At 43.9% G+C, this 288358-nt stretch overlaps 1 protein-coding gene across 4 annotated transcripts; it reads right to left on the bottom strand.

Annotated features, from left to right (window-relative positions):
• Positions 1-63350: 63350 nt before the first annotated feature.
• Positions 63351-184820, bottom strand: LOC149859956 (heparan sulfate glucosamine 3-O-sulfotransferase 1-like). Of its 4 annotated transcripts, none has more exons than XM_090058333.1 (3): positions 184596-184820; positions 155007-155061; positions 63351-65635 (listed from the first exon to the last, which is right to left on the bottom strand). In XM_090058333.1, exon 3 carries the CDS (start codon positions 65511-65513, stop codon positions 64584-64586), a length of 930 nt encoding a protein of 309 aa, XP_089914459.1. In that variant the 5' UTR covers positions 65514-65635; positions 155007-155061; positions 184596-184820; the 3' UTR covers positions 63351-64583. The 4 variants fall into 4 exon arrangements, 3 of the variants coding, with proteins under 3 accessions (XP_089914459.1, XP_089914457.1, XP_089914458.1); XM_090058331.1 differs by lacking the exon at positions 155007-155061 and adding an exon at positions 67692-67773; XM_090058332.1 differs by lacking the exon at positions 155007-155061.
• Between the last annotated feature and the right edge of the window lie 103538 nt (positions 184821-288358).

Genomic DNA, 288358 nt, shown 5'->3' with positions numbered 1-288358 from the left:
GACTCTGACTGGCAGCTGAGCCTCCCCCTTCTTGCCACTAGGGGACCCTCCCAAGCTGTTCCTCTGCTCTCAGGTGCAGGGCACCAGAGTGCTTTGTGACAGATATCTATATATTTATAGATATATCAATATCTATCTATATATAGATACTTATTGCTCCTGGGCATGCATTTACATGTGCATCTGGGATTGTAGCACATTGAGCTGGGTTGGAGCAGCCCTCCAACTATGCTGCTGATGAGTAAATTAGTTTACTTCAGCGTAATAGGGGTGCACACATAGACAGACAACATTTATTCCACAGCTAAGTAATCTACTACACAGTTAATGTTTCGTGTAGACACACACTCTGAATAGCAAATTATTCCACCATCAGCCCTACTGAAACATATTACATAACATCAATAAGGGGAACAAAATCAAGTCTTGAATAACTTACCCAGAATATCAGTCTAGACCCTTCTTTCTTCCCTCCCCTTACTTAAAATGTGATTAGTCTGTTAATCAGTCTTAAATAGTAACCTGGTCACACATTTAAGGACTTAATGGCACTACAAAAAGGGAAACCAGCTCCCAAGGGTCTCTAATCTGCCCTGATGCAGTTCCTACCAGCTGACAATCAGTTGTTTGTCATCTGGATCTGGGACCACATTGGGGCTCAAAACAGCAAAACGGGGGGGGCCCTGCCAGTGGATGATCACTTGACTATTGGCTGGATTGGGACTGCACCAGGGCTCCAACTGGTGAAACCAGTTGATGATCAGCTGGTTGGAGCTCCAGTGCAGTCCTGAAAGCAGCCAACAGTTAGCTGATTATCCAGCACCTGGCTTTCAGCTTGCTGGTGCAGGGAGAGCCCAGGATAACGATCCCAGGCTCCCCTGCACCAGCAAGTAAGGTATGATTGAGATCTGATCCCTAATCCCAAATCAGTTTGTCCTGCCATGCATGTGTGGCATAGCAGAAGGCACTATTGTTGGGATCAGATATCAGAGCCTTTAAATTGGAGATCAGATGTTTAAATTAACATCTGTCAGTGGCCTATGAAAGCGAAATGAGGTGAGTGGCCCACATAATAGCTGGGAAAAATTATGCTGGGGACTCAGCACAAAGTACATATAGAAGAAGTCTATTATAGACTTATTAAGCCAAACACTTTCCTCTGTTGGCATTCCATAGTGTGATGAACTGTGAGATGCATCGATATGTAAAGTCAGCAATATGCTGTCTGCTGACTGGTAGTTCTGCAGAAGGTTCTGCTGACACTTCACTAAATGTTCAATCTATGATTTTGTTCAAAAACTGTTCTTTGCTTAAGCAAATTCAGAATCTGCAAAAGAAGCTTAACATTACACACTAAATCTCAGGGGACTGAAATAACAAAATACCTCCTTTTCCCCTGTAGGTTTCTGTCCCAAGCTACGGCTGGTTGGGAGTCAGAAGTTGGGAGAATGGTCCATGTCTTTTTTCAGAGATCCCCCTGTGACATGTGAGCATGCTTCTGTGGGTTTACATTGGGAAATATGAAAGCTGGAATCTCAAGTCTTTTTTTTTTGTTGGTAATGTACAGTTTTACAACTGCTTTCCCTTTGTAATTCTCTAGGCTCATGGTATGGGACCCATGAGATACTAAGATTACTTCTTGAAGGCTAAGATCTTTCTGAAAAATATCTTTCAGATGCTCATACCAGCCTTATTACAACACTAAGGCCTAATTGAATGAAAATATAATATTGGGAGAGCATTGAAGAGACAAACTGAAAATAAAATTTCTTTAGTACAAGGAGTGTTGTTATTTGGTTAATTCCAGTTTGCTCCATGATCTATACCCAACTTCTTTACCTTTTTTGGTTGGGTTTTACATATTCCCTCACTATGTTCGCAGAGTTCACTACTCTCATCTCCACAGGTTCTCTACAGTTCTGTCTTGCCTTCGATGTCTTTGCTATCTTTCTGATATGTCCATGGTTTATCACTATAGACAAAGAAACACCTAACAAAATAAAGACGAGGAAGTATTGCACCAAGGGCCTTGGTTGGTCAACACATTTTCTGGAGCCATCAGGAGTTTTTGGCTAGGTTACAGCTAGCAGCAAGTGCTAGAGCACAAGAGTCATTTTCTTGTGACACAAGCAATTTAGTGTTCCTCAGAACACTGTTTGAGTCCCTGGCTAGAGTATGGACAATACAGTCCTACCTTTTACTTGCAAATTAAAGCTCTGATCTTCAGCTTGTTTTATGTGGGTGCCTGACAATGCCTGGACAGGGCTTCGCTAAAATGAGGTTGGAGGAGTTAGAGTTTAACATGGTCTATATGAAAATTGAAGATATGTTTGTTTGATCTGCCACTTGCCTATTGCTTTTCTTGGGATCTGTCACTGCTATTTATGTAAAAGCATGGAGACACTTTTCCGCATGCCATGTTCATAAGACTAGTTGTCCTTATTCTGAGCATTCCATAACCAAACTGAGCTGGAGGGTTGGAAACTTCACACATCCCATTTTAAATTCTTTTGTTCTTTACTGAAGTATTACAGGAAGGAGAGGATCAAATATAGATAGATAGATAGATAAAGAGGCAGAAATTTGGTCCAAGTTGGTTAGTCCATTGAAATCTAGAAACACTGATATTGACTCCCTAAATAAAACAGAGGAAAATTAACTGTAACTGTGAGCAGGAATAGTATATTTATCATAAGGTTCAAAATTGCATGTGTGTGTTGGAGTTATTTGTATTACTTACTGACAATAACAATGAGATTCCATGAGGGATCCATAATTTGAGCTGCTTGGATCCAAGTGTTGTATTTAATTGGGTCAGAAGGATTAGTTTTCACTGGATTGTCTTCCTTTAAGTGTGTTTCAAATGAATGCATTTGATGATATGTTGCTGCTTAATGTCATGTCTTCAGAAAAGGAAATTAATCAGGTTTTTTTTAATAGCTATTATTATGCTTCCTGTGGCTTGTGTACATTTCCAGAGTCTAACTGAACTTCATGCAAAAGAGCTGAATTCAGCCAATGAACCTGCTTTGATGCCAACAAAATGACCTTAAGAAAAATGAAAGTGCAGTAAAGCAAGCCTTTGAGAGGGCATTTTCATAGCAACAAGGCTTCCTGCCAATTTTAGATAAGAAAGCTGACAAGATAGCTCTCTCCCCCTACTTCACTCCCCCCCTCCCCAAAGAAAGCAGACAGTAATTACCAACGCTGAACCTAGCAGCAGGAAGTAACATTTCACAGCTTTTGAAAATGCAACTTGATTAGCCTTTCAATGTTAAAATTAAAGCTCCAAGATCTGAGGGAAATCTGCCTGCTCAGCAACATTCCAGTTTTTGTTTGCTATGAAAAATGAAAAAAAATCTTCTTGCTCTCCTCTTCCTGCCTAAAAACTCAATTAAAGACAATGAAGGAATTAAAAATAGAGAAAATGAGGGCAGCTTGGGCCCTGTCCCTATAAAGTAGAGCAGCAGGAGACGTGAAAGAGGATAAACATGTTTCTTAACATGCTTGAACAAAACATGCTGTGGGCTCTGCCCCCAGTAAATCAGTGACATGAAAGTGAAACAATAGAAGTGTGCATGAAGCATTGTCTTCCTGATATGTAGGTTGTTGCATGTGACAATTAACTTGCTGGCACTCATCTACCTCTACAACAGGCTGAGTGTCTGAACCAGCACCTACAGTCCCACTCAGATTTGCCTTGATGTCAACTAATATCAGATCTCCGCTCTTCTTTACAGGCTGCACCTAGACATGACTTAATTTTGTTGTACATTTTTTACTACAGGCTATTTTGTTTTTTCTCTTTTTGTTGTGGTCTTTCTTCAAGTGGGAGCCTTGAAAATTTAAGATGGTCTGTCTCTCCACTTCAGCTTCAGTGTTATATTGCACTGCCTTTTGCTCTTCTAAGATGTGGGGTTATAAAATGTTGTATATCATCATATTTTCCAGTTCCATCTTTTGTTTGTGCCATGAGACTTACATTCTTCTACATGAGGTTAGGTTGTATGGTTATACCTGTCTCCAAGAGCTGGTGTTAGCCTTTGATGAGACCAAGTGGTGTTCCTGGGGGAATATGAGCTTTTTCTCATAAAAAAGCCCATACTGTTCTCACCCCATCAGCCTGTGTCCACAAAAGCAGGTGCTGCAATCTCAATTTGTTTTTATTGGGCATATCTACATGTACAAGTGCTCTGGAGTAATTTACTCTAAAGTAAGTCCACCCCAGGCAGGAATCTACATATGCAGGGAAGCAGGCACAGATTTGCTGTTCATGATGATGGTTTGCTTCTGCCTCTGCCCCTGCCCCTGCTGGCTCTGCACCAGCCTCCTGCAGCAACCAGGGAGAGCTCTAGGCTCCATCTGGGTGCTAGCCCAGGGGCTGGCAGGGAGCATGGGGCTAGGAGACAGCTGTTTCCCTGCAGGGATTCAGAGATTGCTCCCTGCTGCCAGGGTGAGCTGTGCCACTGGAGCCCAAATGGAGAAAATGTTCCCCCGCCCTGGCACCAGGGAGCTTCCAGTCTCTGCTCCACAATCACGGAGCGGGGGGGTTGGGACATGATTGTTCCCAGCCCCCACTCCACAACTGCAGAGTTGGGGCTGGGAGTTTCCTGCTGCTGAGGCAGGGGAACACTTTCTCCTAGAATCTCCCAGCTGCCAATCTACAATCGTGGAGCTGGGGCTAGGAGATAAGAATCTCCCAGCCCCCCACTGTGATCACTGATCGTGATCGCAGAGCGGGGGATGGGATGTCCATGCTGCTGGGGCAGGGGGACACTGTTCCTGCTTGGGCGACAGTGGCAGAGCCCACCCTGGCAGCAAGCAGATTCTAGCAGCAGGGAGCAATTTCCTGCCCTTTTCTGCCTGGCTGACCGAAAATACATTTGCTCCTTGCCAGCTGTCTACACGTGCAGTAATTACTCCTGAGTAATTGTATGTCTGCACATGTAGATAGTGATACTTACTGCACAGTAATTTGCTCTAATTTTGAGTACAGCATCTCATGTAGACAGGGCCGTCACTGGTGGGGGGGTGCAAATTGGGGTGACCGCCCCAGGCCCTGCGCTTTGGGGAGCCCCATGGAGCGGGGCAGAACAGCGCGGACCTGGGCAGAGGAGCGGCTCTGCGTCCAGAAACTCACTACCCCCCACCTTCACCGCAGCAGCAGCAGCTTCTTCACATCCAGGATCGGAGCAGGAGTGGGGCCCCACATGGGCTGATTTATTCCGGGCCCCACACCCTGCTCGGGTCATCTCTGCATGTAGTTGCACCCAGTTTGGAGCAGTTTGCCAGAGGAACAGAATGCAAGTATCTACTCAAAAAGAATGCACTTACAGTAAAAAGATCCTCGATACCTGCACATCTGTATAGAGGCTGTCCTATATTGCATATTCCCATTCATAGTCTTAAATAATTCAATAGGACTGTCCATGTATATAGGGATTTCCAGGATCCTCTACAGTAATCACTCAGACAAGAGATGTCCTTGACTGTCTGTGTTTTAACTAAATGACATTTCATGACGTTATCCTCTGCATTACATTACATAGCATAATAACTGGTTCTACTTGTCCCATTCTGGAGCTTTTTAAAAGTACAATTTCCTACAATAAATGCCATGGGTGCATCTAGACAAGCGTGCATGTGTGGTGTGTGGCACTGCAGACTTGTCTTTAGTGCTTTATATGCAGGCATTCCCTACACTGCTAATTTGCAATGTGGGTTTTTTTGCTTTGACACCAGGAGATCCCAGTATCAAAAAAACCCCGTGCTAGAAAAAACTGGGGTGGCACATGCAGTGGCAGCGTGCACTGCCCAAAACTGGAGCCTGGCTGGCCAGAGCCACACTCTGGCTACCAGCCAGGCTCTGCACTCGGATTGCTCTGGGAAGCCCCCAGAACCCCAGGTAAGGCTGCTGGGGCCAGCTCAGCCTCCCTTGCCCTACCCAGGATAACTTGCTGCACACCAGAGCATATGTGCATGGGCATTCCCCAGAGACAAGTAGCAGCAGCACAATTATACCACTGCTTTTTGTCCCCAGGGCAGCGCATGTACATACTTGTCTGGACACGCCCCATGGTTGCAAAAGGAACCTGACCTTAAGGATGACAACCACTAGAGGATGCCCTCTTCCCTACTTGTTTAGTGTTTTGATTGTTAATTTAGGCAAGTGATTCTCAGCCATGGTGGGACTGGGGTACCCTGGGGTCTATGAGAGCCTTGGAAGGGAAGTTTGAGGAGATAAGCAGGTAGGGACAGGCTCAGGCTCCAGGTGAAAGGAGAAAAACAGATAAGGGCAGACTTAGAATCAGGCCCTCCTTGCCTTCCCTTCTGCAAGGAGGTAAGCATTGTAACATATGAATTCTTTTTGGAAATTGGGGTGCCATTGAATTCACAAAATTTATGGGGGTGTGTTGAGTCTAAAAGGTAAAGAATCACTGATTTAGCTACCTGATTCCCTTGACATAATTTTTTATATTAGATCTTATATTTTTCATTAGCATCTGTACTTTCCTCAAAACCAGAAAAAATTGTACCCCAAGTGGCACCTTGCCATGCTCAGTGATATTAGCTTGTTTTCCCCAAAGGTATAGCTGAAGAGATCAGCTTTGTAGAAGGTCAGTAGATATGGGGTGTTTTGGATTGAAAAGGGCATGCCAGCAGTTCTCTCCCTATTTAATGGGGACTCTTTGTCAGGAGCATGGCTTAGGGAAAGAGGTTGTTTCTCAGATAAGCAGACTTCAGGTTAAGTCAAACCCAACTTTCACCCAAAATCCAAACCTGATAGAGAGTCAGTTTAGGGTGGAGTTGCACATTATTGTAAAAATAGGCTGTTACATTGTGCACCAGCTAAGTTTTTGGGTTGAGCACTTTGTAATAGTCTACTCTGGAGCTGTCAAAGTCCTCCTCCAAAAGGATCAGTCATAATTTCTAGGTTGTACATGGAGGGAAACTCTTGCCTCAGCACTATGATTATACTACTGTCTGCAAGCAGCTGAGTGTCCAGCACTGTTGCCCATGTTGTAATTTTTACAAATGAGGGACATGTACCTGTAATTAAACTGAAATACAATCATTCCTATCTTCCAAATACTTTCCTTGACCTACAAAACTCTATAAGTCTTGGTTCAGAGATGATACCTTTTACTAGGCCAACTAAGGAATCACAAGAAAATATTTTTTGTTGGCAATTTCTTAGTTGGCCTGATAAAAGGTATCATCTCTGAACCAAGAGTTATAGAGTTTTGCATTTCTTTTTGTCTCAGACCAGCACGGCTACCAAATATTTCCTTGACCTACCATTCTCTTTGCCACGTAAGGGCATAAGTACAACAAACATCTGAATCTCATTCTTAGTCCAGATTCTGCCAAGCAGGCAAGTTACAATATAGTCACCCCTTACTATTACTGTGGGGAGTTGGTCTTGAAAATACAGTGAGTGTCTGGGCAAGATCCAGCCTGAAATCCTGGCATCACACAGATCAATAACAAAGATTCCTTTGAGTTTAATAGGAACAGGATTTCATCCCTAGATGTGATTCCTTATCTTGTATCCATGATCAGAATGAAGAGGCAATGAAAAGCTTTTGTGCTGTTCATTAATATTGACATTAGTTTCCAAAGTGGGGAAATAATTCCATGGTTTTTTCCCTTTCTGGGCAGCTGATTCTGTATTTCAGTTCAATTGTACTATGTACTCAATTTCTAAACCAACTTTCCAGCTAGTATTACCTGTACATTATTTCTATATTTGGCTGGAGGACACTTCTTTGTGCATGTTCAGAATGACAGCAGAAAATTATAAATGTTGAATTAAATAGAAATTTCTTGCATATTGCACATGGAATACAGATATAAGAAAACAAATATTTCAAGTGAGACGAGGCATTTTAAATATCCTGCTCTTTTATACTGTTATGTATACAAAAATGAACCCTTAAGTGAGAAACATGAAATACAGCTGTCTTGTTCCAAATCTTCACTCTTTCATAGACACAAATATGTACACACGGAGCACTTGGAAGTCACTCATACATGCCTTGGATACCTCAAACTTTCAGCAACTTCAGAAAGAGTTTGAGCACACAAATATGCAGTATCCAACTCCCCACCCCCCAAAAAACCAAACAAACAACTGCCTGCTTTCTGGTCTCCCAAAACCACCTCACCCCTCAATTTGCATACAGGGTAGATGCTTAGGTCATCCTTGCCCATTCTTGTGCCTGTGTTGCACCCCATTTTGAATATATCCTCCAGTACTTCTTGCAACATCCATTTTAAAACTTCTTGTCCTCCCCTTCAATACCCTTAATTACTGGTTAATCCATGCTCCAATTCCCTTATTGTTCTCTCAACTATGTCTCTCATTCTGTGGTATCCTTGTCCTTTTCCTTTGCCTCTGATGACAATCTTGAAAGTTCATTTGCTCCCTTCTCTCAAATATTTTATGCATTTCACCTTGTTCAAGGACTAACCTTCATCTTCCACATCTTTCTGTTCTTTAAGACCTATTTCTCGTGTGATGACTACAAGGAGTCAATAAAAGGGGGAAAGATGATATTACTGATTTCCTCTACCTGTAAATAAAAATTCAAATCTGGAAGCATTAGTCTGTGCATTAAGACAAACGTGTGTAACACACCTTCTCCATGGTACATTATGTTGTGTGCTGTAATAACTTTTGGTGTCTTATTTCAGTATCTATTCTAAGCTCTTGGTGCCAGGGTTTGTACATGCTTATATAATATCAGTATAATGGGGTCTTAAACCTATTAGGAGCTTTCAAGTCCTGTAATATAAACAATAAATAACATTATCACAGAAAAGAGGGTAAAGGGAGATTCCCCATATTTCACAGTAAAATGGCACCTTTGTATTCTTACTTGGTATTGCTGTTTCTCTTACAGTAGTGATGTACTGACTAGTGCAGTGTTTCTCACATTCTAGATTTTCTTGTACTCTGACATATAAAAACACGAACCATTCCTATGAAGGACTTGAAGCAATTACCCTCCCCAAACAAAACACACGTTCCTATGTTTACTACTATAGTTATACACTTGGGTGTGAGCTTTGAATTTTGATCCTGGCTTGGTCTTCCTAGGACAATTGTCATATAAAATGTTAATTGTTCTTAATACAAGTCTGGAATTCAAATTCCCTACTGGTTTGCATCTTGTGTAGTTATTTGGACTTCTGCTCTGTACAACTAGGTGTAAAATGAAACCGTTTTGATTTTGTAGCAAATTACACACACTTTGAACAGGTGTAAATGACTAACATGAAGTGTGCGGCAGTAGAGAATTGAGTTCTCTCTATTACAGCAAAAAATATATCTGCTAATTTTTGTATGTAATAAAAGCCTTACACATATGCTAAGTCCATTTTTATCTGTCTTTATAAGAGAATTTGTACACCTCTTTACAAGGTACTAACCAAAAATGAGTTGGGGTCTACCACTAATTTCTCCAGCAATAACTTCAGCCTTATGCTGTTGTCTTTTTTTCATAAATTTACTTTTTTTAAACCACAAAGTAGAATACTGAAGCTTCAAAGCAAATCTTTCCACTAAAATAGTAACAATTCATTACAAGTTCTGTTAGTCAGACAAAGTTCTCATCATGTTATTATTCCCTCTTTGAAATAATTGACCTTAATTACCACAGGTGTAGGCTCAGTCTGACTCATGCCAACACATGAAGGAATTTTATGTTTTGTTTTTTAATTTATACAGTTCTCTGAAAGCTTCCTAGGGCATTACATTGTGTTCAGTAAATCAATAAGGTAAACAGTGGTGCAGTGCTGCTAATTACTAATCAAACGTTAGGTGACAACAGTAAAAGCAACTTCTATCTAACACTGAACAAAGAATTCTATCAGAATAAGAAGCATGTTATCCTTCAAACCAATCTGTAATTTTTTTCTCTGCATTACAATAAAGCTTTGCATATTTACCTGCTTTTTTGTAAGGAAACATTAGATGCATTCTCATCCTTAAATCCACAGAAATGAATTTAAGTCTCATAAAATACTAATGTCCACTGATTTGGAATTCATCCATTATACCAAAAAGCATAACTGTGCCTGGGTTTCTGTACAGACAATTTTTGGGGGTATGCATTATAGCTATACATGAGTTACAGACAAGGCAAATTGTATTAGGAATCCATATGTTCTAAATAATATATTTAATAGGTAATATTGTATATAACACACATACATATAACAACTTAGACTTTATCAGTTACATTTGAACAATATTTTTGTTAGTATTACATAAGTACATATGAAGTGCCATACTGGGTCAGATCAGTGGTCCATCTATCTCAGTACTCTGTCTAACAGTGGCAAAAGTGGATGCTAGAGGGAGAACCTTGAACTAGATTTATCTAGAGTGATCTGTTCCTATTCAGTATTCTCCCTAGCATCCACCTATCCTAGCTTCGGGAATGCCAGAGGAAACTTTTCCAAACGTTTCATTGGAGTGAAGTAGCCGTGATGATTCAGGAACTGGGCAAGAGGCAAGGATTTCTTAGAGTGATATCTTTTAACCAGCCTGCAGAACCATGTTGTCTGGCCTGCAGGGCCCCATGGATCAGAAAATTTTGTAGTAAAGAGTCATGGCAGTGTTAATTGCCATCTCCTCTGCCACCAAAGTTCTGGACCCAGAAGGAGCCCCACAGATGCATAGCATGGCTCTGCATGCTAGCTCTGGTCCATGGGGTTGAGCACTCCTGGGATAAAAGAATTCAGTGATACTATATCCATGCATTCAACATATGCAGTCCAAGATAGGTGGCACCTGGCTAGATGGTAGCACTACAAAAAAGGGATCTAGGAGTCTTGGTGGATCACAGACTTGATAAGACTCTCCAGCGTGATCCAGGTTCTCAGATAGCGGCAGCTTGGGGCCTGATCTGGGCAGGTGCAGGACCCAACTCTGTATGCCAGCCTACAAACCACCCCACCCCACCCCACCCCACCGAGCCCAAATTTTGTTTATCCAGGTGCTTAGCAACCACATTCTAACTTGCAATATCACATGATGTGCACAATGGTAGCATCAGACAGGGACATAACATTGTCATAACATTTCCCTTACCTCTGTTGCTTTTGTGACTGATTTATAACATCACAGGTCCCTTGCACTAAACAAAAAAGAGCAATGTAGGGGAGCATAACCCATAACCGGTGCCATGAAATGAATGACAGAAATGCAAGGACTGTATATCTGTCTCCCGACATGAATAGAGTAGATCTTCAACTAGTGAAAATCTACTATACCAGTTTACACCAGCTGAGGACCTGACTCTTTAGTGTCATAGGAATGTAACGTCATTTTACCATAAACAAAACACCTTTCTTTGCATAGCTGTTTGGAAGTTCTGTTATAGAGCTTTATTTAAAAAAATCCTGCCATTTTCCAAGTACCCTTCTGTACTCACATTAGATTTATTTATTTTGCTTTGGTTTGTCTTTTCTAACATATTTCTTCCATTTGGCAACCTGTAGAAGGACCTTCCTGATGCTTGAACAGGAAGAATGCACTGGGATGTGCTTTGTGGTACTCAGACCACACTACTTTTCTCCTGATGAAGCAAAGTAGGGAGGGCAAATCCTCTTGGAATTCGGAGAGAGACCATGTATCAGTGACTGCTCTGAGCACTTCGTTCTCATTCATCTGTTCCTTTGGCTTCTGTACTTGGAGCAGGTTGAATTTCCTAGTGAGTTCTGGCAAACATCTGAAGTTTCTGTTAAAGAGGAAGCCTTACAGATATTCAGATGTGATTTGTCTAGTTTTCATTATGAGGTTAATGGGCAAATGAGACTGAGTTCAGAATCTTGCAAACTCCAAATCTTATTTTTCAGGGCTCAAGCCCTTTGGAAGTAGTTTTCAAAGCTTTAGTGTAAATGGATTGTACAAAGGTTAAAACTGAAAACAAGAACTTGGGAAACTGTCTGACTAATGGATGAAGGATCAGACTATGACTTGATGGTGCCCATGAGATCCATGCAAAACAGTCTTTCCATAGAGTGTGCTGTTCCCCTGTACAGCAGTGAGGTTCCTGCCCCTTGGGTAAGAGCTGTACCAGTCTCCTGTAGCTTCATCTGGGCTTTGTTTACAGAAATGCTTAGGAAAGTTTAGATGAATAAACCAAAGCTGTGAAGCTAAGCACATTGAATTCCTGTGGGTGTGGTGTCATTTGGAAGTGAATTGGCTCCTACTCTGCTATAAGCTCCCCAGCCTTTCATATCAACATCCTCCAGTTCAGTTAAACTTTCCTGAGCATCTGTAGGTAGACCTGTAGGACCTGTGCTGTACATGAGTGATTTAGAAATAAACCTATTTCCTTTTCTACTGTCTTTTACCATCAAAAAACCTTCAGAGATTTTTCTTGGTGCAAAGCTGGGAAAGACCTGTACCTAAAAATGCCAATGACAGAGTCTGGATACACACATTAATATTATCTGGGAGAATTCTTCTGGGTTTATTCTCTTGGTAGAAAAACTTTCCAGAGACACATGAACAGACATTCAACTGCTGAGGCCCTGAAGAATAGAGAACTGGTACTGATGCTCTGCAGCCATACATCTCTGCTATCCAGGCCCCTTCAGTCTGCTCAGCAATGTTGTGGCTAAGTACAGACTTTAAAAAAGCCTGAGAAGGAAGCAGTTTAAGTACCATGCTTTACTCAAAGTCCTCTAGATTAGGTAGGGAGTGAACAGATGTTCACTGTTCAGTGGTGGGGGCTCGGAGCCTGTCTTCATTGGCTGAGGCTGGGGATGCTCCCACACATCTCCCAGGAAGCTGTCAGAGAAGGCGAGTAGAGCTGAGCAGATGGTCACAACTGATTGGGCCCTATCGCCAGCCCTGCCACTCCACGACCTGGCTGCTGTCAGTGCTGGTAGCTGGGAGCGGGGGTGACTAAAGAGGGGAGGAACAGAGCCCCCCTGACATCTTCCCCCTCCAGCTTTCTGGATCCAGTTCTAGGGGGGACCAGGTCAAGCCCATGTGGCAGGGGGACTCTGTTCTCCCCCATTTGCCCCCAGTTCCCAATGCAGTGTAAAGCCAGGTATGGCTCCAAGCTCCAGCACTGGCTGAGACCAGCAGGCTGGGGCAGAGGGCAAATGGAGCCCCCCTGCCATACAGTACCCCGCCCCCCCACCTAGCAGCAGCAGAGTCACGTTTCCCACCCCCCCTCCGGTCCACTCACTGCAGCCTTCTGACAGCTGCAGTTTGGAGCCATGTGCAGCTTTTTTCTGTGGCAAGAACTAGGGGCAGGCAGGCAGGAAAATGGAGCATCCCTGCCATGTACCCCCCTCAAATGTTGGCTTCATTTTTGGGGCATGGGGGACAAGCTAGGTCTGCATGGCAGGAGGGCTCCATTTCCCTGCATGCCCACCACCAGTTCCCACCATACAAGACTTTGAGCTGCAGCCATTAGGAGACTGGGCAGGAAGGAACAGAGTCCCCTCTGCCACACGCCCCTCACCAGCTTGCTTGCTCAGGTTTTTTGGGGGACCAAGCTGGGTTTACATGGAAGCGGGGTTTTGTTCTCCCCCACCTGCCCTCCCACCCTCCCTGCCCCCAGTTCTATAGGCAACTGGTACAGGAGGGCATTGGGAGGGCACATGCCCCTCCTGACAGAGCCATCCCCCACTGCCAGTGCCACTGCTGACTTCTGTGCATGCTCACAAGCCCTGTCCCTGCTGCTGATACCACCAGCAGCTTCTGTGGGTGTTCACCAGGCCCATCCCCATCACTGCCGCTGGCTTCTGTGGGTGCTTCCCCAGGAGGCACTAGTCACCTATGCCCAGTTCCCAGTGCAAACTGGGGGAGAAAGGACCTGCACAGCAGGGGGGGTCCATTCCTCTACCCACTTGTTCCCAGTTCCCAGTGCAGAGAAAAAGTCACTTGTGGCTCTGAGCTGCAGCTATCAGGAGACTGAGTGGGGGTGGGGGGAGGAGGGAAACAGAACCCCTGCTTTGTGGATCCAGATCCCCCCACCCAAGACCCAAGCCAGCAATCTGGGGGGGTGGCACATGGCAAGGTGGCTCCATTCTCCCCCACTCCCAGCAACACAGGGAGGAGACAGAGCATTTTCTCTCTCTTCTCTGTGACAGCCCAGGGGTGGGGCTGGGCTGTGCTCACCCAGAGCAGACAAGCATTGGCTGAGGCTAGCACACTGCCCTGTTTGGGACTCCTGGGATGCCGGTGGAATGTGACCTACCTTGACTTACAATGGGATCTAGTACAGGCATTCAGTAAAGCTCTGTAACATACAATGCTTTAGTCTGATATCGCATCCATCCAGGGTGAACTTAGAGTGGGATACACCATTTTTAAATCACTCTGTGCTGTGAATGTCTGTTCAGTTATGGAGCTTTGTCTACACACTTATCATGCAATAAGTGTAATGTCAGTATCTAGCCTGCGAAGCAGGGGTGTTCTGTTCCTTGTTGGCTGCAGTATTAGAGTCCTTCCTGAGCAACACTCTGGGGGAGTGTGGAAGCAGGAGCAAAACACCTGAGATGCTGGAGGACTTAGCTATGTCTTCTGTCAGAAAGGTAAGTAGTACAGGCATTCATTTTCCCAGAAGTAACTCTTCTGGCAGTGATTTAACCCTGGTTATTCCAAGGTCATTCCTGCCCCTGCCCCCCCAGCAGCCATTTCTGCTTTGTGAGGAAAAATCCTGAATGTATATACACTCCTGGTTTCTCTCGGGACAGTAGCAACTCTCTCAGGAGAATCTGAATGTCTATACATGGCCAGAGATTCCAAAACTTTTCTGGGTAATTGTCCTGTATTCAGATGAATCCATGCAGTATTGCCAAAACTAGTGGCATTTGATACTTTAATAGTGAAATAATTGTAAGCAGAATTTTCGTTTTTCTTTAGAATATAATTGAAATTCTTCAAGAGAAATGTACGTTATGACGTATGATTTTAAATAGGACAGAGTATTTCTATTTTTCTCTTTGCTACAAATATTATGTAATTTTTAATAGTAAGATTATTTTCTTTCTTAATATAAATATATTTTATTTCTGATCCACAGTGTACTTTAGATCTAGATATAATCTAGATCATAATAGCAAGATCTTTATGTAGCAACAATAAATTGATGAAGATTCACAATAAAATATTTTGATTGCATAGCTTAGGTAGGAGAAGTGGACCTGAAGGACAGCCTTTTGGCACCAACATTTAGAAACAGTATTGTATTGGTCAGTATCAGCATATGCTGTCTGAGAGTAAAACAAGGCATTACAACCCTACAGCATGGCCTGCTCAGATGAAATCCCACATCTGGTACAACAGCGTGGAAAGCCGCTCTTCAATAATACACGAAATGTTTGACTCCTGCACTCAAAGGAGTGTTTTGTTCATCCCCTTCTGTCTTTGCTGTATTACAGTCATTCCCTCATAGGTATAAAGTTCCCATTCTTCACAGTATTTTTAAAAGGTGCGTTAACAAAGGATTAACAGTATAAAGGTCTTAATTCTGCTCATAATGAAATCAATAACTTTACCTTGTAATTTCATTTTCAACCTTTATTTATTACTGAATTATTAATATTCTGACACTGACATTTCACTCTTAACATTGTGGTATATCACATGTCTTTTAAAATCATGGGTTTAAATATCATCGCTGACAAATGCCTAAAATGCAATGCCTAAATAGTTCTAATGTTACTTCCTAAAGGAGCTAATGACTGGCTTGAAAACTTTACAGTTTAGATTACAAATAGGATTTCACATGAATCCCCAAAAATGCTTCAATGACAGATGTAAATGAAACAGGGTTTCAGGCCTTTCATTTAGAAGTTCATTAATACAAGGTCTTGCCATGACTAGGAGTTGTCATTCCTAATCAAGTTCAGCTGTGTAACCCCAAAGCTCAGGCAAGGCAAGGTGACTGTCTTGTTAGAAAAATCCCTTAGGGACTAAGAGTAATTACCAACCTTTGAAGGACAGCCTAATTCCTTTGAATATTTGGATGGGTATTCTGCTTAGGGCCTTACCAAACAGTTCTAGCACAGATGTGCTGTTGCAAGCTTCACAGCAGATGCAAACCTCTTTCCAAGAGTTGATCAGAGTTTTTAAATAAAAACATGACAAAATATCATAGTGGAGCCCTTGGCAGAGATTGACAGCTTCATGTCTTGTGAGTATTTGATTGAAGATATTATTTGATGTGCAAGCAGGGTAGAATCTACTACCAAGGCTGGGTTTGAATCCAGCACTGTATGTAGGTTTTATGACAGACACTTGTTTATCAGAAATGTAAACCTGGGAGCTAAAGTGGTGTGTTTTAACATTCAGTGCACTTGTATAGGTCATTGGCTTGAGGGGTGCAAGGAAAACTATAGAAATAACGTGAAAGACCATGGGCCTTATTAGTTTTCATACTGATATTATAGTATGTATTCGCATATTAATAATCCAGGTCAAGGCCAATCCAGGCAGCTCTGTGTTCAGTAATATTGAGAAGCAGGCTACTTTGATGTTCACCAGGGCACCCTTGGGAAAACCAGGAGTAATGGCCACAAATTACTGGAAAAGTGTTTCAGGCTCAACACTAGGAAAACCTTCTTCACGGTCAGGGTGTCCAGACTGTGCAATAAACTCCCTCCAGAGGTGGTTCAATCACCTACCTTGGAAATCTTCAAGAGGAGACTGGATGGCCACCTTGCTGGGGTCACCTGACCCCAGTTCTCTTTCCTGCCTAGTGCAGGGGGGCTGGACGCAATGATCTTGTAAGGTCTCTTCCAGCCCCTTACAATCTATCAATCTATGAATCTATGTCTAAATATGTATTAAGGACCTTAGCAATAGATCCTCATTTTGGAAAATCTTTGCTGAAAAGCAGGAGCGTAGCAGGGTAGCTCAGCACCTTGGACAGGTGCATTGCAGTGGACAGTGAGGGCTGCTAGGGTACAAACATCAGTGGCCCAGCCAATTGCTGCTGCAGCTATGGCTCTCTTTAAACCTAATTCTTCAAATTATTATAGCATTATATGAATCAGTGCAATCTAAGGAAACCTGTCAAAAAATCTGAAATGCAAGAGATTATTTACATCACTAGATTAGGGAAAAAATGAAGGTAAGATGGCTATTCCTCATGATTTAGTACATAGTTGGAGATGCTTGGGGGTGGGAAGGGGAAGGGGGTAGAAAGCTATTCCTGATGAATTACATAAGCTAAATCTTAATAGAATTGAGCTTAAAACAGTGGAGTGTGAGCTGTAGAATGATTAGTTTTACATCACCTTGGAATAGTTTACTAAGAACACTCTAAAATGAGTATTCACAGCAAATCCAAAGTAGAGTAATTGGCTTGAGCAACCACTTGATGTCATCCTGGTGCTACACAATTCAGCTAAAAGGCAATTATAAAACCTTGAACTCCTAAAGAAAGTGATTTAGACATGACAGGTTCCAGGAGTTCAGCACATTGCTATTCTTAGGGGGGTTTTTTGGGTCCCTATAAACTGCTAGAATTTTTTTCCTGAGGTCATATATAATCGGTTTTAAGAAACTTTCTAAGGTAAGACTTTATTTGTCTTGCTTCTTCTTCCTTTCCTGAAATAGATGACTGCAAATTCAATGAGAAATTAAGTCATAGTCATCTCTGTTACTGTATTGATTTCAATGCGGTTGTTTCAGTGGTGAATTAGGCCAAAAAAAATTCCTGATTATCATACATGAAGGTATGTGGGGAAGTCTTTCAGGAGGCTGACCACTGGTTTTCTTAGATGATTCAGCTGTGTTATGGCAACTGACATTTTTCCTGTCCATTTCAAAACTTTACAAAGATAGCTAAATGGGAATTTAACTTGATTTTGTACAGTTTAAGGGAGTAGTATAAGATTCTGTTTGTATCAGAGACTCATATCAACTGAAGAATGAAAAAGAAGAAACACCTATTATCCCCTAGTACGGACGATGGTTCACTCAATGTCAAGCAGTCTGAGAAGTGAGTAAAATGTGATCCATTCCTAAAAAGGAAACAGTAAAAGTGTTAACATAACCTTAATTGAATAATGGGGCAGAAACGTGATATTTTCTTCTGGTGTCACTTTTTGCACAAGTCTAGCACCTGGTAAGTTTGCCATTATCACCAGTTGGTGGCATGACATGGTGCTTAAAAGATTAAAGGGAATCAGAATTGAGATCAAGTCCGACCTCCCTTCCGTTCCCCCCACCTCCCCTGCACACACTCTTTTTTCTTTTTATATAGTTTTAAGAAAGAAAAAAGGAAATGCTCGGAAAGCAAAGATCCTCAAGAAGAGGATGCAAAAAGGGTCAGTAGACTGTAAATAATACTAGACAACAAGAACTCCATATCAAGCTCAGGCAGTCTAAAAGAAATGGAGGAGCAGGGAAAACACATCATTCTTTATCCCTTCAGTGCAACCCATGAGGAGAGCTCTGTGGGCATAACCCACAACAGATTCATGTAACTGGAAAATATTTACTCTGAAAAATATTTTGTACCTACAGACGTCTGTGACTACAGTACATACAACAATCTGCAAGTTTTAAAACTGTCAAAGATTTTACCTTGTACAAAATATATAAAAGAGAGAGCATGCAGAAAGCATGTAAACTGATACACGAATCAAGTCAATCTCACAAGTCAGCTGAGAAGACCACTATAAGACTTTGTGATTTGTATTTCTGTCTTTCTGAACAATTTCCACAAGCATACATGATCCCAATGGTTTCTAACAGTTGCTCAAAAAAGATAGAGCAGAAGCTGAAAGAGTCCAGACAAGGGTAAAGAAAACAGCTGGAGGTATAGTAGCATTTCCATAGGAACGAGGAGAGACTGAAGAGACTGGGTTAATCTAGTGTGAAAGGAGAGTAAGGATATGATTGAAGTGAGAAGATTACCAAGACCTTAGTAAGAACTGCTTTGGGTTAAGAAGATGACACTGTCTCACAATAAAATAAGGGGACAAGATGAAATTTAAGGACAGTACACTTACAACAAATAAGATTTTCCCCCAGAGTATTATAATTCTGTGGCATTTACTGCTGTCAGAGGTCATTGAGACAAATAAATCTCTGGTTGGCTTCAGATTTTTCCTTCCCATCAGCACTGCACATTATTAACTGAATGAGATTATAGGGTTTTATCACCTCTTGAAGAATTATGTATTGGCTGCTTCAGGGGAGAGAACACTATTCTTTTTAGGAATACATATGGTTCAATTCTGTGCAAAAACTCTTATGTTCTTAGATTTTGCTGTAAAAGAGGAGAATAATGGATCTATTGGAACAACAGTGACTTTTTAAAGTTCACTTAAAAACCTAGTTCTTTTTTATGATCTTCTGAAGATGCAGAAGCTAACTGTTTTCCCTTTCTTTTGAAAACTTTATATAACTTGTCTGAGTGGGTGAAATGTAGCTTTAGAGGCTAGGATCACCAGTAGGAGCAAAGCAAGTCACGAAGTTAGAGCAAGATTTTTCAGAAACTGGCTTCATTTTCTGCACTTGCAATTGTATATGGCCATGATGGCTTGCTTGAATGCCTAAGATGGTGCTGGACATAATTGTTCTCATCTCTGCTTACAGCTAAAGATTTGCTCAACAGCTTTTCAGTTGCTGATACCCACCATCAGTCATCTTTTTTTGTACTTGATACTGAAAAGGAAAGTTGATAAAGGAAGATTATCTACCCTCTGGATTCTTTCTCAAAAGATCATGGTCCTTTCCCGTTAGATGTGTCCAGGTCTGTGGGCAATTAACAAGCAAGAAACCCTTAATGATCTTAAAAAAGAACCAGATTTATGTGTAAAGGTTATGTTTTGCCCTTGTTTTGCAAGCAGATGTTTGGATCTTTGTAGTGGGTTAACTTATGGTGAGTGCCAAAACAGGAAACACAGTTTTGATGTATTTTCTCCTCGTTTATTTCTATTCACAAAATTCATCATGACTAGAGAAATAAATTGCAAAAAACATACAGACAATTCCACTTTCAGAATCCCCAGCAACCACACCACTGGCTTGTCTTCATCATAATATCTCTCTTTCATATGACATTTTAGGATCACAACATTCAGACAACATTCATAGATTAATATCTAAATTTGATAGCCATTTGACTGCTTCAGGAGTAGTTGCATGAATTGATTTTAGATCTTCATTAAATGATCTAATTAAGCAACCATTCACAATGTGTTGCACTATCTGAAAAATCACACCACAAATGCAACCTAGGACTGGAAGCCATGGCAATGGCGTACTTTTTAGTGTTCCTGATATAATCTGCATAGCTACATTTAACTGTGTATCAACAATCTTTGTGTGCACACTTTTGCTCCAGACTGGGGAGAAATATTTTACTGCAGAAAAAACAAATGCCAGAGTGGCCATTTGAAGCATGGTGCATTTCCTTCCCATGTCATTCTGGTGAGTTTATGCACAAGGTTAACTCGTGCTTTCATTTTTTTAGCAACATTCTGTAGATGTTCACAAAAGGTGAGGCTCTACTTGAGAGTTATGCCAAGGTATTTTGGGAACTTCTCATGCTTAACCTCATCTTCACAGAAAGTGATGGCAAGTTTCTGATCAGCTTGGATGAAATGATGCAACAATGAGACTGGCTAAATCTGGTCCACTTCCAGGTCCACCAGGGGAGTGCACTGGGGACCTCCCTGGCTCAGAGACTGGTACCTTCTGGGTCTTGGGGGGCATAGTCCCCCCCCCATGGCTGATCACCAAGCTGTGGGGGGTGTGGGAGAGGCACACTCCCTGGCGGACCTCTAAGTGGACTGGAAGTACTTTCAGTCCACTTCTGGGTTCATTGCTGAGATATGGGCCTCCCCTCCCGACTCCTGTGGGATGCTTCATCTGCCCCAGCTTTGCAACTTTCAGGAGCCATACCTGGTACCTTGAAGTATGTAGAAAAAACATTTAAAGCTGTGTCTATGGCTGAATTGCTGATTCTCTGAATTGACATCGGATCTTCAAATTCATAGATTCATAGATGTTAGGGTCAGAAGGAACCTCAATAGGTCATCAAGTCTGACCCCCTGCATAGACAGGAAAGAGTGCTGGGTTCAGATGACCCCAACCAGATGTTTATCCAACCTCCTCTTGAAGACCCCTAGGGTAGAGGAGAGCACTACCTCCCTTAGGAGCCCATTGCAGACCTTGGCCACTCTAACTGTGAAGAAGTTCCTCCTAATGTCCAGTCTAAATCTACTCTCTGCTAGCTTATGGCCATGATTTCTTGTGACCCCCAGGGGCACCTTGGTGAGTAAAGCCTCACCAATTCCCTTCTGTGCCCCCATGATGAATTTATAGGCAGCCACAAGGTCACCTCTCAACCTTCTCTTGCGGAGGCTGAAGAGGTCCAGATGCCCTAGTCTCGCCTCATAGGGCTTGGCCTGTAAGCCCTTAACCATATGAGTGGCCCTTCTCTGGACCCTCTCCAGGTTACCCACATCCCTCTTGAAGTGTGGCACCCAAAACTGCATGCAGTATTCCAACTGCGGTCTGACCAGCGCCCAATAGAGGGGAAGTATCACCTCCTTGGTTCTGTTTGTCATGCATCTGCTGACGTACGATAAAGCGCAGCTAACTTTGCTGATGACTTTGTCACACTGATGACTCATGTTCATCTTGGAGTCCACTAGGACTCCAAGATCCCTTTCTGCTTCCATGCTACCAAGCACGTCATTTCCTAGGCAGTAGGTGTGCTGGACATTTTTCCTCCTAAGGTGCAGCACTTTGCATTTCTTCTTGTTAAATTGCATTCTATTGTTTTCTGCCCATTTGTCCAACCTGTCCAGGTCTGCCTGTAGTTGTTCCCTGCCCTCCGGTGTGTCCACTTCTCCCCAGTTTTGTATCATCTGCAAACTTGGACAGAGTACACTTCACTCCCTTGTTCAAGTCACTGATGAAGACAATGAAGAGTATCGGTCCAAGGACCGAGCCCTGCAGGACTCCACTGCCCACTCCCTTCCAGGTCAATACCAACCCATCCACTACCACTCTCTGCGTACAACCCTCTAGCCAATTTGCCACCCACCGGACTGTGTAATTATCCAAGTCACAGCCTCTTAACTTGTTCACCAGTATGGGGTGGGATACCGTATCAAAGGCCTTCCTGAAGTCTAAGTAAACGATATCAACCCCTACTCCTGTGTTGAGGTGTTTTTCAACCTGGTCATAAAAAGAGACTAGATTAGTCAGGCATGATCTACCTGCTACGAATCCATGCTGGTTTCCCCTCAACATAATTTTTCTTGCTGGGCTCTCACATATATGAGCCTTAATAATCTTTTCAAAGACTTTGCCAAGGATGGAGGTGAGACTGACTGGCCTATAGTTGCCTGGATCATCCTTCCTCCCCTTCCCTTCTTGAAAATAGGGACCATGCTGGCCTTTTTCCAGTCCTCCGGGACCTGTCCCATGTGCCATGAGTGCTCAAATATTCTTGCCAATGGCTGTACAATGATATTAGTCAGTGCCTTCAATACCCTCAGATGGAGCTCATCTGGGCCTGCTGACTTAAATACATCCAGTCCTTCCAAGTGACTCTGCAACATCTCAGGGTCAATGTTTGGTAGTCTGGCGCCCAGTTGTTGCCTCTCTACAATGTGAGACTTGTCTTGCCCCTCGTTTAGGAAGACTGAGGCAAAGAACTCATTGAGGAATTCAGCCTTGTCCTCCCTGTCTGTCACCAATTGCTTTTGCACATTCAGTAGGTGGTCCTATTCGACCCTGGGCCTTCCTTTTACTCCCTATATATCTGAAAAACAATTTTTTGTTATTCTTAACTTGGGATGCCATCCTCAGCTCCACGGTAGCTTTGGCCTTTCTAACTGCCTCCCTACAACTGCGAGCTGAGGAGGCATACTCCTCTTCAGTAATCTCTCCCTGTTTCCACTGCTTATAGGCCCCCCTTTTTGCCCTTAGGCTGCTCTGGATTTCTCTGGTCAGCCAAGAAAGCTTCTTGGCCCCTTTCCCCTTTTTCCCCCTTATTGGTATCATCTCCCTCTGTGCCTGAAGGATCGTTTCCTTAAGGCACAGCCATCCTTCCTGGGCTCCCATCTCACCAAATCTCCTACTCTGCAGTGCGTCATTAACTAAATACCTGAGTTTGTGGAAGTCAGCCTTCCTGAAGTCTAGCACTTCCACCCTACTAGTTACCTTACCCACTCTACGCCTTATGATGAATTCTATTATTTGTTGGTCACTGTCCCCCAGGTGACCACTGATCTGTAGGTCCCCTATCATGTGATCCCCTGTTGCCAATACCAGGTCCAGTAAGGCATTCCCCCTAGTAGGACAATGTACCTCCTGTGTCAAGTGGAGGTCCTGTGCACAGGATAGGAGCCTGCATGAATAGTGGGAATTTGCTGTCTGCTTCTCCCAGCAGATGTCAGGGTAGTTTAGGTCCCCCATAACTACTGCCTCCCTAGTCTTTATGGTTTCTGAGAGCTGCCTCATGAGTTCCAAATCTAGTTCTTCCCCTTGGTGTGGGGGTCTGTAGCAGACCTCTACCACCAAATCCCTTTCTCCTTGCCCTCCATGTATCCTAACCCATAATTCTTCTACTTTCTCCTCCTCTGATTCCATTTTGATAACGGTTGATGTATAATGCTCCTTGACATAGAGCGCAACCCTGCCCCCTCTCTTCGCCACTCTATCCTTTCTGTATAGCTTATAGGCCTCAATGTGTACCGCCCAGTTGTGGGTAGAGTCCCACGACTGATCTGAATCAATGAATTGAATCACTGTCTCTGATTCAGGCCAGATCTGAATCAAATAGGGCCCATTTTGCACACCCCTAATAGAAGCCTAATAGATATGTCTACAGTTAAGACATGAGAAATGGAAGTGTCTTTTCCAAGTTCAGAGAGAAAGCCAGCCAGCAATTATCTGCATCAAGGGCTTTCAACATTGCTATCTGGTAGAACTGGCATTAATTACAGGGGAAAATTTTTACAAATGTTTGGCAGCAAAAATCTAAGTATAAAGTTTAACACCTTTATAATGGGTTGCATATCAGATACTTTATATCAACTTATTTTCATTAACATCCTTGCCCTACCAAGAAGGGTCATTAGTACATGTTTAAAGTGTGTGTATGTGGGGGGAGGTTATTATTATTCATCAAATGCTATAAAGCAACTGGGAACAATGAACTTTGCCTAATTTTTAAACATTTAGATGACTTTAAAGAGTTAAAATTTACAGTGAGATAACTAACACATTTAAAATGAGATAAGAATTCTGTAGATTCTACAAAAAGAGAATGAAAGCAGAAAAGTGACAAATTGCTATATGAAAAGCAATATATGAGATGTGACTGATATATTATCTTCTCATATGTTAATACATTTCAGTTAGAGAAGCTGGCAATATGATGATTTGTTGAGATTTTAATAAAATAAATTAAAAATTGAAAGATGATCTGAGTGAAAGAATCCCTATAAATCTTTAAATAAAATAATAGAGTATGAACATTTAAAGGGGAACTTTATATATATTAAAGTAGTGAAAGACTGACACAAACATAAAATTATGTATTTTAAATGCATATAATTTGAAAAGCCTATGGAGCTATCATAACATCTTGTAGACTTTGCTGAAGTGTGGATTAATACAGCTATTAATCAGCGTACATGCAGCTCACACAAAAGCTCTGCTAAAAAGCATTAACCAAATTTGGCTTGTCAATGGCCATATTTACCTGAGATTTTTTACTGTACTGTAGACTAATCTAGTGCACAGTAAAGCATCAACATCTACACATGCAGGGCATTTACTGTGCAGTATAATAGGCTCCTGAATAGTTAGCTAGTACTGTAAATACAGCATCTGTACAAATGTTACTGTGCAGTAGCTACTGAGCAGTAACACACATGTAGACACTGACTAGGAGCAAATTGCTCCTAGTCAGACCAGGCAGCAGGGGTCCACGAGGGACAGGGAGCTTTCTGTCCCTTGTCTTGGCTCTGTTCAGCTCCCTCAAGGAGCTGGGAGCTAATCAGCTGTGGGACTGGGGAGCTCTCTGCCCCCTGTCCTGGCTCCCAGCATGGAGCTGGCAGCTCTGGAGGGTGAGTGGGGACTGGAACTCCAGCTCCTGTTCACCACCCAGAGCAACTATGTGCAACACAGAGCTGGCTTCTCTGGGAAGTGGCTCTGCACAGCATGAAGATGGCTGCACTGGGGGGCAGGCAAGGACTAGGTTCCCAGCCCTGACCCAGTTCCCAGCATAGTCAGCTCTGCTCCATGCAGAGATGCTCCAGGGGGTGGGTAGGGGTTGGGTTCCCAGCCCCTTCCTGCCCCCTGGAGCAGCCAGTTCTGTGCCAAGAAGAGCAGTTGCTGGCAAGCCCTGTGCCACCCTGCCCAACAGAGGTCTCTCTGGCAGCTGTATGTTTTGGTGGGCATGGGGCAGGAGAGCTGTGCCTGCAATAGGGGCAGCTGTTTCCCAGCCCAGTGCACATCAGGTCCCTTCCCCATATGCACAGGGTCAGGAGACAGGTGCCACTGTATCTGGAAGAGCTTTGCTGGCCCCATGTACATTGGGACCATCCCCTGGGCTAGCACCCAGGGGAGCTTGGAGCTCATCCTGGGTGCTGCAGGAGAGAAGAGCAGGGCAGGATCAGCCCTATACCAGGGTGCTCCCACTGGGAACAAAACAGCTCCCAACAGGGAGCACATGTAGATGTGCTTCCAGGGAAGGCTTACTGCACAGTATTTTGCTAGTAATTTTAGACAGAATTAGAGAGATATTCTAGTAATGCAAATATTTGTTAACAAGAGCAAAAAAACTCAGCCATCTATAACAGTGCTTGTCTGAGTCAACTAGAAGACCTTATTCTGCAAAAAGACATCTTTAGAAACAAAGAATCTGTACCATGGTGTTCAGTATGTGAATAAGATTCTTGATTTGATCAGTTTCAGAGGCCAAATAAGGCAGGGTTAGGTGACTGCTAAATTCATTGTGTTGGTTGTTTTTTCTGATAAGGATGCATATTACGGAAGATAAACCAAACCAACAGGGTGTCCCTTAGTATCGGGTATCTCCTGAAACTAAGAGTACTCTCCTTATGCTGTTTAATTAATAGTGAGTTGTCTCATATACAAACAATGTGCAATATTCTCAAGAAGAAAGTCATCTAAGTCTGAAGACAACAGTAATAGGCTAAAGAGGTCTTGTCAATGGTTCATTTACCTAAACTACTCAAGAATGGGTCCCTTTTTCATTTTATCTATCTATTGTGCCACTCGCCCAGACTATCAATGTGTGTATTACAGTTTCTCTTATCAACTTCCTTATACTTGAAATAAAAATCTGTCAAGTTTTCTCCAGTGTTCCAGTGGCTTTGCATCATCCATAGTGTTGCAAAGATTAAAGATTAAATTTATCTGTGCAAAATATAGATAATATTCATATAGGTTTCTAATATGAAAGGAATACATTTAATGTTGGCTTATACGAATGTGACTCAGTTTCCTTCACATTTTTAGTGCATTTGTTTTATGCCCATATTGGTAGCAGATGTATGTATTCTCTGTTTGTATTCTCTTTCTCTCTCTCTCTTTCTCTCTCTCTTTCCATCTTACTCACTCACTCCCTCCAATAGTTTTGATTTTTGTCCTATCCCGTTTTTCACAAAGAGAAATGGAATTGAGTGCATTGGAAAAATAGGAAAGTGCCAACCTTGCCTTTCATACAAAGCCATGAAGTGTTAGTAGACAGCCCCACCATCGTAGCAGACTGAAGAAACACAGCTTCAGTCCAAGTAGAAGAAAGGATTGAACTCTCTCCAATTTAGAGATCTCTTGCTGTAGCATGGTAATAGGTCCATTCTTAGTGGTTAGCCATGCCTCATAAAGCCTGTTTCAAAGAGACATATACAGAATATACTATTTTTGAGCTCATGAGGTATCAGCACAGGACACACACAGGATGCTGAATATGAATGACACTAATAAAAGGGACGAAGGATTTTTTTTATTTTATAGCATCAGGTAAGATAATTGTCTCAGTGGTTTTCTACTGTCTTCCTATAGCTGTAGCAAGATTCTCACAGACAAAAACATGTGAGTTGTTCCAGTTTAATCATGAGTAGATCAGCAGGTGATGTGGTCACACCCACATTTGACTATGCAGTCTCTGAGCTCACTGGCTCGTTGATGCAGCTCCTTGCGGAGTCACCACTTTGATGTAGTTCCAGAATCAAGGAGGTGAACATTGCCACTCCCCTTCCTCTCTTGTCCATCCTTGATGGGAGAGGAGAAAAGCAAAGCAAGTAGCTGTTGACAGTATTCACTCCCTGGGTACTAGAGCTGCATACATCTATATATAGAAAGAGAGATACATACAGTATATGTATATGTATATGCGTGTGTGTGTGTGTGTGTGTGTATATAATATTTGGCTCAGGATAGAAATGCAGGAACATGACCACCCACACATTCTTGCCTTTCAGCACTTTTTAAAATAAATATTTCTTCCATGTGAAATGAGTTTTCATTTATTAATTAGAATTAATAAATGCAAACTTGACATCCTTTCCATTTAACAGTAGTCTCTTTTTAATTGGTCTGTCTTCTAGGAATACTGATTGAGTAGCAGCTTATCAAGAAAGTCCACATGTCCTGAATTTATAATAAGAACTCCAAGAGATGATGTAATTGGTGTTTACTACCAAACTGGTGTACCACTTCAGAGGCACAGCCAACTCAACCCATAGCCATCTCAACCCTGCTGTGTTGCAAATTAGCAGTGTGAGGAACATCCTGGATGCCTTCAGGTGGTTTTTGATCAGGCCTTTAAATTTCTTCAGGACTCTTGGATGAAGACTACTCAGTCCTGATGATTCATTCCTATTTAGTTTATCATTCTGTTACATCACCCACTCTTTGCTACTCCATTCTTATGCGGTGCATCATCCTAAAGAAGTAAAAAGACTAGGTCTCTGTGAAATATCTCTTCAACTTGGCCAGATCTTGTATAAGTCTGAATATCTTGATAACTTCTCTATTTTCTTATATTCAAAGATGCTGGATTTTGTCAATATGTGAGAATTGCAGCTTAGTTTAATTTTTCATTAAAAAGTTATAGTGTAAATGGTTGTTTAGACAAATATGATTGCCTCAACTTGCCTAGAAACAGAAGGCAAATAAGAGAACACAAAACCTATTTTTATCTTTAATCTTATGATTATTTAACTGACCTCATGATTTTTGTTAACCACCCACGAAAAGAAAATGTCTGATGAAAACAAATTATACAGTTTGCATACTTCTCATTCTTAATTTTCATTTGTCCCCATACACCAATGGATTCATTAATACTCTTTCAGGCTTTTGCCTCTGTAAGACTTCAAGAATGTCTGGCTATCTTTTTTTGGCCATTTGATTTTCTTGATTTTTCCAGTTTTCTCTTAAATCTACTGTTTTTTACCTTACATTTTACCTGGTTATTTTGTATTCTTATTTTTGCTGGTTTAATTTCCATTTCTCTGACTCATAGTCTCAAGTCCTTCCTAATACCTTGCCATTTTATCATAATTTTGGTTTTCCTTTGCCATATTTGCCTTTTTTAGGGGCACACATTCCTTAGAAAGTACAGTTATAATATGCTTAAATAACCTGCTTACTGATTTTAAAGGAAGTCTGAGGTGATAGGGTCAATGCGGATAATCATGTAGAGATGTTTGGATAGGTTAATAGGCTCCTTCTTTAATTAAAAAATGAGGAAAAAATAGTGGGGAAGTGGGAGAGTCAGTTTCCTTCAATACCTCATGTTCCCACATACCAATCTCTATTGGTGTAAGGATATGAAATACCTGTGTCCAGCAGGACAAGCCCAGTGAGACTCCACCACGTGACCAGCATCAAACCTGCAGAAAAATGACGGTGATTCTCTTCTCCTCAGAACAATGCCATCAGGGGACAGGTTGAAGACAGGACAGGAGCCTTGGAGTTTTCAGAAGCACACAGAAAGCCTCTGATTTTTATATCAGTGGTGGCAAACATTTTTGGCAAATATGCCACAAATCCAAAGTATAAGATAGAGTGGTGCTCTAATAGTCAGCCACCACCATTGCCCAGTACTCTAAATCCAGTTACCACCAGGATGTGGCAACCCTGTGGCACCTACTCCCACAAGTCCCATGAGGCCACGCTCTTGAGCTAGCACTGACCCCCAAATCCTGTCCTCTCCCTGAGTGCTACTATGATCCCCTTCCCCCTCCCTGACTGCTGCTCTGAGCCCCCTCCCCTCCCTGCTTGCTGCCCCCACCCCTGTAGCCAGCCCCCCCTTAACTTGGTGTGCAGGGCTCAGCTGCCCATGCTGCAGAATGGCCAACATTGCTCCATAGGGTTCTGTACTGTGCATCGTTGTACCCATCCTTATTCTTCAGTGAAAGCAAATCATGTGCCTCTACCTCACAGCCTACATCACCTGAGAAAATGTCATGAAGGAATCTTCAGAGTCTCCAGCTAGTTGGCAGGTTGCCTCTTTGATGAAAACAGATCCTCCTTAATTTTTACCTTGATTAAAACAATCTTGTCCTTTGTCAGGACCTTGTGATATGGCTCACAATAAAGTGTTGGGGGAAAAGGTGGATCTGAATCGGATGTTGTAAGGAACAGCAGGAGAGTTGTATCTGTAGTTCACCTACAATATTATAGGGAGATGTCAGGGAAAAGTACTTCCTTTCTTTCCAAAGGCATACTGAAAGAGGATTTCTCATTTCTCACTGCTCCAATTCCTTTTTTGCTTTGACTTAGTTTTCCTCTACAAAACTTGTAAAATGTTTGGAGAGGCCAATGCATTTGGAGCAAGACAAGATAGACCTACAGGAAGTTTTTCATTTTTGGTAAAACTCATTGCAAGTGTAGCATCTGAGGCAGTGGAAGCAGTTTTGATTTAGTTGCAGGAGTACTGAATTGGTTTCAGCAGCATCCAATAGCACATTTACCATCTGTGAGAAGTGATTCATGGCAATTTAAAATTAGTATAAATTCGGTGTCCCACAAGGGCTTCTTTTGATCCCAATATTTATCAGTAAATGTAGTCTGCCTTTTCAAGATGTTTCCAAGTGAGACAATGTGTATTATCATATGCAGTAGATAGCCAGCTGTATATATCTTCTTTAAGGAGGACTTGAAATATCTGACTAATTCAAATTACTGAAATATAGGGCAGGATGACCAAACACTGGCTAAAATTGAATCTCTGCAAAAGTTATACTGATTGGTTCAGGCAGTAGGTATAAAAAGAGTGTCATTTCCCTAGGCTTTCTGAATTGTAACGAGGAGCTGTTTCTGCAGGCCAGCATTAAGTGTGGTATCCATGTGATCACTGACCTGGGGCTGAGTTCAGAAGAACCGAAGGCAAGTATGGTAAAGCCTGTTATTTTACTGAGATAAGGATGGCTGTGACCCTCTTGGGCTCCCTAGTAATAATCATGAAGCATATCTTTGTGAAATGGTGGTGGGATTACTGTAATGTGCTATATTCTGGCCAGCCTAAGTAGCTGATCTGGTGCCTGCAGCTGGTTCAAGATGCAGCAGCATGCAATTGTTGCAAGGGAGATTAACAGAGGGGAGTCTGACTATTCACAATGTCTTGCTATCTATCTCAGTTCCCTGTTAGTCCAAGGATCAAGTTTAAGGATTTTTTTCATTTCAATATTTAAAGTCCCAAATGGGCTGCATCCCAAGCATCTTGATGAGCTTCTGTATTCCATTTCAGTCTTGGTGCTTGAAGGGAAAGAGAGCTTTTGGGCTTGAAGGTTTTAGGCAAGGGAAGAAGCAGAAAACATACCGTATGGTTCCTGCTGGAGTTCCAGATCCCTGGAATGCTTTCACCTCAAAATTGAGAAGTACCACATATTTGAAGAGGCTTCAAATACATACATTTAGAAATGTGTGTCATCACACACTGATTGAAATAGTTTTGTTTCATTGTTTCTCAATATGCTTTAATATTGATAAGTGGTTTTACTCTGACAAGTGCATATGATGCTTAGGACACTAGGGAAAAGAGAGCTGTTGAAATAATCTTAGTCTTAGTTTTATTAAGGCTTTGTCAGCCTTTGCATGGGACATTGCTTAAGGAATTTTTTCAACTCAGTATTCTGGCTTTTTTTCCTCCCAAAGTGCTCTTGAAATATTATTTTTGGCAATTATAGGTGTTTCTTGTTTACTTTAAATCATATGACAGTAAATAGTTCGGACAATAAGGTTTATATACTGCTTTAGCGGTAAAACCTGCAGGGAACTGCCAACTAGATCAGGAGACAGCAGCCTATGGCCCCCAGGGTAGATCCAGCCTGCAAAGAAATTGGATCTAGTCCATGAAGGTCCAACCAGCCTTGGGTGGCACAGAGGTTTGGGTGGCACATAGCTGCACTGAGCCACCTGTCCCCTTCACAACTCTCTCCTCAGAAGTTTCAGACTCCTATCTCTTGTCCTAAAGGTTTCTTTAGAACCTTGTTTGCATTTCATATGTCACCGTCACTAAAGAACTAACTTTGGATTCATCAAGTCAGATTCTGACATCCTTACTCATGTTGATTAGGACTGTACTCTATCGTAAGTAAGCGCCGCTCACTGTATATAATACTTTTGGAATCTGTCCTCTACTTAACAGGAGTCCAGTTCTGGCAAAGCTTCTATTAAGGCAGGGAAAATTTTGTGTGGTTAAGGACCCCAAAATCAGTTCTCCAGCTTTGTGCCCTAGGCAGCTTTGGTGACAGCCTTTTTTGCCCTCCCTTCCACCCAAAGGCAATGCCCAGGGCTCCTGCCCCAGTCAACCCCTCGGTTATGCTACTGTTTATACTGTCTACTTTGATTTACCCATGAGTAAGGTTTATATTGTAAATGCTGCAATATTTTTTTCAGGCACTTTTTGTTTTTGACATGGAAAGTATGGGATATAAGTTAATAAACACCGATTAGTTACATATAGTTTGTCAGCCATAAAATACCGCAAGCTAGCAAATAAAAAGAACATTCTCCATAAAATGAATTACACTAAAATCAGTAAATACTTTGTTACCAAGTTTATTGCAGTAGCCTTTTGCTATTAAATTGTCATTCTCAGTAACTTTATATTAAAATGTAATCACCGTTCAGCAACAAAGGGATTGCCACTGAGCGTAATTTTGAAGCAGCAACAATAATAAATTCTCTTGATGGCTGAAATTAAAATTTTTATTGGAATTAAAACAAAATCACTATTTAAAAGAATTCTACAGTGTGACTACTAATGGTACAAATACTATACTAGCTGTTTATTTTATTACCTGGTGTCTTATCAACTTTGAAGGCATGTTGCAGAGTGTTTCTTTTGGCTCAGCTTAAGCCATTATATATATGAATATAACAAATTCCTTATTTTTTTTAAATGGCTTGATCTCAAGTCTCTGATGAATGACTTGGCAATGTGTTTTTTTCTGAAATTGTGTTTGAACTAAATTAATCCAATATTAATTTATTTTATGTGTGCCAGAAGCATCAACCTATTATTAATAAGTTGAAATAGACAGCAGGAAATGGAGGTCCCTCCCTAGCATTGCCAGAATGCATCTCTGTGTGTATCCAGCAATCTGGGTGATATGTTGACAGAATGAGGCCAGAGATGCAAATAAAGGAAACTTTTTTTTTCCTTACAGTAAAAGTGTTCATTTATATATGAAGTTAGAAAACACAATTTATAGCTTGTCATTCAGTAACTTACTAAATGGTATTTCTACTGAGAAATTAAATAGAGAGATTATTAACATTGTTATCAAATGTTTGATTTATATTTTAAGAGATACAGTACTATATCATGGTTGTAACATGTAGCCCTTCATTCTTTAAACTTATATAACATGCCTCATAGTAGAGAACTATACGAAATATTTAGGGCCAGATCATTATCTGAAAATCAAAATAGTGTCACTAAGTTACTTAGATCAGTGCAGTGGTAGTTCACAGTAGTTCAAAATCCGACTGAATGTTTTGGTTAAGAAAAATAAATATTTTAAGACTAATGGCATTCTTTCTCTCTCAAAAAGTTTAATATGGTTGTTCTGCATATTTTTGGTTTTGTACTAATTGCTTTTGCTCAGATATTAATTCAAGATAGAGACAAGACTTGTTTATTTCCAAAAGCTCCAGGAAAGGTAAATGTTTCGTTTTTGCTTCTCTCAGCCAAGGGAGGCTCAGTCGAAGGTCACAACTGTTTACTCCATGAATTAGTAAAGTCAGAACAAATTCAAAATGTAAAATTGCAAAGAGGAATTTACAAAAAGAGGAAAATCAAAGACAGCTGGTGATTGACAGTGAAGATGTGATCATGTAAAATAAACACCTTGGGCTTTAGTGTTAAAGCTGGGTAACATAATCCAGCTCCTTTGATCATCATACATGGGTAATCAAGAGCGCAATTCATAAAAGCTTGAACATGAGGGACCGCATCAATACCCAGTGGACGAAAGCACTAAGGGCCTTCTCAAAGGAAGATGTGCCTTTGTGTTCTTTGGCTCATTGTAAAGAGAAGCTGCAAAAAGCTAGATTAGATATTCTGTAGTCATGCTTTTCTAAGAGGCTAAGTCTGCAACCCCACATAGACTGATGGCTAGGCTATTGGGTCCTTTGGGAGCAATGGCTGCTGCTAGAGAATTGTTTGAGAGAAGCTCAGTTTGGATTAGTGCAGAGTCCTGTTCTGCATGTAACTCAGCGTGGGGAAAGAATCACATGGGCATAACTAGCCTCTGCACATATATATAGTAACTAAGATAGCTAGTGTGTGTGTATGCATAAATATATACACATTAGTGTGTGTGTGTACCAACACACTTATAGGCTATGTCCATATAAGTAAGCACGTGTCTGATGAGACATCTGAAAGCAGTTTTAGATGCTGTAGGAAGCATGCTATAAATTTTAAAATGTTCCCTGTGTTGCATATTTGCAGAATGGACTCTAAGTTTGATACCAGGGAATCCCGGTATAAAAAACACCAGAAAAAAGCAGGGCAGGGTATGCTCCCGGAACATGCCTGGAAGCAACCAGAGGCTGGGTCCTCCAAGGAGATGCTCTAGCACCTCTCAGCAGCACAGAGGCAGAGCAGGATCTTGGAGTCAGGATTGACTCCAGGAAGAATATGAGTCGTCAATGTGATGAAGCAATAGGTAGAGTCAACCGCACCCTGTCATGCATCAACAGGGGCATCACTAACAGGTCCAGAGAGGTCTGGCTCCCCTCTATGCAGCGCTGGTCAGGCCGCAGCTGGAGTCCTGTGTCCAGTTCTGGGCGCCGCACTTCAAGAAGGATGTGGAGAACCTGGAGAGGGTCCAGAGGAGGCCACTCATATGGTTGGGGGCCTCTGTGGCCAGCCCTATGAGGAGAGGCTGAGGGACCTGAATCTCTTCAGTCTCCACAAGAGGAGGCTGAGGGGAGATCTTGTGGCTGCCTACAACTTTATAAGGGGCCAGCAGCAGGGACTCGGGGGAAGTCTGTTCACCAGGGCCCCCCTTGGAGTGACCAGGAACAATGGCCACAAGCTGACAGAGGACAGGTTTAGGATAGATATTAGGAAGAACTACTTCACTGTAATGATGGCCAGAGCCTGGAATAGGCTTCCCAGAGAGGTGGTGCTCTCACCTTCCTTGGAAATCTTCAAGAGGAGACTGGATAGGCACCTGGCTGGGGCCTTATGACCCCTGCCACCCCCAGTGCTCCTTCCTGCCCGTGGCAGGGGGTCAGACTAGATGATCTGTCTAGGTCCCTTCCGACTCATTGATTCTATGATTCTCCAAATCAAATCAGAACCCTCTGACTGTATTTGGAGAGATTTGGAAAGATTTGGCAATTTGGACATAGAGACAGCTTTAAATGTTTTTTCTACATACCTCTAGGTAGTAGGTGGCGCGTGAATGCTGTGATACTGGGGTGCATAGAGTGTCTCACAGAAGAGTGGGGGGTCACCATTGTGCTTGGCATCAGACCTGGAAGTGGACCAGAAGCATTTCCGGTCCGCTTCTGGGTCTGCTGGGGAGCATGCTGGGGAGCATGCTCCCCAGTGCCCCCCCAGCTCGGCGACTGGTGCCTCCTGGGTCTGGGCGGGGGAACCTGGGTGCCCCCCATGGCCAATTGCTCATCTGGGGGCTCCGGGGGGGCCCCCCCTCATGCTCCCTGGCAGATCCAGAAGTACTTCCAGTCCCCATTCAGATCACTGCTGACCACTTGGGGGCTTCCCCTGCACTCCTGTCAGATGCTCCACCTGCCCTAGCATTGCAGGGTTCACGAGATTTCCCTGGTACTTTGAGGTACGTAGAAAAAACATTTAAGATGTGTCTATGTCCGGATTGCTGATTCTCCAAATCAGCATCAAATCTTCAGATTTAGATTCAGGTAAATTGAATAGGGGACAGTGATCTTAATCAATTAGTCGAATCACTGTCCCAGATTTGGGTCGAATCTGAATCCAAATTGAATAGGGCCTGTTTCACACACCCCTACAAATTTGTTCCACTGCTACTTCAGTTGCTGCAAGCGCACATGCCTGCATGAGTGGATGTGCCCATATAGTGTCTACACTGTAATTTCTCACATACCACATGTCCCCAAATAAACTATGCACCTTGATTTGGGAAGTCAGAGTGACAAAAAAAGATTTTTTCCAGAGTTGTAGCCTAATCCTGATCATAGGGACAGAGCACAACCTTCAGTCTGGCTGCTCAGCTAAAGCTGCAGTATCAACCTTCTAATGACCCCTGCCAAATATACGTAACATATAAAACAAAATAGTAGTGTGCCTGTCTCTGTTCGATGATCCAGTCCTGCACTGCTTTGGTGTGGTTGCCTGGTCTTATGCACCAAGTAGCCCATATGAACCCTGGAAAGGTCCTCAATCACTTCTGGAGAGGCCCCCCAAACTCTCCTGCCATGACTTTGGATGGATCTTCAGTGAAGGGGATTCCTGTTGAGGATGCTTCCAGAGTTGTCACATCCCTTGACAGATGTATGTGGGGCTCCACCTTCCCTACACCATGGCCATGCCCAACCTTTGAAATGAGCCTCAGGATCTTTTGCAGCTAGCCCTTAGATGTTGTCTTCCTCAGTTCCTATGCTTCCTCCTTTGCAGACAGACATCTTGGACTCCAACTAGACCCAGAAGGTCTCGAGATGCTCTGCCTTCAGGGTTGTTCCCTCTGATGCCCCATGTGCTCCCTGAAGGACACCGCTGGTCACCACTGTGTTGCCTGTGATCTTCTATTGGGGCTTCTGGTCCCCCAAAACCCAGCAAGGGGTGCTGGGTAAGCCTGCTCTAGGCAGGGAAAAAAATAGGACAGACAAAAGAAGGACACAAAAAACCCACACCAATAGAATGAGACAACACACCAGGGATGACCCAAAGCTAGAAAGGAAAAAAGGTCAGATGAGGAAAAGAGGAAGAAAGGGAAAAGAGGAGGGGAACCCATAAAGCCATCAGCCCTCCTTTCCCCTTACACCAAGTGCTCTAAGCGAGCGTGTCCCTTGGGCTGGGACCCACGCTTTTGCCCCAGCTGGGGTTTCCTTTGGCTCCTCATGGAGCCACCTCCAGCCCAGCATCTCGGTGCTGGCCGCAGGTGGTAGGAGCTCCTTCAGCAGCTCTTGCTGCCTCCGCCACTGACCTCTCTTCTGGTTCCTCTGGTTTACACCGGTACCGGTCGTCCCCAGCGTGGAGGACTCCTGCAGCTCCTGCTGCCGCTGTCACTTGCCTCTGCACCAGCTCTTCAGCTCCTTGCTGGAGCCAGATGCCTATGGCATAGTGATCCCTGAGCTCAAAAAAGCTTAGTTGGGCTCCGGAGCAGTGAGAGACGTGTGGGTGGGGCCCGCTGTGCCCCCGCTCCTCCAAAGCCCCACGGATACCCCCTCAGCGGCCGCGGAGCCCCCTGCCGACACCCAGCACAGCCGGAGGTGGGCGGGCTCATGGTGGGAAGGGGTTAACTCCTCGCTTGGTGGGAGGACGCCGCTGCCTGGTGCCAGGCCGGGTCAAGCCCCCGCAGAGGCCCCAACTTGGCCCAGCCCCCCAGGGAGCCCCGTGACCGGAGCTGCACAAACAGGCTGCATAAACAGGCACTCGAGTTAGTGCAGAGTTCACACAGGAGAGGGCGTGGGAGGGCACGAGACCCTGCTTGTGACCCCCCCCAGAGTAGTCAGCCCCAGCCGTAGCCAGCCTACCAGAGGCATGACACGGAAGGGGACGCACCGCACCCCTCGGGTCCCCTCGGGCTCTGCAGCCCCCCCATTGGGCACCTCAGAGATGGCCGCCCAGACAAAGCCCATGGTTCCGGGCTCCATGCAGACGGAGCCCCTGGCTCTTGGCTGCGGGGGCTGCCTGTCCCTTTTTCAGGCTCTGGGGCCCGGGAGCATGGCCACCTCCCCTTGCGGGGTCTGCTCCCTACTGGGGTCTCTGGCGTGCAAGCTGGGGAGCTCCAGGCCACAGTCCAGAGACTGCGTGCCATCAGGAACTACGAGCAGGAGATAGACTCCTACTGCCAGGCCCTTCTCCCCTGGGAGCAGCAGGGGAGAGCACCGTCTCCCTCCACAACTAAAGAGGACTCTGGGACCTCCCGCTCTGCCCAGTCAGAGGCATGGACCAAGGTGGTCAAGGGCCCGAAGGCCCGCCGCACCAAGGCCCCTCCCTCGCCGGAGATTAGCAACAGGTTCGCACCTCTTGCAGCCCCAGCAGAGCCTGCTCAGTTGCCAGCTCCCGCAGGCAACCCAGGCTCAACCACAGCTACTGCCCCCACTCTCCCCAAGTAAAAGCAAAAGGTGTTTGTTGTAGGAGACTCCATCCTGCGGGGCACTGAGGGCCGCCCCGACCCCTTAGCCCGGGAAGTCTGATGCTTCCCGGGGGCCCGCATTCGAGACATTGCGGAGAGGATCCCACAGCTCCTTCGGCCCACAGACCACTACCCCATGCTCCTTATTCACGTGGGCATCAATGACATGGCTTGGAGCACCCCCAGCCAGGTCATGAGGCGCTACAGGGATTTGGGAGCGGGGTTAGGGGTCTGGGAGCTCAGGTGGTGTTTTCATCGATCCTCCCAGTCTCGGGCTATGGGCTGAGGAAGGAGAGGAGGATCCACGCAGTGAACCAAAGACTGCGGAGCTGGTGTCATCGGGAAGGCTTTGGCTTTCATGACCACAGCCCGCTCTTTGGTGAGAGAGGCAGCGAGCTGCTGGGAAGAGATGGCCTCCACCTCTCTCCCCTGGGGAGGAGGCTCTTCTCAGCCAGGCTGGCTGACCTGCTCCACCGGGCTTTAAACTAAGCCCGCTGGGGGATGGGGGGACTACTGCCACTGCTGGCCTGCTGAGCAATCCTTGCAAAGCCAGCAGACCAAGGCACTTAAGGGAGCCCACTCCTGCCCCAGCCCTGGCACAATCTGTGGGCAAAGCAAGAACCCCCAAGGGCACACTTGCCTGCCTGTACACTAATGCCAGGAGCCTGGGTAACAAGCAGGATGAGCTCATCCTCCTGCTCAGTGCAAAGAAGTATGATGTCATTGGGATAATGGAGACCTGGTGGGACTCCACCCATGACTGGACCACGGGTATAGAGGGCTATACCCTGTACAGGAGGGATCGTGTTGACAAAAGGGGCGGGGGTGTAGCTCTCTATGTGGAGGAAAGCTACATGTCCCTGCAAGCTGATGTTGGTGACCAGCATGGACAGCTAGAGACCCTCTGGGTAAAAATTCGTGGGGAATACGGCACAGGGGACACAACGGTGGGAGTCTACTACATACCTCCCACTCAAAGTCCTGAGTTTGACCAGGAGTTCACCAGGGAACTGACTGAGGTCGCTTGCTCCAGGACCTTGGTTGTCATGGGGGACTTCAATTACCGGGACATCTCGTGGGAAGATCACTCAGCAAAATCCAAGCGGTCGCAGAGCTTTCTCTCGTGCGTGGATGACCTCTATCTGACTCAAGAAGTCTATGGGCCAACGAGAGGCAAAGCGCTGCTCAACCTGGTACTGGCTATGGGGGACGACCTAATCGGCGACCTAGTGATCGATGGGAAGCTGGGTGACACCGACCACGAGCTGATCACCTTCACCATCTGCCGTAAAGCTGGTAAGTCAGTCAGCAACACAGAAGTCCTTGACTTCGGAAAAGCCGACTTTGACAAGCTCAAGAGGCTTGTCGGTCAGGCCCTCAGGGACGGTGACCCCAGGGAGATGGGAGTTCAAGAAGAGTGGTTGCTTCTCAAGGAAGCGATCCTCGATGCACAAGCTAAATCTATTCCAACACGGAGAAAAGGCAGCAAGAAGGCACAGCAGCTGTCCTAGCTCTCCAGGGACCTAGTGGACCTCCTGCGGCTAAAAAGGAAAGCCTACAAAGGATGGAGGACGGGATTCACCTCCAAGGCGGATTATTTTGCGCTGGTCCGGTGCTGCAGGGAGCAAACTAGGAAAGCCAAGGCTGGAACTGAACTCCAACTAGCTTCAAGCATCAAGGACAACAAAAAGTCCTTTTTCAGATATGTGGGGAGCCGGAGGAAAAGCAAGGGCAACGTTGGACCCCTGCTAAACCAGATGGGGCAACCGACAACTGACGCCCAGGAAAAAGCCAACCTATTAAATAGGTACTTTGTGTCAGTCTTTCATCAGTCCCATGGAACGCCCATGCCTGCTATGGGACAGGGAGATCCAGGTGATGGGGATCCCCTACCCTCCATAAATGCTGACCTCATGAAGGAACACCTTGAGAAGCTGGATACCTTCAAGTCAGCCGGCCCTGACAATCTGCACCCCAGGGTACTCAAGGAGCCGGCGAGCGTCATAGCTCAGTCCCTGGCACGGATCTTTGAAAACTCCTGGCGCTCTGGTGTAGTGCCCGAAGACTGGAAGAAGGCCAATGTGGTGCCGATCTTCAAGAAAGGGAGGAGAGTGGATCCGGCTAACTAAAGGCCCATTAGCCTGACTTCTATCCTGGGGAAGGTCTTAGAAAAGTTTATTAAGGAGGCCATCCTTGAGGGACTGGCCCAGGCTAACATTCTAAGGGACAGCCAGCACGGGTTTGTTGCGGGTAGGTCTTGTTTGACCAATCTCATTTCCTTCTATGACCAGGTGACCTATCACCTGGACAAGGGAGAAGAGATTGATGTCATATATCTTGACTTCAAAAAGGCCTTTGATCTGGTATCCCATGATCACCTCTTGGCCAAACTGGCCAGTTGTGGCCTTGGCTCCACCACGATCCGCTGTCTGGGAACTGGCTCCGTGGTCGGACCCAGAGGGTTGTAATTGATGGCAGTCACTCATCGTGGTGCCCTTTGACCAGTGGGGTCCCTCAAGGCTCTGTCCTGGGACCCATCCTGTTCAACGTCTTCATTAATGATGTGGACATTGGAGTCAGGAGTGGACTGGCCAAGTTCGCCGATGACACCAAACCTTGGGGCAAAGCATCCACGCCAGAAGATAGGCGGGTGATCCAGGCTGACCTGGACAAGCTCAGCAAATGGGCGGACGAGAACCTGATGGTGTTTAACACTGAAAAATACAAGGTTCTCCACTTTGGGAGGAAAAACCTGCAGCTTCCTTATAGGCTCGGCAGTGCTATGTTGGATAGCACTACAGAAGAAAGAGACTTGGGGGTCATCATTGACCACAAGATGAACATGAGCCTGCAATGCGGTGCTGCAGCTAGTAAAGCGACCAAAATGCTGGCGTGCATCCATAGATGCTTCTCGAGCAAATCCCGGGACGTCATTCTCCCCTTGTACTCGGCCTTGGTGAGGCCACAGCTGGAGTACTGCATCCAGTTTTGGGCTCCACAATTCAAAAAGGATGTGGAGAAGCTTGAGAGAGTCCAGAGGAGAGCCACGCGCATGATCAGAGGTCAGGAAAACAGACCTTACGATGACAGGCTGAGAGCCATGGGACTCTTTAGCCTGGAAAAGCGTAGGCTCAGGGGTGATCTGATGGCCACCTAGAAGTTTATCAGGATCTGGGGGAACATCTGTTCACCAGAGCGTCCCAAGGGATGACGAGGTCGAATGTTCACAAACTCCTGCAAGACCATTTCAGGCTGGACATAAGGAAGAATGTCTTTACTGTCCGAGCCCCCAAGGTCTGGAACAGCCTGCCAGCGGAGGTGGTTCAAGCACCTACATTGAACACCTTCAAGAGTAAATTGGATGCTTATCTTGCTGGGATCCTATGACCCCAGCTGACTTCCTGCCCCTTGGGCAGGGGGCTGGACTCGGTGATCTCCCGAGGTCCCTTCCAGCCCTAATGTCTATGAAATCTATGAAATCCCACACCACTTCTCTTGCTTTTGGCATTCCCCCTCCCATGTTCTCAAGGCCGGCTCTTATCTTTGCCAGGCAGCTTCTCTTCAGGCCCCAGCTGCAGATGGGCACAGCTGATGAACCACGCAGGCATGTCACCGGCGTGCTTCTTCGTTCTTCCGGTGTCCTGCAAGTGGTAAGTTTTTTCCTTTTCTATTTGTCCTGGGTTTCTCTGTGGGCATGGTTTCCCACTCAGCCGTGTTTACGTCCCTGTGGCAAGTAGTTTCCAGCCTTTTTAGATCACTATCAACTCTCAGGATTTCTTGCAGGTCATCATACACACTTATCATCAAACTCCCAATTGAAACAGAGTAATGATACAGTCACAGACCAGACAACTTTCCATGGCACAGCAGATCCCAGTTTGGGAACTGCTGATATGTATTTGGATTGGAGTCATCATACTCATCATGGAGAGCAGCACAGTATGAGGAACTCATTTGCATGAACTGCCTTCTTTCAGACACTGTCATTTAAGGAGGAAGCTTTTATCTTTATGGAATGAGGTAATATTTCCCATTAGTTTGAAAGCAGCATCCTAACTTTTAGGGCTTGAAAGCTGCAGAAATTGCTGGGTAAGGCAATGGGTTTTGTTCTTTTTCTCTGCTAAGACATTTTCATTCTGTTGAAATAATTATTAATACAACCATACAAGGAGGATTTAATTTGTGATTCATCTTGGGTCTGTGAGTGTAGGGGGATGAATGTCCTGATGTACGGAAGCCTATTTTTTATAACAGTCTCCTTACCCACTGCTATAGGAATTAGCCACCCAAGTCCATCATCTTATCTAATTGCAACTTTCAGTCCTGTAGTCTGAATTTTAGATCCTGAAAGCACCCAGCTGGTTGCCAGCTAACCTTAATCTCCATAGGCACCTACATTTTCAACATTGAAGTTTCCTAGGTATATAAGGATCTGCTGCTGGATATCTAGAAAGCTCCAATCTGGACAGTGCTGAACAGTTTAGCAAGTATCTTATGCCTGACATACCTTACAAGCTAGTCATTCCTTTGTATGCCACATCTTTAAGACTTGATCACGTGGACATTATTAGAGCAAATTTGGTAGAGTAGTCCACACAGAATTCTGCAGGTACTCAGGACCATTTATCTAACAGCTTAATGGTTAGACCATTCCTTCATGGGATGTGGGACACTCAAAATCCATTTCTTGTCTGCTTGAGGAGATCTACTACTGCTCCAACTACCAGGTCAGAAGGTATTTCAGGGTACAAGTGCTCAATTTTATATGGAATTATTAAATATTTAGTGGACAAGAGAGTGGGAGACTGAACACGGATATATAGACCAGTCATTAGGGTATTCTTAAAGGAAGGTATATCCTAAGTTTTGGTTCCTGATCCACTTCACTATTTTATATTACATATTCACTAATAAAATAATACAGGGAAAAGGGCATTGCTCCCCACCCCCTCCAGCCCCCAGCATAAAGAAAGGCCAGGTTCCCTTTCAGTTTGTTTTGGGGTGGGGGTGGGGAAGGGGGCAGGGAATGATTTATTAGCCTAATTCCAGGAGAGGGTTCAGGGATGTGGAAGGAGGCATATTCCTGTATTTCATAGGGAGGTGATTTTAAGACTTCGCATTTCCTTTTGGATAACGTAGGTGGCTCCCTGCTTAGTAAGCTGTCTCTTGCAGATCCCATTCTTAGGCACCTAATCTTCCTCCTGCCTTGAGTTTAGACAAATAACCCAAGTCTGTGGATTACACAGGTAGCAACGCACCAAGAAGTAGGCAACACTCAATGCCTAAACCCTCTACTCAAAGACAGTTTGGTGCTTATTGCCACTCGGGATTCTCTGCCGTAGATACTGTGTCGGAATCAAGAGCTTAAAATAGGTCATTCCTTTCTTTCCTGTAAAAATTAGTGATTATGAGTCACGGTGCCCCCACCATTATCACCAGTATTCAGCAATTAAAGCACTCTTCTGTCAAGTGAAAGATTTGTATCCAGATCCTTCCTCCACTGCCTGCCGTTGAGTACAGATCTAAACCCAGAAATCACCCCCTCCCAGTAGAATGCCTTAACGGCTGGTCTATAAGTAGGTCCGTATTCATAGAAACATATGAAGCTCTAGGCAGCAGCGGTGTGCGACCTCCTGTGACACCTAAAGCTCCTAGCCATTAGCTGGTTCAGAAAAACCTCATCTGTAGGGTTTGATTCAGCGTATGTACATTTCATAATTGACTTTCCTATACAATATATTGCTGTGGTTTTCCTGCTTATGCCTGAACTTTTCTGAATGGTGGAAGGTATCAGCTGGCAGAGACCCCCGTTTGTGCTTTTTGTGATTGATGTGTATGACTCTTCCCACCCCGCCTTTTACCAATCAGGATTGTTTGCAAAACTGTATCTTCCATGAAGAGTTTTAAGGGCACAATTAAAAAAGAAATAAACATTTTTCATTTTATTTAACCCCTCCCCACAGAACATAACCTTTTCTCCCAATGTTGTCCCTTCATGGATATTTTCCCTTTCCTGAGCCCCCTATTTTTCCCATAGGTTAGTCTGTGTGCCTTATACATCTCTTCTACCATCCACCCATGTGCTTGACAAAGGCTCTTTGTCTAATTACTGTCTACTGGACAAACCAGGCTGTACCCAGTTCATTCTGCGTTAGCTCCTGCAGCATGCTATGTGGTAAGAATGATTATTAAAGAGTGATGCAAAATGCTTGTCAAAGTGGATAGTTGAAACTTATGCTGAACAGGCTGTAGTCTATAAATGTAACAGCAAATTGCAAAAAGCACTTAGTGAAACAGTTGCCCATGGTACAGTCTACCCTCAATAGGATGTTCATTTTAATGCAGAGTTTTGGATACAAATTTGTTTTATTTAGATCAGTGCTTTTTCTAAGCTATTTGATGATTTTTTTTACTGCTATAACATATGCTGTTTATGAGGCTTTAGTATTTCTTCCCTTTTCTTGCATGAACTACTCAAAGCAGAATGCACCCCCTGCAGTGTGCAATGTTCTATTTGTGTGACTTGCATTGTGTTATATCATTACATCTTAACAGTATGCATGTAGGAGCTATTTTCGGTCTTTGCTTTTAGATAAAATTAACTGTTTTCCTGAAAGAAGAAAAAGAATCTATTGAATATGAAGGGGCTTTGCTTCTTACCCAGTAACTCAGAGTTGGGCTTGAGTCAGGTCTATGTATTCAGCTTAAGGACATTAATGACACACAGAACTGAGTGGGAAAGTGTTTTCTCATCTTGCACCTGTGGCGATCAAGTTGCCTGGTCACGGTCTGGGCCGACACGATCGAGCAGGTGGGGGCTAACGGCGAGGAGTCGGGCGCTCAATACTCGTATGGTTGCAAAAAACCTTTTATTTTCCTTGCACTTATGCCACCAGATAACAGTAGCGTAGCGCAGGTCAGGCTTGGTTACAATGACAACAATAAACGAAGACGACCGTGTATGAGGGTGGGGTACGCTGGGAGACGACGGTGGCAGACGAACGAGTTAGCTGAAACCAAGGTCGAGCGTGTGTGAGGATGGGGTCTGCCAGGACACGATGGTGGCGGGGAGACAATCACAAGTGGCCGGCCTGTGAGGTAACTCTGGGCTCATGCAATCCAGGGTTCTGTGAGAGCCGGTCTCCTGCGAACCAGAGCCGGTCTCCACTCTCTCCGGTTTTCCTGAGCTGGTCTCCCAGAGCCGGTCTCCGCTTTGGGCACAAACTTGCTGGCTTAAATACTGCCCAGGTAGCCAATCACACGGTTCTCTTTTTGGAAAGTTCTAGTTAGATTACATAATGCCTAGTACGTGACTGGGCATGCGTGCTTTGCCAATTCAAATTACCTCGCTCAAATTACATACTGACCCTATGTGGGGCATCTTTGGACATGCATACTGGATTTCTGCAGTTTTTCCACTTACATGCTCGCACTAGTTTCCTTTAACTCTGTGTTTTCAGCATCCTTTTCAATTTTGGTTCAGACAGCACCAAGATCATTTGAAATTTTTTTCAAAAAACAAACCACAGAGAAGGGGGATGGGACTGAATAGCAATAATAATAGCCAGCATCTGGTATCCCATGATGTTGTCACAGGAAAATTGGAGGATTGTTGGCTTAACTGCTTGATGGTTAGTTGAGTAGGAAACTGGCTGCTAAGTACAACACAGAGAGTTTTTATGAACGGATCTGTGTTGTCCTAGTGAGAGGTGGCCAGTGGTGTCCCTCAGGGGTCCGTGCTTGGTCCAGTGTTTATCAACATCTTTATCAATGATTTGGATGAGGGTGTGAGGAGCTCACTGGCCAAGTTCGTGGATGACACCGAGCGATTGGGGGAGCATGGTCATGTCTGAAGATAGGCTGCAGATACAAGGAGGACCTGGACAGGCCGGAGAGTTGGGCAGATTGGAAACAGATGAGGTTCAACACTGAGAAGTGTAAAGTTCTCCATCTGGGGATAAACAATCCCCAACATACTTACAGGCTTGGTGGCACCAATTTGACTAGCACCAAGACTGAATAGGACTTAGGGGTAATAATAGATTGTTGCATGAATGTGACCCATCAGTGCGATGCTGTAACCAGCAGGGCAAACAATACTCTGGCATGCATCAACTGTGCATCTCATGTAAAACCAAGAAAGTGATTCTCCCATTTTTATTCAGCATTGTTGAGACCTCAGCTGGAGTACTGCATCCAGTTCTGGGTGCTGCACTTCAACAAGGGTGTGGAAAAGCTTGAGAGAGTCCAAGGAAGAGCCACCTGTATGATCAGAGACTTACAAGGCAAGCCATATGAGGAAGGGTTGAGGGACTTGGACCTCTTCAGTCTAAAAAAAAGAGAAGGCTGAGAGGGGACTTGGTAACAGATTACCACTACATTGGGGGAATGTGTCAAGGGCTTGGTGAACAACTGTTCACCAGGGCACCCTTGAGGAGTAATGGCCACAAACTCCTGGAAGACCACTTCAGGCTCAACTGTAGGAAAAACTTCTTTGCAGTCAGGGTGTCCAGACTGTGGAAAAGGTTCCCTCCAGAGGTGGTGCAATTACCTACCCTGGAAATCTTCAAGAGGAGACTAGACGGACACCTCTCTGGGGGTCACCTGACCCCAGTTATATTTCCTGCCTAGTGCAGGGGGACTGGACCCGATGATCTTGTGAGGTCCCTTCTAGCCCCTAACAATCTGTGAATAACCTGTTGTTTTGGTCACTTAAGCTGTAAAAGACCCTAAGGTCAGTTCCCCATTCTGATATTCTCCAGTGTGCTAGGTAAGTGCACTAACCACTAGGAAAATGGCTGTTTTAGGTAAGTCTCTCAATCTTTACATTTTTATAAAAAAATATTCATTAGAATAGAAACTGGATCTCTAACATCTCAGCTGAATGTTCAGGCCAAAAGGCTGTTCTGGGGTGGTGTCTCAAAGCCCTACACTTCCGTACTGGACTCAAGAAACCCTTTCTAGTGGAAGTTTTGTTACAACTGAAACACTCCCACAAAAGTTTCATTTTCAATGAATCAACATTTTCTAACAAAAATAATTTAGTCAGAGTATTATGCTGTATAGGCATGGATTCACAGCTCACTATCTCTCCACATGACATTGCTGTTTTATTTAAAATCATACATCAGTGTTCCAGTAAGTATTTACATTAGTATGTTGCTTCAGAAGACAAAAAATTGATACCATGGCTATATTTTATAATGAAGAGGTGAAAAAGAAAGAAAAGACTATTCTAGTGCTATTTTCAATCTGATTGAAGAAAAGTGTCTTTGGGAAGAAACTTCTTGCTGTTAGTCCTGGCATATTTCATGTCCTTCTGCTCCATTGTGGCATCATATGAATCATCTTTAAGAAAAAAGTGTCAATCCATTCTCATCTGTAAAATCCTCCCCCCTGCCCATATTTATTTTTAAAATCTTGCATTCAGTTATTTTTCCTCAGAAAGCTGTTGGGAGTTATTTGTACTAGGAGTAAAAAAAGACATACTGGACAGAAGCATAAGTCAGACTTGCCTCAAAAGCAAAATACAAAAACAAGTTAAATATTTTCTACACATCTATTATTATAGTAAATCTTATTCCACATAGTTTGGCATGATGCTTTATGAACAATAAAATGGAATATCTTACTGATGTAGTATAATACTGACAGTTGCCAGAGAAGATTTTGGCAAATTCTTCCCAGATGGAATTCAGTCTCACACCCAACTATTTGCTTTCCTTCTGTTACTTTTTGATGCATTGGTGTCTCAGCTCATTAACCATAAAGAAACAAACAATTTCAATGTTACAGCTGTACAAGACTACAGACTTTCATTTTCACCCATTATTGGAAATAACCTTGGAATTTGGTTTATGAAATAGTAAAACACATGTAATGATTACAACAGATTTAATGAGTCACTTGCATTACACTTTCAAATAACCAGGGGGAAAATTATTTGGCCAATAACTAAAACATTAACTACCGGTAATGACAGATTTAATAAGCAAGTTACTATTGATTTTAATTCCAAAGTGTCTGTATTTTTACTTGATGCAATTCAAACTTTGTGGAAGACTGAAGGATCAAATTTACAACTGCAGGAAAAATAATCTAAGGGAATATAAACTTCACTCAAATAATTTAAATGTCCAGTACCCCGCAAGCAGTTCATAGTTTTAATTTTACGGGTCTGGCTTCTGGTTTCCCTTTTGTAGATTTTAAGTATGTGCAAAGGTGGCCATGTTTTGTGTATGATCTTTACAGATTTTTGTCAGACACTTGAACTATTATTTATTTCAAAGCCAATAAAAAACCTCAGCTCATCTTCCAGTCAGGGACCCACAGCAGTAATGTGTGGAGCCATTTTCAGTTGTAAACCTGGATAGCTTTCTAATCGGGATATGTCAGTGCATTACTACAGTATTCAAACTGCTGTTTGTTGTCTGAAATGAGAAAGGCTCTGGGATAGGGAATCAATGAGGAACTAAGGCTGCCACAGACAGCTTCATTTTATCTCTTTTCTGAGTGTACTTCTGGAAACTGTACGTGGAACAGGTACATATCCCACCCATGGTGGGAGTCCTAATCCTATTCCTTCCTCAAGACCTGGCATAGGTTGCTCCATGGAGTTGAGAGATATATGAGTAAGAAAGACGCTATATGATGGGTAAGATATAGATAACTCTACTTTGGGAAAGTGTGATGACATACATCATGGATGGCAGTTCTGTGGAGGTTGTCCAGGAAGTTCAGCCTAAAGATGTTCCATAGATTTCCTTTATTTCTTAATGGGGACCCTGAATTAGATTAAATAGCATGACTCCATCAAAGCAATGTTGTCAGTGTGAATGCAAAGGCAGGACAGATATAGGGCCTCCATGCAGATTTCCCTGAGGATATGCAGTGGTTCATTGAAAAGAACAAACAAAAATCTGAAAAATAAAAGCATAGTGGGACCCTGGTGGTGTAAAAGGCATGAGGAGAAGAACACGGACATTTCCTCCCTGCGGTACCAGGAGTTTTGAGAAATAGTTGGCCTTATTAGTTTGAAGCCAGGCAGAAGGCAGGATAGTTATGCATCCTGTAGCCTAACTGAATAAGATATATTTGAGCACAAGTTTTTCTGAAAGGAGAGCATAGAGCAGAGTACATATTGGAGTGAGTGGTCTGAATACAAAATGTGTGAAAAGAAGAGGGAAAGGACAAGGGGGAGTGGCACAATGCTGGCAGTTTTATCACAGAAACATATTCTTCTTTTTTTTAAGTGTAATTTTTATAGACAGGAGAGCCCAAGCTTACAATTTTAGGATCATCTAAGTGTTAGGCTGTAAAGTATATAACCCCTTAAGGTGAATAGAACTATGTAGGGGTGGAGGGGAGAAGTAGTCATACATTTGTGACTGCTGCTGTTTGCCCATTCTCGGCAACTGAAAAAAGGAGAGTAAAAGCCAAACATTTGTAGACTGTAGCAGAATGGCAAAGGGCTCCCCAAACCGTTGTCAAGCTGCCATATTTCTTGTACCTGTGACTGTCTTCTGTTTCCAAGGTTAGCAGCAATTTTTGAGGTTTGAAACAATTTCTTTACGTTCCTCCAAACAAGTTCCTTTGTTAATATGGTCTCTGTAGCCCACGAGTATTCTGATGCCCCAAAAGTTGGGTTGTGGGAAATGTGAATGATCATCCAGTTCTGTTCCTAATACTGTATGCACAGAAGTGCTAGGCTTCTCTTTCTTTTACATTTCCTTGGGTGGTGCCTCTATACAATTCAATGAGTATTAAATAAAACGTTGGAAAATTTAACCAATTTTTAGCTTTGCATATAAGGAAAAAAAGAACAAACTTGTACCAAAGGGAAAATACCTTCAGTTTCATGTAATTCAAATATGGCTGGGTGGATTTTCTGTTAATGGTATGGGGAGGATGTTACCTTTTGAGTGAGACCAAGCATAGAAAATTTCCACCCTGCAAGAGATTTTTTTCACCTCCAGAGAAATGAAACCAGGGGCTTTAGCTGAAATTATGTTGTAGCCTCCTCTGCAAAGGTTAAATTGTGCTTTTTTAAATGGTTCCCCTAATCTAAACAGCAGGGGTTTTGTTGATCAACTTTAGCTTGTTTCTTTTTTTCCAACAAAAGTTACACTTTGCATAATGTATTTCTGTTGGTATTAGTGAATTGCAAGGGGCTCTTGAATTCATTCCTTCAACTGTTTTTTCCCAGAACTGCTGATGAGGAATGGATGAAGATTTTGCTGACAAATCAGGTAGATTTATGCATCAGTAATCCATACAGATCAGCACTCCTTGAAATGTAAATTTCAGAAACAGAGACTAAAATTTTCACAGATGCACACAAGTTTCTTCCAATTGGTGTTCCTGAACACTAACCCTCAAAGATTAGCTGTAAACATCAGAGAGAAAAAAAGAAGAAAGACAATGGGATAACACTCTATTGTTGCCTGCAGGTATCAGTATAGAAAGATTTTGATTTCTTTTAGAAGCATACAAAGGAATTTGATGTAGACTTGTGAAGTTATTAGTTATGGTCAACTACTTGAAGCCTTTGTGTATAGTATATATTGGTTTGAAATATACAGCTTTCATCAAGAGAAACTGGTGAATTTGTTTGATATAATTGCATGGAAAGTTAATCAAAACTTTACTAAAAGAAAGCACAATGTGAAATACAATATAACTAAAGTTTTTGAATGCATAAACAATGGAAAAATCAGAGCAAAATCCCTTGTAATGCTACGTATCAAGTCAATATTGTGCCCATAATTGTCATACTGGTTTCAGTTGTGATTTGGCTTCACTGGGACTTGAATCAGGCCCCTACTCTGCTGAGGCTTCTCACTAAAAAGGGAGAACTGATTTAATAAGAAAGGTTAGAGGAAGTAAATTATCATTGTCCTTATGTACATTTCAGATATACTTGGCCCCTTTTTACAAACGATAATTCTGAAAACTAAAATAATCAGGAAACATAACTGAATGGCAATGAGCAATTGAATCTCAATGCCTAACTAATTCTACCTTATATGCACATACAACAATACTTGAAGTACATCATTAAAATATGAGCTCTACTGCTCTATTTTTGATATTTTGCTTTCATGTAATATCCAGTTGAGAAGATGTAACTGAGGGCATATTTAAGTTATCCTCTTTGAACTTGGCCACAGAAGTTGGATGTGGACCTACAGCAACACTAACCAACTGTAATATGGTTGAGGACTAGATTCAATAAAGGACATAAGTGCCTTTATGCACTGCAGTGCATCAATTTTAGGTGCTTGGTCCCAGAACACTGTTTAGCTCCCTGTTGAGTGGGTGGGGATTTTGAGAAATCTAGGTTATATGAGTGGCTCTGTGCATGCACAAAATCAGAAGGTTATTAAGGCATTGAGGTGCCATAGGTAATTGGAGGCAGCTGGGTGTTATGGGTATTGGTATTTTGGTGCTCCAGTTCCACTTAAAACCTGCTGTAACTGCCTAACTAAATTAAATTCCAGTTGACTTGGAGATTATGAAAGACCTCTGTGCAGAGGAGAAATATGAATTATCAGTACTTGGAGGTCCTCCAGATGTACTGTCCACATAGACATGAGCAGAGTGGGTGTGTTCATGCCCACTCTAGTCTTGCCCCAGATTGAGGGGAAAAAGTATATGTATGTCCTTTCAGTGCAGACAGTATGGACAGCTACTACATTCATAGCATTACAAAAGACTTCACAGCACAAAAAATGACAGCATATAGGCAGGTGCATGGCATGTAGCACTACAAACATGGCCAACAACTAAAGAAATCTATCTGTTTGAAACAGAAACATCTCTGTAGCCATGTTTTCTGGAACCACATGTAACATCAACTTAGTTACAGGTAGCACTACAGCAATCTTTAGGACCCCCCCAGTATTCTGCTCCTTGATGGCTTGTCCAGCTGCTGTGCGCCCCACTGGGAAGAGCCATTCTTCTCAAAAGAGGTGCAGCTACCAAGTTTTATGCCCTGGGCAAAGCCTTGCTGGCCAGTAGGTTGGGGAATCCTGGGTGGCAGAGCACCTCAAAGAAATTCCAAGACCCTGGCTGCTGCTGTGCTGCTGTTTGCTTGCCCTCATGTCCTACAGTAGTGTGGTGCCCCATCTTAGTTGGTAGTTGGAGCTGGTGCCCTGCTTTCTCAGACCTAGTTATGCTACTGCTTCCCAGGCAACTTATTAGATATCTCTCTGACTCTTTTTTGTAGGGGCTGTGGTGGGAGGAGCTGCTACCACTACTGCAGCACCTCTAGGAAGAGCCGCCAATTGTTAACAGGGATTGAGAGAGCAGGTTCTCAGTGACTGGGCTCCCCTTGGGATAGGGGATGAGGCCAGAAACCTAAGGAGGATCCCTGTGTCCATAATGCAGAGGAAGGAAGTGAATATGTATGTGGTGCTTAATAGTCTAGCACATGTGGGAAAAAAAGGACTTGGTTGGACTAATAACCTTTCTTGAAAACAGCTGGAGAGCCCAGTCTATTATGCTAGGCAATTAGATAGGGTCCTTTATGTTCTGAATGAGAATGTTCATGTACAGCCTTCTTGCTCGAAGCAGGGAGCATACTTTGTAGAGCTGTGACTTACTTGAATTAATAGGTATATGGCTAATGTTAATGGTCTAGACTTGCTCATTGAGGAGCAGGGAGGCTTGAGAGAACTGTCTTGGTTTATCATGGGCTCATGATCTCTGTCACCAAGCTTCCCTTCAATCCTCAGGTCACTGACTAGATCATCCCCTTATGGCAGTGGTACTGGCCAGTCTCTTGTCAGCCCATAGACTTCTTGACTCAAATAGAGCTTGTCAATGCAAATGAGAAAACTTCATGACCAATCAAATTTGGCTGAATGCTTTTCCCATGAGATGTCAGGGTGGCTGAAGTCGCCTATGATGACCATGCACCAAGAGCAGCCTCTTCCAGTTCCCTAGCAAATTCATGGTCAGGATCTTCCTCCTGGTTAGGAGGTCTGTAATAGACTCCTACAGTTATATCCCCTTTACCACGTTCTCCATGCATTCTAACCCAAAGGGTCTCAAGTCACCTTCCTTGGGTGCCAATCTTTGCTTGTAAGGAAGTGTACTGCTCCTTCACATAGAGAGCTACACCCCCTCCCTTCCTTACAACATGATCCCTCCTGTACAAGGTATAGCCATCAATACCTGTGGTGCAGTCATAGGTGGAGTTCCACCAGGTCTCTGTTATTTCTGTGAGAGTGTATTCATTTTTGCTTAGCAGAAGGGCCAGTTCCTCCTGTTTGTTCAGAACAAGGATGACAGAACAAGGAGCAACGGTCTCAAGTTGTAGCAAGGGAAGTTTAGGTTAGATATTAGGAAAAATTTTCTCACTAGGAGGGTAGTAAAACACTGGAACAGATTACCTAGAGAGGTGGTGGAGTCTCCATCCTTGGAGGTTTTCAAGAATTGGCTAGACAAAGCTTTGGCTAGTTTGATCTAGTTGGGGATGGTCCTGCTTTGACCAGGAGATTGAACTAGATGACCTCCTGTGGTCCCTTCCAACCCTAATTTTCTATGCTTCTACGTTGCACCTACATCTTGAGTACTATGTACAGTTCTGATTGCTGCATCTCAAAGAGGATGTAGTAGAATTAAAAAAGGTACAGAGAAAGGCAAAAAACAGTGATCCATCTGTATGGAGTAGTTGCCACACCAGAACAGTCTTCTGCTTGGAAAGGCAAAGATTGAGGTTGGGGGATATGATAGAGGTGCATAAAATCATGAAGGGTGTGGACCAAGTGAATTGGTGGTTCACCAAGACCCAGAATACTAGAACCAGGGGAACTCACTGAAATGAATAGGAGGCAGCTTAAAATTAACCAGATAACTATGCATTACATAAAAAAAAAATTAACTGGTAGAATTCATTGTTACAGGAGGTGGTAGAAGTAGATAGTGAACCCACATTCAAAAAGTGACTAGACAAAGTCATGAATGATAGATCTATTAGTAGCTGTTGGTGGGAACAGAAGGAAATGTATTATCTGACATCTCTATGCCAGGTGGATGTCAGGGAGGGTAAGGGTTAGGTGATAAATCATTTTAGACCTATCTATCAATTAATCAATCTTTCATTGTACTCCCTTTACATCCATCCCTTGCACTGTCAAAGACAGGATGCTGGGCTAGATAACCAATTGGTCTGATTCATTATGATACCTCTTGGGCACATTTACATGTGCATTAATGTGCCCTTGCTACTATGTATTAAATCTAATATCTCTATGATGTAGTAGCTGGCAGTAATGTGCAGTAGCAAAGGCACACAGTATTTTTGTGATGCTTAATGTGCAGTAGATTAATTCTATTGCATATTAGTGCATTAGAATGTTTTTTGTCATGACATGCACAGTAGAATCAGTCTACTGCTCTAAAAGCGTCTCGTGTAGATGCACCCCTTATGTACATGCCTGACCATATAGATGAAAAGTCTGTTGGTTGCATTTCTACACAGCTCTAATCCCATGGGTCCTCCATATGCTGAGCTAGGACTTGGCCTAGATGATTCTGTGATTCCATCACAAAGCTGAAAAATCAGTCAGCAATGCAGAAATCCTTGACTTTAAGAAAGCTGACTTTCAGAAGCCCAAGAGGTTGGTTGTTAAGAACCTGAAAGACCATGATCTCACAGGGAGGGAAGTTCACAATGAGTGGTTGCTTGTCACTGGTAGGTATTGTAAGACTTCGGTCCCTTTCTGGTTGGCACCTTCCTCCCTAGCGACGTCAGGGTGAGACCGCACCCTGGGGCCACCTAGATGGTTCTAAGCGCTGCCACTACTCACCTGACTTTGATGTTGATAGATGGGGAGGCAGTATCCTGTTGGTGGTCCCAGAGAGGTCATGGCCCTGGTTTTTCTTCGTGGGGCTCCAAACCTCCCCTTTACCCCACCCTTACCACACCCATGGCCTGGGAGGGCTCTGCTCCCTGTAACCTTCCCCAGGATGATCTCTTCTTAACCGTGAGGCCCGCCCTGAGCGGAGTCGGGTAAGTTTGGCAATCAATCTCTCTGGATAACTAGAACATGCCCCACCTGGGGTAATGATAACTTAGAAGTTTCTTCACTCAAGGCGAAGACGTTCGGCATCTGCTGATGAAGTATAATGGGGACTCTGGCTCCCCAGGTCCCCTCTGCCTCCCTGGGATGGGAGAATGAATCTTCATCTGTCTCTCCAGTTATTTTTCCCAGGGACCAGCAAGCTAGGAGTTAATCACTCCTGTTCCCACCACCAGATGAGAGTTGCCTCTTCCCTACTGGGCTCTGGGCCAGTCACCGCCTGCTTCTCCCTCTTCACCCAGCTGCCGTCACTCATCGCCATTCCCCACCGGGGTACCTGAATGCTCCAGTGCAGCCTAGTCTTCACTCTTGATTGCGGGGGTGGTTTCATTCTCTCTGCTGTGCCCCTCTGGTCAACTTTGGCTAGCCAAGCCCTGACCTGTGGTCCTCCCCTGTGTGTCCCTGCCAGTGCTCTGCTTCTCCCCACTGGCATCCTGCTTCTCCCTGCTTGGCTCCACCACCCGTGGGTTCCCACTGACGCTCTGCCTCTCCCTGCCATCATCCTGCATCCCCACTGGGCTCTGCTGCCCATCCCTCACTGGTGGCATTCTCCACTCCCTCCAGCCCATGCTGATTTTTGGCCCCGCCCCCGGGGCTCACTGATCCCCAGGCTTACGCAGCTGCAGAACTGCTGAGCCTGCATTGGCGTGTTCTCACAGCTGCCACTTGTTCCGGTCCCTGTAGTTAGTACTGGGGCTCATCAGGTGGGATCGTGTGACACGTTGGGAGGGGGGCTTCCCTCACACCTTGCTTCTTAAGGACATGAGCCTAAAAGCACAAGGGAAGTCCATTCTGGCCTGTGGGAAAGGTAGCAATAGGTCTGGGAGACCCCTTTAGCTCAGTAGGGAAATCATGGACCTCCTGAATCTGAAAAGAGAAGCTTATAAAGGGATGGAAGTCAGAACCTACCACTAAGGAAGATTATGTATCACTGCCCTGCACCTGTAGGGAGCGGACCAAAAAGCTAAGGTGGAAAATGAATTCAAACTGGCTATGGGAATAAGGGACAATAAAAAGTCCTTCAAATATGTGGGAAGTTGGAAAAAAAAACCACAGGCAACATCAGACACTTGCTGAACCAAATGAAGCAGCTGACAACTGACACCCAGGAAAAAGCTAATTTCCACAACGATTCCTTTGCGTTGGTTTTCCACCAGCCCAAGGGGATCACCCTGCCTGACAGAACACAGAACTTCCAGGGTAATGGTGATCATACATTTGGTGAAGATCTTGTGAGGGAACAGTTTGAGAGGCTGGACACTCACAAGGCAGCTGGCCGAGATGGATTGCACTCAAGAGTGCTAAAAGATTTAGCTGACATCACAGCAGAACCAATGGCAAGGAAATTTGAGAACTCATGGTGCTCAGGAGAGGTACCTGAAGATTGGAAGAGGGGCAAAATATGGTGCCGATCTTTAAGAAAGGAAGGAAAGAAGATCCAGGGAACTACAGGCCAACCAGTTTGACCTCAATCTCTGGAAAGATCTTGGAAAAAATCATCAAAGAAACCATCAACAACAGGGTAACTGAAGTTAACATTTTGAGAGAGAGCCAGCATGGCTTCATTGTGGGTAAGTCTTGCCTGACCAACCTCATTTCCTTCTATGATCAGGTGACATATCACCTAGAAAAAGGAGAAGAGGTTGATGTCATATATTTAGATTTCAAAAAAGCATTTGACTTGATCTCCCATGATGTCCTCATGGTAAAATTGAGGAACTACAGTCTTGACAAACTTACAGTCTGATGGCTGGGGAACTGGCTCTATGGTTGGACCCAGAGAGTGATAGTCAATGGAACCAAGTCAACGTGGTGCATGGTGACCAGTGGCACCCCCCAGGGCTCAGTACTTGGACCAGTACTCTCTAATATATTCATAAATTATCTGGATTCAGGTATCAGAAGCAGATTGGCTAAGTTTGAAAACAACATGAAATTATGGGAAGTGCAGTCACACTAGAGGATAGGCTGGTGACCTGGGCAAGTTCACAAGGTGGGCAGATCAAAACCTGATGACATTCAGCATGGAGAAATGTAAGGTGCACCATCTCAGGAGAAAAAGACACATCATACTTATAGGCTTGGCAGTGCTACACTCACTAGCACCATGACTGAAAGAGACTTGGGGGTCATGATTGACCACAAGATGAACATGAGCCACCAATTCAATGGCACAGTCAGCAAAGCAGATAAAACTCTGGCTTTCATCTACTGATGCATCTCAAGCAAGACCCAAGAAGTTATCCTCCCATTTTACTCAACCTTGGTGAGGCTGGAGCTGGAGTACTGCATCCAATTCTGGGCTTCACACTTTAGAAAGGATGCAGAGAAGCTTGAGAGAGTCCAGAGGAGAGCCATACACATGATTAGAGGTCAAGAAAACAGGCCTTTTGAGGAGATGCTGAGAGGTACGGGACTCTTCAGCCTGAAGAAACGAAGGCTTAGGGGTGACTTGGTGGCAACCTGTAAGTATATAAGGGTGTGCATCAGGAACTAAGAGAACATCTGCTCACCAGGGCACCCCAAGGGAAGACAAGGTCTAACGGTCACAAACTGCTGGAAGACCATTTTTGACTGGACATAAAGAAAAAGTTCTTTACTGTCCGATTCTTCAGTCTGGAATAGTGAAGAAGTGGTGCAAGCACCTACTCTGGATACCTCTTAAGAAATGCTTGGATGCTTATCTTGCTGGGGTGATCTGACCCCAGCTGACTTCCTGTCCCTTGGGCAGGGGACTGAACCCAATGATCTTGTGAGGTCCCTTCCAGCCCTAATGTCTATGAAATCTATGAAATCTGACACCACCAAAAACAGTCTAGCTCCTTCCTTCTTTGAACCCCTCCCTTCAGATAGTTGAAGGCTGCTATTAAATTCCCTGAGTCTTCTCTTCTCTAGACTAAATAAGCCCAGTTCCCTCAGCCTGTTCTCATAAGTCATGTGCCCCAGCTCCCAAACCATTATTGTTGCCCTCCACTGTACTCTTCCAATTTGTCCACATCTTTTCTTTAGTTGGGGAGGGGAGGGGGAAAAAACTGAACACAGTACTTAAGCTGAATTGAGGGGAATAATCACTGCCCTTGCCTTACTGGCAACACACCTCCCAATGCAGCCCAGTATGCCGTTAGTCATCTTTGCAACAAGGGTACACTGCTGGCTCATATTCAGCTTTTTGTCCACTGTAACCCTCAGGTCTGTTTCTGCAGAGCTGCTGACCAGCCAGTCATCTCCCAGCCTGTACTACTGCAGGGGATTGTTTGATCCTAAGTGCAGGACTTTGCACTTGTCCTCATGAGGTTCCTTTTGGCCCAATCAGCCAACCTGTTTAGGTCACTCTGAATCCTAGCCCTCCAGCATATCTACTACTCCCCCCAGCTTGGTGTCATCTGCAGACTTACTGAGGGTGCACGCTATGCCATCTTCCAAGTTGCTGATGAATACATTGAAAAAAACTGGTCCCAGTACCAACCCCTGGGGTACTTCACTTGATACTGACTGCCAACTAGACATCAAGCCATAGATCAATGATTACTGGTCTCCGAGCCTCATGATCCAGCCAGTTTTCTATCCCCCTTACAGTCCATTCATCCAGCCCATACTTCCTTAGCTTGCCTGCAAGAATGTTGTGGGAGACCATATTAAAAGCCTTAGTAAAATCAAGGTACACCACATCCACTGGTCTCCGCACATCCACAGAGCCAGTCACCTCTTCATAGGCAGATGGCAATCAAGTTGGTCAGGCATGAATTGCTCCTGGTGAATCCATGCTGACTGTTTCCTAATCACCTTTTTCTCCTCCAAGTGCTTACAAATGGATTCTTTGAGGATCTTCTCCATAATTTTTCCAGGGCCTGAGGTAAGGCTGATTTCTCTGTTGTTCCCTGGATCCTCCTTTTCACCTTTCTTAAATATGGGTACTGTGTTTTTCCTTTTCCAATCTTCTGGGATATCTACTGACCACCATGAGTTTTCAAAGATAATGGCCAGTGGCTCTGCAATCACATCGGCCTGCTCCCTCAGTACCCTCATGTGCATGCCAGCTGGCCCCATAGACTTGTACATGTCCAGCTTTTCTAAATAGTCCATTATCTGTTCTTTCACCACTGAGGGTTGCTCACTTTCTCCCCAAACTGTGTTGCCCAGTGCAGTAGCTTGGGAGCTGACCTTGCTTGTGAAGACAGGCAAAAAATGGCATTGAGCACTTCAGCGTTTTCTGAATCTGTTGTCATAAGTTTGCCTTCCCCATTCTTTCCCACACTTTCCCTGATGCGCCTCTTGTTACTGACATACTTGTAGAAACCCTTCTTGTTACCCTTCACCTCCTTTGTTTGCTGCAACTCCAATTGCATTTTGGCCTTCCTATCTTCATTCCTCCATGCCTGAATAATGCTCTTATATTCTTTCCTATTTATTTATCCAAGTTTCTACTTCTTATAAGCTTCCTTTTTTATGATTTAGCTTACTGAAGGGTTCCCTGCTAAGTCAAGCTGGTCTTCTGCCATATTTGCTAGTCTTTCTGCACATTGGAATGGTTTGTTCCTGCACTCTCAGTAAGGCTTCTTTAAAGTACAGCCAGGTCTCCGGGACTCCTCTGCCCCTCAGACTGGCTTCCTAGGGGACTCTGCCCATGAGTTACCTGAGTGAGTTGAAGTCTGCTTCTCTGAAGTCCAGGGTCTTCTGAAGACTTTTCTGAAGTCTTGCTCTGCTGCTTTCCATCCTTCCTTTTCTCTATCATCTCGTGGTCACTGTTGCCAAAGTTGCCATCCACTACTATATTTCCCAACAATTCATCTCTGTTTGTAAGTAGCAGGTCAAAAAGATCATGGCTCCTAGTTGGCTGCTCCAGTACTTGTACCAGGAAGTTGTCCCACTCTACAAAACTTCTTGGATTTTCTGTGCACTGCTGTATTGCCCTGCCAGCAGATGTCAGGGTAACTGAAGTCCCTCATGAGAACCATGGCCTGTGATCGGGGAAACTTCTGCTAGCTGATTGAAAAAAAGCCTCCACCACTTCCTCCTGGTTGGGTGGTCTATAGCAGACCATCACCACATCACTGTTATTGCTCTCCCCTCTGACCCTAACCCAGAGGCTCTTAACAGGCCTATCTCCAGTTTCATACTGGAGCTCCATACAATCTTATGGCTCTTTTACATGGATAATGGCATGATGGTGTTCTCTGTTGTGTTTTCTTGTCCCTTAATGATGCCTAACATTTTATTAATGATGCAGCTTTTTGGTCACTGCTGCATATTGTGTAGCATCAGAAAGAATGGTCCCTAAGGCTTCCTCTGGAGCAAAAGATTGGACACTTCCTGTTGACTTTGCTAAACCATAGGTACTACTGGATAAGCCCATTCTGCACATATCCATTTCTTGATCATTATGGAAAGAGAGAACTCTTCTGAGCTTCTATGGCTTGGAAACCAAGGAGGTACACCACGGACTGCTTTAGCTTTCAGTGCACCAGTGCTGTAAGCATGCCATTTCCTAGCATAGAGGGAAAACACTAGCACTGCCCTGCCTATTGATGAATAAACCCCCTGTGATTAAGCAGTTGTTGTCATGAGCTCACCCGGGAGCCCCTGAATATAATAAAAGATCATGTGAGTGCCCATACTGAGCATCTTCTCTGGCATCCAGGGACCTGCCCCCTGCCCCCACCTTCTCAGGCTAGCAGAGCAGCATCTGTCACTAGTTACAGATGGATGGGAAAATACAAATGGCACTACAATGCATATGTTTGTTGGGACTTTTGTTTTGGGGGGGTGGCGGGGCAGGGGCCGGGGAGGGGTGGGGAAGGGCAGCATTTTCTGAGGCATTGTATCAGCTCTGTCCAACCAATCTCTCCAGAAGGTAAATTGAGGCTTGCAGGCCCCTGAGGTGAAGTCAGGCCTGGAGTATAACAAGGTGCAAAAAACCAAGGGCTAAAACCTCTTTCATATTTTGCACCTAAATGAGATACATGCATTTATGTAATTGCAGGTTTTGGTACATATGCACTATTTTTAATTGAGGAAGAATAATATAACCTCAGCTTTTAGCCCAGTGGTTAGGAGTCTACAGGTAGCACAAAACCTAGATTCTAGGCCCTCCTCACCTAGAGATGATTAGAGTTTGAACTTATGCCTCTGGCTTCCTGGAAAAGCACACTAAACATCAGGCCATAGGCTGTATGTTACTGAGCTCTCCTTTTGAAGCTAGCCAAATGGGCAGTTAGGAGAGGGAGTTGTAGAGGCTCAAGTACAAACCTGGTCTCTGTGGCTTAGTAGAGTGGATGATACCGTGGGAGTGAAAGGACCCTACGTTCTTGTTTGGTTTCTGTACTCTTTGTGGTGCTTTTTTAGCCAATGGAGTAGTAAATGCATTGTGCAGAGTGCCATCCTGAAGAGGAGGGCTGGAGTATAGTCTGGGTGAGGCCTAGTCTCTGGTCCAGTGATTCAAGTACCGTGTCTGAAAGCATGGAACCCATCTTAAGATTACCTATGTAAAATTTTGCCAATTGCAAAATTGTTGCGTGCTCCGGGGCTAACCACTAAGCTATTATGCTAAAGGGTGGGAGGAGCACACTTCTTACCCTACAAAGATAAAGTGATTTTATTTTGCTAGAAGAGCATGGGGCAAGTGAATTGCAAATGCAGTCACTACAACATCTAGGACCCACTCATCCACCACGTGGATCTAGGCTTTGTTGAAAGGTAGACTGAGAGCACAATTCTTTTCAAAAACCTCTGCGGGGTGCAGGGGCCCTATGCTATAGCATCTTTCATGCTTTTGGGGAGACTTTCAAGCTTGAAGAGTAAACAATATCAGTTGGCTCTACCAACAGGAGTAACCCCTTTCCAGTGAGACAGATTTATGGTTGGCTTGTGCACAGCACAGCATATGGTTGGTATTTGCATCCATAAGATGATAGGTTGGTGTCCACAGAATGTTCTAGAATCCAGTGCTCTAGAGTTGAGGTTCCATCAGGCTTATAACTCAAGGGCCTAGGATTTTAAAGGGGAAGCCTTCACAGTGATTCGAACCTCCCTGGGGAAACCAGAGTCAAGAAGCCATGATGAGGGCCACATTATAATTGCCAACACCACATATACATAAGCAACAATGGCATCATCTAGGACAGCTTGTTAGAAATACCCACTAGGGCTGTGCAAAGCTTTGGTTGCTGATTCGATTTGATGGAGATTTGGCCCGATTCGGTGGCCAAATCTCTGAATCCAAATAGACTCAGGAGACCTATTAATTTCTCCAAATAGAATTAGAAGCCTCTGATTTCATTTGGAGAGATTCGATGATTCAGACATAGCTTTATATGCTTTTTCTACATACCTCAAGGTACCAGGCAACTTGTGAACACGGAGATGGTGGGGCGGATGGAGCGTCCCACAGGAGCACGTGGTGGAGGGCGGGGCACTTGGTGGCGGACCTGGAAGTGACCCAGAAGCACTTCTGGTCCACTTCTGGGTCTGCTGAGGAGTGTGTGGGGGACCCCCCTGGTAACTGGTGCCTCCTGGGTCTGGGGGAGCACCTGAGGTCCCCCTGCAGCCGATCACCAAGCAGCTAGTCCCCTGCATGCTTGACAGCAGACCTGAAAGTGGACGAGAAGTACTTTCAGTCCACTTCTGGGTCTACCGCATGCAGGGGGAGGGGGCCCCGCGCTCCTGTGGAATGCTACGTGTCCCACCATCTCAGCATTTATAAGCTGTGCCTGGTACCTCGAGGTATGTAGAAAAACATATAAAGCTGTGTCTACGGCTGAATCGCTGCTCAGGTCCCTTCCAACCCTACAAACTTTGAAACCATGATTCTCTGAATTAGAATTGAATCTTCAGAGTCAGATTTGGCCAAATCGAATCGGGACAGAGTTCCAAATCAATGAATCGAATCACTGTCCCCTGAATCAGGCCGAATCTGAATCGAAAACAGCTTGCTTCACACACCCCTAATACTCACAGTGAAAATGTATCTATGAACAGTTACTTGAACATTCACATTTATTTAAATTAAAAACAGTAAGTAATCAATTTTAAGGCCAACAGGATCCTTGAGGTCATTTAGTCCCATCTAAATCTAGTTGAGCTGGATCTAACCTTAAGTCACCACTACCTATAACTGCAGCTGCAAAACCTGTCCCTGATTAGCCGCATTGCACTTAACCATGAAGACATTCAGCTTGTACCTGCCTGAAGCCAAGAATATAAAACATATATTTTTAAAATCTCATATGAGGTAAAGTTTCTATGTTCAAATGAGCGATTTCAGAAAGACTTTTCAAACTATGGAACTGGGAATACGTTTTTCAGAGTGACTATAACATCTGGAAAGATATTCATTCTGGAATGTTTACAGTAGATTTCCTTCTTTGGTACTGATGTACTGAAAAGGTTGGAGCCTAAATAAAGAGTAGACCACCACAATGCTCTCAAATAAAAAATATATTATAAACAAACGATTCTTAATGCATAAGTATAGATTGACATGATTTTTTATAGATTATCTAAGTAACTCGTAGTTGATATCTAGATTATTGTGCGTCTATGATATACAATATAACATTAGCTTTGCTGAAATTAGCTTTAACTTTGAGTACATCTCATGACCTGCAAATAGAAATTACAAAAATGTTACTTCATGCTTTGGAAAGCCAGCAATGAATGGGTTTTTTTTCAGTAAACTATGTGCCAAATTAGATGCATAAACTAAATCCATGAGATCAGTAGAACAATTAATTACAGAAATACAAACATGATTAATAAGGTAATACTGATGAGGAATAGTATTTTCTATCTAAAAGTAAAGTGACATAATGTATATAGTTAAATAATTATACAATTGCTGCTAATACGATCATTCTGTTGGCAGGTTTACAGTTTAGAATGCAGATCAATATTGCAGATTAAAACAAGGCTTTTTGAAATCTTTTCATTTCTTGTATTTAGAATACCAGCATTATAAAACTTCTCCAGGCAGTTAATTTCTGCAGCCTCTTCAAAGATTTTACAGTTGGATAATAGCGGTGTTATTTAATTCTAAACACCACGCATATGGGGAACCTTAACATATAGCAAACTAGCACTGTTAGTTGTTCAAAATCATAGATGGACTGAATTTCCTCTCCCGTTATTATATAAGTTATGTAGGTAGGATGTGCTTTACATTAATAACTACTTTAGCAGTTTTCAACTGTTTAGTGGAACCACTTTCAGAGTCTCCTGTTCTACCATATGTCATCATTTTACTGTATGAAAATCCTAGAAATCTATGCCACTATCATGGTGCCTGATATAAAAATACTAACAACAAAAATTACAGAACAGTTAGAATAATACTATTTCAAGCTATCTACATTTCTTATAGTTACTTTTCCAAAACAACTCAACTCTGGTCCCAATAATACAAGTGTAAGCCTGGAATAACCCCACTGAAGTTACGGGATTTGCACCAATTTTACTGAGATCAGAATCTGGCCTACAACAGTTATATACAAATATATCAAACTCATTTCACCCATACTTAAAGTATATCATTACAATGAATGGACATGTTATTCCCATGAAACGAACTATATTCTCTGTTTCCACATAGCCAGTTTTTAAGTTTTCTGTATGAGCACCTGCAGTTTAGAAAGACAGGTTTGAAAATAGTTTATTTCAGGATATATTAAGAAACCATTTATTCCAAGTGCATTAATGCCAGTCAAAAGAATGATTAATCATTCTGTAAAATTTGGAATTGTGCTCTCTGAAGTAGGAGTAAAGTTGATCTAAAACAGTACTGTTGACAACAGGGTGGGGGCGCCCTTTGGATTCGTGTAAACATCTCTCTCTCCCATCACTTCGAATGCAATAGAATCCCTTGGTTTGGTTAAAATAAAAATTTGAAGACATAATTCTGGAAGGAAGATTAAGAAATTTTTCCACTTTTTGTAACTCAGGAAGAGGGTCTTTGATTAAAGTATTTCCATCTACTATGTGAATCTGATCCAAGCTGAAATGCTTAAGCCACTTCTCCATATGGATATCATATAAACTTCTCTGAATAGCCTTGTATTTGGTATTAAGTGCTCCATTTTTAATAACAATTTCTTCAAAGGGCTGAACAGGCTTGTGGCTTTCTACTCTGTTGTAATATACTTGGGTATAATCAGATATAACTCTCTCAGTGGGGTCTCTTAGAATGAGCAGCAGTTTAATAGAGCTATTCATGTCATGAATTCTTTCTGGAGCCTGTGGAGAAGTAAAATAGCCTGGTGTTTTCTCAATAGTAATTTGATTTTCATAAGAAAATGGCATCAGACTCCTATACCAATCTATTCCTTTCACATAATTTTCATCCCAGTCAAAGAAGTGGACTTCTGTAGCTGCTACTACAATATTAGGATGAATATCCAACATTTCTAGTAAAGCCCTGGTCCCTCCTTTACGAACTCCTATGATGATTGTCTGAGGTATTCGTCGGCTTGTCCCAGGAGGTCTCACTTGTGTTGAATAATGTTCACTTTTATTGCTGAATAATCCTACTTGTGACTTCAGTGTCTCCAAAAGTGCCCCATTCTCAACAGGAGCACCCTGAGTATAAGTCAGCAGAAGGTAAGATGACACTAGTAGGAAGGCCATGTGGAGAAGGATAATTAATTCAAAATGCTGTTATGCTTGACTGCTGAAACAATGGGTAAATCCACTCTTGAGGAGTTGGTTGATGGAAGTGGGGGCAAACAAACAGTAAGTTTCTGAAGCATCTGCAAAATAAAAGACAAGTAATCAGTATTTCTGAACATGTACATCAATGTCCAGAGCCATTGAATAGACTTCTCCAATTGGTAATCACTATGTAGAAAGCTTCTATGAAGCAGTTTACTTGTTCTGACTTTGTTTCAATAGGTTAGAATGGTTAATTGATTTTTTTCCCCTTTTGCCTATGTTTGTGATCAAGGGTGGATGCTAAACCTGTGAGAATTTTTATAGCCTGAAGGCAATGGACTGGACTACAAAGAAAGCTGAAAGGTACCTAACTGTTTCTATATTCCTGGCCGTCATTTCCTTGCTTTTACTTCTCTCAGTTTTCGTACCGGTCTTTGGGACATGTTGTTAACAATCATTCTGAAGCATTTCTGAGTATCAGTACTCCTCTCTGGCTTCACAGCTAGGAAAATGATAATCAATCTAAGTAACAAGTGTCATTTTATGGATGCTTTTTATTTAGTCTTTTATGATCTATGGGCAGTGCAGAAAAGCTGTGTGTAGCAAGGTAGGAATAGTGAATTAAGGCACAATCTTGAATACAGGCTCTTTCTGTCAGAAATCTGGGTTGATCAGCAGTGATATGAAAGAACTGCGATGTGTGCGCATGTGTGTCTCTGTAATTGGGAGTTTAATGCAAAGTTGGAACTTCAAGTGCATGAACAAAAAACCTCAGAAGACCTTCTGGGAGCCCTAAAATTTTTTGCTGGAGTAAGGGAAAGTTTGGTTACATCTGGGCTCTATTTAGCCTTAATCCAATCCTGAACAGAAGAAGAGCAGAAGGTGATGGGGTTGGATAAAGAAAGGTCTTGGCAAGGAAAAAAAAATTAAGAAACTGTGTGTGTTTATGTGTGCAAACACCTGTGCAAATATCATTATATATTTGCTAACATTTAAAAATGGCTTTTGCAGGTGATTCCTCTACATTGTGCGAAATTTAGCTGCAATACAGCTGGTATTACAGCATCATTAATAAAAGAATGATTAGAATCAGTGCAACACTTGCATCAGGAAAATGGTGCTTGAACTGTCAGTATGGCATATTTAAAACCTGAAGTCCTTATTTAAACCAATTCTCATGGAAAGGACTCTGGAATGTTCTTCTATTCCTGGGCAGCTGTAAGATTTTACGTGGTAGCAAGCGTGAGTAGTATATGCTATATTTTCCTTAATGAGAAATATATTTAACCCCAATACAGAGTGTGAAAGCAAGTTAATTTGACAAGCTGTGCCTATAAATAGTGAAGTTATCTTAGACAATGAAGCACTAGTCAGTTAAAAAACAAGAGCTTTCTATTTTTGGATTCTATTTTAACTATCTCTGTCTCATTGTTATATCTGAACAGGGCCTCAGAGATGCAGCTAATATAGCTCCTTTTGCAGGTTCTAGTTTCAGTATCATGCTGTTCCCTTTTCTGAATATATTCAACATGTTATTTCAATAATTTCTTAGGCAGTAACTCAGAGAAAGCATCCAGTTTCCATTTGTCATGGCTCTGAAGAAGATTCACAGTTTCCCTTTATTTTGTTCCTTTTAGCAACTGTTTAGCACGAGATACTGGCAGCTTGCAGATTTAAACATGTACCACAGCAATGTTGTCAAATATCTGGGAGGAGCCTAGCACTATACAAGTAAAGCAGTATATTCATAAATCAATATTCTAGGCATAATTATTAATGGTCTCATTCAGCTGTCTTTGATATCACTTGAAAAGACATTCATTCACTCTAGTGGGAATTTGATCTGGTCTTAAATTCACAGGAAACATTCACCAGCAAAACCACTGGACTGATGCTGAATCCTTCAGACTTTAATTTTACATATACCTAAAGCTGGTACTGTTTATAAACACTGTCTCCTTTTGTGTAAATCAATGCACTAAAACTACCCATATCAAAGCATTCCCCTGGTTCCCAGTGGATAACCCCATGGGCAGCTGCCAATTCAAAAGGAATGTAGTATATAAATATACACCTGTATTTATTACTAGATGAGCCCAAACTTCAGCCGGCTTAGAAAGCAGTTACTGTATTTTAAACCAAATGCAAACTCACAATAAAAGTCCAAAGCAAAATCTCTCTCCAGTCACTCTCCAGTCACAGGATAACACTGGCATAATTCTCAGGGGGTTTTTTTCTAGAATTACATAAAGAAAAAGGTGAAATGTTCTTCCTCCTTCCCACCTGCAGAAAAAATGTCATGCTTTATTACACAGCAGAAGGAGGAGGAGGTGGCAATGTCTTCCTACAGAAGGTCTCCACAAATTCCAAGTACTCTGAACACCAGCAGCAGACAGGGAACTTTAAAAGGGGAGGAGGGGCTACTGGTTTGGAGTGTGCAGCAGCTGTTACGGTCTCTTGCATCTGTATTCCCCTCTAGAGAAGGTCTATACTGGATATGTGCATCTGATATTGCACAGTTGAGCATTTCCCTGTTCACCTTCACTGTCACCACTCTCAACATAATTAATCTTGGTTACCTGAACACAAGGATTTCATCAATGAGTTCTAAGATGTTAGCATCCTTTGCCAGACAGTGGTACTGTAAAGAAATTACGAGAGGACTAAATCCTCAGGAAGGAAGCAGAAAAAAATAAAGAGAGTACAGAGGCATGAAAGAAAATTTGTTTTAAGGCATAACAACATATCATTTTTATCCCTTTCTGGGCTGTGATTACTTATGTCTGAGTTACAAACTATCATCATTTTTACAGGTTTGTAACTATATTACACAATGTAAGTTAGTTACATCCACAAAGAACCGCCTCCCCATTCCAAATTGATCTTTAAGTGTTAATATGTGGTGGCCAGAATCTGGAACCAATTTCCCAGTGTAGTGGTCCTCACCCCTACCTTGGAGCAAATTCAAGAGGAGGTTGGATGATCACCTGTCTGGGGTCTTGTGAACCTTGCATTCATTCCTGCCTGTGGCAGGGGGTCAGGCTAGATGATCTGTCCAGGTCCCTCCTGCCCCTCGCTACTATGAAACTATAATATCACATATGGTAACTGATTTCTAGTATAACGTTACTTCAGGGAAGCTAGTATGACCTAGTGTACATGCATGGGCCTGAAACTCAAAAGACCTTTATCCTATCTTAACTCTGCCACTGCCATGGATCAGTGACTTTATGACATTTCAGTGCTTTATTCCTCAACTTTCCCAACATCAGTGTGGGCTAATGATTTCATGGATTTCATAGACATTAGGGCTGGAAGGGACCTCGGGAGATCATCGAGTCCAGCCCCCTGCCCAAAGGGCAGGAAGTCAGCTGGGGTCATAGGATCCCAGCAAGATAAGCATCCAATTTACTCTTGAAGGTGTTCAATGTAGGTGCTTGAACCACCTCTGCTGGCAGACTGTTCCAGACCTTGGGGGCTCGGACAGTAAAGAAATTCTTCCTTATGTCCAGCCTGAAACGGTCTTGCAGGAGTTTGTGACCATTCGACCTCGTCATCCCTTGGGGCGCTCTGGTGAACAGACGTTCCCCCAGATCCTGGTGGTCACCCCTGATAAACTTCTAGGTGGCCATCAGATCACCCCTGAGCCTACGCTTTTCCAGGCTAAAGAGTCCCATGTCTCTCAGCCTGTCATCGTAAGATCTGTTTTCCTGACCTCTGATCATGCGTGTGGCTCTCCTCTGGACTCTCAAGCTTCTCCACATCCTTTTTGAATTGTGGAGCCCAAAACTGGACGCAGTACTCCAGCTGAAGCCTCACCAAGGCCGAGTACAAGGGGAGAATGACGTCCCGGGATTTGCTCGAGAAGCATCTATGGATGCAAGCCAGCGTTTCGGTCGCTTTACTAGCCTCAGCATCGCATTGGAGGCTCATGTTCATCTTGTGGTCAATGATGACCCCCAAGTCTTTTTCTTCTGTAGTGCTAACCAACGTAGCACTGCCGAGCCTATAAGGGTGCTGCAGGTTTTTCCTCCCAAGGTGGAGAACCTTGCATTTTTTGGTGTTAAACACCATGAGGTTCTCGTCTGCCCATTTGATTAGGGACCTACTTAACTTACAGTGAAACAAAGCTATTTTCACAGCTTTGTGCTACCACAGAGAGCCCATTTAGTGGGCATTTCTCAGCAGCCCCATCTCTTGGACCCTGCCCCCCCAGCACTGATAGGTAGAAAGGCCCTGGGGAAGCGGGGATGGCTACCATCTTGGCTGATAGCTGCCCCTCATCAAGGCCCACCCCTTGGAGCTGATTGGTATAGAGCCCTGGGGGGGAGGAGGTGGGAGGGAAGCAGCTGCCATCTTTTCTGCTGCCCCCTTTGTGCTGTCCCGAAAGCTGATGCCTGCCCCCCTCCCCCGGGCAGACAGTGAGGCCTGCCTGGGAGGGGAGGACTTGATAAAAACTTATTTTTATTAGGGTTTTGTTTTGTTTTGTTTTGGGGTTTTTTTTCAGATTTCAAAGGTGAAACTGGATTTTGTGGGAAATCCCAGATTCACGGTTCCCATGATAACTATGAAACAACAATTTAGGTAGGTCACTACTAACAATCCTCTTATATCCTTTGTATAGCACTTCAAGATCTAGAAATGAAAAGTTATGCATAAGTGAACTACCAAAACCATGACCACCATTGGTACAAGATTTTGAAAAAAAAAACCCATTATAGCAACTAAATTATTTTAAAATATGTATACCATCCACCTTTCCCCATCCACCTGCCAAAGGCTGGAGTCAGTTACTTGAAACATACTCCCTACTGAAAAACTTTCTAAGAAGAGGATGAAAGAATCATAAATGTTGTTTTTTTTCAGAAATTATGATGGTGGCAATTTTATATTTACTTGTTTCCTATGAGTAGAATCATAGAAAATTAGTGCTCAAAGAGACCTCAGGAGGTCATCTAGGCCAACTCCCTGCTCAAAACAGGACCATTCCAAACTATATTGTCCCACCCAAAACTTTGTCTGGCTGGAATTTAAAAACCTGTGGAAGTTTTTGGCTGTGGAAGCAGGGGGTAGCTACCAAGGAGGAGTATACCTCCTTGGCTCACACTTGCAGGGAATTAGTTAGGAAGAACAAAGCAGCTTTAGAACCCAGTCTAGCGACAAAAAATAAGGACAACAAAAAGTCTTTCAGGTATATTGGAAGCAAAAAGAAGGTGCAGGACAGCATAGAACCCCTACAGGATAGACAAGGGCAGTTGGTGACAGATAGGAGGGACAAAGCAGAGCACTTCAATGAGTTTTTCGACTCTGTATTCTTGAACTCGGATCTAGACAAATCTCCCAATTCAAGAGGGACATGGACAACCTTGAGAGGGTCCAGAGGAGGGCCATTCATATGATTAGAGGCCTGCAGGGAAGTCCTCATGAGGAAAGGCTGAGGGATCTGGACTTTTTCAGCGTCCATAAGAGAAGGCTGAGTGGGGGGATCTTGTGGCAGTATATAAATTCACTGAGGGGGTGGGTAGCAGGGAATAAGAGATGCTCTGTTTGCCAGAGCACTCCTTGGAATAACCAGAAACAATTGCCAGAAGCTGATAGACAGTAGATTTAGGTTGGACATCAGACAGAACTTCACGGTTAGGGTTGCCAGAATCTGGAAGTGGCTTCCAAGGAATGTGGTGCTCTCTCCTACCTTGGGGGTCTTCAAGGGGAGACTGGACAAGCACCTGGCTAGGGTCACATGATCTCAGCACTTTTTCCTGCCACTGGCAGGGGGTCTGACTTGATGATTATTTGAGGTCCTTTCCAACCCTAGCATCTATGAATCTATGCATCATCTATGAACCTCCAAGGATGGACATTCCAGAACCTCTCTGAGTAATCTGTTCCGGTGCTTTACTACCCACCCCATGTGAAAGTTCTTCCTGGTATCTAACCTAAACTTCCCTTGCTGCAACTTGAGACCACTTTCTTGTTCTGTTATCTGCCACCATGGCAAACAGGCCAGCTCCATCTTTTTTGGACCCGTTTGGTTAATTGAAGGTTGTTATCAAATCTCCCCTCAGTCTTCTCTTCTCCAGACTAAATAAGCCCAGTTCCCTCAGCCCCTCCTCCTAAATCATGTGCCCCAGTCTGCTAACCATTTCTGTTTCCCTCTGCTGGACTCTCTCCAATTTGTCCACATACCTTCTGTAGGATGGGGCCTAAAACTGAACACAGTACTTCAGGTGTGGCGTCACCAGTGCTGAATAGAGGGGAAGAATCACTTCCCTTGATCTACTGGCAATACTGCTAATATTGCAGCCCAGGATGCTGCTAGCCTTCTTCGCAACAAGGGTGAACTGTTGGCTCATATTCAGTTTATTGTCCACAGTATCCCCCAGGTTCTTTTCTGAAGAGCTTCTACTTAGCCAGTCAGTCCCCAGCCTGTATGGGAACCAATGTATGGGATTCGTTCCATCCTAAGTACAGGACTTTGCACTTGTCCTTATTGAACTTCATAAGATTTCATTTGGTTCAGTCATCCAGTGTATTAGGTCTCCAAATCCTAGCCCTACCCTCCAGTGTATCTAGTACTCCCCCCAGCTTGGTGTTATCTGCAAACTTGCTGAAGGCATACTCCATCCCATCTTCCAGATTGTTGATGAAGATACTGAAGAAAAATGGCCCCAGGACTGACCCCTCAGACACTCCACTTGCTGCCAACTAGACATCAAGCCATTGAGTACTACCCTCTGAGCCTGGCAATCCAACCAATTTTCTATCCACCTCCCAGTCCATTCATCCAACACATACATCCATAGCTTGGTTGTGAGAATGTTGTGGGAGACTGTATCAAAAGGTTTGCTAAAGTCAAGGTATATCATGTGCACTGCTCTTCCCACATCCACAGAGCCAGTCTTTTCATCACAGAAGGCAATCAGGTTGGTCAGGCATGACTTGCCCTTGGTGAATCCATGCTGGCTGCTCCTAATCACCTTTTCCTCCAAGTGCTTAGAAATGGATTTCTTGAGGATCTGTTTCATTATTTTTCCAGGCATTGACGTGAGGCAACTGGTCTGAACTCCCCCAGATCCTCCTTCTTCCCTTTCTTAAAGATGGGCACCATATTTGTCCTTTTTTTATTCATCTTGGACCTCTCCCAAGCACTCTGAGTTTTCAAAGATGATGGCCAGCAGCTCTGCAATCCCATCAGCCATCTTTCTCAGCACCCTTGGGTGTATCCCATCTGGCCCAGTGGATTTGTACATGTCCAGCTTTGCTAAATATAAATACTATGTTTTATGAAGAGTTTGGCTCACAGTCCAGTTTTCCTGTGTTCTTGATTTCATCTGCCCTTTTTTCATTTGAGACCCAAACATCCTGGGATATTTTTCTATAGTTTCTTCTTTCAACCCAATGAAAAAGGGTTTACTCATGTCAGCAAAAAATAAGGGAGAGTGCAGAGAGTTATCAGTACCAGCCTATCAGTTTGCATAATCAGCCAACATGCAGTTAACTTATCTCTTTGAATAATTAATAGCATAAAAATAATACCCTTCTGATCTTTTTTACCAAAAACCTCATTAGGAGGTATTGGAATTGGAATCAATTCTGATTCTGTTTCCAGGTAAACCACCTCAAGAAAGAAATTGGGTTATCCAAAAGACAAATTTACTTATGAAAAATTTTGCTTATTTTCTTTCAACACGGGAATCTTATATAATTCACTGTATATATAAAGTAGAGTTGCAAGGACATACCATGAGCAGGAAAATAAACAAATGCTTAAGCTACTGATTCTGTAACTGGCTGTACATAAGGGATGCACACATGTTTCCACTTGCAGAATCAGGACTTTAAGGTAGCCTTTTCAGAGAATGACAACAGAAGCTCAGCTTCTCATTCTTGTAGTCTACTTTGAAGATCTCAGTCTACATTTAAAAAACTGCCTATTGTATTTTATTTGTTTATATTACCATAGTACCCAGAAACCCTGCTGAGATTAGACACTCGTTATATCAGGCATATTCCAGATACCACATGAAGAGCTTACAGTCTAAATCAGCAACTCAGATAAAGGATGGGAAGGGAAAAAATGGGTACAGGAAGGTGGAAATTATCACTTAAGATGCCACAGGAAAGCTGGAAATTGAACCAAGAGCTGGACCGTCCTAGCCTGGCCATGGGCCGGCCACCACTGCTCAATAAGTAGTCAAAAAAGGATTCCTGCCCCTAACTATTGCAATCTGCAGATGAATTGCTGCCCAAGCTGTTCATTATCTATTGTGCCTATGCCCTGGGAGAATTGTTTTGTTTGGTCTTGTGCTCACTTTGATTTGGAGTAGGTTAAACTGTCATAGAGTTGCACCGTGGGGCACTTAACTGCATGTCTTTTGTTTGTTTATCCTATTATTTATAACTTTTACAATTATTGGAGTTAACATATACAGGTGAAGTTCAACTGATGCAGCCACTTAGGGGACTAGGCCTGACAGAAGGATAGTAAACTGATAGTTTAGATGTTTCTCCATGCTTTAGGCCACAGATTCTGAGGTTGAGATGCATACAAAAATGTCAGCTCAAAGAATCCCTCATCTGTTATTTTGGGAAGGTTACATTTTCAATTTCAGCAGGTCAAGCTGGGACTATCAGTCTGTGGAAGGTGTGAGCTAAATGATAAAACAGGTAAGAGATTACTTGGTTCCGATCAAACGAAAAAAAGTGTTCAGATAATGCCATGCTGCCAAGGAGAGCCCCCTTTGTGTGTACTACTTGAAAATTGTCTATTTATGGAGAAAAGCCATTTCTTTGAAATGGAAATGAGCAGAATCTTAAAAAAGACAAATTTCCCAGTGTAAGTGAAAATACTATTGAAAATCTTTTTCATTCATTGAGCTGACTTTAAAAGAAAACATGGTAGAAAGCTCTTAAGTAGGTTCACAAAGTCCTAATTAAGCATGTGTAAGGGTAAATTACTAAAGAAGGGAAAACAGTTGACTTTCAGGACTTAACATTGCAGAAAGTTTCTGAGTAAACTGAAATCTGAGCTGTTTTAGTCTCATACAGACAATTTTAAAATTAATTTTGAAAAACAGACATGCACATCTGCATCTTACTGTTGGTGGTCATTCTTTTAAGTCTCAAGTGACATGCACAGATATGATAAAATTCAGAGCAATGTTCTTTGCATTGGAGCATTTTTTGTTTAAATTGGCTCAGTTTAGAGTTGTTATACCTGTTCTGATACAGATTTTAGAGCAAACACAGGCATGAACTCAAGACTTAGTTCTGCTGTAATATACCAAGCTGCCTGTACTTTCATCTTGACTGGAGAAAACTAAGTCGCTTAAAAACTTCAGAACAGTGAAACATGTTTTGCAGAAAAATGATCTCATCCTGATCTTTGCTCCCTGTAAGCTTGAAATAACTGTCTGGACTTCAAGTGCTTTACCTTGGATTTCTATCAGTTTAACAGAGCTCAGAGTATGTCTCGAAGTCTTCCATTTTGGTAGGAAAGTATTAACAATTCGTCCTGTACATCTGTAGCAACATACCTATTTATAATATAAACATATAAGCCCTGTACTTCTGTCATTAACATGATCACAAAAAGATCTTACAATGTAGTACTGCATGCAGGTCCCTTCGAATTCTGTGATACTGTAGCTGCTCAGTTTCCTGTTTGAGCCATTTATTTTTGTGACAACTTTTGTGATCAGGTGGTATTTCTGTGATTTGACTCTCCAACATTCAGTCCATTTATTTTCAGATGAGACAGGCCCCCACATCGAGAAATCCAAAAGCCAGTGCACCCCCCCTTTCTCCCACACCTTCAACATACTTGCAACATGGAAATAAATGTTGTAAGGGAATGTCTATACTGCTTTCAAGCATGCTGCTGAGAAGTACAGCCCTACTCACCCAATACTCCTCTGTATGTGCTCAGAAGTAAGGCAGTGAAATACTAATCATTGCTAATCTTGGCCTTTGTTTCTGGTGAAGCAGCAGAATGTGACACCAGACAGGGGAGCCATATTCTAGGCTTGGAATATATAGAGTGGGAGTGGGTGGAGGGGTAGTGCTTCTTGGTGGTGCAGTCAAGAGCACTGAAGAAGCCATCCTAAATCCCTTGCAGATTTCTCTTATACTAGCAGAATCCCTGGGTGGTAAATTAAACAATCTGTCCAGGCACTTTCTACCATGAGGCCAGAACTGAGCTAAAGCATCTGGTTCATAACCCTGTAAGACTTATGAACCAGAATACTGTGAACAGTTGTCCCACTTTACCTTCAATCTAATCCACCTAACTAAAGCAGCTGGACTCCAATTTGTACTGCATATGATTAAGTAGAGACACACTGACACCTTACAAATATTTTGATAGCTATTGCACACTTATTAAAGAGGAAGGCTAAAAAAAGTTTGACCAGGTGGGGGAAGAAAGAAATTCTGTCTGGAATTGGAACCACTATAGTTATAATACCATAAAGACAGTCCTCACAAGATTTTCTGCTCAATTTTACAGGCAATTGCTTGTGGTAGCGTGAACGATGTTTGTGGATGAGCTGAAATTTTTCAGGTTTGCTGCAGGGCTCCCCAAATGAAACAGTAGCAGCAACAAAAGTATCAGGAAGCCTCCCTCAATTTTCCTTTGATTTGTATTGTAAAATATGTAGAAGAGGAGCCATAGCAATAACCCCCAGCCACTAACTTCATCTTCAGTGATTTCTTCAATATAATGTCTAAGTCTAAATCTTTTTCTGCTTGTGTGGAAAAGTGCCATGTATCTTAAAATAGTTCTGCACCATTGCCAAGAAATAGCAGGCAACCACTCACAACAGGCTGCTTGTATACATGTTCAGCTATTTAGCCTCAGATAGTTAATCTTAAAAATTCCCGGTACATTTTAACATGCACGAAAACGTCAACCCTCTATTGGTAAAATATTAGGAGGCAGGACAGGATTCAAGAGATATTCTCCTGCCCTCTAATTTTAAATTTTGGGCCTATCAGAGTCACATACCTCCTATTAAGTCTGCTGTTGCATTGACAAAAGGTCAATGGCTCAGCTGCAAAGTCAGTGAGGTTGAGATTACAGAAGTTATGACACCATCTTGTTAACCTTACTTTATGCCAAAATCACAGACGGGTACAATAGCTATTATCCTGTTTTCAGAAGCACTGTTCCTACCTGAAACACAATGGCTCCAGAAGCAACTGTAGAGAAAGCATTCACTTCATCCTGTCATAAGTTTTGTCTTAAGAACACAATTAAGTCCTTATGCTACATATTGTGGTTGCTAATAGGGAGTTAGACCACTTAAAAAAAAGGACTAATCTCAAAGTTTTTGGTTTAACTTCAGAAAACATTATACATGTCAGATTAATTGTGGAATGTTCTCTGATACCTCCACAATTCATCTTCCTCTTATCCCCAGAGGCATGTCCCCTTTTCAGGTTGTCATAGTATCAGTCTTGACTACTTCAACAGCCTTTATGTGACCTCAGCACACACGCTTTCATTCATAAAAAAAAGAATGCAGTTGCTAAAGCCATGTTCTTTACCTACTGATTGAATAAGGTCACTTTATTCTTCAAATCCTTCCACAAAGTGAATATAATATGGAACATGTCCTGTCATTAAAGAAAATCCCTTCTGTGTTTCTCCTTCCATTCCTCTGACTACTTGCTTATATGTTCTATATATGTCTAAAGTAAATACATTTTGTTGTTATAATTGTTATAGTCCATCTTATTGTAGCATTTTAGCACATGATAAGTGTATCTACATGTGCATTAATGTGATGCAATAAACTTTGGAACCATTTGACCCAGAGGAAGCTGCTCCCAGGTTCGGCATCTACACATGTGCCTGGGACAGCAGCAACTTGAGCCAGGGCAGAGCAGGTTCAAGTTGGCAAGGAGCACCAGAGCTCAGCCCCAAGCTCTGGGTGGTGGCGCTAGGTCTGGCTGGGACACAAGGGTGCTGAGAGTGCTAAGCCATGTGGTGAAGTGGCAGACAGCCCCCATGCTTTAGCACCCTCATGCACCAGCCAGCCCTGTCACCATCTACATGGGCAATTACTCTGCCATAAGGCTGTACCATCCCCGACAGTACATTTTTATGGTGGAGTCCATTAATTTGCTGCACCCTAGTACCAGCACATGTGCAGACACTGACACTTTATTGAAGAGATAATTAGTCAATGCCACAGCAAAGTGCACCTGTAGATGCACCCATTGTAAGTAAACCACAATGCGCATGTCTACAAGTGCATTTTAATGCATATTAGTCTATTTCAATACACATTAAATGTCACTAAAAACATGCTTTTTAGTTAATGTGCATTAAAATAGACTAATGCACATTAAATGTTACTTAAAAACCATGCTCTTTGGTTAATGCTCATTACACACATAGATTTATAGAAGTCTAGGGCTAGGGACCTTGTGAGATCATTGGGTCCAGCCCCCCCTGCTCTGGACAGGCTAATGTGCATTTTTCTAGTATCTTACAATGGAGAGCTCTTTTACACAGTGGTGGGTGGGGGGGAAGGGAGGTACCTTAATTAAAGCAGCTCTGAAAGCCACTACATCTCCTGTATCACTGTCCCTTTACATAAAAATGGTCATGGGGATGCTTGAACTAAACTCATTGGACAAGTTTTAATTCAGGTGCCCCTGCTGCCATTTTTAAGTGTGGGGACACTGATACACAAAACATGGGAGACTGCTGGATTAATCAAATCTGCTCTGATGTGCTGGAATTCCAGCATGTCAGAGCAGCCTTGGCACTCATATATAGGGTACTAGACTTAATGTGCTCATGAGTACTAGGCTTAGCATGTATTAACTAAAGTGTGTTAATGCATGTGCACACGTGCCCAATATGTCCTTAGAATGTATGCCACAGCACACAAAGTCTGTCTTTTCTTCGATATCAGGAAAACACCTGACCCTTTAGGTTCTAACATAAACAGACTATTTAATGATCAATTATATAACCAATACTACTAAAATGTCCCAACCTGAAATGGTTTTAGAGACCAATTCTCAGAAATCTTAGTTTAATGAGCAAGAGCCCTCCTATGTGGATGAGAAAAACATCCACAGAAAAAGATTTCTTGAGACTAGTTAGGTTAAGGAACTGATTAAACAAGGTTTAAAAGTTTTTCCTCAGCTGGAGTAGACTGGAAGTAGGCAGCAAAACCATTCCTGAAAAACCAGAAAAGTATTTCAGACTGGGGACCATATAGACCGATAATTAAAATTTAAGCCCGGTTAGGTTCTCCTTAGATATGGCCATTGGAAAGAAGAGCCCAAAGATCACTTTATCAGTGATTTAAAGGAGCCTAGAAACTAAAATAGAAATAAGTGGTTAGGATGAAGGATAGTTTAAACCCATGACATTTTAGTATGTTCACACCTCTAGATTGTCAGAGACAAGTTAATTGCTTGACAGAAGGTAGCATTGCTTACAAACACAAAAACACAGTCACCAGCAATAGAACAGGGTCTACATTTTCTATGAACAGAAGAATTAATAGTATCTTAAAGTACAAACAAATAGTTTTGTTTGGATGGTTTGCAACTCATTATTTTACATGATGGAAATTTCTTAGAATTATTACTAGAACAAAACATTACCTTGAAAATATTACCAGAGATAATCTAATTCAGAATGTGCTGTAAAACTGTTGCCTAAATAGATCAAAATTGCCTTTGGGAGCAATTCCATCAGAACAACATTTCACGTTCAGCCTAAGAGATTTGATTGATTTTGATGAAGCTCCAAGATGTTGGATCCTGTGGTTAAGCTATAATTGGTACCTAAACGTAAAAAGGATTTGAACAGGATTTAAAGAATATAATTGGAATATATTATCTGAATAATTTTTGTATTATTTTGCTGTCTTTATGCAATTCAATGCACATTTTTAGAAGGCAATATGAACTGCTTTGTATAATGAAAACAATAGATTTCAAATTGCAGCTTTGTGCCCTTTCTGAAATCTCAGTACATTTCTATTAGCTTTATGGGACATAATTAAAAAATTAACCCCATGATACAGCATCAGAATTATAGTGTCTTATTACATGTTATATTTTTCTATTATTTGTAATGCTAGTGTTGCTTAGTAACATAAAGGAACATCAGTAGATTTGGTACACATTAAACAGAAGTGAGGCTTAGGAAATTCAGGCTGCAGTGAGAACTAATAAGATACAGAATACAACGTTTTTTATTTTATACTTTTTGAGAGTCTTAGCCAGAACATTTGCTAAAGGGGCTAATGAGTCAGCTGAAAAATCATTGTAATATAGCAGACTGCAACAGTTAAGGGTTTCCATCTGAGTTTCTATTATAAAATCTGCTGTTCTTTGGGGGTTTATAAGGCATCATACTTCAAGCTGAAATGAAGCTATAGGTTCAATTTAACCATTGAAAATAACATCATAATTAATAATAATACTTTCTACTTATTATAGTGCTCTCTATTAGAGGATCAAAGCAGGAAGACATTCCTGAATTAAATCTTGCTCTCACCATTGTGATACATTGTGATCATTCCCGTTTTACACGGGACATTAAGACAGAGATTAAGGTCTGACTCAGCCAAATTTAAGTGTCTAAATCCAAAAAGAATCTTAAAACAAGAGTTTGAATGTTTACACCTAAATCCTACCTAAGTTATAGATAATTGTTGCGCTGCCTAGAAGCATAACACACTCAACTTCTCTCTTTGACCTGAAAGTTCCCTAGGCACCTGCAGTTGAAGTTCTGTGAATGCCCCAAACTGCCTCAGTTTGAGCATCTAGGTACTTAGCTTCTGCCTATGCCCAACTAGCATCCAGAAAGTAGATGAAGCAGTATCTAAGGCCCTAAAGGGTCTAACCCAGTAGACATGCTCTGAGCATGGCTAACACACACTCACAGCATCAGGCAGCTCACATAACTGCAGTCCTAATTATTTTTTAAAATGTGGAGGTGGTGGTATCCACTAGCACCTTTTATGTAATCATAATTTAACAACTAGCACTTACTCAGCAAATAGGAAAACCTGTTTAATTCTATCTAAGACTAACAGGTTTACAGTCTCTCCCAGTTCCCAAAAAGATGCTTTCAGGGGCAGGTATGGGAGGTGGGGAGGGGGGACAGTGCATTCATGCAGTTGCACCCCTCCAAACTGCACACTGCCTGGCAGCAGCAGCAGCATTTCTATTCAGGCAGCAGTAGGAGAACCATGGCTATAATCCACCCGATTCCTCATAATCTCTCTTTACTTTACAGTTGTTAATGACCCTCTCTCTCATTTTTAATGGACTTCATGTTCTGCTAATCAAACTATCCTTTCTTCTACAATTTTGCTACTTGTTAGCCATTGCTAGTATCTCTTCTATTCCACAGCCCTGAAGACTGTTTTTAGCTTTAGTAAAAATCTTAATTTAGGTGTAGTAATATTACACTTTCAGCCATTTCTATATCTGAGTTAATATTACAGACATTGTCAAAACACTGAAGAAGACTAGATTTTGTTGTACAAATCTGAATGAAATGTACTTTTAACAAATGCCCATGGGTGCCTTAAACCAGGGGTTTTCAACCTTTTATAATAAATGTACCCCTGGCAGCCCCCTTTTTAGTAAGTGTATCCCCTGGAGGGGGGTATCCCCTGGGGGGGTGGCAAGCAACTGGGCATGGAGCTGGAGCAGGGGGTGAGTGGCCAGCTGCAGAGCGGGGTCATGGCAAGCGGCAGAGCTGTGGCAGCACAGTATCTGTGTGACCCTGCTCTTGCCCTGCCCTGGCCCTGCTCCTGTGAGGTGGTGGCACAGGGTGGCAGTGCTCTGGCCCTGCCTGCCCCATGTACCTCCTGGGACCTTTCTAAGTACCCCCAGGGGTACGTGTACCTCCAGTTGACAACCTCTGCCTTAAACAATAACTCAGAGTTAGGCTGGCTGGGATGGTTTCTACCATTGGAGATATGCCTATACAGCAAAGAATGCCCGATGCGTGGGTCAGAAAGAGAAAACAAAATGGGGAGCCTGACACTCTTTCCTAGAGGTTTAAGTAGTAGGCTGGGAGAGAAAAGGTCCTAGGTTCCAATCCTTGTTCTCAAATAGCCAATGACGGTTTGAAATAAAATGCATAAACAATGATGGGAGCTGGGAACAAGGACCAAACCCCAGGAGTTTACATCACCCGAAGTTATAGTTCATTATTTGTAAGATTGCCCTACAATTCTGAAGGAGGTTAATTGTGCACTGTAAAAAATGATCAAATTATATTAGGTCAGGGTTGGCCAGCCTGGACCACAGATGTCATAAATGGCATGGGCAACCTCTGTATGTGGCATGGGGCAGGTCAGGGAAGAGACAGGCAGCACAACAGCAAATAGGGAGGAGCAGAAAGTAAAACAGAAGATCAAGTTGACGAAGGGGATTAGAATGGCATTCATGGAAGGTATGGGGCTAATATGTGGCATGACTGCCAGATAAGTTGGCATTCACCGTATTAGGTAAAAATGTAAATACACTTCTGGTTGATTTATCTGTATCCTTTTCAACAGAACACAGACCAATAATCCAGTGTCTTTACTGCTTGATGTAACTAATATCAAATTTATTCAAATCCAATAAAGGGAGACTAAATCTATTAATTCTTAGCAACAAAATGTTAAAAGTAATGTGACCATCAACAGTCATAATTCTGATGCCTTAATCTCTCTGTTTAAATTATTTGTGGAACAACTTATATTTTTAAATATTCAGCATCTGTCCAACAGTTTAAGCAAAGTATGCCTATTTTGATAAAAAAAGGACAGAACGAAATCTGACAACCCTGATCATGCATAAATCAGAGATGGCAAGTTGAAGTATAGAAGGAGTATACCTCCAGTGCTTGGGTCTGTAGGGGGGCTGTTAGAAAAGCTAAGGCAGATACAGAACTAGGGCTAGCATCAAGGATCAAGGATAACAAAAAGTCTTTTTTTAAATACATAGGGAGAATGAAGAAGGCCCCGGGTAATGTGGAGCCCCTGCAGGATATGTTTGGCAATCTGGTGGTCACATCAGAGGAGAAAGCAGACCTCTTTAACAACTTCTTCACCTCTATTATCTTGTGCAGGAACTGGGACTCCCCTACCGAGATTCAGGATGGATTCAGGACAAACTCTGCGAAGCCTAGGGTCAGGGAGGACTGGGTTAGAGAACTTCTGGAGGGGCTGGATGTGTTCAAATAAGCAGGTCCAGATGCTCTCCACCCCAGGGTGTTGAGGGAATTGGCAGGGGTTATTGCAAGGCCTCTGGCACAGCTTGATGAGCACTTGTGGTGCTCTGGCCAGGTGCCAGATGACCGGAAGAGGCCCAATGTGGTCCTCATCTTTAAAAAAGGGAAGAGGGAGGACCCGGGCAACTATAGGCCCATTAGTCTTTCTTCAATCCTGGGGAAGCTCTTTGAGAAGATTATCAAGGAGCACACCTGTGATGGGCCAGCAGCGGGGATGATGCTCAAGGGCAACCAGCATGGGTTCATTAGCATGGGTTCCTGTCCGACCAATCTGATTGCCTTCTATGATCAGGTCACAAAAGCCTTACATGCAGGTGTCGTGGTGGCTATAGTCTTTCTGGACTTCAGGAAGGCCTTTGACACTGTCTCCCACCCCATTCTCATTAAAAAGCTAGGTGACTGTGGCATTGATGCCTACACAGTCAGATGGATTGCGAATTGGCTGAGAGTTGTACTCAGAGACTGGTGGTGGATGGGCCATTTTCGGCCTAGAGGGAAGTGGGCAGTGGGTCCCCCAGGGCTCAGTCTTTGGGCCCGCACTGTTCAATTTCTTTATTAGCGACTTGGACAATGGAGTGAAAATCAGCCTGTTTAAATTCACAGATGACACCAAGATATGGGGTGAGGTGAGCATGCTAGAAGGGAAGGACAGATTACAGCAGGACCTGGACAGGTTACAGGGGTGGGCAAATGAAAATAGGATGGGACTCGATACTGACAAATGCAGGGTGCTGCACTTGGGCAGCATACCTATAGGCTGGGGAACTCCCTTCTTGAAAGCATGGTGGCAGAAAGAGATCTTGGAGTCATTGTTGACTTCAAGATGAACATGGGCCAACAATGTGAGAACATGGTCAGTAGGGCTAACCGTATCATCCTGCATCCACAGATGCATCAGAAGCAGGGCCAAGGAGGTGATCTTCCCCCTCTATACGACACTGGTCAGGCTGCAGCTGGAGTACTGTGTCCAGTTCTGGGTGCCGCACTCCAGGAGGGATGTGGACATCATGAGAGGGTCCAAAAGAGGGCCACTTACATGGTCTGGGGACAGCAGGGCAGACCCTATAAGGAGAGGCTACGGGACTTTAACCTGTTCAGCCTTCTCAAGAGAAGGCTGAGAAGGGACATGGTGACCATCTATAAACTTTCTAGGGGGGACCAGCGGGGTTTGGGAGAGACCTTGTTCCCTCAAGTGCCTCCCAGAGTAACAAGGAATAATGGCATAAGTTGCTAGAGAGCAGGTTGAGACTAGCTATTAGAAGGCACTACTTCACTGTCAGGGTGGCTAGGATCTGGAACCAACTTCCAAGGAAAGTGGTGATGGCTCCTATCCTGGGGGACTTTAAGAGGAGGCTTGATGTTTACCTAGCTGGGATCATCTGAGCCCAGTTTTCTCTTCTGCCTAGGGCAGGGGGTCAGACTAGAAGATATACAAGGTCCCTTCTGACCCTACATCTATGAATCTATGAAGGCAAATGGAAAGCAGAACATGTTTTTACTAAGCAAAGATAAATACTATGGGTTTTTTCTGGAAAGAAATATGATGCTACTACTAAAACTTAGGGGGAAAATTCCAAATAAAAAAGTTAAAAATAAAATAATTCCAGTAAAACCAACAGAATTCCTTCTAATTTATACTACAATTAGCTGCCAAATATAGTCAGAATTTGCTCCAGGTTTTTTAGTTTTAAATTTAGGTGAATTTGTATACTAAAAGTATGACTGAACTTTTGATTCAAATGAGGCCTAAATCTCAAACTTAAACATTTGGTTTCATTTGATATCATTATGCAGTTGTGACTATCACAGGATTTTAGTGCAAATTAAGAAACTAGCCCAGGTTTCCTCAGAAATTAATCCTCTTTCACATACTTTTTACAGAACATAGTTTGAGTTTGAAGTTTGCAATCAAACACCAAACCAGATGAGTTTGACTTCAGTTCAGGCATTCTTGGGGAAGTCTGTCACAGTTGTGTGTGTGTAAAGGCTGGTATAACTTACATGTAGTGTTTTGGTTGGTTGATATCTTAAGCTGCTGATGATTAAGAGCACCTGTGCTGCATAATGATAATGTAATTATTCTAAAAGTAGATTATTATTAAGCTTAATATATAGTAACATTTGTTTCCATAAAACTTACCTTAAAATACCTCACAAAACATACTTATATAAATAGAAGGTTGTGAGATCACAAATCACATATAGGCTACAGACAGACATTGAATTTGCTCTGAGACAAATTGTGCCTGTGTGTGTCCAGGAACAGAAAAGTCCAGGACTTGGCCTGTACATAAATTCCAATCAAGGTGTAGTGAGCAACTGAATGCAGTGCTGGTTTTCTTTCATTGATGACATCCCAGGATAAGTACTTCACAAGTTCCCAGGACAACTGTGAGCAGTTCTTTTCCCATGATGCCAACATTCTGAGAGATAGCCAGCATAGGTTGTTGCGGGCAGGTCTTGCTTGACCAATCTCATTTCCTTCTACGACCAGGTGACCTATCACCTGGACAAGGGAGAAGAAATTGATGCCATATATCTTGACTTCAAAAAAGCCTTCCATCTGGTATCCCATGATCACCTCTTGGTGAAACTGGCCAACTGTGGCCTTGGGTCCACCATGATCTACTGGCTGGGAAATTGGCTCTGTGGTTGAACCCAGAGGGTACTAATTGATGGAAGTCAATCGCCATGGTGCCCTGTGACCAGTGGGTTCCCCCAAGGCTCTGTCCTTGCACCCGTACTGTTCAACATCTTCATTAATGATGTGGACATTGGAGTCAGAAGTGGACTGGCCAAGTTCGCCGATGACACCAAACTCTGGGGCAAAGCATCCACACCAGAAGACAGGAGGGTGATCCAGGCTGACCTGGACAGGTTCAGCAAATGAGCAGATGAGAATCTGATGGTGTTTAACACTGAAAAATGCAAATGAAAATTTCTCCTTGGCAGGAAAAACCTGCAGCATGCTTATAGGCTTGGCAGTGCTATGCTGGCTAGCACTATGGAAGAAAGAGACTTGGGGGTCATCATTGACCACAAGACGAACATGAGCCTGCAATGCGATGCTGCTGCTAGTAAAGCAAGCAAAACACTGGCTTGCATCCATAGATGCTTCTCAAGCAAATCCCGGGACATCATTCTCCCCTTGTACTCGACCTTGGTGAGGCCACAGCTGGAGTACTGCATCCAGTTTTAGGCTCCACAATTCAAAAAGGATGTGGAGAAGCTTGAGAGAGTCCAGAGGAGAGCCACGTGCATGATCAGAGGTCAGAAAAACGGACCTTACGACGACAGGCTGAGATCTATGAGGCTCTTTAGCCTGGAGAAGCGCAAGTTCAGGGGTGATCTAATGGCCACCTATAAGTTTATCGGGGTGATCATCAGTATCTGGGGGGAATGTTTGTTCACCAGAGGGCCCCAAGAGATGATGAGGTCGAAGGCTTTAAACTATTGCAAGACCATTTTAGGCTCAACATAAGGAAGCATTTCTTTACTGTCCAAGCCCCCAGTAGCCTGCCATTGGAGGGAGTTCAAGCACCTACACTGAAAACCTTGGATGCTTATCAAACAACAAATTTGGATGCTTATCTTGCTGGGATCCTATGACCCCAGCTGACTTCCTGCCCCTTGGGCTGGGGACTGGACTTGATGATCTTCCGAGGTCCCTTCTAGCCCTAATATCTGTGAAATCTATGAACGCTTTTAGCATTTCACCTGAGACAACAGACATGGATGTCTGAATGACTCCATTTTGTCCCGGGATAAAATTGCTTCTCCTAGGACAAATGCAGTATATTTTTATAGCAACAGATCTTACAAAAACTATAACAGTAGATACTACAGTCCTTTCCCTTTATAATGCATGTATAACATGATTTTGTTTAAGCATATTTGGATTTTAAGTGACAAATCTTGTATTCTTTAGTTAGGCAAGATTTGTATATGCCTCACTGGCCCGAGTAAAGAGCATGCTGAAGAGATCCTAAAATGGTAGTTCCCAAACACCGACAGATTGCGCACCACCAATTTAAAATGACACAACCTTAAGTACCACCAGGTGGGGTGTCTGGTGGGGTGTGGCTGTGTGTGTGAGACAGCATAGGGTATGTTGGGGGTTGTGTAAGGGCAGGGTGTGAGTGTGTGGAGTGTGAGGGAGGGTGGGGGTGTGTTGGGACCCCACTGCACTCTGCTGATGGTGCAGCAGCAGGCAGGGGTGCTCAGGATGCTCAGGGCACCCAGTGGGGTGCAGCTCTGGCCAGCGCTGCATGTCACAGTGAGGGGCACATCCTCTGCCAGGCAGTCTGTATTGCTGGGACTCCCTGCACTCACCAGGCACAGAAGCTAAGCTCCACTTGCTGCAGCCAGGTGCCTTCCTTGCCCCCTAGAGGAAGGTCATTGGGGCTTCCTTGACACACTGTGCAGCCTTGGTTGGGTAGGCAGCTGACTCCAGCATGCAGGGCTTCCCTCCCGTGCCTGGCAAATGCAAGAGTTATATGTGCATTCAGGGAGTGCTGGCAATACAGACAACTCAACAGAGGCTGTGCCCCTCACTGTGATGTGCAGTGTTGACCACTTGCACACCTGCACTGGGTGCGAGTGCCCTAAGCACCTCTGCCTGCTGCTACTATGTACACTGACAGGTTTTCTGTGTACCACTGGTGGTAAATGTATCACAGATTAGGAGCCACTACCTAAAAGAAAAGTTGACAGAGGTTTGGGCATTTTGTTAATGGAAATTAATGCCAGATTAGACTGTCATATATACTGCTACAATAGAAAAAAATATTTTGGAGGTATCTTCCTACAAGAACAGACTGTGTTTACTGATATGATCAACTGTGTACTCACCCCTCTATCTCAAAAAAATTTCTAGCAGTATATGGTCAGGAAAAGGAAGTTTTTTGGAAGAGAAGTTAAGAATTCTTGGTGCCCATCTTGCTGGGGTCATCTTACCCTAGCAATCTTTCCTCACCAAGTGCAGGGCGTCTGGCCCTGATGACCTTGTGAGGTCTCTTCCAGGTGCTAATACCTGTGAATTAGAATGGTGTAAAAGCCACATAGTAGCTTAAGCAATGACAAGAAGTGAGCTGGTAAAATAAAGAACAGTATGGATGTTTCCCAAGAAAATCTCATATCAGTGCTATAGGAAGGAGCATTTGAAGAACCTACTCAGGTGAAACTGAAGTGTGTACTGCAACATTATAAGTACAGTATAATTCTTTGAAAGACCAGCAGGATATAGTCAGGAGACAATAGAGGTCAACAGCAGCTTTTTAGCCCAGCTTGTTCCATAAGCCTTAAAAGAGAATGTAAGAGAGAGTGTTCACTCAAGAATATTATAGCCACATCTTTCTTTTTAAATAACTCGTAACTCTACTTACATGCTTCCTCAGCACTCTATCGCTAACTTAATCCTAACAGGCTCAATGCTGCTCCCATTCAAAGCAATGGAAAATCTCCACTGACTCCAGTAAGACACTGCAAAATTATTTATTTGTCAATTGGAGTTAAGGGCCTTGGTAGTAGTTTGGAGAACTAGACCCAAAAGAGATGGAGTACTTTCTATATATGTAGATTTCATTAGTCTTTACAACATTACTAAGATATACCATAAACCTTTGGAGAAGTTATTTTTTTCTCTGTATGACCTCAAAAACTAGTCGGCTAGAAAAGGATTTAAAAAAAACATTACATATGTGATTTTGTATTATCAGTGTAGGGTATAGACCATATGGAAGCACAGACCAGGAAGAAACGGCATAGAACATTTGTACAGAAGAACAGTTTTCCTACTTTAGAGTTACCTGCTTCCCTGAACACTGAATTTAGCAATGCAAGGAATACAAAAGTACAAAGTAAGTATAAGTCTGTTACATTTTGCAAGCAAAGATAGCAGAAGATCAAGCTTTGCCCCAAAAGTTGTTAATAATCATCAGTACAATTTCACTTGATGATCACTTCTACTATACTGAAAAAGAACTTGGAGGCACATAAAGTAAGGTGGGGGAGGCATTAATAAAAACTTCCCCCCCTTAAATAATCATCTCCTATAAATTTGTTTGTATAGAACCCACCAAAGAAACCAGTGAAATGCTTATCAGGATATTATAAGCCATCATAATGCATATCCTGGAAATGAGAACAGACAAAAGGTGTATGTTTAAACTCAAATTACTAAATATATTATCCTAAGGAAGGGTGCAGAAATGAACATTTATAAATGTGAACACTAGCAGTGAATTTATTTGGTTGAAGCATTTGTTAATGAGGCTGCGCTTCCATAACAGCCTACAGTCACTAACTTTCAGGACTAAAAAAGAAAATAGCTATTTGGTGGCTACAGATAGGACTGCAAAGTAAATGCAATTGGCTGCAGGCTTTCCTTTTACCAAGTACACAGACTATAATGGATTAAAAGTAAAGCTATGGAAGGTTAGCATAAACTATAAATATATTAAATGGCTGGCAGGTGATGTTAGCAGATACGGTTTTTTTTAAAAAAAGTATACTTCCCCAAAGCTAGAATTACATTTTCTAATTCCTATTTCTGATAACTTAAAGTGAAAAATTGTCTGATGAGTGTATGACTGCAAATAATATGTGGGGGGGGAGTAGGGTAAGGACTTTGGTGCACAAGCAAAGTCTGTGTCAGGTGGGTATAAATATAAAACATATAAAGCTATAGAGCTCTTAATGTACCACCAATAATCGTAACCTAGGCATGTTTAGATCACTATGGTACGTTTGAAAAGGATACAATAAAATCTTATGTTTAGAAAGGGGAACTAGAGTTTCCACAAATGTGAGGAAATATTTTACTGGGCTGTTTCCATAATAAAGTCTAGATCCTCAAGGTACTTAGAACTGCAATGATGAGAGAAGCAATGCCTAAGCTAATCAATGGCTTGCTGTCTGCTGGAATATTCTGCCTGGAATGAGGTGTTTGTCCTCCCCGTAAAATGCATGATGACAGTTAAGCACTTAAGCAAGCAGTCTTCAGAAGCTGACCAATTGAGTGGGAAGCCAGGACTGAAATGCTGAGGGTATGGATTTAGGGACCTAAGCAGATTTCTTGGAATGGTAAACTACATAGTAAAGGTTGTGCCTAATCTAGCTGCATGAACATAAGAGCACCATTGCACAAAAAGTCCATTGGCATGGGATGCACAATTTTATAGAGAACACAAGAAACTTAAGGAGTTAAAGTAACCCTACTACTGCAACTCTAATAGCAAGCACAAAACCTCCCTGAATACCTCCAAAGAATGATGGCACAACCCCTAAGAAACAGGAGAGACAAGACCCTGTATTAAAGGCCAGAACTTATTTTATTTTATTTTACATGTCTAAATGCATGTCATATTGTGTAGAGGATGCTATTATGCAAATATGGTTAGGAAGAACTCGGTGAATAAAGCAGACCTCTGTCAAAGACTCTTTGGCTTTGTTAAATTCACTGAGTCTCAATGGAAGTACTATACATTTTCCTTAGTTTGAATTTTTTTGTTTATGCACTTTCTAAAGTCATACTTGCAACACTACAATAAAAATTTAGTGTATCACTTAAACTACAGGGCAGGGGCATTATCCAATCAGTTATATCAAGTGTTAACAAGTTTTTTGGATTGTGGCTAAAATTTCAAATGGTAACCAACATGACTAGAGAAGAACTTGCTGAAAGCACTTGGAGCTTTGGAAGAAATCAAGCAAGCTCTCATTTAGTGATGCTACAGCCATGCTTTCTGGTTTCTCACTCCCACAGAAGCAGTGGGTGATCATTAATCATTTCAGACTGTCTACAGTATAAGTGATATATGTGATTCACAGGTGGCAACTTGAAGAAACTCCATTATGTGAATGTGGCAAACACCGAACTATCAATCATCTACATGCAATAAAAGATTGCTTAATATCACTGGCAATCCCTTCCAGTCAAGGGTGACTGTCTTCCATATTGCTTTATCTATGGGTCCGAAGATGGCTGACCATGCTGATCTGGAATCAGCAGACTCTGCTGCCTCTCAGGCACATGTTTCCATATGGGGTGGATGGCTCTGAATTCTTTATTCGATCTGCAACACTGTTTCTGCTGCTCCCACTTGTCTACCTCCTGTTGTCATTGTAAGGTACAAAGTACTGAAATCCTTGCAGAAGACTCTTCTTCCATATATTATTTTCCTGGATGAATGACAGAACTTGATACAACATCTTCTGTGGCTCTTAACTGGTATCAAAACCCAATCTGAGACTACTGCTGTTGCAATATTCTGTCTATGAGAGAAAGAGGTCTTGGTAATACACTGTCGCAGGGCACTCCCGCGCCCCGCTCCTAAGGAGACGCCCCAGGAAGGGGAGAAGTGTAACAGGGCACCAGGGTGCCTGCTACTAGCGGGAGGAATAGGGCTGCTGAAGCACCCTGGAGCAACACAGATGGGGGTTGCTAGGGCAACCAGGCAGGTCATGTGGCCAGGAGGGGGCAGGGCTAGGCCCTTATAAACAGCTAGGCCAAAGCCTAGCTAGCAGTACCCTTCTGGATGCCACAGGAGCAGGAGCTCTGTGGCTGGGCTGAGCGGCCAGAGTCGGGGGTTGCAGCCTTACCTTACTGACCGGCTGCGATGATGCTAGGGATGAGGACACCCTGATAAGAGGTAGGGCTGGGAGCCTGAGAGGGGCTGAGAGTTGGCTTTACGAGCGGGTAGGCTCTTTGTTGGTTTTGTTACAGCCGTTTGGGCTTGGCTTGAGTTATGGTTAACCGGAGGACCGGGTGAGGCTGTAGGGGAGCGAGGAGGCCTCAGTGGGGCTCCCCAGCAGTTTGGGGGCTCTGGGTGCCCAGTAGGGGCACAGTGCCAGGGGGGCACAACTGCTTGTGCCGGAGTGGCACGGAGCCCGGGGTTGGACCCCGGCCCGTAAGGATGGCACTTTGCCCAGTGGGGCAAAAGACCCAGGAAAGGGTCAAGGGGGCCAGGCACGGCTAAGGCCACCTGAGCCCCAAGCCCAGAGAGGGCGCAGCGCCAAGGAGCGTGGTATAGGCCCAGGGAGGGCGAGGCCCCAGAGAGGGCGCAGCGCTGAGAGAGCGCGGTACACAGGCCCCAGAGAGGGCGAGGCCCCAAGAGAGGGCGCAGCGCTGAGAGAGCGCGGTACACAGGCCCCAGAGAGGGCGAGGCCCCAAGAGAGGGCGCGGCGCTGAGAGAGCGCGGTACACAGGCCCCAGAGAGGGCGCAGTGCGGAGAGCGCGGTACACGGGCCCCAGGGAAGGCGAGGCCCCAAGAGAGGGCGCAGCGCCGAGAGCGCGGTACAGGTCCAGAGAGGGCAAGGCCCGGAGAGGGCGCAGAGCAGAAACGACCCAGGAAAGGGTCAAGGGGGCCAGGCACGGCTACGGCCACCTGAGCCCCAAGCGTGGGAAACCCGCAAGCGCGGAGAGCGTGGCAGAGACCCCGAGTGGGACCGCAAGCGCAGAGGGCGCGGTGGAGACCCCGGGAGGGGTGAGAGGAGCAAGAGAGACCCAAGGGTGCCAGTAATAGGCCGGTGGGTGAGAGCCTGGCCCAGGGGCGCCAGGCGGGTGATGAGCCCAGGGTGCCAGAGGGAGAGCACCAGAGGGGCAGGGGACCAGACAACGTCCCCCGGGACAGCTGCGAGGCTTGGGGCGTGCTGAAGGGGAGGTTTGGAGGCACGCATTTGCCCATAAGGCTGGGGTGAGAGTAACCCCCACTTTGGAACGGAGGGGATACCATCAAGGTGCCGTTAGGTGCGAGTAGGCAGCCTCCCATTCTGAACCTCAACAGCAAAGACGTGGCGGGCGAGAAGAGGGTGCCAGACCACCCTAATTGGCACGGCAGGGGGCGCCCGCGAGCTCACGGCTGCTCGCGGGGCCGTCCGTGACACACTAATTGATTTGAAATGACCTCTCTTATGCTCTGCTCTGGTAGAGGCTACAGAGTCCTGGATAATCCCACCAGGCAGCAGAATTTCAAGGCAAATTTCTTTGGCAAATGGGACTGGAAAGGCATGATATTCTCACCAATTACTTTATTCATTGAATTAACCACTGTGTGGACCAACTGCAGTTTTTCTGTCTTAACTGCAGATTTCAACACAGGCAGAATGCCACAATGACCTCTGGAATCCTTCTCTGAAATAAGAATATTTTAAAATAGATAAATCATCAATTTAAAAACTAGAAAATTAGACCTAAAAAAATCACCAGTGGTTTCAGTCTCTTGCAGTCCCATGATTTATTTTTAAACACCAACACAATAATCAGAAAAAGTGACTCATATGCTTCAGGGGAGATGCTAGAATGGTGTTCTTAAATGCCAAAATGGACAAAGAAAACAGTTTTTAAAGTATGTTTTTCTATGATTTTACGGTTTGGGTTATACAAAAAATGTAAAAGAAATACATTTGAACTGTAAACCTGCAAAGAAGAGATCAGGATCTAAAAGCACCAGTTATTGTTACTACATTTTGAATATGTTGCTTAAAACAAATAGCATGGGGGATATTTTACTTGCCAAAAATTCAGCCCAGTTTGAGTTAAAATGTCATCATTCCAGTCCTCTCCAAAAGAGTAGTTTATAAATGGGAACACTGGCAAACTGGGAGCTATAATGAAGCTGCTGGGTGCCACATACTTAGAGCTTGTAAAATCTTGTTTTTGACACATCTTTTTGCTGACTGCTATTTCACATATTTGCTGGGGCTGGACAGGGAGGGGGAGGGGAAAGAAGAGTATGGCAAAAAACAGAGAATTAGGTAAGAAAGCACGAACACTTTTATAACTTCATACAGTATCTATGGTTTCTTATTTGTGAGGAATTTCTCTGTTACATCAGTAGGGTGCACTAGGATCTTTTGCTTGTTACACAAACCAGTCTGATGGTGGCTGGGCATGTGTGTAGAGCATGTGACATTTTTATGAGCTTTAAAAAAGACATATCATTTGTAAGCAAATAACAGAACTAGATCTGATTTTACTTTGTCTTTTACCCTATTGATTATATCTGACTTGTTTTTGAAATTTCCTGTAGTTTGAAACAAAGAGTATTAAGAATAAATCAAAGTACATTTGATGAGAATCCTCCAAATCATTGAGTAATAGGTATATTTTACTATTTGAGATACATGTACACAATGAAGGGGAAGAAATCCCCTTCATAAATCCATAGATGAATCAAGTGGAAAGGAATACCCTATATTCAAAACCATAATAAAATTAACCCAAAATAACCAAAATACAGGCCAAGTCCTCTAAGGATACTAATCAACAAATGTCCAACAATGATTTCTTCCAAATGCTCATCTGACTGCCTCTTGCACAGGGCTGAAAAATCTGGTATAGAAAGTTAAAATCCCTCCTTTTCCTTCCACCTCTTTTTCTTCCTTTTTTATTGGGTTCTTTATTTTTCTTAATAAAAAGTATAATGTAGGAAAAGTCTATTTGATAAATCCTACAACCATTCAAGTTATATGCCTTAACTTTCAACATGTAGGTATTTCCAGTCACTGGGTCATGTGCCTCAAGTTAGCATGTATGTAAAAGCTTGCAAGCTTGGGAAAAGAACAAGCACAGTTTTCTTAAAAAAAACAAATTATATTGTAATTCAAGACTTCAGGCAGGTGTTTTCAAGAGTCTGTGAGGGAGCCAGGCATCCACTTTTCATTTTCACTCAATGGAAGTCATATATATGACTAATTTGGTTCCTTTGAAAATCCCATCTTAAAATCTGGGCTTTTCCCAGATCATCTGAAGTATGCAAACAACAGACACCCAAGAACGTAACAGACAATTATAGAAGGACCGTAGTCTTGAATGTTAAGTGTCAGTCCCATTTTCTTGTATGCCTCAGTAAAGACATCCAAGATATGTGTGGTTTCCACAATATGAGCAGTTTGGTTTAGTGGCACCAAAGCCATCTATGATCTGAGCACTCAGGGAATAACTCCCTTGAGAGCTAAGGATAAAAGGAGGCTAGCTCAAGAAAGGGCCTGTTGGAAGGAGTATTTTGAAGACCTCCTCAAATCAAGACTGTTGTTCACAAGTGTTCTTAATTCCATCCTGCAACACCCAGTCAGAGACTATCTTGGGATCCCTCCAACCCTTGACAATGTGGGGAAAACCATCAAGCAGATGAAGAACAACAAAGCATCTGGAGCAGATGGAATCCCTGCCTAAATCTTCATGTAGAAGAAACAGGAGCACACATCCCAGCTCCATGGCCACATTTTAAGGATCTGGAATGATAAGGAATGCCCAGATGACTTCAGGGACACCATGATTATGACAATCTTCAAGAAAAGAAACAAGTATAACTTGAAATTAAGGTGGATATGTAACTTGTTGGATCATTATACTTAATGAGCAGTCATCAATGGCTCCATGTCTAGTTTGCAGGAGGTATCAAGTGAGGTTCCCTAGGGGTCTGCCCTTGGTCTGGTATTGTTTAAGATCTTTATTAATGATTTGACCTATGGGATCAAGTGCACAATTAGCAAACTTGTGGACACCGTGTTAGGAGGAATTGCAGTTACTCTGGAGGGTAGGGACAGGATCCAGACTGACCTAGATAAATTGGAGAAACAGACCACAGACAATCAGATGAAATTCAACAGGGACAAGTGCAAAATCCAGCACTTGGGTTGGAATAATCACTTGCACAAATACTGACTGGGGAACGACAGGTTAGGCTACAGTAGTGCAGAGAAGAACCTAGGGGTTACAGTTGATCATATGCTACTGACCATGAGCAAACACTATGCTCTTGTTGCAAAAAAAAAGCCAACAGCATACTGGATTGTATTAACAGGAGGAGCACCTGCAAATCAAGGGAAATGATTTTTTTGTTATATTCAACACTTGAGTCCTCACCTGCAGTAGAGCACCCAGGTTTGAGCCCCACACTTCAAAAAGGATGTGTGCAGTTAGGAAAAGGTTTAGTGTAGAACAACAGCAATGATTAAGGGGCTGGCTGGCAAGACTTGTGAGGAAAGGCTGAAAGAACTAGGGTTGAACTGGAAAACAGAAGACTGAGAGACAATTTAATAGCAGTCTTCAAAAACCAAGAAGGTTAATTGCAGAGAAGATGGAGATAGGCTTTTCTCTGTGGCTACAGGGGACAGGACTAGGAACAATGGACTTAGGCTTCAGCAAGGAACATTTAGATTGGATATTAGAAGAACTTTATGACTACCAAGGTGGTCAAGCACTGGAACAGGCCACCTAGAAAAGCTGCTCCATCCTTAGAAATGTTCAAGAGCAGATTGGACAGATGCTTGACGGGGACAATCCTACCTTGAGCTTGAGGCTGGACTGGATGACCTCCTGAGGGCTCTCTTCCAACCCTACTTTCCTATGTTCTCAAGTTTATTTTTTTATTTTCATTGCTTTTTTTATCATTTCTATTTTTTAAATAATTTTTTAAAATAATTACAAAATAAAATTAGTTCAGTCTCCCTCAATTTCAGCCTCCAAATAAAGTCTGTCCTTCCAAAGTCATTTTGTGCTGCTCTCCTCAAAAGCAGATAATATTTTTCCCTATACTCTTTAGGAGGGTTGTTCTTTTGTTGACAAGCCTATCATTGCTCTTCAGATCCTTGATTTGTGGCATCTGGCTATCTGCTCTTCATTACCTGGACCCTTTGTTCTTAAACTCCATGTACCTGATCTTCAGAGAACACAGAATCAGAGTTTTCTTTTTTTCTTCTGTCCCCTTCAGGGAAAAGCATTGCAGAATCAAGCTTATCTCTAATGTCCCTCTTCCCCTTATCAAGTGAACTAGTGGCACCAGAAAGAGAACAAATAGAGACAAATCTTCAATCAGTGTAAATCTAGTGTTCCTTCTGCATCACCTGAAGGTCTGGCATATGGTCTTTCTCAATTCCTAGGTGTGGTTTAGAAGCCTTGTTGAGCTGGTTGTTGGCATCCATAAATCCAGAGTTATGCAGCTAAAAGGGAGGAGAATGGCTTGAAATCAAGAGGGCTAAGGGTATTTTTCTGATATTGTTTATTCAGCTAACTATAGTTCTGAAAGATGTTGGATGAGCTTTTAAGCACACAAAGGGGCTCTTCTTCAGAGCTGAGAGAGAAGCAGACACAGGTTACGCTAAATAATGGGGGGGAAAACTCCACTGTTTTTACAAATAGATTTCAAAAAGATATCTCTACTGTGACTGTATTTGGCATAATTAAATTTTGATTTTTGTTTTCTTTGAACATAAACAGTGCCAAATATTCTAGGAGATGGAGACTGGATGCCTAAATATTCTCAGATACTACAGATTTAGCCAGGGATGGGGGGGTGGGGGGGAGGGAAGGATTGTTTTTAGAGGCCCTGAGTAAAAGAGCTTTGATAATTGCTGCTCAGATAACCTGCAGAAAAAGAGGCTGTCATGTTTGATGCTATTGTGTTACTAGGAGTTTGCAGAAAGTATAAAACTCTTGATTTGCATACATGCATTCAACTGCCACAAAATGACACCACAATAAAACAGCAGATGGACATCATATTGGTGTGACATCCAGAAGATACCAAAACCAAGATTTAGACATGATGTAATGGTAGAAAAGTCTAATGCCATTTTAGCTCATCCAGAATTTTATAGCACACATTTTTTTCAAAGCAAAGTGACAGAGTCAGCAAAACCCATTTGCCAGAACAAAAAAATCAGAGCACTAAAAAGTTTTATTTCTGTTCCAGGCTCACAAAAGACCATTACTCTCTTTTACTGGTGTTGTAGGTAACAATTAATCTTGAAAAGGGGGAGGGGAAAACACAATTGAAAGCAATAGTCTATTTTGGGCCTTATAATCAAATACCTCTTTTTTCTCCATCAGTTTTTAGATATAAGAGAAAATAATCTACTAGGGAAAACTGAAGTGCAGTTTTGTGATCAATCATTGCTTCTGTCTTTTTTAAATGCACAATGAAAAATGGCAGTCCAATTTTTTGTATTGTATAAATCAAAATCCACACATTTTTCTCTTCAGTCCCTGTTTTAGTTTGCTAGAAAAAAACTAAGAGGAGCCATTTTTTGAGGATCAATCCCTGCTTCACTTTTAAACATTTTCCCTTAACTACTGAAGCACTGCCAAATGAAACAGAAAAGCCATTATACCATTATTTTTATTTTAAAATGTGCAAAATATTGATGAACTTCTCACTCCATATCCCTCCTGCCCTATAATCACAACAACAAGTCCTATGCAGAATGCCATCTTTGAAGCCTGTGATCTCATTTTGCACATTATTTTTGAGCAGATCATTTTCCTTCTGTTCTTGAAGCAATCTGAGTTTTCCTGGAGGGTCAGCAGAGCTATTTTCAGCATGTTTGTTGTGTCATTCTTCATCACTGGTCTAACAGTTACTTTCGGGCTTATAAAAAACAAAGGCCAACAGGTGAATGGCAGTTAATTTGCAAGCCTGGTGGGATTCAAAGAAAGAAAGAAAGAAAAGCAGAAGGCCAGCATTTTCAAACTAGTCTGTCTAAAGTTGACTACTTAACGTGATAGAGCGAAATGCTGGCCCCTTACTAACACAGTGTAATGTTTTACTCCAGGAGTAGTCCTCTATAAATTGGAATTATATAAATATAAATAGTCTATATTTTATGCAGTTCCTGCAGACAGCTGATCTGGTTTAACCTGAAATTCTGATAGCCCTAAAATGTATTTAAGTCTTTGACTATAGGCATGCACATATGAACATTTTGTTCCCAAACTTTACAATGACAAATTGAAACAAGCTTGCTCAATCAGGATGTTCAAAAAACCCACTGGAAAAGTTATAGTGATGTAAATTTTAAGAAGTTTTTCTTTAACTAGTTATGATTTTAGGGGTTAGCAATAGCTGCTCACTGAAAAAAGGTCTTCCACCTTTTGAGGATTGAGTGAGGATTTCTGCAGAAAGCATTGTGGGGGGAGGGGGGAGAACAAGTGGCAGAGGTGAAAGGAATGATCATAAAATACATCTCCTGTTCAGATCATTCTTTAAAAAGAAATTTTTCAAGAATGGAAATATGTTTAACAGAAAAGCCATGTGATTTATATTATAACTAACCCCCCCCCCCCCCAAACGAAGCCTGACGTGGTAAGAAAAATCGGACAATCACAATTGATAGGAATATTATTTTTATTAATACTGAACCTGAAATAATCTTTAATTGTGGTTTTGGACTTCTTATATGTGAATTCTAGCACTGAAAATAAACCAGGACTGACACTGCAGCTCCCTGGAGAAGCCATTAAACTGAGCTGCCTTCTCTCTGCGTCTACTGGCTGTCCAGATAGAAGTTGTCTGACTTTCAAAAAGTGTTAGATAACCCTGGTGTCCTCCCAGCCCACATTCCCTTCTTCATTAAAATAGGTTCTATTATCTATGGCAGAGTGTGAGATACAGGAGCTCAACCTCAGCAAGTATTTGCCTGCATAATTACTAAATACAGTTCTCTGCTGCTGCTATCTTACACTCATTATTGCAAAGTGCTTTACCAAACAAGCAGTGTGAAAGATTCTTATTTAGTACAATATAAAAATCTTTTTTGGGTGGGTCTGAAGAGCAATGGCTCAAATCCACAGGCCAAATGTCATGAACAGTTCAGTGAAAAGAGAGTACCCAATACTTTGTAGGAGATAACTGGCCCATTACAGGGTTGTACCTCAGGAGCAAAAAAAGGCAATTAGATGAAGCCTGTGCTGGTTTCTGTTTTAAAGCAAGAATATGCCAGTCTCCTCTTGACCCGTATTGCCAACTACCAAGACGGACTTGTGTTACTACACTGAAGATCATATTACATGATAATCAGCAACAAATATGTTTAGCCAAGTATAATTTAAGGCAGTCACCCAATATCTTAGAAATGTCTACTCCCATCTTTTCATTCAAAGACAAAGCAAAATTTAGGGTTTTTTCTTTTTCTTTTCTTTTTCTTTTTTTGTTGTTCTAAACCTGGATATTCTTTATTCAGACAAAGTTGGAATTTGTTTTTGCAAAAGAAAGCTACACATTAGGGCTGTGCAAAATTTCACCAACTGTTTTGTTTTAACACTGTTTCAATTTGTTTCAAGCTTGAAACAGCAAAATCGAAACAAAATGAAGAGCTTTGAAACAGCCTCAAAACAAAATGAGGGCAGTCAAAATGTTTTGGAAGTTCTGAAATGTTTCAAGTTTCAAAGCTGAACCTGGGCTTGCCTGCAGGGAAACAGAAAGTAAGGAGAGGGAGGGGGAAGAGGGGAGAAGGACTGCTCTGATACTGACTGTGTAGCTGGCCAGTGACTGTGATTCTTCCCTGAGGTCCCTTCCAATCCCAGTGCTCTGGGTGAGGGATGGAAAAACAGCATAAAAAGCAGCATTGTTTGAACTGGGCTGTTTTTCGTCTTCGGGTCAGTTACTGATCTGTCTTCCAGAAGCTCAGCAGCATTAGACAACAAAGGCTACCATTCATTTCTTACTTGCTAGCCTAGCAAGTGGGATTCAGCAATACCTTTTGCTTTCTTTCTATACCCTTTTATTTTACCTTTTATTATATTCATTGCTTGATTTCTTTCAAATTATTCCTCCCCCAAAATACTCTTTTGGTTTAGTCTATTTTGACTTTTTAAATCTGTGCTCTCTCTCACAGTGTGCATTCCATTCACTGTGCAGGGAAGCACAGCATAATTATATTGCATATTATAATATAGAATATATATAAGTAAACGCATACATACATTTATATATTTTTATTTTATTTATTACACAAATACATACAAACATACATACATTACATTAATACAGATATGTACAATTATCTGAATATCTACATATATTACACAAATCAGATAGGTAACATTACAGAAGAGGAGACAGACTTTCCAGCACACCAAGGCAAAGACAAGACACTATGAAACACACCATGAAGTGTGCTGGAAAAGCAGCTGGCAAGCCTGCAGGAGGGGCGGAAGAGGGGGTAGAGGGAGAGCTGTAAGTTCCTCTCCTCCAAACTGAGACACAGCCTCTTTGCTACAACAAGCAGGCATGAGGCTTCTGCTAGTACAGGCAAGGAGAGGGAAGCACTGCCAGTGCAAATGCCTGTCCTTGAGTATGCATCCCCTCCAATACCCCCACCTCCAACCACCACCACCAAGCAGCAGCACCAGCATGGCAGTCTTCTCCACCCCCATTTCACTTCCCATGCTGAACCTATCCGTGCCAGAGGAAGAGCTGTAGCTGGATCTGGAACTGAGTGCCATAGCAAAGGAAATTCTGGGGAAGGAAGGGGAATCACCTGAGTTTGTGCTCCACACTCTTCAAGTTTCCATAGAGCCAGGTCTCCTTCCCTAGAAAGCACTCCAGAGGAGGCTGAGATAGAGGGTGCAGAGGCAAGTGGGTCATCTGAGTCTGCTCCTCCTGTTGCTGTGTTTCTGCCTGCTGAGGAGCAGGGAAAAGGCACCATCCGCATATGCACCTGCACCCCAGAAGTGATCAGGTAGTGTGGTCTCCAATCATTTAGAACTGGCAGATAATTCTACATACACTATCTGCCTGCACTGCTGAGCCAGAACCAGTTGGGGCAAGGGAACAAAACACATGAGCACTATGGGGATGCTGATGCATCTCTATAGGTACCACCCCCTTGCCCTTGCTGCTCCTCAGCCTGGCACCAGTGACAGCATGCCCAAAGGGAAGTCCCCCTCTCGCTCCAAAGCCCCTGTCCACCCAAAGCAGATGCAGGCTGCCCTGGAACAGTGGGGGAAAGGTGGGCAGAAAGGGGGGCATGTTGCAAGGGTCAGCGAGATCACCCCCTGAGCACTGGGCAGATGCTTGCTGTTAATGGCCAGCCCTTCTCCTTAATTGAGTGGCCAGGGTTCAGGTGGCCCATGGCAGTCGTGGCCCCATCCTACCAAGTGCCCACACTTCAGCAGGATGCTGGTGCCATCCCTGTATGAGATATGCAGGGAGTATTTGAGGGAAGAGTTGTGCAAGGCAGGTGCCTTACACTTCACCTTGGACATCTGGAGCAGCTGAGGTGGAGATCATGCCTACCTCTCCCTCACCGGGCACTGGTACAACCAGTCAGGCCATTGGTGGTCTCTCCTTCAAGGCATCTGCTGTGTGGGACGCAAGTTCCACCTCATAGTCAGGGACACCTTGGAGGGGGATAGGGCTGCTGGTGACAGTGTCAGCACCACCAGCAAGCTCATTTAAAAGTGCAGGAAGGTGACAGGCTACTTGTACCGAAGGCAACAAGGGGCGCAAGATGCTGCAGGACAAACAAGCAGAGCTGAACATCCCGCAGCACAAAATCATGGAGATTTGGTGGAATGCTTAATACCTGATGCTCAAAAGGCTGGTGGAGCAACAGAAGGCCATACATAAGATGGCCTTGCTTAGAGAGATGGGGATCAGCAGCCCCCTTAACAGAGCTGAGTGGGATACCATCTCCCAGATCTTGATGGTCCTCAAGATCTTCCTGCTTTGCTACATCTCTCTTCACCCCCACCCCAGCTTGTCCCTCACCCTCTGACACCTCCATTTCCATTTTCACTGACTGGTTTTCTTGCCTGCATTGCATGCCAACCTCTGGCTTCTTTACTATTCCATCCAGGAAGAGCACACACACACCAACTGCAGATGCTTCCTCAGCCCGACAAAGGGATTTTCAACCTGAAACCTTGCTAAGATATATTTTTGTAACTATTTAGTTGGTCTACTAAAAGACACCAGATTAGATTGACCCAAACAACCTTGTCTGCCAGTGCCATGTCCTTATACCAACACCTCTAGCACCTGTCCCCAGTCATCTGACTGGAAGGATGCAGGGCCATGGGCACATCTAAGCCTCAGGGCTGGGGCTGGCAGGGAAGGTTCTCTGGCAGCTGCTGGAGAAGAAGCTCCTGCAGGAAAGGAAATGCTCTGTGACAGTTTGGCTGCCTAAAATGCTGCTAGTGCTCACTAAGTTATTATTACCTGTTGCTATTTAAAGTGGTGGACTGAACTGAGGGTATAGGGGAGGAGGACACCTTGTTGGGGCACACTACCATATTGTGTAGAGGTCCCAGCACCAGTGAGGGTATGCCTTAACACACACACAAAATCACACGTTGAGTTTTGCTTGTCAGAAGTTTGAAGTACAGTTTCCCAGAAACCCCTGCACCTATTTCCTTGAAACTCAGCAGGCTTTGTGGCCTCAGCAAAGGCTACCACCCCGATGTTTTCACCACCCTGTACCTTCACAGTTACAAGTGACATGAGTTTTGCTTTCAAGATTTTGAGGTGCAGTTTCCCAGACACCCCTGCACCTATCTCCTTGAAACTTGGCAGACTTCATGTCCTCAGAGGGGGTTACCATCCCTGCTGTTTTTATCTAAATGTGTCAAAAACTGACAAAGTTATAGGCAGTTTCATGCTTCCCCATTATAGCCTATGGATGAAACATCAAAAAAGCATTGAAACAGCCAAGCAGTTTTGATGAAACAAAGTGGAACAGTGCTTTGAAATGAAATGAAACTTGAAAAAAAAACATTGTCCCACTGAAACAGCGAAATGGAAGTTGAAACGAAATGGTGCTGTTTTGCACAGCCCTGCTACACATGAGTTTTGTAAATACTTACTTCTTTTACACACTGAGGATGCATATTTCCCACTCAAGGAAAGGAAACCAAGTTTTTATGAAGACATTAGATTAGAGCTGAGAAGTGTGGCTGTTTCCTAGCTCCATCACAGGCTTCCTACAAGGCTTGGGCTAGTCACTTCTCTTTCAATTCTCCCTTTGTAAAATAGGGATAATGATACTTTCCAGTCTGGCAAGGATGAGCTGAGTACAAATTCATGGATGTTTGTGAGATGCTTAGGAATGATAGCAACATGAATTGCATGGAGTAGATAGAAAAAGGCTATAAACAACAGCTGTTCCACCTAACATTATTTCCTAAAGGTTGCTGCAAATGGAAATTCACCTTAAACAGCAACATCACGTCAAAGGTTTCAAGGCAATGTATTTTCGATGCCTGCTCAACAGTTGCAGTTTTAGTTTGTAAATTAAGCAGAACTCTGAAACATGCTCCAGTTGTGTAAAGCATAGCACTACCACATCATTCAATGGGTCTGGCTATGGCATTATAAAGTCCTAGCATCTCTTCTCACTCAACCCCAGCTCAGTGGGTCAAAATTACCTCACTCCTTACTATATGCAAAAAACAACAACAACAAAAAACAGGTAGGTCTCTCTCATACAACATTTAACTACATTTTTAATGACTTGTAGAGACCTCTATGGTAATAGTAAATATTGGTAAGAAGCATAAGCGATGCTGGAAACTAAGGTTAAATAATCAGGAAAAAAGGTTTTATGGCAAGGATATATATTGAATTCTCTGACAGAGCACTAGAATGAAAGGAAGGTGAAATGAAAACCTACAGTGGGAGGGCTAAACATTAATTAATGAAATTCAAACATTTTAGGGAAGGAAAAGTTTTTATGGAAGGGCTATCCCTGTCAATCTTACCCAAAGAGGGACTGGGCTACTGGTACCAAAAAAGGAACACATTTTGCAACAGTGGTCAATGTTGAAGGTTAGAGAAATGCTATTAAATCAGACAAAAATATCTGCCAAGGATATCAGTCAGACAAAGGCAACAATATTTACGTTGATAAAATACAGGATAGGAATTAAAGTAGTGCAGTAGGGCTCAGGACAGACATTACACATAAACTGGTTTAAGTGATCAGAAATTAATTTAAACCTGTAACAGAGCATAAGTTCAGTGCACATATACGAGTTTCAAGATGGCCAAAACTAGTTTGAGATAAACCTGATTGAATGTAATATCAGACTTAACTGACTGAGCTCAAACCAGTTTATGTAATGTCTGTCCCAGACCCCTTCCTGGTTTAACTTAAAACAGAGTCCCCTAGCATCCCAGCATGCTCTTTGGGCTGTGCTCTCTGTTCTACCCCAGCAGGGCTGGTCTTGCCTCTCCACTCCCCAGCTAGAGCAGGAACAGGCAGGGGTCTGGCCAGATGCAACAGTGGTCCCCACCCTGTGAAGGGGGCAGGAAAGAAGTTAATTCTCCCCCGCTTTAACCCCTGTCCCACCGGCATGGACCTGCATGTCTCTGCTGGCTGCTCCAGAAGTGGGAGCATGGCCACCCCCGGCAGTAGCTCCAAGTGACAAGGCCAGGGAGGGATTTCATTCCCTTCTCCCTGTCCCACCACCACAGACCTGGGCCAGGGTCTGACAGGCACTCCCTGCTTGCTGCTGCAGTGGCAGGGTTGGGGTGCAGCCAAACACCAGCCAGCATGGCCCCTGAGGTGGGTGGAGGCAGGAAAAGGGCTTATTCCCCCCTCCACCACAGGGGGACTGCCGGTGTCTGCCTGCCTCCGACCACTGCTACTACTTGTTCTGTGTGTGGGGCAAGCAGTGGGATAAGCCCCCTCCTGCCCCTCCACAAGACACCAGAGGGAGGTGGGGAATAACCCTATCAGGTAGTCACCGGGTATGGGTGTGTGCCCTTACATCCGACAGACTTTCACTGGCCCGCTCAGGGGTGCTCACAGCCTTTGGTCAGTCTAAGTGAGGGTTCCTACACTCTGTCTTCCCACCTGCCATGACTTTGATGTTGAAAAGGAGGTTTCTTTCTCGTGCTAGGAAATTTGGTCATCACACCAGACGACAAAGCTAACCTATTTAATGACTTCTTTGCCTCCATTTTCCTGAGCAGGGACCGGATCAGCCCCCCCACCAGGCCCCCCTCAGGCCCCAGGGGAGGCACACCTAGGCCACGGGTCAGTGAGGACCTAGTCAGGGAACTTCTGGAGGGACTAGATGTATTTAAATCAGCTGGTCTGGACGATCTCCACCCCAGAGTGCTGAGGGAATTAGCAGAGGTCATTGCAGGACCCCTGGCACAGCTTTAAAAGCACTCGTGGTGCTCTTGTGTGGTGCCGGAGGACTGGAGCAGAGCCAACGTGGTTCCCATCTTCAAAAAAGGGAGGAAGGAGGACCTGGGAAACTATAAGCCAGTTACCTTGATCCTGGGTAAGCTTTTTGAGAGAATTATTCTGGCACAAGTCCACGAGGGGCCAGCAGGGGAGATTATACTTAGGGGCAACCAACAGGGGTTCATTAGAGGCAGGTCCTGTCAGACCAACCTGGTGGCCTTCTATGACCAGGTCACCAAATCCTTAGATGCAGGGGCAGCAGTGGACAGAGTCTTCCTGGACTTTTGGAAGGCCTTTGACACTGTCTCTCACCCTGTTCTCATTAAGAAACTGGGGTCTGTGGTGTCGACACCTACACAGTCAAATGGGTCACCAACTGGCTGGAGGGCTGCACCCAGAGAGTGGTAATGGATGGGTTCATGCTTCAAGATAATTTCCTTATGTAGAGAAGACTAATCATTTGATCAGTGTCATGATCAAAGACAAAGACAGGAATTGAATTCAGATCTCTACAAGTCCTAACTCCCAGACCATCTCATCTCCTTTCACCACCCATTCAGCTTTGATCAGATCATGGGCTTTACACAATGTAACAAATCCATGTTTTTCAGTATCTGAAGAAATTATCATTTTTCCAATGCATATGCATTTGGTTGTTTGCAATAAAAGTTTATAACCTACATTTTTCAACATCAACTACATTTGCTTGGGAACCTGAGTAATGTAAATTCTTGTGTCTGCCTATATTATGCCATATGAATTTCTATTTCTCCTTATGTGGTGTAATCTAAGGATTGCATAAAACACACATACAATGTCAAATACAAAATCTGTAGCTGTTCACCAAGATGTTAGTCATTTGGTTTCAGCTGCAAATGCAGGTTGCTGTTCTTCCAACAGCATTCACTGTAAGATGTTATTTTGCCTCATTGCTTTATTCCTAGTGCTTTAAATTCCAGATTAGAAATTTAAGAAATACGGCACTTTCAAAGTATGTAATATCCAATTCTTCAGCCCTACTAACAATGGCAGCAAGTTCATAAACCAATTTCTGTTCCTCAAATGATGCCATATTTTGGATTTGTAATTTACTTTATCCTCCACTGGTTTTCATTTTCAGTAAAATGTGGTTTCTGGGCACAGCCTTAAACTGGTTCAGGGAGGCCATAATTATATTAATCAGGGGGAAACTATTTTATTTAATGAATATTTCCTAACAGACTGTTGTTATCCTATTTTCCCACATATTTTAGGTGAAATCAGAGCTATTGGAATTAGGCTCAATAATTAAAGGGGACAGAACATTTTTTTCTCCCACATATATTATAATGCTATTTGCTTCTAACATTTTGACTCTGATCTCATAAATTTGCTTTGAACTGTAACAGTTCTTTATATGTTTGAAAGATGTGACATTTTTGGTAGAATACACTTTAAGGTGTTTGTAGGTATGACAGCTTTCCAAGTACATCCATGTCAGAATTTTCCCCTTGACAGAAAGCTTCTGGAGGAAACTTTAACCTGCTCTTAACATTAAAGTTGCTTTTGCCTGAAACATATTTAAATTGATATTGATAGAAACTCCAAGGAATAAGTAGGACACGAGCAAGAAAATATTTCAGCTGAGGAAACATAAATGCCAGGCTATGTATCTAAGATAAAAATGCTGCATTAAAAATGTAAAGAAATGTACAGGATTAATAGTTCCTAGATAAAATACTATACCCTCTCAAGAGGAGAAACTATTACCATGTCCTTAAACAGAGCTGGCACTGATGACTGATAGCTTACATTGCTCTTTCATTACTTCTTCGGTATGTTATAAACAGTAGTAACTTCATATTTGTTCCCAATTAAATTTCAAGTCTAGATTTATTATCCCTGTGGATACTTTTCTAAGATGAAAGAACTGAACAATTATAATCAATAATTTTAAAACATATTATTCTTTGTTGTTGCAAAATTAACCATGACCTCAGTTTAAAATGAGAAAACACATTTCTCGGAAGGCTGGACTGAAATGTTGAAATAGTATTCCATGTGGTTTACAAAGTGCTTTGTATATAAATGGCAAAACAGTGAGAAACTAAAAACTAATTGAAAGTAGGAAGGGTAGACAGGATGTGATCAACGATGCAAGAATTTCAGTGTAGACACTTTTTATTTGAATAGATTTCACATTAATCTTTCCAAACAAGTGCAAGTTTCCTTATGGTCTAACAAAATAATTAAGGTTCATCTGGAACACTGAGGTATTTGGACTCGTCAGCTTCAAATATTTACTCCTCAAATTTTTCATATTGAGCATCAGTGCACATACTCCCACATCATGCACAGTTTGCTAAGTATGAGGACAACGGTGCTGAGTAGGACTCTTGGCTCACGTTATTTAATGGAGCAGTGACAGCTGATCTCCGATCACCACAATCATGTGTCCTGACATGCCACAAGTGCAATTTTAGGAACAGGGATCAGATCCCACTTGCACCATTACTCTCCCTGCATTGAAAAGCTAAAAGCTGGGTGCCTACAACCTAGCAGGAAATGGTGCAATCAACTGATTGTCAGTCCCAGACCCAGAACCCAGAGCCCCATGCACTGGGATGTTAGAAAACCTTGTTTGCAGCCCAGCTGCACATATGATTTCTTTAAGATTCTCCACACACGGGCCTATTGGCCTTGTGGCTGGGATGTATTAAGTGCCTTGATCTGCAGCTCCCTGAGAATTGTTGGGCAAGGCAGTCAACTTGCCAGGTTGCAGGGAGCCCTGGGGCTCTCCAGGACCCAACACCAGGACCTGCCTTTCTCCTCAGCCTTCAAGGGGGCTAGGAGCAAGACAAGCATCATGATAGGAGGTGATAGGAGGTAGTGAGTCCTGTGGCTCCCGGCTGTGCTCCAGCACCTTGACCCAGCTGATGAGCTCCCTTGAGTTAACACTTTGATAACAGCAGGGGGCAAGCCTGTTGACACAGGGGAGCTGTCGCCTCACCCATGTAGCTGGTATCAGGCTGCCTACCATGCATTCAATTTATAGCATCAGGGAAACAAGCCACAAAAATATTATGCATTTTGTGGAATATATTTGTTGTTGGTTTCCTGTTTTGTTGTTCCATTAATTCCCTGAATCCATGGAAGGGTTACTTTTTATAGCTTAATTCACAGGTTAATCGCATCTAAGGGGAACATTTGCCAGAAGCTTAGGTCTTCAACTATAAGAGCATGCTGTGTGCAGTGACACTTTTGGTCATTGAAGGGGATATGAATGCATATCCATTGATATAACAATACATGACTGTGTTTTTAAGCAAATCTATCCATGGAAAATTACCTCTTTCTTAGGATTTCAAATAAGCCAGTTGTAGATACAAGAATTATTTTGGAGGTGACCAAAGACTGCTACATGTTGAATTTTTTTCCTTTATTTTTTTTTAAGTCGCCTTACTAACTCTTTAATTGACACACCCTGATATTTTTCTAAGAGGATGTCTTTGCACTCCTTTGCTTTCCTCCTAGGCTAGGCACAGACATTCAAAAAGCCAGAACGTGAATTAATTCATTCTTTGCAGGTTAGTTTTACCTGCCTAGATAGAATCAGTTTGCAACTATACAGACATTCTGTCTGGACTGAGGAAATACAGGCATGCCTGCAGTTGCTCAGGCAAGGTGCCGGGGGGTGCTAGAGCAGCCCTCAGCTGCAGGGAAGCTGTGCTCGGAGGGTGTGGCCAGCCCCAGCAGTAACTCAAAGTGAACTAGCTAGGGAGGGATTTAATTCTGCCCCCTCCCCCTGTCCCACCAGCAGGAAGCTGAGCCGGGGTCTACCTGGTGCTCCCCATTTGCTGCTGCAGCAGCACGGCTGGGGGTGCAGCAAAATGCTGACTGTAATGGCCCCTGAGGCAGGGGGGCAAGGAGGAGGGTTATTCCCCCCTCTAGCCCCACTTCCCCCAGGTGACTGTACCACAGTCTGCCTGTTTTAACTACTGCTGCCCCTGCTCGCTCCGTGCATGGGGCAAGTGGTGGGATAAGCCCCACTCCTGCCCTCTCCATCAGATGCTGAAGGGAGGGGGGAATAACCCTCCTCTCTGCCCCCTCACCCAAGGGGCCCGGCCAGCTGTGCTCTGGACATCCCCCCAACCCTGTTGCTGGAGCAGTGAGGGGGCAAGGCCCTGATGGCAGCAGCCCGTCCTGGCATCCAGGTAGCATGAGCCTCTTCCCAGTGGGGGGTTGTGAGTGGGAGTCAGTGCTGCTGCCGACTGTGGTGAGTGATTGCACTGGGGTTCGGAGGGGACCACTGCCACTGCTAGTCTGTGGCAGCTCTACCCATCCCTGCCTGCAGTTCGGCCCCACCACCGGGAAGAGGCTTGTGCTCTGGGTCACTATGACAGAGGATGATGCCCTCATGATGGTTGCTTCCCCCTCACCAATCTGGGGGTGAGTGCACAGCCTTAGCCCAGCCAGAAGGCCCCTTAGGCAGGGGACAGGAAGGAGGGTTATTCCTCCCTCTGCCCCCGGGGGCAGTGGGGTTTGTATGTCCTGACTGCCCCTATTTTCAGGGAGTAAGTGGAAGGATAAGTTCTCTTTGCCAGATGCCAGAGGGTGGGGAAAATAATTCCCCTCCCTGCCCTTTGCCTTAGGGGTCCTGCTGGCTGGGCTCTGGCCATGCCCCTGCCCTTGGAGTGGCGAGGAGTTAGAAACCGTGATGGGGAAAGCAGCCCCACCACAGACTAATGGTGATGGTGGTGCTGTGGGAGGTGATGGCCCCTCCAAGCTCTGGTGCCATCACTCACCTCAGTTCATGGGAGTGCTGACCCCTGCTCATGCCTCCCATGCCAGGAAGAGGCTCATGCTTTGGGACACCATGATAGGGACTACTTCCCCCATCATGGTCTGCCCCCTTGCCACTGCAGAGGCAAGTGCAGCCAGATCATGGCCAGCAGGGCCTCTTAGGCATGGGGCAGGGAAGGGGGTTATTCCCCCATCCCTCCAGCATCTGGCACGGGGGGCTTATCCTACCACTCACTCCCTGCAAGTGGTAACAGTTGGAGAGGACAGACCCTGCTGTGGACCCCCAGGGGCAGAGTGGGGAATAACCCTCTTCCCTTCCTCCTCCCTAAGGGGCCATGCATGCATGTTCTGGCCATGCCCCTGCCCCTGGAGTGGCAAGGGGGGAGAGACCACAATGGGGGCAGTGGTCCCTGTTATGGTGTCCCAGAGAACAAGCTTGTTCCTGGAAGGGAGGTGGAGTGCTGTGCATTGTGAGTGGGGGTGGGGCAGGGAAAGCTGCTGCAGATGAATTTGCAGTAGCACTGGGGGGCAATGTTCCCTTCTGTGCCCCAGTGCCACCACTCATTGCATACAGTCCATGGCAGCACTGACCTCCACTTGCAGCCCCACACTGGGAAGAGGCTTGTGCTCCCCAGATACCAGAACAGGGGCTGCAGCCCCATCAGGTCCCTGCCCCCTTGCAGCTCCAGCAGCAGGGTCAGGGGCCTGGCCAGAGGCCAGCCAGCAGAGCCCTTTAGGCAGTGGACAGGGGTGGGGGTTTATGAGGAGCTGAAGGGTACTTACCAGGAATGCCTCCCCAACCAGGAGCTCTGATCCAACCTGAATGGGAGGCCTGCGCTGCAGTGGGACCTCTCAGTGTGCCCCAACCCAGTCTTATCACCATGGCAGGTGAAACAGATTGGGGAAAATCTGTGGCAGGGGTACTATCTGGGGGCCGAGGGCAAAAGAAGGCAAGGAAGGAGGAACCCTCAGGAGTATGGAGGCTGGGAGTGTTAGACGCTAGATTGTTGCCTGGGAGCTGGGTAAGTGCCCGATCAGAACCCCTTTAAGGACAGTAAAGGGAAGGGCAGAGAGAAGAAAGGAAAGGAAGCCAAGGAAGGCAGATGATTTGGAGCTGAGGATGCCGGTTATTTTATTTGTTCAGGGACAGTGATCAAGCACCGCTGGCCGCTGAGTAACCCAGGCGCAGCCGCAGTCAGAAAGAAAATTGATAAGTGGAAGTGAGACACCTAGGCAGAAGGAAAATAAAACCCAGCCTCTCCAAGGGCTCCACAGCCTAGACCCTGAGGGAAAAAGAAGCCAGGGCAGGGAAAGTGGTGTCCTCTCCTGGTCTATTTTAGCAATCTTGTTAAAGTTATTTTTGCTTGTTAAGTGGCCACGTGCTGCCAATCAAGCCCAGCATGGTCCCAATAAGCCCAGAGGGGAAAAGGGAGCTTCCCAGCCCTCCAGGGAACGTGGGAAAGCTGGCACTGGGAGAAGCCTGGTAACAATCCCAGGAGACAATCAGGACCTGCTTCCCAGAGAACCAAGATTTCCCAAATGTTTTAATGATGAGAATAAAAGAAAAAAGAAAAAGGAAAGGAAGGAACCTCTCCAGTCTAATCATTTCCCTGTTCACGGCCTCAGGAACTGGGGCAGAAACTGGCCGTCTGTCGCACTGGAGGCAGGTAGTCACCACTTCCCTTTCATTAACATCTCCAATAATCATAGTTTCATAGTTAGTAGGGTCAGAAGGAACCTGAGCAGATCATCAAGTCCGACCCCCTGCTATGGTAGGAAAGAGTACTGGGGGTCAAACAACCCCAGCAAGGTGATTGTCTAGCCTTGTCTTAAAGACCCCTAAGGTAGCACCACTTCACTTGGAATTTGGTTCCAGATCCTAGCTGCCCTGACAGTGAAGAAGCACCTCCTGATATCTAGCTTGAATTGACTCTCTGCCAGCTCGTGACCATGATTTCTTGTCACTCCTGGTAGTGCTCGGGGGAACAGGGACTCCCCCAATGCCTGCTGGTCCTCCCTGACTAGTTTGTAAACAGCCACTAGATCCCCCATCAGCCTTCTCTTGTGGAGGCTGAACAGGTTCAGGTCCCTTAGGCTTTCCTCGTAGGCCTGCCCTGCTGACATCCTGACCATGTGGGTGATCCTCCTCTGGACCCTCTCCATGTTGTCCACATCCCTCCTGAAGTGCCGTGCTTAGAACTGGATGCAGTACTCCAACTGTGGCCTGACCAGAGTCACATAGAGGGGGAGGATCAGCTCCTTGGACTTGCTTGAGATGCATCTCTGGGTGCATGACAAGGTACGGTTGGCATCCCGACACTGTCGGCCCATGTTCATCCTGGCATCAATAATGACTCCAAGATCCTTTTCTGCCTCTGCACTGATGAGAAGGGAGTTCCCCAGCCTGTAGGTATGCAGCTGGTTCTTCCTCCCTAGGTGCAGTACCTTGTACTTGTCAGTGTTGAAACCCATCCTGTTCTCATCTGCCCACCCCTGTAACCTGTGCAGGTCTGACTGCAGCCTATTCCTCCCTTCTAGTGTGCCCACTTCTCCCCACATCTTAGTGTCATCTGTGACATGATCCGGGTAGCATGAGCCTCTTCCCAATGGCTTTTGAACAGGGTGCTTTTTGCCCCCTCGTCCAAGTCGCTGCTCAACATTAATACAGACCTCAAGGTGAAGAAACCTTATTCCTTGCTTACTGTGCCCTAAGAGTGTCCATATGGGGAGCCAGCACAGTTAGTGTACTGTAAACTCCTACCCCAGCTTACTGGGCACTAGCTTCCCTATACTGACAAGCCCTTAAGATGGGATTTTCTGAAGTACTTAGAATAAGTTTAACTTTGCTCCAGCTGCAATGTCATATTTGAAAAATATCAACCTTTAAATTGCTTCATGCTCATTTCCCTTCATCACTAACACTACTTCCTGACTTAAAAGGGTGTTCTGACATTCAATGACCAGGAACTACAAGAATGGTGAGTGAGTGGGAGGGGTTTCAGTCATACGAGTGCAATGACTATTAAAAAAGGCAGGTAATAGTTAACTGTACTGTTACATTAGAATGAAGAGACGTGATAAGTTACCAAGACCAGCTTTGAAAGCTTTAAAAGGATTTACAAATGAAATAGATGGAAAATTAACTAAAACATGCAAGCTCTCATTAAAATATCAGTCATTAAAACATGATAAATTTATCTTTCTTTAATGAAGTCACTAAACATTAGGGCTGTGTGAACCTTCAGTTGCTCATTCGATTCTGAGGAGATTTGGCCCAATTTGGCGGCTGTATCTCCAAATCCAAATTGAATCAGGAGGCCAATTAAAAGGTCCAAATCAATTCAAAGCCTCTGAATCAATCTGGAAAAGATTCAGAAAAGATTTGGAAATTTGGGAAGTCCCTGCTCACCGCTGCAGGGAGCTGAATCTGGGTTCCGTGCCGGTAAGTAGTTGGTACAGGGGGAAAAGGGGAGTGGAGGAAGGGGGAAGAGACTATGGGGGGACCCCTGCCAGGCCCCATCCCATGCCTGCTCCCCCAGCCCCCCTGAGTGCTGCCTGACCCTCACCCACTCTACCAGCCCTGTTAATGCCCGCCCTGCCCCACCCCAGCATCCTGGCACTGAGGGAAAAAAAAAAAGCCCCACACTCACCAGCTGGTGCAGCAGCTATTAGGGCCTCTGAGGACTTGTGGTAGAGTCCCCGCATGCAGTGCAGGGCAATGGCGATCTACCCCCTCAACCTGTAAGTGCAGAGCTTTATTTATTTATTTATTTTTTAAAGTGCCAACATGCTGGGGCCAGGAGGAGCAGCCACTGAAAGGGCTGGAAGAGCGGGTGGGGGATGGGGCCTGTTCAATTTGGAGATTCAGCTGATGTGGTGGCAGCCGAATCTCTGAATCAGATTCGACCAAATCAATCCTGGACAGTGATTTGAATCACCAAATCAAGTCACAGTCCCCTGAATCAGATGAATTTGAATTTGAAGTGAATACTAGTTGCTTCTCACAGGCCTACTAAATGTGATCCTGAGATTCCTAGTAATCAAGATGATGTATTTGATATGACAACAGAAAAAGAATGTGAAAACAATTAAATACATATGATAGGAAAATGACTAATTACTTCTGGTTCCCACTGCTATATAATCTGACGGTGTCAACTAAATAGTGGAGAGAGGGGAGGGGAAAAAATGTCTCTTATAACTTGTTTGTGAAAAACTTTTTGTAAAACCCAAGTCCTTCATAAAATGCTCAGGAAAGTAACAAGCCATGGGGTGAGAAGCAGTTTCATCAGGGATTAGAAAACTTGCTAAGAAATTGAAACAAAGAGTAGAAATAGATGGTAATCCTCATGACAATTAACAAGAACTAAGCCCTGTGCAACTGGTCAGGAAAAGACAAAAGCAAAGGCTTTCAAAGGAATCTAAAGGAGTTTCAGTTACTAATTCCTTCTTAATTTGAATTTGAAATAGGAGATGGACATCTAATTCTCTTAGATGCTTTGGAAAGTCCCACTGCTAGGTTCCTTTACGAAAGTCTCAATGACACTTCTGCTCAATGCACAGTAGTAGTAAGGCAAACAAATTGTTAGTATGCAAAAACAATGAGACTGAAAACACTAGAGCTGTCATAATCCTATCTTTAAAATATTGGTTGAAACTGACTGGAAATACTGTGTTCCATTCTGGGTAATTTGTTTTAAAAAAAAGATATAGCAGAAACTGGGTTTACAGGTGGGTTACAAAAAACACTGCATGCAGGAAACATTTAAAAAGACTGGGTATGTTTGACAGCAACATAGCAATGTGGCCAGATGTCCGAGGCACAGTGGCAGTGGCATCTTCCAGTTGCTGCTCTACCACTAGCACTATTGCAATTACACAGCTGCAGTAGCAACTTTTTTGGTTGGTGCCAGCGGTTGGTGCCCCTTTTGCCCCATTCCCATTCCTCCTCCAAGCCCTTTGTTATGCTACTGAATCCTAGTCATAGCTAAGGAATTTTTTAAAACTTATTTCTGTTTCATAATAAGTTATGTGTCTTAGGGAAACAATAGACTCTTAAGAGGTAAAAGTCAAATGTAATTGAATTTGTATGAAACTTGTTTCTGTGAACACAATATGTGGGAATGAAGTATATGAAAATTAATTTTTCCATCAGTGGCATAATATCCTTTTCATCTTAAATCTCTTATTTAAAAGAAAACTGTTTATGTAAATTTAGGGTCAGGCACTAATCCATTTCTTTCTTAATAGGGTTGGACTTAATTGTTCTTTCTGGAGATGGAGGGGGAGGGGAGCAAGGAAAGGAAGAGGAGGGTAGAGGTCTGTTGTTGAACAGTCTAATAGTTCTCATAGCTACATTTCAACACACATTTCATGAACTAGTCATAAATTTGGTGAAGACAGGACTCTTTTATAATTAGAGCATATAGTTTATGGTTTGTAATGAAGGCAAAAGCAAGGTCTGCCATCTTCTAGAAAGCTGAATTAGACACTGAACAACAGACTGGGATGACAACTGTAGCGAGGGATAAAGCAGCAGCAATGTAGTGGAGAACATTAAAGCATGACATAGATTTGACTAACTTATGTTTTAGCATAAAGACCAGTACGAAACCAAATCCAACACATAAGTTACAGATCCTTAAATATAAGTTTTCCTGCATTTTTAAAAAAGATTAAATATTTTGTATAAATATACAATTCTTCAATTAAATAAATTGTGCATCTAGACCTGGCCAAAAAATATGATTTTCTAAGGAAGTTTCTGATTTTTCATTAAAGTATCAAACAGAAATAAGTTAAGTGGCAAAATAATTTGGTTCCTTAATAAGATTTGAAAACTTATGCAACTAGTCATGCCTTTCCTGACTTGTCTTGCCTTGCATTTATACCTTCTTGAACTTTGCCTCCATTGTTTCAGCTGTTCCTCATTTCTGTATTTTTATCCATCCTTTCTTCCTTCCCCAGATCTCCATCTCTGTATTCCTGACGCTTATGTACCTTAACTTCTTTTTATTATAGGATTAACCTGATAGCACCACTTATCTGTTCAGATTGCCTAAAATAACCCTAGAACAGATCCTGTTTTCAGCTGTTTATACTTTTGTCAAGCTACTTGTCTAATATTTTCCATGTTGGGTTTCTCTGTCAAGTTGATTTTTAAAAACAATTTTTTTTAGAAAGTGCCAACTAAAAGCAGTTCGGTAAATGAACTCAGGGGAAGATACACTGTCCATATTATAGAAGAGAAATCTTCCTTCTGTTTCACTGAGAAACATTTCTGCACTGAAATAGGGACTTAAAATTCGGCAGGGTACAGCAGGGCTCTTGAAAATTCCCCATTACAGGCCTCTGAAGGAAGTCTATTTGCACATGCTCAGTGGAAATTTCTAAAAGTTTGTCAGCCACGTTCTCCAAAGATTCTGTCTGTACTGAACATGCTTCATCCTCCTTACAGCTTCTATGTGCCTACAAGGTTGTACATTGCTACCTGGAAGCTCTGTGGTCCTGAGGAAACCTTGGCACTCAGTTTGCTGGACTTAAAAAGGATTTTTTCTTCTCCCCTGACCCCACCTAACCAGAACTATGCAGAATAAAAGTTCAATAGGCATCTCGGGCCATACATTCCCTAGTCCAATATGGTAGGCCTATTGACTAAAACTTGGTTGCCGGGTTAGGGAATGCTGAGGCAAGAGACCGAGTCAGAGGGGGTATCGGCGACATTTGAACAATGGTTAAGGGTTCATCACAACGAGTGGCCCGTTGGACCCCTGACCACAAATGCTGTCATACTTTTCCCGGGATGACTGGTGGAAGTCCCCGCCAAAAAGTTTATGACTACTCCAAGTAATCCCCTTAAGTATGTTCTATGTTCCCTTGGGATTTCCTGTTTTAGGAAACAGACCAAGTCAAGGCACCAGTATAAGACTACAGTAAGATCTGAAAGTCATGCTAAGCTGAGGCTTATTCACAATAGGTAAAATGCAAAACACTTATCCTGACTTCACAGTGCAAGCATAGCTAGGCCATCTGAGAAGAAATAATGTGGTATCCCTTCCAGTTTATCTTCTGTATTCATAATAATTTCAAGCCAGCTCATAGGTGTCTGGTTATTCCTTAAAACCATATGTTTTTCGTGGTTGTTAATCAGTTTCTAGAGATGTTCCAAACCACATAACACCTTGTCACTGAAAAAGGTAATTCACTTTAATGGAAACTGTTTAAATAACAGGATTTCCCCTGTCAATTATGGCTTGGGACTCTCTTGATTTACATAATTAAAAGAATGATTTGAAGAGGCTGGACTATGGGTAATAAGAAAGCTGTAAAGCAATAAACTGTGTGCTTCAAAAGGGAGAAATCTGACACCATCCACTGTTGTTCTCGAGAAGCTGGGATAACAAATTGTCTCTTTTTGTTGCCTGTTTAACCTTCAACCATTGTGCTAGGAACTTTTCCTGTCAACAAAACACCTGAGTGCCTTGGAATAGTGAGATTCCAGCTCGCGTGCGCTCTCCCTCTCTCTTTTTTTTCTCTAGGCATAGCTTTCTGAACCAGAATTTTATTCGTTAAGCTTGTCTTAGGTTTTCCCAAATACTCAATTGAACCAGGGTAATATTGTAATTGTTTTTGTTTGTTTTTTCTTGCATGGCTATTACTACTAGTACCACCATAAACTTCATATACTTAGCAATAAATAGTTTTTATAGTCAAACTGGTGGTAACCCAATGTATTTTTCCTTCTCTGCTTCCCCTTCCCCACTTGCTTTGCAGCAACGCTTCTTTTACCTAACCCAAAGATCCCTGTAAAGCCCCAAAATACTGTGGGGTCCGCTCATCAAGAGGCTATCACTACTAAGACAGTCAGGGCAAAAGATTGGATGTGCTGAGTTTGAGACACATAAGGGGATCAGCTTGTATAGGCTGATTGACCCAGTTTGGCTTAGATGTGGCCTAATGAACTGAATGCTGGCCCATGAGGGTGTTAACTGGACACTCAACCTGATTCAGAGGTATTCTGTTCACCTGCGTGCTTGTGTCTGACTGCATTTTATTGTCCTGATGAACTGAGTCTGCAGCATATAAGGGTGTCAGCCTGTACATGTTAATCAACCCAGGCACCTCAGACGTGCTCTATTAATCTGTGTGTGTGTATGTGCTTGACTGATTTGGTGGCTGGAGGAACCCAGCCCCACTGAAACTGAGTCCAGCAAGATAGCTCTACTGGACATGAAGACTTGCAGAAGGGAGCTCATAGGGATACAGCTCCATATAGAAACACAAGTAACACAAGCAGCACACTGATATAATTACAGAAATATACCCCTAATAAATGAGCATACCCCAAAGTGACAGACTAATCTGGTAACAACATGTACTATCCGCACAGAGCAACTGATCACACTCCATCTCTGACAGTATAAGGACCAAGCAGGATTTTTCCTGCTCTTGTTCCTCCCAGCATTAGGGGGAATATTTCCTCCTTGCTGAAACCAAGACAGAGGAGGAGGAGGAGGTGTCAGTGACACTGAAGTGCTCCTGCATTTCAAGCAAATAAACAGTGAGGAAGGTAGAACAAGAGCCTTTGGGAACTGGATAGTTGAATAGGAGCAGAAAGGGAAGAGGCCAGGAACCTTGAGTGGCAGAGGAACAAAAACAACCTAGTAGCACAAGGGTCTATAATCACTACTACACTTTTCCCCTGCAGGATCTGCAAGATAAGTTCTTCAGTCTCTTCATCTAGGTTCTTGGAAATTACTAAATCAACTTCAGAAAGCTTTAGGAGCTTCTTCAAAAATCAGCTGGAGATAAGTACGATAGATGGAAAGTTTCAGCCCAAATGGTTAATGATGGGTAGAGTCAAAAGCAACTCAGAAACAAGATCTTGCATTGAAAAGTCATGGTTAACCTTAGCTATCAGCTTCATTTCAGCTCCATCTGTATGCACTCACATACTTGCATAAAGGAACTGCCAATTTCTAGTGACATTGCCTAGTATTTCTAGTGACATTTCTAGTATTTTTGCCTCCATCCTAATTTTTCCTTCCCCCTACTTACTTTTAACACCACTTTTTGTTGCCATCACATATTGTCTCTGTCTACATTCTGGATTACAAGTAATTACAATCATATCTTTCTCTATCCTGCAAGGAACCTCCCACCATTCCATTTTACCAGCAGCACCAAAGCTGCCAGTGAAACAGAATGACTATTATGCAAAACAGAAACACTGACGGGCAAGGGGTACCTACAGATCATTAAAAAGGCTCACAATAAAATAAACCACTTTGTCATCAGTTTTTGGTAGTAGCTACTCAAGATCTGCTTTTAATTTTAAGACTGCATAAGCATTGTAGGTCTATGTAGGAATAAATGCTGCAATTATAGTTTTGTATTACAAGGCTTTTTATGTTTTCTCAGTTTCTTTATGTGATCATTTAGGAAGCAGCATTCATATATTCCTTATTTGCTTACTTATGAAAATTTCTTGATCACTGGTTGTTAACAGTAAATTGTGGGCATCACTGTCCAAACTAATTCTGTTATACAGAGCTAAGTAGGGAAGAAACTTCATCAAAGCATATAGTAAAAGGAACTGAAAGGAACTGAAACAGAATGTAATGAGATCTTATCTCTTAATCCATCAAGCAATATAGATGCAAATAATATATTATAAATACATAAATATTTCAGGGAATTAAATATTTCATGCACTGTATATAGTATAGTGAACATGTTCATGTTTATGAGCAAAGTCTAAGCAGAAATAATTTAGGAAATGTCTTTTGGTAATGTTATGAAAATACTCCCGTGAAATCATATCAGAAGGTGAGGTATAAGTAGGGTAATGGGTCAAGATATTGACCTCATTTTCAATGATTTGCTGCAATCTTTAGTAGACTTAACATTTATGGTTATGTCAGTGGTTTATTACTCTGATTATATTTGCTCTGATGCTTCATTTCAATTTCAACTAACTTATACTGAGTGAATTAAAACTAATCTGTATTTGTACACACTTTTGCTCTTTTGTGGGGGGCAGGAGTGAAAAGCCACGTGGCAGAAAGGAAGGCTGGAAAAGTTGGATGATTAATTCTAGGTAGCATTCCTGCATATCAGGAAACTGATCCAAGATTTCATTTTAGTATGCAATATCCAATAGGCATACATTATTTTGTGATACAGACTGACTTCCGATGAGCACACTTAAAAACAGCATTTCTTCTGAATCCCTTACCTAATACACCCACTTCTCTTTGCACAGTCTCCATTCTTGTATTAATGATTTGATAGCGTGCAAAACAATGCAAGAAGATTTGCATGGCACTTTTCAAGTAAATTACCTTTCCAGAAGGGTTTTCTCAAAGCAGAAAGCTGGGCAGTATGCAGTGGAGTAATTTAGTGTTATGTATATTCAGTAAAAGTTTGGTTTTCAGATACCTTCATGCTAGTTATACTACATGACAGAATGAAATGAAGCAGTAAATCAAATAAAAGTAATTAATACAAATTGTTCACAATTCCTAGACAGAGTGAAGAGGTGGCCTGGAAATAGTTAGAGAAACTCTACCCTTATATGTTTTATCTCTAGATGTGCTTAATGGCGCTCTGATTCTATTATACACTTTCCAGAACAAACATTCATATGCACTTTAAAAGTCTTAATGTGAGTTTTTATTAAAACCAAGAGAAATCTATTGGCTGCAAAATTCCAGTTTTTTCAGCCTTTCCTTTAAGTCAAGTTTCCAAGACCTTTAATCATTTTTGTTGCTCTCCACTGGACCTTTGTAAACTGTCCACATTCTTGTTGAAGTGTGGTGTCCAACAAGTGGGAAACAGTATTCTGAGGCCTCATCAGCACCCCAAAGAGCAGAACAATCTTCCCTTGATACACAAGCAATGTTCCTGTTAAAACTGCTCATTATGCTAGTGGCTTTAATGGCAACAAGGGCATACCACTGAATCATATTCAGCTTGTGATCGCTATAACTTTCAGGTCCTTTTCTACACTACTACAGTCTAGCCGGTCATTTCCCAATTTGTTTTTGTGCATATTATTGTTCTCTCCCAAATGCAAGACTTTGCACTTGTCCTTAATGAATTTAATTTGAATAGTTTTGGACGATTTCTCCATTTTATCAAGGTCATTCTAAATCCTAAACCTACTCTTCAGAGCATCAGCAATGCCACCCAATTTGGTGGCATCTGAAAATTTACTAAATGTTCACTCACTCTCAATCTCAAAATCATGTCTTAGTAGTGAAGGCCTCTTGATGAGTGGACCCCACAGTATTTTGGGGATTTACAGGGATCTTTGGGTTGGGTAAAAGAAGCGTTGCTGCAAAGCAAGTGGGGAAGGGGAAGCAGAGAAGGAAAAATACATTGGGTTACCACCAGTTTGACTAGGGTAATATTGTAATTGTTTTTGTTTGCTTTTTCTTGCATGGCTATTACTACTAGTACCACCATAAACTTCATATACTTAGCAATAAATATCCCTAGGGAAACCCACTCAATACCCCCAAAATAAATGAAGACTTACCACAGCCACTAATCTCCCCCATTCACAAGGTCATATCAAAATTTTGGATATTAATTCACAATTTACAAATTGTAGATGATAAATTCTACAGTTAACAATTAGAATTGTAATATTCCTCAAGGCTTCCAAGGGCATACTCTATTTTGCTATACAAACTGTATAGTTGTGAAGCAGGTTTGTAGTAATTCTTGCTAGTTCCAGGGGAAAAATGATTTAAATACCATGTCTCAAAACATCTTCTGTGAAATTGTATAATAAATCTCCACAGGGATTTCTGTAATCCTCCTTCCTGAATTCAGATACGTTCTCCAATTCTGAATAGCCTTAAACTGGCCCAGCTTTTCTACCTAATATAAATAGGGCATGTGTAATATTTGTTTTTATTCTTTTTCTTTTACTCACACTAAGATATCTTAGCAGATTGCTTCTTCATTTATAAACAATCCCCCTCCCCCCCACATTGAAAAAACCTCTAAGCCTCATTTGAAAAAAAGAGCTTAGGGCCTTTTTCATTACAAAATTATAATTTTAGTTCCCTAAATAAAGCATCTCTATTTTTTCTGTGTAATACAATTTTAAATGTTGCATCTAATTGATAGCATGTTAGAAAATTCATTCATTGGCAAATTGCTTCATGCATTTCAAACAGAAAGAATGAGCTATTCCAAACATAACACTATGACCTATAGCAGCCTAGAGAGAAAGTTTGCCTGAAAGTGATCATCTTTACAAACTAAATAAGTAGCATATGTGTACATATTTAAGGTTTGTAAGTGGGTAGAAACAATAAAATTATTCAATTATTTTCTTCCTAAAATTACACAGTTCCTAAAATGGCAATTTTTTTTTGTTACTAGGAAAAATACTACAATTTGTATTGTCATCAAGAACATCAATATACTAATTGGATGGCCTGTACTGTTTAAAGCTCTGCACTTTCAAAGTATCAATGTTAAGAATGTAGAGAACTGAAGTGTTAATAGTAACAAAAATATTAAAGGTATAGAGTTGCATCCATTTTCAGCATGAATAAATTATGGTATTATGGGACAGTAAACATTAAAGTTAATAAGAATAATGAAAATCTAAAAGCCAAATCACTAAGAACTGTTTTTGTATAGTAATCTAAAACCTTTCACACCAAGCTCAGTGTTTAGAATTGCATTCTCCGCATTTCTGTTTTTACACAGCTTTTGCTAAAGGTAGATGTTTCTAAACTACCTTTAGGTTATGATTTAGGAAAGTATATTCAGAGCAGCTCCTAAGAATGTACTAAACTTTAAGGCAAAAAGCAGGGTAGAGAAACACACAGATAATTACTTCTTTCAACTTTAAGCATACGTCTAATTCCATTGAGGGGAGAAGCATATACTTAGTTTGCATACACATGTGCAAGGCATCTGGGAGAAGTCTCCCAGGTTTGTTCTTCTGGTAGAAAAGCATACCCACAGATACCTGAACATACATGCAAATGCTGAGCCCCAGAAGAGTGGAAAGCTTGCAATGCTGACACTGTGCAGTCAGGGGGGCCCTGTTTATGCATCTTGGCATGTTCTACAGGCTTCATCTGGGTCAGGCTGCATCTCCCTGCAGCACATGCAATTGTGAAGGGCTGTGTTCTGCTCCCCACTTGGCTGGAGCAATAGAGTCCAGTGAGTGACTCACCATCTCTTTGCAGGGGAAGAGGGGAGCAAAGCACCCAGGGATGCAGGAGGACTACACTGTGGCTACTCTCAGAAGGGGAAGTTGTACAGGTATTTGCTCTCCCTCACCTGGGAGTGATTTAACTCTGGTTGTTCCCAGGTTATTTTTCTCCCAGAGCAGTATTTTTTTGGTCTGGGAGAAAAAATCCTGACCATCTGTACACTTGTGGTTTTTCCTGGGAGACCAGAGACTCTCTCAGAAGAAACTGAATGTCTGTATGTGGCCTAAGTCCTAAAATGCCTTCTTGATTTAGACCATTACTTGAATGTGAAATTCATTCATAGTAGAAACTTTCATATAAAATATAAAAATATCTCTACATCCTGCTATATATTCTCTTAGCAATTTTTTGGAGCATATGTCTTCTAAATCGAACGCTAAAATGGTTTGATTTGGAAAAGATTGTTGTGGTTTGCATTTGGGGTTGGATCCTGCAAAGTTTAAGCAATGTATACCTTGTGCTTGTAGCCCAGCTAAACTCAGTGGGATTACTTACATATTTAAACATAAACATGCTTAAATGCTTGCCTGTGACCAGAGTGCTCAGTGCTATGAACTAGAAGTCATCTTTAAGAGAAAATACAATTTTAGAAGTACCTATCAAACTACATTTCAAGACTCCTTATAGGTTGGAATATTGGGCCAATTTTGTCAGGGCATCCAATAGTTTGGGGTAACTCCTTCTGTAAATTACCAAGGCCGAGATGCATAATGCTTGAAATCGAGCTGAATGTCACTGATACTAAGTACCAAAAAACCCACTGACATCAAAGAACACTGCAGCTGAGCTACCATCATATTCACAATAACATTCACATCACTGATGTTTTTCTCTCTTAGCACCTTGGTCATGCAAACATCTTAACTTTACTATTATGAGTAACTTGTATGACTCAAAAGTATTTGCTCATGATAATAAACTTAAGCATGTCTGCAGGATCAGAGCTGAAGTTCTTATGTTGTTCATATCTCTGCATTGTCAAAGAAATGAGGACATGTTGGTCATACATTAGTGAAATTTTGGTTTTACTGATGAAAAATAGCTACAGCTATATCAGATGATCATTGTGACATTGCTGCTTAAGGTCTGAATGACTTCTTAACTAATCTCGACTAAGTAAAGGAATCAGAATCATAAAAATTAGGTTTGGAAGGGGCCTTAGGAGGTCATCTAACTAAACCCTGTGTTCAAAACAGGATGATCCCCAATTAGATCATCCCAGTCAACACTTTGTCTAGTCGGGTCTTAAAAACCTCCAAGGATGGAGATTCCACAACCTCTCTGGGTAACCTGTTCCAGGGTTTTACTACCCTCTTAGTGAGAAAGTTTTTCCTAATATCTAACCTAAACTTCCCTTGTTGCAACTTGAGATCACTGCTCCTTGTTCTGTCATCTGCCATCACTAAGAACAGTCTAGCTCTATCTTCTTTGGAACCACCCTTAAGGTAGTTGAAATCTGCAATTAAATCCCTTCTCGATTTTCTCTTGTCTAGACTAAATAAGCCCAGTTCCCTCAGCCTTGACTCATAAGTCACGTGCTCTAGCCCCCTAACCTTTTTTGTTGCTCTCCGCTGTACTTTCTCCAATTAGTCCATGTCCTTGCTGTGGTGGGGGGGAGGGGCACAAAACTAGATACTGTACACTGTTCAGATGTGGCCTCTCCAGTGCTAAATAGATAGAAACACTTCCATTAATTTGCCAGCAACACTCCTAATATTGCAGCTCAGTATGCCGTTAGCCTTCTTCTCAGTAAGGGCACACTGTTGGCTCATATTCAGCTTATTGTTCACAGTAAGCCCTAGATCCTTTTCTGCAGAGCTGCTGCCTAGCCAGTCAGTCCCCAGCTTCTACTGGTGCATGGAATTGTTCCGACCTCAGTGCAAGAGTTTGCACTTGTCCTTATTAAACATTGGCACGTGCACACATGCAAGCATGTGCACTTGCAGCAGCTCAAATAGAAATGGTGCAAATTTGAGCTGGGGCTTTTTGCCTCAGCACACATGCTTGGATATGCACTTTGTTGGGGAGCAAATTGTGCCACTTAGGGCAAAATAACCCTGCCTGGCTCCTCTCAGATCTTCAGCCAGGGGGAGCTACAGCCCGGAGAGTTCCTTGCACCCTCTACCCACTGCAGCAGTCTATGCCATCTTCCAGGTCGTTGATGAAGATATTGAACAGAACGGGCCCCAGGACCAACCCCTGCGGCACTCCCCTTGATACCAGCGGCCAACTAGACATTGAGACATTGATTACTACTCTCTAAGCCCAATGATCCAGCCAATTTTCTGGCCAGCTTATAGTCCATTCATCCAACCCATACTTCCTTAGCTTGCCTGGGAGAGTGTTGTGAGACAGTGTGTCAAAAGCCTTGCTAAAGTCAAGGTATATCACATCCACTGGTCTCCTTGAATCCACAGAGCCAGTCATTTCATCATAGAAGGCAGTCAGGTTGGTCAGGCATGACTTTCCCTTGGTGAAACCATACAGTCTGTACCTAGTCACCTTCCTCTCCTCCAAAAGTTTAGAAATGGATTCCCTTGAGGACCTGCTCCATGACTTTTCCAGCAATTGAAGTGAGGCTGACCCACCTGTAATTTCCTGGATCCTCCTTTTTCCTTTTCTTAAATATGGGCACTATATTTGCCCTTTGCCAACTGTCTGGGACCTATCCCAAGCATCATGAGTTTTCAAAGATGATGGTCAGTGGCTCTGCAATCACATTGGCCAACTTCCTCAGCACTCTTGGGTGCATCCCACCCAGCCCCAAGGACTCGTATATTTCCAGCTTTTCTAAATAGTCCTTATCCTGTTCTATTGCCACAGTTGGATGCTGACCTCCTCCACAAACTGTGCTACCAGGTGCAATAGTCTGGGAGCTGACCTTGCCTGTGATGACTGAGGTGAAAAAGGTATTTAGTATTTCAGCCTTTTCTGTATCTTTTGTCACTAGGTTGCCTCTCCCATTCTGTATGGGACCCTGATCTTCCTCTTGTTACTGACATACTTGTAGAAACCCTTCTTGTTATCCTTCATATCCCTTGCTAGCTGCAACTCCAATTGCACTTTGGCCTTCCTGACTTCATCCCTGCATGCTTGAGCAACACCCTTATACTCCTCCCTAGTTGTATGTCATCCAAGTTTCCACTTCTTATAAGCTTTCTTTTTGTGATTTAGCTTACTGAAGAGTTCCCTGCTATGCCAAGCTAGACTTATACCATACTTGCTAATCTTCCTGAGCAATGCGATGGTTCATTCCTGTGCCCTCAGTAAGGTTTCTTTAAAGTACAACCAGCTCTCCTGGACTCCTTTCCCCCTCAGACTGGCCTCCCAGGGGATCCTGCCCATCAGTTCCCCGACTGAGATGAAGTCTGCTTCTCTGAAGAGCAGAGTCCTTACTCTGCTGCTCTCCTTCCTTCTTTCCTCAGGCTCCTGAACTCAAACTTCTCGTGCTTGACGCTGCCCAAGTTGCCATCCACTTCTACATTCCTCACCAATTCTTTCCTGCTGGTGAGCAGCAGGTCAAGAAGAGCACCCCTGATTGGCAGCTCCAGCACTTGCACCAGAAAGTTGTTCATAACACTCTTCAAAAACTTCCTGGATTGCCTGTGCAGCTGTCAGGGTGATGAGAACCAGGGCTTGTGATCAAGAAACTTCCACTAGCTGTTTGAAGAAAGCCTCACCCACCACTTCCTCCTGGTTTGGTAGTCTATAGAAGACCCCTACCATGACATTGTTGTTGTCCCCTCTGGCCCTAACCCAGAGACTCTGAACAAGCCTAGCTCCAGTTTCATACTGGAGCCCTGAGAACTCATAAGGCCCTTTTACTTAAGGTGCCACTCCTCCTCCTCTTCTCCCCTGCCTGTCCTTCCTGAGCAGTTTATACCCATCCACGACAGTGCTCCAGTCATGCAAGCTATTCCACTAAGTCTCTGTTATTCCAGTCACATCATAGTTCCATGACTGTGCAAGGAGTTCCAATTATTTCTGTAAAATGTGTCATTTCATTTTGTAAGGAACATACCATTAATAAGGCAACTCTGTTTATACAGTGAATTTGCAAGCATGGCCAAGTTTTTTAAATGGGCCAATGGCAAAAACCCAAACACCTGCCGTTCATTATATACAAGTGTTTCAAAATTTAAACAGCAACTGCTATTCAATAGGCAGCAAAGGCATTTTTCAGTGATAGAAACATTTAAAAACATGGATTAGATAATGAGTACTTAATAATATTTCGGTAGAATTCTGTCATGCCATGGAATGGACTCCAAGTAATCGACTGCAGCATTATGTCCTAGGACATTCTGTCTGTTCAATTTTATAAACAATTTCAAGCTGTTACTGTTCTTGAAAGAGGGCCCTGTGATTAGTGAACAGGGTTGGATGTCATGAGACCTAGATTCTGTTCCTAGCTATAACCATAAGCTATTCTCATAAAAATTCAGTCTCACTACAGATTTAACATGAATGATCTACTCGAGTCCATCCATAGCATCTGACAAAGCAAGAATGGGGGAGGCGACTCGAGGGGGAGACATCTACTCAGTTTGCAACATGAGTCCATAAGGCACTTGATGTCTACCACCAGAGCGAAGGCTGCCCGAGAGTGGGTATTCAAGGCCGGGCGGCCACATCCTAGTTCAAGACAACACTTGAGCTAACTCTGAAATTAAGACAAGTATATAACTTGTTGTTGCTATCTCCCCTGAAGCTGTAGGGACCTAAAGACAATAGAACTGATTAATTCCATAAGATACTCAAATATATGATGTAGAGGTCACTTGGAATTCTTCTGCACTGCTATAAGGATTGGACGGATGGATGGGGGTGAATCTATAAATATGCTTTCCTTAGTTAGTCACTTCATGAGTTTAGTGGAAAAGGAAATTTCCATCAGCTACTAGGTCTATATATCTTAGGCAGAGTAAATTTCATCATATGGAAGACAACTTTGGGGTACTGGCCTTATAGACCACCTAAACCCCAAAAGATTTCTAACTACCTTTTAATGTGGCCTTTGTCCCGATTTAATTCTTTGATGATGGGGTTGCAGGGAACGGAGGGGTGCTCATGCACTCCAAAACAAGGCTGACAAATGTAGGCATCTTTGCTCAATTAATAACCGTAAGCTTCTGGATGAAAATGAGATCTTTTGTATTTATCTGATGCCTTAAGAAGTTCATTCTAAAAGCCACTCCTTTGCCTAATAAACTCATATGGTTTAATAACATTTATTAAATAACATCTACATTTTCCTCCAGACAAATGCCCTGGGAACTGTACTGAGGCAAGGTCAGCTCCAAGACTACTGAACTGGGCAGCACAGTTTGGCAAGGAGGTGAGCAGCCCTCATGGTGAAAGTACTACTTAGAAAAGCTGGACATGTACAAGTCCACGGGGCTAGATGAGATGTATTCGAGGGTGCTGAGGGAGTTTGCCGATGTGATTGCAGAGCCACTGGCCATCATTTTTGAAAACTCATGGCAATCAGGAGGGGTGTCACAGTGCCCATTTTTAAGAAAGGAAAAAAGGAGGATCCAGGAAACTACAGACCAATCAGCCTCACCTCAGTCCCTGGAAAAATCATGGATCAGATCCTCAAGGAATCCATTTCTAAGCACTTGGGGGAGAAAAAGGTGACTAGGAAGAGTCAGCATGAATTCACCAAGGGCAAGTCATGCCTGACCAACCTTCTATGATGAGATGACTAGTGGATGTGGTGCACCTTGATTTAAGCAGGGCTTTTGATACAGTCTCTGACAACATTCTCTCAGGCAAGCTAAGGAAGTATCGTCTGGATGAATGGACTGTAAGGTGGATAGAAAAACTGGCTGGAGCATCAGGCTCAGACAGTAGTAATCATTGCTCAATGGCTTGATGTCTAGTTGGCAGCTGGTATGAAGTGGTGTGCCCCAGGGGTTGGTCTTGGAACTGATTTTGTTCAGTGTTTTCACTGATGACCTGAAAGATGGCACAGAGTGCACCCTCATCAAGTTTGCAGATGACACCAAGCTGTGGGGAGTTGTAGTTATGCGGGAGGGTGGAGCTAGGATTCTGAGCAACTTAAACAAATTGGAGGATTGAGCCAAAAGGAATCTCATGAGGTTTAACAAGGACAAGTGCAAAGTCCTGCACTTAGGACTGGTACTCAATCCCATGAACCAGTACAGGCTGGGAGCTGACTGGCTGGGCAGTAGCTATGCAGAAAAGGACCTGAGGGTTACACTGGACAATAAGCTGAATATGACCTAGAATTGTGACCCTTGCTACAAAGAAGGCTAACAGCATACTGGGCTGGATTGGTAGGTGTGTTGCCAGTAGGTCAAGGAACGTTATTATTGCCCTCTATTCAGCACTAGTGAGGCCACATGTGGAGTACTGTGTTCAGTTTCTAGTCTTCCACTACAGAAAAGATGTGAACAAATTGGGAAGGGTTCAGCCAAGGGCAACAAAAATGATGAAGGGGCTGTGACTTACGAGTAAAGACTAAGGGAACTGTACCTAATTAGTCTAGAGAAGAGGAGACAGAGAGGGGACTTAATGGTAGCCTTCAGCTACCTGAAGGGGGGTTCAAAAAAGCATGGAGCTAGACTGTTCTCAATGGTGGCAGATGACAGAACAAGGAGCAGTGATCTCAAGTAGCAGCAAGGGAAGTTTAGGTTAGATATTAGGAAGAATTTTCTCACTAGTAGGATAGTAAAACACTGGAACATGTTAGCCAGGGATGTGGTGGAAGCTCCATCCTTGGAGGTTTTCAAAACCCAGCCAGACAAAGCTTTGGCTGGGATGATCTAGTTGGAGATGTTCTTGCTTAAGCAGGAGGTTGGACTAGATGACCTTCTGAGGTTCCTTCCAACCCTAACTTGTTATGAGTCTATGACCAATGACCCAATATTTCCTCTTTATTTAAAACATGCCATAAATTTAAAGATGTAAATATGCAGACAGATATGTTGGTAGTGAGACTGTCTTGAACGTCCCCGTTTTTAAACATTAATGAAGAAACCTACCTGTCTGTAATAAAAATTACGAACAGTGATAGGTCATTACTACATTAATATTTACTCTAATGATACCTGCAGTTGTCATGGGCAGGTCATGTCAGACCCCATATTTGGACTGAATGTGCTCCTTTGAGAAGAACTGGACAGACTATTTAAATCATTGTTTGTCGTGTAAAAGGAAGGTGTATCTCTCCATTAATGGGAAATTTTCAATACTGGGCTAATGAAGAAAATACAATCTGGCTTCTTTCTAACAATTCTGTTTTCATTGTATGTTCCTCAGGTGTATTTGCATTACTTGTACAAAATCAAACAGAATTCTCCTGTTTTGTTTTGTTTTATTGTCCACAGCTTCAAATTTATTTTATTTTATATTACCACGTACTATGTTCTGTTTTAATTTTGTGTAAGATGGTAGAACTGATAATCTTACTGTATGCTTATAGCAAAAAAAGTTACATAAATGTTATTTTGTTATACGTCATTTAAATGGTTAATTTAATTGCATTGCTTTGGCAAAAGCTGTAAATAAACAAACTTCTTACTTACCATCAGTATCTGTGATTATTAAAGACAAATTGAGTCCATCAAATTTATACAATTTTTGTTGGAAACAAATCAAAGGAACTGTTCCTCTATGAGTACAGCCTATCTCCATGTCAAATTATAACTTTTAAACTCAAGTTGTTTAATCTACAGAGCAGCCAAAATATAAACAGGATGTCAGAGTCACAAACTATAACTGATTTCTTCACCTGGGCCATGATTTCATGAAGTCCTGCATACCCTCAAATCACAGCAAGTTTAGTTGAAGTCAAAGGTATTCAGCATGCCACAAGGTAAAACCTCCATATATTAATTAATCTATGCACAGGCATCTAAACACCCAAATACCTTTCAAACAGTTTTCACTTTTTTCTGGCAAATATTGCCATAGAAATGTTCCTTCCTTTCTCTACTACCTTTCGTGCACGTTTGGCAAGTAGACAGCCCTGTTCTACCATGCCCTTTTTAGTTCCATTACATGCAGTAGGCCTTAAAATTCAATATTATGCGAAGTGCAAGAGTAGTTTAAAACATTTCTAATATTTATTAGTTATTTCAATCTCCTTCCTAACTGTACAAATGGATCCACGGTAAGCAGAAAAAGGAGCAAAACAGGTGTCAATACAACTTTTAAAACTCTTATATATTTTACATACAGCACAAACATTGTAATGCAGTGCAACAGAAAAATGGTTTTTTGCTATTCTTTGAGGGCCACCTATATAATTCATTTTTTGACTTTGCTGTTTTTAGTGAATAATGCAGGCATCTTAAAGTCACACAGATACTTTTTTTTGTGCAGTACAAATGGTTCTGGGCCTACAAATATAGACTACATGCTGGTGTTCACTTATATGAAGAAAGAGAATACTCAGGAGTGGGAAATTATTTCGGCCGAAGGGCCACTTAACGAGTTTTGGTGAGCTGTCAAGGGCTGCACACACAAAATCTTTCAGAAGATATCATTTTAACAAATTATAGATAAAAAACAAATCATACTAAAAATTAAACACCTCCTATAACATATTTTATTTCAAAAAATAATGTTTGCCCTAATTTATTTTTTGTTGAGTAGTGCATATAGAGAAGATTGCATACTAACTCAAAATAAAGTCTTACTCTTGTATATTGTGTGTGAGGGAACAAAAAGGTATGAGGGTATATGGGTATGTGGGGGGGAGTTGCTGTGTATATATGTGAGGGGAGCTACCCTAGGTCCCAGGAGCTGGTTGTGGGGAGTGATGGAAGGAGGCAGGGGACATCTGCAGCAGAGCTCACCCAGCCCCCAGGCTCACTGCAGGTGCAATTTTCACCTCCCCCCACATCCAGCTTGCGGCTGTCCTTGCACACTCCATATGGGGCCAAGTCCTGCCTGCTCTTGCCCTGAACTCAAACAGTACCATTCCAGCCCCAGTCAGTGCACCCAGCAGCATCTCCTCCTCTTCCTGTCCCTGATGTGCTGCTTGCACTGCTCCAGGCAGCAGGCAGGATGGGGAAGCCATGGAGCTATGTGCTGGGCAGCAGATGCCCAGCCAGGCAGGGGGGAAGCTGAAGTTGGGTGGTTCATGCTCCAGCACTCAGAGCTCCAACTCCCACAGGTGGGCAAGCTGGATCCAGGATCCAACTCAGGATCCAGCACTCATTGCACTGGGTGGGTGGAATGGTTGGATGGTGGCTGGGAGCTGTAGCTGGAGCCCCAAGTACTGAGGCAGCAGCCGTCCAGCTGTAGCTTCCCCACAACCTGGCTGGTCATCTGCCACCCTGTATGCATCCCCATGGCTGCCATGGCTTCCCCATGCTGCCTGCTGCCTGGAGTGGCACATCAGGAGGAGGAGGAGCCAGGGGGAGCTGAGCAGTATCTGGGCAGCTGTAGGAACAGCCCTGCCAGATGCTGCATGCACAGGCTAGGGCTGAAGCAGTGCTGTCTGGTAGGAGTGAGGCAGGTACTGGCAGGATCCAATCAATTTTTGGGCATGCATCTGCAGGCCAGATCCAATCAACTGGTGGGCTGGATTCAGCTCGCAGGCCACATTTTTCCCACCCCAGCATAGCTAACAGAAGTCAGTACCCTTATGTTAATAAACTGTGGAGGAGGACTTCAAAATTAATGAAGATGAAAGCATACTGCCCTGTTTCCCCCAATGTACTACTTAGGTAAGAGTTCATGCTTTGGATCATTTCTTCACATAACAAATAAGGGCCCATTTGTGGATTTTGAAGATGAGAATTATCCCAAAAGGAAGTAGTCCTCTTGAAATTATACACATACTTTTGTCTCTGACAGATTTTGAAATGTAGAAAAGTTACAAAATGGAACCTCATGTTAAGAAATACTGTTTGAAATTCTAGATTAAATTGCTTTTTTCTGTTAGCAGCATGAAGATTTAATTTTGTATAAGCATATAACTGATTTAAGATACTGTCACTTATTTGCTGAAGTTTATTTAAAGGTACCAATTCTTTCCAGAATCTGATAAAGATTATATAAGACTCCTACCATAAGAAATAAAATTCTTCTGCCTATACAAAAGTTTTAGCAGGCCAATTAAAATTTCTGTTGTGGTAGACAAGGAAGAACCTTGCTGTTATTTAAAAATGACTGCGCTAAGACTTCAGTTCTCATGCCTGAAAAAACAGGTACAAAAATAACTAGATCAGAAAATCTTTTGAAAAATGTTTAAATAGGCATTTCTTAACTGTATGGATTAAAACTGGTTTCAGGGGGGAGAAGGTAAAGTATTGACAGCACTGCACCAATAAGGTTTTCTTGTAAAAACAGCCAGAGCATTAGCAATAGATTTTAGCAGGCTCACTAGCCCTGTGTCCACGTTGTCTATAAAAGCTGTTGTCTTATATACAAAAGACGAACACCCCTGGGACATTGAAGTGAACACATTTTTCTGCTGTTTTAAGCACACCAGCCATCATTTGTAGAGTTTACATGGCTTTCTTGTCAATACCTGCTGGTCACAGTTGGTGGAGAATCAGTTTCTCTTATGATGTGCTTGCTAATTAAGCATGGCAGTAGCCATTCAGGGTGAAAAATCTCAACAACTCTGAACAAAAAAGGAAAAGAAGGAATATCAGATGTATCCTCAGAAGAATCCAATCTTTAAATAGATCATTTGGATTCTGTGGTTAGTGCAACAACAAAAAAGTAACAGTTTAACACACAAGCTGAGGGACTGGCCTGATGTACTGTAACGCACAGTACAAGGAACGATTCTTTATGGAACTTTGGGGTTAACACAGATGATTCTTTAAACAATTCCAATGTTATCCAATGCTATAGCCAAAAGCTTGCATTATCTTCACTTGCCTGTCTTCATTTTCAAGGCCCTTTCATGATCTATCCCCACCCTCCTCATCATCTCTTATTCACCATCAGAACGTTGACTACTGCCCCCAATTTGCTAATTATACTCATTTTCAATGCCCACACATTATATTTAAGGCAACCAACTTCATGCTGTCCCTCATGCATGGAAAAACTCACTATAAACATTCAGTAAACTATCTCATTATCCTCTTCCAAGTCCCCCTGAAGATTTTCCACTATCACAGAAAACTTTATTATAATTAACTGCTGTTATGTGGGACCACTGTCTTATCATGCTGACCAGTGTTTTCTCATAATTTCCTCAATTTCTAGTCTGTCTGTGTCTATCTGTGGCCTCATGTCTTATATTTACCATATTTACCTGAATACAAGAGGAGAGTTTATCCCCCTCCCACCCCAAGCACCATAGGGAAAAAAAGTCCCTGGTACTAACATCTGCATGCATGGAAACCTTGTTCAATACATTGTCTATCATTAAACTGCTGCCAAAAGCAGCCAGTGTTCAGTAAGGGAAACCAACTGTGAAGCTGATTAAATGCAGCCAACACTAAGCCTAAAACACATGGCCCACACTGGGCCAACATACTAATAGGAACCTACCACAGGGATCAGTTAGTGCAGCCTAACTGAATAAAATATATAGTAGTGATTTCTGCATGCAGCCTTCCTCACTGCTGACAATTTTTCACATCATGGTGAGCCACTAAATTTTGTATATTTTGACTTCCCATAAACAATCTGCAATTTTCTTTCCTATTTCCAAATGATTCCTGTTTCTTCACCAACCTTAAATGACTGGCAAACGTTACCAAATGGGGCCCTAAACAGTTCACCCAGAATGCCTCTGTCATCCCTCTCCCAGCCCGTTGCATATGATTAGTGGGGCTCCACCCTCCATGAGGTGGAGTAAGATTAGGTGGCACTTAGGCTCACATACGTATACATTTTTGACAATCCTAGGACTTGTTTCAAGAACACCCAGGTCCATCCAGGTAAGGGGGCTAATTAGCACATGGATCCCTTGTGGGGAGTATCTAGAGTACACATATGTACTGAACAGTGATGAGCTCTGGGGTAACCATGGCTTGAAATGCTGTTGACTCTGCTGAGGCCCAACTCCATGGTAAATCATGAGCCTTTTGGCTTTGGACTAATATCAAGCATAGCTTCTTGAAGGGACTAAGCATAGTCTATGCCTACCTAGCAAGCAAAACACCATGACCATGGAGGCAGTCTTCCTAGCTGCACCGGGGAAGACCGCTCTCCTGGCATGGCGATAGACCTCCCATTTAGCTGCTGACATGGGAAGGTCTTGGCTTTAAGCCCACTTTATGGATATCAGAAACTCCTCCCTGGCTTGTCCCTGAGGCCTCACAGCTGAGGGCAAGCAAAACTTGGGGGTATTTGAACCCCAAGCCTCTGGGCTTGGGCCTGTAAGTAGGATGCCCACCAAAGGTTTTAGGAACATCTGAAGCCCCAGATGGGGGTGGAGGATGTTTGCCGGTAGTAGGACCACTTATGATTCTGGACTAATTTTTGGATTTGGAATTTGTTTTGGCTGATTTGGCTTGGAATATGGAAAGTTAAAAAAAAGTTATATATAAGTAGATACAAAAGTGCTGCTTAAAAATATTTATGGAGTACAGTATGCATGCTAAAACTTATGGCAGTTCCAAAAAAAGGTAAAATGCATTAGTACTGGATGAACTAACCCTGTGGGTCTCTGTAGTAATTTGTCTACATGGCAAATGATGCTTACTTCAAAGTCAGAGTTTTCAAATTTGCCTCACTTCCATGTGCTCAGGGAGAGTAGGGTCTGACAATAAAGAGATGTAGAATGGGCTGCAGGGGGAAGAAGTTGGTGGGAAGAGACTACATGAGCAACCTGACCACCTCCTCCCCAGACTTATTTTCTTTTCACTGCTGCAGTAGTGGGAAGGGGACAAATTCAAGGCAAATCTTCAATAACTAGATTCTATACCTGAAAAATTATTTAAAATATTAATATTTCATATATAAATCTAATTATTGGGGGATCATCTTATATTCAGGGTAATCTTATATTTGAGTAAATACAGTAGATTACAAGTACCCTGAGGCAAGGACTATTCCGTGTTTGTACAGTGACTAGCATAAGGGGTCCTAGACCATAACTGAGGCCCCTGTGTACTATGATAATATAAATAAATTATAACATAATTATTGTTTTTGCATCAAAATTTCTATTTATGTAGGACAAAGCTACATCCAGTTAATCTCAAATGAAACTTAGTATCAGAGATTCTATGAACCCCAAATCTGTTCAGCAGCTGAGCAAGAATCAAGTTTTTTCATTTGTGTAGGTAAGGTAACGTGAACTATTAGCAGAAATTAATAGACAAGAAACTCCACAGGTTTGTAATGCACTAATATTACTAGAAGTGAAGGTAGCTACTTATACAGTGTTGACCCCATTCATTACAGAGCATGAGAACAGAATCATGGGTTTATTTGGGAACAGACTGGAGTGTTAAAACAGAAGCTTTTATAAACAACCCTGTCCCTCAACCCCAACCACCGGCGACACGCGCAGGTCCATGCGCACCCCCTAGGATTGGCCATGCCTCCCTGCAATTGGCCTCCACCAACACTGCCAGCAGCATCTGCGGACAGTCATGACTTGCCACCCCCTGCCGCCAATGCTACCAGCAGCATCTGTGGGCAGTCACTGCTTACCACCCCCCACCCGCCAACACTGCTGCAGCCACCTGCGGGCGGTCCCCGCTCATCCCACCCTTGCTGTTGATGTCACCGTGGCCACCTGCAGGCAGTCCCTGCTCACTGCTGCCATGCCCCTGCTGCTGCCACCACCACCATGGCCTGTACCCCGCCCAGCCTCAGGAGGCATGAGGCATTCATGACCACAACCATTCTTGAGACAGGCCCCCATACATTCATGTGAGCAAAGGGGGTGATTGATTTTTACATTTTTATGTTCTTTTGACTTATGTTCTTTTGCCAGGGGTTCTGACTGGCCTTGGAGGTGAGGCCAGGGCCTGTGTGACCAAAGGTGCTGGGAGGGGCAACACTCAAGAGGGGGAAGAGTGCAGGGTGCTTGGCAGCCCAGAATGAGGGCAGAGTAGGCTGCCTGATTAGGAGAGATCTAGTTGAAGTCCAGACCAGAGGGTGTTGGGGCTCAGTGTGAGGCCTTAGACATTAAGAGCTTAGATGCCATCTGTGAGGAATGGGGTGTCATGCTGGGGAGGTTTTGGAGCCGGAGATAATTCCCCCTGGCATCAGGGTGCAAAAATGAGCAGCCTCCTGCCTAGTTAACACCATAATTTCTGACCTAACTGCCCGCCTCTCTCACCTGCCGCACCATCAAGGTGCAAGCAGGTTAGACAAACACTTAACTGGGATGATCCTGACTTGAGCAGGTGGCTGGACTAGATAACCTCATGAGGCCCCTTCCAGCCCTACTTCTCAATGATCCTATGGTTTTCCTACCACTGTTGCAGGTCAAGATTAGGGACAGTGAAAGCTGTAAATTCTTAGTTACCTTCATCTATCATGCATGTTCATTTCTTTAAAGAAAGCAATGGGAGCAGCAGCTGCTAGAGGTAAGGAAGGGGGAAAGAGGGAAGAGCCGTTAAATTGTAAGACAGCGACTATCAAACTGAATTTGATTCATTGCAGCAGATGGTTTAAAGAAAGAAACTGTTTTATATCAACTGGCCACCTTAATTAGTTTTCATTTTCATTTGGATGCATCAGATAACAAAGTAGTGATTTAGCTCTTCTGCCTAGGTGTTGACATGTAGTATTAAAATCAACAGTTCCTAGAGGAAGTCTTATGGTATACCCCTGCTGGTAAAAGATCTGACAGGATTACTGTAAATCTGCTTTTAAAGTAGAAGAGTACTTGTAAAAATATTTTAAAGTCTGAATAGATTTTTCCCATTAATAACAAAATAAAGATCTATTGGACAGACTACGGGGCAAAAAGATCATCAGGAAGATAACATGAAAGATTTAGTTTTAAAAGCTGATATTCCTTCCTTACCCTTTAGCCATTTTTTATACTAAATGAGGTCAAGCTGCTAAAGTATCTGGAGAGCATGGGAGGAAGCATTAAATGAAGAATTATGGCCCAGATCTCAAGGCAACCAGTATCTTTCATTTGACATTTTCCAAAGAGAGTCAAATAGCATTAGAAGTTTGATCTGGTGAAAACATAACTGAAGCGAGTCACAAAAGCTCAGCTTGCTTGATTTTACTAAGATTTTAGTTCACATTTCAACTGTGAACCATTGCTTTAAAAGTCTTAAATAAGCAATTTTTAAAACAAGTAGCAATGAAGTATCTACTAACTGAGGCTCTAGATGTATTTATAATGAATAAAATATAATTTGACCTAAAACATTTGCCACATACCATCAAAGCTTGGCTGTATCTAAAGTCAGCTTTCATATACCACAGTACAAAGCACAAAACAAAGAGCGCATGCAGACTTGAAACATCCATAAACAGTTGCCTAACCAATATTTCTGGCAACACCTTCAATAATATGCAGCCATTAGCAAACTCTGAACAGACAATTAAATAAAGAAACCAAATAAACTTTTCTTCCTTCAGAAATAAAGCAATACAAATGCTGCATCAGCTACAGCAGTATGTATCAAATCACTACAACCTCTCTCACTCCCCATTATGGTTATAGTGGTGGAGAGGTGTGGTCAAACAAAGGAAAGAAAATCCTGCATCTCTATCAATAAACATACTGCTCTTCCTCTTTATCGGCACTGAGCCTTCTTGGAGTCTTGAGAAAGTAGGCTCAGAGCTGATTGGTGGGGCACAAGGCTGCAAGGGAGCCTATTGGCTCCTATGAACTTAATGTAAGGGCTGATAAACCCTTTGACAATCACTGGGGGCCATTCTTCATAGAAGGAAAAGTTTCTTTCTCCACAACTCACTTGGGTTTTGAACCGCTGCCCATCATGATTGAATAGTAACTCCTTCCCTACCAAAACTTTTTGACTTTTAGCACACAGCATGGAATTTAAGCATTTGTGATAAGTGGAAGATGGTAAAGTTCAATCACTATCTGCATTCAAAGAGTCTCCATTCTAATAAGTTTTCTACTTGATTATCAAGCTGGTAAGTATTCAAGCACATAGGACAACATGTCACATACTGTAGTTAGCTAATTAGTTTCTTTAGTAAAGCATGATTAATCAAGAACAAATGTCATGAAAAATTATAAAAATGCCATTCTAGCTATCAAAAGTATTCAGCTAATTTTATATTCCAAGTCTGTAGCTTTCTATGATTGCTTCTTAAATAGCATATTTTGCTGATTATAACTGTTGTCCTCAGTGGAATGTGTATTAAAATAAATGAATATAAATGAAACAAGAAATATTATATGCATTGACTATTTGCATTTATAAGGTCTGAATATGGATAAAACAATGTGTCATGTATTAAATATAAAAAATGACAATTTAACAAAAACTGCCATACTGCTATTATGCTTTTGCATCAATAATGCCTATTTGGCATTTAAAAAGAAAATCAGTTCATTCATTCACAGCTGATGTTTGGTCAATAGTTCTAACTACCAAGATGGCCTGGGCTAAAGGAAAAGTCTGCTCTAGATTTCTAGTCATTGCAAAGACTCAGGATTGGGGGCAGGACAAGTGCTGAAGGGTCAAGTTCATACAAACTAATTTTCAGGGAAAAGGACCTTATTTATTTGTGGGAAGGAAAAAAAAATCAGTAAATAAGCTCAACATGCTGGAAGACTGTCTTAAAAAGGTAGAAGTGGGTTCTAATAGTTCCTTCTCTGAAAATACCTGAAATAAAAGTTCGTAACATGGAACTGTGCTAAATTCTTAAGTTAAAAATACTGAGGACCAACTATTAGGGGTGGGTGATCCATAAAACTGACCATTTTGTCATGAAATTGGTTATCTGTGAAATGTGGGACTTACAGCTTGTGGTAAAATTGGAACACTGAATTCTAAAGGAGAAGATATAACAAGCAGCTCATAATGCTCCCAGATAGGCTTAAGTTGCCTCATATCAACAGACAGGTAAGCTCAGTGGAAGATATTTAAAAAAAATGTTTCTCATAAATAGGAAACATAAATATGCACTGTAACGGATCCCAACCTGGAATGAATAAACTAACTAGCACTGGCTTAGAAACACAGACATCTTATTTCAATTATACTATGTATTTAGTAATTGTTCTTACATTTTGACTTGCATAATAAAACTTGTGATTACTAACATCTTCATATCTGAGGCTAGTTCCCACTTCCAATGAACCCCAGAATGAGAAACTCCTTAAACCAGATGCTTGCCTATGGGCTTAGCAGTATAAATTGTGGGAGGGAAAATTCAAATAGCCCCTGCAGGGACTACCACCCACCCCTGTAAGGCCCACATGCCCCATCCCAGCCCACTGATTGCTGCTCCACCTGGCCCCATCCCCCACCAGCTGCTGCAGCCCCCCAATGGCTGCATCTCCACCCCCCCAATGGCTGGGGGGGGCTCCAGGACCTCCTCGCAGAGGCCCCCCTGGCAGCACCGGGCAGTGGGGGCAGGAGGGCCTGGGCTGGGGCCCCTGGGGCTGTCCGTCTGCCCCGTGCTGTGTGGGCAGGGCCCCAGTGATACAGATCGTAGCTACAATGGGCGATAAGTACCTAGGGGGGGTTGGTCTTTTTTTTAATGGGGATGTTGGGGTGGGGGGAGCAGGGATTGGGTGGCTGGGGGGGGCTGGGGCCAGGCAGGACAGGGATCGGGAGGGTCAGGACTGGGGGTTCCTGGGGCTGGCCATGAAAGTGATTGAGGGCCTTGGGGGGGGCTGGGGCTGGGGCCAGACAGAAAAATGATTGGGGGCTTTGGGGGAGCAGGTGGGGGATGGGGCCGGGCAGAGCAGGGATCAGGGAGCTGGGGGAGCTGGTTCCCCCCATGGTCCCCTCCCTCCTCCTCCAGCTGTCCCCAGACCCCTTACTTACTGGCACTGGAGCCCTAACACTGAAGCACTTGGCCTCCCCTGCACCAGGGCAATGAGGACCCAGCCTCCAGTTGTTTCAGGGCACAGTCTGGGACCATGCCCTGCCCTGCTTTTTTAAACTCTGTTTTTTTTAGGCCCCTGGATATCCAGGGGTCTAATTTTCTCCCTGCACTGCAAGTTTGCAGTACAGGGAACATTTTTTCATTCCCACACAAACCTCTTGCCCCATCTCAAAGATTTATCATGAATAGGCAGTTGGTCCAATAAAAGATACGATTCCAAAAAACCCTCACCTCTTGCATAGTTCCTGGATTATCACAGCTACAACATCACTCTAACTCTGTTTTCTAGTATGCTTTTAAGGATTCAAAATGACAAACAAAGTTATAGTTGCAAGTTAGTGTGTCCTTAGAGTTTTGGCTGTTTTCTGTACGGGATCCAAAATAAACCTCTCTCAAGAGCACTGTCACAACCTAACAGTATCCATAAGACAACAGAAGATAAAAAAAGTTGAGTGTGTACATGTGATCAAAGAAATGAGCACATAGAATATAAAACTTACCTAATATCAAATTCTCATTTAAAATGTATATTTTCCTACCTAACCCAGTACCAAACCATCACAAAATGAATTTGTATATACTAAGAAATTATATATTCACCACACTTTATCTGTTTTACTATAATATAATTTGAAAGGTAGTAAGTATAGGTGTATATATAAATAAATAAATAAACCTGTGCGGTATCTAAAGACTTGCTATTGTATTTATGGGAATACTCAACCTTAATTTTTACTATCATTAAGTCTAGTAAATCACTTCAGAAGTAAACTTTGTACATAGAATTACTTTCCTGAGTTTATTAATTCTGCTGCTTTTGTATATTATGTCATAATTCAAATCAGATCATTAATTTAAATAGCATAGGATAAATGGGCTTGCCTGTAATCTACTTCATCTTTATAAATAAGTTATCAAGAATACTTGATAATATGAGACTTTAATAGCTACTAGGTGAACATTCCAATAAAAAATAGGTAGTGCTGTGGGGGGATGTGGGAATGCCAGAAGGGAGGAATAGGCTGCAATTGGACCTAGACAGGTTACAGGGGTGGGCGGGTGAGAACAGGATGGGTTTCAACACTGACAAGTGCAAGGTGCTGCACCTGGGGAGGAAGAACCAGCAGCATACCTACAAGCTGGAGAACTCCCTTCTCATCTGTGCAGAGGCAGAAAAGGATCTTGGAGTCATCATTGATGCCAAAATGAACATGGGCCGGCAGTGTGGGGAGGCAGTCAGGAAGGCCAACCGCACCTTGTCATGCATCCACAGGTGCATCTTGGGCAGGTCCAAAAAGGTGATCCTCCCCCTCTATGCGGCACTGGTCAGGCCACAGTTAGAGTACTGCGTCCAGTTCTGGGCACGGCACTTCAGGAGGGATGTGGACAACATGGAGAGGGTCCAGAGGAGGGCCACTCGCATGATCGGGGGCAGCAGGGCAGGCCTTACGGGGAGAGGCTGAGGGACCTGAACCTGTTCAGCCTCCACAAGAAAAGGCTGATTGGGTATCAAACTAGTCAGGGAGGACCAGCAGGCACTGGAGGAGTCCCTGTTCCCCTGAGCACTACCAGGAGTGACTAGAAATAATGGTCACAAGCTGGCAGAGGGTAGATTTCAGCTGGATATCAGGAGGTGCAACTTCACTGTCAGGGCGGCTAGGATCTGGAACCAACTTCCAAGAGAAGTGGTGCTGGCTCCTACCCTGGGGGTCGTTAAGAGGAGGCTAGATGAACACCTTGCTGGGGTCATTTGACCCCAGTATTCTTCCTGCCATGGCGGGGGGTTGGACTTGGTGATCTGTTCAGGTCCCTTCCGACCCTATACTATGAAACTATGATGTTTTCAGTACAAAGGAACAAACCAGTAGGTTTGCTTGAATTTTTTAACTTTTTCCCTGTATGAATCATAGAAATTATGGGCTGGAACGGACCTTGAAAGATCATTGAGTCCAACTCCCCTGCTCTAGACAGGAATACTGCTGAGAACAAATGATCCCAGAAAGGCATCTGTCCGGTCTCCTCTTGAATCAAAATTATATTTCATATATGATGTTGCTTAAATTCTGGAATTATGACGTAGAGCCTTCACACAGTTTACATTTTAGGTTTTCAAAAGGCTACATGAGGAAGCTTGCATTTTTCCCATTCTTTCCTTATGCTTATAGTTAGTAGGGTTTATTGTCTGTCACAATTATGGCCAGAGTTTTTCATTTCTGTCTAGATTCTACCAATGCCCATATTAGCCACTAGGAAAAAGCATGGGACTCATTGTTATCAAACTGATGGATCTTGATGGTGGTATGTCAGTTTTCCATGTCACCATCTGCTCCAGCCTATGTATCAGTGATACAAGTACCTAATAATGCTGTATCTTAGGCCTATGTCTTTACATACTCCTCCCTGGTTTTCATTTTAACAAATTAACTGGGTTTTTTTGGTTTGTTTTTTTTTTAGTTGCCAACTTGCAAATGCAGGGAAGGTATTCCAGAGGCAAATTCCAGAACACCAAAATGCTAATCAGGGAAATGAAATGGCAAGCTAAGAAACAATGAACATGGAATATCAGCTGACTTTATTTAGCTACTCTAAAATAGTAGTATAACCGACTAAAGGTTTCTCCCAATTTATATGGGTTCCATATGTACGAATTCACTCTCATATGATCACCCTTTTTCTACCCAAAATTCCTTATATGTGAGGTAAATTCTGTGATTGGGGCTCCACTTCTCCCCACTCACCGCAACCCCTGGACTGTGTTGTACTGTGGTACAGGGGGGTGGTGTCAGCTGCTCCCGGAAAGGACGACTGCTGCCACCTTAGTCGGGGGGGCACATTCCCCCCCAGCAACCAGTTAGTGACCAATCTTGCCAACTGAGGGGGTGGCCTTCCCACAGCCAATCTCGGCAACCAGGAAGCAGCTGCGGCATTTGTGGAAGTGGCTGCGGTGCTCCATCCAGCGCTCCCACTCCTTGGCCAGTGCTTGCAGGGGGGGCACCGGTGCTTCTGCCTGCCCTCTCTGTCTGTCACCTAAGTGGGGAGTGCAGCCTGTCAGGAGGTGCACCAGTGCTCTCAGGGGGTGCATGTGCAGAAGCCTCCCAAGCACTTCCCAAGCACTGCCCTGGGAGGTTCGAGGCACGATGCAGCCCAGTGTCTATAGGCAGCTGGTGTCAGCTGATCCTACAGCCACTACAGTAGGGACTGGGGGGAGCGGGTCAAAGCGGAGGCCCAGGGCTACACCAGGCAGCAAGCCGGCAAGAACTGTGAGTGGGGTGTGGGGACACGGGACAGTGGGGCACAGGGAGGGGGGACTAGTGCTACCCCAAAATTGACTGTAGCCCCCCCAACCTGCCCACTAAGTGCTGGGGAGAGCCCAGAGGTACTTCTGGCCCAGAGGTGCTGCTGGCCCAGAGGTACTGCAGTGGCAGCCTGTTGTTGTTCTGCGTGGAGATCCAGGGGCTGACGCCCCCCACCAGGAAGAGCCCAGTACAGTCCTCCAGCCTGCAGCCCTCCTGAGGCATGTAGCAGCATGAACCATGCCGCCCCACCCCGTGCCCACTCACAGTCCCTGCAGCTTTGCTCCCTGCTGCAGCCCCCAGAGCTGCTGATGACCTGTGACATACCCCTCCCCTTGCCCCTTCCCTAGTCCCAGCCTTATTCCCTCCTTCACCACAGTGGGAATGTATCCCTATATGTCCTATTGTAAACTGGGTTTGCTTTATGCAAACCATTCTCTGGGAACGCATGGACTGCATAAATCAAGGGAAACCTGTATTGCATAAGTAGCGTGAATTACATGTAAATGATTAGCTAGTATTCATAACTATTTTTATCCATCATCATGAGGATGCAGTGCTTGGGTTGCAAACTGTTTCTATTTAAAACTATATGTGACATAAGATGCCTTTTATACCTCAAATTCTGTTTGTACAAAACCTAAAAGAAAATGCACCCTATTGAGGCTTATATACACATACTTAAACAGCTTTAATTGATGTAGAAACAGTTTTTTTAAAGTGTAACAACTGCAACTCAAATGCCGAATCATCCCTGATAATGGGTAATGCAACAAAATGGAAACAGTGAAGAACCAATATTTCAATAAAGCAAAAAAATTAGAAAAAATAGTTTTGGGTAAGATGATTTTTTTTCACTGAATTCCTAGGTTTTTAAGCACTTTTTAATCTTTATATTTCAAATTTAAATTTCATTACTAAGTCATATTTCATTTAAAGGCATTGAAATGAAATATTTTGACTTCAGAATGAGGTTTTTTCCCCCCCAACTAAAACATTCTGTTAAAATGAACACAAAATATTTCTGACATTTCAAGACATTTACATTTCTTGTGAGTTAAAAATTTTTGCTTAAAAAGAAAAAAAATTATCCAAAAAATTTTGACTAGCTCTAAAACTGAAGTTCACTCAGTTTTTGTAGTCCAGCTGGGAAAAATGCACTGGGCAAATTTTTGGACAACACCAAGTTATGGGGATGTGTGGTCATGCTTGAAGAATGGCTACAGATACAGGCGGACCTAGACAAGCTAGCAAGTTGGGCGGATCGGAACCTGATGAAGTTCAACATCAAGAAATGTAAAGTGCTCCACCTCGGGATGAGCAACCCCCAACACACCTACAGGCTTGGCGGCACTAAACTGATTAGCACCATGAATGAAAGGGACCTGGGGGTAATAGACCACAGTATGAATACGAGCTGCGATGCTGTAGCCAGTAGGGCAAATAATACTCTGGCATGCATCAATCAATGCATCTCCAGCAAAATCAAGGAGGTGATTCTTTTGCTCCACTCAGCACTGGTGAGACTGCACCTGGAGTACTGTGTCCAATTCTGCGCACCACACTTTAACACAGGCATGGACAAGCTTGAGGGAGTCCAAAGAAGAGTCACCCATATGATCAAAGTCTTAAAAAGCAAGCCATATGAGGAAAGGCTGAGGGACCTAGGATTCTTCAACCTGAGGAAAAGAAGGCTGAGAGGGGACCTAGTAGCAGCTTGCCACTACAGGAAGGTAGTACATCAAGGGCTCGGTGAGCAACTGTTCACCAGAGCACCTGAGTAGAAAACCAGGAGTAATGACCACAAACTACTGGAAGATCGATTCAGGTTCAACATTAGTAAAAACTTCTTCACAGTCAGGGTGTCCAGACTGTGGAATAAGCTCCCTCCAGTGGTGGTGCAATCACCTGCCATGGAAATCTTGAAGAGGAGACTAGACAGTCAGCTTGGTGGTGTCACCTGACCCCCAGTTATCTTTCCCACTTGGTGCAGGGGGATGGACCCTATGATCTTCCGAGGTCCCTTCCAGCCTTACCATCTATGAATCTATGAATCTGTGTGCATGCATGTCCGTTGGGCACAAAATGTACGCATATACTATTAGAAACCAAAATTAAATGGATTTCCAGGGGAAACAGAAGCTATACTAAGTAGCAAGCACTTATGAAAATGAAACACAAATTCTTAGGTCTCTTAGATACTTTTGAAAATTTTACTTCTGGCTGACTTTTAAGATGCGGTTGGATTCAGTTGTCACCAATTATGAGCCACATGTATGTGTCATGTAGGGACTTAAACAATGGACTAAGCAAGCACAGCCAAGATGTCTATGAGTGCCATTCCACTAACGTAAACACTAACACTCTGGTCAATGGTGGCCATGTCTACATGAGACACTGACTGCACAGTAGCTCGTTACTACTGCGTAGAAGTGTCACGTGGCACAAAGAGTGATGCAAATGACTGCACAGTAGTAATGAGTTACTGTACAGTCTGCATCCCCAGAAAGCTGTTTGGGAATGCTACTGCACAGTAACTCTAGTTACTGTGCAATCATTTAGTACTTCTGTATGCAATTACTAAATGACAGCACAATAACAACTGTGCAGTTTGTGTCCTATATGTCAGTGTCCTACACAGCCAGTACGTCTAAATAATAGACCTGAAATTAAGTCTCAAATCAAGTGTTCAGCAGGTGACAGCTAAATAGGTTTTAATCAGATAGGAGACCTGATCCCAACTGAATTCTTTGAAAAATGACTTTTCTCAATAGAACAGAGATTTACTTTTATAGGGCCAAGTGTTCCTTAAAACAAAAAAATCCAAGAAGTAATCTTTCTTCTACACCTCAGACCATGAGAATTTCTTTCTTTTAATAGACTATACCACCCACATATACATGCTTTTTTTTTTTTGTCTGAAAGGTCTCCAGTAATATCTTGGTAGACTCCCATCACCACACCAGTAACTTGAAGATTCTGCTGCTCCCTGCTCAGCTTTCCTCAAGCTGTCTAACCTTTTCCTTCCTATGTGGAATGCAGTCTAGGGCTGGGCCATTCCAGGTCATAAATTTATTATTATAGACTCTTCAAGCACATCAAGCACACTGGGATATTTTTAGTGCAGGACTGCAAAATACATATTTTAGAGAAACTGCAACTTGGTCCAAATCCTAAAATATAAAGACTATCTAAATAGTATTTTCTTTACTACTGAGCGTATATTTGTTGTATGTTGTAAACCCAGTTCCTGCTTCAGAAAAATTACTACAACTTAAATGATACTAGGGTGATTGAGAGCTTACAAATGTGGATTTAGCCAAGTGCAAATTGTTCTAAAGGAGTCATCATGGGTGTAACTGTTTTGGCCAGAGCAAGAGATCTGACTAGCATGCCAGCTTCTCCAGTTCTCACATTACCCTAAGAGAAAATGAAAAACAACTGAAAAGAACTCCTAATGCTGAGAGTAGTTAACAGTCAACCAGCTTGCTGCAACCAGCTTATACAACTGCAGCTTGCAAGGATTACCTTCCAAAAGTAATTTTTTCTTGCCTGTTTGACTATATGAAATTAAGTCCCTATAAATCCTGCTGTATTGTCTGTTGGAGATGCATTTCCCAATATTAAAACAGGAATTTGGCAATCTCCTCTTTAAAACTTGTATTTAAGGAATCCTTGACAACAGACATGCGATCAAAAAATTCTTTTTGTAGACTTTTTCTGGTTTCCCCTGTGTCTAGCATGCTGTGTCTAGTTTCAATAGGACCATAGAGAAGTCTGTCAGGAACTGTAGGGCTTAGCTGAACCAGGACCGTCTAGGGAATGCAGTATGAGAAAATATCATACTGAGTAATTCTCTCTCATATTTATTTTCACCTTCCAGGGGAGGAAAAGTGATATTCAGACACTGAAGGCATGCCCAGTGGCTTGAAAATACATCCCTTCTTAATGTAGTTATGCATAGAAGACTCAAAAAAAATCCAGACAGACCTAGCTGAGGGATGCCTATAAGTGACAATCTCAGAAAGACTCCCTCACACAGGTCTTCGCTTACCACCTTCTTTAAATCTATTTAAATATATAATAATTATGTACTGTTTCTTCCATGGAATCCAGTACTTTTCATAATTATCCTGCATTGCATTAACTGTAAATCATTAAAAAATATCAAGTGCTTCAGAACCAGCTCTTTCCAGAAACAATAGGTAAATTTACAAGTACTAGTGACTAATTTTTGGCTGGTACCCATTGACAACCGACAGAGGAAAATGCTGTTAATACCAGCTCCAGTTATTTTCAACATTGGCAGAGACTTTCAGCTCCTGCAGGGCTTTTCACTGCTCCATTGTTCCATTTTGTTGTTTTAATCTTGGTATCATGTGTTTGTCAGTAGTCACTCAAAAATCAAGGAATCTGACAAAGATCTGCTTCATTCAGGGTCTCAGTTCTCATCAGGATTGCATAATCTGGCTTTCTGCACATCTGACAGCGAGTTCCACCTGGCTCTTTCAGAAGCCCTTAAAGGTTCAACTCCTCTGATTCTTGTCTCCACATCAATAAGTAGATCAAGGATGAATAAGAGAAAAGTGCATATGATTTAGTCAGATGGAACTGTTTTGATGCCTCAAAGGATCTCTGAAAGATGACTAGACACGTCTAAGATTCTATTCTTCTGAAAGTGATGGCTAGGAGAGACTTGAAAGTTTTGCAGTCTCGCTAAGACGGGAACTGCACAAAACACTGAGGGATTTTTGCTTCTGCAAGTCAGATGTACCAGACTAAAAAGGAGAGTGAATTTGCTTTTAGTTTCATTCATCATCTTATAGACAAATTAAAAAGGCACACATTTACTGGAAATCTTTTTCCTTCCACATATTAATTCCTGTTCACAATTAATCTATAATTCTACTTATCTTGTACTACAGACTACAGATTTGTTTTATATGAAAGACTGGATTTTCTGGGCTGCTGATTTCCCATTGACTTCAACATTTTTCAAAAAATGAACTGTTTATATGCATTGTTTAGTAGATTGACATTTCTGTAAAATCATTTTAATAAGGCTTTATTCATATGCAGTAGAAAATTGCAACTAGGGTATAATTGAGCAGTAACTTTAGAATGAATACTGACTAAGGGAAAATAGCTAATTTTAAGGTATTTAAAGTTTAATTTCCCTGGTTGCTTGTTAAAAAACTATAAAATGTATAATCTAAAAAATCAGAAGCAAAAATGGCTGTATGGAAAACATAACACTTTATATTTTTAAATAATTAGAGATGAAAAGAATAGATTATTTGAGTTTCATCCAAATTTAACTAACATCTGTATTATTATTGAAGTAAATAAAACTAATACCACTAGTAGGAGGAAAAAAAGCAAAAAGCAGACCCTTTTATTCTCATCTATATGGACATGTGCAGAGAAAAATAGATCAGAGGACTTTATTTTATAAAGTATAGCTGAAACAATGCATCCCATCCCACTGTACTTTAGCTACCATTCAGCTGGGTGTCATTCGCTTGTAACACATTTCTTTAATCATCTTTTAGAGCTGTAATATATAAGCAAATGCTACAGAAGCTGATCTAGAGAAAGAGTGAATTCCTGGCCAAATGCCCATTGGCCTTATAGACCAGGATGTCACTTTCCAAAAGACAATATATTGCTTTTATTTCTTACAGAATATTTATTAAGAGGATAATCTTTTACTGTCTTACACATTTCTCAATTTTTTTAAGTAACGGTTTTACTTTCCATTTATTTTATTTTTATAATACTTCTTCAGAAATGCCAGTTTTCTAAACTTCCTGATTTAACAGTTTCAGCTATTGGCATTTTACAATTGTATTTTCTGCCTATAAGCATATATGGATTACAGATGTTTCCTCTAAAATAGGATATTTCACCTGTTGTAAATATTACACAATTTGTTTTTTATTTTTTTAATTTCCAAAGTTTCTTTGTGCTCTACACAAAATCCAATTTAAATGTATCTGTTTAACTCAAAGTCACCATACAAAAATATTCAACACACTGCTATCATTGTTTTAACTTATGCCATCTAGCAGTATGCCATCTTATATTAAGTCAAACTGGAGAAAACACTTACATAGCCTTCAGTGTAATTTGAGAGATACAGAAAGTTGACACACTGGTTGTTCTTATTTAAGTTTACCTTAAAATAGATGCTGGTGGGAAAGAGAACCTGATTCAGGAACTAAATCTACACTGCAAAGAGTAGCACATAGAAAACCGTTTTGTGGGGTATGTCTAAGAACTTTATACTCTGCATTACTAAGTTGATAAATATTTAAAAGACACAAAATAAGTAAAACACACCATTTAAACCCCACCCCCACAATAGCCATATGTTTGTTCTTTATTGTTTAAACAGCTCACTTCCTCTACATTGACATTTGATAAACCAGTTGATTTTATGCTTTCATCCTCTACCATATCATTTTATAATACCTCCATATGGGAAGTAGAAGTACTTTCACGATTCAAAAAAATGTTTTACTGGTTATGATAAAAGCAAATGAAACTACACTAGTGGAACAAACTTCCCCACAGAACAAAAGTGGCTTGCATGTTGATATATAAAGCTATTTTATGCAATCCCAGGACTCTCAATAAGTAACTTAGGACAGAGGTTCCTTGTTATCACAGTCCTTATTATTTGACCTTGTTACCCAGTGTCAACACAACTGAGATATGAAAATGTTTTCTATTACATTAGGAACACACTGGTGTTGTCATTAGTACATATATATAAACTGCATTGTCAGAGCAAGGACGCTCCTATTAGTATACATTGGAAAATTCATCCCCATAAAGTGCAGATAGGTCAGTTGTGGTCTACTGCTTCTGCGAGGGACCTACCTGCTGAATACCAAGTATAAACATTTATGGAACTTAATAGTTTAGAACATAAAACACAGCTTTGACATTAACTGAAATATTAATTTAATCTGATACTTTCTTTTGCTCCATTATGCTTTATGCACAGCGGTGCTCTTACACTTGTTTGTATCTTATGGTATGTAAATATAAACTCTCTGACTGGAGCATTTAACAAAGCAAGAGAGATTTCACTGAAGTACCTGTAACTACAAATACACTATTTTCAGGTAAGTTTAAATGAAAGGCAATAGCAGCAGAAGTATTCACAAGCATCCTCAGAGTTTAACTAAGTAATATAAGCTTGTGAAAGAGTATGCCAGGCAAAGTAAAGCTTCCATAAAATTATTTGTATTTACACAAAATATTTGCCAAAGGTTTCCTTAAAGAACTCAGTATGAGCTAAAAAGCCAAAGATATGCACTTCCCTTACTGTAGGAAACTGCTTATCCATTGAGTTCAGTAGAGTTGTTCCCATCTTTATATTAATTCCATTGCTAGGAACTGGCAAATAAATTGTTCAAAATATACTGGCATTTTCAAGAGCACAGAAGATGTGGTAAGGAGCAGTAAATGGGAGTATCAAGGTTATGTCCGCTCCCTGTAGTAGAAAAGAATAAACATCAGATGTACCCTTCTGTTAAAGGGGAGACAGAGTACTTGGATGTATATGGCCGAGTGTAGACGAAACAAGGGGCATGTCTGCACAACACTTTAAAGAGGGAAAAATGCTTTTGCACTGCTTTAATGGTGTCAGTGTTTGCAAGTGTCAGCAGTGTATTATGCATTAATTACAGGCACTGTAGCAAATTCAGCAGTGTAATGTGCCTTAAATGACTTGGGGCACAGCAAAATAAAGCTCCTCAAAGTTTAGTTTGCTGCTCCTACAGCTGTGGAGCGAAGCACTGGTCTCCATGCAGCTGGAAGCTCTGCAGGCAGCCTGGCAGCAGCCTAGGAAGGCAGGCTCTGCCCAAGACAAGCAGTGAGCCTGATCTTTTTTTTTTTCTCCTAGAGCCTGCCTGCCTGCCTGAGCTGCGCAAGAGCCTGGTGCTTCCCTCCGCAGCTGCACTACTTCCTGGGACCACCCAAGCTGGGTGCCTGGGGTGGGTGCCACCTGGGGGGGGGAGGTGCTGCTGCCATGGAGGGAAGCACCAGCCCTCCCCCCCACAGCCCAGGGACCACCCAGCCCTCCAGCAGCTTGCTCCCCCTTCCCAGCTGCAAGAAAGGCAGGTAAGTCAGGGGGGTGTATGCACAACATGGGGGTTTAAAAGGCCCTACATTGAAGCAGTGCTTTTAAAAACATACTGCTTCAATTTAGGGCCCCCGTTTTGTCTACACATGCCCTATGGTGTTAATCACCCTACCTTTACAACACTATTATTAATGACAAAGGGGTTTCTGCTATTGACATATTAAGAAATATTCCTATCATTGATCATGAATATTCAGTTCCTCAAAAATAATTTAATCTAAATAAACTGGACTCCTGTAATGCTTACTATTTGTAATAATTTTAATCAGGAAAGAATTTATAGTTACAGAAGAGATGAGGAAACAAAGTGATTGATCTTGATATGGGCATAAATGTAGGGCAGAGGAAATTAAAATGCAATTGGAAGCGAGCAAGAAAAGATGGAGGTGGCTTTTATGGCTAAATTTAAAACAAATTTCAAGCACCAAAATGCATAGATAGATTGGCAAGGATCACAGCACAGTTTTAGTAGCTTCACATTATGATGCTACATAGCACCTACAGCACACATTTCAGAATCTCACACTTGTTACCCAAGATCAGTTAAAATCCATTTTATCTCTATTTTCATCAAAGTGATCTGACTTGGGCACAGAATACATACCAGAGACACTGACTTTTGAAAAAATGCATCTCTTAACAATTTCAGCACAAGTAGACTTTGGGAGTAGTTACTTATTACCCAGTTTCACCACTGTATGGCAACAGAGCAGATGCCCTACCTCCACCAGATCAGGAGGTTAAGATAATGAAGCTTTCTTTAAACAGCCAGCAGAAGTTTCCTGGTCACAGATCCTGGTTCTCATGGGGGACTTCAATCACCCTGACATCTGGGAGGGCAATACAGCAATACACAGATAATCCAGGAAGTTTTTGCAGAGTGATGGGGACAACTTCCTGGGGCAAGTGTTGCAGAGGCTAACTAAGGGCCATGATCTTCTTGACCTGCTGCTCACAAACAGGGAAGAATTGGTGGGGAATGTAGAAATGGTTGGCAACTTGGGCAGCAACAACCACAAAATGACTGAGTTAAGGATCCAAAGGAAAGGAAGGAAGGAGAACAGCAGACTTCAACTCAGTCAGGGAACAGATGGGCAGGATTCCCTGGGAGGCTAGTCTGAGGGAGAAACAAATCCAGGAGTGATGGCTGTACTTTAAAGCGACCTTACTGACGCCACAGGAATGGACCATCCCAATACACAAGGAGACTAGCGGGTGTGGCAGAAACCCAGCTTGGCTTAGCAGAGAACTCTTCAGTGAGATAAAACATTAAAAGGAAGCTTACAAGAAGTAGAAACAAGGACAAACAACCAGGGAGGAGTACAAGAGTGTTGCTTGGGCATGCAGGGATGAAATCAGGAAGGCCAAAGCACAATTGGATTTGCAGCTAACAAGGGACATGAAAGGTAATAAAGGTTTCTACAAGCATTTAAGCAACAAGAGGAATATCAGGGAAAGTGTGGGTCCCTTACTGAATGGGGGAAGCAACCTAGTGACAAAAGATGCAGAAAAGACTAAAGTACTCAATGGCTTTTTTGCCTCAGTCTTCACAGGCAATGTCAACTCCCAGACTACTGCACCTGGCAGCACAGTTTGGGGAGGAGGTGGTGAAAGAACAGGTAAATGACTATTTACGGAAGCTGTATATATATAAATTCAGGGGGCCGGACATATTGCACCTGATGGTGCTGATGGAATTGCCATTGTGATTGCAGAGCCACTGGCCATCATCTTTGAAAGCTCATGGTGATCAGGAGAGGTCCCAGACAACTGAAAAATGGGAGATGTTTTGCCCAGATTTTAAAAAGGGAAGAACAAGGAACCAGGGAACTACAGACTGGTCAGCCTTACTTCAATCCCTGGAAAGATCATAGAGCAGGTCCTCAAGGAGTCCATTTCTAAGAACCTGGAGGAGAAGAAGGTGATTAGAAACAGTCAGCACATATTGTCAGGCGCAGGCGTACTCAATTGACTCAGTGTCTAGCTGGCAGCCAGCATCAAGTGGATTGCCCCAGGGGTTGGTCTTGGGCCCAGTTTTGTTCAATATCTTCATCAGCAACTTGGAAGATTGGATGGAGTGCATCTGTAGCAAGTTTGCTGATAACATTAAGCTGGGGGAGTAGTAGATATACTGGAGGGTGGGTCAGCATTCAAAGAGACACAGACAAACTGTAGGATTGGACTAAAAGAAGTCTCATGAGGTTCAATAAAGATAAGTTCAAATTTCTGCACTTGGACAGAACAATTCCATGCACTGCTGCAGGTCTGGGACTAACTGGCTAAATAGCAGCTCTGCAGAAAGAACCTGGGGGTTACATGCCAGTAGATCAAGGGAAGCGATTCCTGAATTGGAATCCCCTCTATTCAGCACTGGTGAAGCCACATCTGAAGTACTGTGTCCAGTTTTGGGCTTCCCGCTAAAAAAAGGATGTGGACAAATTGGAGAGAGTCCAGTGGAGAGCAACAAAAATGGTTAGGGAGCTGGGACCCATGACTTGAGGAGAGGCTGAGGGAACCGGGCTTATTTAGTCTGGAGAAGAGAAGACTGAGGTGGGATTTAACAGCAGCCTTCAACTACCGGAAGGGTGGTTCCAAAGAGGATGGAGCTGGACTGTTCTCAGCGGTGGCAGATGACAGAACAAGGAGTAACAGTCTCGAGTTGCAGCAAGGGAAATTTAGGTTAGATATGAGGAAAAATTATGTCATGAGGAGGCTGTTACCCAGACAGGCAGTGGAATCTTCATCCTTGGAGGTTTTTAAGACCCAGAAAGACAAAGCCTTGGTTAGGATGATATAGTTGGAGACAGTCCTGCTTTGAGCAGGATGTTGAATTAAATGACCTCTTGAGGTCCCCTCCAACCCAAATTTTCTATGATTCATAGTTCCCTAACCCTGGCAACTGCAGTAGCTGTTCCTCAAGTGCCCAAGAAAGTTGAGAAAGTGTACTTGGTACTCAAAAGTCATCTACCATCTCTCTAATTAGTCAATTAAAAGAGATTACCATTTGGCATTTTACTACAGGTGTGCATCCAGAGGTAGATCCAGGATTTTGTTAAAGGGAGGGGGAGGTGCAGGAATAGTGACTGCAGGTATGGCTGCACCCCTGCTCCCAGCTCCCCTTCCCCAAACTAAGGTGGGGAAGTTTTCTAAGTACTCCAAACAAGTAAGAAACTTTCTTCCCTTCCCCATCTTGGTCCCTTCTTCCCCTCCTTTCCAGCTGCATATCCCCTCTTCTCCCCTCTCCCCCTCTCTCACCCAGTGTTGCCACTGTCCCCACTGCTACCAATGAAGCCCTTTTCCTCTTTCCCTCTTCCCAACTCTCTGGCTGTCAAGGAACAACACTGGAAAAAGCCATGGAAGCAAAACCTGCCTACTGCCATCACTGCCACTGTCCCCATCTGAGCCTGGCTCTCCACAGAACCTGGCCACTGCAGGGCAAGAGTAACTCTGGAGCTGTCCCACCCGAGGCAGCTAGGGACAGCAGCAGTAGAAGTAGTGGTAGAAGTAGGAGGAGGCGGTCCAAGGGTAAGGAATTCTTACTTGCTTCAGGGACTTCTGAGAAGTAACCTGGGAGTGCTGCTCCTGTGGTGTTGATGGAAAGCAGTGTGCATCTATGCCACTGCACCCCCTCTCCCCCCGCATCTGTCCCTTGTAGATTCAATGACAACTGATGCCACTCTGCTTTAGGAAAGTGCAGCTATGTAATTTTACCTTCTGTATTACCTTGCTGAAAAAGTGTTGTTTTCCCCTTTGCTTTACATCCTATATTGCCACCAAATAAAAAATAAGACATGCTGATAAAGTTAGGATCCTTAATGCAATCATACGGTTTTACTATTAATGATTTCTTACAAGGAAGATGACCTTAAAAAGACTGAAGCTGGCTCATATAACTATCCATATTTTGTTATGCCAACTGTCTATGCTCACATAACTCTTTGTAGTAAATCACAAAACTGACTGATAAAATATCCAGTGTAATGACATGCTCCCCTATAAAAAAATATTTTCAATTTAGAATTAGAATGGCAGGGTGAAGTTTAGAAAGCCTGCCTCTCCCTCTTCCTTTCTTCCACCAAAACACACTAAGACAACTGAAGTGTTATTCAATAGCTACAAACAAATTTAGTTATTTTGTTTAAGATTAGAGTCCAGGCCCTTCAGGGCCCTCGTGAGGTTGTTTTTCTCTGACTGGTAATAAAGTGTGTAGAGACAAAGGGGGCAACATAAGCCAGTTCTGATGAGACAGTCTACTATAAAGCACTAAAAATAATTCTTGTGTTAAAACTTAGTACAGAAATATAGCAGGATTGCTTTTATTACTTTAGTTTTGTTTTTATTAGTAGCAATAACAATACTGAGGTAGCACTCTTGTTGTATACCCTGTGCACTTTGCAATTTCCTTTCATCCTCCTACCCAGGTTTTGGTAGAATGTAGGAACATCTCTCAACAGTTTAGGTAGGCTTAATGCTATTGTGTTTTATTAAACTCTTTTTTTTAGGAGATAACAGAAAACTGAAAAGTGAAAACAGCCCCAGACCCCGGGGCCCACCCCCTGTGTGTCTCAGGGTATGGGTGTAAGCACTGTTCATTCATCCCACGCTTACCCACCACCAGGACTGGGTGCTCAATCCCACCCCCTAGTGTTGGAACCATGGCACTTGAATGCCTAAAGGTGAGCGTTGTACCCGGAATGCTGTGGCACTATCTGTGAACACCTCTGACCTGAAACAATTGTGAACCAATTTACAATCCTATTTGGGAGCAGTCTGGTTGTTACATGTGTCCACGGTCTTAAAAACTCAAGTCTCCAACTTGGTTGCTCACATGTACTCTGTAGCCATGATGAGCTAATGGCCTGTGCTTTCTGCACTGAGTAATTAGGATTTTCTCAGCAGCTGTATTCGGGAAGTGCTCAACAGAAGAACCCTCCACCCTGCTACAGATAGATGCAATGTTTATTATTCATCTAAGTGGTTACTGAAATCATACGTCTTCAGATAGTTATACTGAGCATTAGTTCAATAACCTCTGCAGCTAAACAAAATCAGCCACAGTAAGTACTTGGACTGACTGTAATGACATGCTCCCCTATAAAAAAATATTTTCAATTTAGAATTAGAATGGCTGGGTGAAGTTTAGAAAGCCTGCCTCTCCCTCTTCCTTTCTTCCACCAAAACACACTAAGACAACTGCAGTGTTATTCAATAGCTACAAACAAATTTAGTTATTTTGTTTAAGATTAGAGTCCAGGCCCTTCAGGACCCTCGTGAGGTTGTTTTTCTCTGACTGGTAATAAAGTGTGTAGAGACAAAGGGGGCAACATAAGCCAGTTCTGATGAGACAGTCTACTATAAAGCACTAAAAATAATTCTTGTGTTAAAACTTAGTACAGAAATACAGCAGGATTGCTTTTATTACTTTAGTTTTGTTTTTATTAGTAGCAATAACAATACTGAGGTAGCACTCTTGTTGTATACCCTGTGCACTTTGCAATTTCCTTTTGTTCTCCTACCCAGGTTTTGGTAGAATGTAGGAACATCTCTCAACAGTTTAGGTAGGCTTAATGCTATTATCTGAACTATAATAATAATAATTTAAACACCCAGTGCTGAGGCTGATATCTACACTTCCCATAGCATATGGATTTCTAACACATAGTGGAGATAATACTGACTTCAGTGAAGCAAACTCACCACCATCACCCTAAAGTACCTCTGTTTTCTTCCAGCACAGTCAGTCCAAGTACTTACTGTGGCTGATTTTGTTTAGCTGCAGAGGTTATTGAACTAATGCTCAGTATAACTATCTGAAGACGTATGATTTCAGTAACCACTTAGATGAATATAAACATTGCATCTATCTGTAGCAGGGTGGAGGGTTCTTCTGTTGAACATTTCCCGAAGGCAGCTGCTGAGAAAATCCTGATTACTCAGTGCAGAAAGCACAGGCCATTAGCTCATCATGGCTACAGAGTACATGTGAGCAACCAAGCTGGAGACTTGAGTTTTTAAGACCGTGGACACATGTAACAACCAGACTGCTCCCAAATAGGATTGCGAATTGGTTCACAATTGTTTCAGGTCAGAGGTGTTCACAGATACAGTGCCACAGCATTCCAGGTACAATGCTCACCTTTAGGCATTCAAGTGCCATGGTTCCAACACTAGGGGGTGGGATTGAGCACCCAGTCCTGGTGGTGGGTAAGCGTGGGATGAATGAACAGTGCTTACACCCATACCCTGAGACACACAGGGGGTGGGCCCCGGGGTCTGGGGCTGTTTTCACTTTTCAGTTTTCTGTTATCTCCTAAAAAAAAGAGTTTAATAAAACACAGTAGCCTGCACCTGACCAAACTCTGCAGTGTGCTTGCCTGACCTTGAGATTCTGGGCGGTGGGGGAAGACTGCTGGACCCATGTGTTTGGATTCTCAGGGGCTAGGCAGGCATTATAAGGGGCCACAGTTGAATAGGGATTGAGGACACATAAAAGTTTTACTGAACAAGCAGTACAAGTGATCTTATTGATAAAAAGTGCCAGCAAGGGAGGGGAAAAAAGGGTCCAAAGAGTTCTAGCTGTGTACCAGAATGGGCAGTTACAAGGGGCAGGTGTGGGCAGGAGGGGGAAGTTAAGAAGCTATGTAGGATAAAATTCCTGGAGGACTGACATTGTCATGGCATGTCTGATGTCAGCATACAACACTGACCCAGTTCACCATGAACCACATCAAAGAGTTCTTATTTTTCGAGGTACATTTTTCACACATTCTAGTCAACTTTACACTGGTTTAACAGGCATGTGCATCTGTCCATGTCAGGTTTAAACTTCATTAAACTGGTCAAGTGTTGTGTGTGTTCATTCCCCGAGTTACCAAAAAAGCCAAACTGTACAGGAAATAAGTCTGATTCAATACAGAGACTTCAGTTCTCCATTATTTCATTTTCTGAGCTGAGTACAGAAAAGTAGGAAGTGGCAAAGGCTGGCTGTTTGCACTTAAACTGATAATGTACAATGTGCATATATGTTCTGTATTGACTCTTCAGGGAAAACAGTACTGCTGCTTTCCACTCACCTCTTCCATTCCCATACAACAGGGTACAAGTTCACCAGTGGGCTAAGAAGGTACAGCTCTATTTAAACTGTCCTCACTTTCACAAGTAGTGAATTTGGCTCCAGGACCTAGCCTAGGAACAAATGTTGCATTTCTCCCTGGACAAGTTTTGCCTGTGTTTGTTCTTGAATGGACACATCTCAATATTGGTATGTACACACAGCACCTTTCTAATCAGGGTTTAGAGACCAGCTGAATGCACTACCACTTTTCTGCCATTGACTGTATGATGCAATCCTGAGATAACCGCTTGGATGCATTTTACAATGCCCTAGAATAAACTATTAACCTTTTTAAGTTACTAGACTTTGTTCCTGGACAAGGGTCATGGATATCTGAATGATTGCACTTTGTCCCAGGATAAAATGGTTTATCCTGTGACAAATGTAATATGTGTAGCCTTAGGTACTCATAAGCAACAACACGCAGTTTCTAGTACTGTGGGTTGCTAGGTGTGGTCTAAAGGTCTATGTATATAGGACTGTGTACATAGGGAAGCTAGCCAAGTTAACTGAAGATGTGACTGTAATATACAATAAACTGATGGGTGGGTGCTCTTATTTAGAAGTAAAACAGCCATTTTGTGATGCAAGGGCAAGTGAATTAAGGGAACTTAATATACTTTGGTTAATGTGTTTTAAATACACATATTCCATTTATTTGACTTAACTTTAACTTTAGGTAGACATATCTAAATTGCCCTAATTCAGTGGTATTTAACTTTTTTGCCCTGTGGGCCAGGTGGCAGTGCCAGGTCCATCCATGATCCTGATCCCCCTCCACTGGGAAGAGGTGGCATGTCCCAGTCTCAATCTGGCCGTGCAAGGTGTAGGAACTTGGCAGCAGTAGCATTAATTGCTACTGCTCCCCCCCCACCAAATTCCTGACATGTCTGGTGCCCTGTGGGCTGGATGCTATGTGTCTGTGGGCCTCATGTAGTCAGTGGGCTAGAGATTGGGTGCCCAAACCCTAAATTACTACTTTCAAACTTATTATGCATACCGTTTCTCTAGTTCCTTTTCCTTTACTACCATAAAGCCTTATTGAAATAATACATCTTGGTTCTTCTACTATGTCCATGTGTCACGCTTCTGATCAGCAGGCTCCAAAATTCTTTCTACTGAGTAGACATCTTCCACTTTTAATCCTTGCCCCAAGAGTCTTATTACATATCTGCACTTAACTACATCTGACAGCTATTAGCCTGAATACTTAACTAATCTAAATTCTTTTGTACAAAGTGTGACTGCATTGTTCCTCCTAATTTAGCATAATTTGCAAACTTGGAAGCCTTCCTTTCAACACCACAATCCAAATGTCATCAAAAAATGATTAAAAGTTTTCCCTATGTCACCTCACTGATACATTCCTTCCAGACTGAAAAGAACTTATATGTATTTTCTCATCAACTAGGCTCCTTTTAAATATGTTGTGCGATCTTTTTACAGCTTCCACCCTTAACAGGAAACAAGAATGTTTGTGTTTCATGTAATTTTGGAACCAATCCTACAAGGCAATTAAGCAAGTGTGCAACTTTAACACATGAGTAGTTCCATTGGCTTAAATAATATTTACAAGCTCAAAATTATGCATGTGCTGAAGTACCTTGTGGAATCAGGCACTCTATTAATTAGCAACTATTAAAATTCAATTACAAAATGTAAAGATGTGTATAGGACTACAGTAGCCTCCCATGAGCGAAATGCAGAATTGTAGTACAGTATTACAGTAAAATAATATGGTCTTTACAGGTAGCTGATCAACTGTATGAAAGTGTCAGAAAAAGTAATTTGTACATCAATTTATAAAAATGTATATAGATATACAGGGTAAACTGTCAAAAGTGATTAGTAATTTTGAGATGCATAGAGCTAGTGTGCAGCATTTCTGAAAACTGGTCCTGCAAGTTGAATCCCCAAAATAAAGTACACAAAGCTGCTAGTTTTTTGACAATAAAATGTTTGAAGCATTCCATTTTGGTAACAATACTTTTAGACTATTCAAATAATTAGTCTTCCCATTCTTTGGCATTTCTTAAACTGTTCTTTCTAAATATCCAGTTCTACTTCTGTATAAATATGATTGAGTCTTTATCCAAAAGCAGCAATAAAATGACTTTGTTTGGAAAAGTAACGGGTTTGTCATAGGTAGATCTTGCCTGACCAATCTCATCTCCTTCTATGACCAGGTAACACATCACCTGGACAAGGGAGAAGAGATTGATATCATATATCTGGACTTTAAAAAGGCCTTTGATCTTGTGTCCCATGACCTCCTCATGGAAAAACTGGCCAATGGTGGCTGCGGCTACACCATAGTCCAATGGCTGGGAAACTGGCTCCAAGGTCGGACCCAGAGAGCAGTGGTTGATGGTAGCAAATCATTATGGTGCTCCGTGACCAGTGGTGTCCCCCAAGGCTCTGTCTTTGGACTGGTTTTCTTTAACATCTTTATCAATGATGTGGACACTGGTGTCAGAAGTGTACTGGCTAAGTTCACTGGTGACACTAAACTTTGGGGCATAGTGTTCACATCTGAGGACAGGCTAATAATCCAGGCTAACTTGGATGAACTTAGTAGGTGGGCAGATACAAACCTGATGATGTTCAGTACCAATAAATCTAAGGTACTCCACCTCGGGGGGAAAAAACCCACAGCATACTTATAGGCTTGGCAGTGCTACACTTGTTAGCACCACTGCTGAAAAAGACTTTGGGGTCATGATTAACATGAGCCACCAATGCAATGTCACAGCTGGCAAAGCAAACAATACTCTAGCTTGCATCCATAGATGCTTCTCAAGTAAATCTCAGGATGTCATCCTCCCGCTGTACTTGGCCTTGGTAAGGCCACAGCTGGAGTACTGCATCCAATTCTGGGCTCAGTGATTCAAGAAGGATGTCGAGAAGCTTGAGAGAATCCAGAGGAGAGCCACACGTATGATCAGAGGGAAAGAGAGTAGACCTTATGAAGAGAGGCTAAGAGCCACGGGATTCTTCAGCCTGGAAAACCACAGACTCAAGGGGAAACCTGGTGGCTGCTTAAAAGTACATAAAGGGTGTACATCAGGATCTGGGAGAATGTCTGTTCACCAGAGCATCCCGAGGAAAAACAAGGACCAACGGTCATAAACTCCTACAAGACCGTTTTGGGCTGGGCATAAGAAAAAATTTCTTTACTGTCCAAGCCCCCTGGACCTGGAATAGACTCCCTCTGGGAGTCACCTACTCTGGACTCATTCAAGAAATGTTTGGATGCTTATCTTGCTGGGATCCTTTGACCTTAGCTGACTTCCTGCCCCTAGGGCAGGGGACTGGACTTGATGATCTTCGAGGTCCCTTCCAGCCCTAACATCTATGAAATCTATAATTCCCCTAGCTAGATCCTAAAAACCATTGCCTTCTCCAAATGATGATGTAGCTATGCTGTGTGTGTTTGCCTTCTGCGTTTCTCTCTCTTTGAAAGAGCAGTGCTCTGGGGACAGAACCACAAGGTGATTAAATTTTAAAATCCCTTCATTTAAGTTGGCACCTAACCTTAGGGTGTCATTTCACCAAAAAAAGGAAGAAAGAGTTTTGTTTGATTTTTTTCCTGATGCAACAGAAAACTAATTGCTTTCAAATTCCTCTCCTATTCTTATGAAGTACTAAAGGCATACCACAGTATAGGGAATAGATTAACGATTACAGCACATTTGGAGGGTAGTACAAGAACTACCTAATGTGCTGTCTTTCACATAAACCAGCCATTCCCCCCACACAGAATCCCCTAACCCACAAGATGAACCAGATGCCAGTTTTATCAGTGTTTGCCACTGCTGGAAGTCAAGGAAGTAAGTATCACTAGGGGATGAAATGAGAGGAATAGGGAGGGTAGGTTTAGGGAAGGAGTTGTGGGGGGAGGGGAGGCTAAAAATAGCCCCTGGCTCCTCACCCAAACCCCCCACAGACCCTGAAAACACCCCTGATCTCACCAAACCCTCCCAGATTCCACCAACCCGCTTGTGGACCCCATGGATCCTACCTGCCTCCCCCCCCATCCCTCCCCATCACTTCTTCCTGCCCCTCCACCCACTGATGATGCTTGCTCCCCTCACCCCTGATCACTCCTGTTTATCCCCTTCCATCCTGCTTATCCCCTTCCATCCTGATCCCTCCACAAATCCCATATCCTCCCCATTCCATCAACCCCCGACTAGTCCTCTCATCCCAACTTACCTTAGACCAGGTGGCCAGTTTACATGTGATCTAACCTCCCTATAGCCCCCCAGAATGTCCACACTTAGCCTTCGCCAAAACATTTCCAACCAGCTCAACAACTTTCATCACAGCAGGGGCTGAGGTTATATTTTAGAAAAATGGATATTAGAAGATTCTGAAGGATAACAAAGAAAGAGTAAAGAAGACATGAAAATGGGGAGCAGAGAATGAGAGAAGCAAGAAAAAGAACACAAGTAGGTTGCAAGGGAAATAAGGATTTAAGGGAAAAATGAAAAGTTAGGGGAGAGTGAGGAACAGTACAGACTGTATAGCTAACCAAAATAGCATACCTGAACAAAGGTTTCACAAATAAATACATCAGCAAGTAAGAAACAAGAAACAAGTATCAAACAAAATTAGATATCAAAACAAGCTTAAATTCACACTCTTATAGTTAAATTATTACACTGAACACTTTTATAGCACCTAATATAAAATAAATTAAATAGGTAATTTTTTACCTATATTAAATAGGTGATTTTGAATCATTTACAGTTTGGCTTGGTATGAGGTGTTATCAATGACAACAGATGCAAACAAGAGCAGAAGTTTTGAAATCTGTGTTCTATTCCTGGCTCTGCAATCAATTTCTGAATAAAGCTGGACAAGCAACTAACAGTTCATCTGCAGACTCTACATAAAGTTCCGAGTTAAGCTTTTTTCATCTTTTAACCTTTCAGAGAAAAATAACACTCAAGTGTATGCAGCATGTTCTCCCAACACGTAAAGCCAACATTTCACACAGCAGCCTCAAAAAAGTCCATAATATTCCTATTAGATAAATATTACCAAAAAATAAACCAAACAAAAAATCCTTATACATAATATTTTTCTGTTCCCTAACTTCCAGCTCTCTTACTAAAGTGTTGTCACTATTGCACTTTTCCTCCAGTCATCTGGCCTAGACAATACATGAAACACTAAATTTAGAAGCGAAAAATACTCAAGCTACCTTTATTAATCATGAAGCAGCAGAAAGGACCCATCTCAGGCTCCCTTTTCCCTTTGCAGGTCACCTTCAATCTCAGTACCATGTTTTCCTCATCTATAAAGTGGAGATGATATTTTTCTATCTCCCAAGGGTGTTGTGAGGCTTAATTAATTAACATTTGCAGAGCACTTGATATTTCCATAACGCCATCTGAGGGTCGCACAAAATTGTTTTTACTATTCTGGTCTCCAGTTTTCTGCATCTGGATTACATATACTGTTTTCAGTACCAGGATCCATACCTTTTGGAAGATTCTTTGCGTGGCTGCCTCTATGGCAATAGGGCCCCTTGGTGTCAACAAAGTGCATACTGCCAGTTACACCCCTCCCCCCCCAGGAAGATTCCTTCTACAACGAGAGCTGTGCCCATACACCTAGCTGACATACCTATAACAGTAAATTCTAACATAGACTAAGGAATCAGAAAGCATCTGTGGCCATGCACCTTTGGGTGCTTTCCCCTTTAAAGGCTTGATCAGGCTGTGAAGCAGCCTGCAGGTAACAGCACAGCCAATCAGGTGGTCACATGACAGTCAGAAGGCTGTCTGATTGGAGCAGGGCTGAGCAGCCTCAGTGTAAGAGCAGTCCCTGAGGCACAGAGCTGGCAGTTGCTTATGGGATGCTGCCAAGGAAACATCACCCAGCTGGAGACCTGCTGCTCTCAGGAACATTCAACAGGTCAGAGTAAGAACTACAGGGAAGGAGGAGGTTCCTAGGGTCCCAGGGAGGTCCCAAGCCCTGAAGAAATGGCTGTTGGCCTAACGGGAGCTAGGCCAGCCTAGGGGAGGGGCTTAGAGAGTGTGGGCTTACTGAGGGACTAGGCAAGACCCTGATTAGATATGGCTGTGACTGAGGCCAGGGGCTCAGATGAGCCTAGTCTAGTAAAAGGGCTGCAAGGGTATAAGATTGCTGGGGCATCAGGCAGGCCAGTGTGAGAGGACTGCTTGATGGTGGGGCCCAGGGGGGACCCCTGCTGAGTAGGAAGATCAGCTGCTTCCAACCGATCCTTGGAATCTTGACTGCAAGGGAGCCAGGGCCAATAGGCTGAAGGGCATGGAAGTTCACCGCAAAGGGCAGGCCAGGAGAACTAGTGGCACCCCAACTGACCTAAAGGTGTGGCCAGGGCCTAAAGGAGGCTGAAGGTCCCCTTGATGGGGGGAATATCACTGCTGAAAGAGGACACGGAGGTCAGTGAGCAAGCAGGCTGGTATGAAGGAGGCTGAAGTTCAGCCACCAAATGGGAGATAGCTTATAAGGGGCCTGAAAGACTGAGCCAATGATTGAGATTTAGGGTATGAGATGGAGGCTGTGAGAGTACCCTAGGAAGAACATCCAGGAGCCCAGTGAGGGAGGTATAAGACCAGGGCAGGTAAGCCTGCATTAGTCTTGGGGAATGACTGTACCCTGTTGGGGTAGGATGGTGTGGTAGGGCTGCCTGTGGTGAGGGGTCCCCAGGAAATGCCACACCAGTGCTTCCCTAGTGAAAGGCAAGTATGGATTGCTAGAAAGCCTCGGCCCTCACTGCCTAATAGGTGACCCTGTGGAAGGGAAAGGCTAAGGGAGCACACCCTGACAGAAAAGCACCAGGCTTGGGTGACAGCACAAGGGCCAGGAGGGCCCAAGGCCCAATGCCTGATGAGTGAGGCATGAAGGAGGGTGAGGCCTAGTGGGAGGCCAAGTTTCATAGATTGTAAGGGCTGGAAGGGACCTTGCAAGATCATTGGATCCAGTCCTCCTGCAGTAGGCAGGAAAAACAACTGGGGTCATATGACCCCAGCAAGATGATCATCCAGTCTTCTCTTGAAGATGTCCAGGGTAGGTGATTGCACCACCTCTGGCGGGAGCTTATTCCACAACTGGGCCACTAACTGTGAAGAAGCTTTTCCTAGTGTTAAGCCTGATATAGTCTTCCAGGAATTTTTGGCCATTACTCCTAGATTTCCCTGAGGGTGCCTTGGTGAACAGTTGTTTGCCGAGCCCTTGGTGTACTCCCCTGATGTAGTGGTAAGCTGTACCAAGTCCCCTGTAAGCCTTTTTTTTTAGGCTGAAGAGTCCCAGGTCCCTCAGCCTTTCCTTGTATGATTTGCCTTCCAAGTCCCTGACCATACGGGTGGCTCTTCTCTGGACTCTCTCAAGTTTTACCATGTCTAGGGTGAAATGCAGTGCCCAGAACTGGAGGCAGTACTCCAGTCACACCACTGCCAAGTAAAGTTGAAGAATCATGTTCTTGGTTTTGCTTGATATGAATCAATTGATGCATGCCAGAGTATTGTTTGCCCTGATGGCTACAGCATCACATCGATGGTTCATATTCATACTATGGTCTATTATTACCCCTAGGCCCCTTTCAGTCGTAGTGCTAATCAGTTTGGCACTGCCAAGCCTGTAAGTATGTTGCTCTAATCATAGTTAGGGGTCCAGGTATGTCAGCAGACACCTGAGGAGGCCATAGGCCGAGTTTGGGGTCCAGGCCCATTGACAGACACCTGAGGCCTCAGTGAGGGGGTATGTGGCCAAGGTATGTCCAAGGATGCCTGAGGCCAAGTTTGGGCCAGAGGCCGACTGCAGCTCAACAATGTGTATTACGCCCTTGGCATCAGGCCATTAAATGGGCAGCCTTCTACATTTTATGTATGTTTTTTTCAATACATCAAGGCATGGCAGGAGAATCAGGGTGGGTTGCCCTAGAGAGGTGGACAGACTGACATTGTGACTGGCCACAAGAATGGCCCCCAGTCACAGTATCTACATGGTATTTCCTACCTAGGACCTCTCCCCACCGTCCCCTCTGCATCTTCTCAAATATATTTCTTTAGGTGTTATGAAAGGAAGGATCAAGTTCCAGAACTTCACAGGCATGTCCATACTATGTGAGGACTATACTAGAGGGCAGAGCAAGAAAGCACACTGCCTATACTCCACACATGCTATCCGCACTGGATGTCTTCATGAAGTGTTCGTACATGTCAATACACTCTTCCAAGAGAGTGAATTCACTGTCATGCTAAAGCAGCTATTCTGCAGCTCATAGTGAGTGTGAAGCCACACTTCACTGTGGTGGTGTCCCCTCCCTCATCCCTCACCTCCCCAAATCCTCAGTGTAGACATGCTTTAGGTGTGCAAAGTAGGAAAGATATTTTCTTTATAATCATGTGTAAAGATAGTGTAACTATAATTTGCTTATATAGAATCATTCTCCCCAGGGAAATAAACAGGGATGCTATAGGGCTATGTATTTCTCAATTTGTCATTGATAAAAGTTAAGGACCATGAAATTTAAAATTAAATATAGGTTAGGAAGGAAAGAGAGACTGGCTGATATTGAGAATTTCTGTTCTGTGGGAAATTCTGAAATTTCAAAAACAAATAAACAAAAAAAAAATCATACTCTATTCCCCCCTCGGAAAGAAAAATTCACATGGAAAATTTCCCAAGGAATGAGAAATCTAAAATGTTTGTATAAAAAAAAAAATACTTAACATTTGACCATTTCTAAATAAAACTGATTAGACTATTACTCAGTGGTGTAATAGTTACTCCTATTGATGTAACACTGTTGCCTTATGATAGGCATCTTCATTATAATTCATCTTTAAATTACTGTGTATGGAGACACTGGCTTTCTTCTCCCTAAAAGTGCCCTGGCTAGACAGCAAATAAGATGGGCCTGTACAGAAAAGAGACCTGGGGCCTCACATTGTGTTTTGTATTTAAATCCAATAAAAATAAATATTGAAAAGCTACCTCAGTTACTGACAACAGGGTATTGTCCTTATATTTTGTTCCCAGCCTCACCCTCAAATCTGTGTAACCTTATACAACTTACTATCTTTATATACTCCTTTCTCCATCTGTAAATGAGATTATTAGAGTTCTAAAGCATTTTAACATCAACAGATAAAAAGACAACAATAAGCATTCACTATCGTTATTAAATGCAGGCAAGAATGAGTCTTGCGAGGGGACATGTAGTGTGCAGCTATGCAGTTAAAGGTTGTATCATAGTATTAAAACCATGCACAATGGATTTTGTTGGCAAGCTTGAAAAAAAATCCAGAAATACCAAGTGTTACTTAGTTTCACAATCTTAACATCTGCCTTTTGTAAAAAGAAAAAAAAAAATTTCTGAAAGAGGTAACAAATCTGAGAACCTACATCGTGCTTTATATAGTTATTCTCCCAACATCCCTGTGAAGCAAGTAAGAATGATTATCCCTATTTTAAAATAAGGAGCAAACACTAGAAACACCTGAATCACATTCCTAATCTCATATATCTTCATCTATACCACAAAAACACAAACCAATCTGTCTAAGTGAGCAGATTAAAGGAATACATTTTGCTCCTAGAATGTGTCAGTAGTTCTGAATGTTAATCAGTAATTTAGGATACTAGATGAGGTATTTTTAAAAAGTAGTGTACACTGAACACTGGAAAAAACTATTTTTCTCACATTGTTTTTTGGAAAAATTGCTTTTGCTGCGTTTCCTTCTAGTGCAAGCCAGCAGTAAGCCAAATATCTCCCACTGGGCAAAATAAAACCACGTTAGAAGTTTGTATATTCCTATTGGCTTTCACTTGATTAAAGGAAGCTGCTCCATTACAGAAGCAAAATAGAACTATTCCTTGGAGTATTGAATTACAATTTTCTGTGTGTCACTATACAAGGACTGGAAAAAATAACGATGCAATACTCTTTTTTCTGAATACCTGCTCATCAAGACCAGATTTATTGATACTTTGATTAAATTTGAATGACCTACACTTCATCTAACAGAGTTTCAGATTAAAAGCAGTTCTAGAAAACCTGAGCAACAATCTCTCTTATCCCAACTCTTTTCCCTCCAGAAAAATTTATATTTTTGAACATTTTCTTTTGTAGCACTGACCTACTGTTTGAACTATCAATGCAGAAGAATAAAGCAAGTCAACATCAGAAGGTAGCCAGCAGAGGTTTTAAAAAAACAACCAAACAAACATATTCTACTTCTGTAATTTGATTAAAGGATAGAGAGGGAAGGAAGCTGGAAACAATGAAAATATTCAGCCATTTGGTCTGTTACACTGTCTTCTGCAGTATGCTGTACAGACCTGGATCTCACTAAGATCCAGAAACTTACAGCTAACATAAGGATGCAGTAGAGTATGAAAAAAAAGAAGAGGCTTATTATTTTCATTCTCCAGTGCACATGTCAGAGTTTGAACTTAAAAACCCCTAGAAGGGCACAGGAGTCCACACATTGCAGGGATTTTTCAGTAATGTAGTATCCAGGGGAAAAATTATTACAGCCTTGAAGTCACTGATGCACAGGTTACCAAAACTATTGCTATGGAGGGAGACTTAGCTTTTAATTATGTGGTGCAAAATTACAGCAGTAAAAATGGAATTCTGTAAATGCAGTAAACAGACAAGCGACTAAATTATTTATTCACTGCATTCTACTCTACCTTTGTGGACTCCAAAAGGTAGAAGCAGAATAAGGTCTTGCTGAGACTTTAATAAAAGGAGCTCCATCTTTCAGGGTGCCAAAAATTTTGGCCTGATCTAAAGAAGAACCTAAACACATGCTTAGCTTTAAGTATGGAAAGTAGTCCCACTGTGTCTAAAGAGAATCTTTTCTTCAACATCAAAAAGCATTAGCCAGATGAGCAGCAGCCTTCCCAGAGTTTAAGGTTGCAAAGGAGTTTTTATCTAAACAAAGCTTCAGTTCCTACAATATTATTTATAAACAAAGTTATTCTGGCCTAAAAGTTAATCTAGGACAGAGTCAGAATATCTGATAAACTGGGACAGTCAGACAAAAGTCCCCAATGCAAAACCCTCTAAAACAGAACCCAACAAAATTTATTCTTCTTCTTCCTACAAGAATGAAACAAGAGGACAGAGACATAGAACTCAGATTACAATTTTTCTGATAAAAGTAATAAGTCTGTAGTAAAAGAAAATAAAAAGCAGTAACTTAACTTGGTAAACATTTTTGTTAATTTTGAAAAAGGGCACTTTTTTTATTTGTTTCTGGTGGGGTTTGTCAAGGGTTTTTAATTGAAAGCTGAATTTTCAAAATCAAAATTTAAGAACAGTGCTGAGCTCTACTTTTATATTAATTTCTGATGCAGTTAATTGATTATACTTCAGTTAAAATAATAATAATTTATACCAGAATAGATCATCTACTCAGGTGGAACATTATGACAGACACTTCCTTGTTTCCTTTAGTTAATCTGTAGACCTTTAACTTGAAGAGGTAAACCTAGAACTGTTGAGTAAGCACTAGAAGGAGAGGGGGAAGGAGATGTGTCACTGGAAAATTGGAAAAAAAGGAGAATATTTCCACTGAAATATGTTACAAATAACATGCCCGATTTATCTTAACTCATCATTGACTCCAAGATGAACATGGGCCAGCAGTGTGGGGAGGCAGTCAGGAAGGCCAACCGTACCTTGTCCTTGGCATGCATCCACAGATGCATCTCAAGCAGGTCCAAGGAGGTGATCCTCCCCCCCTGTGCAGTGCTGGTCAGGCCGCAGCTGGAGTACTGCATCCAGTTCTGGGCGCCACACTTCAAGAGGGATGTGGACAGCATGGAGAGGGTCCAGAGGAGGGCCACTCGCATGATCAGGGGGCAGCAGGGCAGACCCTACAAGGAGAGGCTAAGGGACCTGAACCTGTTCAGTCTCCAAAAGAGAAGGCTGAGGGGGAATCTAGTGGCCTGTTATAAACTAGTCGGGGGGATCAGCAGGCATTGGGGGAGTCACTGTTCCCCCGAGCACCGCCAGGAGTGACCAGGAATAACGGTCACAAGCTGGTGGAGGGTAGATTTAGGCTGGATATCAGGAGGCGCTACTTCACGGTCAGGGCGGCTAGGATCTGGAACCAGCTTCCAAGAGAAGTGGTGCAGGCTCCTACCCTGGGGGGTTTTAAGAAGAGGCTAGATGAACACCTTGCTGGGGTTGTTTGACCCCAGTACTCTTTCCTGCCATGGCAGGGGGTTGGACTAGATGATCTACTCAGGTCCCTTCTGACCCTTGAAACTATGAAACTATAAGCTCAGATCCTGAAAAAGATCTTTAAAGCTAAAGCTTCCCTTGGTTCCTCCAGACCCAAAAGGAAATAGTTTTGGCTGCATTTTTAAAGTTTGAGAAAACTATTTACATCTCCTTCACTTTTTAAGGTGAAAAAGTATTATGTCTAGTTTTGGGCACCGCACTTCAAGAGGGATGCGAAAAATCTTGAGAGGGTCCAGAGGAGGGCTACTCATAAGGTTATAGGCTTGCAGGCAAGGCCCTACGAGGACAGACTGAGGGACCTAGATCTCTTCAGCCTTCTCAAGAGAAGGCTGAGAGGTGATCTTGCGACTGCCTATATATTCATCATGGGAGGGCAGCAGGGAATAGAAGATTCTTTATTTACTAGGGCACCACCTGGAGTAACTAGGAACAATGGCCACAAATTGACGGAGAACAGATTTAGGTAGGACATAAGAAAGAACTTCTTCACAATAAGGGTTGCCAGAAGCTGAAATGGGCTTCCAAGGGAGGTGGTGCTCTCCCCTACTTTGGGGGTCTTCAAGGAGACTGGACAAGCATCTAGCTAGGGTTGTCTGACCCCAGTGCGCTTTTCTGTCCACAGCAGGGGGTCAGACTTGATGACCTACTGAGGTCCCTTCCATCGCTAACATCTATAAATCTTTGACTTGACATCTGAAGGTAGTAAGATAAATAAATCCCACCTCTTCCAAATGTAATGGGTAGCTAGAACATCATAAAAATACTCTCCTGGCATAATTTGGTGGTAGGAAATGAAGAGAAAAACTAAGCAACTGAAAAACAGTCTGACAGATAATGCTCTGTAGGCTTTTGTAAAATTGTAGTAGGCCCCAGTGATTCTCCACTCCCTTTGTAATACCAGAGAGGGGGAGGTAGTTCTATTCGTCTGGAGTTAAGCAGAAGGCAGGGCAGGATGGCATCTTGACTACCCCATTTAGAGACATGAGTTTTCATAGGCTTTTGTCAGATACTATGACTGGACTTGCAGAGAATATGGGTACTAAACAGAAAGAAATAAAAAGTCATTTAAATACAAAGGATAGGGAAAAGGAAGGGAGCACTACTGACAAAGGTACAGGTGGGTTGAAAAGATCAAATGGGATAAACAAAGCAGTTAACCATTTAAGGGACACAGGCACTATAAAAGCTAGTTGGGGTATATTGGTTACAAAAAAAAAAAAAGAACATACTCTCCCTTTCTAGCTTGACTAAATGCCTAGCAGAAATGGTTGGACCTGTCTAAAACTAACTGCAAGATTAACAAAAATTGTATAAACCTCCAGTTTCTGGGGGTCATTGTACCTTATATTTTATGACACTTTTGTCCCATCCTATCCAGTCCACAAAGGCAGGAGAGGATGTGTCCCAGGTATACATCATGTTCCAATTATAACTGCATTTAAAAACAAGGCTGTTCGTCAAAGATGAAGAGGAAAGAGAAAAAATAGCTAATTTCTTAATTAAGTTTAAATTATGAGAAGTTTCGAAAATCAAGATAAAGGTCAAAGTTAACTGTTATACACCATTTGTAATATTCAGAATGAAGCAACTAACTATCTACCAATATTCTTCCCAAATTATGCTTGTATCTGCCTTCTAGAGAGGGCTTCATGCAGAGAAGCAAAAGTCCTTTTTGTTTTGTTTTTCTTTTTTGATGCAGAGCACCACCTAAAGGATATGAACTGTGAGTTCATGGACCTACATCAGTAGTACAATTTATTTGTACAGAGATTAAATAGATTTAGAAAAAAAGTTCAAAGACAGCAAGATGAAACCTCCAGAAAACCCATCAGGAGGAAAATAAAAAATCACATATGCAAGAAAACTGTGGATCCCCTCATTTTAAGATTTCACTGCATATTGCAATATTTGGAAAAAGTAAACTTTTCATTATTATGAAGTACAGCTGTCCAGTTGGAAACAGATGCACTGGTGATCTGACAATTCAACCATGTATAGTCCTGTCTCCAGCTGAGCAATAAAAGAAATACTGAGCCAGTTTTCCTGATGAAGAAAGTAGTCTGACCATAAAACAAGCTTAAAGACTAGACTGAGTTTTATTCAGTGTACAAGTGATCCTGTTACAAAGAGAAGTAATAATATAGGTACTTTCATGACACTTTCTTTGCTGCTGACATGGCAGAAAAATGGCCCTGACCAAGGGGAAGGATGGGGAAGTTATTGCACCAATTTTTATCAGCATTTTTAGTCATTTAAAAGAGACTCCATTTGGAAAGAGTGTAAGCTAGAGCCCTGAGACTGTTCCAGCAAGGTATAGGCGACTGGTCCTGCAGTCACACAAGCATCAGGGAGTTTTCAATTAAATTTTATGCCACTGTTGTACCCACACATCCTAATTCACAATCTGTGCAGTTCACCTCACCCAAAGGGCCAAAACATTAGCTAACCCCTTTGCACTGTTAAACGATCTCAAAGGCCGTGTCTAGATGGGTGCAGCCATGCAGTATGTGCATATACTGCACATTCAGGTGTTTTCCAGTCTGCAAGGTAGCAATGCAGGGGTGTGTGGTGGAGGGGGAAGTTGACCCCAAGAGATCCCTCAGCTGCCTGCCAACCCCAACCCACAGAATCACCGCTGCTGCAGCCCCGGGGAGGCCCCCAGGACTCCAGGTAAGGCTGCTAGGACCAGTCCAGTGCTCTCCTATCCCACCCAGTGCCTCTCCTACCTCACCCAGGGTAATTTGCCACATTCCAGAGGGCGCGTGGCACAGGCATTCCCTAGGGATAACTAACAGCAGCAAAGGCGTCCCACTGCTAGTTGTCCCTGGGGAAATAAATGCCCATGCTTATGTGGACACAACCAAAGAGGTCAAAGCATTTACTCTCACCAAGCCAAGTTATTTTTCCCCTTAAAAGAAAGGAAAGAGAATGAACATTACATGCAAAAAACCAAGTAGAAGCAATACTGACATTACCTATGTCAAATATTCTGTATGGGACAGACTGTGAACAGGCCCTACGCAAGAGCAGAGAAGTGTGTGCTTACGTGTCCCCAGCATATTGCCTGCACTATTTTTTTTCTGGGACAAAGTATGCCTGATCCATCTCCTCCTCCTAAAGCAGCAGATGTGTGTGAACCATACTGTTACATATATGTGCATGTGTAATAGAAACATACGTTGTTTGTGAGAAAATATGGTACCGCTTAATGCAAGAAACTTAACTTCAAGCTCTGAGTTCTCAATACTTCACATACAAAATTGTGGGGGGAGTTGTTGTTTTTTTTAGTTTTTTACATTTTTCAAACAGAATGTTAATTGAATATCCAATAACAAAGTTGCACTAGTATTGTAACAAGGGTCTCCATGGAACTACGTCAAGATGAAACGATCAATATCCCTGCAAAAACCTCATTATGGTATCAAAATGAAATCAAGTAAGATCAATGCAAGTTATTACTCATATAAACATAAAGCTCAATTCAAAAGTACATTCAAATGCTAGTTTCAAACATATTAAAAACATGGAAATTTTTATTTCAGCTGCACCTATTCAGGCCATATTAGCACATATGACTTTCTATTTGTTTCACAACTACTTTACCTGTTGCTTGGAAGGACGTGCTTCATCAACATGAAGTGTATGAGATTATGGTTTGGGCTTGAAAAACTCACCGCTAACTGACAAATGAGGGACTGAAGTCCACCTAATTCTTTTAGCTTTATAATCATAAAGGCTAACCTTCCAAATATGCACCAAAGCAGAGTTGTTTTTCTGAGTTCACAGACTGACAGCTCCCATACCTTTAATGTCTACTCAGCCCTACTATGAAATCAATGAGGTTCTAGCCATTTCCATTGTCCTTATTCAGAAGGTTGTGGGCAGTCTAAAATTGACAACATTTATATCTATTTCATTCTGCTAAGGGAGGCCAAGAGTCCCAGTAGAGATACAGATTGGTGCTCTTTGCAGATGAGAAAGAACCACAAAATGGGAAGGAAAAAATGAAAGAAAGCAAAAGCTAGTCTTACTCATCTTAACAGTTAATAAAGGATCTAGAAAACAGTAGACTAGCAAAAGGCCTTTTTCACCCTCCAAAATGCAGCCAATTCTGAAACAGAAAGCAGGAGAGAAAATCTCCTTTTCTCCTCTGACAGAAAAGTGGATTTGTGATTTATTGAATAGCTTCTGGTCAGAATTTGATACAAAAAAAAAATGAATGGGGCGTAGGGAAAGCCAAATATATTATTCCTGGTCTTTTGCCCACCCCCCCAAAAATAACTCTACTGATTTTGATGACCTCACTACTCTGCACTTAGACAAGTGATCATCAGGTTTTATAAATAATTAAAATTACCTCACATTTGAAAAATTACCTCACATTTAAAATACAGTAATTGCCATATTGGATTAGATTAGTGGTCCTCTTCCTCTGATATCTCTATCTCTATCTCTAACAGAGGTCAGTATCAGTTGTTTCCGAGAAAGATTCAATATATTCGTATAGTGGACACTTCAGAATAACCTGTATAAACTACCCACTGAAGGAATTTTCCTTTTAACCTAAAATTTATGAGGTTGATTCCTGCCCTGAGGAAAAAGTCCATCTATCTCTCTCTCTCTCGCCCTCACTCTCTTCCCAAGCCCTATATTACATTTGTACTTTCTTTTGTAACTATGAATATTCTTTTTTATGCATGAAAATGTCATGTCTTTTTTAATTCTGTTAAGTGCTTAACCCCAATAATATTCTGTGAAACTGGAATGATATTCTGTGAATTGTGAGAAAAAGCATTTGCTTTTATCAGTTTTGAATGTGCAAATGTTCCTCGGTTTTTGTATAATAAGAATTATTTTGTCACCTTTAAGTTTGGCCACCACATTCCTTACCTCCTTTTGAAGATTGTTAATAAATGTGTTGCACAAGACCAATTGTAAACTTTGTATTTCTAATGTTTGTTTCCTCTCTCTCAGTTATGTCCATATCCAGGATAGTACCTTGACTCTTTCACACAGTGACAACTTAAGTTTCTTTAATAACTTGCATGCATTGAGAATAGTTTCTAAAAGTCAAGACAAATTGTGTCATAGGGTTCATTTTTATCCACTATTTTATTGATATGTTCAAAGAATTCAAAGGTTAGCAAGACATTTTTCTTTGGAAGAAGGCACATGAGTTAATTACCATTTATCATGATTCTCCAGTATCTACTGGCCAGCTGAACTTGTTACAGCAGTGTGAGTACATAATATCTCAAAGCCAACTTTGACATAAAAAGTAGCGTCATCGAGGCAGGCTGGAATCCTCCAATGAACCAATGACTTCAAACTAATCCCCCTTCATACAGAGGCACTGCCTGTGCTAGGGCCCCCTCTACACATGCAAAGGGGGCCTCACCTATGTAAAGGTGCAATGGAATCTAACATGCAATCCATACAATTGTACCTTCTGCCATGCCACGTGTGCATGGCAGGAGGTGCGACTGTGGGGTCGCACATTAGATCTCATCATGCCTTATTGCTGATGTGGCTCCCAGCTGTAAGGGAGACACTTTTACATGTGCAAATGAAAGTGCAGTAGAGACCAGATATAAAGTTAGTACACATTTTCAAGGTCTAAGGTTGGAGCTGTTTATCATGTCTTAAGTCCTTTGCATGTGAAGTTGGTCTCAAGGTGAAATTACCTAGTTAATTTCACAGTTACAATACCTGTAACATGTAGAGCGGGTCTAGAAAGAAGAAATATTTCAGCAAAGCATTCCTAGTGCAAGCATAAGAAATATATACTTTCTTACTAAAAACATGCACTTACTTTGGTCCTCAAGCTAACACACACTGCACCAATATGCAAGGATAGTTGTGCCAGTCTAAATGCATTTACAGCACAGCTTTGGTTAGCACAGCCACCTCTAACAAAGGCAGGTTTGCAAAAGTTTCCGAAGTAGACAAGGGCAGAGCCAAATCTATATTGAGCCTTGGCACAACTGGGGAGCCTATGAGCATGAAGATATCTGAGTTGCTACTGAGCTAAACTGGGAGCTGGTGTCCATGCTTCTCACATCTTTTGGACCATGAGTGAGTGATGACGGTGGCTAAGGAACAAAGAAAGTTGCAATTCCCAGTGGTTTTTCTCCAGTTAAATATGGCTTTTCCGTCAAAAGAGAAATTTCTGATTTAAAATAAAAGATGTTATACTGAGGTTAGACAAAAAATAGCAGCAAGATGACGCTTGGTTCTCAACACTTTTAAACTTAAGACACCTCTGGATACTCAAGACACCCTTGGATACACTCAAGGCACCCCTCAGCTCTTAGTTGTTACTTTTGCTGCAAAGAACTTAAAAAGACTACAACAATGACAGCAGATTTCTGCTTGAAATCTTTGGACTTATCTTGTGAATCATGTTTGCAAATCTAACAGTGCTAACATTATATGTCACCCCACAGAAAGCTCAAAAGGATCTCAGTCTGAGAATCGCTGGCCTTAAGATACTGTTAATACAGTGGTCAAACAGCTCTCATATGGAGAGTACTGTATGACCTTAAAGAATGCAGTAATGGACATGATCTGGGCAAAATACCATAGGACAAAGTCACTTGCTAATCATAGGAATTTCTGCTATCAGATGGAAGCAAAAGCAGCAAATGAGGAGAAAGATGCATGTATTAGTAGATCATGGGTGGCTAATAACATATTGCAACTCTGTAAAAACACCTTGTATTCTAGGGTGCATCAGAAACCAAAGTTTCAGTAGCGCATATGAGGTTTTAATGGATTGCTACAAGGTCCTGTCAAGACATTATCTGGAATACTGTGTTCTATTCAGGCCACTTATGTCCAGGAATGATTAATTCATCTTTGGAAAGTTATAGAAAAGGTCTGCTATAGTGACCAGGGAATGAGGAGCCTATAACACAAGAGAAGACAAAAAGACCCTGATTTGTGTAGCTTTGTATAAAGATGATTGAGAAGGAGGTCTGATTGTTTTCTAGAGATAGAGAATGGAGAGAAGATTCAAACTAAAAGACAATGTGTGCACAGAAAGAAATGGATCTAAACTGGCCAGGAAAAGGCTAGAAACGGTTTCTTAATCATTAAAATTCTGGAAGTGCCTTCCAATAGTAGTGGAAGTGGAAATCACAAGTGTTCCTAGATGGAGTGATTTATGAAAGGAATTATCAGGCAAGCATGCCTGAAACTCCATGGAACCAGATTCATTGTCCCAGGAAGACTTCGGGTGACCTATGTTCCTATAAAAACCAAACAAACAAGAAAGAAAACAGAAGACCCATAGCTACTCCATTTCCCTTCCTGCTACCCTTCCCCCCCAAATATTAACTGGTTCTGATATGGCTGGGAAAAAACTCTGATCTTTTGGAAAAAATGCGTGTTAAGCTTTAACCCGCGGTGGCTGGGTTAAGCTTACACAGTGTCTATCTACACATGTGCAGCAAGGCTGTTCCCATGTTCTGTAATTACAGCGCATCACAACAAACTCAATTAACTGAGTCTGTTGGAGTATGGTAATTACCAGTGTCATGTGTATCAGCATCTCTGTGCTGAAAAATGGTGGCATGAGCACTTTAACTAAAGCTCATTCAATGAGCTTTAGTTTAAGTACCTCCGCCATCATTTTTCAGCATAAGGACACTGATACATGTGACGCTTTGAGCACTTTAATTAGAGAGGCTTTTGGAACTGCTCTAATTAAAGCACCTCCCCCATCCCCCACTCCCCGAGCACATGTTTAAACACACTTATAGTCTATTTTATTAAGAAAGCAAGCTAGAAACTTACTTCTATCTTCAGATCAAGAGAGTTAATCAGAAGCTAGATACTGCACTAAAAGACCAAGGGCCTGTTATGGTATTGCAACGTGAAAGTATTCGCGTAACAACTAGACCAGTGTGTCTTCTCTCCCAAGGAAGCCCCCCACCCCCCGCCCCCGGCTCTCTCTTACGAGTGCATTCTGAATATCACCAAGGCTTTCTTTCTTTAAAGTTATTGCCACACACTACTATAAGGTTACCATACATTTAGGTTTTCCCAGATGTCCTTTTTTCGGGTCTTCCCATCTCCGTCCGAGTGGTTTTTAGTATACCAACAAATGTCCAGGATTTTGCTCTGCCTCTGCTCAGCATCAAAGTTTATCCCAGTAGTTCATGGCTTGCCACAGCAAGGAGCTGCTTGGGGTCAGAGGGAGTGGGGACGGGCGATTGGAGGCCAGGGCATCACATGCATCTGTGCACATGCCCTGGCAGCTGCAGGCAGGTAAGTTGGTGGGGGGCGGGGTTTGGAGGCCCAGGGCTTGGGGACTGTCCAAGGTGGCTGGTGTGTGGGGGGGGGTGCGAGGGGGTGGGTGCCTGCCAACACTGGGGCTGCAGCAGGGTGGGGCAGCAGAGGAAGTGTTTGCCCCTCCAGCATGGGAAGGGGGTGGGGGGCGTCTTTGGGGTGGGGGGCAACAGGGAGCTGCATGGGCAGCAGGGCTGTGGGGGCAGGGGACTGCAGATCAGGAGTGATAGACACCAGCAAGGCTGGAGTGGAGCAAGGACCTGTGGGTCAGGAGGGGCACTGGCAGGGCAGGGGGGCTATGGCTTGGGAGTGAGGGGTACCGGGGGCAACTTTCCCTCTAAACAGTGCAGCATGTGTGGCCATGCAGGGGCAGGCACTGTCATGCCACACTGCCAGGTGTGCCTGCGCACGCCATCCAGCTTAGCGGGAACGCTGCCAGGGGGGTAAGGGACTGTGGGTCAGGAGCATGGGGCATAGGCAGGGCCACGGTGATGAAGGTCGGGAGTGAAGGGTATCAGCAGGAACAGGGGGGATGAGGGTTAAGAGTGAGGGGCACCAGCACAGCCCAGGGGGTGAGGTACTGTGGTTCAGGAGTGAGGGGCAGCAGCAGGGCTGGGGGGCTCTGGTTTGGGAGTGAGGGGCAGGGGTAGGGCATGGGCATAACACTGCCCCCTCCCCCAGTCGTATTACACCCTGCCCCCCCAACAGGTGTCCTCTTCTTTTAAACTGGAAATATGATAACCCTAGGCTGTATTGGCCTTAACTACAGTTTTAATTCCCCAGCCCCATGGCATTTCTCCCAATATTGCTGAAGTGTATAACTTGTTTTAAACCCTAAGAGCACATAGTATTTAAAAGCAGAAAGTGCAGTGGTTGGTTCATGATAAACATCAACATAGTCAAGAAAAGCAACAGTCTTGGACATTGCTCATTTACACATGTGTAAAATGCCAGCAGCAAACTGTGATGTTGCCACCTGATGCAAAGCCTGCTCTTAAGACTGCAACTGAGCCCCAAAGCAGCATCCTTCTGGTCCATTCATCTCCAAACATTCCCTACACCAGCTTTATGATGTCAAGCACCAAAGAACAATGTACAATGCAAAAGGAGACTACAGACAGCGAGGAGGGCTTATTCACATTAGCACAGATAGGGACCAGTTGTCAAACAGTGAATTATATGTCATTTACAGTGAGCAATGTTGTAGTCAGCCAACTCTGCCCTGCTCATCTCTTACATGTCATCAAGAAACATGCAGCGCTAGGCTTTTAAGATTTTTAAAGATAACATTGAACCTGTTGCTGAAGTTGACAAACCAGATGGGATTGTCATTTATACAAGTCACTGAGCCCTGGATTTATTGTATCAAACAGTAGCATCAATACAGTCTGGGCAGTTAACAAGTGATTGCACACACACATTACAGTACTTGTAAACTGCTTTGATTTTCCATTTGGATTTCAAACATAACTTGATCCAGACCTTTAGTGGCCCAACATTCATTACACTTCATCCTCATATCCCAAATTGTGATGGTGATGTGGTGCCCCTTCTCCTCCTCTCTATCAGCACGTCAAGTGCAATAATTTATTTAGCCAGAACTAGCTACAATATTAAAAGAACTACTGAAAGCATCTGAAGAACAGTCCTTTGAGGCAGGTGCAAGTCCCCATTATCCAGATATATTGGGAATATCTTGAAAATGCCACTGTAATAGCACCAAGTGTGCCATTGTTAACAACAGCAGACTCGTATATGGAAGGCATCACGTGTAAACTGCCCTCCAATTTCCATCTCAGAGTCAACGCCAATGAAAAAGCCAATAAAAACTACTTTTGTTCACAGCAGTTTGACCTCCAGGTTTCTTTTTCCCCTGTAACATCTATGTTTGATCTCCACCCAAAAAAAGTCTTTCTACTGGTTTATAGATAGGTACAACTGCTTCTAAACTCATATAGGCTGCTGTATGTTTTATAATGGCTTATCTGCTACACTCCAGGTCTTAAGCAAGCGGGTCTGACAGAAAGACTATAGATAGATCATGAATATGTTCTCCTCACTCCTTTCCTTTTATATTTCGTCCTTTTTTATGTGACTGACTTGTTTGTTTGTTTGTTTTGGTTCCTTTATGTTATAGCCATTGTGCTGAATACAAATGAGACAATAATCAGTGCCATCATTCTTGTTTTTAAACTGGGTATATTCAGTAGATCACTTTTGATTATATTTCCTCTAATGTATCTGGGCTCATCCATTTCTTTTAGACACCACCCAAACTTTCACTAATTTATAACTGCATTTCTTGAATGAAATGATAAGTTACTTACAGTCTTAACCTACAAAATATAGCATTTGGAGGGGTTCTTTTTTGTTGTGGTTGCCAGTATTTTAAAACATTTGGAAAACCAAAACTTTTGCAGTATTTCCCACTGTTACTTTTTCATACAATAAGATTGAAATACAAAATACTAGGAACCACTTAATAAAAATATTATTATAAAAATGTTGTTTGCTCAATATAAATGTTATTTATGCACAAACTTATGCAAAGCCTGTTCAAATCTACCAATAAATAATTAGTAAAATGTAGAGAGCTTAACTAATGTCACATACCTCTAAATATTTGTACTAAAACTGTAAAATGAAAGTAATCATTTTATAGGGCTATACTGGTCTAAAACTCAAATTTCCCAATTAGGGAAGTGATGGCAGTCGTGCAAATAAACATCTCCAAAAATAGTTGTCATGTTCAGTTGCTGCTATAATATTTTTTTACAAAATACTGGTTCATCTTATTTGATTTGCAGGCATCAAGGACTATTTAAAATTATTTGACTGAGAAGTAAACAAAAATCTTCCCCAGGGAAAGTTTACCAAATCTTAAAAGACTGAGGTAGAGGATTAAGAGCCGACACAGACTAGGTATAGAATTTTCCTGTTTCTTTTGAGAGAGAAAAATCTTCTCATTGGGAGTTGCAGTTGTAGTCAAGTTTTCAGCTGCTGTGCAGATCAGAGAACTTGATTTTGCATGCACACTGTCCAGGATGGAGAGAAGAATTTAACCTAGCATCGTTGTTCTCATTTTATCTACAGCCATTGACATGTGGCAAAACAGAGGTATGATTTTACATCCCAAACATACTCCTTATATCCATTGTCAGCCACTTGCGCAGCTGGAAGAAATGTCACAGGATAACAGTTTGCCCCATATTTTGTACTCTAAAACTACTTTGTATTTCAATTGCAAGAGAAAAATATTCTGTTCTGCATTACAAGAAATAAGGGCAGCTATCTAGCTTGAAAAGAAAGGAGGTACTTTGGATCTGAGCCCCCCCTCCGCAGCCCGTTTTTTTCCCCCTACTGAAAACTATAAATCCAGCACTAGGATACATAATTCCACCGCTCTCCCAGCAGAATCCAGGGCGAGCGCTCCAGATGATGTATGGCTATTCTCCTGATTCAGATGACAAATCTCAGCGGAGCAGGTGCCACGGGGCTCTCGCCTTCCTTCCGAGATCCCTTCCTAGGCTGCGGATTCATTCCCAGCCCCGATGACTCCGGGGGAAGCAGGGCGAGTGCTAATGCGTTGTTGCACATTTCACATCCTACAAGTAACCTGCAAGGGGGGGAGGGGGTCTGATGGCTTTGCAGTCCCGATGCTGTCGCCAGTGTCGGGGGCTAGAGAAGGCAGCCCCGCTCGGCCGGGACAGGCAGGGCGAGCTGGAGCCCGGGGCACCCAGCAAGTCTCCCCCCCCCGCCTGCCCAGCCCCCGCCTCACCTCCTCCGGAGCCATGGGGCGCCCCGCTCCCGGGCGGCGGGTCCGGGCTGCAGCCGGCGCTTCAGCCCACGGTGCCGGGGCTGGGGATGCGGCCGGCGGCCGAGGCTGCTCCGGAGAAGAAGCGCATCAGCAGCCGCTGCTCCATGGCTGGGTCCGCAGCGCCGGCGGCCGGGAAGGACGGAGCGGGCGGGCGCGGCGCGGGGACTCCTCCTCGCGGAGTCCGGCGGGGACTGCATCGGGGAGCGGGGAGGCGGGCCCGGCCGCCCGGCGAGGGGGCCGCGCTGCCCCGCCAGGTCCGCCCGGGGCGGGGCCTGCGCAGGTGGCTCCGCTCCCTGCGCCGCGCCGGGGCAGCCCCCCGCCCCGCCGCCTGCTGGCGCTGCTGGCGCGGGGAGAGGGCGGCTGCGGCGGGCGCGCCTGGGCCCGCGTCTCCGAGCAGCCCTCGGGGCACCCGGCGCCAGCAGGCGGAGGCTCGGGCTTTGCCCCCCGTGCCCAAAGGACACCGCCAGCGGGCTGGGGTCCGCGGCCTTTCCTTGGCCTCTTGAAGGCTCAGGACAAGGTCGTGGTTTCCTAACCTGCCGGCTATCTGTGTCCAGGAAGGCGGTTTTCCTGAGCCGCCTCAGGGGAGAACTGCTCTTCTGGCGTGGCTCAGGACCCGCCAAGGTGCCCAGTTTATGGAAATGGGAGCCTCCTCCATTGCTTGCCCCGAGGGCGAGGGCCGTATGGCTGAGGGCAAGCACAGCTCGGGGACATCTGGATGCCCGCGGAAGGATTTGGAAACATCTGAAGCCCCAGGGGCGGGTGGAGGATGTTTGCTGGTCGTAGGGCCCCTTATGGCTCTGGAGTCTGTGGAATTGGTTTTGGTTAATTTGGCCTCGGATACAAATTTAAAAAAAATGTGGCCAAAAAAAGCCCTGACAAACCCTCTCAGATGGGTGCTCTGCAGGCCCTGCTCCCCAAGACCCTGATGCGCCCAGGAGCCATTCCCGCCGTTCCCTCGGTTTCGCCGGCACACCCCCTGAGCACCGGTTTCTGTCTGGGAATGGGATGTAAGAGCACAGCTGCCCTAGGCACTCGCTATTTGTTCAGTCACCCGAATCCCCATGAACTCAACTGCATCATTTCCAAGAGCCCCAACGTTGCAGGCACCTTGGTTTACAAATTGCCTTCTGGGGGGGACATGGGACAGCAGAAGCTTTCAAGAGTGTCCACAAAGGAGTGCTCCTGCCTTTGCCTAGCACAACGATTCTCAGCCAGGGTGCCAGGGACAGATTAAGTGCAGGCTCAGGCTTGTCTGAGCCTGGACGATCTCCCATCTCCAGTTGCCTTCAGGCCCCTCTGCAAGGAAGCAAGCATTGTATTCTATAAATTTGTTTTTGAGATTAGGTGCCACGCAATTCACAAAAGTTATGGGCCAGTGCCACAAGTCTAATGAGGGATGCCTCCAGTCCAAAAAGGCTGAGAACCCCTGGCCTAGCACAAGAAATGTACAGATCTAAATGAAGTAATAAGGAATCCATACACATTTACCCATCTCATTTCCCTGACTTTTAAGCATGCCTTTGGGTGTTCTTAGATCAGTCCCCTTAATAGAGAAAACTACATATGGCTTTTTCTCCAAATCATGCAGCTAGCTTTCCCTTCCGGGCTCTAGTCTCTCTCACTATAAAATGACCAGTAAGAGATGCTTTGTCAGGTGACAAACAACATTATCAGCTTAATTTTTTACTCAATTCTTTCATCGTCACCCCACTCAGTCCTTCAGATTTGAGGACTTGATTTGTCCTGCATGGTAGTCATATCTGTGACCCGGGTACACCCAAGGTTCTCAATAAGATAAGACGGGTAGGCAGGAGGGGGTGCTGTGAGAAGGATACCAGAATTTCAGGCAGATCTCTCTTCCCTCCGTAAAGTTAGTCCAAGCCCGAAGTTCTTAACTACAGTAAAAGCTCTGTTATCTGGCATCCCCCAGGAATGGGGGATGCCGGATAACAAAATATGCTGGCTAATTGAGTGGCCTAAACAGGCGTCCTTGCCCGTTCAGTCCACCATTTCTCCCACTGTGTCCGAGGTGTTGCCGCACCTCCCACAGCATCGCCGGCCCTCCCATGGGTCCTGTGGGCCCCACAGGATGGGGGGGCAGGCCCCTCACAGCCTGTTATGCCATGATGGGCACTTCTGGTTTCACTTTTCCTTACAAACCGGCATGCCGCTTAACAGAGCATGCCGGCTTGTAAGGTGTCAGTTACCATAGAGTTTACTGTATATACAATTTATTGAGTTACCAACATATATATAACTCTTCAAGATAGATATAATTACAGATATAGATACAAATATACATATAAAGTTCTGTTAGCTGGAGGAAGTTGGCCCTAGGTAAGTACCCATGCCTCAGGCCCAGAAGAGGGGTGGATCTCAGGACAGTCAATCCAGCAAGTTTTACCATAAGTGGATTAGCTAATAAGACATCCTTACAGAGCCCATTATACAGAATTAATATACCCATCTATTTATAACATCAGCAATAACAATAGTTACTGAATAGGAAACATAACTATTCCAGATATTAGATGCAACCTATCTGGGTTCCAACCACTTGGTCCCTCAAATGGGAAAGGGTCTTCTCTCCCTAGGCCCACTCCCCCCAGGGTCCCTTGCCCGGGGCAACTCCCCTGTGGGACCCTGGTTCCTGGTAACTCACAGTCCCTCCCCTGGGGGCTGTTGATCTGGCCTCTGGGTCCCCACCCTGTGTCAGGCCTCCTGAAGCCATTGGCCTTGAATTGAGGGTTCTTCCTTCTGGGCCCCGTGCCCTGCATTGGGCACCCAGGGAGCTCCTATGGGAGCCGAGCCCTCACTGGCTGCGGTGCCCCAGCTTCACACCAGGGGTCTTATCTCCTCCTGGGCCCTGCTCTGGGCACTGGAGCTCTTTTAGTTTAATGCTGAGCCACACTATGGGGCTCTGGTTATCTGGCCTAGAGCCGGGGCTAACTTGAGGAGCCTCGAGCTGCTCCCAGGGCCAGCTCTCTGTCTGCACCATCGAGGCTCAGGCAGGGTCCAGATGATGGTCTTCTCTGGAGGTCCTCTCTCCTCGCCGTCCCTTGCTGCGTTTGCCCAGTATGCTGAGCACGCTGGGCTTTTATTTACACAGGAGGTCTACCGGACCTACAAAATACAGTCTTTAATCGAGTCTAGGGGCTCCTCACACCCCACCTCTCCAAGCAGGGGTGAGCCAAGCCCCCCCCAGCTGTTATCTGATTGGTGGAAATGTTTCACCAACCCTAAGTGCCTTTCTCCAAGCCAGGCTTGCCAGGCAAAAGCAGCAAGCCCACCACATATCTATATCCAAGGGTGTTCATTTTGAATGGGTGATTATCATGGTTCAGTGGCTGACAGGAATATTAACAGTGTCAGGTATAACAATTTATTCCATAACCTCCTACATAGAAGCACAAAGGTCAGTGGAAGAAGCAAATAAGCCCACAGGCTGAACCCACTGTCATTCACCTCGCACACAGCACAGGGGATTGGTCTGGGATATGTAGTGTAGGTGCCAGCCTCAAGGTTTACTGCATATGCAGGACCAGCATGAGGCATACGATGCCTCTGGTACACAGGTTGGACTCAGCACTGCATACTTCACAGGGTTGGGGGTGCAGGCTGCATGGAGCAGCTCTGACCATCCCCTTGTGCTAACTTTAGCACCAGGCCCAGCTAGCCATGCCAGTCCTGCATTTTGCATGTACATCCAACCCTGGAGCTGGTGTGTGCTGTATGTGGCATGCAGTCTGGACCCATAGTTTCATAGATATTTGGGTTGGAAGGGACCTATTAGATCATCGAGTGCGACACCCTGCCCTGGGCAGGAACAAGTACTGGGGTCAGATGACCCTAGCAAGGTGTCTATCCAATTTATCCAAGTTTTTAAATACCTCCAAAGAAGGGGACAGCACCATTTCCCTTAGAAGTGTATTCCATATTTTGGCAACCCTCACTGTAAAGAATTTTTTCCTGATGTCCAATCTGAATTTGCTCTCTTCCAGTTTGTGGCCATTATTTCTAGTTACCCTGATGGGCACCCTGGTAAATATTGTGTCCCCTATTTCTTGCTGGCTCCCCCTGATGAGTTTGTAGGTGGCTCCTCTTGCAGAGGCTGAAGAGGGTCAGGTCTCCCATTCGGTCCACACAGGGTTTTTTCTGTAAGCCCTTAGCCAGGCGAGTAGCCCTCTGAACCCTCTCCAGGCCATCCACATCCCTCCTGAAGTGTGGTGCCCAAAACTGGATGCGGTACTCTAGCTGCGGTCTGACCAATGCCACACAGAGGGGAAGTATCACCTCCCTAGACCTGTACTTATGTAAGAAAGGATGAGGTTAACTTTACTTCTTACCTCATCACACTGGTGACTCATGTTCATTTTGGAGTTGACTACTACTCCGAGATCCCTTTCCACAGTTGTGCTACTCAGAATGGCACTTCCTAGGCTATAGGCGTGTTGATTCTTTCTCCCCATGTGCAACAGGACACTTATCCTTGTTAAATTGCATCATATTCTGTTCGGCCCATTTCCCCAGCCTGTCCAAATCAGCCTGGATTCACCCCCTGCCGTCTAGTTTGTGTACCTCCCCCCATAGTTTGGTGTCATCAGCAAACTTGGACAGGGTGCTTTCTATTCCCTCATCCAAGTCACTAATGAAGATATTAAATAGTACCAGTCCCAGGACAGAGCCTTGGGGGACTCTGATGCCTATGATCGCAGGTGCTGCATAGGGCGTCCGTCAAAGTCCATCACATAAATACAGGCCTGAATGAGTTTGACTCCTGTGTTCTAATCAGTAAGTTAGATAATCATAAGTAAATGAGGGAAATTTGAATGAGGAAGAACTAAAACCAAAAACTGAAGAGAAAGAAAAAACAGTCATTGCAAAATTTTATTTACATGATGCAAATATGTTATTTTTCTCCTATTCTTTTTTTGCTCTGGATTGTTTTGTGTTACCTATATAAAGGAGCAATCTCTATCAACTTCACAGCTGAGGTTGCATTGTGATTTGCACTTAAAGCGGGGCTAAAATCCCAGTGTTTCATACTTGAATAATTGCATTTAGACTACAGATTTGGCACAATAACACTTCAAAGAACAACTACCTTTTCCATTTTTTGTAATATTTATTAACTTGTGCAAAAGAAACTTTTTCAAAGCTCCCTTTTTAAAACATCACTCCATTTTCCTCATATGTTTTGGGTTCCTATAGCTCTAGCCAGCAACGTTCCCATTTACCTCAAAAGGCCCAAACACACTATATAATAGCATAAGCAAATTTGAACCTTTAAAACTAAGCACGCAAAGGTATTTTGTCATTTGTTCCAACTTAATTAAATTTGACCAAGATAAATCAAATATGGGAGATAGCTACTTCCGTTTCTGTTTTCATCTAACCTCCCTGACTAACATTTCAATTAATTCCGAAACCAGAAAAAATACATTTTTATTTCAGTTTTTCATGCAGGATATATTAGCTTTGAGATGGCTTTGAAAAAAATGGTGGGAAGTAGATAATGAGGGGAATGGCTGTATGGTTTTTTTGAAGGAAGACCAATATCACTGTTATGGTATTGGTTGTTGAAGGACTTCTCTCATTTTACTTCCCATCCGCAAGACTTAACCATCAATCAGGCAGACAGTAAGAACAGTTTTAGCATCAATCAGCTAGAGTTATTGTTGCAGGAGCTAGGCACAGGTTATAGTAGAATTCTAAGCAACCACACACCACTCAGCCATGTGTCCAATCAACTACACATTGCTGCACCTTTATTTATTCAGTGCTGTTTCTTTTCTTCTCTTAAAGTAAGAGTTCTTGCTTTTTAATTAGGAAGTTTTTAATATTTCTGAAAGCTTAAACATATCTTTCGAAATTGCCTTATAGGACTTTAAAATGAAATCTCTTTTTCTCAGTCATATTTTGGGAAGTTGCCAATCAACCATTCTAATATAATAAAGGCTTTTGTTTGTCCGTAATGCTCTGGGCCAACTGTGCCTGTGTCACTGAGATGATGTGCACCAATTGACTGTGAGGAGTGTTATGGACAGAGGGAGCAAGGGAGCTGCTGTGCTTGCTGCCCCCCCCCCCCCCACACACACACACACCAACAGCCAGCAGGGAGGGGGAAGCAGCAGGGAAGGGGGCAGGAAGGGGAAAGGGAAGTGGGGTTGCAGCATCAGGACTGCAGCACTGTGGGGTGCTGGGTGGGGCTCTCCATCCCCTCTCTTCCTCCCTCCCCTATCATTCATGATGGGCAATTTGCTACTCTTCATAACCATATAGGGGCCACCCAAATTAATACAGTAGTTCCATATTCTACTATATATATCTAGCTGTTTTCACTTCTTCTTTTTGAGAATACATGGGAAATCCCCAGTTTTTTCATTGTAGGCCACAAACACATTAATTTATACTCACTGGAATAGTGTTATGTGAGCAAACTTAAGTATTTGGAGGACTATGTTTATTTTAATTTCTGTTAGTGAAATACAATTTTTGCAATATGACTGTCAGCATAACTAGCAAAAAACTAACTTCTTTCCTGATGGCTCACTTACCTCTTAAACAGGTTGTAATCTATCTGCTTGTAATCTAGAAATAGATCAGGACTGAAGAATTTGGATGTGGATTTCAAACACTGTGTGGTCTGAAATTGTTTAGGTCCAGGTCCAACAGAAAGATTTAAGCTTGCATGTAGGTGTAGATTTTGGATTCCTTCAAAGATCAAAGCTTATACACCCAGTTTGGGTGCCTGTAGATATGTGGGGAGGCTGCTATGACACTCTTTAATTACAGTGTGTCAGAGCACACGTGATTAGTCAAGTCTGCTGGAGTGTGCTAATTAGGGTGCTCTAGCAGCCTCCACATCTCATGCACAGGTTTCTCTCACTTTATGTGGTTCTGTATGTGTGAATTCACTCTTATGTGATTACCCTTTTTATACCAAAAATGCGTTATATGTGAAGTAACTCTTATGTGATCAGTGTAGTGGAAGCCAACAGTCAGCTGCTTTGTGTGGTGCATTGTGGGGATGGCATAAACCAAAATATAGTCTCCTGTGTGGATCTGTACTCTTCACGTGTTATCTGCAACACGTGTTTCTTTAGTTGCCATCCCCATTATGGTAATATTCACCACTACCCTCTGCTTGTGTGTACGGTCTGCTGTTGGTGAGGACCAAAATTGTCTTGTAAAAGTGGTAGAAATGGGTCTGGGGGTCCATACAATTGAGGTCTTGGAACGAATCCCTATTTGTTACACTGTAAAGTGGGTTCTCTTTATGCAAATTTGAGGTATGTTCCATTTTCCAGGAATGCGTGTACAGTATAAAGCGAGGTGAACCTGTATCAGCATCCACGCACTTCAAAATGGTGGCAGGGGTGCTTTAACTGAGCCTTGTTCAATGAGCTTTAGTTACAGCACCCCCGCTGCTATTTTGAAGTGCAGGGACACTGATATATGAGATGCTGCAGGTGCTTTAATTAGAGCTGCTCTAATTAAAATTCACCCCTCTCCCCCTATGCCTGAAGCATGTGTAAAAACAGTGCACCTCCACTGAAGACCATGAAATCTTGGCAATAGGATTTCTACCATTTATATTAGTGATGCCTGGATTTTACCTGAAGGTAAAGTGGCTATTTTTCCTGAAGCTTATCAAATGGTTATTTTTTCCTAAAAGTGTATTGTATGTGGCAACATTCCCAATTTAAATGTTTTATATAAACATATTTTACACATGTAAGCACTGCAGTGCCATGCACTTTGAAAAGTGCCTGGCGCTGTAACCCTTACAGTTGTATAAGTGACAAAATGTGCATCAGTGCTGAGAAAATGGTGGCAGTGCAATTTTGAACCAAAACACATCACAGGTGCTTTAGTTCAAAAGCACACCGCCACCATTTTCTGGGCACTGACATGCATTTCAGCACTTATACAACTGAACGCAGTGCAGTGCAGTGCAGTGCATGTCAGCTTGCGTGAAGAGCAAACTTGATTAACTGAGTCTGCTTCGAAGCAGCGGATCTCCAGCATGTTGTGGAATGAAAAGGTATGTGTATAAATGCCCAATAGCACTAAAGGTTTTACTGGCCCTTCTTAATGATTAAATTGTACAATAGGGTCCACTTGTATTTCATTAGTAATTTTAAAAGATAGTGAAAGATTTGAGTGAAATATTCCAAGCCCCAAAACTACCTGATATTTGTCTGGGTTCAAGACTCAAACTCAAAGCTTGATTCTGCTTAGTCATACACTAAAGTCCATGAAGTTGGCCAGAATTATGGTTACTTATGAGCAGGGATCCTGGTTTTCCATTTCCCACAGAAAAACAGAGAAAACCACAGATTTCCCCTTTATATCAGAGAAAATGCGGATTTCTCCTTTTACCAGAGAAACACATGGATTCTTTGCTCTTGCAAACCTCTCTGCAGGGTGGTTGAGCTTCAGCCTACAAGAGCTGTTTGCAAACAGAGCGGGAAACCCTCAGCCCTGTCTGGAGGCAGAGGGGAAGGGGGAAGGGGGAAGGGCGGAGCCTTAGGCTTTCAGTCAGTTGCATCTCCACTCAGCTCAGCTTCACTCTTCCCTCCTGGAGCCTGAGGTAAGTGGAGCTTGCAGGGGGCTGGGGCCCCTCTGGCAGGACTGGGGGATTGTGGAGCATGGCTCAGGGCACCAGCAGGGCTGGGGAGGAGCCAGGAGCTGGCCCTACCCCCACCTGAGCAGGCAGAGCAGTGGAAGAGCCAGCTCCATGATGCTTCTGCTGCAGCTGCTTGCTGTTGGGGGCAGGGAGCTGCAGACTTGAGTCCCTGGCCCCATAGTCCTGGCAGCTGGGGGCCCCCTTCTAGCAGGGTTGGGGGGCAGGGGCTGTGGGTGGGGCAAGAGGCACAAGTAGGGCCAGGGGCTGTGAGAAGCACCAGCAGGGTTGGGATGGCTTTACGGGTGAGTGAGGGGCACTAGCAAGGCTAGTGGGGGCTGCAGGGGGCTTTTAATTTTAATAACAGATTTTGGGGGTTTTATCAGAGAATGTGCGATTTTTTTTGTCTCAGAACTTTTGATGTTTTTATCAGAGAAAACCAGGATCCCTGCTCATGAGTCATGATCACATTTTCTCTATTGAATTTAGCTTTCAGTATTTGTTTTAATCTCCAATGCAAAGTGAAGCTACAGGGGTACATACGATCATGAGTTTTTCCTAGGTTTTCTATCATTTCTTTAGTAAATTAAGTGCATGACAAATATATGGGCAAAATTCATCCCTACTATAACTTCACTGAAATCAGTGGGGTTCTAATTTGACTCAATGTTCTTGCTTCCCTAAGAAGTTTTGTTCACAGCTTTATAACAAAGTGACATTATCTAGATAGTGGGGGAGGGGGTTTCAGTTTGCATTAAACTCACAGAAACTTCATCAAATGAAACCTCAGGGCTTGACATCTTCAGCATCTAGTACTCATATAGTACTAACCTTTGAAAGACTCCCGAGAAATGCATCTTCCCCAATGTTTATTTAGTAACTGAGTATTGTAATTCAGGACCACTTAATTATCATGAAATGATTTTTCTTAGTGACTTAGAAATTCTTATTACTATTAAAGTGACAGACAGAGGCTACTGGAAATATGTCAATGCTACACAAAATTATTGGAATTTCTCTTTACAAAATGGGGTATTCAAATTGCTCTTGAATGGATGAGAGCATTTCTATAGAGTTCAAACAAATTCTAAAACTGCCACACAGTTATTTCATATTCCATTTCCCATTGTAAAAAATGCCTTTGATTCACTCTTCCAGCCATTGCACCGTACTAAAGTAAGAATTTTCAGTGGTAGTAAAATGTACAAAAAATGGGGTAGAGAAAACAAGAAGAGGGACTGAACGGAATGATGAAAGGCGATTTAAAAAAAAAAAAAAGACATAATCCTAGATTCTTGGGTCTGGTTCGGCTGCAGTTAGCACAGGACCAGAGCACTAGCCTTCTTTTGTATGCTCTTGCACTTGCAGTCAGCCAGAGACCCAGTAGAGGCAAGCAGTCAAATGGCTGTTGTAATACACACTGGGCACATCTACACAAGATGCTTAATAGTTCACTACAAGGGTAGGCAACGTTTTTTGGCTGAAGTGCTGAAAAAACCACAATGTGTAACTTGGAAGGTGCTGGAGCACTGGCATGCCGGACAAACAAAATGAGGGTGGCGGTGGTGGGGAGGGGGGTACATGGCAGGATGCACTGCATATTAATAATCATAAATGTTGCCTTTGTTGTGTATTCCTTTTTTATTAAGTATGTTGAGAGAGAGAAAAAAGAGAGAAATAAGAGAAAGAGAAGAGAGAAAGAAAGAGGGAAAGAGAAAGAAAAAAGAGAAAGAGAAAGAAAAAAAGGAGGGAGAGGGAGAGAGAGAAAAAGGAGAGCAGAGAGAGAACGACACATACACATGCACACAGAGAAGCAGACACACACAACCACATGTGCACAGAGAACAAAAACACACCCAGAACAGGCATATGCACATACACATCCAGAACCAGACACGTGTGCACATACAGACAAGAGGCAGACAAGCGCACAGAATCAGATGTGCAGGCACAGGGAGCCGGGCTGCAGAGCCACTGGACAAAGTCCGACCCAACAATGGGCCACCGGAGCCCCTCTGCTTCCCCAGGGAGCCAGCCCCTGGGCTGCAGCGTGACCAGCCCAGGCCCCGGTGCGGTGCAGAGCCTGCCCATGAGCCCAACCACCCACCCACCCCACACAGCTAAGCCCACAAAGTTGTGATGCTCCTAGCAAGGGGCAGCGCCAGTCTCATCTCAGTGCAGGGGGTGGGCCGGGGCTAGGCTCAGAGTGGGTGGGAGTCAGGTGGGCTCAGCTGCAGGCCCTGCTGCAAGCAGACTAGGCTCCATGGTTGGCAGCAGCTATCCAGAGTGCAGTCTGGCTGCAGCTGGAAAGCTGCAAGCAGCTGCTCCAGGCTTTGGCATCAGCTCCATACCAGCAGGTACACATTTGCCTCAGAGTGGGAGAGGGGGATGAAGCAGCACAACCCTCCCACTGTCTGCTCTGAGGTACATGTGCAGTCACCACCAGCCTGGAGCTGATGCCAGGGCTGTGGAGCCCAGTGCAGCTGTTTACAGCCTGCCTGCTGCCGGCTACAGCTGCCCAGAGCCCTGGCTGGCAAACAGCTGCGCCGGGCTCTAGAGCCCAGTCATCAGCTCTCTGCTGGCAGTGGGGCAGAGACTGGGGTTGCGCTGCCTCAGGCCTCTCCCCCACTGTCTGCTCTGAGGTGCATGTGTACCCACTGGTATGGAGCTGATGCTGGAGCCTGGAGCAGCTGTTTGCAGCCTCCTGGCTGTAGCCAGCCCAGGCTCATTTTCAGCACACATGCTGGGGGTTGTGGATCCCTGATTTACTGCATACTAAGTGCGTACATCTACACATACACATGCTTACTGCACAGAAAAAACACTTAATTGTGAGTAACTTTGCTAACCTCATGGTTAGTTACTGCACAGTTACACTTGTGTAGATGTGACCCAGAAGCAAGTTTACTTCCAGGTCAGCCTACTGCCACTAGGGGACCGGCCTGTGGCTACCACCAGGGATTCGGGCTGGGAGCCTCTCCTGCCCCAGGGTTGGGCTGCCTCTATGGTGCCCCGACTCAGGCTTTTAAAAGCCTGCAGGCACTCAGAGCCCTGGGGTACTCCCAGCAGGGAGTCTGAGGCCAGTCCATGCCCCTATGTCCCCCTGTGTAGGCTGCAAACCAGATGCCCTAGCCTGTGTGCATCCTGGTGTTGCCTGGCACCACACAGCTCCAGGCTCCAGACAGGTCTGCCCGGCCCCAGGCCCAGCTGCAGGAAGCTTCTGGCTGATGGGGTAGCTCCACCTGCCCGCAGCCTACCCCTAGCAGCCAGCCCTGAGCTCACAGGTGCTATAGGATATTGCCTGGGTTGTCACATGACTGCCAGTCCTACACTGGGGCCCTGCACTGGGCACTGAAGGCAGCTGTCAAGCAGAGGGACAGCCACGTGGGGGCCCAGAGAGCAGGCGCAGGACCCACGATGGTGTATTCCTCATTTGCAGCTGTGCCCACCACCTGGGGCCCCAACTGGTCACAGGAGGAGACTGGTGACCTCATGGTTCTGTGGGGCGAGGTGGAGGTGCAGTGCCAGTTTGAACAGGGCAGGCACTCCAATGCCCACATCTATGAGGGGCTGTTAGCTTAGATGCGGGAGCACGGGCATGACCAGTCAGTGTGCGGGAGCATGGGCATGACCAGTCAGCGTGGCAGTGCTGCATAAAAGTCAAGGCCTTGTTGGCCCAGTGGGCTTCCATTACTGACCACAATCGTCAGTCAGGGAGTGCCCATATGTTCATGCCCTTTATGCGGCAACTGACAGGGATACTTGTGCCCCAGGACCCAGGCCACAGCCATGCTGTGTACAGCAACATGGGCAGCCTGCCTGAGCCCCCACCCAGGGCCCTTTGGGCATCCAGCAGCCCATCCTTCCAAGCCCCCCGGCTGCACCCTCCACCAGCAGCTCAGGGAGCCCAGGCCAGCACCAGCTGTGCTAGCTCTGCAGCTCCAGCCCCCACCATGAGGTGCAGTTGACACAATCAGGCACCAAGATTGTTAGCTCCTTCCTGGCAGGGAGTGGCCCAGCCGGGTGACTGCCCACCTTCCTGTCACGCTTCACCATCTGAGGACACCACCTAAAGCCACACGCCTTCACCAACAGCTGTGACTGTGCAGAACCATCAGCCACACCAGCCATAGTAAGCACCACTCTGAACCCATCCATGCCCCCGCCCCTGCCCCTGCACCTACCCCACCCCCTCTTCACCTGGCTTGCCCACACTCTCCTGGCCCTGGGTTCTCCCCACTCAGCACACAGGGAAGTGGGAGAAAGTCCCAAACTTAACTGAGCAGCCCATGCCCCCAAAACGAGGTGGGCACAGGCCTTTCATGCAGAGGAAAGTGTTGATATTGGCAGCAATGTTCTTCTCTGCTGTGAGGGGCAGGGACAGCTATCATAGCCACAGGTAGCCCTCCAGGTGACATTGGAGGTTGTGGAGCAGCCTGCGTTTGCCCCCTGCACCGTCATATCTCAGGTTACTGTACCAGGTGTACAGGTGCACCCAAGGCACAATGGCCATCAAGAGCAGCAGTGAGGCACAGTGGGTCAGGTTCCCCTTGGTCTACACAAACAGCTCCTTGCACACCACCCAGGTCATATGGGGGAGAGGCACACTTGAGGCACAGCAGCGATGCAGGGGGGCATGGCTTGGGGGTGCCTCCCCAGAAAGGACCTCTGCAAAGAGGGTGGGGGCACAGACAGCTCCTTATCCCATCATCCAGGAGCTCTGTGCCCCCCTGAGCTCAGGCACCATGGTCCAGGTGGCAGCACAGCAGAGCAGCTGGCCTTCAGAAGATGGGGAGCAAGCTCTGGAGCTGCAGGAAAAGGTGCTTTCTGGAGCCTGGCCTGTCCCACCCTGGGAATGGGGTGGGAGAGGCAGGCTGCCCGTGGCCAGCTTTCAGTGACCTGATGGCCTCATGGCAGAGAGTGGGGATGGGGGCTTCAGCTGGCAGCAACCTGGACCCAGGTCTGCCAGACCATCCTACTATGGTCCCTGGTAACCTGTGCATGCCCAACCCCTGATCCGAGGCCAGGCAGTGCACAGCCCTTCATACAGAGCATTTTTTATCTGAAATGTTGCCAACTCTCACAAACAGCTTCTGTCTCATGGCTCTACAGGACCTGCAGCTGCACACGGTGGAGAGCCAACTTTGGCAGCTGAAGTGCAGCCTCAGAGTCTCTGCCGCCCACAGCAGGGCCCTGCAGATGCACCAGCTCTGCCAGAGGAGGAACCTGGACAGGACCCTCCTCCTGGACTGCCTGGTCACGGTGTTGGAGGACTGGCTGGGAGACACTGTGGCCTGGCAGGTGCAGGACATGGACCACCAGGAGAGGTGGTGGGTGGAGGAAGTGGCCTTCCAGGCCACCAGGCAGGTAGAGAACGATGGCCATGAGAGGGCACAGGACTGGCATGTGGAGGTGCAGGACCAGGCAAACCAGGAGTTCCAGGAACAGCTGCTGGCCCTGCAGCGTGAGCTGGTACAGGCTCTGTGGGAGCAGAATGCTATCCAGGCCTGGGCAATGTAGGTCAAAGATGATAACCTCTGGGTGCTGGATACCATTCTGGCCCTGGTGGTTGCCTTTGTGCTGCCCACTACCCAGCCCCCAACCCTAACCTTGCCTGCCCCCTGGCAACCACCCGCCACCCAGCAGCAGGCCCCTGCCTGAGCCTGAGAGGCAGTCAGTCATGCACTACACTCCCTCACCTGAGCCCACCCTACCTCTGTGCAGGCATGGAGCCACAGCTGCCTGCAGTGGGGCCAGGACTGCACAGCAGTCCTGCTGGCCCTAAACGTCATCTGTCAGAGGGGATCGTTATCACCCCTTGGCAAGCCCCCTGCCCACCACACCTGCTGTGGAGTGTACACCTGTGACAGAGCAGCCAGAGGCCAAGGTGTTGGCCACCTATCCTCAGGCTCTGCCCCCTAGGTGCCCCCACTCCATGTCCTCCCATCCTGGGACAGCACATAAAGGACATTGAACAACATTTTCACAGGGAAGAAAGTGTTTTATCGTTGGTGGGTGGTAGAGGGGCTCTGTTGGGGAGGCAGGAGGAAGGTCTGTTTGATGTGCTGTCACTGCAGATGATACTGCTGCTGCCAGGCATCTTCCACTCACTGTGCCTGCTCTGCCCAGGCCTCATGGAAGAGTTCCCCATTGGGCCTCACAGATGTTATGTAGCATGCAGGCTGTGATGATGACCCAAGGGAGGTTGTCTTTATCAAACTTGAGGTGGGCGGTAAGGGTGTGCCAGCATCCCCTGAGGCAGCTGAGGGCACATTCCACCAGGGCTCAGGTCCTGCCCAGGCAACGGTTGAAGTGAGTCTGGTGGGGGTCTAAGTAGCTGGTGTAGGGCCACACGAGCTAGGGCAGGATTGGGTAGGTGAGGTCCCAAAAGAGCAAGGGTGGGACCACCATAGTACCCAGCTCCAGGTCTGGCACCCATGGACCAAAGCACCCACTCTTCAGGTCTGGAAGGCTGAAGTTCCAGAAGATGCAGGTGCTGTGGGTACTGCCTGACCCAGCCAGCACTCATGTGCGTGAAAGCACCTCAGTGTTCCATGACAGCCCAGAGCACTACAGACTGAAAGCCCATTTGGCTGTAGTTGGGCTGGTTTCTGTGAGGCAGGCAGGTGACAGGGATGTGGGTCCTATTGCGGGCCCCAATGTATTAGGGGAATCCCAGGGTACGGAACCCCACCACCACCACCACCACCACCAGTGGGTTGTGCATTTGAAGCAGGTGTCCCCCAGCATATCCTGGAGGGTGCTGTACACTTGCAAGATGGCCTGTCTGACTGTGACCATGCCCACACCAAATAAGTGGATGATGTAGTGCAGGCTGGCAGGTGTGACCAGGGCAAGGGCCAGGCAGGTATCCATAGAGAATGGCGATCACATGCTGGTGTGCTGCTGCTCCAGGTGGGACCAGAGCTGCTCCAAGAGGTCCCAGAAGGTGGCCCAGGTCATGCAGAAGGCCTCCAGTCACTGCTTCTCATCCCAGATGTGCTGAACAACATACCACCACAAGTCCTAGCTGGCCCAGCAGGCCAAGAGGTGGCAGGGCTGGAGGCCCAGGAGGACAATGGCAACTCCAGTGGTGGCATCCTGGAGTCTATTGTTGGTGTCCTTGTTGGGATCTGGCCAGGCAGACAGGGTAGAGGTGGCAGGTGCATGGTGGCAGCCCTGGGATGGTGTATGGTGGGCAGGCAGGTGGTTGCTAGATGTGGGGGAGCCAGGAGGACCCAGACAGCCATGGGCCAAGTGATAGCACAGTGGGCCAACAGGGCTAGGATGATGGGCAGCAGGAGGGCAGAGCACTAGTCGTTGCTGCCAGGAGCAGGGACTGGAGCAGCCATAGTGCAGGGAGGCACAGGTGGTGAGGACAGCACTGCTAAATTCTGTTCCTGTGCTGGGCATGCTGCTCCTAGCCAGAAAAGTGGCTGGCCAGAGAGCAGCCAGCAGGGCTGCAGCTGTTGGCAACTGCAGCCAGAGCCTAGAGCTCTCCCTGGTGGTGGTAGGGGCCCATTTCAGGGCCCCAGGAAGCAGGGCAGCAAATATTCTTCCACTTCCCTGCACATGTAGAATTGTGCCCAGAATCATTTACTCGTGAATAATTTATTCAAAACTAAAGCGTTGCCACATCAAATGTACATGTAGACGCACCCATTGGGCACAACTACATAAGATACCACATGCACAGTAGACTAATTCTACTGTGCAGTAGCATGGCAAGCAAAATCCACGCTAATGTGCAGTAGAAAGTGTACCGAGCATTAACATCACCTAAAATGCATGCACCATAGTGCCAGTTACAGGGCATTTACTTTAGTACCTGTTACTACAGGTAAACTAAATATTTACCTGTAAGGCTACTAAACTAAACATTTAGTTTAGTACCCACTGTGCATTAATGCACATGTAGTCATGTCTGCTAGCATCTAATACTTTTAGAAAAGCCTAGAGTGTTCTTGGCTGAAAAGGGCTTGTGCCTATGAGCCTAGAATTGTACCCAGTTGTTTGATTCCTCCTGTGTCCTAGCAATCAGAATTTTGTTTGGACCTAAATAGGATTGCAAAGCAATAGCCAGATTTATGAATGAATCCTCCTAAGTGGAACAACCCTGAACTTTTTGGATTACTATTTGGCTCAAAGGGGTAACAGTAACATGTATAGCATGCAAGCAGCAATAAATCTCAGCTGCCATAGACTGATGCAAGCCACATCGGGCGCATCCACACATGCAAGCATGCATGGTTGCAGCAGCTCAAATAGAAGCAGTGCAAATTTGAGCCGGGGCTTTTTGCCTCAGTGCACATGCTCTTTGTTGTGGAGCAAATTGTGCCACTTGGGGCAAAATAACCCTGCCTGGCTCCTCCCAGATCTTCAGCCAGGGAGAGCTAGAGCCCGGGGCCAGCACCTGTGCTGTCCCCAGCAGTAGAAAAAACTGCCCTGGCAAGTAGCTCAGGGCTACTTGCTCTCAGGAGCTTCTGGGGCCCAGCCAATTGGTACCTGGGGACACTAACCCTTGTGCCAGCTGGACTGCTGAAGCAGCCCTGAGAGTTCCCTGGACCCTCTACCCACTGCAGCAGTCTGGTAGTGGGGGCTGCCTGGCTGTGACATACTGTGAATCTTCCAGTCCTGGATGAGGACTGCAGTCAGTAGAGCAGTCCCCAGTGGGCTGCCAGTGGGCTGTGGCTGCAGGGGTGGCCTTTGTGTGGCACTACTGCCATGTGAGCCCCTTCCCAGCCATGTGAGCAGCTATTGCCTAGAAGATGTTTCCAGTGTGGTGGCCTGCTTTGAACTATCAAAGCATGTCCTCCTGGCCCCAGTTGGCCAGGAGGTCAGCCACAGCCAGCTGGGTTCAAGGTGCCAGCTCTGAGCAGGCAGGGTCCTGTCACTGGCCTCCCTAGCAGGAATTCTGGTATTCCCTATTGGAAAACTGAAAAATCCCTTATAAAAAAAATCCTGAAGTCACTCTGCAAAATACCCCGAAATCCAGGTTCCTCCATGATTAAAACAAAAGACTATTATATAGAGAGAGAGAAAGAGAGAGTGAGAGACAGCGATCACCTGGGAATGTTTTATTGATATATCTACAGTGTTAAAGCAATTTTGATGCCTACCAGTGTCTCTATCATCATAATAAAATGAATTCTAAATACCTATATGTTTTGCTGCCCTCCACAGGCCTACAGTTCCCTACTAGGGGTTACAGCCCCCCCCACAGGGGTAACAGCACCCCACTGGGGGCTACTGCCTCCCCACAGGGGCTACAGCCCCTCACCAGGGGTAACAGCCCCCCCACAGAGGCTACAGAGTCTCACCAGAGATAACAGCCCCTGCAGGGACTACTACTCCCCCCTGCAAGGCCCACATGCCCCACCCCCAGCCACCCAATTGCTACCCCACTTGGCCCCATCCTCTGCCAGCTCCTGCAGCTCCGCCAATGGCTGCCCTCTCTACTTCCCCAGACCCTCCAATGGCTGCCCTGCCTGGCCCCTATTGCCCACTTGCACCACCAACCCCCAATGGCTGCCCCACCCCACCCCAGCCTCCAGCACCTTAAAAAAATAAAGCCTCTACTCACCATAGGAGCAGGGGCTGTGGGGTCTCTGGGGCCTCCTGGCAGAGCCCCACCAAGAAGCACATGGCAGCGGTGGGCAGCAGGGCCCAGTCTGGGGCTGCCGGAGTTGTCACCCTGCCCTGCGCTGTTTGGGCAGGGCCCCAGTGAGCTCGGTGGCAGCTAGAACTGCCAGTAAGTGCTGGGGGGGTTTGTTTGTTTGTTTAATTGTGGGGATGCTGGTGTGGCGGGGCAGGGATCGGGGCCTCAAGGGGCTGGGGGGGATGGGGAGGGCTGGGGGGGCAGGCAGGGGGTGGGGCCAGGCAGGACAGGAATCGGGGGACTTGGGGAGCAGGTGGGGGGTGAGGCCAGGCAGGGCAAGGTTTGGATTGGGGGGGCTGGGGGAGCAGGCAGGGCCAGCAGGGATCCCTCCCATGATCCCCTCCCCACTCCTCCAGCCCCCCCCCACCCGTTACTTACTGGCATTGGAGCCCTGCTGCTGTGCTTCAGCACTGGGGCAAGGGCCAACCACAGAGACACTTTGGCAGCATCAGGGTATGGTCCAGGACCATGCCCTGCCCCGCTATTTTTAGCTCCAGTTTTTTTTTTCCCCTGGATATCCAGGGGTCTAATTTTGCCCCCACGCTGCAAATCTGCAGCAGGAGGAACCTTTGCCTGTTCCTGCACGTGCCTCTTGTCACATCTCAAAGGGGTTTGAGACCTTACAAGAGGTATGTGCAGGCTGGTCTGGACACACCCATTGCGATTGGGGTTGGGGTGGGGGGAGGGAGAGGGGGAGGATGTAACCATCATCCTTCACTTAAAATAGTTTCAAAGTTTAATTTGGATCCTTTGGGTTACTGTGTAACTGAAAGATGACCTGCACTCCAAAGACATGTCCATCCAAAACAAAGATATATTGGAGGTACATGCAGAGGAGGAATTTTACTGGCCATAAACACAAGACTGGTATAAGAAAACATCAGAAAGACCAGAGAAGATGTTCAGGATGTATTATGGTTACCTTGTCAAGTGTTGGCGGCGCAGCTTTGAGAAGACTAGAAAGAGCTTTTCTGGCTGGGTGCTGGTTGCTGGTTGCAAGGGGCTTGGAATTACGAGCAAAAACTTTCTCTTGTTGTGTGCAGGGAACAGAGACATTGCATGTTCTTTGTAAATAGAAAGGCTTGCTTAAAAGGAACTCATTTTCTCCTTTAAATGAAACCAACTCACCAGGTGCCTGACTATGTACCCCAGAACAATACATTCTTACTTTCTGCCTGACAAATAATGGATATTTTGAGTTACCTTTCAAAAGTGAATCTTAAAGAGTCATTAGATATAAAGTGATATTTTATGCTCATAGTGTAATATATTTATTGGTAGGTTCTTAATGCATAAACAGTAAGTCCTACACCTACTAAATCATTGAGAGAATGCAAGGAAAAATTATGTTTGTGCTCTCGCACTTTTATTCTAGCTTTTCTTTTTCCTCCTTTTCTCTACTCACAAACAACTAGCACTACATACAATCAGTTATCTGTGTTTATATCAGAAATACAAAGCTGCAGGTACCAGAAAATGTGATCCTATATTAAACTTTTGGCAGATCTATTATAAGGCAGGCAATGCTGCCCTGTTAACAGTGTTAGTTATGTGGTAAATTTACTGCTGCACAGTAGTAAGTTTACTCTTAATTGGTCAGATATTTTTTGCAGCTAGAGAAATCCAAAACCATCAACATGTAATATGCAACATTCTCACAAATTTAAGTTGTTGACTTGCTAAAAAGGACCACCCACTGAGCTTTTTGTCTGTGACAAGTTATGTGGAATTTACATATCACAATGCCTGCGTTAACAATATGGAACGTTTTAGTTTATCCATAAGGAATACATAGCACCTTACTCATCAATTTAGAAATACCCAAATCTGGAAATACATTGGGAAGTGGGCTTTCTTCTGTTACAATTCTGTAGAGCATATAATACAAATATGGTCTTAACCCCATTGATGCCTCTAGGAACTACTGTAATACATATTTAACATATCCATCTAATATATATATTAAAATATAAAATATGCACATTTTTGTATGATATATGATGCATAATTTTATTTAGCAATGAAAAAACAGCCGTTTTAAGGAGGACAGTAACGGTTATTTAACAACTCACAGAAATACCGCATAACAATTTAGGATGCTGAATAAAGAGGAATATAATAGGTGATGGCTTAATACTAACTCAGAGAGAAGAGTGGCAGATACTATAGTTCCAGCACCACTGCATTCGGCACCCCAGGTTTTCCTTGGAGGTCTTCTATCCAATTACTAACCAAGCTCGACCTGCTTAGCTTGTGAGATCTGACAAGATCACAGCCTGAGGTGGTACGGCTGCTGGGATTTAACTTTTATTTAGAAAACTTAATTAGGGATTTTTTTGGCTGCTCTTGATTATAAAAAATACACACACAAACATAGAAAACAAAGAATAAAAGTGAACCATGACAGCCGGTAAAGTTAAGTGCTATAGAAACAGCAGAGCTGGTATTAGCACTTCAAAAGAGAAGAGCTATTTTAAAATTTAACTGCCTGGCAGATGCAGCAGACATAGAGCAAGAATGAGAGGGAGGTAAGAAGAGAGGGAGGGAGAGCAGGAAGAAAAGTATCAGGAAGGAGGGGTGGGAAGTAGATGAACCTTACATTATTTAAGGTAAAAATAGCCAAACTGTGTACTGAAGGTGAAATCCTGCCTCCGTTGAAGTCAATGGAAAAACTCCCATTGACTATCATGAGACCAGGCTTTCACACAGTATCAATAATTTCACTCTGATGAATTACAGTGTGTCAGCTCAACTCCTCAATGTATTTATTTCCTTTTAGCTCACAGTTGCCAATCATTTATTATATAGTAATTCTGGGAAGATTCTCACGTCAAGAAAGAAATTGACCCTTACTGCCATTCTCACTATTAGATTGTAAGCTTAGGGCAGGGACCTGTCATTTTTTATTGGTGTAAATTGCTATTCACACCTATGAGGTTATATGAACCATAAATAATCATTAATAATATATTAAACTTTATATTTTCAAGCAGCTGCACAGAGCTCTAGCCTTATGATTCATGGATTAAGACAGTCATCTGTTGTACCACTAAACCCCAGTCAGCACAATGATTTCACAGAGCAGAGAATTAAGACAGAATGCCCAGTGAATATGTTTGTAATGCAAGATATATGGATGACAACCTGTCTATACTATTGCATAACTAATTATTCCCCAGGATGAAAAACATATCAGGTATTTTATGGACGTTCATGTCTGACTGGTTTGGTGACACTGAATAAACTTAACTGGCTCATTAAGTCCTGTCTGCAATAGATGTTTTCTTAAAGTATCTCACATTTGATTCCATTTGTATAACTTCAGCAATCGTAATTATAATCATATACACAGGCCTTGACTGTTTTAACTACCACATGATAGACCCAGTCTCAACCAAGTGAGATGACAGTTGAAAAGCCAGCAACCTATCTAGAATAGAAGCACTACTTGCTCCTACTGAAGGGGCTGCACCAGTAGAAATGCAATGGGGTCAGATATTGAGAAATATTAATGGAGCAATTGCTTGAGGACCAGACTGTCCCTTGAGAACAAAGGCTCACTTCAAGGGCATTGTGGAATGCCATTCTTTAGGGGAGCCCTGCAGAGAAAGGTCTTGCAAAAAGAAGTAATTTCTTCTGGTGCTCCAAAAACCATTTTAGAGGTGCACATACCTTTAAAATGGTGAAGCAAGCTTTCTTCTCTGAGTCTGGCCAATGTTGCTAAAGGAAGATAGTGCAGGGCCATGACTTCCTCTCTTCCCTTCTGCGGCAGTAGACAAGGTTGCAGGAGCGGGGAGGGGCAAGGAGGGAGAAGTCCTTGAACTCAATGAAATACAGTGAAGTACAAGGACAATAATTGTGTTGGCCCTTACGCAAGGTCTGTAAAAGCAGTGAGGCTCGTTGCAACATTACCAGGGGCCCATCACAATCTTGGTCTCCACTACTGCAGGGCAAACTGCTTTTTTCCTGCTCCTTATAAGCAGTGAAATGGAAACAAATATGTTTGATACATAAGAAATAACTATAGAATAATTTCCTCTGGGTTTTTTAAAGTTGCTCTTATTCTCAGCTTTATTCATCTAGGTACTGAGAAAATCTGACACAGGGATTTTATTTATCCAGACATTGAGGAATAATCATTATTTTTTTATCAAGTAAAATATTCATTATGGCTTAACAGATGACAGTGATAGATACAGAAGAGAGAGATGTAGAGAACAGGCAAACCTCACTATTTTCAAAGGGAAACGTGAAATCATATCTATCAGCATAATGAAACAAAGACTAACTGATAAATGACTACATTTACAATAATCATATCCCATACCTTTAACGTATTCACTCCATCTTTTGTGTGTCTGCTCCTATTTATCTCTGCACGTGTGTAAAGTTCAGGCCACAAAAGCATTTGAATTTCTCCCTTTATATGCATGGTTAGGTTAACAGTTATTTAATTTTTTTTAATGGTTTTGATGTACAGCCTTAAAACTTGCACTTTTTTGCAGGAAAAAGGGCTTGGTAGCTAGACCAGACAGGAAGATAAAAAAAGTGTTCCAAATGAAATGTCTCGTGTTAAAAAAAAATATTTAAAATGCAAATGATTAAATTAAACATATAAAATCAGTTTGGCTTCCCTTTTTATATATGTAGATACAGTCATTTTAATTTAAATTAATTTGCGGAAATGTGAAGAGTTTTAAATATAATATTATGAAACAAAGAATATGTCTTAACTATTTATATTTCATTGAACTCAGTTAAAATATTTGATGGATTCAGTTTTATATTAGTGCCCAAAAGAAAAAAACTTGTCAACCTTCTCATTATCATCTGCAGTTTTCAGAGTTCATGTTTTACTTTATTAAATTCTCACTTCCTTAAAGTCTCAGGCCACTGGGGAAGTTATACTGATGTATTTAAATAACTATTGAGTACCTATCATGAAAAGACACTTTGTACCCAATCCCAGTCTCCAATCCTGCATCTGTAGAAGCAAATACAGTTTGACAAAAGTTTTTGCACATAAATGTGTATTATTCATATTACATAAAAATGTGGAGACCTGAAGCAAGATTGGGTCCCATTGTCTTAAGCATTATACAAATATATAGTAAAGACACAGTCCTTACTTAGGATGGCCTAACTGAAGATGACTGTTGCCGAGCACTCAGGTGCCCTGAGCCTGAGAGCAGAAACAGCTGGGAGAGACCTCTAGTGGCAAGATGTGGGAGGCCCAGCTGCCAGTTACCGGGGCAGCCAGAGTCACAGGTGCTGGTTGCTAGGACTACCGCTGGGGAGCCAGCTGACAGGAAGGGGCAGGGCCTGGCCCTTCTTAAGCCCCAGGCTGAGGCCAGGAGGGCAGTTCCCCTCTGGCAGCCAAGGCAGGAGGAGCTTAGCTAGTGCAGACAGAGGAGAGAAGCCCAACTGCATGAACATCCCCTGATTGCTGCTAAGGGTTGGAGTATTTCCCGGTAGGGATTGAATGTTGTTTGGCCAGACGGTTTAACTTTTTATGTTATAGCCCAGGGGTTTTGTGTTTTTGTGTTCGCTGTTTTGACTGGAGGACCGGGTAAGGCTATTAGGGGTTGGAGGAGGCCTGATAGGGGCTCCATGGTAGCATGGGGACCCTGGTGCCAGAGGGGGCATGGCATTTTGGTTTGCACTGACCCCAGCCCCAGAGAGAGAGGGCCGTAAGGAGCGAGAAGCCCCAGAGCAAGGGGGGCAGTGAGAAACCCTGGAGAGAGAGGGCCACAAGAAGCCCCAGAGCAAGGGGGCAGTGCGAGGCCCTAGAGCAAGGGGGCGATGAGCAGCCCCAGGGAAGTCAAGGAGAGGGCCAAAGCACAGCAGGGCCCAGGTTAAAACCACGTCAGTACCATCTGCAAGGCTTGGGCTGCAGTGTAGGGGAGGAAAAGGAGCCGCAGATAGCACCCCCTGGCACCAGGATGCATAAAGTGCGCAGCCTCCAGCTAATTACATCAATTACTTAATCAATTAAGATCAAAGCATGGCAGGAGAGTAAGCAGGTGGTTGGCCCACAACAGGAGGGTGGAGTCATCAATAGAAGAGCTCCGGTAGCGATACTCCTGTCACAATGACTAACAATGGATGGGAACAAGGAAATATTCCCAATTTAAAGATAGGAAGGTGAGGACTCACAGATGTCAGAAATCATAAAGATTTGCTTTCACCTGTACAGGAAATGGCATGGCCCTGTATTTTAAAATATTAAATAACTCAGTATTTTTTATAAATATACAAAGGAAAGTCATTTTTACATATTAGAATACTAGAGGGAAATTATTAGCCAAATAAACTCTATTTCTCTGAAAATTAAGCTTATTCTGTGAGACGATGCTTGTAGTCCTTTTAAAGAATACCTTGATGTACTTGTTAAAGGAAAAATACTAAAACAAGAAACAAATGTTATCTGTATTCTTCTAATTAATGCAGTGTTTTTTGTTGTTGTGGGCACTACTGTGAGATAATAAACCTAAACTTTCATTGCACACCCTTGTCATTGGTTTGGGATACATAACTCATGTCACAGTCAATTGTCTCACAGCAGTGCCTGCAACAGTGGGAACTATTTCTTAATTAGACCCCCCCCAAAACAAGAGTAATTGTATTCCTGTGGTTTCAGATTTCACTTGGTTTTCCCAAAAAAATAATGAAGAAGGAAAGAGAAAGAAAAGAAACCATATAAAATAAACTCTGATATTAAAGTATTACATTTTATAAACTTAAGCTGCCGCATGGATTAGCACCCAAAATAATGGAACCTTTTGCATGAAAAAATTGGTAGATAGGTTTAGAAGATAATCTAGTCTATAGTAACTGAATAAATGCAAAAATTTTAAAAGGGGACTCAGTTTTAAGCTGTCCTACTTGTGAACATATTAGCCCTGATTTTCAGAACTGCTAAACATGCATAACTCAAGGTAAGAATCAATGTAGGTACTCACTCATCCCCTTTGAGAACAAAACTCCCATTCTCTCCAATTGGATATCCAAAAGTTGAGGCATATCAAGTGAGAGGCCACCTATGGTATTTTTTGTTCTAAGAGTTTAAGTTATTAAAACTCACTCTTTTTATATGTTTTTTTCCCCATAATATTCCACATCCGAACCCTTGGTCTTTTTGCAAATTATGCAATGAAAGCATTATCACAGTATGAAGAAGCTGGAAATTGATTTTCAACTACTCCTTAGAACAGTTTTGTTCCTTTTTTAATAGCACGTGCAAGGGCCACGGGACTAAATTAACTTCGAATCTAAACATTTTTTTCCTAGAGCAGCAGTTTTCAACCTGTGGTCCATGGACCCTGGGGGTCCGCAGACTGTGTCTAAAGAGTCTGCAAAAGATGGCTATGATCAATAAAAAGTACGTGATTACCTGTACTTATAATGCAAAGGGGTCCACACCTGCATTCAATTTTTTTTAGGGGTCTACATATGAAAAAAGTTTGAAATCCACTGTTCTAAAGAATCTCCCAGTTTCCTTTGGATCAACTTTCTGCAAAGAAGTACTATAGAGCAGTAGTGCTTACCCTTAGCTCTGCAGACTCTATGGGTGGCATGTCTGCAGGCTGGATTGGGTCTCACATGCCCAGATCAGCCCCAGGCCAGTCCCACGTGTCCAGAAATTTGGCAGTTGGGGAGCAGCAATTAGCTACCATTGCTTCCTTGGAACAAAATTTTGGGGCCAAATTTTCAAACCCATAGGAAGCCCTGCAGGACAGATGACATGGTTGCATGGGCTGGATTTGGCCTCTAAACTATGATTTGAGCACTTCTGGGATTGAGATTAAAAAAATTACTTTGGTGATGAAAATTTAAAATGCAGACAGCAAAAGCAGAATGATAACAGAAGATAAAACTTTTAAAAAGTGTTATAATAAGAGATATCACAACAAGTGTACTACTCCAGACGAACTTGAAGGCAAGCAAATAAACATGTATGAACCTATGTTGTATTGAACTTCGTTCAGAACAACCATTGACTTCAATCAGAATTTTACACGTGAATCACCTGTAGCATAATAAATCTATTAAAACAACTTTAAGGATCCTACAAATCCACAAATGTAAGGACATTTGAATTTGAATTGATTGTGTACTCTAGCTGGTCTTACATATCATATGGAGCTCTAATCTTTCCACAGGAAAAATTATCATTGACCTGAAGAATAGACTCAGACACATGGGCTCATGTGTCAGAAAGCCAAATGATATGAATTAGGAGTGGAGTGGAAGGAAAACTTGGAATGTGTGATGGGTTTGCCAAAAGGCAAATGTCATATTTTATTGATGTTGTCAGGGCATTTTGTGCAGAAGCAAACCTAATCACCCCAAGGTATTTAATGATCTTCAACTAATTGATTCCTTTACCTTCAGGTGGATAAACATTTCTCTGTGTATTTCTTAAATGGCTATGAAATGTGATTACAAGTGACTATTTCATCCAATATATTGATACTTTCCAACAGTGGAAGAACTGATCCTTATTTATGTTATTGTTTGTACTGTAGACTAGGGAGAGAGATATTCTGATATCTTCTTTGTTGTTGTTATTAAATAGTGTTTATTCTAAGAAGCCTGGTCATGGCATTGGTACTGCTGCAGGCTTCAAGTGCCTGAGGAAATGGAAGCTCAAAGATCGCAACATCAGATCTGAAACTAAGCTCACAATTTATCAAACAGCTGTGATCTACACCTTACAGTATGGAGCCAAGACGTGGACAACATATAGGTGATACCTCAAGTCATTGGAAGAGTACCATCAATGTTGCTTAATCGTTAGAATCCAGTGAGGTCACAGATGCTCCAACATTAGCGTCTTCTCACAACCAAACTCCAAAATATAGAGATGATGATCATCTGACATGAACTTTGGTGGACTGGCCAAGCCATCACATATCTATCTCCAGACTCCTGAAGCAAGTTTTATTCTCCAAGCTCAATCAAGGAGTATGCTCAAGAGGTGAGCAGAGAAAGTACTTCAAGGATATCCTTTAAAAAACTGCAACATCGACATCAACTCATGGGGGACTACTGCCCAGAATTACCCCAAATGGAAGAGCCTGCTGCAAGACTCTCTATACTTTGCGACCTTATGACGGGAGATGGAAAAGCAGGAGTGGCAGAAACAGCATCTCACAGACTGAACCAAGAATCCAGATCCACCAACCCTGCATGGAAACATGTGCCTTGGTTGCAACAGAGACTGTTGATCCCATATTGGCCTCGGGCACCATCTTCAGACTCACAGATAAGACAGTCATGGAAGACAATTATCCTCGTTTGCAAGAGATTGCCAAAGAAGACTGTTTCAGGCTCAGGAAACTACTCAATGTGAATAAGTGTTTGAAAATCTAGAAACAGGATTAGAAAACATACACTTTGATAGATATAAAGGCGTCATAAAATGTAAAATATGACATAAACATTAGATTTTTCACTTATTCACGTTCACTAACTTCATTACAAAAAGCTTAAAGGTGGACAAGTTTCTTTGGGTTAATGTGATATCTTTTAATAAACCAACTAAATAGTTGAAAAAATTGTTCTTTGCAAGCTTTGAGGTACAAACACCTTCTTCAGGAATAAAGAGAGTCTGCTGTTGTTTTGTGTTCTCCTGGATGCAATAAAAGCCATTATGCAAAGTGTAGGTCTGTGAAAATGCAAAAGCATGGCAGTGGCCACTAGGGCTATGTGAAACAGCACCATTTAATTTTGAGGTCCATTTTGCCATTTCAAAGGAATAGTGTTTCATTTTGTCATTTCATTTTGTTTTGAAAAACTGTTACATTTCATTTCATCAAAACTGTTTTGCTGTTTTGATGAGTTCCGACATTTTGTCCACAGGCTACAATGGGAAATCATGAAAATGCCTAAAATTTTGTCATTTCTTACCTGAGTCAGATGAAAATTGCAGGGATGGTAGCACCTTCTGAGGGCACAAAGCCTGCCGTGTTTCAAGAAGATAGGTGCAGAGGTTTCTGGGGAAACTGCACCTCAAACCATTCAAAGCAAAACTCATGACCTTTGCCAGCAGCAGCAGCCCCCTGTTATCTGGCTCACAGATTCAGGGCCCCACACCTCCAGGAGTGCTGCAGGGCTGTGATGGACTCCCCCCAGGGGTCCAGGCCTCTAGATCTATGTGCCGGATGACAGGAGGCTGCTGCTGCCTCCTGGGACTGGCGCTGGGCTGGGGAAGATTGCTACTGCTTCTGGCCCCAGGCAGCAGCAGCAGCCTCCTGTCATCCAGAGCACATATCTGGGGGCCTGCACCCCCAGGAGAGCTGTGGGGCTGTGCTGGACTCCTCCCAGGGGTGGGGCCCCTGGATCTGTGTACCAGATGACAGGAGGCTGCCGCTGCCACCTGGGACCTGTGCGGGGTGCAGCCCACACCACGCACCGGGGAAGATTGCTGCTGCTGCTGCTGGTCCTAGGCAGCAACAGCAGTCTCCTGTCATCCAGCATGCAGATCTGGGGGCCTGAAACCCTAAGAGGAGTCTGGCACAGCCCTGCAGCCCTCCTGGGGGTGTGGGCCTCAGCTCTGTGGGGCTGGTGGAGTTGCTTGGAGTGCAGCCTGGTGGTGGGAGGTAGGGAGAGCCAGGGCTGCATGTCGACTGGCTCCACCAGCCACACAGAGCTCAGCCTGGCAGTGAGAGGTGGGGGAGAGCCAGGGCTGTGGTCCTCCTTCTGCTGCTGGGCTGAGCTCCATGGGGCTGGCAGAGCAGCTTAAAGTGCAGCCCTGGCTCATCCCCACTTTCCGTCACCAGGCTGCTTTGAAACTTGAAACATTTCAAAACGTTCAAAATGGTTCAAGTGCCCTCATTTCATTTTGAAGCTGTTTTGAAGCTTTTTGTGTCATTTTGATTTTGCTATTTTAAGCTCAAAACACATTGAAACTGCTTCAAAACAAAACACTTGGCGAAATTTCACACAGCCCTAGTAGCCACATCTACATGTATGGCAGACTGCATGGTTGTTATTCTGCAGTCACTTAGTGGCTGCGCAGTACCATCACCGCACAGTTGTTACCTAATGTTACAGCGCAGTAGCAATGAGCTACTGTTCAGCTTGGTACTACTGTGCAGTACCATTGCTGTGCACTTAGTGCCTGGCAACGCTACTGCATTGTAGCATCTCATGTAGACATGCCCAGTGAGAATTAAAGCCATGGGAGAAAATGGCTTTGAGATAGGTAGGCGGTGGGGAAGGAGCAGGGGAAATATTGACCTAATGATAGAGTGTAGCTGGTAAAACGTAGAGAGTTTACCTAGGGTTATCAGATGACAGGCAGGTTATAATGTGCTGTAAATCTAATGTCTATATTTGGTCCATGAGTTTTCATATCTTGTAGATTTATGAAATTCATAGGTTCATCTATGAAAGGTATTTTGTAAATTCCCTTTGAGGATTAGAACTCAGAGACTGTAACACCCCTTAGTTATATAAACAAATATTTAAAATAGACTTTAAAAAGAAAAATATTTTTTTTTAAATTTAGCATAAGGTAAAGCTATAAGTTTCTTGCAGATACAGTTTACCATGCAAAGCACATACCTGCCATTGACTTTTATACAATGCCTAAAAATATGACATTTTCAGCAAAACACTAGTTATTAGAATATTAATATAATGCATTGAATACAATAGGCAATTATGCTAATTGCATGGCTAATCACAGAAAACAACGTATGCTGAAGATCCATTGGTTAATCAAAATCTGCATAATTTGCAAGGACTCTTTTGTCTATTTACAGAATCTGAAAGGAACCTTTTATCAGTGTGGCTCTCACTGCATATTTTATAGCCATGTTTAAAAATTGTGTTACAGTGTGTAGGCAAACTTGAGGCATTTCCAAATAACTATGGCCTGGATCATTCTCTGATCACCTGCTTCTGAGTAGGCATGAAAAAAATCTGAGCTATCCATAGATTCTGCAGGGTATGACTACCTACAAGTGAGAAAGGGGGACATCCAAGATACAGGGCTGTGGAAACAGCTGCTGTGCCTGCTCCACTGAATTCAGTAGTAAAACTTGAGTTCAATTCCATGGGAGCAGTATCCTACTGAAAACCATAAGAAAGCAGTGAATATTTTTCAGGCTGTTTTAACATAAAGATCTTGATCAGAATCCCTTAGACAAAATAATTTTAAAACAATCATCTCAGGAAACAATTTCAACTCAAATTCTTTCCTCTGTGAATCCTTTGCATCTTAGTACATTTAAACAAAGAACTTTTTTTAGTGAATTATTTCCTAAAAAAGAAATGGGTTCCAAAATTGGTTCCAGTCATTGGTCTACAAGAAAATATATGCATGATGTGACAGGGAGCCTTCCAAGGGCTAGATCTTGGAAGTGAGCCCGCCCACCTGCCTAGAGCAGTCTGCCCTGACTTGCCTGCCACAACTTGAATATTTCCACGACATATTAAGTGGGAGGCTGCCCATTCATTACTCCAGTGCCAGGGGTGCTATCCACAGCTCTGTAACTTCCCTACACTGTGGCCCATGCCTCACAGATGGCATTCAGATTATTATTGCTCCCCAGTCTGAAGCCAGAGCAAACTCAGTTCTTTATTGGTCTCTTCCATATACACTCACACATACTGCCCTCCTCTCGCAGGGGCTACTAATGTACCTCCCATTACCGGGCCACTCTCAATTGCCCTTGTTCCCCTTGAGTTACCCCTTTGGGCCTTTGGGTTTGACTATTCTCTCTCTGGCACTACCACGCAGCAACTTTGGTCCCATGAGTTCAACTACTCTGTGTGGTGTCACTTGTGCCGATGCTGGGCTGCTTCTGCCCCAAGCCCCCCACCAAACAACTGTTTTCATGCGCACACCCTTCAAGCCATCCTCTGCAGCCCTGCTCTGCACCAAATTAGTACAGTCCTTCAGGTGCCCCATATGTGCCCTACTCTATGCAGGCCCTCAAACTACACATAACAAACTACACCCCCTGGGACCTCTAGGATCTCACACTCCTGCTGGGCTCAGGTGCCTCATTATTAGCACTCCTGGCCCACATCCTACTATTCTCACCACTACCCATCAAATGGTGGGACCTGGGGGTAAGGTGTCCCTACTCACCTTTCACCAGTGGTGGGGGAGGGTACCTGGTCTGGTATTTCTTGGGGGCTGTCCCATCACTGACAGCCATGCCAAACCCCTCTTCCCCAGCAGGGTGCAGTTTTAGGTCATGCCCAGGACCAGAAGCCTCCAAACCTACCCGTGGCTCCAGCCATTACCTCCAAGATATTCCAGGAGCAGTAGCTTGGCCAGGTGATGTTACTTCCTCAGCAGCTGGCAGCAAACTTCTGTCTTGGCCTGGCTTTTCTAAGCTTGAAAATGGCCACCCTAGTCAAGCAGCTGCTGTCTGCCTGCCCTCAGCCCTTAAAATGGCAGGGACCCAAAGGTTCGCTGCCACAGTGACTTCTACTAATATTTACATGGTAGATTCCCTGTAGCACCACGATGCACCTCACAAAATCTGGCAACACTAACACTAGAAGCAGTGGCCTGTGTAGAATATTAGACCATATAGAAAGGTTGGACTGGAGACATGACAAAGAAGAACCCATTTTTCCTTCAGGTCTTTTTTCACCCAGAGCAAACTATGTCCATGGACCTTGGTCCAGCTTTCTCTGCCAGCTTACTCAGACCTCATGAAGCCTGACAATTCTTTAAACATGGTTATAAAACTACAATATGCTAAGCAATCTATAGTCCATGGGCTGGATCCAGCCTGCAAAATAATTTTATCCAGAACCCCAAGGAGGCCAAAAAGGCAAGTTTATATAGCCTGCTGTTAGTAAGTTTTGCACGAAAGTGCTCTGTCTCATCGCAGAACACCAAACCTCTGCTGCATTCATGACACCTTAAGAGTGAACCACAGTAAATGTAGCCCCCTGAAAACTTCGAAAAGTTCCTGAACACCATCCCAAAACATTTGTGACTACCACAAACTTTAGTCCCCAGTGTTAATGTTGCTTTGTTGTGAAAATGTCAGGATCTCTAAGCTGTTGGTTTTGGCACATCTCTAACAACAACCAAACAAAACACAAAAAGCTTTCACACCCATCACAGCTCTTTATGGAAGACTTTCTGTTTCACTGTAAAAAAGAACACACACATAGACATCAAAGTTTCTGAGAAACAGAATGACTTCAGATCTGGAGTCCATGGCCAAACTCTCACTGGGAGTGGAGCCAGAATTTCACTCAACCCGTGACTCCTGAAGTAAGGTAACAAGACAAAAATGTGCATGTAGTACTATTATTACATTTTTATTTGTTAAAACTAGTGAATCTTTTTTATTAAACAAACATTGAAATGACTGAATGCAGGGGTTGGCAACCTTTTTGCCATGGTAGGGCACTGCTTACAGCCCATCCCCCACTGCAGGCTGGAGCCCTGTACCCCATGGTGAGCAGCAGATTCTGAGAGAAGAAGCGGTAGAAAAAGACAGTTGCTAAGACACTAGGAATGCCTCCTCTACTGCAGCAGAGAATAAACTAAATAGGAAAGTGCCAGAACCCTGGGGACACCTCTTCTGTCATTGTAGCTGGAGTGTGTTGCCTAATCCCTGAGCTGTTGTGGGTCAGATCCATTCTCTTCGAATGCCAGATTTGACTCACAGTCTATAGGTTGCTGACCTCTGACCTAATGTGTTATAGAAAAAGGCTTTTTGTCTGGGTAAGGATCTAGACTAGCACTTAGGAGATAGCTCTGTCCTGGCTCAACCATGAATTTCTTATCTGGCGTAAGACAAAACATCTCCCTGTGGCTCAGTTTTCCATTTGTAAAATGGGAATAATAAATTCTCCTTTTGTCTCTCGTCTGCTATGATTGTTACTTCCCCGAGGCATGGTACATTTGTACAGAGTCAAGCATAATGTAGCCCTAGCATTGGCTGGAGCCTCTAGACACTACTGCAATACATTATTGTAGGTCTTGACATGTTCTTTCAGTTGAATACAAGATTGTCATACGTTTTTAAGACGTTTGTGTATCCTGTCATTCATATAAGTGTTTTCAATAATGGGTTTTAGTTTCAGAATAGTGTTTCCCTTCATTTTTTAAAAAACCTGAGCTGTGTTAAATTGCAGAAGAATCAATAATATTCATTTTGAAATTGCAGTTTCCTTGGGAAGGTATCAATGCAGCCTATGCTCTTATTAGAGATTTTTCTACTCCTTTAAACCCATGTTTGCATCTAAATCAGAAACATTTTTAATACTGTGTTCTTCTTTCAAGACTTCTCTCTTTAGGCTTTATTCCCAGACTTATTCATTAAAAGGATTATAGTTATGAAATCACTGCTACTGCTGTCTATAACATAGTCACAAGTAACCCTGTGTGAGAACTTTTCACCAAAATCAATAAGCTTTTATTTCGAAGACTAGTCCCAATCCTTGTTCTTGGCAGTTAAGCCTCTGCACTGCATAGAATAGCAAACAAAATCAACAGTATGATCAGAGTTTCTAAAGAACAGTTACCTATGACCTCTTTACTTACCCCACACATAAAAAGAAACATTTTTCTATGTTGTGAGGTTTACAGTATTGTAGTGGAACCAGCCTTGATGCTGTATTCAACATTGCCAACAATCTGTCAGTATTTCTATTATAATCTATTTTTTCCCCTAAAGGTGCCTAACTTGACTCTGAAAACTGCTCTGGGATGAGACTTGTTATACACAGTATACTGCAAGTTCCCTGCCCAGGGCAATAATAGAACTTTTGAAGATCTGTTCTGCAGTTGGCTAGTTACTGAAGGGAAGGAGATGGGCATTTTTAACATTTCCATTGATTTAGTCTAGAAAACTTATAAGTGGTTTTAATGATGAAGAAATTTGACTTTTTAAATTATTTTAACAACATAACATAAAAATCTGTATTTAAAGGAATTAAATACATGTATGTATGTATTTTATATTGCATTGTTTATTTCTATATTTTTATTAGCATCACAATAGCTCTTTTTAACGGATTATTGCCATGATAAAGGTTTTAAAAACCTTTTGTGGAGATTTTCCTATGCGTAGTGCCATAGGAGCTTGCCATGAACTTCTCCATGCATGAAGTCACATTTTTTAGAGCTAGAAATTATGGATGGGACTCATTTAGAAAAGAGGAATCAAAGTTTGTTTCTTTGTTTTGTGGGGGGAGTGGGGGTGGGGGAAGAATAGCCAAACAATGGTTTTGGAAAGAGGGAAAGGGATCACTCCTACTTATTTCCTTTCCCTAAAGAACCATAATTTTTGCATTGGGTCACTGTTGTTCAACTAACTAGCTAATGGTGGGGTTCAACTATCACCATTCTAAACCTGAACCTGGATTCTCTACTTTGGATCGTTGGAAAAAATTCTCTCTGCACAAAATAGCCCTGCTTCTCCAGGGAAAGATACAAGAAGTGAACATTTTGAAAGAGTTCTGACTTTACTGCATCCCCTAGGTTCACTCCATCCAGGAAAATGTACTCATCTGAAGGAGACTGACCATCTGTAGCATGGTCCAGAAGCTTCTTTTTAAAAGGCTGGTCTCCTTAACAAGACCCAGGCTTTTCCTCCAGTCCAACAACCTGCTTGGCCAGGTACTTTTTCTGTCTTCCAAGGAAGTTTATGAAACCGTTTCACCAAAGGCTCCTATGTGCATGGAGCTAAATCACTGTCCTCTTCTCAGAGATTGCCCTTGTGGTTACATATCGAGGCTGGTGGTAATGAAGGGCCTGGGAAAAGACATTTCTCAAGAAGCCCAAGACAATTCCAAGAATACTTTTATGAGGTAGCATGTCAAAGATGCATTTGTGTGGTGCCTCAGGGATCTGTCACAGAGCATTCGACCTCAGCAGGCTTTGATGTATCTTAAGGCATTGTCCTGCCACCAAAGCATAGAGTGAAACAGAACTTCCTTGGAGTAACTGTTTTCTACTTTTCTGAAACAACACTTCACAATAGTTCCCTGGGGTAAGCTGATGATCGTGTGGTCTTTTTCTTGTTAAAGTCAAAGCCTTAACATTTTAAAGTATTTAATAAGCATTTTAGTATAGTTTGCTAGCGAGGAGGCTGCTCATTATGAGCTAATTGTTTCAAAGGGTTGCTGAAAATGCTTAAATGTTAAATGCATGCTACTGTAAGCAAATATTCACAAATCTTGCAAAACAGATGTATGAGAAATGATAGGTTTTCTGCTAATGATAGTACACAAAAGACAGAAAGAAGTGGAATCTGATAACAAATATGTTCACAATACCTTGCTGCATTCAACATGGTTTTTAAAATTTATTTGCAAGTAAATACACTAGGATATCATGCATGTTGTTGCTTCCATTTGCTGAGCTCATTACTGACAACGAGGGTTCCTCGCATCCCTTCATTTTCCACCAGAAGCCTCCTCATCCACCCATCCTACTTAATTTCAGGAGACTTCTGAAAGCTCTCCATCCACTCTCTCAGGCTTGAGCTTCACTGAGCCTTTCCCTGCCCTCCATATACTGTCCTTTCCTCTATTTTTCACATACCAGAGGCTCTTGAATTGTTTTTTCTGCCCTTCCTCTCCAAGAAATGATATTTCCCTTCCCTTTCTTCCATATCTAGGTCTGCCAGCCTTCCCTCTTGCCAGGGTTTCTATAAGTTCCCATGTCCCCTTTTCTCCCATAGCAGGGTCCATTGCCTTCAGTGGACCCCCAAACTTATTTTTTACATAGTCCATCTTTCCCCTCATGGCAAAGTCAATGTGTGTCCACGTCCCTATTTATTCTACTCCCCATGTTTTGTGCGCATACTCCTCCTCCCATAATAGCAGCTTTCTCTGCCCTTATTTCCCTTCTTTCCCCCATGCTAGGGATTCTGTTTCCCATTGCCCAAAATACAGTCCCTATTTGCTTCCATCCAGATGCTCAGTTCACTCCCTTACCATTGTCCCCGTGACCCTCCCCTCCATCCTCCTCATCACCTTGTCACGTACAATTACTGTGACTCTGTAGGCTAAGTTATTTACAAGATAACATTTTTCTACATGATAAACTCTATTGGGATAGGCAAAGACGTAGGAGTATGCTGAAACACTTTAGTGGGTGGCATCTACCAATTATTTGACCTATAGATCACTGCAGATGTGCATGAAACAGCTGTTCTACTGAACAAATGATAGGAGCTCATAGCACCCTCTGTTTTCCCATGTTTTTAGTTTTCTGATTTTCTCCGAAATGCATAGGGCTCTGGCCATTAACACCTAGAAAATTCTTGAAAATTTGAAATTGATTGGTTATAGCACCGAAACAATTGTTGCACTGCAGATAGTCAAAGGTGCTATTAAGTTGTATGCTCAGACAATTAATTCCTTTTGACTTTTTATTGTTATATTCTATTCTTGCAGTTTTTGGTTGGCTGCTATGCTACATTGGTTGCTGCTTGAGAGCCTAGTATTTGCATTTGTTTATAATGCAATTTATAGAGATAATATTTGTTATTTAGTTTTGCAACAGTATATAGTGCTTTAGGAGGTTTATAGTCATGCTTGGGGAAGATGTCTCTGTACCAAAGAGCTTCACAAACCTACCAGAAGATACAAACCCTTAGGCCCAGAAGGACTACCATTGGAGAATTAGACTAGTCAAACATTTCCCACACGTTGTGAGTTTATACCCTGCTATGGTAGTCAGACACTTCCATGCTGCCCTTCATTAGTTGCTGCTTCTCTTGCCATAGATTGTGACTTATTCCCCCTATTGGCAGACAAATTGGCAGTAATGGGAATCCGTGGCAATTGCCAATGAGGGAATTAATATTGGGAGGGCATAAAAGTGCCCAGATTTACAATGGTGTAGCTGCAGTTTGCCTCTGTGCTTTGCATGTATACCCACTCTGGGGAGGATGGTACACCCACAAATTGGGAAATATTGAATTAGTCAATTAGTCAAGCAGGTATAATTTTTCCTAATTGTAAAAAGGGGTGACACACACTCTATTGTAAGACATACAACACGCAATGGAGTTTGGTTCAAACTAGCCCTATTCCTGGAGTTCATATTTACCATTCAGATATGTCACAAACCCCTACACAGGACTGTATTTATAAACATAAATCTGAGACTGAGCTCCTTCCTCAGTTGCATCATTCAAGAGTTTCTTTACACAGGACTTTTTGCCCCTCTCTCTTTCCTGAAAGAGGCTCTAAGGGCATTTATACACATAAATGTCTGCTCCATTGCACCAGAAATCCAGCACATCGGCGCAGACTTGATTAATTGAGTCTGTGGAGCACACAAGCTGACGCGCCCAGTGCTGCATTGCATGTACCTGTATAAATGGCAAAATGCATGTCAACACGCAGACAATAGTGGCAGTGTGCTTCTGAACTAAAACGCCTTCAATGTGTTTTAGTTCAAATGCGTGCCGCTACCATTTTCTCAGCACTGTGGAGCATTTCACTATTTGTGCAAATGAACATGCTGCAGTGCTGGGCACTTTTTTAAATACTGAAGTACCACTTACAGAGCTGTATAAGTGTAATTTCTGGCACTTATGCAGATTTTATATACTATTTCCACCTGTGGCAAAATAGGACTACCCAGGTATACACATACCTGGTACCTGAAGAAAAACAGCATTTCCACATTTTAGACCTCATCACTAGGGCAGTTGCACAGGTTGTCCTCACCCAGAAGGGATCTGAACTTGCATTTCCTAGCAAATTACTCCACCGGCAGGCTATGGGCTAGGCACTATCCAGAGCACCCTCTGCTTGAATAGAGCAGCCAAGTGGAAAAGCCGTAATGGACCAGAAGAAAAGTAAGCCCAAAGGAGAGTGTCTTAGTAAGATAGAGGGATGCAGGTTGTAGCCGTATTGGTCTACAGGCAAAAGGGATCAGAACCTGTGGCAGAGGTGATCTCTTTAATTAGACCAACTAGATATTTGCAAAAAAGTTTTTATTTGCAAGCTTTTGCACACACACACCCTTCCTCAGGCATAGAAGAATGCAAAGATTGTAAAATTTCTCCTATGTAGAAATGAAAATTTGCATTTCACAGGAGACCTAAAGGTGTTGTAAGATCTCCTGGCTGAAATAGTTCATTTTGTGCAAATTACCTCTGCTCTGGTTCTGGAAGGCTCCATCTCTGCTGCAGCCTGGATCAAGGAGCATTGCCCAGCTATGTAGCAGCAGTGCCAGCTGAGCATGGATGATAAAAATGGGGGCTGGACCCAAGGCGGCAGAGGGTAGAAGTGGCATGGAAGGGAGAAAATGGGAGGGTGGGGGAATAGAGGGCGGGGGCCTGAGTCTCCAGGGGGCAGGTACAAGTGAGGAAACAGGTGCCAGGGGTAAAGTTGCCTAACTCCCTCAGCACCTGCCCCATTACAGCCCCCCTACCACCTGCCCTACTGCATACCCCCCACTGCCTCTCTCACTTTCTGTCCCCTTACCATCTGCCCATTACTGCCCCCTTCATTGCCTGTCTCCTGCCACTGTCTGCAGTGGTTGGGAGGGATGACAAATTTAAGATGATCTTCCAATAATTAGATTCTATACATGGAAAATTATAGCATATGTATACATTTTCTATTAATAGAATCTCATTACTGGGGAGTCATCTTAAATTCAGGGACATCTTATAATTGGGTAATTTTGGTATTTTATCACTGGGGCAACAGGAGGAAAGGAAAAGACTTCTTTCTTTACAGTCCCATTCCCATTTTAGTGCTGAATATTTATATGGCAGAAGTCCCTGATAATTCAATGGTTCCTCAGTTGATGCTCTGTGAGATGTCTGGAAGAGGAAATTTATACCGTTAAGGATTAATCCTCTATCTGAAGTCTCATCTACACTTAAGGGTGTGCCAGGATAGCAGAACTGACAAATCCCCTTAGTGGTGACTGAGTTAATAACAATTAGGTAGTCTTTTGCCAGTATAGTTTAAAAGGGAAACTGGTAAAAGGCCTTTTTTGCTGGTATAACTATGTTAGCTCTAGTGGGGCACAGCTGTGCCAATTATGAGATGTGAGTTCTTCACATTTCTGAGTGAAAAAGCTACACTGACAAAACTGTTAAGTATTGAACAAGCATAGCATTCAGACTGACTTTAATAGGGGCAGGACTCAGCCTTTGAACGTGTTGCATCATCTATAGTAATGCTAGAGAAAACAGCCCACAATAATTATCTTACTTCTGCAGCCTTATCGGCCACAAGAGGGCAGAGGCTGGTGTTACTCAACCAGATGCATTGTTAACACATTGAGTCTGTCACTGAATTTTAAAGGGGAGATTTATAGTGGATTAAACAGAAAGTTGAAAAATGAATTTCCACTGTCATATATTTATTTTTAAAACAGCTTCAGGCTAGAAGGCCAAATGTAGCAATGTAATCTAATCAAGTTTGCTATAATGAATAAAATGATGTTATGCTTTATATACATAAGGTGTTAATTATTATATAAATAAGCAAGGGGCATACTAGAATAGAAAAATACTGTATGCAGAATATGCCTTCATTAGCTTGAAAATGTGTCAAGCCAAGATACTATATCTCCTATATAAGTAGTATCAATTGCTTCTCTTTTAATTTCTCTATAACAAAGGGGTGAATTTGAAATGGGGGAATGTGTTTGGGAACCAAAAGACGTTATGCTAATTTTACAGCAAGTCACATTTTGGACATAAACTACTTGACAGTCTCTTTAAATATGTTGTTTGCTAATTTAAAGTAGTGCTAGAGCTGTGTAATATTCTCTGGGTTTGCTTCACATATTTTTCATAGTAAGGTCTGTATTTTGAAGACATTGTTAAATTTTATCTAGTATAAAACTTTACACCAGTGAGCTTGCAATTACCCTCTTTTACCAGAAGACCAGTACACTGGACTTTGTACACCCAGGTCAGCAAGAAACAAGAAAAATGCTTTCCAGAGATCTGGTTTACATTTAAAAGTTTTGCTGTCGTAACTTTGTCAGAAGTTTGAGAAATCACAACCGTAACCAACAACACAGCTATGCCAGCAAAAAACCTGATGCAGCTGTTGTTGTACCAGCAAAAAAGCTATTCTTTTGGCAGAAACAGGATTAGAAGCCATGAACTCCTGACTCTTAGACCCGCTCTTATTCCAACAGATTGTGCTGACTGGTTGGTGCTAGGCAGCAAATCAAATCAAAGAAGAATGGTAGCACTTTACGCTCATTTTGTAATGGTGTAAATTGATGACATGATGAAGATCAAGGCAATGGCAAAATCACGTCCAGAGGTTTTACACAGAGTCATTTTTGGCATATCAAAATTTGTTACCGATGTAAAGTTGATGATGACGCTACTTGCTTTTTGATTTGTTTGATTTGTCTCCCTGTTGTTGTTTGGGAAAGGGGTTTTTTATTTGTTTGCCACCAATTACATTTGAAAGAAAAGCAATTGGAGACTTTTGCTCCTACTAACAGCCTGTATTTATGCTGTGTATACATTTAATATAATTAAATTACAGTTAAGGAGAGAATAGATGTTCCTATTGAATGTCAGCTAGCATGACTATTTGAGATGAAACATTTAGAATTTATATGCAGTAAATGTATCAATAATACAGATCAGGCGTAGAGCCGTGGAAGTTGTTTCATAGGTCTCTCTACGAGTCCAGAAATGTGCACCCCACGGGTCCAGAAATTAACACCTTCCCTGCCAAATTTCCAAGCCCCATGGAGTTGGAATGTTCCAAGTTGGGTTGACCACAGCTGATCAGGCTCTGTTCTTGTGTGGCTGAATCAAGACAAAGCCCAATCCAGTTTTATGGAAATGGCCAGCTAGGGCAAGATGCAGAGCATGGCTTGGGCCCAGTGCAGCCACAGGGACTGGGCTCCAGCTTCCCATTCCCATGGGACTTCCCCAGGTGAGCCATTTCCATGCAGCTGGATCTTGCCCTGGGTGGGCCAGCACTGTGTGTTGGGCTGAGCCCGCAGACTGGATCCGACCCACAAGCTGAAAAGGTCGGGCACCACTAAGATTATACGTTTTCAACAAAACAGGACAGTTCCTCCCCCCCCTCCCACCCCCCATGGATAGTGTTCTGGCTAAAACTGTTCTGGCTATTCTGTAGCTCAGGTAGCTTTTTTCAGAAGCAGCGGTTTAGTGAAAAGCCACCCTTTAGAAGCTAGTAGGGCTAGTGGCAGACATTCAAAAAGCCGAACCTTGAATTAATTCCAGGACAGCCCTTTACAGGTTAGTCTAACTTACAAAGATTGAACTGATTCATAGATTCATGGATTCTATGGTCAGAAGAAACCTCAGTGGGCCATCTAGTCCAACCCCCTGCCCCTGGCAGGCAAGAGGAGAGTCACTAACCCTGGGATCATGTGATCTCAGCCAGGTGCCTGTCTAGTCTCCTCTTGAAGACTCCCAAGGATGGGGTGAGCACCACTTCTCTTGGAAGCCCATTCCAGATCCTGGCAAACCTGACTGTGAAGAACATTTTTCTAATGTCCAGTCTAAACCTACTCTCCAGTAGGTTATGGCTATTATTCCTTGTTGTTCCCGGGCATGCCCTGGTAAACAGATCATCACCTACTTCGTGTTGCTCTCCCCTTATGTATTTGTACACCACCACAAGGTCTCCTCTCTCCTGGAGAGGCTGAAGAGGTTAAGGTCCCTTAGCCTGTCCTCATAGGGCCTTCCCTGCAGGCCTCCAATCAGATGAGTGGCTCTTCTTTGATTGCAAGCGAATTCCCTTTTGATTCCAGGAATGCAGCCACATGCCTGCAGTAGCTCAGGCTAGAAGCCAGCGGGCATTAGAGCAGCCCTCCCTTCTCTTGGACAGCTGCTGCAAGGCTGGAGGGGAGCTAAGCAGGGAGCGTAGCCAGGTCCCCAGCAGGGGCTAAGTATGATTGGGGTGGGGTTTAAACCCCCACCCTGGCCTGTAGGGACCCCAACTGGGGTGTGCCTGTAGGGGGGAGGGGACAGACAGCCCTTGCCAGGCTTCTCCCCAGTGCCTCAGGCAAAGGGAATAGCAGGGGGATTAAACTCCCCTGTCTCCAGGTGGGCATGGGATCCCAGCCAGGGTCTGCCCAGATTTCCCCTCTGCTCCTACTCAGGCAGCCAGGGGCCTGGCCAGAGCCAGCCATTATGGCCACACTATGCGCCCAGGGCTGTGGCTGAGGCTGTTGCTAGTGCTGCGAAGCTGGAGCTGGGGGGGTGAGCTGAGCTGACCTACGGGTGCTGCTGAGTGGAGGGGTCAGCCTGAGCTGGACTGTGGGGGCTGGACCCATCCCAGTGGACTGTGGATGCAGGCTGGGGCTGCAGGGGTTGCGAGGCCAGATTGTTCCTGGCTCCCCATGCCCAGGCTGCATGGGGCTGTCATGGAGTTGCACAGGCAGGGGCTAGCTGGGTAGCAGGCTGCCCAGGTGCCTCAGAGGTGCTGGCAGGTCCTAAGCCTGACAGGCACCCACTGCAGCTGCCACTGCGCCCCATCTTGTGCAGCACCTGGTGGCTGCAGTGACATCACAAACTGCAGGCTGGCCAGGGCCGGGTGGGCTGTTCTGCCCCGCTTGCCTCCAGCTGCCTCTACTGCAGCTGTTGCCCCTGCCCCTGCCCCTGCCACTGCCACTGCTGCACCATGCAGCTCTGGGTGGACACGCGGGAAGCTTCAGCCCATCACTTCTGCCTGCTGCATGGACCTTCAGCTCCAGTTCTCTTCCACCTCTTGTGCCTACCTACAGGGGCTGTCATCGTGCCGGGAAGGTGGAGAGGATGGAAGTCAGCTGAAGCTGGAGCCAGAGCTCCATGAACTGGGTGGAAGCCATGGAGCTGAAGCTCCCCTGCCCCAAGTGGTGCTGCATGGGGTGGCAAGAGCAGGAGTCACAGCTGTAAGTGGAGGAAGCAAAACAGCTCTGCCAGCCCCAGCCAGCTTTCCCTGCCCCCCATCTCCAGCAGCCAGTCCCTCTCCCACTCTTACCCCTGCTGCACTACTCTGGCTGGCAGGGAGAGTTTCAGCCCAGTGGCTCCTGCCCAATGTATAGAGCTCTGGCTCCAGCTCCAACTGCTTTCCACCTGCTGTGCTCATCTGCAGAGGCTGCTCATTGTGCCAGGCAGGCAGAGGGGGTGGAAGGTGGCCGACAGTTGGAGCCACTGGAGGCAAGGGGAAGCTGCCTTGGCCCAGCAAGGCTGTTCTGCTCCCCTCTCCTCCAGCTGTGGCTGCTGTTCTTGCTGCTCTTCGCAACACTGCTCAGGGCAGGGGGAGCTTCAGCATCACAGCGTCCGCCCACTGCATGGATCTCTGGCACCAATTCTGGCTGCCTTCCATCCCCTCCACATGCCTGCGTGATGAGCAACCCCTATGGGCAGGCACAGCAGGTGGAAGGCAGTGGAGCTCCATGCTCTGGGTAGAAGCCACCACGCTGAAGCTTCCCGCACATCCACCCAAAGCGGCATGGTGCAGCGCAGCAGGGGTGGGGGCAGAGTCAGGGGCAGGGGTGGCAGCAGCCGCTGAAGGTAAGCGGGGTAGAACAGCCTGCCCAGCATTGGCCAGCCCACAGCTTGTGATGTAGCTGCAGCTGCCTGGTGCTGCACAGGACAGGGGGTGTGGTGGTGGTTGCTGTAGGCAGCTGTCAGGTGCAGGGCCTGCCAGTGCCCTCTGAGCCTCCCAGGCAGCCTACTACATAGTTAGCGCCTACCTGTGCTGCTGAGCTGGGCTGTCACAGAGCCACATCTACTGCTGTATTACCATGACAGCCCTGCCTGGCCTGAGCACAGGGAGCGGGGAGTGATTTTACCGTGCAGCCCCTATGGCCCCAGCCCAAGCTGCAACCCACTAGGAAGGACCTGGCCCCACAGCCCAGCCTGGGCTTGCCCCTACACCTCCACTCAGCCACAAGCAGCTGAGGCAGGCATATGGCAGGGCTATGCCAACTGGCTCTGCCACACCCCGTCACTGGAGTGGGGAGGTGGGGAATGGCAGACAGGGGCTGCTCTGCCTGGGGCTGGTAGACCTGGGTTGCTGGTGGGACAGGGGATGAAGGGGAAGATTAAATCCCCCTCCCTCTCTCTATTTGCCTCAGGCTGTGGACGTGGGGCCTGACAAGGGCTGCTACCCCCTGGCCAGGCAAGCCCCAGCTGCAGTCCCCTAGTGGGAGAGGGGAGGGAGGGGGGAATAAGCCCCCTCCTTGCTCCCTTTGCCTCAGGGGCCCATGACCTACCTCTGCTCTGGCTAGAGAGCAGAGGGGTGGGGCCAGCTCTGCTATCTGGAACAGACAACACAGCCCAGCCCAGGGATGAAAAGCATGCTGGGATGCTGATGGACTCTGGTTTTACTTAAACGAGGAAGGGGTGTGGGACAGACATTACATAAACTTTTTTGACCCAAATGTATGTAGCATCAGTTAAGTCTGATGCTACATTCAACCAGGTTTATCTTAAACCAATTTTAGCCATTTTGAAACTGTTTTATATGCACTGAACTTATATTCTGTTACAGGTTTAAACGAGTTTCTGATTATTTAAACTAGTTTATGTGTAACTTAAAAAGAGAAACAATTAATGCTTTTTGCAATCTGCAAAAAGTAAAATTTAACAAGTACAGGTTTCTGTGTGGTAAGATCAGCATCATATTTTCTCCAATTCCATTGTAAAGGTGTTGGTAGGAGCTATAGTGGGAGGAGATGCAACAAAAATCCCTGTTCATTTACAAGCTTACAAAACCCACGGAAATAACTGTGATTATCAAAGACAACATGAAGTACATAGTTATGAAACTGCATAAATAACATTACTGAGTTAAGCCATTCTTCTTTAGTAAATGACCATCTACTCATAGGGAAAACAGCTTTTTCTTTACCTTTATGAATTTATAATGGAGACTGGAAAATAAATTCAACCTTAGAAAAAGATTTTATATCCCAGAAGCTGGTATTACAGGTCTCTCTACAGGTGGCTGGATATGGAAAGACTTTAATATCCACACACCTCTAGGGAAAAAAAAAGTTTAACATAGCTAAGTCATGCTGGTTACAGTCAATAGAAGTGAGTCTCATACAGTCACATTATGTCATTGGAATACCAGACTGAATAAATGCCAAATTAAACACACTGACATTTAAGATTTCCTGGTTGTATTACTGCTGCTTCTTCACCACCCAAATAACAACAGTAAACTGAGTATAAATAACACAAATTTGCATGTCCCATTTGCTTTGGTGCACACATTCCCAACATGATTTTATATGAATAATCAGCTCTTCAAAAAAAGTGCTCAGAAATGTATCCACCTTACAGAAGACTGGCATTTTCACAATTGCAAGCACCAGTGTTTTCTTACCTACCTATCTAAAAACAGATACCAAATGGTACAGTTTAAAAGCAATACACAGGAGATACACAACTTAATCCTATTATGTGTAACAGAATTTTTTACCATAAACTCCAGAAAGTGAAATACTCCTGACTTCATTTCATAACTATCTTGGAAACACACAGTCTTCAACTCATTTTATGTTAGACTACAGCAGTGGAAAATGTTTTAGGATTTTATATAGAACAACAAGAAATTCATGTTTTGTGGTTTTGTTACCACATCTAAAAATCAGGCTACTTGGGCTTACTAAAGCTTACAAACCTTTCTACTGAACACAGGCTGATGTAACACGGAAATTAGGCATAGCTAGCAAGCTTCACATACAAAGTGAAAATATCATCAGCAAGTCAAGTATGAAGGAAGGCTGTCAGGCACAGCTCCTTTCCCTCTGACCCTTTTTCTGGCTGGGCAAAGTGCTGGTTCCCCAGAACTTTTCTTTCTCTCTGCCTGATAAAATACAAGTTACACAACACAGGAATCTGAGCCAGGAGTCTGACTAAAGTGGGACTTAGAATGGGTTTAACGGTCTGCCAACTCAGATTTGAATTTTGGGTTTAGGGCCTACTTATTTCTCAGGGCACTCGCTTATTTAAAAGAGGGCCTCTTCCACTCATCTTATCTGAAAGAAAAACAAGTTTGTTAGCTCTAGGCTTTCTACGTATGTAGACACTGTCGTGAGTTAAAAATATATTGGTTTTCTTTCAGGCTGTGGATAACAAAAAGTGACTATGAAAGTCTCATCACAGTGCCTGCCCTGTAGGTAATGCTGTGTCTTGGATAGCTTGAACCGGCCTGGCTTTCTCAGAGGTATCCAGACTTGGCAGAGCCTTACTTCTGGCATATCTGGTTCCTGAGAAGAAGGGAAAAATACATGACTTATCTTAAAAAGGTCATCTAGTAAAAATCAAATATAAAAGCAGCATGTAAACTGACACAGGGCATTTCAATGGGACAGAACCTTCTGTCCAAGAAGCTTTTCAGACTTCTTAGAGAAAGTTAATGAAATAAGTAACACACCACACTGGTGAGAGAGGAAAGTATGAACTATCTCCTTCTACAGGTGGGCACACTTGGGGACTGTGAAACATCCCTTTGCAAGTTCCAAAGCTCCAAAAGCTTCTTGTCCTGGAATCCAACCGTGTTCTCCTGATACTTATTCCCTATTCTAATTAACATTCTGTCCCAAAAATTAATTAGTAATTTAATTTCTAAAAGCCTTCCATTCTGCAACCTTATGTAGATTTTTCCAGCTTTACTGAATCTGTGTTCCATCATGAACCAATGGAAAGCTCCTTCCATTTCCTTTTGCTGTGCTGGATGAGTTATGGAAGTCATAGAAGTCATTCCCATGTCCTCCAAGGAAAGATCACTCCTGGTGCCATATGTAACTGGATACTTTTGCATCGTGTCATGACTTTGCTGCCATTTTCATATTTGATATTTAATTAATATTTGATAACCCCCCAAAATAAAAAATTGAAGAGTTAATCAGACACTTCTAGGAATTATGTTTCTTGCCCAAGCCTAATTTTCTAACATCTCTATTTTATATTAAAAAAATAAAATTTACTGGTTTAGTTGAAAACAACATTATTTCACTGGTGACAGCTTCATGTGCTTATACTTTTTCTGTTCTGATTTATATATTTAATCCCATCACTTACCTGAACTGTATGTTAGTGTGTGATGTTAATCTTTTGTAAGCCATTGTTGACAAGTGTGCCGAGCTGGTAGAGCGGGTCTTAAGCAATGCATTCCAAGAACTATCTTGCATAACGACAGAAGCAGTGGGGGTAACTGTGTGGCAACTTGCAACACTAGAGTATGAGGTTTTAAAAAACAGCCACTTATTTCTCATTTCCAACTCCCTTTAAAGTAGCTCAATTCAATCTGCTTGTACCTCTGAACATTTCCAGTGAAAATTCAGTTTTCTGTTCACTGTATTACAGAAACCCAGAAAAATGTCTACAAAAGTGTCCTGGCATACTTTTGAGAAATAAACATGTAATTCTTAATTATCATACAATATGGTTATATCTAAAGGGCCAAACAGGAAGGGGTAGGAACTATTTGAAATGAGAAAATTATTAGTTTATTTTAATTTTTTTTTTTAAACAGAAGGGAAAAAAACACATTTTTTTCTTCGGGGACAGAGTCTAGCTGTGGGTTATGTTCTTGCTTTGCATTTCCTGCTCCACTGACAGACGTATTCTCTGAGAGAGCCACAGTCAGCACAGTGTACACAAGGTATGCTCATGTGTCATACTTCTTACTGACGTCCACCGATTAATCACAGAGTCAAGCTCCAGGAATGGAATCTTTATGAAAATTCAGAGCTCTAGGCAGGCAAAAATGCATTAAAACTCAGATGTGTATTGGCCTCTTCTAGAAAAGCTAACAGTGTAAACACAGTTTGTGGAAAGACCTGCTGGTCTTACATGATTTCATAGTCCCTCTTAGTAACCTCTAGCTGTTGGTTTGTTTCACCCATCTGCTAATTTTACTATACCTTGTTAACAGCTGTTTAGGACAGGGACTGTGTCTTTTACTGTTCATTTGTACAGTACAGAACACACTGAGGTCCTGATCCTTGATCATGGTATTTAGGTACTACTGCGGTATGATTATCTGTAATAAATTGTAATACACCTAACCATATTGCAGCACAGCTGCATTAAACATTTGTAGTAAAACTGATGTGTTTGAACTCTTAGAAAATACTGTCTTCATCTTTTGCACTAGTTCATTGTTATAATGGCTTCAAAATATTATACAGAGTTTCCTAAATAACAGATTTCTCAGTCTGTAAAAAAATGGTTTTGTTTTGTTTCTTTTTTTAAATGCTGAATCAGGATACCAACAAGCTGGGAGCCTAAAAATCATGGAATTCCTGCCTCCATGACAGTCCATGGATTCAAGAAGGGAGGTAGACAAGATAGCCGGCAAGCAGACAGACTCCTTGGAAACCTGGTTTGCATCAAAAGATTTTACTGGAATTCCCATGTTTCCGCAGAATGCTTCTCTTTTTACAGATTAATATTTCCTAAGGGAAACATGCTGCATCAGAAAATTTCCAAGGAGTCATACTGTATAAGTTAACTTGGACAGAACGTGCATTGGGAAAAAGTGGTCAGGATGGCAATGACAGCAGGATTGTGTGATCTATGTGTCAGAGTTGACTGCATCTCCAAGCACACCCCATCAGATCTCAGTTCAGCTGTCACCCTTGGGATGAGACTGAATAAGCCTTCCACTTTCAGACTTGGGTAGCAATTCCTGCTTATCAGCAGAGATCATCTCAGCAGACTTGACTTACATTCAGCTCCTGCAAGTCTGCTCTTTTTGGGTGCAATAAGAATGCTAAGTAGTTACTAAACAGCACTCTTAAAGTAGTATTTAATAGAGCTAAACCATTTTAGAGGAAAAAATATCAGTAACATAAATGGTGCAAAGCTCTAGCTTTCCAGGTGTCAAACCAGCTTCCCAATGGATCTAAGCTTCCTAAAGACAAGACATTGTACATGTGATGAAGTACATGTGATAAAGTTGAACATGTGATGAAGTTGAACATGTGATGAAAATTGCCCTATGTGTGGTTTAATAGCATCACATATTACACATATGCAAGTTTTGGGGGTTTTAAATGAGTATGTATTGTTGCAAACTAAACTATGTCCCAATGTATGGGATGTAGTAGCCATGGAACGCTGCAGCCATTAGTCAGCTTGCCCCCTGGCTGCAGGAGAGGTGGGTAGGCTCCACAAAAAAAAAGGTGGCATGGACAGTGCACAAGGTGTGGGACTGCCAGGGCAGGCTGCTACCTTTCCTGAGCCTGCCCGGGCTTCCAGTGCCCCATGCACTGTCCCTGCTGCCTTCTTTGGCCACCAGCACACCCAGCTACCCTCTTGCTGCCTCCCCATGTTGCCCCAGCAGCAAGCCAGCCCATTCCCAGGCAGCCTCAGGCATCTTGCTGGCCACAGGAGTCTGGTGAAGACAGAAGCAGTGAGGGGCCTGATCCTTTTGTTCTTTGCAGCCTTCCTGCCTCCTCTGTGGCCAAGGGTGAGCTCACAGATTAATGGCACAGATTAATGCCCCCCAGCCATGGGAGAGGTGGGCAGGCTACACCAAAAAAAAAAAAAGGATCAGGCCCTTTGCTGTTTCTGCCTTCAGCACGTGCCTGTGATCACCTGGACAATAACATATATACAGTGGGAGAAAATAAAACCCACTGTTTCAAAACTCACCATTTCAATTTAGGGGGCATGCAATGAAACCCTAAGAACTAAAACACCATCTCATGTACGAGTGCTCCAAGAAGAGGCATAGCTTCAAGATGAGGTAGATAAAACACTCAGCCCCTGCTTGCATAGAGGCCAGGGGCTGCTGTACCACCACTGCTCATTCCCTCCTTTCCCCTGCTGCTGAATTCAGGGGGCGCTGAAGGAGGGAAGAGGGTGGGAAAGAGCAAACCTCACAAGGCTGTGGAGTTAGAAGCAGGGACTCCAGACAGACCCTACAATGGTGAGTTCATAGAGCTAAGGACACATGTGGAGCTGTATCTGTGAGGGGCTACAACCACATCTCCTATGGCTGTATGGCACCTGCACAATAAGTTCTTTCCACTGAGCATGCACTACGCAGCTGAATGGGGAGCGGTTGCTGGTTTCTGTGATCTGGATCTGCCCATAGATGCTAGCAGTATGAACTCACAAACTTGGGTGGCTCTGCTTTTTACTTTCAGGGTGCTTCCAGAGTAATTTGAGATTATCAGTCTTCTGCCCTCATTTTCTCACATAAGATAATGCAAAATTATGTTTTGTTCTGTATCTTTTGCAGTGCATATGTGAAGAAGATAAGGGCTTAGCCAAATCTCTCAGGAATCAATGGCTGCCTATAGATGTGCTTGTTCACATTCTGATTAGAATGTGAACAAGCAGACTCAATTAATCAAATCCAGCCCACCATGTTTTAAAATGGCCATAGGGGCACTTTGACTAAAGCTACAGAATGAGCTTTAATTAAAGTATCCCATGGCTGTTTTAAAATGTTTGGGGGTTTAACACAAGTGACAGTGTGATGTTTCAGTTACAGCAGCTCTCTGGGAACCTCTCTAATTAGAATGTGCTCCCCTGTCCCAGCCCCGAGCATGTGTATAGGCAGCCAATGGAAAGACAATCACTGATTCCAATAGGGTTTTAATGAGGGCCACAGAGAAGCAGTTTGGGCTGCTGTATGCCATTTTGAAGAACTTGTAAATTTCTACTGAGGAACGTGTACAGCTTTCACATTTTTCAACACCTACTGAATAGAAGATGGGATTAAGCTATTACTAACAAAAGCAGATTGGATTTTGAGTTAAGTATACTGCTGGGGCTTACTGTTTAGTCTACATACTTGGTGGCCTTTTCCACCTGGACCGTTGGTCTCACAATCACTTGCCTGGAATTTGCTGTGGTGAGGCCTGACTCTTTTCTGCCACGTCTTGATGTTCTGGTGATGTTGCTGATCAGGAGACGTTAGTTTCTACCACAGTTGACCAATGGTGACCGAAATAGGGATTTCTTCTAGGGCTCCAACATCTACACCCTGTCCTAGTGCCACCCAGATGTTCCTCCACTGATTATGCCTGTAGGTCTTATCTAGCGATCTGACTTTGCCTTCATTGTGATGAACACAACTACACTCTGAATCCAAAATGTCTGAAAATGGGTTTTGGAGACAAGGAAGAGAGGGCTCTCTGTAGGAAAGCTTATGGTTGAGCTTGCTAGGGGAAACCCCCCAGAAGGGCTGGAGCGCTCTCCAAGTGAGCAGATACCTAGCTTGGGGCCAATGGGGATCTTATCTGAAGAAGAACATAAATTCATATTAAATATATTCCAGAGATATTGCTCTTCTGTGACAAAGCAAATCCAGCAGCTACATTCAAGTTAATATAGTGTAACTGAAAGGAGGATTTATTCAGATCACATTGGGAAGTCCACTCCTTAAATTTCCAAACTGAACATTTACAAGGGGCATCTCAGCTGCTTTCCAAAGGAACAAAAACTTCTGATTGTAGGACATCAAGGGCAAACTTTTGGCTTCATTGGAACAAAAAAACCCAGAAAAACTTCTATAAGCCTCAATATAGCCAGGATATTGCTAGTATTAAGTAATGAAGAAGACCAATGGAATATTGCAGGGATTTTGGTTTGGTTTGGTTTTAGGGAGGAGAAGGGAATTAATTTTTTCTGTATTTGAACTTTATTTATTTTTACAAAGTAATTTTGTATCCAGAAATTCAGTTCATTATTTGTGTGCCCTTTGAATGAGACAGACAGCTGTGAAAGGGAGTGATGAGAAAAGGCATGGGATAAGTCATTTTAATGAAGTCTCCATTCTTGAATGGTTTTCTCCAGGAATCCGGCACACACAGAAGACCTAAGATAGGCTTTCACAGCAAGGCCCAGCTCCTGCTCATTAGTTCTGCTAAGTTTAAAAGCCAAATCTATAATGCTCACAACAACACAGAAATCATCCTTCTGCTGAATAAAACCTAACAGTTTTATTAATCGTATTTGCTATTTAATTTGCCTTTATATTAGCACTTTAGTACCTCTCAGGCTCTCAGATTTTTTTGGACCACTTACAAGAACCTAAATTGGAATCCTCCTTCCCCAAAGATTTAATATTACTGAAGCTGTAAACAGCAAAGAGGGATCTGAAATTTAGGAAAGCCCCAAAGCAATTATATCTACTGAGTGAATTGAAAAAGAAAGAAATGAAAAATAATGAGTCAAAAGCACTCTGAAGCCTCCATTTAAATCAAAATAAAGCAAAATTTCAAAGTGAAATGTTTTATCAAAGCAATAGGAAAATGTGAATAAAGGTTGGATAATCAGAGATGGAAAATGATAAAAATGTAGTTACATATAGTTAAAAATGTATCTAAATTCACTCATTGGACAATTCACAGGTGATTTTGAAAATTTTAAGTCCAGACTGTACCTATTAGGCACACAGACTGCTTACAGATGTGAAAAACCCCCCCAAAAGCTGCTTTACTTTCAGTTTGGCATGCCCCTGCACCAAGTAGAATACATGTTCAGAAGAGGCATTACATTAGTTTAATCTAGCTTGCCCAACATCTGTATAGATCGGGTGCTTCAGCCTTTGGTGCTTTTATTAATAGCTGACTGAATCAGCTTTAGATAAAAGCACCAAAACACTCCGTTGAAGCACCTGATCTATACAAATGTTGGGGAGCTGGGACAAACTAATGCATTTCCTCTTTTGGTAAAGCACTTTTTAAATTTATTAATAGATTTTCAGAGACTCCAGTGGGTGGAATAGAATTGCACCTGCTAATAGGTGGACAATGATCTTAGACCCTTTTGCCCATGGCCAGCTAATATAGGTTTCCAAATGGCCTATATCCTTTTGAAATCTGTATCTACTATGTATAATAGCTGTGGCATCCTTCTGCTAGTGGGTCCATAAATGGACCCAAACAAAATGCAGAGCTATGTTGGCTGGAGCAGGGTAATTGCGAGAGTTGTCAGAGATCATTATGTATCAGCTTTTCCCTACAGTTGCCTCTACTAGCTAGCTTTTACAGACCAGGTTAGCAGTATAAACTGCAGCAACAAAGGAAAACAAATACAAAAATACCAACTGTCCTTCCTTCTGGACATTTCTTTTCTGTTCGTAGGGGACCATGCTGACAAAAGTATCTGAAATCAACACTTCCTAGTTTCAGCAGCAGTGAATTGGACTCTCTGAACTTGAATGCCAAGTAGGAGAGGATTTTGCTCATGATTTTTCTGCATTACAAGCTCTCCCATTTTCTCTTCTCGGATAATTACTCTTTGGATCTCAAAGCTCTTAGATTTCAGCACTGTTAACAACTTTACAACAGTAACAGCCTCTGCTGTAATAAAACACATTAGAGTATAGCTTTTTATCACAAGAAAATTAACAATACTTCTACCAGAATTTAACAAAGATGTTTTACTTAAATTCGAAAATACAGACATCATCCCTCTTGAAGAACCCAATTTTCCATTCAGAAACTTACGTTAAAAATGCTTCTGTGTAACGACTGATTTAGTTGCTTGGTGAAATGGTAAAATAAAATTTATTTTAATCTTTGTTGCATTATGTATGTGTAGCAGGTTGTTACCCCTTCAGACAAGCCCAGGAGCCAGCCTCCCCTTTTTCCTAGTTCAAACTAAGCAGAATAAACCAAATATCAACAATCCGTGCCCTGGCCTCTCCTATCCAGACCTCCTCACCACAGCATGGGCTTCAACAGTCCTTCAGTATTACCTTTCCTCTCAGCTCTCCACTTCCCCTGCATCATCTCTCTGGGAACTTTTAACTTCCTTCAGGGTCAGCTAATCATCCCCATCAGCTGGCCTAGCACTCCTAGGACTGTTTAAAGCTGAGCTCCAGTTCCTGAGCCACACACCATGTTGCAGTATGATACTACAGTCAGATAAAGCATTCAGTTGAAATAATCAATTTTTGACAAAATATTTTGAGCCCTGATAGCTCTGTGTATGTTCAGATTCAGACCTGGTATCTTTTTCATCCTTTCTTGCCATACAATAAGTCCCACTGAGAAGGTGACATTTTTAACTTGCTTCTGTTGCATGAATTTTAACATTCATTTTCGGGGTTGTACTTTTAACCCTTTCATGGATGAGAGTAGTTTTATTCTTCTGTACTGAAAGAATATTATACAGTAAAAGCTTTGTTATCCAGTATTAGTGGGGCAGGGGGGTGCTGGTTATTTAAAAATTCTGGTTATCTGAGAATTATACCTATTAAGGAAGGCAGGAGCACAGAGCGGCCACTCCTGCCCTGCACAGATCCCTTTCTCCTCCCACCACCCCTTCCCCCACAGACTTTCCCATGCGGGGGGGAGGGGATGGATGCACACTTGTGTGCTCAGCCCAGTCTCCCCACCAATTTTTTTTTCTCCCTCCACCTATGCAGATATCAACTAGAAGGGCCCCCAGCAGCTCCTCTATCAGGAGCATCACTAAGTAAAGTAAACAACGGAAGTACTTGATGTGCATGCCAGATAGACTTAGCAAAGATTCCAAGAAATGCTGTGTCTGCTCTAAATTCATTCACTTCAGGAGATGAACTAACTTTAGATTGACTGGCTTAACCCAGTCTAAAATGGATTGACTCAGTCTAGTAAACTGCTGCATGTAGTCACAGCATAACCCTGGGGCTGGGAAAACTCAGCAACTTGCCTCAGCCCCCGGGGCTGTGCTATTTCTACTTCCCCCCTGCCCACCAACCCTAACTAGGATATTTGTAGCCCTTTGGCTACCTCCCCCATCTGGGCAATCCCCTTCCACCCTGCCTTGGACCCACCAACTCACATTGGACCCACCTGCCCCCTAAGTCTTTCCAGCCTCCCTCCCTTCAAAGACCACTCAGTCAACATATCAAATAATTACTTTAAGAATTAAAAATATTATTTGATCAATTTACTTCAAACTCAAAACAAAAATCATCTACACTTGCCCAATGGGAATCTTAAATATTGCTAGCCAAAACATTTTTTCCTCTAAAGTTCCAAGTAAAATAGAAACTTAAACACACAATGGAACAATGGTTGAATCCTTAATTTGCAGTTTTGCCCTTTGTCTCTTTCTAAAGGTTGTAATTTGGAAAACGCCTATCTATTACAACATAATGGGGAAGCATATTTTAAAAGGGAAGAAAAGAATCAGAAAGAAAGATGGTGGATGCATTATCATTCCATGCTCTTTAGATTTTCAAGTGTTCTCTCAACAATTCTGATCTTTGCCTAAGCTATAATTTCTGGATAAACCAATTATACCTACTAGCAATATCTCTTGTTCAAACAAGTTGACAATCCTTTCTTTTGAGTTCAGTCCTCTTACAGCAAGCAATACTCTGAAGATGTTGTTAACAGTGCAGACTCATCAATGAAAGATCTGTAGACCTGGATGGGACTTCTCAGGTTGCTCTAGCCACATTTGTAGGTATAGCTTTTTTCCATCTAGTGGATACCCAGAGTGGCCAAACCAGCCATTAGAACAAGACCAGTCAAAATTACTGCTGGAAGAGCAGTTATCCTAGGAACTAAAAACCAGCTGTAGATTGCCTGAATACCTGCCAGATCCATCCCTTTTTGCCCCTGGCTCATTCAGGGATATTACCTGTTAATTCAATGCTACATTACCTTTGTGTTGCAAAAACAGTGTGAAAGGGATAATACCAACTCTGCTGCGTTCTTATGGAAAGGATTTTCTACTTTTCCTAAGGGAGCACTGGGAACTGTTTATATAATTTTTTTTAAGCTAGACTTGAGAGGCTCTTGCCAGGGACTCCCTGTAACACCAGAACCAGCAAGTAATCATGCACAGGCATTCCAGCTGTCCAGAATCACACTCCAAACCTTCTTCTTCCTGTTTTCCCTTCACACCACCCAGATAGAAGACTGAAGAAGATAAGGAAGAACATGGCATATTCTCTCAGGCAAGCATGTCTTCCTGTGCCTTGTTAACTTAGAGTTCCCCCAGCCAAGCAAACAGACTGGATCCTGGTGTATTTGTAAATGTAATTTGCTCATGGACACAAATATAAGAGGGATGCAAGTGGCATTTCAGTTTCAGTAAATTGTGAATAATTATAAACTAGCTGTATATTCAATATTAGGGGATATTGTGGCTAACATTCTAATAGCAGTGATTGGACTTTGCATTCTAAAAGATTAACAGTATATGTGAAATGAGATTTAAGGTTTGGAGTGGTGTTCAATACCACAATTTTGTGCTATTATAAGAGATACTAGCCAATTGCCTGTCAGAAATGATGGGGGCATGGGGTGGAGCAGGCAGGGATGGAGTCCCAGGCCCTGCCTCTGTCCGGGCCTGCTCCCCCTTCCCTCCTGCTGCTTGAGGTCTGGGCCCACTCCCCCCACCGACATTACCTGCAGGGAGCAGGGCGGGGGGTAGCGGGGCGAGGCCAGCTGCGCTTGGCTTGTGGCCCTCTGCTTCCTTCCCTGTGTCCCCACCATCATGGAAGCAGGCTGATGGAAGTCAGAACACTTTTTTTGCATTCTGATTGGCTGTGTGTCAGCCAATCAGAGCATGAATAAAATATTACAAATGGAGAGGCAGACAGACTTAGGCTTTTATATATTAGAATATTCATATTTTATGTTATATTTCTACAGCTAATAAAGTGTACTTTCTCAATGTGCAAGCATTTTCTTTCAGCTACAATATTAAATTAATTGGAACCACAGATTTAGACTGCAAGTTAAGAACAAAATCCATTTCCTAGCATTTTTTGTTAACAGTAAGGATTTTTATCAGTTTATATAAGATGGACAAGTTACTATGAACTTCTCTGAGACTATAAATGGGAGTTAGATAGTTAATTGCCATTTATGCCTTTCAAAGTCTGCCCTTATACCTAAGAAATCTGACTAGATAGAATGTATGAAATGAAAACAGATAGTAAAAGGCACTTACTTAGTCCCCATGCCCTAGACCAGTCATTCTCAACCTTTTTTGTATCAGGACCCATTTGCAAAAATCAATGACCGGTCCCAACCCACTGCCCCCACCTTCAGGTCCCAGCCCCACAGTGTCTGCGGCAATGGGGGAGGGGATGGGGGTGGGCCCAAGCAGCCCCTTACAGCCATGGTTTCCCACGTTTTTCTCCTTTAAAGGAGAATCCATTTTTAAAGTTTGTTGATCCATTTTTTTAAGTTGAAAGTTTGCAACCATTTCATATATTCTTGTAACCCACTTTTGGGTTGCAACCCATGAGTTGAGAAACACTGCGCTAGGCTGCTTCTGTTCAAAAGATGAGCACTGTGGAATCTTTGGAAAAAGAAATAAAAATAAAGACAACAGAATAAGACTTTATTAACACTTGGATGCAGTGTCCTTTATGACTACAACTGTGTTTTTCCTAGCTATCTATTTCATAAAAATTTACACAAAGCTGAAGAAGGAAAATTGTCTGGTAGAGGTTTTGTTTTAACTAACCAGCTGACAGTAGTCTTTAACTTCTCTCTGAAGCTTTTAAATAAATACATGATAACCGCTTTGAAGGCAAATGAGAAGAAACTTCATTTTCCTATTGAAGGTCAAACAAAATTTACTGGAAGTATGTGCATAATTAGGTCTTTGAAACAGGTGGTTCAAATACATACTAAGGCCCAGCCCTGACTACCTGCAGAAGAAAATGCTTTGACAGAGCATCACTTAGGGTGCAGATGGAGGTGAAAATATTCACTTGATCTGGCCTCAGAAAGCAGTCTACAGCTCTGACTAAACAGAAGTTCATGGTTACAGACCACTTTAAAAGGACCTGATCCTGCAAAAATCTGAACCCTCATTTTTTGCAATAGTGAGGAAGGGAGTGGGCCTGGGGCTGGGGCAAGTGCTGCACAGCTGGGGTGAAACACAGGATTCAGCCATAAGCAGCTCATTTGGGACGCAGGGGACGGCGGCTCCTGCCACTATGCACACCCTGGAAGGGCATGGGGGCATGTGCCCCAGATCTACACATGGTGCAAGGATGGGCTGCTTCTGCAGGCTGGGGGAATGCACTGGGCTCTTCCTGGCTGGGCCGGGCTGTGCTCAGGATGGGCAATGGCAGCACTGGGAAGGAGGTTATGGGGTGGGGGCTGCAGTCACCCCAAAATTCACTGTAGCCCCCACCCCACTGATCCCCATCCCAGTGCCACCACTGCCTGCCCCAAGCACAGCCTAGGCCAGCCCCATCCAGAAAGAGTCCAGTGCAGACCCTCAGTCCCAGCCCATAGTGGCAACCAACCATTGCCCCACACACAGATCTGGGGCACATGCCCTACCTACATGCCTGCCAGGGGTGCATGCAGCAGTGGAAGCCACCCTTCTCCGCCCCATGCTGGGCACCCACTGGACAAACTAATCACGGCTCCTCCCTGCACTCTGCCCCTGCTCTGCAGGTCCTGTCCCTGCCACAGCCCCAGTCTTAGCCCAACTCTCTCCCTCACCACCATGGGAGGGGGGAAGTTCGAGGCCCCAGTGGTGAGGGACAGAGTGGGGCACAGGCAGTGCTGGGTGGTGAGACAAACACAGGCCCGGCAGGCACATGCCCCTCCAATCTGTACATGCAGCAGAGGTGACTGTCACTGTGTGTTGACTTTTCTCCCTGGTACAGCTGCTCCTGGAGTGGCCAATGCCACATGCCTGCCACCACTGGGCTGTACTGCACCCCCTGCCCACCCAGCAGCAGGATGCACATGGTATCGCACAGCTGTCGGGGCAGCAGGGCTCAAAGCAGCTACCTCCCCCCCATGCACAGATGTGGAAACACATTCCCCCCTGGGCCTCCACTTGTCCCACCATCCGACCCAGCTGGGGCCCCACTCACCCCACAGACTTACCTGCCGGTGGAGGGGAGGGTACATGTGTGCAAGTACTCAGCCCCCCCAAATATTTTTTTCTCTCTCTGCCTGTAGGGGACCAGTCAGCATGCAGCTCCTGGAACTTAGGCAGTGAGGCATAGAGCTCCAGCCCACAGTGGTAACCAGCCTCCACCCCATGCACAAATCCAGGGGGCACATGCCCCCATATTTTCCCCAGGGTGTGTGCAGTTTTGGGAGCCCCACCACACACCTGGATGAGCTGCCCACAGCTCCGATCATCCCATGGCCCACCTCAGGGTCCCATTCACCCCAGCCCTTGCCTCTTCCCCACTCCCTCCCTCACCATGGGGGCCTCGATCTGCCCCCCCTTCCCTTCCCCATGCCTCTTCCCCCAGCACACTTACCTGCTGGCTGATGTGTGTGTGTGTGTGTCCCATGCCCCTTCCCTCCCCCACACACCTCCATCACAGGCTTGCCTGCTAAGGTGCTGCTTTACACACAGCTGGGTTGCGTTCCTGGTCACCTGCAGGCTGTGGCTTCATCTCTGTGTCTGTGTCTGTGTCTGTGTCTGTGTCTGTTTGAGCCCCTTGCCCCCACTGCAGCTGCCTGGAGCCCACACTGAGGCTGCCCTGTGGTCCTCTCTGCTGCCACTGCTGCCCCATAAAGTGGCCTGGAGACAGTGGTGACACCGGCAAGTGGAGCCCAGGTGCAGGCTCCAAAACCACTTGTACAATTAACATATTAAAAAAATTAATATGAAGAATGATTAACATGTTAATAGCATGCATTAACCATGATTAATTGACAACCCTACTATATATATATCACTGTCCCATCATGTCTTGTGAATTTATGTATACATAAAACCTCTTGGATGGTCTTTGTAAGGAAATTCAGTTTCAATGAGAAGTTCAGAGAATAACTGATTTTCTGAGCTGCAATAATGTAAGTGGATCAGAGTAATCTGTACACTTCCCTCATAAGGGACTGTTCATTGTAGGCAGACTGTCATAAACCAGTGGGACTTAATTTATTGGTTTTTTACATGAGGAAGGAATATCCTACTATATACTAAATGGTCTTGAGGGCTATTAGTTGTATCTGTATTGAAGTGTCATCATTATTTTCCTGATCAAAGCAAGGTAGATGCCTCAGAGGGCCACAAAACCTTCTCTCTTGCCTAAGTTCTCTTCAATTCTCTGTCTATTTAGTTCTTCTTTCTAGTCTTCTATCTGCCTTCTTCAAACAGCTGTCCTTCTTTCCCATTTCTCTTGGTCTTTCTTACTTTAATAGAGTCAGAACAGCAGAATAAGAAAGACAGAGATGTAAAAGTACATTATAATAGCCCCTGATAGCAATATTTTTCACAAGGCACATCTTAGATTTGATACGCAATTGATAGGACGCCTTGTACTGTCCTCTGGAGACTATTCCATAGCTGTCTCTACGATTAATTTAGAAGCTGAAACTGCCTCAGAATATGGTAGTTCACTCGTTATCTTGTTGGAAAGATAACAAGTCATTGCTCTGTGATCTCTGCATGAGGGAAATCAGGAATGACTCCCATTGTTGTCAAAGGATTTTGGATGAGTCCCTGGTTACCTACAGATTTCTGCTTTGAATGTAAAGTAGTGATTTTGCCATATAAAATCCTAAGAGGCTAAGTAGTGGTTTTACCTATAAAATCCTAAGACTTGCTCGTCTAAGATACTACCACTCTCCTGGTACAATACTGTTGCAAATGAACTCAGTGGAGGTGCTCAATCAGCTTAATATATAAGAAATGGAAAAACTGGCTGTAAGCATCCTTTACCTTTGGAACAAGCAAAATAGCTTCAAATCATTGACCTTCTGGTATACTACAAAGCTCATATTTTTAGCTCATTTCTTTCTTCTTTTTGCAGCAAGGTCTAACATTTAGTTCTATGAATGGTGGCAATGCCTGCTAGTGGTTTGTTCGTTATGTTGGTTACACTTTTACAAGTTTGTAAAGGATGCCTAGAGTTTAACATAGGCATCTTTTCTGCATGCTTGATTTGTAAAAATCAAAATCAAAAATAGATCTCACAAGCTCTGTGTCTTTCTGCTCTTGTGTGAGTTTCTCCCAATTGCTCTGTATGAAATATATGCTCTTTTAACCCTTAATTCAAAAAGATTGAATTGTGTGTGGGTGTTGGCTTTCTGCAGCAAGGTGTTAATATAGCTTGTTTATTGGTGCAGTATGGTACAGTACACAATACCACAGGTAGCTGAGGGGAAATTAAAAAAAATAGGGCCTTATAGAACTTAGTCTCAGGGATCCTACCAAGGGCTATACAGCAACAGAGTTCAGTGGAGGGTAGACCTAATTCTACCCTGCAGCAAATCCTTTAGTGCCGTTTTCTGGATGCTCTGTAGATCTAGCTCTAAGGATAAAATTCACCCATATGTACAATTAATATTCTCAGAGTATATCTTGAGCTGGCCCTCTGCAGTGATTGAAGTAAACAGAAGTGGATTCCTGATGCAATAAGATCATGAGGGCTGCTATGCTTTACTTTTTTAATAGAGATATTCAATCAAAAATAGGCACATGGCACTAAGCTTCAGATGTCTTTGCAAGACTCTGGGTAACCCAAGGGTGTGATATATCTTGGAGCAAATATAGAGTCTTTTATCCAGTCTATTTTTTAATATTTTCAGTGACAGATACAGGCAATCTTAACAGTTTACCATATGAAAGGAATGCATCAACTGTAATGGTGAACTCTGCCCAAGGAAGCATGCAGAAGCAAAGAACAATTGCTGATCAGATCCCATGACAGAATCCTCTGCGCAGTAGAAATATGTACAGCATATTGCAGTGTAAATAAACTTTAAAATGAACACTGGGAAGCAGTGGATAAAGAGAGGTGGGGTGCTTGACACAAGGCCTTTTCACTGATCTATGAGCAATCTGAGGCATACAGCTAAATTGTAAAACAGTCACCTTCATTAACTTAAGCTACTCTTGTCACACCTTCAAAGAAGTACTGTTTCACTTCACACCTGGATACAAAGGGCTAGGTCTGGAGAAAAACAGGAAAAAAGCATTTGGAAGGTCAATTAATGACAGAGATGGGATTCCTGAAGCATTTTACAGGCCGCCATTCTGAAGATAAGTATATATATGGCCAACCGACATCTTGACAGACGAAAGAGATGCCACAAAGTCAATCAGTCAGTGGTGCTCGGCAGTGGTGTGGGAGAAGAGCCCAATGTGTGAGCAGCAAGCCTTCCCACAGTGGCTACAAGTCAACTTATTAGATGGAGGTTGAAGAACACTGCTTCCTGGCTTGCCTGCAGGCCTCAGCCTGGGCTCTTTGATGGCTTTCCATGGTGAGACCTGGATTCACCAGACAGAGCAGCTGTGGGAAGGGTTCTCTCAGTTGTCAGTGGAAATGCTGAATTTCTCGAAAACTTGCTAGACCTTGTTGCTGTATCAGAGCTTTGGCCTTCCTCTGTGTCATAGGTGGTTCTTGAGTTGGCCACAGAGCACAGCCTTCAGCAGACGATTTTGAGGCATGCACCCCATGGGCGCATCCACACATGCAAGCATGTGTGCTTGCAGCAGCTCAAAAGAAGCATTGCACATTTGAACTGGAGCTTTTGCCGCAATGCATGTGCTCGGATACGTGCTTTGGTGAGGAGCAAATTGTGCCATGGGGCAAAATAACCCTGCCTGGCTCCTCCCAGATCTGCAGCCAGGGGGACCTTGAGCCCAGGGCCAGCACCTGTGCTGTCTCCAGCAGCATAAAAAGCTGCACTGTCTGTACAAAATGCTGCCCTAGCAAGCAGATCAGGGCTACTTGCTCTCAGGAGCTTCTGGGGAGAAGGTGGCCAGACCCCTTCCTGCCTCTGGCTACTATTAGCTGCTGGTTTGGTCTCAGAGCTTTTGGAGAAAGTTGGCTGCACCCCTTCCTGCCTTGGGTGGCTGCTGCTGCTGCTGTTACTGTCCCCCCCACAGGGGTTTCTCTGCTGCACACTGCTACCCCCTTCAGGGAGGGGCCCACTGCACTGCACTCTGGCATCACACCCCAGCTCCTGCATCCCTGTTCCAGTTTGCTGCCCTGTCCACCACCAAACTGCGGTCAGGAGACAGCTTGGGGAGCGAGCCTGCATTGCCAGTGGGCCCCTCCTCCACCATCATTACTGGAGCCTAAAGGAACTTTGACTGCCCAGGTGCCTTGGCAGGCTACCTCCACTTTCACCAGAAGCACACCCTGAGTGGCTGAACTGGATGGCTCCTACCATCACTACTACTACTACTGCTGCTGCTGCTGCTGCCCTCTCTCAGGAGAGAAGGAGATTCCCTGATGCACCATCTGATACCACACCTACACTGGATCACTTCCTAATTGACTGACTGCTCCTACCCACAGCTACCCCACTGCATCTGATCCTGATTTGTCTTCCTGCTGACTGCCAACTGCTCTGCTGCTAAGTGACTGGCTGGAGGCCTGAGGGGCTTCTGGACAGATCTTCCTCAAAAAAAGACCATCCACTGCTCCAGCCATCTTTTACACCTGCCTCAGCAGCCTTCCCTGTGTATTTTTTGCCCTTGTGTGGTAAGTTCTGTGGCCCACTCCCCCTGACCTGGTGTTTGTTGTGTGGCTGAGTAAGCCAGCTTGAGTTTCCCCAGCCCTTGTGGGGCCCTTCCCCATTCCCTGCCATTCTCAAAACATAGGCCTCCCAGTCCTTTTTCCTGTGGGGCTGTGGCTCAGTGAGCTTCAGCACCCTTCCTCCTTTCCTCCCTATCCCCTTTCTGCTCCACAACCCCAGCCTGCCCCTACTAGATTCACCAGCCCCATGGGATATTTTGTTTTTCGTTGTCTTCCGTGCCCTCATGCGAAACAATGGCAGGGCAGGAACCTTCTGGGGGGCACTATGGGGGTGAATCCCAGCCAAGCCACCAAGGGGATGCATGCCTCTGCAGCCTCCACCCTGGAGGCAGGGTGGAGAAGACTGCAACCTCCACTGCAGGGATAGGCAGAACTCTGGTAGGGAGCCAACAGGGCCAGGGCGTCACCCCTGGCCAGGCCCCCCCAGAGGGGTTCCCAAGCCCCCTCTCCCATCATCGAGGACCAAAGGAAAGGGCAGTGGGAAGGGCTCCTCTTCAGCCTCTTCCACAACTGGGGGTGGGAAGGCAAGGGCCCTGCCCCAAAGCCTAGACCACTAGCACCTGAGGGGACCACTACACCACTACACCAGCCAGCACACCCACTCAGCCTGCCCCTTTCCCTAGCTTAGGCCCCACCAACATGGCACCCCGGGGGGGGAACTGCAGCTATGCAGAGGCAGCTGCAGGGAGACACAAAGCCAGGGGGCCTGGACCCTCTCTTCAGCCCTTCCAGCTTGGGCAGCACGGCCCCCTTTCCGGCACTCACCCACAGGCATGGGGTGAAGTGCCAACTACCCAGGTGGGAGAACCTGCACTTTGAGACCTGTCTTCCTAAGTAGGGACCAGTTCAGCCACCTCCCTGCTGGGCCCCCCTCGGGCCCCGGGAGAGACACGCCGGGGCCAGGGGTTAGCGAGGAGTTAGTTAGGGTACTTCTGGAGAGGCTGGACGTGTTCAAGTCCGCTGGTCCTGACGATCTTCACCCTAGGGTTCTACAGGAACTGGCCGAGGTCATTGCGGGACCCCTGGCGCGGCTCTATGAGCACTCGTGGTGCTCTGGCGAGGTGCCGGAGGACTGGAAGAGGGCCAATGTGGTCCCTATCTTCAAAAAGGGAAAAAAAGAGGACCCGGGAAATTACAGGCCAGTTAGTCTTACCTCAATCCCGGGTAAGCTCTTTGAAAAAATTATCCTGGCACACATCCAGGAGGGCCTTGCGGGGGAATGCATGCTCAGGGGCAACCAACATGGGTTCATCAGTGGCAGGTCTTGTCAGACCAACCTGGTGGCCTTTTACGATCAGGTCACCAAATCATTAGACACAGGGGTTGCTGTGGATGTAGTCTTTCTGGACTTCCGGAAGGCTTTCGACACTGTCTCTCACCCTGTCCTCATCAAAAAGCTGGGAGACTGTGGTGTCGATGCCCACACGGTCAAATGGGTCGCCAACTGGTTGGAGGGCCGCACCCAGAGGGTGGTAGTGGATGGGTTCTTCTCGACCTGGAAGGACGTGGGCAGTGGGGATCCGCAGGGCTCGGTCCTCGGGCCCGCACTGTTCAACATCTTCATCAGTGACTTGGATGACGGGGTAGAAAGCACCCTGTTCAAGTTTGCTGATGACACTAAGATGTGGGGGGATGTGGGTGCACTAGAAGGGTGCAATAGGCTACAAGCTGACCTTGACAGGTTGCAACGGTGGGCGGATGAGAATAGGATGGGGTTTAACACTGATAAGTGCAAGGTGTTGCACGTGGGGAGGAAGAACCGGCACCACACTTACAGGTTGGGGAACTCCCCTCTTGCCAGCACGGAGACGGAAAAGGATCTTGGAGTCGTCATTGACTCCACGATGAACATGGGCCGGCAGTGTGGGGAGGCAGTCAAGAAGGCCAACCGTACCCTGTCATGCATCCACAGATGCATCTCGAGCAGGTCCAGGGAGGTGATCCTCCCCCTCTATGCGGCACTGGTCAGGCCGCAGCTGGAGTACTGCGTCCAGTTCTGGGCGCCACACTTCAAGAGGGACGTGGACGATATGGAAAGAGTTCAGAGGAGGTCCATTCGTATGATCAAGGGTCAGCAGGGCAGGCCTTATGAGGAGAGGCTACGGGACCTGAACCTGTTTAGCCTCCACAAGAGAAGGTTAAGGGGGGACCTTGTGGCCTGCTACAAACTGGTCAGGGGGGATCAGCAGGTATTGGGGGAGTCCCTGTTCCCCCGTGCGCTGCCAGGAGTGGCCAGGAATAACGGTCACAAGCTGGCGGAGGGTAAGTTTAGATTAGATATTAGGAGGCGCTACTTCACAGTCAGGGCGGCTAGGGCCTGGAACCAGCTTCCAGGGGAAGTGGTGCAGGCTCCTAGCCTGGGGATTTTTAAAAGGAAGTTAGATGAGCACCTTGCCGGGGTCATCTGACCCCGGTGCTCTTTCCTGCCAAGGCAGGGGGTCGGACTAGATGATCTACCTAGGTCCCTTCCGACTCTAGCTACTATGAAACTATGAAACTATGAAACCTGGGTGCAGGCCCTGGCTTGGGTAGTGGGGGCCCCCCCAAGAACATGGCATCTTCCTGCTTTCATGGCAAGGGGGTCTTTTTCCTTGCCTCAGAAGCTTGACAGAGTCCAGAGGAGAGCCATGCACATGATCAGAGGTCAGGAAAACAGGCCTTATGATGAGAGGCTGTGAACCATGGGACTCTTCAGCCTGGAAAAGTGCAGGCACAGGGTGATCTCATGGCCACTTACAAGCTTTGTTTTTCTTGCTGAGATCCAATGGCCTCAGCTGACTTTCTGCCTCTGGGGCAGGGGGCTGGACTCGGTGATCTTTTGAGGTCCCTTCCAGCCTTCATGTCTATGGAGGCCACTGCACAAAAAGTGGTGGAGAGGGGGCTTATGGTGGAGGATGAGTATGTTCCCCTTGAGCCTCTAGAAGAGCTGGGGACCAGGGTGATCCTCAGCTCCATCCCTCCTTATATCCTCAACTGGGCCCTGGTCCCCCAGATCCAAACCCTGGGGAGAGTTATCTCCCCAGTTGTGGCCCTCTCACTGGGGTGTCAAGACCCGGGGCTTTGTCACATGTGCTCTTTCTGTCACCAGGTCCAGCTGGTGGTGGGAGTGTGGCTGGATACTGAGAGGTGCTTGGTAATTATGTATCAGGTGGCCCTGGTGAGGATTTTCTATACACTGGGGGACCTGAGGTGCTTCCGGTGCCATGCCCTGGGGCACTTGCATCATTACTGCTCCATTTGTGGGTTCCACTGGAAAAAGGGGTGCCTCTACCACCAGTGCCCCACCCCCCTCAGGCACCCCTGGCACCCCAGCCATAACTATGAGCCCACCCATAAGCTCACGGGATCCTGCCCCCCAACCAAGACCAGTGGAGTCCCAGGGAACCAGCAACTGGGGAAGAGAGGGAGAAGGGCCCCCCTATCTCTAGTCATACCCCCATTGTGGCTGCCCCAACCCTCACCTTCTCTTGCTGGAGGCTGTCCACCTGAGGACCACCCCATGACTGAATGGGTGCAGGTCACCTTCGGGTGTAAAGGCACTCTTCTCCCACCCAAGACCACCACATGGGGGGAAGGAATGGCCCATCCTCCAGGAGCCTCCCCAGCTGTGGCTGACACCCCACTCCTGGGAAAGATCAAACAGGTGATCCCCATGGAGGAGGTTTCAGGGATGCTAGATAGTTCCAAACAGGAGAGCATGGGGGACGCTCTTCATTCTGTTGACCAAGACATCCCCCCTGAAACCATGGGCACCAAGGCTGAGACCTGCCCAAAGGAAGGCCTGGTGGCAGAGCCTCTTCCCTCTGATCTAGGGGATACAGAGGCCCTGGGGCTCACCGCAGTGAGTTCTGAGGGAAGAGGTCCCTTTTCCCAGCACCCCAAGGTAGATGCCAGAACTACCCCAGTGCCTGGTGGGTCTCTTCTCTCCCCCTCCCAGGAAAACCTCACCTGCAGCCTGCCCCATATTCCCACACCGGGGGGGGGGGTCACGGTAGGGTCCCCCAATCAATAGGCTGTTCTCACTGGGGACCCTGCACAGACCCCCTCCACTGGGCTCCAGCTCTACCCCACCATTTTGTGATGAAGCCCCACCTCCACCCTTTGTCCCAGGGAGCTGCAGAGCTCTCCCAATCCCAACCAGAGTCCGGGGTCTTAACAGACCGGGGGGTTCAGATGGTGACAGAAGAGCCCTCTGAGCTCCAGGACCAGGAGAAGGATGCCCGAGGACCAGCAGGCTCCATGCAGCCTGCTGACCTCTTGGTCCCAGAGGTCCCCAGGAATGAGCTACTTGCATTTCTTGACCATGACTACACCCGCCCATCTGCCAGCAAGGTACAGCTAGCCTTGGGCCACTGGGGAGATTTTGACAGCTTCCTCACCCCTGCGAGGGCACTGGCGGGGGACGGCAAGAGGATCAAAAGCTGCAAAAATCTATAGGTGGTCCAGCAGTTTAATAGACTCTATACATATTGGAGGGTGCTATGCTAACTGGCGGGCCCCACACTGGGCATTGAGATGTATTAGGCCCCTGATGAACCATCTACTCCACCCCCCAGCCATGAGATCATTTAAGATCATGACCCTCAAAGTCCATGGCTGCAGGAAGGGTCTACGGAGGTGCCGGGTGCACTCCTTCATTCAGTAGTGGGGTACCCCATGGTATTCTTTCAGGAGACCCTGACAACTCCAGCCAATGAACCAAATTGGCAGCTGGAGTGGGGAGGCAGGGTCTTTTTTAGTTACCTCGCAGCCACCTCATCTGGGGTGGCCACCTTGTTCTCTCTGGGCCTGCAGCTGGAGGTTCTCCAGGACAATGAGGCAATGCCAGGTCACCTGCTGCACCTCTGGGTCCAGGTGCGGGGGCTGGTCCTGAACCTTCTGAATGTGTACATCCTTGCGTGGGATCCAGAGTTGGCAGATTTCATCCACCAGGCAGCCACATACATCAGCACCCTCAACCTTTGTGAGTGCCTGGTCCTTGGTGGGGACTTTAATGTCACCTTGGTGTACAAGACCAGTCAGGCAAGGATTGGAACCAGGCCGCCGTGGGCGTCCTCAGGGAGATCCTGATGGACTACTCCCTGGTGGACATCTGCTGTGCCTGTAACCCCACTGAACCCCCGGCCTTCACTTATGTGAGGGTGGGGGAGGAGCAGGCATGTCACTCCTGGTTAGACTGAGTTTATATCTCTTTGCCACACTTTGCTTGGGCCCACACCTCTGCATCCACCCAATCCCTTTCAGTGATCACTACCTTGTCTGGGCCCAGGCCATGCTGGGGCCTGGGGGTTCAGGGTCAGCTTACTGGCATTTCAATGCCAGCCTGCTGGAGGATGTGGGCTTCAGGGAGGCTTTCTGGGAATTCTGACTGGCCTGGCGGGAACAATGGGCAGCTTTCCCCTCAGCTTGGAGGTGGTAGGACGTGGGGAAGGTGTGCATCCAGCTTCTTTGCCATGGCTACACTCACCAAAAGAGGGAGGCGGTCTGGAAGCAGTTCAAGCAGGAAGTGCTAGAGCTGGAGAGGCACCTGGCCACCGACCAAACTAACCTGTCCCTCTGTGGACAGTGTTGGGAGAGGCGGGAAAAGCTTTGTGCTTTGATGATTCACAGTGCATTTGTCCACTTGTGTATCCAGCTCCTGCTTCTCCACCTCCTCTTCAGGCATAGAAGGGCCAAGAAGTACATCATCTGCCTTCTGGCAGGTGATGGCACGCCCCTCATGGATCCAGGCAAGATACGCCAACATGTGCAGGCCTTCTATGAAGTCCTCTTGTCCCTGGATCCGACTGATGCCTATCAGACCTTGTGGGAGGGACTCCTGCAGGTCAGCATGGGTGACCGGCTGGAAGCTCCTCTCACTCTGGCTGAGTTTTTGGCCACCCTCCTGCTGATGCCTGGCAATAAGGCTCCATGCATTGACAGGCTGATCTTGGAGTTCTACCAGGATTTCTGAGACATCCTGGGCCAAATCTGAGGAAGTGGGGAGTTCCGCCTGTCATGCCAGAGGGCCATGCTGACCCTCCTGCCAAAGAAGGGAGATCCCTGTGACCTAAGGAATAGCATCCCATGTCCCTCCTCTACACAGACTACAAGGTGGTAGTGAAGGCCATCTTGCTGTGCCTGTAGTCTGTGCTGACAGATGTGATCCATCCCGACCAGACATACGTGGTGCCTAGATGTTCCATCTTCAATAACCTGTACCTGGTTTGGGACCTCCTAGAGCTAGCACCCTGGGCAGACCTGTCTTTCATCCTATCCCTGGACCAGGAGAAGGCATTTGACAGAGTGGATCACATGTACGTCACAGGCATGCTGAAGGCCTTTGGCTTTGGGCCCTGCTTCGTGCGGGCTCTCCAGGTGCTGTACACCTCTGTAGAATGTTTGGTCAAGCTCAACTGGATTCTGACAGAGCCCATCCTGTTCAGGAGAGGAGTGTGTCAAGGCTTCCCACTGTCAGGACAGCTATACACCTTGGCCCTGGCCCTTCCTTGTTCTCCTGCAGAAGCAGGTGGTGGGGTTGATGCTCCGGGAGCCAGCAGTGTGGCCGGTCCTGTCAATGTAGGCTGATGACATACTCCTCATGGTCTAGGACTCAGGTGACCTGGCACAAGTGGAGGCCTGCCAGGCATTGTATTCAGTGGCCTCCTCTGCCCTGGTCAACTGGATCAAGAGCTTTGGCTTGGCGGTGGGTGACAGATGGCAGGTGGGCTCACTCCCACCCACACTCTGCAGGATCCGCTGGGACGTGGACTCGCTGCACTACTTGGGGTCTACCTATCCCCCACAAACCCCTCCCTGCCAGAGAACTGGCACCAGCTGGAGGCATGGGTGGTGGAGCAGCTCTGGGCATGGACAGGGCTTCTGCAATGTCTTTCCTTTGTGAGAGTGCTCATACTGAACCAGCTGGTCCTGTCCATGATCTGGCACCACTTACAAACCGTGCCTGTGCCCCCTGAGGTCCTGACGGGACTCCAGAGATGGGCACTGGAGTTTTTCTGGCTGGGACAGCACTGGATTGCTGCAGAGGTCCTGGCCTCCCCTTGCTGGAAGGTGGCCAGGGCTTGCTGGGGCACCCCAATGGCTGAGTTTGTACGCCACCCTCATCCCATGAGCCATGGGGGACCTCAGCTGGAGGCTCCTCCATGGAGCCATTGCCACAGGTGTGTATGTGATGAGCTTCATGGACACCACGGTCTCCTGCCCCTTCTGTGGGCAGAGGGAGACCCTGGCGCACATGACTCTCGAGTGCACGAGGATACAGCCCCTCCACCACCAGAGCCTCCTCTTGAGGTTCTGGTTTAATTTCACCCCCCACCTTTTTGTTTTTGGTCACCCCATCCACAGCTCCACCAAGTCCTAGGACCTCCTGGTTAACCTCCTCCTGGCCCTGGCCAAGTGGGCCCTGTATTTGACCAGAAAGGAGGCTCTGGCTGGGAAGGTGCCTGGAGACTGTGGGGCCACTTTCCTCTCACTTGTCCATGCATGTCTCTGGGCAGAGCACCAGTGGGCAGCATCCACTGGCTCCTTCGATGCCTTTGAGGACCGGTGGGGGTGGCCCAGGGGGCTTTGCTTGGTGTCCCCCTAAGGCGCACTTATTTTCACGTTTTGACCCTCTGACCCACACAACACTCCTATCCTGGTTTTTTGCCTTTTTTGTCCCAAGAATTCTGTTGTATCTTTTACCCATTGGCCCCACACAGTAGGGGCTATTAGTTAGCCAGGTGGGCCTTAGAGCCCATGATACTTGAAGGATACAAATAAACAGGAGCTTCTGGGGCACAGCCAGTTGGTAACTGGGGATGCTACCCCTTGTGCCAGGTGGACTGCTGCAGCAGCATTCCAAATCCATTTTTAAAAATACCCCAAACTCCATGTTCTTCCTAATTAAAACAAAAGACCACTACACACACACACACGCACACACACACACAATCGAGAAAGAGACAGCAATCAGTTGGGCAATGTTTTATTGGTATATTTACAACCTTAAAGTAACTTTGGAAGACTACCACTGTCTCTATCATCATGATAAAATAAATTCTAAATACCTAAATGTGTTCATAGATTTCATAGACATTAGGGCTGGAAGGGACCTCGGGAGATCATCGAGTCCAGCCCCCTGCCCAAAGGGCAGGAAGTCAGCTGGGGTCATAGGATCCCAGCAAGATAAGCATCCAATTTGCTCCTGAAGGTGTTCAATGTAGGTGCTTGAACCACCTCCGCTGGCAGACTGTTCCAGACCTTGGGGGCTCGGACAGTAAAGAAATTCTTCCTTATGTCCAGCCTGAAACAGTCTTGCAGGAGTTTGTGACCGTTTGACCTCGTCATCCCTTGGGGCGCTCTGGTGAACAGATGTTCCCCCAGATCCTGGTGGTCACCCCTGATAAACTTATAGGTGGCCATCAGATCACCCCTGAGCCTGTGCTTTTCCAGGCTAAAGAGTCCCATGGCTCTCAGCCTGTCATCGTAAGATCTGTTTTCCTGACCTCTGATCATGCGCGTGGCTCTCCTCTGGACTCTCTCAAGCTTCTCCACATCCTTTTTGAATTGTGGACCCCAAAACTGGACGCAGTACTCCAGCTGCGGCCTCACCAAGGCCGAGTCCAAGGGGAGAATGACGTCCCGGGATTTGCTCGAGAAGCATCTATGGATGCACACCAGCATTTTGGTCACTTTACTAGCCGCAGCATCGCATTGCAGGCTCATGTTCATCTTGTGGTCAATGATGACCCCCAAGTCTCTTTCTTCTGTAGTGCACACCAACGTGTTGATGTGTGTTTTTGGGTCTCTTCACACATGATGGGTGTGTGTAATGGGGGGATGTGGTGTTTGTGGGAAGGAGTGTGGGAGAAGGTGGATGGGTGTATGTGGAGGGATGTGGTTTGGTGTGTGGGGCAATTGCTGGGGGGACTGTGGGTGTGGGGGACCTTGTGGAGGGGCTGCTCAGGAGAGGTGGGTCCCCTGTCCCCCACAGGGTACAGCCACCCCCCCACAGCACATGGAATGCCCGCCCACAGGGCCCCAGCTCTCCCCTGGAGACCCCAAGCTCCCCCCTCACTTTTTGCAGCAGCAGTAGGAATGGAGTACTCTGAGCCTGCTGCTGGAAGCTCCCAGCTCTTGGAGACCACATGCTGGGCCCAGCCGGGGCCTGCCAGCCCTGGGGACCCTCTGCCACCCAGTCAGGCTGGCTCCTTGGTGGCAGGACCCAGCGCAGCATGCAGGGACTGTGGGCTGGGCCCCACTGGTTCCTGCTGACCCTGTGGCTGCTCATGCTGCCCAGCCAGGCTAGTCCCACAGCACATGGTCTTGCTGCCATGGGACCAGCCCAGCTGGGCAGCAGAGGGTCCCCAGGGCCAACAGAACCTGGCTGGGCCCAGCACATGGTCCCTGCGTGTCTTGCCAGATCCTGCTGCCAAGGAACCGGCCTGGCCAGGTGGCAGAGGGGCTCCAGGGCCAGCAGGACCTGGCACACGGTCCCCACCTGCCATGCTTGATCCTGCCTCTGCCCCACTGTCCCTGTGGGGAGGTGGAATGTGGCAGGATCTGGCCCAGCTCCATGTGGCTTGCACTGGAGTGGGTCACACAGCTTTGGGAGGCACAGCTCCTGTGCCTGCCTCCTGGAGCCGTGCAACCTGCTCCAGGGCAAAACCAGACTAGTGAGCTTCACTGGTCTGAGCCAGGTCCTCATCCCCACAGCCCCAGGGAAATCCCCCCTGCCACTCCCCAAATCCTCCCTCCACTTACCTTGGACAGCGCTGGGGGCAGAAGGAGCAGCAAAGAGACACTCTGGCCAAAACCAGAGTGTGTCTTTTGGAGGACTGATTCCCTGCTGGATCTGGACATGGTCTGGGACCGTGCCTTGCTCTGCTGTCTTGCAGAGAAGTTTTTCTAACCCCTGGATATCTAATTTTCAAGTTTGCAGCATGGGGAACATTATTTTGTTCCCACACATACCTCTTGCCCTACCTCAAAGGGGTTTGAGACAGGGCAAGAGGCACATGCATGCTCATCTGGACACACCCCATGTGCCCCAACTAGTGAAACCTGTGAGCATCCAGCATAGTTTGCATAGATTGTAGGCCCAGCCTGTCAAATATCTCATTGTTGGTGAGCTGTTGGTCCCAAGTGACTCCAAAGTTTTTTCTGAGACAGTGAAGGTAGAAGTTGTTTAAACTCCATTCCTGCTTGGAGTACATGACCCAGCTTTCAAAGCCATAAAGGATGGTACTGAGTACACGGACCTGATATATGGGCACCTTTGTGTTCAAAGTTAAGTAGCTTGTTGTTCCAGACATGTGAGGTAAGTTTGCCAAAGGTGACAGGGGCTTTGCCAATTCTCACATCGAGTTCTCTATCAAGGCTAAGTGAGCTGGTAAGAGTTAAGCCGAGATAGCAGACATTATTTATGCTGTCCAGAGCTTCATTATCAATGTAGATTTTAGGTGGGATATCGGTGTCCTGTGACACGACAACTAATGTTGACATGACACAATAAGTAGACAGTCAAACTGCCCGATGGGGATTTAGTCCAATCTTCACAGGTTTCTGTAAGCTGCTCTGGTCTTGCTCCGCAAAATGGGGTCTCCTTGGCTGGGGGGAACCCTGTGCAATGGTGGGGAGTTTCTCCCACTCCATCTTGTTCCCCTCTTAGCTGGGGTTTTCCCAGCTGGAGGAGCATGCCACAGGGGTGTTTTCCCTGTCCCTGGGAGGACACGCTGCTGGCTTTGCTGCTGTCAAAATGCAATGGACAACTGCGGGGGGGCTTACAGTGGGAAGTGGGGCCCAGTCCTTCCTTCTATGGAGTGCTCCCATTCCCGCTTGCTGGCACAAGGCCCCTGAGTCACCTGGTGCATCCTGCTGGAGCCTGGCATCAGCAGCCACCAAAATGCACTGGGTAGCCCAGGGATCTTGTGCTAGACACCCAGGCCGGATCCTTCCTTCTATGGAGCTGACTCAGCTGGGTGGTGGCAGAGGTAATCTTCTGATAGTGTGGGCCCGCCCCCAGGTGGGAAGACCTCAGACTGAGGAAGCCAAGACAAGCATGGGGGGCTCCATTCCTCCCTCTTGCCTGTGGATCAGAGGCATAGACAGGTCTCTGCAGCTGAACTGGTAAGATGGGGATGACCCTCATGGTAGGGGCCCTCCACAGCTGGGCAGACCTCATCTGGCCGGGGTCAAAACTGGGGCAAAGGGTTTTGTTCCTCCTCCCCCTGTGAGTGAGAAGCAGGGACTTTCAGGGGACAGAGCTGTGCAGCCAGCCCTGCTGGTAGGGGAGAACATACCACAACATAGCACCCCACCACCTGCTAAGCAGACCCAGGTCAGAAGGAGCCCAGGACCAAGGCAGGGAGCTCCATTCCCCTGCCTCTCCCTCTGCTGCCCCACCGGGTTGACGGATGCAGGCAGGGCATAGGGCTAGGAGCAGAGGCATTGATGCCTCAGGTCTGTGACAGCATAGGGCCAGGGCCAGGGCCAGCGTGGCTTGGCTGGAGCAGAGGAGCACTAGTAGAAGCTAATCTGTCTACCCAGTGAGGTGGGGGGAGGTTAGCAGGGAACTGCAAAGCATCCTGGGATGCTGGGGGACTGTGACCTAACTTGAGTTGGGAAGGGACCTGGAACAGCAGTTTGATAGACCAGTCTAACCTAAACTGATTAAATCTGATGCTACCTCTATCTAGGCCTATTGTAAAACAGGATCTGCCAGTTTGAAACTGGCCTATGTGCATTGAGCTTCTGTTCTGTTACCAGTTTAGACCAGTTTCCAATCACTTATACCAGTTTAATGCTTAATGTGGAATTTCTGTCCCTTAATGTCCCATAACTATAGGCCCATAAGCATCACATCGGTCTTGGGGAAAATCTTTGAAAAAATTATCAAGGATCACATCTGTGAGGGGCCAGCAGGGGAGATCATGCCCAGGGGAAATCAACATGGGTTCATCAAAGGCAGGTCGTGGCAGACCAACCTGATGGCCTTTTATGATCAGGTAACTAAATCCCTGGATGATAGTGTCACTGTGGACGTAGTCTTCCTGGACCTTAAGAAGGCCTTTGACACTGTCTCTCACCCCATTCTCATTAATAAACTGAGCGACTGTGACACTGATGCCTACACAGTTGGATGGGTCAAAAATTGGCTGATGGGGAGCACCCAGAGAGTGGTGGTGAACGGGTTGTACTCAACCTGGCGGGATGTGAACAGCGGGGTCCCCCAGGGCTCGGTCCTGGGGCCTACACTGTTCAACATCTTCATCAGCAACTTGGATGAGGGGCTGGAAAACATGTTGTCCAAGTTTGCCAATGACACCAAATGTGGAGAGAGGTAGGCATGCTCAAAGGGAGAGAGGCTGCAATTAGACTTAGACAGACTGCAGAAGTGAGCAGATGGTAATAGGATGGGCTTCAATGTAGATAAATGCAGGGTGCTACACCTGGGGAAAAGGAATCCACAGCATGCATACAAGCTGGGGAGCTCCCCCATTGTGAACACAGAGGCAGAAAGGGATCTTGGAGTCATTATGGACTCCAAGTAGAACATGAACTGCCAATGCCAGACCGCCAATGCCAGACCGCAGCCAGCAAAGCCAATTTCACCTTGTGCCAAAGATGCAGCTCAAGCCAGTCCAGAGAGGTGATCCTCCCCCTCTACGTGACATTGGTCCGGCCTCAATTGGAGTACTGCTTTCAGTTCTGGGCATCGCATTTTAAGAAGGATATGGCCTGCCTTCAGAGGGTTCAGAGGAGGGCCACCTGCTTGGTTGGAGGGCAACAGGGCAGGCCCTATGAAGAGAGGCTGAGGGACCTGAACCTGTTCAGCCTTGGCAAGCGGAGGCTGAGGGGGGATTTAGTGGCTGCCTACAAACTCATTAGGGGAGATCAGCAGCAAATAGGAAGGGTCCTATTCCCCCCAGGAGCACCTGGGGTGATGGGGAACAATGGCCAGAAGCTGCTGGAGAATAGGTTCAGGTTAGAGATTAGGAGGCACTATTTCACTGTTAGGGTAGCTAGGATCTGGAACCAACTTCCTAGGGAAGTGGTCCTCGCTCCTACCTTGGGTAAATTCAAAAAGAGGTTGGATGAACACCTGTCTGGGGTTGTGTGATCCCAGCGTGTGCTCCAACCAGTGGTGGGGGGTCAGACTAGATGATCTATTTACTGATCCCTAATTACTATGAAACTATGAATGTGGAGTCTCAGTGCCTTCTATACCATATTTTGAATCATTGGATACTTACCACTATCTGCTTTTTTGGTCACTTTGGATGACTGGATTATAACAAAACACCACAACTGGCATGCTTGCTGGTGATTTGGTGTTAACATTTAGAATTTAAAAAAAAAATTTTTTTCCTTTTTTCATTGGCATTTCAATATTTTTAGCCACATCTGCTCTCACAACCCTCACTAGTACCCTTGCAGGGTCAAAACCTGAACAAGAGTTCGATAGGTTTTTTGTACAGCCAATGTGCAAGGATTACAGAACAAGGATATAAAGACAGCTTTAGTAGCACAGTAAACACTGAAGTCAGACAAAGAATCTGAAGTAACCATTTTCACACTGTAGCATTATACAAGTAAGTACTGCTTAAACCTATATGCAAAAAGCTTTAAAGGTCACATCAGTGGAAATTAATATCTATTATCAGCTTAGATAATGAAATTTTGTTTCTGGTTAGTTTTAATATAGGTCAAGTAAATGAGCTAGAAAAGATAATTAAATAGTGTAGCAGTTTACTTAAAAGGAAAAAAAATGCTAAAAATTAAAATTCAGGCAGCCTGTGGTTTTGAAGTAGGGTATTTCATAATGATTGCCTTTCTTTGGGGGCATAAGCCCATGAGTATCACCTTACTGTTGTGCAGTAGGGCCTAAAGCAATAAATGAAAGAAAAATCATCCAGTAGGAAAAGATTCCAGCTAATAAATATTTGATCTAATACACAAATTCACACGGTTTGATAATGCCTTAAGGAACTTGCTGTCATTTATTAACTCCTGCAGTGTAAATGGTTGGCATCATGTTTCTTAAGACACAGTAAGCTGAAAAATAGATATTAATCTTTTCAATCAAATAATTTGCCAAATGTATATACAGCAAAAATGGCTTTGGACTTATATCTGTGGAGGCTAAAGTAAGAAAAAAGAATGTTATTTCTGAGACACAGCAAGTACAGAATCTGCATGTTGTTATAAGAGTTTTAGACGGAATTGTAATTCTCTTTTCTTTAGAAATCAGCCAGGGAAAATAATTTTATGACCTAAACTAAAAAATATTAGCATCCTAGATTTGATTCTGTTACATATGCCTCTGGAATTTTATTTCTTTAGCTATTAATCGTGCATAAATACACTCTCTCTCTCTCTCTCCTCCCCAACACATGCACTTTCTTTCTCTCAATCCCCCCCACCCAAAACTTGCTGAAAGGCACAAAAGTCAATGGGAGCTGTGGGTATTTTATTTCTTATGATCATGTTGTACATTATTAAATAAGTTTTATGCAGTACTGTATATTTCTGACCACAGAATCTCTTTACAACCATTGTAGGTCAAATACTAATGGCCTATCACACAGTTTCATTGCATGGGTAATTCCAGTTAAATTAATGAGGCTGTTCAGAGTAAAGTACTACTTAGTGGGTGCATTTACATGAGATGTTTACTGAGGTGCTGCCTAATTAGCTCCACAGTATAGTCTCCATGTCTACACGTGCAGCCTATTAGGTCATAGTAAACTAAAAAATGCTGCCATTACTTAGTGCTTGTAAACATGAGTACTATCCTGTGGCACTGTTATTTACGGTGTAGCAGTGCATGTGTAGGCACTGAGGGGGCTGGCGGGGGCATGAGAGTGCTTTATGTAGTGGAATGCCAGGCTAGCGATTCCGGCACCACCTGGGGAGCCGCGGGCTTTACGGAGCCGGCGAGGGCGCGGCTTGTGGGGCGGGATTGGAAGTAGCTTTATGACCGCCTTCGAGGTTCACTGAGCTGGCACAAGTAGATGAATTAGAGTAAGTTGTTAGTTTTCTATAATAAGTTTGTAGGATGTCTGTTGGTTCACGGGGTTCCAGAGCCAGCCCTTGCTTTCCACCACTGGAACTAGTTCAATGATGGGTGCGGCTGCTGACTCCTTAAGTCCCAGAACTGGTCAACAGCTCATTGAGATGGGATGTTAGTAATAGAAGTTATTACAGAGTAAATATAAGGTGAAGTAAAAATTTGTTTTATTCACTCACCTGGCCTCACCCTCTTACGAATAAGAGGGGAGACCGGCTGGAATGAAGCTGCAGTAAATATAAGTATAAAAAGCGTAGATATGCTGCCTAAGCTGCGAAAAGAGGCAGTCGAGAGATGGACTCTCCGATGTTTCTTCAGTTACAATATGCTGGATACAAAGGGGGTCTGTTGGCCCACAGGGTTCACTAGCGAGCCCTTGCTTTCCACCACTTGCAGGATGGGTGCGACTGCCCACTAGTTAGTCCTAGGGCTGGTCAACAGCTCATAAATGGGATGGTGGATACAAACTGTAACATGGTGAATTGTTGTCGATTGTCGGATTTTTGAGGCCTTGGTTTTCGCTGGGATATGCCCAGACGGAGAGCTGAAGACCGGCTACAGGGTGACCAGGCCTGAAAGGTCGTCCAGTCGTCATCTCTGCTACTTCCTGCTTTTTTACCTCTTTTATAGATGTTGGTTGGACTGCCTCTGTGACACTAACTGTGATATAAGCTAAGCATACAGGGATAGGATAGTTTCTTTTACATAATAGTTACTAGGTAGATTTTCTACATAAGTTTTGTTTCTGCAGGAATGACACTTACAGATAAGAAATGAAACTTACAGAATACGCATGTGCAGCTTAATACAAGCGTGGAAAAGTACAAGGTTTTCATTTGATTAACGGCCAAAACTACAAGGTCACATAAATGTGAGAGTGCTGCGCGGCAGTTATACAGAAATAAAATAAAACATTTACACTTTAGTGTGGGGGCTTCCTGCCAGTTAGCCCCACACTGAAACATCCTCATGCCCCAGCCAGCCGCTTTACAGCACAGTGAGCTGGGTCAGAACAGCCTCATGCTACTCTGACCCAGCTCAATATGCTGCAGTACCGAGTGCACGTGTAAACATAGTGCCCAGGAGCAATAAACTCCAGCATGATATGTGCTGGAATGTATTGTTCCATGCCAATAGCATGTGTAGATAAATCCAGTATAATTCCATTAGAATCTTGGCTTTGAGTTGTAACAATTCAACAGGAACTGCAAGTATGGGTAGTGATACTCAAGCTAGATATAAATGAGCTAACTTGGGCACAAGGGGCAGTTTAGAGGTAGTAGCATAGAGATCCACATGCACTAACTTACTCAGCTGTGAAACTGGGTATATAAGCTAGTGCAGAACTGCTACCACAGCTAAACTGCTACTGGTACCTAATTTACACAAATTTTCACATTTCATTTTCCCCCTTCTCCTTGTGAAGTGGGATAGAGGACCACGTGACTATCTGGCTAATATAATAGGAGTATTTAGGGTTAACATGCACTGAATTACATCTCCTCCAAAGTATTTATAGTCCTGTTAAATCTGTGCTCCCAATACAGGAATAAAGAACAGAACTCAGGGCCTATTGATTTGAAAGCACAGCAGTAAGGGAGAATTATTGTAGATGAAGCATTTTTAGGGATTATGAGTTGAGCTGTGAAGGGCCTAAGTCTCAAAGCATTCTGAAGATACTCCTGTTAGCCTACTTCGGGTCCAAATGGGAAGTTTACACTGAAAAATAAGTTTTGAAGGCAAAGTCCACCAGTTTGCAAAGTCTCAGTATTTGGGACAGAAAGTCTTCCATCCCTAACTTTCTATGATTCTATGAATGCTCTATGTGAATTGGTCTATTGGTCTGTGGGAGTTTGCAAGAGTCTGTGGTCATTTGCATGTATATACAATTTTACTAATCTGATTTGGGCACTACACTATACATACCAAGGCTGAAGAGGGCTGAATCAAAGTTTAATAAACTAACGAAGTTGGCAGTAAAGGATTGGTTGAAACTAGTTGGAAAAATAAATTACTTTTTTTAATTGATTCAGAGAATTTTATTTCTAAAATTTTGTTTTACTTTTCAATAAAATCAGCTACTGTTAATAATGTGGCAATATAATTTCAGCTGTATTTCTAAATTTAAAAAAGACAGTATTCTTGTCCAAGATAAAAACAATGGCTAGACCATTACAAGGCTTTTTCATAAGAACCTGAATAAGGTAGTCACTCAGGCTCCATGAAGTTTAATGATAGTTGGGTTGCATACGAAGCTCTCCTAATGATTTACATTTACTTGGACTTTTTTCCATAACACTTTAAATCCCAATTCACTTTTCTTCAGAGTTGGTACATTTGATATGGTGACAAAATAGATGTGACAGATGACACTCAGTACCAATGTAAACCCTAATCCTGCAAGCTGATCTATGGGGAAGTAGGAAGCCAACTGTCCAGAGAAGCCACATAATGGTCAGAAGTAAAGGAATTACATGAGTGAACAAGGATGTGAGTGTGAAGTTTGAACAGAGGGGCATTTGTATATGCTTGCACCACAGTGCTGAATGCTTTTAAAAGCACCCAGTGCTGCAGCACATATCTTGGTATAAACAGCAAAATGCGAATCAGCACTGAGAATATGGTGGTGGCACGCTTTTTAACTAAAACACATTGAAGATGTTTTAGTTCAAAAGCACACTGCTACCACTTTCTGTGTGCTGACACGCATTTCCCTGCTTATACAACTGCATGCAGTGCAGTGTGCGTCAGCTCACGTACAGAGTAGATTTGATTAATTAAGGCTGCTTCAACTTCTTGGATCTCTGGCACATAGCAGCACAGAAATGTATGTGTATAAATGCCCTAGATGTCTGTAGATGTGTATAAATGCCCAGACTTTACTTAGTGCATTGCCACAAGGCCACAACTGCATGCTGTCTAAATCACTGACTGTGAGCATTCAGAGTAGAAGTCCCTTTATCTTGAGTGTATCTTTTTATATCCTCACTGTAAATAGTAAGCAGGTAAACATTTTTTTTTCTCTCTGAAAACTCTAAAAGACAAATATTCAACAGGTGATAGGAGGCAGCACCAAAAGTGGATTGAGCACTTTTTAAAGGTTAGTAAGAATCTCAGGGCCTAAAAATACTCTTTAAAAGTCATTGTACATAATGTGCAATTAGATGGATGAGATTCTGCATAATTTGACATATGTCAAAGATAAGATTCCCTGTAGAACTGCCCTGACTGAAGAGTACAATAGATATCATTTAGGGTCATATAGTAGTGCCATTCAAAAATACAATATTCTCAGTTTTTACACAAAAAAAAAAGACCTAAACAGTTAAAAATATATGTTGTATTGTTCCAGTGGTGAATTGGTGTATTCAAGGCAAAATTAGAACTTAATTCACTTAACCTCTGTAGGGTCAACCCTCAGCACACTAGCTCTAATTCAAACAATTTAAACTCAGTGCTTAACTTTAAGCGCTTGGGTACTAGTTCCATGAAACAAATCAGACAGCTCCTGTGCTCAGTGCTCAAGAGCTTTGATGGGTCAGGGCATCTTCCAAATTTGAGCTTTATTTGAATAGCACTTCTCTCTCTCTGACCTGATAAGAGCCAAGCAGGGACCACTCGACTCCTAGAATACCCATACTTCCTGATCCAGGACCACAGATTATATTATTCTAAATTATTATATTTGAATTAACTCGTATGTTCACTTTTTTTTATCTTTGCTTGCTGTCTGGTAGACAGGTAGCACCTCAGGAGAGGAACTGTCTTTGCTATTGGTACTCAGTGAAGGATATCCAAGTAACATTTTGTCAGAGTGTGCTCTCTTTCCTGAAGCAGTTTCCATTAAAGAACTTCACTGTTTGACTCCCAGGGAATATACTGCTACTGCTATACTACCCCTAAAGTATTTTTGGTACTTGATGAGGGTCTACTGGCACCTGAGGCAGAAACTTTTCTCAGAACACTCTGACTGTCTAGTGCAACGGGGGCCAACATTTTTGGCAGGCATGCCACAGATCAGCCCTGCACCCTCCCTGATTGCCACTCTGATTCTCTTCCTCTTCCCAATCTGCTCCTTTGCTTTCTACTCCCTACTCTGTGCTCTCAGCCCAGTCACCTCATGTGCTTTCTTCTTCCTGCCCTATCTGGCCACCTGTCCTTCCCTGTCAGGTCCACACACAGCAGCTGCCCATGCTACTTGTGCTGCAGGTTGGCCGATAATGAACATCTTTCCATTAACTAACAGCTTTGAATAAAACTTTTAGAGGCAAAGCATGGTGGCATTCACTACAGATCTCAAGCTAGTAAGCCTAAAGGGTCTCAAAACTCATGACAGATACTACAAGCTAGTAAGCCTAGAGTGTTTTTCCTGGGTGCAAGGAAGATCATCGGAGCTAAGAGAAAGTGTTCAACTGTGCAGGGGGATAAGGAAATGGGTTTGCTGCATAAGGCTGGGGAAAATTTTTTATAATGTAGCTCCCCCCGAAAAATGAGTTTACGAAAAGAGAATACAATGGTCAGCTTCAAATCTGATTTCAACAGTCCTTAGTCTTAATTGCAGAGTTATGTAAACAAACAAATCCAGATATTTTTTTCTATTCCAAGAATGACAGTGCTTATTTTTTTAATACAATTGCACTTATTCTAGGCATCAAAACAGACTGATAATTGTTTGCGGAAGTTTTTAATTAATAAAATTCAGCACTTTCTCCAGACTCCTGATGAGGTGTGAAAGAACTGTGAAAACGAAAAGTATCTGATGCAATGGACGCATTGATCATGTGTCTACCCAAGGTGGTATTCAATAAAGACAAATGCTAGAAAGGAAATGGCAAAACTACAGGAGCTGAGGAGTCATGAAAAATAGAATAACCGCTTCTCTGCTGGAGTGCTTGTAATGCCATTTACAATCAAAAAGGGTATGGAAAGGAATGGAATGTCAGGTATGCTTGGCCTGCAGGGAAGTATGCATACGCATCGGTTACAGATACCATGTTTGCAATGAGCATGAAGCAGTTAAAATTGAGTTTTAGAAGCGAATACTGTAATAAGAAATTTTGTGATACATTACAAGAGAGAGTCAAAAAGTGTGGAACTTTGGATTTTTGTTTTAAACAATGTGTATATTTTTAAAAGGTCAGTGCGTGTTTTGCAAATATCACTGCACATTTGTGCATCAATGTATTATCTCTGAAGCTCTGGTCTCTTTCTCCATCTCACATGAGTGACTGGTGCCTCCTGAATCTGGAGGGGGCACCTGCAGAAGCCACTAACCCTGTCGGGGGGGCACCGGCCCTACCAACAGCGTCAGTGTCGGCTGATGGGGGGACACTGGCCCCATCGGGGGACACATTCACTCCCGTGCACCCTCTACCAGTTGCCTATGCCATCTCAGTGACCTATCAGTGCTAGGTACCCCCACATTCATAGGTTTCATACTGCTCTGGCTCATCTGTAATGAAATGGTTTTGAGGGAGTTGTTGTGAATAGATTTGTGTTTTCACTTTGAGACACACTGAAAATACCAACAATAACTTTGTAGAGATTTACTTGCCAGTGAAAATACAGGAACTTTACTGTTGCCTGTGAAGCAGGTTTAGATTCTGTTGAGCATTTGGCCACATTTTAGTGAGTGATGGGGCTGCATGAATAGGACATCGTCTTGGTTCGTTACTAGCTGAAGCAATCAAGATAATACTAATTCAAATTCAAACTATGCCTGCCTGGGCTATCTCTTAAACAAGTAAACTGGGGGAACAGAAACAGGTCTAGCTGCAATGGCATAGAGTAATTTACCTAAACAAAGGGTAGGGCAAGTTGTAGCATGTTATCAGGCTAGTTTGCTCCTACTAGGCTGGATTGTTTACAAATATTTCCAACAGCTAATAAGTGATATACATAAAAAGGGAACCATAGACTGCAACAGATATAAATTTAACATTCAGATTTCTGGATGTTTTATCAAGGAAAAAAAAGATATCAATGAAAAGTCCACAGCTGACCACTAAAAACAGCAAGAAAGATGTTTAAGTTATAGGAAGAGCCCTTTGTGGTTGTTAAGTGGAGGTGGTAACACTGATTGCATCTACATGTACGCTTTACTGCAGAGTTGACTAATCTCCACAGTAAGTGACACTTTTTATATCTGCATTTATATCAGGGCACAGTAAATTAATTAACTTTGCCATAAGATAGTAGTCTCCAGGACAAGTATTATATAGATTCATAGATTTATAGATTGTAAGGGGCTGGAAGCGACCTTGCAAGATCATCGGGTCCAGCCCCCCTGCAGGAATGGTTGAGTAATTTACACCACAGCAATGCACATGTACTCAGTGACTGGGGCTGACTGGGGCATGAGGGTGCTACAGTTCAGGGTCTGCATGCTGGCTAGCCCTGCACAGTAGCACCCTCAAGCCCCAGCTAGCCCCTATGCCTCCAAACATTGCCACTCAGACCCTGGGCCTAACCCCCAGGCAGCCCAGGGCTGCTCCTTCCCAGCTCAACGTGGTGCTGCCCTGGGGGCACATGTAAATGCTGTGCTCAGGAGAAATAAACTATGACTCAAAAAGTGCTGGAGTTTATTTATTTATCCTAACTGCATACATAGATGCACCCTTGTGATTAATAATCTAAAAAGGCTGAAATGTTCAATAAACATTTCTGTCCTGAATGGATCAGGAAGTATTGGGAAGGAACAGGATGATGTATTTATATCATATGAGGATAAGTAAGTACATTTCATACCATTAACAATGTAGGAGGAAGTTTGCCAGCATTTACTCAGAGTAACATTTTAAAATTGAAATAGCTAGATAAATCACACCAAAGCATTCTAAAAGAATTGGCTAAGGAGGTCTCTAATTTTTAATAAAACTTGGATTACCAGAGAGATTGCAGAAGATTGGAAAAATGCTAAAGATAGTGCCAAAAATGTTTAAGCTGGTCCAGCAAAGTAATTATAAACTGGTAGGTCTGAGCCTGAGCAAAATACTAGAAGATCTAAAATGGGATTAAATTGATAAAGATTAAAGGATAGGAATATAATTAATGCCAGCAATGGCCATGAAAATCAGTACCTTGTCAAGTAAACTTGACTTCATTCTCTGATGAAATTACCAGTTTGGCTGATAAAGAGAAATACACAGATATAATAGCTTTTGTAAGGCATTTGATTTAGTGCTGCATGTCAGAGAAATTCATGCAATAAAATACCATTTGAGCCTGTCTTAAATGGATTAAGAACTGGCTGACTGAAAAAATCTCAAAAGTAATTGTCAATAAACAATCATGAATAAATAGGAAAGCCTGTGGTAGAGATTGGCAGGGATCAGTACTAAGCCTGAAGTTGTTCAACTTTTTCATCAATGGTCTGGAAATTACTGTAAATGCAGGTACTAAACTACCTGCACAGTAGATACTGTGCAGTAGGCTCATGTAGACACTGACTGTGAGAAAATTTGCTTCTAGTCAGCCACATCAGCAGGGGGCCTGGTTCTGGCACTGCTCAGCTCCCAGCTACCCCCAGGAGCTGATTAGTGCATAGACTGAGCTGGGAGCTGATCAGTGCATAGTCCCTCTCTGCCCACCCCTGTTCCAGTACTGCAGGGCTCCCAGCTCCCCACAATAGTGTTTTACTGTGCAGTAAGTTTTCTGTGCATTATTTACACACGTAGACACACCCACAGCATCATATAGAGTAATTAGGATTGCTCAATATGCTGAGCTTATTTAAATAGAATGCATTTTAGATACCACAAAATTTAATGTTAAACATCAAAGAACAAAGAATGAAAGCCATATCTACAGAATTCAGGATTGGATCTTAGGAAGCTATGTCTCTGAAAAGAATATAAGTCATAGTGTATAGGCCACTCACCATTAGCATCACCTGTATGATATTTTGACTAAAAGGCCTAATCCAGTCCTTGGAAGTATGGTATAATCCAGGGAATAGTGAGTAGAATAAGGAAGGCAATTATTTTGGGTGGAGGGCCACTTACCAAGTTCTGGCAAGCTGTCAAGGGCCAAAGGGGTAGCCCCCCCACCCCCTTGACAGGTGCCACGCTCCCCTGGTCACCATCTTGGACCATAAATCCCACCCCTAGCCCCTGACCTTTGCCTCCAAAAGTCCCTTCCCTTGCTCCCCCCAGAAGTATTCCTTTCAGCAAGGGTTTGCCATCTTGAATGAGAAAAATACCACATTATATTCTAAAATTCAAAGATTTACTACAATACTAATTAATTTGATGTAAAAAATATTTTGTCCTGATTTACATGTATTTGTGTAGTGTACATAGAGGTGATTGCACAATAGCTTAAAATGAAGTCTTACTCTTGTATATTGTGTGGGGGTGGGGTGGGTATAGGTTTGTGGGTGTGTAGGTATGTGGGGTTTGGGGGAGGGTGTGGTTGTGTGTGGATATGTGATGTGGGTGGGTATGGGGTCTGTGAGGGACTGTGAGTGTGTGGGGGGAGGATGACTGGGGAGGGTTGTGGAATGTGTGCAGGGGGAGGATTTGCTCACATCCTCCCTGTGGCAGGCAGAGGCCCCCACAGAACTCCTGCCAGCTCAGGCTCCACACTCTTGCTTCTCCTGGCCCCAAGGCACTGGTGTGGCCCTGTGCTCCCATTCACAGCCACTTTCCCCCATCTGCCACCACTGCTCTTCTGCTGCTTCCCTTCCCCACCCTCGCCAGGTTAACACTAGCATTACTTCCCAGCTGCATGGCCAATACCATAGGATACAGCAGGAGCTGGACAAGCCCAGCAAGCACTGCACAGAGCCAGCCAGGAACCACAGGGGCTAGGCCAGTTCCTGCTGCATTGTGTGGGCCATCGCATCCTGCAGCCTGAATCCCTACTGCAACTGGGAAATACTTGGTGCCAAAGAGACCAGCAGGGGGCTGGAGGGGAGCAGTGGCAGTGGTGGGCAAATGGCTGTGGCAGGCGGGGACAGTGGCAGCAAATTGGCACACCGAGCCCAGTGACAACTGGGTGGGAGTGCAGGGCCATGCCCATGTGCCAGAGTCAGAACCAGTGCCAGTGGGGCCCAGAGCAGGTTGGCAGGAGCATGGGGGGGGGGGGGGGGGCGGGCAGCAGGGCTCTATGGAGTCAGGCTGGGCTGTGCCAGCAGGGAGAGGGAGAGTTGGCCCAACTCCAGATCCACTGCCAGCCCTGCCCTGAGCTCCTGCTGCCCCACTCTGGGCCCTGCTGGCCCTGGCAGGAACAGCCTATAGTCCCAGGCCAGAACCCTCTGCTCAGCATGGGACTTCTGGTTGGGGATTGCAGGGGTGGGGCCAAGCAGGCCTTGCTTCTGCAGCTGCTTGGTCCTGCCAGTGGTTTCCCCTGGATCCCCTGGGTCCTACTGCCCCTGGCTCCTGTCATCTTAGACAGGCAGCCAGGGGAAGATAAATAGAAATTTTCTAATTGTTTTAGGTGCCCCATGGGCTGGCTAGAATGACCTGGTGGGCAGGATGCACCCCACCCTGACTGTATTTTGATCACCCCTGGTATGTAGTATGAGACTGATTCTAGTAATCTGCATGCAGGGTTGGTGTCCACATTTTAAAAGGATGTTGAGTAATTGGAAAGGGAACAGAAAATACTGTACCCACAAAAGTAATTCAAAGTAAAGGAACACGATCTTACAGTAAGCAACTTAAGAACTGAGTCTGTTTAGCTTATCAGAAAGAAGATGAAGAAGAGACTTGATTACAATGTGCAAGTATTACCATATAGAGAAGATACTGACTATAAACAAGCTCTTTAATTTAGTGGAGAAAGACATAATAAACTAGTGGCAGAAGCCAGGCAAATACAAATTAGAAGTTAGGCATAATATTTTAACCTTAAGAGTGGTGAGTAATGGAACAATTTCTTAAGGAACAGTGGATTGTTTCTAGGAAGGTAAAGGTAAAATTCCCCATGAAATGACGTACCCAGCTATAGATTTATGGCTTCTCTGGTGTTCTGTCATCCAACATTTACATGTTATACTTTGCTCCCATTTCAGGTTTTAATTCTTTCTAAAATAGATACAACTTTAGCAATTGGCTAGTTCCCTTTTGTCCTGATTTATTTGTGATGGCATACGGGGTCTTTCATACAGAAGTACTTCACTAGTGTAAGTCTTTATAGAGTCTTTAGAAAGACTGGTAAATCTTTAACATATAAGCCACCAAACAGCTATGAATTAAAGGCAGTATTGTTCCGGTAAATAGTACTCAAGCTGTCCAATCACGGGACAGACACTTGAACATTCCATAACAGATCTATGTATTTCTGATTCAAATAGTTCTACCCTCAGTTTTTATAGAGCACCATATCATGAATTAAATTTTCTCCCAAATTGTGATTCATAAATAAAATGCAAAACAGTGGGACGGGGGAGGGGGTGGATAAAATTATATACATAGGCTGCATCTACACAAATGCTAAATCCATCTCCGAACAGCCTTTTGCTTACACTGACTGTGCAGTAGCATGGCATCACACTTCATGCCACGTGACACTACCGCACAGTAGTAATGAGCTACTGCATAGTCATCATCTCATGTAGATGCTGCCACAGTTAACTACATTATAAAAATATAGCTTATTAGGTTATTAAACAGTGGAAGATGGATGAAAACATGCCCTTTTTCTGACTACTGTCCTGGAGCCAGAAGTAAGAAATCTTTGTTTAATGTCTATCATTGTTATGTTGAACTGACAATGGAGCTACTCACATAAGTAACAGCTTGCAGAATCAAGTCTTTGAGACTCAATGAAATTATTCATGTTTAATGTACATAAGTGATTCCATGATCAGGACTTTGACTTTTAACTGGTATGAGCTAAACCACAAAAAATACTGTAAAACCACTATATATATAGTGCAGAGCATCTCACAATCTTTAAATTTAACACATAAGGATGTGATTATTTTTCTCCATATTTTAACATACCATTTAAAATAGCAGTCACAACCTGCAAAGTGGAGCATTGCATGCAAACTAGCAGCCAGCTGGCTGAAGGAGAGGGCTATACAGAAATAGTAAGACTATTTTCCCATTAGCAATCAGAAATTTGGTAAGAAAGTTTGTCTTTTCATTTTGCCCAGAATATTTTTTCATAGGCATTTTATAATGGGTTTGACACAGATGCGTATGAGGTTTCATATGTTCAAGTGGTTTGATTGAAAATGCTTACATAGAATCAAAAAACATGAAATTTTAATTGCAAATGTTTGGGCTCAAAATATAGGGTAAGTATGAATAAAAAAGGACTCATTCTTAATGAAGAGCAACTCAGTTACTGAGCAAAATGTCATATTTCACAACATTGTTAAAGCTGGGAAAATGCAAAACCTGAAGAGTTCAGGGTTCCTCCATGTTCAGTGTTACCATTTCATACTGGCCTATTAAAGGGCCATTTGCTCTGCTATAGCTTCATACCTTCTCTAGCTGTTCATTACCTGTCAGGAAAGTGTCTGCCTATTACTGATTATTGCTTGAAAGCTACTTGCACATACAGGAGAGAAGTTCCAGGAAATTTGCTTTGTTAAAATTTTGAGTGCTTTCTTCCAGTCAGGGTAGGGGTACCCCTGTTTGGATCTATGACCTACAAACATGTTGAAGTAGGAAGGGGGAAATAAAAGTTTATGGGTATCTAGGCACAGGCTACTAAAACCCCTTAGCTCCTGACTGCAAATCTTTTTACCTAAATCCCTGTCCTTTCCTTACATCCAGTGTTTGTGGAGCAAAGGGATGATATTCATAAGACATACATCCTTCCACTGATTCACACTTCTTCCCTCGATTCACTAACTTCCTGCTGTATCTGTCTACAGAGGCACAGGAGATAATATGGTCCTGACTCTACAGAAGATCTTTCTCATTCTTTCTCTCTGGTATTCTTATATTATAAACTTTTTTTAGCTATTACCTAGACAGATGTGCAGCTATAACCCAGTCATCCTCAAACAAAGATATTCTGTAAATCCCATTAAGAAAATAAACATTGGTCTTGAAATTAATTGGAATTGTTTGCTTTTTATGTGGGGCAGGGAGAGGAGGAGGGGCAAATTAGGTATTTTTAATCATAAAGAAACCTGAGATGAAAAGTGGGATTATCTGTAGACAGGATCTGAATATAGTTATATACGAGATTCTTTTCTACTGTTTACTAGTACAATAAAAAGTGCACAGGTAATGTCATTTTCTTAAATTAATTCATTCCAATGCCTTCACAGCCTATCTCCTTGCTTTTAGCCTGCCCTCAAGCCCTGCTACCCTTTCTCCCTATTCTTCATGCCCTGCAGACTGTATTTTTTCCCTCTTCTACTTCTCTAGTTTAGTATCATATGTGTACAATACTGTAGTCCTTGGCGAACTCAATCCTCAAGCTATATACTTGAGTTACCTCTGTACCAGTCATCATTTTAAAAAATCTTCAGTCATTCAATGTGACTGAAAAATAACTGATATTCATTACAGTAATGTTTCTTACAGTAAAGCTGTAAAAGCAATGTTTAAACATTCCTTAAAAATGCACATTTCTATCAGAGCTTTCAAATACTTTCATTTGACATTTCTGTTTTTTACTAGATATATGAAAGACAAGAATGATGAAATTAAAGGATATTGTAATTAAAGGATCATATCACTTGACGAATTAAAAAAGCCACCACTGTCATTTAGGAACATATCTTAATCCAATGCTAACAGGATATATGTACTTTTTATTAAAAGATGTGAAAAAATTGGTAAAGTGTTTTGTGGTATTATTGAATGAATTAATTAAGGGATATTTTCCAAATGTTCTCTCTAGTAAGCTTCTAAACTGCAGAGAAAACTGCATTATAATAAAAAAAAAGCTGGGGACTATTTCCCATGTGTAATTTGGTGGGCAGTGGTGAATTAGGGATGGATCTATGAATGTGTCTTGGATGAAACCTGTACAATTATACACAATCATCTTCACAGAGGGGATGAAGAGCTCACTGGCCATGTTTGTGGATGATATCAAGTTATGGGGAAGCTTAGTCACACTTGAAGATAGGCTGCAGATACAGGCGGATTTGGACAGGTTACCAAGTTGGGTGGAGCAGAATCAAATGAAGTTCAACATCAAGAAATGCAAAGTGCTCCATCTGAGGACAAAAATACCCTCCACACCTACAGGTTTGGCAATGCCAAACTGGCCAGCACCACAAATGAAAGGGACCTGTGGATAACAAAGACCACAATATGAATATGAGCCAGCAGTGTGACGCCATAGCCAACAGGGCAAATAATAGCCTGGCATGCATCTATCGATGCATCTCCAGCAAAACTAGGGAACTGACTTTTCCACTGTACTTGGCATTGTTGAGACCGCATCTGGAATACTGCATCCTGTTCTGGGTGCCGCACTTCAGCAAAGACATGATAAAGCTTGAGAGAGTTCAGAAAAGGGCCACTTGTATGATCAGAGACTTGCACAGCAAGCCATATGAGGAAAGGCTGAGGGACCTGGGACTCTTCAGCCTGAAAAAGAGAAGGTTGAGAGGGGAATCAGTGGCTTACCGCTAGATCAGGGGCACACATTAAGGGCTCAGTGAACAACAGTTCACCAAGGCGCCCTTGGGGATAACCAGGAGTAATGGCCATAAACTCCTGGAAGACTGTTTCAGGATCAACATTAGGAAAAACTTCTTCACAGTCAAGGTGTCCAGACTGTGGAATAGGCTCCTTCCAGAGGTGATGCAATTGCTTACCCTAGAAATCTTCAAGGGGAGACTGGACAGTCACCTTGCTGGGGTCACCTGACCCCAGTTGTCTTTCCTGCCTGGTGCAGGGGGCTGGACCCAATGACCATCTGAGGTCCCTTCTAGCCTTGAATCTATGAATATAATGTAATTATTTTGCACAATACTACCACAAAGCACAAATAATATGATAAATACTTATCATACACATTAGGGCTGCATGAAGCTTCGGTCGCTGATTAGATTCAGCAGAGGTTCAGCCTGATTCATTGGCAGAATCTCTGAATCCGAATCCAATTAGGAGACCCTTTAATCACTCTGAATCGAATCGGAAACCTCTGAATTGATTTGGAGAGATTTGTAAAGATTCAACAATTTGGATATAGACACAGCTTTAACTGTTTTGCCTACATATCTTAAAATACTAGGTGGCTCATGAACACTTAAATGGGGCACGTGGAACATCCCACAGGAGCATGGGGTAGTCCCTAGCATGCTTACCAACAGACCCAGAAGTGGAGCAGAAGCACTTTCGGTCCACTTCCAGGTCTGCCGGGGAGCTAGCTGGGGAGGCCTCCTCAAGGCCCCCCCCCACCCCAGCTTGGTGACTGGTACCTCCTTGGTCCTTGGGGGGTACCCAGTGTCCCCCCATGGCCCATAGCTGAATAGTGGTAGACCCAGAAGTAGACTGGAAGTACTTCTGGTCCATTTTCAAATTGAATACGGCTCATTTCATACACCCCTGATACACATACCTAAGCACTTAAGAGTGAACAAAAAAGTCCTGAGTAAGGAACAGGTACTCATTTTAAATGCAATGAGTGGACCATATATAAGTACCATAAATATGAATACATCTGTTTCTTGAACAAAAAATCCAAGATAAATACTCATGAGACCTAGTTAGGAAGCAGGCGAGGCCACTTAATATCACAAAACATCACTCTGACAGGCATTTTCTACTATCTGTAGTATTCAGAAAGAGAATTCTGATTTTTCCCTTTTCTTTTCTCCTTCTAAATTTGTCCTACTCAATCATATATCAAATCTAAATGGATCTAAATGACCATAAAGTGATTGCCATCATTTCATTGGCAAATTTGATTTTCTCTTTTCTAAATTGTTACATTTTAAACCCAGATTAATCTTCTAAGTATCACTATCTTCTTTACTTGTCCTGACAGTAACCATAAATAAAAGCCTGTTGACTGGTCAATAAGACAGCCTGTGAGGACATCTTATTTGTTCTTGTCCATTATATAATAATCTAGAGTCAATTATATGAAACAGATGTAGAGATAGATCTAAAACTTCTACATAGTGTCTCTGGGATGTAATTCAGTGATCTATGGCAACATCTGCTTGAGCTCCTTAGTTTCAGGCTTTGCCTATCCCATAGCTTTTCAGCATTTAAAAGCTAATAAAAATCATTTTATACATATGAATTATGACTAGCAAGGGTGAAATGCTCTCCCCTCATGGGACAGCTTTTTTGTCAGTTGTCCTCAAAATTTCAAGCAACTACAGTTGCTCTGTTTCCCAATGAAATACCTCATGGACATCACCCACAAGTGAAGACAGGGACAATTTCACTTCAGGTTTAAGTTTATTGCTTAGGCCACTGACAGAGGGTAAAGTAAAGGTGAGATGGGATTTCATGGGGGATCCCAAAATTACACTCCCTGCTATGCCGCTCATGCAGAACAGAAACTGTGATTGCGGAATCTTTCATCAGATCGCATTGCACCATACTGCCAGTGCAGCAGGTGCCTGATCCCAGGCCCTCCCTGCACCAGCAAGTAGCAAACTTGGCTCCCTGAACTCCCCTAGCTCAGAGCTCTGATCAGCCAGACCTCTAGCTCTGATTCGTGGACTGCTGCTCCCAGCCAGGGGATTGTATGGTGAGCTCCCACAGCTGGGTGCTTTGATCAGCTGATTAGGGCTCCCAGCCATGGGAAGAATGGTGTGCTCCAAGGCTGAGAGCCCCAGTCATCTGAGGTGTGCTCCCAGCCAGGGCCAGATTAACACACAGGCAAACTCTACACAAACCTAGGGCCCTAAGTGAAGAAAGGGCCCAGTTTTCCTTATTTTACATATTATATTTATTGAGTGGATATATATAATGGCTCCTAGGCAAATAAACTGGTAGGCCCCAACTTGATACCGTGTGAGTGTGTGCGCACGCGCGTGCGCGTGTGTGTGTGTAGATATGTATGTGTATGTATATCTATATACTAGGGCTGAGCAAAATTTCACCAGCAGTTATGTTTCAGTGTTGTTTTGACTCGTTTCAAGCTCAAAACAGTGAAATGGAAATGAAACAGAGAGCTTCAAAACAGCCTCAAAATGAAACTAGGCAAGTCAAAATGTTTTGAAAATTTCAAAATGTTTCGAGTTTCAAAGCTCAAGCTGGGCTTGTCTGCCGGGAAACAGAAACTGAAGTAAGGAGAGGGAGGGGGAAAAGGGGAAAATGGGATGGAGGGGAAGGAGTGGTAAATATGCTTTCCCTTTCTGCAGTCTGTCTTGTCTTCTCTTCACAGGTATGCAGCCTCCTTTCAGCGTCTGCCTTTAGACGTACTGGTACATGACTTCTGCCTGGGAGACTGGGTCTTGGTGCAGCGGTGGAAAAAGGAATCTTTGACTGAGAGGTGGAGTGGCCCTTTCCAGGTACTTCTAACAACCCACACCACTGTAAAGATTGCTGGCCATGACCGTTGGATACACCATACCAATGTGAAACGACATCCATGAGCATCAGAGGACACCAACTCCCAGGACGAACTCACTCCGGAAGCTGAGTCGTCCTCCGAACAAGAAGCCAGCAAGTGGAGCTGTGAACCTACTGGTGATCTCCAAGTGCGCCTGAGACAGCTTAATCAAAGTTCAGAAAATTAGACAAGAAAGTAAAAAGAAAAAGTTTAGGCCGTATTTGATCTCAAGAAAGGAAGAATATGGTGGTAATCTTAATATGCCTTGTTGTTATCTATGCAGTAAGAGAAGCAGGATTGAGCAGCCCTAGCCGCCAGCCTATATCCCTGCTTCCCCCAATTGCTCCCCCAGGGACAAATTTGTATGTTGACATGATGGAAAGAATTGCAGGTACCTTCAATCTCACCAACTGCTGGGCCTGTGGGGGACTCCGAGAGGCCGGAGAACAGTGGCCTTGGAGGGCCTTTCCTTTGGCCCCAAAATGGTTGGTAAGTGATAAGGCGGATGTTAAGAGTACTGGTCAAGAATGGGATGAGAACCGCAGCTGGGATCTTTCCCAAGTGGCATTAGGAGAGTACTGTCACTAGATTGATAACCACCACAGTTGAAGGGATGCAAGTTGCAGCAGTCCCCCTCAAAGTGCAGACTGTAGCAAAAGTCATGGTACTCAGAAAAATTCCTCGTAATTATCTTGATCTGCCTAAATGAAAATGGGGAGCAGAAAGCATCTTGAGGGGGGAATATTGTTAGAAATGGAGTATTGTTAGAAATGCACAGCTTGCATCTTGCACCTGATAAGAAAGAAACACTGCCAAGGACTTTTTTTCCTTTCCCAGCCTTGCCACAGCTTTTCTTATGCTAAATCGCAGACTCTCCCCCAGCTTCTCCCTAGCCTTTCTCATACAGATTACAGAAGCTGGAATTCAACTGACTGTGTCCTTGAAAAGGGGGGAAGGTTTGAACTCTTGGTGACCTATAGTAGTCTCTGAGCATGCTTAATTAGCTGATGCATATTTACCTCTCCGCCCTGCATACTTAAGTAGTTAATTATACTATACATGCGATGTATGTAGGGATGTAACCACATGTATGCTTGTATGAAACGGAAGTGAGCTGTAAGAGTTCCTGTTTCTGCACACGTGCCCAGGAGGGAGGAGATAAATACAGCCTGAAAATTCCTTTGTTGGTTCGGAGTAATCTGAGTTCTTGACTCTGCTCTGACCCTATTTGCAAATACACCTTTTGTGCCATCTAATGAGTGTGTGTCTGTGATTTTTGTGGCCTCCAGAGAAATGAACCGCTTTATGTATCAACAGAGAGCCCTGCAAGGCTCCTGAGTGCTCAAGAGGCTGGGCAAAGCCACACATTCAATTAAAACCGCTATAGGAACCAGCCACAAAGTTATTATTATTTATGTATTGTGGCTTATTCTGCATTTTTTTCATGCTATTAATTGAATGAACATGTGGCCAGGTTGCTATTTAAGACACAATTAACCTGTTAATCGTGTCTTAAACGAAATGTCTGTCAGAGGCCTCAGTGTAAAACTTGTTGTCTAGATACTCTCTCTCTTTCTCTTAAGGCTGCTAGATTGTGAGCTTATCTACATGAGATGTTTACTGTGGAGCTGTCTAATTAGTTCTGCAGTAAGCATCTCAGTGTCTACATGGGCTCCCTTGTAAGGGTACACAAAACTAACAAACTCTGGAGCAATACTTGTAAATACAATTACTAGCCTGCTCTGGAGTTTTTTTCATGCTCAGCAGTACACATGTAGACACCGCCCAGCTGTCTAGGGCACAAGAATACTTCAGTGTGGGGGCTGCCTGCTGGCTAATCCCACACTGAAGCACCCTTGTGCATCAGCCAGCCCCTCTCCAGCAGAGCAGCCCTGCGCTACTGCCAGCTGGGCTGCTCTGACTAGGCTCCATATGCTGTGCATGGATAAACTCCAGAGCAATACACTCCAGAGTTTTCTACTGCCAGGCACACATTTAAATATACTCCAGAGTTTATTAATGTGTATTAATTGCATGTATAGATGTGCCCAGTATAACCCAAGAACAGTACTGGAAATAAGCAGTTAAGCCATTCAACATTCCTTCTACTTATCAGTTCGTCTTTTCCATCTCAGTGATCTCTCTTCCCTTCTACATTCCAGCTAACAAATGCACTTTTCAGACAGACCATATTCATTAGTAACGTATGACCATGCTCTAATGTTCAATAGCAGGCTGATATGTTTTTCATTTTATTTAGTTCCCTATTTGGTTATGTATGGACATTTATAAGTGAATTGGACAAAATATTGTACAATAGCATGTAGATGTGTGGAATTAATGCCATTCTGCACAGCTATTTTCCCAGCAGCAAATTGCAAGATAGACAGCAAATATTAATTAATAACATCCTATAGATATGCTTATGCTGTTATCTTGTAAATAAGTCCCTCTGTCTGTCTGTTTGGTGTGGCAATCAGAATTAATATATTCTTCCAGGACAACCCCATACACCTGCATCTTCAGTCTCTCCTTTATAAACTGCTGATATAGGCACATTTGTTGATACATCAAACTATATGGAAAATGGTTGGAATACAAACTATATATACATTGGTAGAATAATTTTTATATTAGTTTGGTCTGGAATATTTCTTATGTATTATAGCTAATAAACATCTATGGCCAAAGGTGACAGTGTCAACATGCCTGGATTGCATACTTAATAGTTATTTTTGAGAGCATAGCAGCAGTTATGGGAGCTAGCGATCACATAGCTATCACATAGGAATACTTTTGTGTTAATAGCTAGTAAAGCTACTACTAACTGCTGTCAGTAAACATGCAGGACCTGCTAAAACCAAACTGAAGTCCCAATTATAAGAATGCAGCTTATAAGTATCGTTTCCTTTAATTCTCAATTATTGGATTAAATTATATTCTTACTTTATACCACTGCAGATTCAGTTGACCACTGTAACTGACAGGAGAATATGGTTGATTAAATTACTTTAAGGTGACTCATGTGGTGTTACAGTGTAGGCTCTAACAAAGAATGATGGAGAATAACGAAATGGAAATGGACAACTAACATTTAGTTACCTGAAACTACTATGGATAGCGAGTGCTACATACAGTCCGTAACAATTATGATGCTGAATGAACTCTTACAGTTAATGCCCCTAATGCTGTAAACTACAATTTGCACATATACTTAAATTGTAGTCAGGTAGGCTGTAATCTGAGATGCCAACAGCCACCTATTTACAATCCATTTTATGTCTGATATGTTTTCTTTGAGGGATGGTTCAGAAAAGTAGCTTTCAAACAGAAGTGTGCTTTCATGCACAATGGTAGGGTAGTGGGTAGATCAGAACATTTACTTACACAGCATCTATAGAGCTTACCTATGATAGAAGACTTGCATGGTTGTATATAAACTGATTTAAATTTGATGCAGCTACCATTGGCACATACCCTTAATTGCTTTAATTACAAAGTTGAGCTAAAATAATTTAAGCCCAATGTCACATCACTGCAGCACATCTACATTAGGGTTTTTATGACTGGAACAGTGTTGATTTTATACAGCAACATACATTTTCCAACATAATCAGGACTTCACATTGAAAGGTGGTATCTGGCATGGGACTCAGAGATATAAAGGGAGAAAAAAGATCAGGACAATCTCTGTTTAATTTGAAATTGATGAATGACAATTAACAACATATTTTATTTTTGCCTCATAGCAGCTCTGAGAATCTTTAAACATTTGTTCCCCAGACACGTAGAGTGCACTCCATATAGCATATTTACCATGGGTTAGGTTAAAAAAAGGACTTATAGGCAGCAAATGGGACATAAGTAGGATTTAAGTGCCTGTGTCCTAAAGTACAGTTCTAAGAACCTCTACTTTCCTGCTACCTGACCCTGGAGATACCCAAACTCTTCTCATACCTGACCTTCCAACTTCAAAGTTTTTTTTAAGTAACTTCAGTTGTGCCACTGGGAATGTCCAGAACTACATTAGTCTTAAGACTCTCACAGAGGATCTGAGTTAGAAACCCCTAGTTGGAAGAACCAGTATCTTCAACACCCTAAGCATGTGCTCTAACCTCTAGGCACAAAGGCAACAACCGTATTTAGGTGCTTAGCTCAAATAAATCTCAGTGGGAGTTAGATACATAAAAGACTGAATATAAAATGGCAATACCACCATCCATCCCCACCCTGTTGGCTACATTTCATACAGATAGTTAGCCCTCCTCAGCCATTTGAAAAAAAAATGCATTCAGGGCTGTCTACAGAGGGGTCTTGCCTCTGGAACCCAAAGAGGCAGAAACACCTTTCTGCAGTCCTGAGTGAAACATCTTGGAGGTAGAATTTAATATTCACTCCATCCTCAGATGGAGGAGCTTTCTCTTTACTGGTTACTTCAAAGTAGCTGCAACCAGATGTAGGTTAGTTTGCAACTACACATTGCAGCTGTCAGCTTGCCCACAGCTGTGGGAGAGGTGGGCAACTCCACACACACACAAAAAAATGATTAGGCCCCTTGCCACTTCTGCCTTCAGCAGATGCCTGCTGAAGACAGAAGCAGCAAAGAGCCCAATCCTTTTTTTTCTTTTTGGCAGAGCCTGCCCACCTCTTCCACAGCTGGGGGGGGGGCAAGCTGCCAATGGGTTGAGCAGCCCCTGAACTGTGTGGGACTCTGGTTCTTCCCTCTGCAGTGGCATCACCCTTTGGGGCCACCCAGGTAGGCTGCTAGCAGGCCAGGTGCTGCCCCAGCTCAGTGGCAGCAGCTGGCCTGATCCAACACTTCCCTGACCCCAAGCTGGCGAGGGCAGCACCCAACCCACTGGCAGCCTGCATGGGCAGCCCCAGGGGACACCGCTGCTGCAGACGGAAGGACTGGGACCCCCGGAGCTGAGGGGCCACTTGGCCTGTCAGCACCTTGTACCCTGGCTACTGGTAGGCTACAACAAAAACCCAGAAAAAAAAGGATCGGGCCCCTGGCCATAACATGATAGAAAAATTGAAATGGTAGGTTTCGATTTAAAAACCACTGTTTCAGTTTAGGGGGCAAAGAATGTAATCTTGGGGATTAAACCCTCAGCATTTGTACAAGCTCCCTCAATGCCTCACCCAGAATTCTGGGCTCCAACCCACAAATCAGATCTCTAAGTCAGGTCGTGACTAATGTTTTAGTCACTTATGTCCTTTGTTGAATCTAGCCCTAGATCTGTGAGATCAAGAATATTTACCAAACAGCATTTTTCCCCCCATCTTATCAACTTCTCCTTTGTCAGCTTTTACCTTAGTTCTAAAATGCTATGATGCTACTTAATCCAATAGAAACAAGGCTGCATAAAATAGATGGCCAATGTCTGACTAGAATTTGTGGGTTAATTAGTGGATCAATACCTGAGGAGACATATATTTTATTTTGTAGTAACAGGAATTTCATATTTTCCCCACCTTGTGCCAAAATGGTGTGTGTCCTATTGGATCCTATGCTCCTTGCTCTTTATGTTTTCTGATGCTGTCCTGTGGAGCAAGATTTTGTATTATGATACTACTTCATTGTTGATAGTGATGAAGGATTCAAAACCGACAAACTCTGTCATCATAAGATGAGCTGTCACAGGTAACCCAGTGAAAAAATTCACTACCGTATAATCAATGTTATATTCTCATTGCAATTAATTGAAAACTAGGTCAACAGCTACTCCAGACAGAAAATTATATTAAACAGGGGGGAAGAAGGGAGTGGGGAAGAGAAATGTTATACAGAAATAATTAAGCACTTGTTATATTAAAATATGATAACATTCTTTCAACTGTGCCAAATGACATATAAACTTGAAAGCAGATTTTTGCTACATTATATCTAGTTTCAGGACTACAACACAATGAAAGCATCACTTTTGTTTGGAGCTTCTGTAATTGCTGTGTGATAAACATGCAGGCTACTGCATGCTAATGAGTAGACTTAAATATAGAAACTAGTAATTAAATTTTTCTTTTTTTACTGCTCTAATTGGTAGTTAATTTATGCACCTGATTTTTCAGGTGCTTGTATGCACTCATTAAAAATGACCTCCAAGAAAAGTAGGAATGCTGAAAAAAGAGGCAGAATGACAGGTCTGCTGCAGCTAAGTTTAGCTTTTTTCTGTGTTGGGAAATGCTTTTGTAAGTACTGTAATTACACAAGATGGAAATAATAGGGCACTTTCAGAAACTTTTCACATTCGGCAATATTGTAGCAGTAGTTACAAACCTGTCAGCATTGCTCTTCTAAGCCTGTGTTTACCAGTTGGTCACAAAATTCACTCAAGGCTGAAATTTGGTTTGCATTGTGTTAGCTCTAAAAGAAGAGCATTGTGATTTTTTCAAAATGCCTTTTTTGATCAGTATATTAAAATTGTTTATTACGTTCCAATTTCATAATGGAAGAAAATTGGAAGGTACTTTTATTTAATCCAATAAAAATATGCGGGATAAGTGAAGCACAAAATCTGGATTTTGCATAAAACTGAAAATTCATAAAATGGGTTGCAGCACCTGCACAATGATTTTACCTTATGTCTTTTTAAATCCGTGGTACTGTATTACTAACATCCTTACACATAGACTGGTAAGTTTGGAGTACTGTCTATCTCACAAAACTACTGAATGCTGTAGGTAACTTCTGTACCTTTTCGGGTGAGAGAAGTGCATCTTAAATATTCACAGATTTTAATAGTACAGTGGGACTTTATACTTTAGGTCTCAGTGGCTTCAAGAAAGTCAGAATCTAAAGGGAAAACCTTACTGATTTCTAGTAGAAGCTTTGGAAACCTGGATCTCAGTATTTGCATGCATATTATAATTAAAATATTTGTGTGCTTCTAATGTGGAGAGCAAGTTTGTTTTTGTTATTTTTTTAATTTCACCGGTGACACCTCTGAGCAGTTAAGGAAAAGAAATGATAGAACTCTGAGCTACTTTTAGCAGAAAGAAAAAAGGGTAAGGTGAAGAGCAGAGGAACTTATCTAACACAGGAAGAGTACTTATGCCTCTTATTCTTTAGAGGCCAGTGTGACCCTTTTGTGCAGGGTATGGCAGCATCTGCACCTATGTCAATGCCGGCATCCAGATGAGTACTGCCATGTGGTATGTGGTGCTGCAGACCCATCTGTGGTGCCACATACCTCACGTTCAGGTGTTCTCTGTGCTGCAAGGTAGCAGTGTGTGTTTGAGGGGACATCCCAGGGTCAAAAAAAAACATGAGAAAAAAAAGTGGGATGATGCACGTGGGTGTAGCAATGCTGTCCAAAACCAAAGCCTGGTTAGCCAGACCCACACTCCAGCTGCCAGCCAGGCTCCGAGCAGCAGGATCATTGAGGCTGCAGCTCCCCGAGGCCCCCAGAGCCCCAGATAAGGCTGCTGAAGCCAACACGCTTGCTGGCCCAGCCTCCCCCACCCTACCCAGGGTAACCTGCCACGTGCCAAAGGATGCATGGCACATGCAGTCCCCAGGGATAAGTAGCAGCATCACAAGGTGTGCCATTGCTTCTTGTCCTCAGGGAAACAAATGTCCATGGATGTGGTCAATAGGGTCTACTTTAGTTAGAAGGTGGCATGAAACAAGACCATCCCAAACTGATCTTTTCCTAGTATTTGTTCACTCCTGTCTCCAGCCCCAGTCCCCTCCCCACCACAGCTTCTGTCGTACAGAAAGCTCTGCAACTGGGAGAGAGGACTCATGTGTCCATGCTGTTGTAACACCACATCCCTGAGCACAGCAGCAGCAGCTGGGGTTGGACCTGGGACCCCTGGATTTAACTAAATGAGCCCTGTCAGAGCTCATGGACCTACCTCTACTACCAAGGCTATAGCAGTCCTGTTTACCTCTATGTACAGCACATTACCAGGCTGAAGGAGCACAGACTGCAGTGTTCAACAGGACGTTTACACATGTTTATTCCAGTGCAGGAGGTTTGAAGAAAAAGGTGAATCTAATTGAGAGAGAATTTTCAGGTGTCTGAAGACACCAAAATCCACTTGACCTTATGTGGCAAAAATGAAATTTCTTCTTCAGCAGACTATTAGTTATAAATTCCTGTTCATCCTGCAAATAATTCCAGATGAAAAGTTAGTGAAATATTTGTTTTATTGAATAAGTAGGGGATTCTCATTTTCATTTTTCAAATGTTATGATGATGCTACTTCTAGTGACCCAAGGTAACATTTCCGAAGTGCCTGTGTAACTTCAGACTTCCATCCCATTGATTTTAGTGGGACACAGATTCTCAATGAATTTAGACACTTACTTATTTCACTGCTAAACCAGGTCTTATTAAAGAAATATAGGGGGTGGGGTGGAAGAAAAAGAAGAGTTTTGTTACTGTAAAATTTCTATCTTCCTATGACAGAACTTATATTTTGTGAATTTCCTGATGTTCCAGCATTTAAATTTGTAATCTCTATCCCAATTCTGCAAAGAGAACTATCTAAGTAGGTTCCATGTAAATGCATGGTTCGCCCATGCCATTTTCTTAAAGCATCACGTCTTTAATGTATATTTACATTTA

This window comes from Crocodylus siamensis, chromosome 7 (assembly GCF_052110815.1).
Source record: "Crocodylus siamensis isolate JL-2025a chromosome 7, ASM5211081v1, whole genome shotgun sequence".
Lineage (NCBI taxonomy): Eukaryota > Metazoa > Chordata > Crocodylia > Crocodylidae > Crocodylus > Crocodylus siamensis.
This window is presented reverse-complemented; position numbering and strand designations above follow the sequence as displayed.

Excerpts from the sequence above, each read along its gene's own strand:
- LOC149859956 (XM_090058333.1), bottom strand. The coding sequence starts at position 65,513 with ATGGCCTTCCTACTAGTGTCATCTTACCTTCTGCTGACTTATACTCAG.